At 39.8% G+C, this 288,358-nt stretch overlaps 10 protein-coding genes, 1 long non-coding RNA gene and 1 other non-coding gene across 17 annotated transcripts in view; 6 read left to right on the top strand and 6 right to left on the bottom strand.

Moving 5' to 3' along the window:
* Positions 1 to 13,682: 13,682 nt before the first annotated feature.
* On the bottom strand, positions 13,683 to 53,712 carry LOC134649360 (angiomotin-like). The gene is made up of 19 exons (XM_063504075.1): positions 53,606 to 53,712; positions 53,231 to 53,411; positions 50,951 to 51,123; positions 43,833 to 43,987; positions 38,428 to 38,632; positions 37,742 to 37,859; positions 37,534 to 37,642; positions 35,309 to 35,492; positions 33,767 to 33,916; positions 32,608 to 32,716; positions 31,981 to 32,126; positions 31,018 to 31,157; positions 28,977 to 29,165; positions 28,386 to 28,520; positions 27,256 to 27,380; positions 26,210 to 26,320; positions 24,803 to 24,888; positions 16,874 to 17,095; positions 13,683 to 13,978 (listed from the first exon to the last, which is right to left on the bottom strand). Exons 2-19 carry the CDS (start codon positions 53,301 to 53,303, stop codon positions 13,721 to 13,723), a joined length of 2,688 nt encoding a protein of 895 aa, XP_063360145.1. The 5' UTR covers positions 53,304 to 53,411; positions 53,606 to 53,712; the 3' UTR covers positions 13,683 to 13,720.
* A 2,887-nt stretch (positions 53,713 to 56,599) lies between these two features.
* Positions 56,600 to 58,000, top strand: LOC134649821 (uncharacterized). The gene is made up of 4 exons (XM_063504650.1): positions 56,600 to 56,833; positions 56,918 to 57,118; positions 57,308 to 57,470; positions 57,869 to 58,000. Exons 1-4 carry the CDS (start codon positions 56,716 to 56,718, stop codon positions 57,924 to 57,926), a joined length of 540 nt encoding a protein of 179 aa, XP_063360720.1. The 5' UTR covers positions 56,600 to 56,715; the 3' UTR covers positions 57,927 to 58,000.
* A 630-nt stretch (positions 58,001 to 58,630) lies between these two features.
* LOC134649399 (rhodanese domain-containing protein CG4456-like) lies at positions 58,631 to 60,597 on the bottom strand. 2 transcript variants are annotated; one of them, XM_063504149.1, is made up of 4 exons: positions 60,480 to 60,597; positions 59,926 to 60,114; positions 59,373 to 59,535; positions 58,631 to 58,730 (listed from the first exon to the last, which is right to left on the bottom strand). In XM_063504149.1, exons 2-4 carry the CDS (start codon positions 60,062 to 60,064, stop codon positions 58,673 to 58,675), a joined length of 360 nt encoding a protein of 119 aa, XP_063360219.1. In that variant the 5' UTR covers positions 60,065 to 60,114; positions 60,480 to 60,597; the 3' UTR covers positions 58,631 to 58,672. The 2 variants fall into 2 exon arrangements, with proteins under 2 accessions (XP_063360219.1, XP_063360218.1); XM_063504148.1 differs by having other exon boundaries at positions 60,380 to 60,596.
* A 1,333-nt stretch (positions 60,598 to 61,930) lies between these two features.
* LOC134649395 (peroxiredoxin) lies at positions 61,931 to 63,563 on the bottom strand. The gene is made up of 4 exons (XM_063504143.1): positions 63,313 to 63,563; positions 62,895 to 63,012; positions 62,214 to 62,619; positions 61,931 to 62,121 (listed from the first exon to the last, which is right to left on the bottom strand). Exons 1-4 carry the CDS (start codon positions 63,473 to 63,475, stop codon positions 62,065 to 62,067), a joined length of 744 nt encoding a protein of 247 aa, XP_063360213.1. The 5' UTR covers positions 63,476 to 63,563; the 3' UTR covers positions 61,931 to 62,064.
* A 461-nt stretch (positions 63,564 to 64,024) lies between these two features.
* On the top strand, positions 64,025 to 80,491 carry LOC134649744 (histone-lysine N-methyltransferase 2C). The gene is made up of 21 exons (XM_063504574.1): positions 64,025 to 64,263; positions 64,418 to 64,508; positions 64,657 to 64,870; positions 66,003 to 66,143; positions 66,585 to 66,860; positions 67,290 to 67,434; positions 69,790 to 69,915; positions 70,654 to 70,768; positions 71,570 to 71,689; positions 72,661 to 72,845; positions 74,096 to 74,315; positions 74,353 to 74,586; positions 74,669 to 74,902; positions 74,985 to 75,218; positions 75,301 to 75,550; positions 76,139 to 76,272; positions 77,246 to 77,343; positions 77,887 to 78,139; positions 78,850 to 79,010; positions 79,741 to 80,385; positions 80,477 to 80,491. Exons 2-21 carry the CDS (start codon positions 64,418 to 64,420, stop codon positions 80,489 to 80,491), a joined length of 3,891 nt encoding a protein of 1,296 aa, XP_063360644.1. The 5' UTR covers positions 64,025 to 64,263.
* On the top strand, positions 80,491 to 159,920 carry LOC134649366 (histone-lysine N-methyltransferase 2C). Of its 3 annotated transcripts, XM_063504082.1 has the most exons (40): positions 80,491 to 80,722; positions 81,152 to 81,311; positions 85,214 to 85,467; positions 86,921 to 86,995; positions 88,033 to 88,266; positions 89,403 to 89,537; positions 90,393 to 90,568; positions 92,458 to 92,680; positions 93,100 to 93,257; positions 93,581 to 93,708; positions 94,791 to 94,915; positions 95,446 to 95,648; positions 97,966 to 98,031; positions 101,073 to 101,208; positions 102,022 to 102,189; positions 103,470 to 103,592; positions 104,464 to 104,577; positions 105,082 to 105,185; positions 105,435 to 105,634; positions 107,097 to 107,226; positions 108,031 to 108,162; positions 120,823 to 120,924; positions 128,596 to 128,649; positions 128,981 to 129,104; positions 130,470 to 130,564; positions 137,093 to 137,251; positions 137,523 to 138,581; positions 139,110 to 139,169; positions 140,115 to 140,202; positions 140,607 to 140,707; positions 142,170 to 142,367; positions 143,918 to 149,545; positions 149,998 to 150,096; positions 150,613 to 150,831; positions 152,051 to 152,206; positions 153,039 to 153,177; positions 153,833 to 154,112; positions 154,669 to 154,798; positions 156,696 to 156,878; positions 158,061 to 159,920. In XM_063504082.1, exons 1-40 carry the CDS (start codon positions 80,500 to 80,502, stop codon positions 158,151 to 158,153), a joined length of 12,234 nt encoding a protein of 4,077 aa, XP_063360152.1. In that variant the 5' UTR covers positions 80,491 to 80,499; the 3' UTR covers positions 158,154 to 159,920. The 3 variants fall into 3 exon arrangements, with proteins under 3 accessions (XP_063360152.1, XP_063360153.1, XP_063360154.1); XM_063504083.1 differs by lacking the exons at positions 80,491 to 80,722; positions 81,152 to 81,311; positions 85,214 to 85,467; ... (9 more) ...; positions 97,966 to 98,031; positions 101,073 to 101,208 and adding an exon at positions 101,255 to 101,285; XM_063504084.1 differs by lacking the exons at positions 80,491 to 80,722; positions 81,152 to 81,311; positions 85,214 to 85,467; ... (9 more) ...; positions 97,966 to 98,031; positions 101,073 to 101,208 and adding an exon at positions 101,264 to 101,285 and having other exon boundaries at positions 102,025 to 102,189.
* On the top strand, positions 81,599 to 81,760 carry LOC134649908 (U1 spliceosomal RNA). The gene has a single exon (XR_010097003.1). It is a non-coding gene; the product is annotated as a U1 spliceosomal RNA (small nuclear RNA).
* LOC134649418 (uncharacterized) lies at positions 116,556 to 117,858 on the top strand. The gene is made up of 3 exons (XR_010096962.1): positions 116,556 to 116,650; positions 116,746 to 117,007; positions 117,752 to 117,858. It is a non-coding gene; the product is annotated as an uncharacterized LOC134649418 (long non-coding RNA).
* A 2,285-nt stretch (positions 159,921 to 162,205) lies between the features above and the next one.
* On the bottom strand, positions 162,206 to 166,961 carry LOC134649361 (GTP-binding protein SAR1b). Its single transcript, XM_063504076.1, has 6 exons — positions 166,798 to 166,961; positions 166,465 to 166,514; positions 164,406 to 164,525; positions 163,890 to 164,047; positions 163,379 to 163,522; positions 162,206 to 162,346 (listed from the first exon to the last, which is right to left on the bottom strand). Exons 2-6 carry the CDS (start codon positions 166,505 to 166,507, stop codon positions 162,230 to 162,232), a joined length of 582 nt encoding a protein of 193 aa, XP_063360146.1. The 5' UTR covers positions 166,508 to 166,514; positions 166,798 to 166,961; the 3' UTR covers positions 162,206 to 162,229.
* Positions 166,962 to 167,502: 541 nt separating this feature from the next.
* LOC134649401 (small ribosomal subunit protein uS11) lies at positions 167,503 to 168,902 on the top strand. Its single transcript, XM_063504150.1, has 3 exons — positions 167,503 to 167,606; positions 167,784 to 168,028; positions 168,635 to 168,902. Exons 2-3 carry the CDS (start codon positions 167,792 to 167,794, stop codon positions 168,851 to 168,853), a joined length of 456 nt encoding a protein of 151 aa, XP_063360220.1. The 5' UTR covers positions 167,503 to 167,606; positions 167,784 to 167,791; the 3' UTR covers positions 168,854 to 168,902.
* Positions 168,903 to 171,899: 2,997 nt separating this feature from the next.
* Positions 171,900 to 212,382, bottom strand: LOC134649745 (cytosolic carboxypeptidase-like protein 5). The gene is made up of 22 exons (XM_063504576.1): positions 211,850 to 212,382; positions 211,453 to 211,604; positions 210,582 to 210,707; positions 209,593 to 209,803; positions 209,073 to 209,198; positions 207,758 to 208,025; positions 206,781 to 206,874; positions 205,274 to 205,420; positions 204,272 to 204,421; positions 202,733 to 202,833; positions 198,038 to 198,169; positions 196,233 to 196,359; positions 195,542 to 195,631; positions 194,569 to 194,664; positions 193,511 to 193,714; positions 193,253 to 193,348; positions 192,492 to 192,660; positions 184,071 to 184,209; positions 182,039 to 182,243; positions 179,976 to 180,029; positions 175,230 to 175,367; positions 171,900 to 172,483 (listed from the first exon to the last, which is right to left on the bottom strand). Exons 1-22 carry the CDS (start codon positions 211,950 to 211,952, stop codon positions 171,932 to 171,934), a joined length of 3,480 nt encoding a protein of 1,159 aa, XP_063360646.1. The 5' UTR covers positions 211,953 to 212,382; the 3' UTR covers positions 171,900 to 171,931.
* Positions 212,383 to 219,667: 7,285 nt separating this feature from the next.
* LOC134649390 (uncharacterized) overlaps positions 219,668 to 288,358 on the bottom strand; it is an 85,067-nt gene continuing 16,376 nt past the window's right edge. The window contains exons 1-7 of one of the 3 annotated variants that reach the window (XM_063504132.1): positions 266,663 to 266,802; positions 223,731 to 223,927; positions 222,837 to 222,965; positions 221,975 to 222,094; positions 221,264 to 221,426; positions 220,840 to 220,968; positions 219,668 to 220,488 (exon numbers count right to left, since the gene is read on the bottom strand). In XM_063504132.1, the coding sequence (XP_063360202.1) occupies positions 220,254 to 220,488; positions 220,840 to 220,968; positions 221,264 to 221,426; positions 221,975 to 222,094; positions 222,837 to 222,965; positions 223,731 to 223,927; positions 266,663 to 266,694 (1,005 nt within the window). In that variant the 5' untranslated portion in view covers positions 266,695 to 266,802 and the 3' untranslated portion in view covers positions 219,668 to 220,253. Of the gene's footprint in view, positions 220,489 to 220,839; positions 220,969 to 221,263; positions 221,427 to 221,974; positions 222,095 to 222,836; positions 222,966 to 223,730; positions 223,928 to 266,584; positions 266,803 to 288,358 lie in introns of those variants that run through there. The other 2 variants (XM_063504131.1, XM_063504130.1) reach the window with 2 other exon arrangements.

Here is a 288,358-nt window from a genome sequence, read left to right on the forward strand (position 1 = left end):
TCTGCTGCCTAAAATCGGCAAGGCTAAGTTTTTCACCAAACTCGACATCAAGAATGCTTTTCACCAGATTGAACTGCACGCTGATTCCCGGCACATTACAACTTTTATAACATCGAAAGGTTTGTTTCAGTACAAACGGTTAATGTTTGGAATCACGTGTGCTCCGGAAGTTTTCCAAAAAATACTAGAAAGAATGGTGATTTCCTGTGAAGGGGTAATTAACTTCATAGACGATATATTGGTTTTTGGGAGTACAGAGGAAGAACATGACAGTAGGGTAGAGAAGGTATTAAGAATTTTGGAAGACAACAATGTGTTACTCAACGACAAGAAATGCATAAGGAAAGTCCAGAAGGTTGAATTTCTTGGCCACGAGCTCACCCCGGAAGGCATCAAACCTTTAAAAAAGTATATAGACAGTATCGAAAAATTTGGTGCACCAAATACGGTTGAAGAACTACAAAGCTTCCTGGGCTTGGTAAACTACATAAATAAATGGGTACCAAATCTGGCTACTACGACTGAACCATTAAAACAGATATTACGGAAAAAACTTAGCAAAAATGCGAGCATAAAAGAGCATTGGGGCAGAGATCAAGAAGAGACATTTAACTTGTTAAAAAAAGATCTTACGACATTACACTCTCTCGGTTACTACGATGTTAAGGATAAAACCCAGGTCATTGCGGATGCGAGTCCTGTCGGGTTGGGAGCGGTTTTGGTTCAAATGGACGACAAGGGGCCACGTATTATAGCTTATGGAAACAAAACGTTAACTGACTGTGAACGACGTTATAGCCAGACGGAGAAGGAAGCCTTGGCCTTAGTATGGGCTGTCGAGCATTTCGATATTTTCCTTTTTGGAAAAACTTTTGACCTCATAACGGATCATAAGCCGCTAGAAATTCTGTTTGGTGCGAAATCAAAACCCTGTGCTCGTATAGAAAGGTGGGTCCTACGTCTGCAGTCGTACACATATAATATTAAGTATAAATCTGGTAAATCGAATATAGCGGATTCTTTATCCCGATTGTGTCATCGAAAAGGGGTTATTAAATCTCTATATGAAGATCAGCATGTCTGTCAGATTGTGGAACATGCAAGACCTCAGGCTGTTTCCATGAGAGATATAACGGAACAGTCTGCAAAGGATACGGAAATTACCAATGTGAAATCGGGGCTATACGGAGGCTGCTGGGATGATTCGGTAAAAGAATACAAGATCTTCGAAAGTGAGTTATGCTTTTATGATGATATCCTTTTAAGAGGAAATCGAATTGTCATACCTTTGAAACTACGAAAGGCGGTCCTTGAAGCTGCGCATGAAGGGCACCCGGGGATCGTGGCAATGAAAGGTCGGCTAAGATCTAAGGTGTGGTGGCCACGAATAGATCGTGATGCGGAAAACCTTGTTAAGAGTTGCAAAGGATGTACTTTAGTTGGTGCACCGAACCCGCCGGTCCCTATGAAAAGACGCGAACTACCTTCCGAGCCATGGGTGGACATAGCGATTGATCTATTGGGACCACTGCCCAGCAGCGACTACCTATTAGTAATTGTTGACTATTACAGTCGGTATAAAGAGGTTAAAGTAACGAAGAATATTACCAGTTCTCAAATTATCAAGATATTGGATGAAATGTTTAGCAGGCTGGGGTATCCAGTTTCTATCACGGCTGATAATGGTCGTCAATTCATCAGCCAAGAGTTCAAGTCGTTCTTGAAGGAATGCAACATCACTCTTTTCAATACAGTACCCTATTGGCCTCAGCAGAATGGCGAGGTCGAAAAGCAGAATAGGGATATATTGAAAAGGCTGAAGATAGGAAACATGGAAAAGAAAGACTTGAAGAAAACATTGTTTGAGTATCTGCTTATGTATAATGCCACACCACATTCAACAACAAAAAAATCACCTTCAGAACTATTTTTCGGGAGGAAATGCAGGGATAAAATACCATCTTTAAGAGAAACAGGAAATGAATATGATTCGGAAGTAAGAGATAAAGATAAAGAACAAAAGGAAAAAGGAAAGGAATACGGGGATAGGAAACGTCAAGCAAAAGAGAGTGATCTAATTGAAGGGGATAAAGTTTATGTAAAGGAAATGGAAAACAATAAATTAAGTTTAAATTACAACCCCACCCCACATGTAGTAGAAACTCGAACAGGTGGAGATGTCACAGTAAGGAATGAGCAGACAGGACAAACTGTGAGAAGGAACGTGTTACATCTAAAGAAAGTGGAGGGAGAATGGAAGTCGATGGGAGGAGACGAAAGTGACAGGGATTAACTATGTACTTGATAGCGATTAGGTTATGTAATCAAATCAAACTAAAGGAATTAGCTAATGTGGCAGATAATAAATATGATTTGCAATGAAAATAAAAAGTCTTTTAATAAGGAAGGGATGTAGTGTTTAGGTAGTATCTATACATAAATAGATACACACCGTCTCGGGCGCAGACCGCATAGGATGCCGCGTCAGTTACACGAGAGCCGAGGGCGAGGGTGGACGTGTGACATTGCTGTGCGTGTTTGTGTGAACGAGCAGGTGTTTACTAATCGGGGCAGGTCCTACAGCGCCTTTTTCTACTGACAAGATTTGCTTGACCATCTATAATTCAATTTTTATGTCGATTCGGTTTTTGTTTTTTATGGTGGAACCATGGGGATTCGCGAGATCTACAGCTATATCGCTGAATATCGCTGAAGTAATTAGTTAGCTGGAACGACTGAAACGACCTCCAGTTTTAGTAGGTTAGGATCCTTATTATAATTATTGAGAAAGACCTCTCACACTTAACATCTTTCTTAGTTATTAGTACTTATGACAAAGTTTAGTTTTTACTTTTGTTCACTTTATGTAAAAAGCAATAACATATTTAATTACACAGACGGGTCTACCGCGATATAATTTCATTGTTTTTACCTTTAATTCCGACGTTTCAGCTGAGTTGCACCAGCTGTGGTCACGGAAAGACTGACGTCCCAACAAATGTCAACGGAGATATTAATAAAACACCACTAAACTACCCGAAATTAGAGGCGATTGAAATTAAAAAACACCCTAGGAATTTCAATCGAGAGGACGGGTACAAATTATCGTCTACTTGGGGACCAGTGATTCAAATGTTGAAACCAGCGGATAGGTTTATCTTCGGACCAGTGTACGGATACTGTGAGTGTTGCGTGTCGTGCCTTGGACAATAAACATTAAACTTTGACGGGTAGCTGCAATTTCTTTGTCTACCCCGAACATTTTTATAAACTAATTTCGGGTAGTTTAGTGGTGTTTTATTAATATCTCCGTTGACATTTGTTGGGACGTCAGTCTTTCCGTGACCACAGCTGGTGCAACTCAGCTGAAACGTCGGAATTAAAGGTAAAAACAATGAAATTATATCGCGGTAGACCCGTTTGTGTAATTAAATATGTGTACAAAACGCGAGAGTTTAAAGTGTTATAAGGCAATAACAGTTGAAAGAATCGAAATGTAAACAGGTATTGACTGCTGCTTTTTAAAGGGCACCTGATGCAATGCGTGCTACAGAAACTTGTGATCAAACTGCGCAAAACAGCAGACTTTAAACTTCAATTTTTGTAAACTATGCTCGTTACCTTCCAGCTTCCTAGCTATATAATAATATTGCATACCTCGTCCAGTTTATTATCATCTGACGGATCGAGCACCTAATTTGCACGTTGGCTCGATTTATCGATGATCGCTGATCGCTCATCCGTGCTTGATGCACGCGTTCCGCAGCCTATACGCGTGAAAAGTGTTGGTCTCATTATTTTCCAAAGCCGGAAAAAAATCTCAACACCTTCACTTACGTTCTTAAATCGAATGCCTGTATAAGGACATAACATTAGTCTACTCGTGTCTTCAATTATGAAAAGATAACCATACATAATTTCACTGCAGGCATTTACGAAAAAACCCCAAGCTCCGCGTGAAGTTAGGGCCCGGCCACATGTCAGCGTTGCGGCGCCGCCGCCGCCGCGCGGCGCGGCACCGCAGAAATCTGCGGCACCGCAAACCGCTCTGCGGCGACGCCCGCCGCAACGCAAAATTTTGCGGTGCCGCGCTGCGGCGCCGCAAAGCGGTGCGCGGCGCCGCGCGCGGTGCCGCAAAGCGGTGAATTTCGCCGCGCGCGGTGCCGCCGAGCGGCGTGCGGCGCCGCAGATTTCTGCGGTGCCGCGCCGGTATTTTCTTTTGAAATGATTGGCATCTTCATTCATTATACGAAGATATGGGTTCACCCAAAATTTTCTTTCCAATTGTTTTTTTATTTCTGCGCCTTCTTAATAGCGCTGGCAGTACACCAAGAAATTCAGTATAATGCTGCAAATGATGTTAAAGGTATGAAAATCGGTACGATTGATATTTAGGACATTTGAAACAATTTGACCCGAAGCACCATTAAATAAAAAAAACGAGATGAGTTATCTTTTTTTTGTATGGAATTAAAAAAAATTGTTTTGAAACCTATCGTGTCAATTCGTGTGTGGTATTAAACGAAAGGGCTTTCTGAGCCGATTCCAAAAATATCATATCATTACATTTCAGCCATTTTTTTTTAATTATAATAAAAATAATTTTCAAAACATACCAAGTTTGGGCTTCTCCAGATACAATACCGTTCAATATTTTTTTGTAAAATATACCTCAAATTATACCTAATATCCTCATATCTAACCCTAAGAAAGCAATTTTGAAAATAATTACATGAAGTTTTATTTTTAAATTTTTCAATTTTACAAAGTGTGATCTATGAATCTCTCAATTAAATATTTAAATAGAAAGCATAGTTTTTCCAGAAAGTCGCTTATATCTCGGAATCTATAAGTCGTAGTAAAAATTATCTATGTAAGATTTAACTGAAAAAACTCACCTTTAACCCCCCCCCCCCCTTTCCCCGAGTTCTCCACCCCCCACTCATGAGAACTTTTTCTTACTTAAAGCTTAGATATTACCAAAGGAACATGTAAACCAAGTTTCAATACTCTTATTTTACCCGAATGACATTATGAGTAATTCGGCAGGGGTATTATTACACTTTGTAAAATTGAAATAGTATTTTATGCAACCGTTGTTTAAGAGGGGTCAAAAAAGGCGAGTGGCGTGAGTAACAATTTGAGGCGAAGCCGAAAATTGTTAATAAAGACGCCACGAGTATTTTTTGATGCCGTTAAACAACGTTGCATACAATACTTTTTCTACGACCAAGCACTTACTTTGAAAAAAAATGTAAATTTAACAAATATTTTTCATTCAACAAAAATAATACTTTAAACAAGTGGAATCATATAGGACATATATGTAGGTAAACAAACCAAAAGTATACAGCTAAAGCCCTTGCTACACGGTCGCCGACAAGCCCCTCAGACCGCGTGGCCTTGGTCTGGACGGACCGTGTAGACAGTTGTTTCCAACAAAATTTGACCAAAACTGACCAAGGTCAGACCAAGGACAGACGGTTAGAAGGCTTGTCGGCGACCGTGTAGCAAGGGCTTAAGCCTACACGCTTAGGTCTACACGGTCCGGGACGGACCAAGGCCACGCGGTCTGGGGGCTTGTCGGCGACCGTGTAGCAAGGGCTTTAAGATACGCGACCCGGCCACCGCGCCCCGCGCCCCACGGCCGTATGGTCAGCGACATCTTCTAGCTAGTAACTCATGAGGCCCTGGTACTTGCTCTTAGTTAAATTACAATTTTGGATAGTTTTTTTTCTCGATTTTGGCCACAGTAGCCTATGGAGACTAACAAGCAACGCTAAGCGGTGTTCGTAGTCTATGGATCTTGATATATTACGGGTGTCACATGCGCGTTCTGACTTCTGAAGGAATTTTATTGTTTCTACTATAGAACCTAATGAATATTTTGTAAATTGGCAGCAATGCACTTAGTACTCATCTGTCAGAGATGATAATTAAAATTAGGTTGGCAACAATGTATTTCATACAATATTTTTTAAGTGGTGATTACACGAAGTATCGTAAAAGTACCAAAAAGATACTGCGTGTATGCACAAATACTTTTTTGGGGATTAGACTAAAGACTTGTCTTGACAACTATAACATAGGGGTTTAAAGGTGTGTGTACGACCTTTTAAATGACAAATAAAGGTACGGGAGTAGAAAAAAATAAAACAAATATACTAAATGTAAATATTTTCAAAATTGCTTTATTAGAATTAGATATTTATTTATTTATTTAATCTTTATTGCACAAATGAAAATACAAACGTACAAAAGGCGGACTTAATGCTAAAATGCATTATCTACCAGTCAACCTTCGGGCAAATCAGATAACTTGTAGGCGGTGCAATATCATGTTATAATTACAAAACAAAGTAGGTACCTACTTTTACACAACTATAGGTGAACCAGGATCTATTGAGGGTGCGCCATGTTGCGGAATTTCACTGGAACTAATTTTTTCATACTACACTGAATTGTCACCCTATACATGAGAATAACAGCGCCCTCTTGACAATTATCATATATTACTGGTCAGGCTATAAACAAATACAATGAATATAAATAATAAATAGATATGGATATGAGGATATTAGGTATAATTTGAGGTATATTTAACAAAAAAAAATTAACGGTATTGTATCTGGAGAAACACAAACTTGGTATGTTTTGAAAAATATTTTTATTATAATTAAAAAAAAATGACTCAAATGTAATGACGTGATATATTTTTGGAATCAGCTCAGAAAGCCCTTTCGTTAAATACTACACACGATAGGTTTCTTAACAATTTTTTTTTAAATTTCATACAAAAAAAAGATGACGTCATAACTCCTCTGGTTTTTTTTATTTGTTGGTGCTTCGGGTCAAATTGTTTCAAATGTCCTAAAGATCAATCGTACCGATTTTCATACCTTTAACACCATTTGCAGCGTTTTTTGGCGAACCGCTATCGCTATAACAACAGCAAGAGCAGAACACGTGTGAAGGGATCCATGTCTGATTAAACAACTGGTAGTCGAATTTTATTCTTTACTATGCAGCGGGGCATCGCACGCGGCGCCGCACGCCGCTTGGCGGCACCGCGCGCGGCGAAACTCACCGCTTTGCGGCACCGCGCGCGGCGCCACGCACCGCTTTGCGGCGCCGCAGCGCGGCACCGCAAAATTTTGCGTTGCGGCGGGCGTCGCCGCAGAGCGGTTTGCGGTGCCGCAGATTTCTGCGGTGCGGCGCCGCGCGGCGGCGGCGGCGCCGCACCGCTGACATGTGGCCGGGCCCTTACGCGTTCGTTTTACGTTCGAAGCAAGAATGTTGCGGTTTTATTTAACGGGTGGTTATTCACCTGTAAAATGGAAATGGATTACTTGCATCTCAAGCCGTAAACGCTTGTCTTTAGGCCGATTTTAAAATACCTTCCATTCCGTTTTTATTTTAGTAAAACTAAACCTAATTAAATAAGGAATAAATCCGTAATGCAGTTTTCACGACTTTTGAAGTCTCATCAAAAAAGAACAACTTGGAGTCTTTAAACTTAAGATCTTCCGTGCCAGGACCAAATAAGATAGGATTTGAAGAATAGGTATTCGACCTTAACTGGAATAGGTACCTATAGTTTCTCTAGCTAGCTAATAGCATTCGTGTTTATAACTAGATCTGAATTAGAGATGCCACGAATATTCGGCAACTATTCGGTATTCGGCCACTTTGCCGAATATTCGGTATTCGGCCGAATGTTGCCTACTATTCGGCCGAATACCGAATATCTGTTGCACCTACTTAAAAAGAAAAATTGCACAATAAAAATAACCAAAAACTATGTAGGTATATTTAGAATGTGTTCTTGGAAAGTTGTTAAATACGAAGACCATTTTTTGAGCATTTATTGGTTAAAAAACATTTTATTTTTATCATGAGTCTGATTTGTTTGACTCTATTCATTAATTCTGTTCAACAAAAATATATCTTAGTTAACGTCATCTAACGTTGAGCTTTGTTGGCGATCAGTTTTCATAATAATTGTGACTCAAAATGTTCACATATATGTCATGCCGAATATTCGGTCGCCGAATATTCGGTATTCGGCCAAAACCACTATTCGGGGCATCTCTAATCTGAATCAACCTCAAGTACCCACACAAATAGTTATTAACTAAATATATGAGCAATTACGTGATAGAGTCTGTGCGAAAAGAGAAAAGTCGTGGAAGGTATTGGCCCCCATACTTACATTCCACGACTCTTCTCTTTCGTCCGCAAAGACTATAACAGGAATAATTTAAACATATTAATTATATACCTTTACCTACTAATTAAGCTGCTCTAGTGACCCTGATCTTTGAATAATTTACGGACGATAAGGTTTTACAAATAATTTACAATATCTAATACCATGAATAAAAAAACTATTTTTGCTTCAGGTCAACCGGCAACTAATATACAGGGTGATTGGAAATTCGCCGTATTCCTTGAAAGGGGTTAGGTATTCTATGGGTCATTTGCAATGATTTAAGTCCAGTCAACTAGGGGTCAAAACTCATTGGTTATCAAGTTATTTGAGTTTTTAGGTTTTTGTTTAAAAAAACCCGCCTTTCGACATAAAAGTGGTTATTGTGAAAAAAACTACTTAAATTTGGATTAAAAAAAGCATTGGTCTAATAGCCAATAAGCTACTGATTACGTGAAATAAAAAAAATGCCAAAACTTTTCAAAATTTTCCACAAAAAAGGATTTGAAGTCACAAGTTTATGTAATTTTCCCCATATTTTGTAACATTTTAAGGCATTACTTAAAAAAAAAAGTATGACACTTCGCGTAAAAAATACAAAAATAAGTTCCTCAGTTCCTCAGGTTTCTAAAAAAGTACGAACGTCGACATTTTCTCATAATTTTTTTAAAATAATAATAATAATAGCAGAGCAGGCGGAAGACTTAACCTAGCGTACTTTAGTATCTGTTTATGTCACTTTAGTATCTCCGTGGGCTTTATTTGTCCCTTAATCGGTTTGTTTATGTCACTTTAGTATCTCCGTGGGCTTTATTTGTCCCTTAATCGGTTTGTTTTTGTCAGTTTAGTATCTCCGTGGGCTTTATTTGTCTTCGTTACCTTATCTTATCTTATTTTGTTGGGGTAGGGGTCACGTCAGGTTGCCTTCGGCGACACAAACAAACCAGATCCAGTCCAGTCCCGATCTAACTCCATGTGACTAATCTGGGGTCACATGAAAGATTTGGTCTAATGACAGACCGATACGTCACGTTGAAGGGTTACGGCAAAAAAAAAATTAGCAGCGGCACAAAAAATGCAAGAAGGCCTTTTGAGGCGAGTGACAATAACTGAAGTTTAAGATTAAATTGTTTCTTTATTGATAAAACTGCTTATTCTTTTCTCATCTTAAGAATTTGGTATCTTTATTATTAAAGAAAGAAAGACAAGAAACCATCTGACTGACAAACTACTGATCGAAATTATCACCGAAGGCAACTTTTAGTGACCCCTGCTCTCAGAAGATAAGATAAGGTAACGAAGACAAATAAAGCTCACCGAGATACTAAAGTGACACAAACAAACCGATTAAGGGTCACGTACGCTAGGTCTAATCTTCCGCCTGCTGTGCTATTATTACTATTATTTTAAAAAGTTTAAGGGAAAATGTCGACATTCGTACTTTTTTAGAAAGCTGAGGAACTAATTTCTGTATTTTTTACGCGAAGTGTCATACCTTTTTTTTAAGTAATGCCTTAAAATTTTACAAAATTTAGGGAAAATTACAAAAAAATGTGACTTCAAATCCTTTTTTTTGAAAATTTTGGAAAGATTTGGCAACTTTTTTCCATTTCACGTAATCAGTAGTTTATTGGCTATTAGACGAATTATTTTATTTATTCCAAATTTGAGTAGTTATTTCACAATTACCACTTTTATGTCGAATGGCGGGTTTTTTAAACAAATAACTAAAAACTCAAATAACTTGGAAACCAATGAGTTTTGACTCCTGGTTGATTGGACTTAAATCATTGCAAATGACCCATAGAATAACCTTCTTTCAAGGAATACGGCGAATTCCCAATCATCCTGTATTTGAGACGGTCCGTAAGTATTAGTTCCTTCAATGATAAGAGAAAACTTACTACTCGTACTCATAGATATAACCAAATATGTATAACGGGAAAAGCTTATCGATCGGCGTTCCTTTCTAAAAACCGGCCAAGTGCGAGTCGGACTCGCGCACGGAGGGTTCCGCACCATCAACAAAAAATAGAGCAAAACAAGCAAAAAAAACGGTCACCCATCCAAGTACTGACCCCGCCCGACGTTGCTTAACTTCGGTCAAAAATCACGTTTGTTGTATGGGAGCCCCACTTAAATCTTTATTTTATTCTGTTTTTAGTATTTGTTGTTATAGCGGCAACAGAAATACATCATCTGTGAAAATTTCAACTGTCTAGCTATCACGGTTCGTGAGATACAGCCTGGTGACAGACGGACGGACGGACGAACGGACGGACAGCGGAGTCTTAGTAATAGGGTCCCGTTTTTACCCTTTGGGTACGGAACCCTAATAAAAACTATTTAAGTAACTCCCGGGTTTGACTGATAAATGGAGTTTTCTTTTATGAAACTGGCCATTCTGTCTAGTGCCAAACCGTTCCTTCTTCAGTATTGATCTAAATATATTTAGCTGACCCGCTGTTGTAGTTTAACTGCCTTCTACTTTCTAAAAAATAACAAAAAAAAAAACGTTGTTTACTTAAGTTGCTGTTACTATGAAATAGTCAAGTTTTCAGCAACGGAAAAACATTGTTTAAATAATATTTAAAAAAATCTTTCAGAATAAAATAAATTTTAGTTCCTTAAATGTTTCTCGCCCCAAATACACATAAGTACTAACCCTATAAACATAAGTACCACCAGTACCTACGCTCACGTACTATTCCTTGCGTGAATTTATCGTATTCTTCTATACTTCTACTTAGCCTTTTTCAATCCACTGTAAGCAAGCCAATTTCACTCCTACTTCTGACACGACGTAACATGACTTATAAATCTAGCGCCAGTGACCGATTTAGAAAATAAAGACCTTTATTTAAATACTGACCAATCTCCACCGGTCACGCCAAATCAAACGGCCGCGTTAATTACTTGCGTCACCCGATAACATCAATGAATGAATAAAACTGAGCGCAATTGAGCCAGTTGTGCTGCTCGGGTCCTGCGCGTGAGTCGCCTCGCCCTCATTTCGCAAGCGAATGTCAGGATCAAGGTCGCTAGATTGCGCATACTATATTTCCTAACATTGGTTACGAAATTGAGAGAAAGAATTTGTATGCCGTAATGTTTTTGCTATAGTTTACAATAAGAGGTTGTTATTACTTTTTATTCATATTATAGCGCATCCTGTAGGTACAGTAGTGGATGAAACAACGCACCGAAGGTATCTCGTCAATACTCAATATTTTATTGCAAATTCACAAAGTAGTTGTACAGGTGGTAAACTTATAAGCTAGGTCTTTGTGAACCCTGTTGGGCACTGCAATATACTATTTACCATTCCAAGGAGAGGAGAATTTGTGATTAATTATCTTAATAAACAATAATTATAAGTACTTAAGCAATCCTTAAAATAAAAATTCAATTTATGTCCTTTTCAAATACCTACTTATTCCAATAGGACTACATATTATATCTCTAAAGTTGGCGTTCAAAAGTATCTGTCAGTCTGATTGTTCTTCATGACATATCCCTTTGTGTTAAGTTATTACAGAATTGTAGACACTTTTAATGTTACGTCTCAAGCAGATAATATTTTACTTAACCATCAAGATATTTAAACATCCCACGCTGTCTAGCAGAATGTACACAGACCAAGGTTCTAGTAGGTGCCTAAGTACACTTCAATTATAATAGAAATAAAAAGCTTGAAATAAATTAAATGTGTATTGTATTCAGCGAAAAAGATGTGGAATGAACCAATTATCAAACATTTTCAAATATCATATTTAAAACTTTCGCGTTTTGAACACATAATAACTCACATTTATAGATGGGACATCAGTTAGCCGCGACCACGACCAGTGAAACCTGTGTCGAAACGTCGGTAAATAAAGGTAACAAAATAAATTTCGCGATAGACCCGTCTATAAATGTGAGTTAATCTTTTCAAATATTAAACCAGCTGTCCAGAGCTTTAAAACGTTTTACGTCCCGTACGAAGGTTTACACCATATAAATATCCTCTAAGTACATAAAGTTAACCATGCTGTAAGTTATATGTCGTAGTGCGTACGTAGACGTACGTACGTAATGTAGAGAAAATTTGTATGATGTAAACCACGTTGATTCTTCAAATCGTTTCCAGCTCGGATTTATTCTGTCAAACCCGATATTACCGTGATACAAGCAATTTCCAACCGAAATAGATGCAACGATTTTTTACCGAGTTTTATATGGCTCGTACACGAGTTTGATCCAGTTATTGGCGATGGCGAAGCGCAGTCAAAAGTTTAAACCTTTTGGTTTAACGATCGATCAGATTATATCAGATGCAGGGTCGCCATGCAAATATATTATGGATGGACTGGCAAAGACGTGAGAACGAACCATCATAACAGGACTGTCATGAAGTGGTCATGAACTTATAAAGTTTTGATCAAATGTAACGCATTTTAATATAACCTGACACAGTAAAATTTACAGAAGTTTAGAATTTAGTATCGTAAGTCTGAAATTGAATAAAAAAAATACCCGATAAAATGGAACATTGTACCAAACGTTACACTCGATGAAAAGTGATTACTTACTTACACACACACTACTTTCTACATTATTTTATGTATTTTTTTCTCTTACAATTAATTCATCATAATAAATGTATATGGCTCTGTTTATATTTAATATAGTGATTGAATAAGGTGCCTGAAACTAACATAAATTAGAAGAAATACTATGTTTACAACTAGGTAGGTCCATACAGTTATTTTGAGCTGTTAGGCCGATATACAAAACAATACGTGGCACACTAAATGCAAGTTAATAACATATTATACTCACATCGCTACAACATTAGTCTACCGTTTAACAACGGCTGTTGGTATGACCTAATCCACCTTTAACTATGTTCTATCTTTTTCAAACTGTGAAGTACTGCCCATAGGAAATCGTATGGAGCGCTCATTTGTTTCTTGCGTAGAAAATGTATGGCGTAGTATTAAATTTATAGTTAAAAAACAAAATAAAACTATTAAAAAACCACTCCATACCTAGTGTACTAAATGCCTGATTTAAGTGGCTAAGAGTAGACCTTATCTCTATCGAAGGCTTTGTGACTGCTACTATTACACACGAAATTATAATTTAAAATTTATTTCGCTGTCGAGTACCTACTTATTTATTTGTTTAAATTTTCTTATAAACATATAAATCTGTATGAATTTTATTTCTTGTGACATTTTCGTTTAAGTTTTAAGTAATATAATTTCGGCTGTAAAACAAAAATTGTGCTATTCGAGCGCAATAGGTATATGCTTGTAGGTTATATTATAAGTATGGTTCTTTATAATTTCCAGGGGGCCTGGTGCGGAAACGTGGCAGAAAGTAAAGTGGTATTATAGACGGTAATATGTCAAGAGCACTATAAATGCCGATATAATTCACAACCAGAAATAAGGCTCTACTTGTGTGCTTTCGTCAAAAACTAGAAACTACCCAAGACGTTATTAAAAGACTACTAATAAATGACTAGAACTGAATTCGATAATGATGCGTCCGTTTATTATCCTTGGCTGACTCAGCAGAACGACGCCGCGCCGCCGCGTACACCGCGAGCTTCGACGGCGACGGAAGACTCGAGTCCCGAGGCCGCACGAGGGACTCGCGGGACTCGGCCGCTGGCAGCGAGGCCGACGTGGGCACGGAGGGGAGCTTGCGAACGGTGTCGTAGGGAAGTGGCGAGCTGCGGGAGGCCGTGGAGGCGATTGAGCCGGAGCGGTCAGAGTCCTGAAAAGTAACGATTGAGTGAATGAGTTTTGCACCTAACTGATGTGCTTATTTAAACCATCGATTTAAACTACAATTTTCCCTTGTGACACAAACAAATTTAATATTGACGAGTAAAACGGGTCCCTTACGTAATTTCTTTTCTTTCATTTAGTAAACATAACTATCGCTCGGACACGGTCGCAGGCTCGCAGGTGAAGCTAGATGACTATAATAGTAGGAGATCCCGCATATATGGTCGACCTTCACCGATACGTCTGACGGTTGAAACTTCTATTTTATGAAAGAAAATATGTTCCAGAACATAAATAAATAGGGTTGCCTAATGAAATATGGTCAAGGCAATTTTTAATTCATTTTTGAAAAAAAAAACTAATTTCACCGACTTGTCTGACGAACGAAATAAATTCCATTGGAAAGTATACAACTTGTACAACATTAATCAACTAGGTTGCCTATCTTTTTCCGGTCACTATTACATAATAGTGACCGGAAAAAGATAGGCAACCTAGTTGATTAATGTTGTACAAGTTGTATACTTTCCAATGGAATTTATTTCGTCACCAAACTCAACACTTCCACGGTTGCCGTGTTTAAACAGGTGAGTTTATATCGATAATTGCACTCATCTGTCTGACGCTTGAATTATATATCAAAATGACGGTAATTTTATTGCAAATACAGTGGCATAGGGTTGTCTGCGAAAATCCGGTCACAAATAAGGGTTGCCATTGCCAGGCTTTTTAATAAAATAAGAAGAAAAGACTTTTAGCGATAACTCAAAAACGGCTTAACTGATCACGATTGTTTTAACTTTTATTGAATGTGCTTACTTATTTTTGTGATTTTTTTCAAATTTTTTGGACTGATGGTTCAAAAGTTAGGAAGGAAAATACATTTTTTTATTTTCGAACCACATAATAGTGACCGGAAAAAGATTACCTAGAAGGTAACCTAGTTGATTAATGTTGTACAAGTTGTATACTTTCCATTGGAACTTATTTCGTTCGTCATACAAGTCGGTGAAATTTGAAGAAAAAAATATTTTTTCAAAAATTAATTAAAAATAGCCTTGACCATATTTCTTTAGGCAACCCTATTTATTTATGTCCTGGAACATATTTTCTTTCATAAAAACAAGTTTCATCCGTCAGACGTATCGGCCATATATGCGGGATCTTAGACTATAAGATGACGAATAATTCTCATGCAACGAAATATTATGTCAAACGATATTCAACCTAAAATAACGTGAGTGACCCCTATAACACCACGAGTCACTGACCCGTGCTTAATTTTGTTGTCGTCAAGTGTCAGTTTCACAAAATTTATTATAAACTAAACGACGGTTCATACAGTTCAGAATGCATAAGTAGGTGTTTGGGTAACTACTAACTACACCAAGGTCTACTTGTAGTTATCACTCCAATCGCTGGAAATAAAAGTTATTTTAGACAAGCCAATAAGATTGCCTTCGCGCGTTCGATAAAAAGCTAATTTCCTGTATAGTTAAATTGTGTGTCGAGTTGAACGCTTGAAAATATTGTAATTTCATTGATTTATTGAATCAGATCAACTGTGCTATTAAATACCTACTTATGGTGCCTATAATATACTCCACGTCGTATAGCTACAGTACTGGGTACAGTAACTGTACCTAGTTACCTACAGTAATTTAGTTAATCTTCAATTATTGTGATGTTGACTAGGCTATAAAAAGGAAGTTAGCCCAGTTAATTAACACAGCTAATAATTATATTTTATTCTTGCATTGCGTGCTGATATAGCAAAGTAGACGGCCATTAGACATATTACAGAACACCGTTGTAAATAATAATTGGATTGAGAATATAATTGTTTTAGATACAAGAAAATGGCAGTTTAATAGTTAAGTATATAACATTGCCTATCCGAAATACATAACATATACCTATGTCCATCAACTGTTTATGTGTGGAATAGCGTGCCTATTTTATTAAGAAGTGTTCTTAAAGAAATGAGAACGTTCCAGCCGCTAATTACGAGTACCTATCATTAAAAATCAAGCAATGCGGACTGACTCGCGTTGATATATCATATTACTAACGATATTACATCGTCCATTGTTAAGGTACGTTATAAAGCTTTATACAGTTTATACCTACCTGTCTAGTCAACTGCAGGTTTTACCCTCACTAGGTGTACGTGTAGGACTGTAGGTATGTTGTTTACCGGACGTTTCAATCGCCGAGATTGCTTCCGAAATGGATGCGAGCCGGGCATGTGGGCCTTATATCTTATCTTAATCTGTTTTGCCTACGGAATGCGGCAGTGAATGACCGCGCCACGTGATGTTATTGATTGTTTACCTATACACATGCGTTTCGTACATTTGCATGTCTAATCATAATCAATGGCACGTATGAAAAGGAATTTCCTATATTTGTGAAACAAGCAACATGTACCTTCCTACAGGGTCCACCCTGTGTTCCAGACGATAGTATGCCGTGGTTCTGGCCGAGGATTTCCTTGGTGGCCGCGGCGAGGCAGAGGCAGAGGCGGATGAGCTGGGTTTGCTGCGAGACCCTGCCATGTCTCTCAAGCGACATACCTTCCTGTTGTTCGTGTGTTCCAGCCGGTCGTATCTCGTAGTGGTTCTGGCCGAGGGTTTCCTTGGTGGCCGCGGCGTGGCAGACGGTGGGGTAAAAGACTGGATGAGCTGGGTTTGCTGCGAGACCCTGCCATGTCTCTCAAGCGACATACCTTCCGTGTTGTTCGTGTGTTCCAGCCGGCCGTATCTCGTAGTGGTTCTGGCCGTGGGTTTTCTTGGTGGACGCGGCAGGGCAGACGGCGGGGGCGGAAGGCTGGATGAACGAGTTTTCTGCGAAACCCTGCCATGTCTCTCAAGCGACATACCTTCCTGTTATTCGTGTGTTCCAGTCGATCGTATCTGGCAGTGGTTCTGGCCGAGGGTTTCCTTGGTGGACGGGGGAGAGCGGACGGCGGGGGCGGAAGGCTAGATGAGCGGGTTTGCTGTGAGGCCCGGCCCTGTCTCTCGAGGAGCAGGGCTTCCTCGCCGCGGCCATTAGTGCCGCGAGCTCCAACCGTGCCCAAGCCGGGGAAGCAGCAGAGGCCGCGCTGTAAACATATGAATAAAAAAGTAAGTAAAGATTGAACTACTATCTCATTTTGCCTGGACTGTGAGCTCTTCTCTAGTAACTTGGCTCCGAGATTCATATCTACTATGCAACTTATGCAAGTAATCTATCAATCTTCATCAAAAACTCTTAAAATCGTATGTAGCAGATAATTATAAAAGGTATTAGTAAAATTTATTGGAGTTAATTCTGCATTTAAATTAAGCAGAAGTGTACTTTCAAGTATTGTGCTCATTATTAGGTATACCTTAATGAAATGTTATAAAAAGCTGAATAGAAATCAAACATAATATGTAAATGATAATCAGTTTCACTAAACATCTTCTCGAACTAAGCAACAGTGATTAGGAAACGTTATCGTGTTAATCTACCACAATGGAACAATGGGGGCACAGTCAAACACAAACTCAATTAAAAGTAATTAGTAATTCTTACCTGATTACGGAAGCGGCCTCAGAAAGTTAGGTATAACACGGTCACTCGGAATTTGGCGCGGAGTTAAAGCTTCATAATTAGGCTTTATTTTGTGGTATTTATAGTGTTTATACGTCTTATGCAGGAAGTATTTATTTTCTGTTAAATAGGTTGCACTGAACCACACTTATTTTTTTACTTCTTTAACCCATAATAATTTATACAATAGGTACAAATTTTTCATAGATTATACCACGTAAAATAGACATCCTGACGTGTCGTGTGTGTGGTTTTATTAAAGCTTTATCAGCTACGAGGCTTATATTGCCAGTATATTATGTATCGGCCCCCATTATGCTAATCTGCGAGCTCTGCTTCACTTTTAGTAGTTTTAGTTACTTCCGAAACATGAACGCGAGAATCATTTTTTTTATCGCTATTACCTATACTGTCTCGTGGGCCTGGGTGTAACAGGAACACACAAGCTGTCTCTCAGACGCCACGTCACCGAAGTGTCAAAACTGAAATTGAACTTTATGCATATGCACCTAGGTCTATGTTGCTCTGTGGTCTATGACCGATTAATACGTCTTTGGCGTTGGACCTGCGGTACGTATATATCGGTCATTGGCGTCCAAAAGGTTAATAAACTAATGTCGAATGATATATAATATACCTAACTGCCACAAATAGGCAGCTGCTCCTTATATTATTATGGTCATGGTTTCAAAGTGTGACCAAGGAGGATCATAGCAAATAAGTACCTAATTCACCCGCGGTACTTTGACATTTGTTTCGTTTTCACGTTTGGAACATACCTTCGGCTACAACTCGAAGTGATCGCATTGTTGTAGTAGCGTTATATCAACGGCGTTATATATCTGGGTCACTGGCATATAATAGGTTTGTGTCAGCTCGGAACAAAAGCACACATTAATTTATGTTAATAAAGCTCACACGGTGTATATAAACTCGGATTTGCGTATTATCGCGCGAAAAGGTAATTCAGGATAGTGGAACTCTCTCAAAACCCTGGGTTCAAAGATCTTTCAACCTGAGTACAATCTAGGTTAGGAAGCCATAAAGAAAACCACAACAAACAAAACATGTTTTTTATTCTAATACATGCGTTTTATAAAAATACGACAAAATACAATGATTACAAAATATCTTATAAAAATATTTTATTATATACAATCTAGCATTAGTAAAATATTAGTATCTAAAATATTTCTTATTTTTAAGCCTCTTAAGCGATGCTTCCTCTTTAAATAAGGCGTTTTTATTGTACCAATTATTTTACAATCTGATTGATTCACACAGTTTTGCTTATATACCATAATTTTAGCTTTAAAATGTTAAAGGCAAAAAAGGCATCAAACAAAAGTTAAATCACTCAAAACTATAGGTGTTACCGTTACATCTTACGGCTAGGGAATAAATAGTTTTTTTTTTCACGAGAACTGAGTTATGATGAGATGAGCCGAGGACGACATGATACATTTTCTGTTTTATGAAGAGTCCCAATCAGACAGATGGGAGCGGCCAAGGTGCTCAAAAATATATGAACATGCATTTTAATTTAACGTCTCGATAGTAGAGGCTTTGTTCAGACATTTGTGAGCACCTTGCCCGCTCCGATATATCTGATGGCCACTGAACATTGTGTAATAATATAGCAATGTTACTAGCTCACAACTCTTATGATATTGTTATGATGTCATTTTTTTTATATATCGGCCTTGGATCACCTCACATTAAATTGTAACCAAAAGTTTCATATTATTACGATAATCTTAAATCGAAAAAACCCACGCATGTTAACTTAATTTACAAAAACACGAGTCCAAAATACAACAATGTTATTCTAACTTTGGCATAATTTTGTGACAACACGCTTTTATTCAGACAGCTCGAAAACCACTAAAAATAAAGTTTGCCATAGCGTACAGATCTGGCAATCTTCGCTATATGACTTAGTTGCCAATACAAAGCATGGCTAAAGCATAAGGTCTGCTGGGGCAAGTCTGCCAATTATTCTCCATAAATATATTATAAATAGGAGATGGTAAACTATACTCTGGCAGGCCAACTTTTGTCAGTTGATAATGCCAAAATTAAAAATTTATATGGTAGATCTTTCGCGCCTACATATTTCAAATTAACCGCCTTTTTTCTACTGACAAAGCTGGCTTGCCAGAGTATATGCGCGTCCACGGTGGTAGTGTAGCGGCCGCTGTCTCGCTTGCACACCGACACCGCATCAGGCGGTCTAGCATGAGTTGCGTTCTCGCGCGCGACTCCATACATCTAGCGCGACTTCAAGTATAGTAAGCGCGCGAGAACGCAACTCATGCTAAACCGTCTGGCAGGGGCACCAGTGTGATAACCACGATACTCGTAACACTTACCTGCTTTGTTTAATGGTACAGTCGACGTCAAACATAATAATTATAGCTACGTTTATCCTCTAGTGTCCCTTGGTCCTAATACTAATACGAATTAATTACCCGCAATTAAATATAATTAATTGTTAAATGGAACAGAGTTGCTTTTGTTTTATTTCGTTCAATTTTAAACTTTATACATAAAGTTGGTCAAACCAATATTTCAGTAAACAGGAACAAAAAAAATATATACTCACTTTTGGGTGCTAGTACTAGTGTAAGACAAAGATAGTATGATTCTCTCTATGTTTGAAATGAGACAGTCCTTTGCAGTGGCGTAACTAGGGGGGTGCTGGGGGGGGCACGTGCCCCGGGCGCCGTCCAAGGGGGGGCGCCAAAATGGGCCAAATACCTCCCATAGAAAATGGACCAGCCAAAATGTAGGAAACAGTCATATTTTTTTTTTCGCGACTTAGGGGTTGATCTCAAAGTAAAAATTGGTCAGTATAATCCCAAAACCTCCCTGGCAACGGAAATGCAGTTATTTTTAGTCACCCTGTATACAGGATGGTCCAAACCTTGACGTGAAAAAAATTTTTTTAGAATCCTAGCTCGTCGTTGGTTATCAGAATATACCCCATGTATGTTAGCCGATTTTTAGTAGTTTTCGAGTTTAACTTTTAACTTTTGTTAAGAAATTCCGGGGTGAAGCTTTGCGTTGCTTTTATGCCTTCTAATAATTGTTCGTGGTATTTGCACTGATAACATGAAATAGCAATGGGGAAGTGACCCCATAAAATAATAGTAGAAATAACAAAAGAGGATTTTTGTAATGAATTACTAATTTGGAAGCTTTCCACCTCAGTTCCTTTGGCTCTGACAAATTATGACTATTAAGTATCAGTTTTTTGACCTTTTAAAAAAACGTAGGGTCTAGCAGTTTCTAAAATAACCAAAAGTCTTTGAAATCGCTTGTATTTTTTATTTATTTAGGTAAGGGCAACATCTAAGCTTGACATGCTTGAACGTAAAAGTTTGTCTTTTTTTCAACTCAGCCAAGTGAGGATGCTGATTTTTTTTTAGCAACTGCGCCGTTTGTGAAGGATTATGTTACAAAAAGAAATATTCAAAAATGTTCAATAGTTTTTTTAAAAAAAAAAAATGCTTCACCCCGGAATTTCTCAACAAAAGTTAAAAGTAATAACAATAAAAATCATAATTCGAAAACTACGAAAAGTCGGCTAACATACATATTCTGATAGCCCACAGCATGAGGAATCTAAAAAAAAATTTTGGACGGCAAGGTTTGGACCAACCTGTATAACACATGCCGTGCCAACATCTCGTTCTGTGATACTGGAATGCCGTGAAAAACCTGTGTCAGGTATTGAGGTATCCAGAGTTTCGGTGTGGGATCGGGAGAATTTAGTCCAATTCAATCCCACCAAGGCTCAATTTTGCGCGTTTACCGCTAAGAAAACCTCATTTTTCAAGGCACAACCCATCCCAGTATTGGGAGCCTCGGTGTTGACATCTCCATCAGTGATATCCAATAATTTCGTAGCCACCTTGCTGGGTAGGCTGCGCTCGTATCCAAAAAACTCGGTGTGCTCAATAAAGGGAGGCGATACTTTACTCTGGGGCAGACAGATCCATAGGCGTACCCACGGTGGGGCAAGGTGGGGCAGTTGTCCCACCCTGGTCTCTGACCATAAGCTAAGAATCTCTGTTTCAACCGTACTCTGTTACAACGTCTCCAGCCTCCCCTACTTCTGCCCCACCCCTTAAAAAATGCTGCGTACGACCATGGACAGATCCCATATAAAGAGTACTGCTGTCACCTTTGGGCAGGAGCACCTAGATGCCACCTTGGTCCCTTCAAATCAGTCCAAAGGCGCGCTATGAATAGTCTACGATCCCAAACTTACAAGCGATATTGAATCTTCAAGTCTAAGGAGATCTCCAAAAAGAAGTGTATAAGTTTTAAAATGGTCGGCAACGCGCATGTAACGCCCCTGGAGTATAGACGTCCATAGGATGCGGTGACCGCTTACCATCAGGTGAGTCGTAAGCTTGTTAGCCACCGATGGACTAAAAAACCACTTATTTGTCTAAATCAAAAGTAAACTTTAATAAGTAAAAAGTAACCCTTTCGTTAGTTCATTTCGTTTGGGGGGGCGGGGGGGGGGGCGCAAATTTGGTGCCTGCCCCGGGCGCCATATCCTCTAGCTACGCCACTGGTCCTTTGACACACTATATGCACTATGTTGCCCTGTGGTCTGTGACAGATTAATCCATATTTGGCCTTTGAAAGGTTAGAAGAAAACAAATACAATTATATTTTCTGATAGCATTGATTTAAATTTGAATGCCTATTTTTCTTGTATGAGGAACCGCTAGAGGTTAAACTTTTACAGTGAAATTATTCTAACATCACATATTTGACAGTTACAAATTGACCCTTATATATATGACTTTAAGGCTATCAGTTAAACAGTAGATCTTAGCATCATATCTATAAGGGTGAATTCATAACTGTCAAATATGTGATCTTAGAAAAGAAACACCGTAACTGCTTTGTAATCACGCGAAAAATATTCATACCTATGACGTCGACTGTGCTAGCCCCAACATACCTCGTATCGCACAACGTCGAGACTAGGGTGCAGATTAGTGGAGATTACTACTAATTATCATTTTAGAGATTCTAATAACAATATTGGCACTTGGTTATAAGACCATCTCGCTATATCTACAAATAAGATTCAATTCACAAGTGCTTCTTAGTAACAAGCAGGTTTTACCAATAAAACAGTAAAACTTGTTAAGTATAGTATTTGTAAAAATTGATTGATAAATCACGAATGGTCATTTGGCCATTAATATAGGCACTTGATTGTTTAAAAGAAAGGTATCGTCTTGGGTCGTCCCATTCGTTTTTCGTCAAGTTCTTAAATTAGTCCTATTCTGCTTTCGTCACCCATTCTACATTCGTCACAATCGTCGGTGGCTTTCAATGTAGAATGAGTGACGAAAGTAGAATAGGACTAATTTAAGAACTAGGCGAAAAACGAATGGGACGACCCAAGATGATACCAAAAGAAATGATTTGGCACTTTCGCAAGACGTGCAAGACGTGCGTCTTTGAACTTCGAATTACAAACGCGCAATTAACGATTGACACATTGACAATGAAAACCGGAATCGCGATAAACGCTGCCGCACGTTTGTGATTCGGTTCAAAGTCCTTTGGCACAGGTAAAAAGATACTTTTTATAAAGTGCCTAATTTTAATAGAATTTGGTATGAAAAGGACCACAAGAACTCTAGATAAATCAGCGATGTTTAAGTATTATTATAGTGCCATTCTCAACCAAAAGGGATTATTGTCGGTTGTCAATAAGGCGCTATATACATATAGCTTCAATTTGAAATCAACCTTATCGACAACCGACAATGTGGTGCCTTTTGATTGAAAACGTCACAATTATGATGATTTAACAGATGAAGCATTATGTTAAAAAAGCGTTAAGTGACGGTAGCTTCAAGTCTTCTAGAAACACACTGAGCACAAAACAAAGCTGTGACAGTGAAGGAATGTGTTCTCGAGGTACAAAGGAATGTTAGAACTGCTTCGGTCCCTGAATATTCATTCAAATATTGAAGATTGGTTGATAAACATTACAAAATAAAGTTCAAAATAACATAATAAAAATAATTTAGAAATAAGAGCACATAATTAAGTTTTATATTAATTTCTTCCTATTTTATTGGATAGTATTTTTTTATCATCTGTATGAAAAAGCTTTTTTAAATATAATATACCCTTAATGCCAAGTTTTGTTGGCATTATTTGTAAATAGCTGCATGGAATTTGGAATGTGAAAAAGACGTTTCTATGACGAATGGCGCAAATACTTCCGTCCTCAATTGTACTTAATTTATTGCGAGGGTAAGTTATTGAAACGGGTAAGTGAGGGTCATTTATTCAAAAACACTGGAGCAACAGCACGAAAAAAAATTGTGGCAAAGAAATATGAGCGTGAAACGGCACGCACTTATAGCAATTATATCTCACTCAATTTTCAAGTGATTGTAGACTTAGTTATTTCTATAAGGTTCAACCCAAAAATAGACATCAAACTGGCGTACCATCATTAGCCTATTTCGCAAATTAAATCGTATTATAGTAGACAAGAAATTGAATTTAAGAAAATCACAGAATTAAATATTTTTGCAATTTGAACGATTTTACAGCCAGCAAAAACATTTTTGTCGCACGCGTAATCTCCAGTATTTTTATAAACTTAGGATAAGTACATTCATATGAGGAAATTCAAAATCGGCATAAGACATCGACCCATCGCGCCTTCATTTTTCAAATTTTGCTAAATATCTACTGACAAAAGTAGTTAGTCAAACTATAAAAAAGTTAAAGGTGCTGATAGACTTTGAGCATCTCGTAAGGAGCATTCTCGCGAACAGAAGGATGTACTAGCGTTCGTCGAATAATTCGCCGAATGTTTAAAAAATGCGAATATTCGATGTTCAGCTCTCGAGTGAATCAAGTCTATATACATATAATCAAACGGAGACGCCTTGTTTTCAATTTTCTGTACAAAACAGTCTGCCGATTTTTGTGGCGGAGTGGCACGTCAAATGTATACGTAACGTAAAAACAGCCATGTCAGAAAAACGTCAGTCCATACATTGTGTATGAACATTGGCCTATTTTCGACAGAGAGGAACGCCTGTTAATGGCTACTCCATTTGGTTATATCCTCTAAGTTGTATGTGTTTGGATAGGGTAGGGTGGGTGCGGGTGTGTGTGCGGGTCAGTAGTAGCCCTCGTCGCGGGGCAGGGGGGGCAGCGGCATGTAACTCACGGCGGGCACGGGCGGCCGCTCCAGCCGCGACTCGAGCGCGGCCAGCTGCTCGTCCAGCCGCAGCGACGTGCTGTCGAACCCGCAACCTGACCGACAACGGTACAATAGGGATGATGACACATGTTGAATTTTATAACAAAATCTAGTAAAATAGATAGCAAACGAGCAATTTATCACATTGTGGATATTAAAATAAAATATTGAAAAATAAAGTTTTTTTTTAACTTCAAAGAACGATAAAAGTAAGGATACCATTCGATTCCTTACATTTCATCCAAAAAAATATTGTATAGCAACTATATACATAAACGCAATATTTCACCGACAAAAACGCAATTTTCTTGTTTTGTCCATACTACAAGTTGGGCTCCCAGAGACCTTGATGTCACGTTCCCTTGCCGTTTTGTATAGGGCGTTTCGCGAGTGAAGTGCGGCTGTCGGCCTTTGACTACAATTTCTGACTTTTGTGTTACTTTAATGCAATGGGTCCCATATAGACATTTGATCCTAAAAACAAACCCGATCGATTGATACCATAAATGAAAATTAGTCATGTAGCCTATTAGCTACATTTCTAATAATGCAAAACATGGAAGATATTTCGATCAGTATAAATTACGCCGCAGTCTAAATTGCCCCCCTGTACCTTATTGACTTAAGTATTTTAAACTTTTTCTGAAAGCAAATCAAATGTTCGCAATAGGGTATTTTCCTACTAGTCAAATCGGTTTCTTTTTTTCCAGCGATGAAATTTGCGCAAATTAGATATTTAAATTCCATAGACTATGAAGGCGACTAGAGCGCCGCGATTAAACGCCATTTGCTGCACATGCACATATCAACAAAGGTAGATAACGCAAACAACGTCTTACTTGATGAGCTACATTGAATTTAAAATTAGGATAGACTTATTTGTACAAATTGTATAGTTATGTCACGACTTAACATTTTTTATAGTAGAACATAGTCACTTAGTTTATTGTTATTATAAATAATATTTTTGTTAACTTAAGCATTTCCCCACTTACTCATTGACCTACAAAATCTGCATACCTAAGATACAAGTAAATGTTTACTTAGTTTAGGTATGTTTATTAAATTATATTTAGCAATTGAAAATAAAATTATAGTTGGTATTTTAGTTCTAACTTTATTAAAGTGTTTTAGAAAATAATATGTATGAATGTCCTATTACTTAAGTATATATTGCAAAATTACCAGTGTAAAAATCAAACTAGCATAAGTTTTATTGAATAAATATTATCTTATCTTATCTTTTTTAGAACTGTCAAAACAATGTGCAAATATGGAATTTATATGAAACAATATGCTGAGGATGCAATCGAGATATACCCTATGAGAAACACCTTGTTTGTAAGTAAGAGCTGGGCACTAGACGTGACGTACCTGAGCAGTTGTCCTGCGGCGAGTAGTTGCGGCGCGCCAGGTGGCGGTAGCGCGCCACGCCCGAGCCCACGCCCTCGGCGCTCGAGAACGACGCGCCCGGGGACAGACCCACTGCACACACAACGTTCATCATTAGCTAATCAAACACGAAAACGAGCTCAATATTCTAAACTAGTGACTCTGTGAGCTGTAGACCTCGCGGGCATAGCTTATTGGGACCGTGCACGATGACAGCGCCACACAGCGGTTTGATCAATCAACAATACAAAGATTTTAATTTATTAAAAAAAATACAAAAAGTTGTCTTACTGGGGATCGAACCCAGACTTTCTGTGTGCAAACAAAAAAAGCGATTGTTTACAAAATGCGCCATGATAGTTCTTAGCTAAGCTGACGAAATTCGGCTACTCATTCTCGAGTACAAACTAAATATCTAAATACCGCCTAAACCAGCAATACAATTTTTCTGCATTTTTTGCCATTTACTATGTAAATATGTCTCAAAAAGAAAATACTCTTATGATATCGATACGACTATTTGTTTAAGCGCGAGGTATCACAACACAACTCCTCCATTTTTAAAAATTTCCAAAAACGGGATCGACAAATTTTTTTTATTTACTCATAGAATCTGGTCACAAAATTTCACAAGAATCGGTTGAGAATTGTGACCTGTAGAGGAGAACATCCGGACATACAAAAGCAAAATGCCCGAGTCAAAACGTAATCAAACTACGCTTCGGTCAATAAATAATCAACTGTTAGTTTCTTGTATCGCCGGAAAACAAAAACGATTACTTTAGGACTAGTTGACGCTGTGAATCTGTTGCGGTCGGTTTACAATAATAACCGCGCATCTCACACTCATCTAACACAATGGAAGGACAAAATCAGTAGGTACTATATTTCGTTCAAATTTAAAATAAACTCCTAACGTCATGGCTCCGTAAAACATTGAATATTCCTTTTACCTTCGGTGGTTCAAGCCATCCAACCGAAATTAGATTTATGACACTAGTCATCACGATAAACACATTTGACATTACCTAGTTCCTCGCGGCTGGAGTTGTTCCGCAGGGAGGCGCCACTGTCGTACGCGGCGCTGGTGTGTTTCTGCAGCACTTTGATCATCGCGTCGCGCTCCGCTACCTTCGACTCCAGCTCCTTCACCCTGCAAATAATTAACGGTTTTAGTGCCAATTGCACCATCCGCACTTGACAGATGGATCAACGTCACCCAGCACGCCGCGGCGGTTTACTATGAAACTTTCCATATAATAACATTTAGTGAACTCTTTAACGATGACAGCCAGTTTGGTGCAACCGACCCTTAACCCTTCGTATGTACAAGCACTGATCAGTGCGAACGAATTTAAACCTATTGTATTCAACAATGGATTTAAATTCGTGCGCACTGATCAGTGCTTAGACATACGTAGGGTTAATCGTTTTCTGACTTCGCTAAGATCTTTTCCTTATAGATTACATAGGATGTGGTCTGTCTTACTCATACAAAAATCCGCCAGTATTCTAACTGTATGAATATACTGTATTTGATTTATTAAAATTGCGGAAGGAGTTAAAATAATCCCAGTTCCTTATTATTATAAAAAAGGTGCAGCACTAAACGAGATAATATATATAATACTAGCGATTCGCCCCGGCTTCGCACGGGTTAACAAATTATACATAAACCTTCCTCTTGAATCACTCTATCTATTAAAAACAACCGCATCATAGAGAAAAAAATACATAGAGTGCTCACTCCATACATCAGTTTTAGTACCAAAAAGACTATTAGCATCTAGATCGAGTAGCGGAACTATCAGTACTGCTACTTGACAATAGATGTAGCACCGACCGGAAAGTCTTATCTCAATAGCATAAAACTTTCCGGTCGGTGCTACATCTATTGTCAAGTAGCAGTACTGATAGTTCCGCTACTCGATGCTAGATGTAGACACTGAAATTAATAGTCTGAACTGATGTATGGAGTGAGCACTCTTGTCTTACTATATTTCTCTATGACCGCATCTAAATCCGTTGCGTAGTTTTAAAGATCTCAGAATACATAGGGACAGACAGACAGCCAATACAGCAGGAAGCGACTTTGTTTTATAAAATAAATGCTTGTGATATTTTCCTTGTATTTTGAGGAAATATGATTGTGATATACCTGCTCTCCAGGTCAGCCAGTTTCTTCTGCGCTAAATGCAGCTCGTCCATGTGTCGGATCTTTTCGCTGCGAGCCTCGGCCATCAGCCGCTCGGACTCCGCTGAGGTCTTCTCTAGAGCAGCTATTTTTGCGTCCCTGTACACGTATAAACTGAATTGAAACTGAAAAAGGCATATTAAACAAATAAAAACAATCATTTTTAAGAATTTTCATATCCATAGACTTGAATACGACGACGACTTTATTATGAATTAAGCTTATGGTGTAGATAGCTCAATAGCTCATATTGCTCAAAGGTTAACTGGAAGAGATCCCTGAAAGGAATAAGTTCGCCTTTGTATAAACTATGCGTTTTTTTTTTCATGTTTTATGTTTCTTTTTGTACAATAAAGTGTTTTACTACTACTACTATTTAGATAGCATGTAATTTGTTGCGTACGTACAGTACTTTTTTAAATGTGTATTACCTAATTTCATCAGAAATAACATATTCATCGAAACTGTGGTTTTCTAAAACCGGGTCATGGCGACCCTGCCGTTTGCCAAGTAAGAAAGGAAGGCTACGATTAGTGGTTTTATGCAAAGTATTACTTGGGTATTGAAGCAGCAGAAACAGCAGCCTGTCTCAGGGCCGCCTCCTCGAGGTAGCGTTGCTCCCACTTGGCGCACTCTCCCTCTAACGCGAGGAGTCTTTCGTCTCGCTCTCTCAGCTGCCGGCGCAGTTCCGCCTCACCGCCCGCGGTGCTCGCGCCGCGCTCGCCGCAGTTGCACTCGCGTTTCCTGGACAAAAACATTGAATCATGAAGAAATAATTGAGAGAATAAATATAGACGTGCGTCCAGATTTGTGAAAGGCTCGCCAACTCTTGCAACTAGTTAAAGAAAACGGTACAACACATCGCACGAACAAAGCTGTGCCCTGAGATTCCGCTCGGTGAGTTTGCGACGGTCCTAAGCTTGTTGGAGAGACGCCAACGCACGTTGAAGTTACATAACACGCTTCACATGGCGGCCCTGCCAAGCGAGACCAACCTCAATGTCTGTAGCTCCTTCTCTAGCTGCGCCCTGAGTTTCCTCTCGGTGTGTTCGCGGCGGTCCAAAGTTTGTTGGAGAGACGCCAACGCACGTTGAAGTGACATAACACGCTTCACATGGCGGCCCTGCCAAACGAGACCAACCTCAATGTCTGTAGCTCCTTCTCTAGCTGCGCCCTGAGTTTCCTCTCAGTGTCTTCACGGCGGTCCAAAGCTTGTTGGAGAGACGCCAACGCACGTTGAAGTGACACAACACGCTTCACATGGCGGCCCTGCCAAATGAGACCAACCTCAATGTCTGTAGCTCCTTCTCTAGCTGCGCTCTGAGTTTCCTCTCAGTGTGTTCGCGGCGGTCCAAACTTTGTTGGAGAGACGCCACACGTTGAAGTGACAACACGCTCCACATGGCGGCCCTGCCAAGCGAGACCAACCTCAATGTCTGTAGCTCCTTCTCTAGCTGCGCCCTGAGTTTCCTCTCGGTGTGTTCGCGGCGGTCCAAAGTTTGTTGGAGAGACGCCAACGCACGTTGAAGTGACATAACACGCTTCACATGGCGGCCCTGCCAAACGAGACCAACCTCAATGTCTGTAGCTCCTTCTCGAGCTGCGCCCTGAGTTTCCTCTCGGTGTGTTCGCGGCGGTCCGAAGCTTGTTGGAGAGACGCTAACGCTCGTTGAAGTGACATAACACGCTTCACATGGCGGCCCTGCCAAACGAGACCAACCTCAATGTCTGTAGCTCCTTCTCTAGCTGCGCCCTGAGTTTCCTCTCAGTGTCTTCACGGCGGTCCAAAGCTTGTTGGAGAGACGCCAACGCACGTTGAAGTGACACAACACGCTTCACATGGCGGCCCTGCCAAATGAGACCAACCTCAATGTCTGTAGCTCCTTCTCTAGCTGCGCTCTGAGTTTCCTCTCAGTGTGTTCGCGGCGGTCCAAACTTTGTTGGAGAGACGCCACACGTTGAAGTGACAACACGCTCCACATGGCGGCCCTGCCAAGCGAGACCAACCTCAATGTCTGTAGCTCCTTCTCTAGCTGCGCCCTGAGTTTCCTCTCGGTGTGTTCGCGGCGGTCCAAAGTTTGTTGGAGAGACGCCAACGCACGTTGAAGTGACATAACACGCTTCACATGGCGGCCCTGCCAAACGAGACCAACCTCAATGTCTGTAGCTCCTTCTCGAGCTGCGCCCTGAGTTTCCTCTCGGTGTGTTCGCGGCGGTCCGAAGCTTGTTGGAGAGACGCTAACGCTCGTTGAAGTGACATGACATAACACGTTTCACATGGCGGCCCTGCCAAGCGAGACCAACCTCAATGTCTGTAGCTCCTTCTCTAGCTGCGCCCTGAGTTTCCTCTCGGTGTGTTCGCGGCGGTCCGAAGCTTGTTAGAGCGACGCCAACGCACGTTGAAGTGACATAACACGCTTCACATGGCGGCCCTGCCAAGCGAGACCAACCTCAATGTCTGTAGCTCCTTCTCTAGCTGCGCCCTGAGTTTCCTCTCGGTGTGTTCGCGGCGGTTCGAAGCTTGTTAGAGCGACGCCAACGCACGTTGAAGTGACATAACACGCTTCACATGGCGGCCCTGCCAAGCGAGACCAACCTCAATGTCTGTAGCTCCTTCTCTAGCTGCGCCCTGAGTTTCCTCTCGGTGTGTTCGCGGCGGTCCGAAGCTTGTTGGAGAGACGCCAACGCACGTTGAAGGCCCATGACGCGCTCCACGTAGCCGCTTGCATGGCGGCACTAAACAATAATAAATAGCGTTGAAATATTTTACAATGAACACATTATCTTGCGCGCGAAGTAACTTGCGCAAGTAGAAGCACTTACACGTTACTACACGGCTAATGGGTCTTGTAAACCACGGTATAAAATTGTGCAGGTCCAGAGACTCGTGCCAGCGTAGCAGCGTTATTTTTGCAGGACTGAGACCGCAAGTGCAATTGAGACAAGTAATTTGCACATACTGCGTGCTCAAGTACCAAACCGCGGTTTTACTTGATCCAGTTAATAGCATATCTAGCTTTAGCATACAGTTCAAGCAGCCTGTGCTACATAGGTATATGCCATGCGCAAGGATTGTAAGTTGCTCGTGTTAGTACATTTTTGCAATTAACAATCTATTTGTTACGCAATCAACCAGAGGGGCTACCGTGAAAACCGAATACCGCAAATTGCGGGGATCTTTCTCTTTTATTCCAATGAAGGCGTAATTAGTTAAGATCGGTTTTCCTAGGATAGCGGTGCCGTCATATAGCGGCCGTCTCCATACTAAATAATACGGCTAAATATGGATGTCGTTGTATTTGTATGGAGACGGCCGCTATATGACGGCACCGCTTTCGGAGGAATCCAAAGCTTTAGAGTGACAGAGAAAAATGCCTGCAATTTGCGAACTTCGATTTTTGCTGTTTATATAGCCCAGACAAGCTATCATGGTCGCATTTTTATCACCTGTCATGCTATGCATCACTTTCGCACTTACATATTTGTTCGAACGTGACAGCCATGGTGACAAATGATAAAGAGCCGGCCATCTTAGCCCTACAGAAAATAGAAAATATACCTCCTCCTCGAGGCGTACAACGTTGGACTGCGCGTTGGTGAGCGCGGTGTCGAGTATGTCGATATGCGTGCGCTGCTCTTGTAGCGTTGCTCGTTGGGCTGCCATCTCGATTTCTTGTCGTTCTTTACTGCACGCCAGCTCCTTGTCTATAAACAAACATTATGAATTCAAACAGGCATCGCATCAGTGCGATACGCGTAAGCGCCACCACGGGAGGTGTTCAACAGTTCCTAAGGGCTCATTTAGACGGCGCGCAGACTCGTATACGACTTTAGTTACATTATAATATTTAAACCTTTCGCGGTTTGAACACATATTAACTCACATGTATAGACGGGACTATCGCGAAATTTATTTTATTACCTTTATTTACCAACGTTTCGACACAGGTTTCACTGGTCGTGGTCGCGGCTAACTGATGTCCCAGCAAAATGTCAAAACAGAGATTTGTGCGTCTATAAATGTTTAGTTACATTGTTACATGAATTCAGCCAGCCGATCAAATGACGCAATGTAATGAATGTCGCACCGTCTAAATGAGCCCTAAAGCAGCGCCTCACACTGGCACACTCATCCACAGTCTCTTATCTTGACGATCGACAGTACGAGTATGTACTCGCAACTTACTCTGTGCAATGAGCTGAGCGATGAGCATCTCCCTGTTCTGCAGTTCCTTCCGCAGCGCCTCCGCGTTGTTGTCGCCGTCGGCGCGCACGCCCGCCGACACCAACTCCACCTGCACGTATTACACGTAAATAACGGTGGTATTCCACCTGTCCAATATCTGCGTCTCACATTTTGCTTAATGAGAGAGTGAGACGCAATGCACATTTGATCAAATATTGGACAAGTGGAATATCACCCTATCACGGTAGAAACAGAACGCCTGACCGGCACTCGTCCATCTATTGGTCGAAATAAGCTCAATGGTGGTGTTTAATCAATACATTCGTGGATCAAAGAGTTCTCCTAATCACCCAAAATGGTCAGATGAAGTCTGCCGAACGGCAAATATAGCAGTGTAAGGCCTAAAATACACTTGTAAGTTTTACTTACGTAGGGACAAAGCTATTTGTTTAGAATCAGATAACGACTACTTACGTAAGTAAAATTGCAAGTGTATCTTGGGCCTAAGGATAAGATTAGCACGAGAGATAGGAAAATGGCATAACAAAAAAAAGAAATATCCTGAATATCAGGTCAGTATATTGTACAGGGTGGCCAACTTAGACAACTTTTTTTGCCGCCATTTTATTTTGGCGGTTAATATGACAGTTATTGCATGAAAATTAGTTTGTGTAGATACGGCAAATTTATTATGGAGCGTTTTACGACGTAACAACGTGTTTTAATCATTAAAAACAATAGAAACATTAAAAATAACGTTTCCCCGTCGATTAATTTCGAGAAACGGTGACATTGACTGGCCCCCAAGATCGCCTGATTTAACAGTTGCTGACTTTTTTCTGTGGGGCTATCTAAAGGGACGTGTCTATGCTAATAGGCTAACGAACCTTCAGCAATTAAAACAAAATATTCGAAACACTGTCGCTGAGATAACGCCAGAAATGTGTGAAAAAATGATGAAAAACGCGATGAAAAGGGTTCGCATCTGCTATGCTGCTAGAGGTGGACATTTGTCTGACATTATTTTCCATGTGTAATTGCTGACCCTACATATTATATTTAACAAGGAATACTTAATATTTTTTATGTTTTATAGAATAAAATTTCAAAAATAAAGTGTATACCTCTTATTTGGCCACCCTGTATATGAATGAGGTACCTGCTGCTTGAGCGCGCGGTTGAGGTCGTGCAGCCGGCGGCAGTCTGCCTGCAGCCTCGTGCGCGCGGCTCGCTCGAGTTGCTCCCGGCGGGTACACGACCCCACTAGTTCCTCGTGGGCGCAGCGGACTTTTTCCACTTCCTCTTCCAACTGGAACAAAATTATACATTTGTTAAGAGAGCCCAGACATCACCTCAACTACAAGATACATGATAACTCGGGGTCACTACACACTGCGCTGGTGTACCTACTAATTTAGTATGGAAGCGCGACCGCATATTTACACATATTCATCTGGTTTCCAACAGTTTTACCAACCATACCGAGTTACAGATAGACATACTCTGCCAACTATCTAAGTAGACAAAGGCGGGGAATTTGAGCGGCAAAATGCGAGAAGGATCGATCTTTTTACCAGCTTTTATTTACGTAAATATGTAGTTATGTAACTAAAATCTTGCAAGCTAAAGACCCACTTCCCGGTTTCCGATGAAGCTGAAAATTTTTAATATTTGCATATGTGTGTAAATCGGGTGACAATGCAATATTATGATACCACCGAGCTGATCTGATGATGGAGACAGGAGGTGAAACTCTGTGATAAAACAACGAAACCTAATTGTGTTTAGGGTTTTTAGAATTGTCTCGATGTGTACCTATTAGTTGCCCGTGGAAAAAAGTAAAAGATTGTACCAAAAATTTTTTTTGCCAAATTTTATTCTACTGACGAAGTTGGATTGCCGGCGTATCGGTACCGACCAGGGATGTTGCGGATGCCGATTTTTTGACATCCGCGGATGCGGATATTTAAAGGCTCACATCCGCGGGTGCGGATGCGGATGCGGATGTCAAGATTAGGTACTTAGAAAACGTCAAATATTACATTTTTAGTATTTTTTTTATTTGAAAAAAACGAAACGTTTAGTATTTAAGCAAAAATATAGGTGCGTTATATTTAATAAACAGTAACTTGGCCGACTTTTCTGGATCTAGACGATTTCGTTATGACGAAATTACCTAGCACTTACGCCGCCGCTAAGACGTTCCTGTACCGACTTGTTCGACATCCGCATCCGCATAAGCTCCGCATCGATTTTATGCGGATGCGGATGCAGATGCGGATGTTAAAAATAATGCGGAAGTTCCGCGGTTGCGGATGCGGATGTTCGCAACATCCCTGGTATAGTTTGTAGCTTTCTAGTAGAGCCCGAAGGCTTATCCTATTGTCTATTGTTCAGTAAAACCGCACGTGCTACTTACCTGCAAAAAAGGGTCCTAATTATTCTATTTGGCACCTGAGCGCGGGCTAGTCCAACGCTCAAAAAACCAGTGTAGGTGCGCTCTCCGATAACGCGCCTTTGTTACGCATCTCGGTGACACATTTTAGACTGGTTCTGTAGCGTTCGACTCGTCGGCACTCAGTAACCGAAGTACCGATTTTTTATGCAGGTGGTTGTGGCACGTGGCACGAGCGGTTTTACTTAACAATAGACAATAGGATTAGCCTTCGGGCTCTATTAGAAAGCTACAAAGTATACCGACCTTGTTGGTCTTGGAGACGCGCTCCAGCGCGTCGCCGAGCTGCCTCTTGAGCTGCTGGTTCTCGGCGGCCAGGGCGTCGAGCACGGCGCCGAACGCGTCGTCCGGCTCCTCCGCGGAGCCCTCGCCGCCGCTGCACCAGCCCGAGGACTCCGAGCCGCCGGGCACGGCGCGCACGCCCACCGTACTGCCCACACTGGAGTAACACGATCACTTATACAAAAGTCCAGACTATCTGAGGTATAGAAATCGAGACCGAACGAGAACTAAACACGCTATTAATAGGTGAAAACTGCATGAAAATCCGTTGAGTATTAAGTTTATCGTGAACAAACATAAACACAGACAGACGCGGCGGGGGACTTCGTTTTATATTTAATCATTCCTAAAAAAATACGTTTAAAAAATCTGATTTGCACAGCAGAATGCTGTTTTACTAGTACCTAGTTTTATTGTTGTGCAGTTAGTTTTTAGGTTAGGTTATTATTTTTTTGCTGTTAGTTTAAATACGCGCCATTGAAAACTGAATTAGTAGAAAGGAAAAGTTGAAAACTCAAAACATAATCATCTTTGTATGCTGGTTAAAGTGTTAAAGAACCCGGGATTAACTACACTGGGTGGTAACCATATGGCCTGGGTGGCTGGTTCGCCGTATTGTAGGTATACAATACCGCGAACATAACAAATTCAAAACTATTTGATTATTTGTCCCTCTTGCCCTATGAAGTGATAGAGATAAAAATATACGAAATTTTGAAGTGAACCTTCCAACCATGAAGTACTCGTAAAAACTAGACTTGGGAGCAGCCTTATCCTTATCGCATTAAAAATGCCAAAAGTAAAGTTCTACAAAGCCCAAGAACAAATAGCGCCATGCGTCTTGGTGCCTCAAAAAATATAAGTTTTAAAACGGATAATATCATAATACTCACCCAGTAAGGTCCGGCTGCGAGCGACTCAAGCTAAGCTTCTCCTTGCTAAGCTTGTTGGGTTTGCCCTTCGCTTTCCGCTCGGTGGGGCCGCGCTCCGCGCTCGGCGTGCCTGCCACCTCTATGGCCAAGTGTTTGAGTACTCACCCAGTAAGGTCCGGCTGCGAGCGACTCAAGCTAAGCTTCTCCTTGCTAAGCTTGTTGGGTTTGCCCTTCGCTTTCCGCTCGGTGGGGCCGCGCTCCGCGCTCGGCGTGCCTGCCACCTCTATGGCCAAGTGTTTGAGTACTTACCCAGTAAGGTCCGGCTGCGAGCGACTCAAGCTAAGCTTCTCCTTGCTAAGCTTGTTGGGTTTGCCCTTCGCTTTCCGCTCGGTGGGGCCGCGCTCCGCGCTCGGCGTGCCTGCCACCTCTATGGCCAAGTGTTTGAGTACTTACCCAGTAAGGTCCGGCTGCGAGCGACTCAAGCTAAGCTTCTCCTTGCTAAGCTTGTTGGGTTTGCCCTTCGCTTTCCGCTCGGTGGGGCCGCGCTCCGCGCTCGGCGTGCCTGCCACCTCTATGGCCAAGTGTTTGAGTACTTACCCAGTAAGGTCCGGCTGCGAGCGACTCAAGCTAAGCTTCTCCTTGCTAAGCTTGTTGGGTTTGCCCTTCGCTTTCCGCTCGGTGGGGCCGCGCTCCGCGCTCGGCGTGCCTGCCACCTCTATGGCCAAGTGTTTGAGTACTTACCCAGTAAGGTCCGGCTGCGAGCGACTCAAGCTAAGCTTCTCCTTGCTAAGCTTGTTGGGTTTGCCCTTCGCTTTCCGCTCGGTGGGGCCGCGCTCCGCGCTCGGCGTGCCTGCCACCTCTATGGCCAAGTGTTTGAGTACTTACCCAGTAAGGTCCGGCTGCGAGCGACTCAAGCTAAGCTTCTCCTTGCTAAGCTTGTTGGGTTTGCCCTTCGCTTTCCGCTCGGTGGGGCCGCGCTCCGCGCTCGGCGTGCCTGCCACCTCTATGGCCAAGTGTTTGAGTACTTACCCAGTAAGGTCCGGCTGCGAGCGACTCAAGCTAAGCTTCTCCTTGCTAAGCTTGTTGGGTTTGCCCTTCGCTTTCCGCTCGGTGGGGCCGCGCTCCGCGCTCGGCGTGCCTGCCACCTCTATGGCCAAGTGTTTGAGTACTTACCCAGTAAGGTCCGGCTGCGAGCGACTCAAGCTAAGCTTCTCCTTGCTAAGCTTGTTGGGTTTGCCCTTCGCTTTCCGCTCGGTGGGGCCGCGCTCCGCGCTCGGCGTGCCTGCCACCTCTATGGCCAAGTGTTTGAGTACTTACCCAGTAAGGTCCGGCTGCGAGCGACTCAAGCTAAGCTTCTCCTTGCTAAGCTTGTTGGGTTTGCCCTTCGCTTTCCGCTCGGTGGGGCCGCGCTCCGCGCTCGGCGTGCCTGCCACCTCTATGGCCAAGTGTTTGAGTACTTACCCAGTAAGGTCCGGCTGCGAGCGACTCAAGCTAAGCTTCTCCTTGCTAAGCTTGTTGGGTTTGCCCTTCGCTTTCCGCTCGGTGGGGCCGCGCTCCGCGCTCGGCGTGCCGGCCACCTCTTTGGCCAAGTGTTTGAGGACTGATGATTGGTTGAGGAAGTCGTCAGGGATCTCGGTTATTTCCTGTTAAGTTAAAAAACGCTAAGATTTTTTTCCTAGCCGCATCGTTTTGCAATCATCTTCAAGTAACACACGAGGTCTGAGAAATTGTAGGAGAGCCCAGAACTCATGAGTTGCGTTCTCGCGCGCGAGTCCATACTTGAAATCGCGCTTGATGTATGGAGCCTGGTGTCAGTAGAAAAAGGCGGCAATTTTAAAAAATGTAGACGCTAAGGGTTATCGCCCCATAGAAAATTTGAATTTCGCGCCTTTTTCTACTGACTAAGGTTTTTGACTGACTATACTAGCTCTATTTTCCCCCTGTTTTCGTTCGTCAACAGTAGAGATCTTGCGTAAATATGATGTTGCCAAACATTCAGTCTTCATACCAGTAGGAATCATGGTAAAGAAAAAGAATCCCCTTATATAAATTCATTTAAAACACCCAGTATTTTCCTACCTAGGTACCTCCTTATTAACCTATTGGTTAAATAATGGGTCTAACAGCCCCAAAATACCTATTTAGTAGAACAATTCTCAGCTATTGAGATTAGTGAAAATTTAGTAATATTTCCAAAACTGTTCCACTAACCTGAACGGAATGATCGGGTGGACTAGTGTAGATCCTCTGCCCACCAATATCAATGTAGTTGGCCGTGGTGGTGACCGCTTGTTCCTTGTGGACTTTAGGCAAGGGTATGCCGCTAGGCTTTTTGGTTTCAGCCTTCTTTAACGTGTGGTACGGCGAGGATTGAGTTGTGGTGTGCTTTACTTCGCTGCTGGTTCGTTCGTGTTCTCTGTGGAACGTTCATTTGTTAGTTTCATTGAGAAACAAGTTTTGTGCGAACGAAGTCTATTCAAACTCGTCCGTAAATCAGGAAGATATTAAGGAGATTCGAGATAGGATTCGTGTGAGCCCCAATGAAGGTTCAGATGGGTGTAGTACTGAAGCCCTCAGGTTATTGACTTTTTGCTGCAACGCGCACGAATCCTATACGTCTCGTGATAGACGTGATTTTTATCGCCAAAGATAGAGACAGTAGTTTATATGATTCTCTATAGTTAAAAATATCTTATTTATTTTATCACTGGTCGTTTCAGCTATTGAAGACGGTTTACGCTATAACCAACTGTTTTACAGCGTAAATCTCCCCGCACGGGTTACAGAAAACCTTAACAAATTACGCACCTAAAACTACATGAAAATCCATTCAGTAGTTTTTGAGTTTATCGCGAACAAACATACACAGAGACAGACGCGGTGGAGGACTTTGTTTTATATTAAAGAAGAAGAAGAATACTGCTACGAGACTGACATGGGGCCCGTTTCTCAAACGCTTGTAACTTATAATACAAGTGGAAGTCCCTTATGGCTACTGTAGGCGACGGGACCTACCAACCTCCGTGCTGCGCGCGTGCTGGCCGGTAAGGATGCCGCGGCCAGCGCGCGCGTCTTTTGTTTTTAAAAAAGTATTTTTTTCTCTGAGTTTTCTTTGCGAATGGAATAGCGTCTATGTTTTGTGTTTGCACATTATTTGTATTTAAATGTGTAATTTGCTTCTAGTTTGTATATATTCTGTGTAACTATATGTGCTGTGTAAATACTGTGTAAAATAAACTGTACATACACACTTTTACGCGTATTTTTCGTCATCGGCGGCCCGACATCCTACAAAAGTGGTCAACTTCGAACCGGATCAATATGTTTACGACACCACCAGCCGCAATGATGAAAACACGTAGTGCTGCGCGAAAAGAGTTGCAAGTACCAATATTACACAGTACATTTAACATGGAAGGTAACAAACAACCGTCGCTGCGTAGCAAAAGTAAGTCTCTTTCTATGTCATCCTCTATTGAGACCAGACGTAAGCGGCTTGAACTAGAGGCAGAGAAACAAAAAGCCGCTATTCAGTTGCAGCTCATCGAGAAACAATTACAGGCGGACTTAGCCGAGTTAGATGAAGAGAACAATAGTAGGCAACAGTCATATGCGGGCTCTATTAGCGATGTCAAAGACTGGCTCGACACACACGAACCACCGCAGCAGGAACTACATGAGGAGCAGCAAGACCACACTAATGGTAATAACTCGGTCGAGCTGCGCCAACCGGCGTTTGTCGCCCATACTCCTGCCGGTAATAAGTCGTCCGCGAGCACACATGAACATGACAACGTAGCCGCCGCCTCTGTAAGTAACATAGAGAAACAAAACTACCGCCAGTCGGCGGTAGTCACTGCTGATAGTGTCGCGATACTAGCGAGCGCTATCAAAGACTTAGCCGTTGCCTCTGCTAATAATAAACCGAATGCAAGTCTACTTAGCAGAATTAGCACTTCGCGAGACCTACCTGTGTTCTCCGGAGACCCGATGGAGTGGCTACAGTTTAAACAGGCGTACATGCAGTCAACAGAGGTGTGCGGTTTCAGCCCGGCTGAGAACATGTGGAGGCTAAGGAAGTGTCTACGTGGTGCTGCAAAAGATGCTGTGTCAGCTCTTTTAATTAGTGCTTCCTCGCCCGACAAGGTCATCGCGACATTGGAACTTCAATTTGGTAATGCTGATACGATTTTATTCAAATTGATGAACGATATAAAGAAACTTCGCCCAGTATCGCCCGAGTATCACAGTGAAATCGTTGCATTTTCTGTGAAAATACAAAACTTTACTGAAGCGATACGCGCAGTTGGCCGCGAAGTTTATATGCATGATGTGACTGTTACATCAATCGTACTGTCTAAACTTCCACCAGTGCTGATTTCTAAGTGGTCCGATTATAGTTTTGTACAGATAAAGGCAGGCATAAAACCGCGATTGGAGATATTATCTGAATTTCTTAGCCTAGAAGCGGAAAAGATATCGGCCACAGCGAACGCAAGTTTAATGTGCACTATGAATACGCAACACAATAGCAACAAACATGTCACTCGGCCGCAAGCTGTACTAGTGCAAGCAGACAGCCAGATGAACCGCAGTACTATTAACGTAAACTGTCAGTATTGTAAAATGTCTGCACATAAACTGACCGAGTGTAAGAAGTTTAAGAAGGCGTTGCGTAAGGATCGCTGGCGATATGTTAAACGCTCTAATGTTTGCTTTAAGTGTTTGCAAGCTCGTCACGGGGCCGAATCCTGTTCCGCTCCCGTATGTGATGTAGATAACTGCGGCGGCGACCATCATCGGTTGCTTCATTTTGTTGGCCGCAACAGCGCTGATTCACCGAGCACGGACTCGATCGAAACTTCGACATCGGCGCCGGCTACTACACCTATCGCAGAGACCGTAAACCACGTGAAGGAGACGGACACTAAAGTGTTTTTGAAGGTAGTGCCAATTAAAGTACACGGTCCTAATGGCGTTTTCAGTGTTAACGCATTTATCGACGACGGATCTTCGGTAACGATGGTTAGCCGCGAACTCGCCGCCCGCGCGGGGTTGCGCGGCTGCCCTCAATCTATGCTCGTACGTGGTGCGTGGAAAGGTGACGACTCAGTGCATGACACTACAGTGTATAATGTCGATATATCTAGTGAAAATGATGAAGTGTTTAGTATTAAGGCTCGTGGTGTAATAGATTTGGATTTGCCAGAACAAAATGTATCCCATATTAACCTAGAAAAGTATTCTCACCTTAGAGCACTAAAAAATAAGTTGTCACAAAATGTTGATATGAAGCCCGAAGTGTTAATAGGGCAAGATAACTGTCATTTGTTTATTCCTTTAGAGGTATGTGTAGGTAAACGTTATGAGCCGTTAGCTACCCGAACACCCCTGGGTTGGTCCGTGCATAGCCCAGTGCGGGTTCCGCACGTAGAAAGCTCAGCCATGCAAGCACACACGACGCTGCTCTTGTCCGGCGCACCTGTGGTTGAATCTGAACTCGGCCTCCGCGAGTTGCACGAGGTGGTGAGGCGCTCTTTTAGTATAGAGGCCATGGGTGTTACAGGTAAGCCAAGGCAGAACAGCGACGACGTGTCCGCCCAAGCAAAGCTTGAGCAAACTGCGACTCTCATTAACGGTAGGTGGCAAGTAGGATTACCTTGGAAGGACGACAACTGCAAATTACCCGAAAGCTTTCCTATGGCTTTCAAAAGGCTACAAGGTGTAGAACGAAAAATGGCTGCAAATGAAGAGTTTGCTCAAAGGTATCGCGAACGCGTTAGCCATTTACTTGATAATGACTTTGCTAGGGAGATGGAGGAGCCGCAGCTGACGCCAAAGACCTGGTACCTTCCTCATTTTGGGGTAGATAACCCAAACAAAAAGAAACTCAGGCTCGTGTTTGACGCGGCCGCTAAATGTGAAGGTATGTCACTTAATGATCACCTACTTACAGGGCCAGATTTACTTTCGTCTCTGTTCGGAATAATGCTTCGATTTCGTGAGAACAGAGTGGGAGTGACTGGAGACATAAAGGATATGTTTTTAAGGGTAAAGATTAGACCTGAAGACCAAGATGCTTTGCATTTTCTATGGAGAGGTACGCCTAATGAGCCCGTGAAAACATATTCTATGACTTCACTCATTTTTGGCGCCAATTGCGCACCTTTCATTGCGCAATTTATAAAAAATAAAAATGCGCTACGGTTTGAATCAACACATCCTTCAGCCGTCGCTGCTATTTGTGAGCAGCACTATATGGATGACTACATACAAAGTCTACCGGACGAATCTACCGCGATTGATATGGTAAGGGATATAATTAATATTCACAAAGAGGGTGGGTTCGAAATTCGGAATTTCACGAGCAATAATTTGGATGTGTTGAAAAGTGTGCCTACCGATGCTCTAGGCAACGCCGCTGTGAAATTCAAAATAGGTTGTTTTAATGATAACGACTTACATCTCCGGAAGCAATGGCGCAAGTCACAGCTTCTAGCAGATATGTTTTGGCAGCGATGGGTCAGAGAGTACTTGCCGGTTTTGATTCCACGTCAAAAATGGAACCAAGAACAGAGGCCTCTGCAGATAGGTGACCTGGTGCTGATAGTGGATCCTGGGGCTCGCCGAAACGTGTGGTTAAAAGGTGTGGTAAGTCAAGTATTCCCTGGAACAGATGGTCGGGTGCGCATGGTTGAGCTGAAAACTAAGTCGGGAACGTTGAGGCGTTCGGCAACACGCGTTGCACGAATTCCAATAGTAAATGAGTGCTGAGCCAGCACTGGGGTGGGGAATGTAGGCGACGGGACCTACCAACCTCCGTGCTGCGCGCGTGCTGGCCGGTAAGGATGCCGCGGCCAGCGCGCGCGTCTTTTGTTTTTAAAAAAGTATTTTTTTCTCTGAGTTTTCTTTGCGAATGGAATAGCGTCTATGTTTTGTGTTTGCACATTATTTGTATTTAAATGTGTAATTTGCTTCTAGTTTGTATATATTCTGTGTAACTATATGTGCTGTGTAAATACTGTGTAAAATAAACTGTACATACACACTTTTACGCGTATTTTTCGTCATCGGCGGCCCGACATCCTACAGCTACCATCAGTTTGGCAGTGACATAAACGCCGTCGAGAACGTAATTTATTTTCTATTCATCTCGCTCGTACTCGCATATTAGTACAAACGAGATGTATAGAAAGTAAAAACGAAACGTACGATTTACGTTCTCGATAGCGTAAATGTCAGTTTTGACACTGTCAGTGACTCATGGTACGCCCGCCTTTCTAACAAAAGCTGTCAAAAAGTGACATCCGCTTGCTTGTATTATATATATAGGCCATAGACTAGGAATCCTCTAGACTGAGCATAGTAACGCTACCCCCTCTGCCATTTATACGGTAGTTTTACTCCATCTTCGAGTCAATCCCGTGCCGTGATTGGACCGTGTCTTTGAACGGACCAATCACGGCACGGGATTCGCTCACCTCGTCCCCCCGCACCCCCGTATTTTTGGCAGCATCGGTTTCATGAAATAATTGCTCTAAACTCAGTCTAGAGGATTCCTAGTCTATGATATAGGCCCACGCTCTATATATGCTTACAAAAAACCAAGAACTTACCGAATAGGCGTCGGCCGCGCCGGCCACGGGTCGTCTTGGTTGTGTATGATGAGCGTGTTGTATGATGAGGACGACACGTCGAGCGAGCTCCGGTTACTGTTACCGCCGCCCACGGACTCCTTCAGGGAGTTGCGGTTACTGCCGGTCACGCTTTCCTGTACAGAATACCATTAGCCTCTAGCCACCCAGACGTCAAAGCTTGCCAATGAAAATTCAACTTTGACTTGTCAAAAATAAGATTCAAATTAGAATGGAACAGGAGGCCTTTTTATAGGTCTCGGGCGGCTAGAGGTTAGGGTTTAGTAACATCGCCCACACTGTTAACTGTACATGTGTACATCGGTGGACCTTATGCCTTTTGTAATAAGGTCCACCGATGTACAGTGTTGCTGTTCGTACTCATTTATGAGAAGAGGTCAGTCTATAGCTCTCTCTTTCTCTCAATGGGGTTGGCAACTGTCATAGGCTTGTATAGATGGCGCCAGCATATGTTTTTCCTGTCTCTGGTTTGGTTTTATGATATTTAGCTTAAAGGAGGACATAGGACTGACAGATAAAACCTATGGTGGCGCCATCTGTACAATACTTCGACCGGCCAACCCCATTCTCTGGAGATGCCGCTTTAATAACGCATTCACTGCCAGTGCGAAATGTGCCTACGAGCTGAAAGCCCGCCTAGCGGGTCCCTAGCAGTGAATGTGTCAACGTTGCGAGAGATGACATGTGCGCGCCAATAGTTTCACGAAAGAAGAGGCGGAAGTCCGCAAAAAAGGGGGGACTAAGAGTGGAAAGCTAAAGCTATGGGTGAATCAAAAGTTTATCATTAGTTCCTAACGTCTGGACAATCAAATATTTTGTAATATCCTACTAGTAAAATCAGTTACTTTTTTAGAACTGTCAAAACGATTTGCTAATATGGAATTTATATGAAACATTACATCGTGACGTCACGGTCAACTTGCCTACTTTTTATATGTGACGTTATTTATGAAAAGGGACCTTATTGTCGATGGCGCTTACGCCATTATTAACGATGCTCCGATATAAATACAATGCCGTGCGACGCTGTGCGGCGTAAGCGCCATCGACAATAAGGTCCCTTTTCATAGATAATGCCCCATACTTCTATCTGATTTATTAAATAGAACTAGTGTTTAATAATAATTTCTATCTGTGTTTTTCTAATAATGATCTGGTGCTTTATTTATTATTTTAAATAAAGTATAATAACCAGTGATCGTTAAATTTCCAGCAATTTTGGTGCAGCATAATAAAAATAAAGCATTTTCTTTTAAAAAAATCTAGGGAGAGGATTGGTTAAGGTTAATATTACTGTTATTAACCCTATTTATCTATTCCACCTAGAGTAGGGCATACAGATGCTTTTAACCAACAATGGCAACAATGCTGCACAAAAATTGCTGGAAAATTAATGATCACTGATAATAACCTATTATAAATTACCTTCCTGGAGTCTGGCGTGCGCAACGGTTACGTTAAGACGCGTTCCTTTGTTTACATTTTTGTAATACCGATTTTTTGTGTTTTGCTGAGAGGATTATAATTTGGAGTGTGTTTAAACTGATTATAATGACTTTAGTAGTGATAATACGTGGAAAACTAAGTTAATTATTAGTTTCTTCGAGTAAACACAAATAAGTGGTTTTGTCGATCTACCCTCAATTTGTGATTATGAGTGATTCGGGTGAGGAGTCGGCCCCGCAGCCGGCCTCGGGTCCCGAGATGTCCCCAGAATCAATTAGGAAGGTTATCATGGGCTCCGAGGGCTCCTCTCCTCAAGAAGAAGGTGCAATGGACTTGCAATGGGATGACGGAGATATGAATGTCGGTATTGTCGGTAAACAACGCGTCGCGGAGCCCGAGCTAGACGAGCAACGAGGCGATAAGCGACGGTTAGAGGGGGAGGAAGGTGTTGATGATGATGGGTTTACGGTCGTAAATAGGCATAAACGTAGAGATGTACGTCCCTCCCCCCCTTCGACTAGTCCTCTACCGAAGTCTGACGATTTTGACGAAATTATCTATGAGGTTTCAGTTAGCTCCAAAAACGTTCTTCCAAAACAATTGGGATTTGCAAAGATATTGTTGAGTCATAATGTGCAGGGCGTCTTAAGAGTAAAATATAGGAGTCCTTTCAAATTACTGATCAGATTTAATACCAATACTAACGCAAACAGTTTCTTGGACAGTGAAGTTGTGAAGAAATATGAGTGGATTTGTAGAAATACTAACGAGTTGCCATTCTGTTACGGGGTAGTCAGAGATATAGATTTTGATGTTGATGAAAAGGACCTAAAAGAAATTTTTGTGTGTGATACAGATACAGAGATTTTATCCGTCAAACGTTTAAACAAAAGAGATGAGCAGGGTAAGTGGGTAAAGTGTGAAACCGTACGTATTTGTTTTCGAGGGTCAATCATGCCCAATTATGTAAAGGCGTATGGATGTCGTATGGCGGTAGAATCGTATAAGTACCCAGTCACGCAATGTTCGAAATGTTGGCGATTTGGCCATGTCAGTAATTTTTGTCCATCCAAGGTACAAATCTGTCCTAAATGCGGAGAAAAACATGAAAATTGTGAAACAAAGAAATTCCAATGCGTGAACTGCAAAGGGAACCATTTATCCTTGATGAAAAGTTTATGTCCCGCGTTTCTAAAAGAGAGATCCATTCGCATATTCATGGGGCAAAATAATTGCACATATAAAGTAGCATTAAAGAAAATTAATGACGAAAAAAAACAGAATATTGATGTAAGCAGTGGCTTCCAGGCGAGAGAAACTCTGCTACTGAATCCGAATCCTCCAGTATTGTCAACCGGGGAAACCTCGAAGCCTGCTTATAGAGATATATGTGTTGGGGCTTCAGTTAGTAATTTTAATACCCAAGAACAGCATCCTGAAAGCGAATTAGAAGAAAGTGAACCTCAAACTAAAAATATGGCAAGCAAAAATAAAAAGCAAAGTGACAAAAGGCGCCGAGAATCGAGGAGAAGAAATAAACATAATATGAGTGCCGATGAATCATCCGAAACAGAAAGTACCCGTCCTCCAGGTCCTCCAATTGAAGTAGTCCCCGTTCAGCAATCTCGAAGAACTCGTCAAGAAAGAAAGTCCTTAATAGATAGGTTTTTAGACAAGATAAAGGAAGCAATGTCATGCGAGGGAGATCTTGAAAATAAAATTAAGGTATTTATGGAATTTATCTGGAGTGAGGTTAAGAATTTTGTTCAGAAATATTTTACTATGGAGATGTTGTTAAAGCTATTTGGAAATTACAATAATGGACAGTAACACAATAAAAAAGGATTTGATAAGTATCTACCAATGGAATGCAAACAGTTTAAAACCTAAAGCTCGAAACTTTGAACTATTATTACTACAAGATAAAATCCATATGGCATTTGTGAGTGAGACTTGGCTGTCTACTGAAACTACTCTTAAATTTAATGGATATAACGTAGTAAGAGCAGACAGGTCCGATTCTTATGGTGGCCTGTGCGCCATCATACACAGATCAATAAAATTTTCACATAGACCTTACAATGTGACTAATTCTCAAATGCAAGTTATGATTATAGAAATATTTAATATTCCTGGCCTTAAACATATTATATCGATATATTGCCCTCCCTCCGTAACCACTAATCAGCATGATTGGGACTCAATCTTCAGTTCTGTTAAATTAGAGTGTCTAATATTAGGTGATATGAATGCTCATCACGCCCTATGGTCATGTAAATCCGGTCGGAGAGGAGAGGCGGTGTACAAGGCTATGTTTGAAAATGATTTCGTGTGTCTAAACGATGGTTCACACACACGCAATAAATGGGTTAATGGCAGCCTGCAGACATCTTCACCTGACATCTCATTCGCTTCAACGGACATTGCTACCAATGTTAGCTGGCAGACTTGTAATGAAAATTTAGGTAGTGACCATGTGATAGTGAAAATGAACTGTGGTTATATTCGATCTAAAATGTTTACCAAGAAGAGGAATTATAAAGAGGCTAACTGGGCAGAGTACAATAAAGAAGCAGATACAGTGTTTGATGTTTCAGTGAGTGATGACGTGGACGTTCAAACTAGTTATGATATATTTATGAAAAACATCCAATCATTAGCTGATAAACACATCCCCTGGATCAAAACAAGTGAAGACCCTGCATCAAAATTTCGACCTAAACATTATTGGAATTCAGAAATATCCAAAGCTGTAGCAGAAAGACGTCTAGCCCTGGCAAAGGTGCGACGTAATCCTACTCCATCAAACCTTTCTTGCTGGCAAACCAGGGTGTCAAAAGCAAATGAACTAATAAAAAGGGCTAGCTCGAAAGCGTGGAAAGATTTCTGTACGAGTATTGACCATGAGTCATCAGCTACTATCATGTGGAGGAAAATGAGATGGATGAAGGGAACCTCGGAAGGGCGTGCTGGAGTTGATCCCGACAACGCCAGGAGTCTGCTTCACTCGTTGACCCCGGATAGTGTTGCTGAACCGGACCCGTCCTTTTCTAGTGTACAATCTTCTGTGTTAGAAATCCCAATTACTCTCCCTGAATTACTTAATTGTTTAAAAAAGAAGGATACTTCTCCAGGAGTTGATAATATATCTTACTCTATGATTTTTAATCTTTCAAACAATGGTAAATTAATGCTGTTAAAAATATTTAATCTGATAATTCAGACCGGGGTTGTTCCGGATCAGTGGAGAGATGTCCAAATAGTTCCTATACTTAAGCCGGGGAGGGACCCCGGCTTACCATCTTCTTTACGTCCGATTTCTTTAATGTCTTGTCCATGTAAAATTCTACACTTGATTCTTATGAAGAGAATTGAATGGTTTGTGGAAAGTCGGGGTCTCCTTCCCAGCTCATCAACTGGCTTCAGACGTTGTCAGTCTTGTTTGGATAATTTAGCTTTACTTACATCTGATATTCAGCAAGGATTTGGTAAAAAACAACCTACTGTGGCTTGTTTTCTTGACATCGATAATGCATATAATAACATAAATATTAGCTCATTAATCAACATTTTACAAAACATAAGCATAGGTAATAAGATATGTAAATATCTATGGAATTTCCTTTCTAATAGGCGTTGTAGAATTATTCTGAATGGTGGAGGTAACCCTTTAATTAGACATACACACCGAGGATTAGCCCAAGGAGATCCCATTTCTCCTCTTTTATTTAATATCGCAACCTTGGAAATAGGTAATAGTATTAATAATGTTTGTATCTCACAATATGCCGATGATTTCGTGTTGTATAAAACTGTGGAAAGAGGGCGCACTTCAGATACAGTTAGTGATCTTCAACTCTCTATTGACCGTTTGATTGGATGTCTAGAGAGAGTTGGCTTGTATCTGTCTGAGAATAAATCAAAAGTATGTGTTTTTAAAAGATCACGAAAAGATGTTAATGTTAATATAGTTGTTAGTGGCAAGTCTCTCGAGGTGGTTCGTAGAGTTAAGTATTTAGGATTATGGTTGGATTCATCCTTGATATGGGGGCTCCATATAAAAGAGCTGTGTGAAAGAAATTACAAACATATTAATATTTTAAAGGTTCTAGCGGGAAGGTCTTGGGGAGTTCATCCTAAACATCTCAGGCGCCTCTATATATCTCTCTTAAGAAGTCGCCTGGACTATGGTAGTTTTATTTATGGAAGTTGTGCTATTTCTCATTTAAAGAAATTAGATATTTTACAAAATAGAGCTCTGCGTGTGTGCGGAGGCTTCATACGCAGCACTCCTGTTATAGCTATGGAAAGTGAACTCTCCATTCCTCCTCTGGTTGTGCGTCGTTATTGGTTGGGTTGTAGATTTTTACTAAGAATAAGATCAAGATCAAACCGCCCCATTGTTTCCGCGTTACAGAGCATTTTGGCTAAGCGTAATCTATTTTCTGATAAAAATTTTCCTTTGTTAGCTAACATTTATGATGAATGGAAAGATTTACCTGTGCATCACTGTGACAAATTGGATATGTACTCTTTGAACACTTGGGTGTCCTCAGTCGACACCAGGTCATGTATATTGGATAGCATTGAATATATTGATGTCCCTAAGCGGCATCAACAGAATGAGGCGTTGAGAAATTCTACATTGAGAGTGCTTACTGAGCAGTATATCCAATTTTATAAATTATACACTGATGGTTCGAAGAGTGTACAAGGTGTTGGAGCAGCTCTGTTTGATCCTCAGTGCAATGTTTCACTCATGTGGAAGCTGCATGATGACGCGTGCGTTATGCGAGCTGAACTTGTAGCTATTAAAGAAGCTTTGTGTTATGCAAAGAATCTAGCTGATAATGCTCCAGTTGTAATATTATCTGACTCAAAGAGTGCACTTCAACACCTTAATAGTTGTGTTTATGGACAAAGAGGCATGCCTGTCGCATATGAAGCTCTCCAGTTGATTCATGAGTTTATTTGTGATGAAAAGGTTGTCAAAATACAGTGGGTTCCTTCCCACGTAGGGTTGGCAGGAAACGAGGCAGTAGATAAGCTTGCCAAAACCGCTGTAATGGATGGCTCTGTAGTAGTTTCTATACCATATTCGAGTGAAGTAATTCCCAGAATTAAAAAAAGATGTTTACAAAAATGGGAATACCATTTCGGAGAAAAAGCTTTATCAAGGGGTGTAGGAATCTGGTACAGAACAATCCAAGCTAGGCCCTTGTGGATACCCTGGTTTGATTCTGCCAACCTTGCTAGAAAAGTGTTAGTCTCGGCTTTCCGAGTCCGGTCCGGACACATTCCTACAAACAAGTTTCTGTGTACGATGGGTGTTAAACCGTCACCACTGTGTCTAGACTGCCAGAAGACTGATGACGTGTATCACGTGTTGTTGGAGTGCGTCCGGAACACGGACTTGAGAAAAAGATTTTTTGGTAGTTTGGGCTCCATGCACAATGGACAGATCAATTGTTGGTTGGCAGAGCCTTTATCTGACAAAGCAATCAGTGTATACCACTTTATTGATCTCTCCCTTGAGTAGGGAACTATGTAAGCACCCATGAGGCTGACATGTTCACCTAGAGTGTTCAAAGCCTCAATAAAAATTAGATTAAAAAAAAAAAAAAAAAAATTACCTTCAAGGAATTCCTGTTGTTATTATTATTGTTCTGGGTCTGCGTTTCCTGTCCCTGCGGCTCGACGCGCGCGGTGTGGCGCACCACGTAGCGCTCCTCGCGGGACAGGTTCTCGTTCGACGTGGAGACATCCGTCTCGCTGCCGGACAAACTTTGGGGAAAACCACTGGCCACTGAAAAGTAATATTATAATTAATACAGACTTACTGGCAATAGCTGCCAGAACTCTCCAGCATCAAGGTCTAGTAAATAAAGAAGACTGACAAACCTGATGATTTCTTGATTTTTGCTTGATAGATAAACACTTGGAGGATACAACTAAACGAAGTAGCCATTAACAGGCTTTCCCCTCTGTCGAAAATAGGCGGCCAACGGTCATACACATGTATGGACTGACGTTTATCTGACATGGCTATTTTTACGTTACGCATACATTTGACGTTCCCCTCCCCCGCTAAAATCGGCAAACTGTTTTGTACAGAAAATTACAGACATGGCGTCTCCGTTTGATTATATCCTCCAAGGATAAACATCACGAACATAGGACTAAAACGCACCTTAACCTCTCGTATGGGGCTGTTCATAAATTACGTAATCTATTTTTGATGATTTTTGACCCCCCTATAATCATCCAAAAATCATGCTTCGAATGACCCCGTTTCCTCCTACGTCATGCTACCATCCCCTCAATTTGAAATTACGTAATTTATGAATAGCCCCTATGCCGACGGAATCCGCGCAGTAAGTATTGAATTCTAATTAATTGTTAATTAGAGTTCAATACCCACTGACATGGATCAGCATACGAGAAGTTAAAAAATTTGTAACTATTTTTACACATAAGCTATAAATATGAAAATTGCTTCTAAATATGCAGTTTTATTTTTCACTAATGTAATTATAAAAAATCAGAGTCACATTAGTGATACAACACAGTTTAAATTAAATTCCAAGAACTTCAAGAAACTATTCCAAATTATATGTAGAAAACCGGTAATTTTCTTAGATTTTTCCCAAATTAAAATTTTAATTTAAACTTTATTGCACAAACACAGAAAAAGGTTACAAATGGCGGACTTAATGCCAAAAGGCATTCTCTATTAGTCAACCATTGGGTCAAACAGAGACATAAACGTTGGTGCAGGAGAGATTCATAACTTACACTATGTATGATAAGAGTGTAACTGGTAAAACTTGTATTGCGATATTTTAAACCATTTTCATTCAAATGCCTTCTGATTGTATCTAGAGAATCTTCAAACCTTTTTTCTTTAGTTTTCTTGCCCAGAAGGCCTAGAACACAATGATAGAAGTGATTTTTTTTAAAACATCTGCAAGACCCGTTTAAAATCCTATGTAGAGCAGATCTTTTTTATTTTTTCCGGTGTTCTGGTAAATCGTAAACATTTTTATACTCCATATAATGCTTCACCCACTTAATTACAAACACCTTCGATTTATTTATATGCAATCAGCTTGGTTTCGTGACATTTTGGGCCGTTTCGGGTACGTATAGAAGAACACTACCTCATAATAACATTCTTTTTTTATTGAAGTTTAGGTGGGAAACTGTCAAAAGATTTTTATTCTTTTTTACGAAGCATTGTAGGCAAAATAACATTCTATTCAGCTAGTACTTTTTTCTGTACCACATCCTTAAAATATACATGTACACTGGTCATGCTCTTGTCATACACACGGTATAAAGAGAAATTTTACCAAAAAGTCATATATCTCATTTAACAAATGAAAAAGTTTAAAACTAAACTCTAATGATAGAACTAAAATGTTAACAGGGCTTAAACAAATTCTAGACATATTTTGTCAATGAATCTTCCTATTTTTTAGAATTTATAAACCAGTCAGTATACTTCACATAATATATGCTGAAAAAATAGATTTATTATGTGTATCTAACATAGTTGGCACAAATGGCCTGATAGTTACAGGTTTATATTCATAAAATTAAAGTAAACATCACAAAAATATAAAGTAAAAGTAAGCTCAGGATAATGAAGTCAGATTGACATTTAAAGGTGAAAGTCAACAAGAAATGCTTAAGCGTATGATGCAATTAGTATTACTTTTTGTCATAATCTTCGGCACAATTTCACAAAGTTGCAGCTGATACAGTCTAAAGTTTAGACTCTAAACCGACAGTAAACACACTGGATTGCCTTTTTAATTTAGACAGCAAGGACATTCAAGATCATATCAATTCCATGATTCATAACTCAAGAATCTTGTTTATACAGAGTTACAAAATAACATCACACATACCAGTTGGTTTCTGTGCCCTCGGAATGTTCTTCGTAAACGAAAGGAATCGTCCGGTTGGTCGCATGGACCCCATGATACCTCTGTGCAGTGGACAACAGATTTCAATACAAAATCATATTGCACTGCATCTAAACTCGTCTTTATCGCACACCGCTGCTCTCAAACGTTATCCATTTAGTATCTGAAAGCGAATTAAGTTACGCTAATATAATAAACATCGTTGAAGAGCTTAGAAATAGAACACAATAAGAAGCAAAACGTCTGGACAAGGATGTCACATAACATAGTGATTATTTATAGTTTTCAAGTAAATTTCAGCATTGTACTCGACAGGATAGCAATGAATAGACAAAGTTATGTATAATAAACACTCACGACGTTTTTAAAGAGCAAAAATAAGCTTAAAATTGGTATCACATTGACTATATAGACTTTTGATGGATGGGGTCAGGGCAATTATTAGTGATACCAATCACAAATTATATTTCTCTACTAAAACTAAATATAATTTGGGAACACATTCAAAATCCAATTTCAATAATTCAAAGCTTGTCATTTTGATCTTGATTTGATGTATACTAACTTGTATTTTAGCTATCCATTATGCTGTCAACACGTCAACACAAACTACTAAGAAGAAGAAGATACTACGCTGTCAATATAAAAACTAAAATAGTATGAATAGTATGACTCGGCAACACTCAGAGAAGTGTCATTGAACAGCAAATTCTTCTTGTTCTGAATGTAGTATACAGGTGTTGTGATATATTTTTATAATATTCTTGTATTTTTAGCACGACTTTTGAGTAACTTATACATTTTAGAAACACTTTAATTATTAAAGTTCAATCTAACACTGGTTCAAAGTATTGTTAGCACGGATTTAGAGTTAATAAACTGGATCGAGTACATTGACCAAAAAGTGTGTCCACATGAGAAGTCAAACTAGAGCCCTGCATCTCGTTCTAATTAGGGTGACCATAAGACATCTGTATGTGGGATATTAGGATAACATAACATGGAATATATCAGTAGGGTGTGTCATTTTGTAAATAAAGTGAAATTTTAAGTAGTCAGGGTTTTTTTTCATTTGTAGTCGGCCTCTTTCGCACTCACTCATGGTATGTTCATAAAGGTAGGCTTCCCTTTTGTCCACTTCAGCTTTTTGAAGTGAAAACTTCTTTAGCGGCACTGGGCACTTTTTGAGGTGAGGAAAAAATGATAAACTCGAGACAGCGTACGGCGATCACGTGACCGTAAGGGGCGTAAGGCGATCACGTGACCGGAAGCCCCGTAAGGTGGCCACTCATAATTTAAATTGCATTTAAATCAATAAAGAAAAACTCAATGTTATTTGTCATTTATGTTGCGGACTCCTTTTCAAGACTCTTTACCTATGTTCAAATAATTTGACGTTGTCATGGCAGTATGTAAATAAACATGTCAATGAAAAAGTGTGATCTTATTTGAGAATGATAATAATATATAATAAATAAATAGAATACCTCCGCTAAACGTATGTATCGTTTTACCGGGCGTCGGTAACATAGTGAGGTGAGTTTTCATTTCTATCGGCACTCCCGGAGTGCAACCGTTGTTGCTTGTTTTAAGTGTAAGCGTCATTGAAGATCTGTTTAGCAAATATGACGTTTTTTTAAAGTTGGTGCCTTTTTTCTATTGACGGAAATGTATCCTATCTATAAAGAATCGATTGTATATATTATATTAATTATATAAACAATTTGACACACCTTTTCCGTAACAAAATATTATGTATAAATGAGAGTCTGTAATATTTAAGGAGTTATGCACTTTGGTTTTAAATTTTGGCAATTTATTCTATAACAAATCTTAAATTAAACATGCCGAAATAATACCTATTAAGTTAAACTTACTTTTACATTACCTACGTTAATAATAAGAATTCTGTGAAACCGATTCACAACGTGCCGACATCATAGTCACCCTAATGAGTTTGACAATGTTGTCTTGTATTTTTATAGTAAAATGTAATAATTGTGGCTTTCTTGTGAAACAATATTCCACAATTAGCAATTATTTCACTCCAACAACCTTTAACACAACATTTCTTCACAATTTTTAAGAAATTTCGCATTCACGTGTTTTGAAGAAATGTTATCAAGTTGGGGATACCAATTAATATTTAAAGTTACTACAAATTCTACCATACTAAAATTTAGGTTTTTTTTGCTGTGTATGCGCTTGGTTTAATCAGTTAATAATATTGGCATCATAATTATTTACAAATTACTTAAAAGATATCAGAACTGTAATCTGAATAAAGCACTAAAATTGTATAAGAAGGTAATTAAATTCAGTAGTTTATTGATATAATTTCTACCACTATGGTATCTTTTTAACATTGGCAACATGTGCGAGTGAGACACAGGGCTCGGGTTTTTCTATCTCAAGTGGACCGTTTTCTCTAGTCTGGTACGAACAACTTTCTGTCTCGGTGATAAGGTTCAAATTAGTATGGCAAAAAAAGTGACAACTCGCTCCAGTTTAAAAAATATAACTTCATGATTGTTAGTCGTAAGCAATATTATTAATTTATTTTAAAATGTGACGTACATTGTATGGCTGATTTTGATCGATTTTTGTTTAGTTTACAAATCGTACGCCAGATGGCGCTGTTCTATGTACAAAAAATTCCGAATCAGGCATAGATGATAGGATCTAATAGATGTGGTATACACGTGCGACCGTGAGGGACAAAACATAGGCAATGCGACACTATGATTGGTCGAATTTATTTGTTGCCCACCATAATCCATACTAATTTATGGTGGGGAACAAGTGGGGAATTTAAAAAAAATGTGAGATTGTGACATGGACAAACTATAATAGCGTTTTCGCTGCTACTCCTACTGAAAGATACATAAGACTATCCCGTTCGGTCATTTCCCCCCATCCCTCAACCAGTTCAAATACTATAATTATTATACTACTCTTTGGTTATAGCATATACTTACTTTACTCTTTGGTTATAGCCCTGGTGCAACCCTGTGGCCTATTTTATAAAGCTACAATTTACAAGCTGAAGTCTCTTTCTAACCCTGTGTTAGAACGAGACTTCCGCTTGTAAATTGTAGCTATATAAAATAGGCCAGTGGTGTTTTCTTTTTTATTTATGATTAAAAAGGTTCCATTTAATAATTTATAGTCTGGCAAACCCTGACTAAAACGTCAATGTCATTTTATCCTCTAGCCGTCCATACGTCAAACCTTGCCAAGCAAAATGAAGTTTAATTTTGTCAACACAAAGTTCAAATTAGAATGGAACAGGATACCTTTTTATAGGTCTCTGGGCGGCTAGAGGTTAAAATTAAGGAAATCTTGTCTTGGTATTGAGTAATCCAAAATTCAAATTGTTTTTGTTTTTTCAACTCTATTTACAATATAAATATCTTCAGATATTTAAAGAAAAAAATCGCATATTCAAGGCACAATACTCAACAACAATGTTTCGGCAAATGTTTACCCGTGGAATATGCCGGGCTATTATTCTGCCCACCTACAACTGCCTGAAAGCCGCTGCGATGCAAAGTTCAACGAAATTTTCCAATTTTGCTGCTTATTGTAATAATACGCATCACCTTACTTTATATAATCAATTAATCATGTCTTAATATTATAGAAACTAATCTACCGACTCTTTTCCAGATATATGTCCCAGAGCTTTTAGATCACAAAATGGATATTTCGCGCGTTTATATTCGGAAAAAATTGAACCTCCGATATTGACTGCCGATTACAATTATGTGAAAAAAGCTACAACCAACTCCTCCGTTTTAATTGTTGATGTTAGGGAGCCTGATGAGGTCACGGAACATGGGAAAATACCAAATAGCATTAATATACCCTGTAAGTTTTAGTTATCAATCAAGATTAGCTACTGGTTTTACCTTTTTTTTAAATAGGCTAATTGAGTGTCCCACTGCTGGTCAAATGGCTCCTCTCCCCTGGCTCCAAAGGTTTTACCATAATGCTATTTAATTTTAAAGTTTAGAATACTGTTACAAAATAATGTAAAAACGGACCATAATGTTGCAGTGGGTACAGTTCCACAAGTGCTTGGTGAAATGTCGGACAAACAGTTCAAGAAGAATTTCAACAGGCCAAAGCCATCTGCAAGCACAGAGATCATATTCTATTGCATGATTGGAAAGAGGTCTGGCATGGCTCAACAGGAAGCTATCAATGTAGGGTATAAAAAGTAAGTTTATATCATTATTCATTAGAGGTCTAATACATCTAACTATTGGCCAAAGGTTTAACACTTTCGATGCCGGGTGCCCCGTTTTCAGTACAAAATGAACACACATACACATTCTTGGCAGTGAATGTGGGTGTTAAATCAATCATAAATCACGTTGACCACACAACACCACAACATAACCCTTCATATATGTGTGGTGGTCAAAAATTGTGGATTTAAACCTTGTTTGTGCTGCTGTATAGAGCACACAATAATTATTGAAAAAAAAAATGCAAAAAGATCACTATTAAATTTGATTAGGATCCTGATCAAACATAGACAAGAGGTTAAAACAATGACATAGACATAGGTAAATTATATACTCCAGTGCAGTGGTTTTTTTTTCTTTTTTTCAGTACAAAGAATTATCTCGGTAGCTGGAATGACTGGGCCAGCAATCAACAGGCAGGATAGACAGCATAGCAACCCATCCTGTAATCTAAATAATTTATGAGTCTTGTTTTGTTGACAAAGTCTATTACGTAATGTGTTGTGGTTCTAATAAATTGTTGGTTTATTTGTCTTTTTTTATTGACTCTATAGCAGTTGATAACATGTTGCAAGGAATAAAATATGATGTAGATACACCACGCCTCACACCTCTCACCTCGTTCGTTGATTTTTTTTGTACAGGTGTGTAAGATCGAAGACTGCACATTTTATTTTCAAAAAAAGGATTTTTTGCATGAGGACTACCTTGCATACTGGAAATTTCAACATCAATACAGTGAATGTAGATAGAAGATAATAATAATAAAGGTCCCATTGGCATTATTTACTCAGGGAACTGTAATGATAGATTAATTAACCTTTTCAATGCCTTTCGTCGCATGCTACAATGTGGCTTATACGCCAAATGGTTGCAATATGAAGAGCGAAAATAAACCTTATCTGTCAGCAGGAAAATTGCTTTGACAGCGTCCGTCATAGCCTTTTTAGTGACTGTTGGCGTCATGGGCACGACAGCACTCGACCACTTTAGTGGCTCTTGGCGTTGAAAAGGTTAAATGGAAGGAAATAACTAGAGAACATAGTAATATAAGAATAATATTTATTTAGTAATATTGCACAAGTACCTATACTTATGGAAGTGCCATAATTTTTTTTAAAGAGATTTTCAAAACTGTTGTATCTTCAAATATAGACCTAGCAATTACCACTCATTTTTGTCCTGATTTGCTTGACCACTCGTCCCAGCTTCCAACATAAGTTTTTGAACTGCAAGAAGAAAATAGAGTTAGAAATCTAAAACAATTTTTGTAGGGTAAATAAGGTTGAATTGTTTAATTACAGAGTTACTGCTACATTTGGGGCCCATTTCTCGAATGGTATTAGCAGGTATTAGCCAAAGAGTAGTATAATATATATATGGTATTAGCCTAATATGATTAGTGTGTTGCCATGGTAACCCATACGATTTGACAGCTCGCGGACTAATAATATGAGTCTAATACCGTTCGAGAAATGGGCCCTTGGTCTACATCATCAGATCTGCTTGATCTGAGGGCCTACCGCGAACCACGTTCGACGTGTTACCTCCCTGTCACACTTACGTACGAATTTACAAGTGCGACAGAGAGGCAACACGTCGAACGTGGTTCGCGGTAGGCGCTCAGATAATACGAAACATTACAGACTGGCAAAAAAGAGTAGAAATTAAAAAGTGGCAACACTGTATATAGTGTTGTCCCTTTCAAATCAATCTAAGAAAAACGGGGTGACACTACAGTGTTGCCACTTTTTAATTTCTCTTTTTTTTTGCCGGGCTGTACCTTGCCTCTGGAGATAAATTTAAATCAAGGTGGAGCTGTCGAGATCCAGATATTATTTTTGAAGTCCTAGCTATCACTTAACACTTACTTTGAATACCCAAGTTGGAGTGCAGTGTCTAGAGCTTGACAAGCCCGTCTACCGGATTTACAATAGAATATTAATTCACTGGAAGGCTGGGGCTTATTACGTTGATAATGCTGCCTGAACTGCTCATCTGACATTGATTTTAATACAGGCTCAACATTACCCACTGAAACAAATGCAAATATAAGTACTACATGCACATACACGCAAAAAATAAGAAAAGATATAAATGTAAATGTGTAAGTTGTATTTTTTTAGAAGATAAAGAGCACTACTAAATATATAAATTATTTTTATAAAAAATGAAAGCTTAATCAACTTCATTCTATATTAAAATGTCCATGGCATTGCATCAAAAAACTCCATGCAAGGTAGGAATGCCTAATTATGAGTTAGACTAATTGCCGCAGCAGAGGTATTAATTTTATCATAACTATACTGCAAAACTGCTATTTTAACAAATGCCATCACTTCAGCAATTATTTATTTGTTTATGAACTATTCTTTGCATTTGATTGATACATTAATAAGTTACCTCGTAATAAATAAGTCTTACATGGTATATTGATGCTCGATGGTATTTTTCCAGTGCTGGCAACCTCATCAGGATTACGGACATCAATGATCACCTTGTCCGTTTGCTGTGTGTACTTAGATATATCATCAAAACTCACTACTCTCCTTGGGTCAACCATGTTTATAGAATTTAATGAAAATACTCTTTTCTGCTGGCTTGGATACTTGACTGGAAAGTTTGGTAATCTTTAAGCATACTAATGGCACTAAAGTTTGTTATCAAGTTCATGAATAATTTATAAACTGATTAACAAGTATTGGGGGCTATAACCTGTAATACAAGCACAAGCTGCTGCCTATTTTCTGAATAAATGGGGTCACAAATATGTATAACTACTAAACGTGTATTACGGGTTACGGTCATTTATATAACCGCCCCCGGAGATAGTTTTCACATCATAAATAAAACATGCAAAAATAAACAATCATTGTACTTATGTATTGTTCGGTACATGCAGATGAACACAAAGGGGATCGGGTCATGCTTCTTGCAATAGATACTGCACGAAGAGATATCATTATAAAAATACAAACATATACGTGTTCGAAACCACCACCACAAAACCCAGGATCAAAACTGGAACAAAATCCGTATTGTGAATGAAATAAATAGGTGAAAACAACGAAATTACTTATTTATCGATAAACGTTGACGAAGTTTATATATTATTCTACCAAATCGTATGTTACACGAAGACAAAATTCAATGAAGTGAAATGCAAATCAACATAAAAACATAGGTAAAAAAATAAACATAATAAGATACGTTCGTTCGTTCACGCGTACTGAATGAAAGTTGAAAAATTAAAACTTGAAATTGTGAAAATTGTCAATGTCAATAAATTTTCATTTTTTCCGGGGTTTGTTCACTAGTGTTGCAACGTGTCAATATAATTAATATCGATTAATCGATTGATTCATTTGTTAACTTTTTTCTTTCTTTTTTTGACTTAATTTGTATAAATAGGTCTAGGTTTTTCTATTAAATATTTTTAAGGAAAAGTACGTCTGTGAATACAAATGGCATATGTGCAGCAGAGCTTAAAAAATATGTGAATATACTTTAGTAAAGTAAATCATTAGATGAGAAAATTATATCGAGTATATATAATTTTGTAATCTAATGATTGATTGGCTAGGTATAGTGTGTCAAAGGACTGTCTTATTTCAAACATAGACGGAGAGAGTCATACTATCTTTGTCTTACACTAGTACTAGCAACCAAAAGAAAAGGATGAGTATAGATTTTTTGTTCCTATTTACTGACAAATTGGTTTGACCATCTATACATCTTTTTCTCCTTTTACTATAAAACAAAATTATAACTTGTAGTGACTGAAAAATAAAGTAGAAAGTGCAATAAGTAATGGACAGATTTGCTAGAGTGTAGAGAACCTATTGATCCTAATTACAGTTTATTAGTGCAGTAATGATTTATTATGTAATTGTAATTTTATCCAGCAAATTTTGCACCATTAACGTCAAATTTATATGTACCTAAAGTATATTAACTTTTATTGTGGCACTCCCACACTTTGTCACATCAACGCTGTTACCGAGTTTGTGAGGATCCTTATCTTATCTCTTAATATGTTTCAAATAACATTAGTACAAAAAAAGACAGTCATTATTAAAATAAATTTATTGTAAACATTATCAGTCTTACCGTAAATTTTAAAAGTGATGATAAAAGTGGAAGAAATATACCTTAAATACATTCCAGGCTAAGCCTATATCATAGTAATAGTAACCGCCGCTGTACAGAATTATCAATAGGTAGTTATATTTCGGGGGTATTCTCTAAACAGAAACAAGTGCAATATTGATCAGAGAACATGGAAAAGATGATTTATTTAAGGTAAATCGTTATAAAATTAATGTTTTTCATTTACATTAATTTGTCATATTTTTGCTTACTTAAATGTCATATTTCATGAGTATTTCCCGTTTTAAATTTAATTGTGATTATATCGTAGTCGCCTTTATTACCCGAAAGGCTATTGTTATCTTTCTTATCAGAAATCTATTAATTAGATAATTTACAGTAAGATAATTATAAAAAATATACCACGCTAATTATTAACGTGGTTTTCAGTAAGCTGCTTATCAACAGAAGTTTTCAATTTTTCGCCATCTTTTCGAAGTACTTTTTTTTCTCATCTGGGTTAGGAATGATCTGAAAAAAGGAAATATTGCAAGATTATTCCATTCTAAATTATTAGAACTATTTTTAATTTCAATTTTTTAGATATATATACATAGATTTACCGTGTCTTGTCCTGGTTTCCATCCAGCTGGACACACTTCGCCATGGTTGTCTGTATATTGGAATGCTTGAACTAATCTTAAGGTCTCATCAACAGATCGGCCTACTGGTAAATCGTTCATAGTAATCTGCCTCAATATGCCTTTATCATCAATAATGAACAAGCCTCTCAAAGTATGGCCCAGATCTTCTAAATATACACCATAATCTTTAGCAATGGAATGGCTGAGATCGCTAAGTAGAGGAATGTTGATTTTTCCTAGACCACCCTCTTTTCTTGGAGTATTAATCCATGCCAAATGAGTGAAATGAGAGTCGACTGAACACGCCACCACTTCGGTATTGATTTTCTTGAACTCATCGATCCGTTCAGAAAACGCCAATATTTCCGTAGGACAAACAAAAGTGCTGAAATAAATACAACAAAGATGAAGTAATTTTATAGGTACGTATAAAGTACATTTTGGCATAAACATAAAAATTAAAAAATATATTTCCTTGGGACATAGCCAACTTCATTGTTGTAAAAATCACACATACAGTTGGTTCCAAATTGTTTATATTTTTTTACACATCTGACGAAGAGATGGTGTGTTCATGAGTTTTCTGGTAGGTATGTGCAAGTCTAGTTATGTGATAAATAAGTTTTTTATACCTACTTCTGTAACTTGTTTACCACTTACAAGTCTAGGGGGTAGAAGAAGAAGACGAGGTATTTTCCTTTGAAACTCGACAAAGATAGCTGTGTAAATTCTCCATTAACGACTGCCGTCGCCTCCCACTCGGGTGCTGGTTTTGAAACTGTAATAGTAAAAGTAGCTTATTAAAATATGGAAATTGATATGCTATACTTTAATTTATAATAAAATAAATCAGGCCCTAAAAACAAAGATCGACTATTTTTTTTACGATTCATGTCAAGTATACATATTATAATGTCATACTACATACAACTAATTTTTCATGGCACGTTATCAAAAGTGTTTGATTGGAGCTAATTTCAAGCTTAGGTTAAATGTTATCAGCTGATAGTTACTATTAGAAGTATAATTTAGCATATTTTAATATGTACTGAATAGGGCTCGTCAATTATTTACTTACTTACGGCTTTTGTAACTTGTAATTTATGATCTATTTTCCTGGCACCGCCGGGAAAAACATTACCGCTTCCGAAGGAATAACACGAATCACTTTCGAATAGCGTTGATTCGCTACGGATGGTTAAACTTATAACTATCAACAGTGTCGTTAAGTAATACTTCATGGTAAATTAATTAAGTATCGATATTTATAAACAAAACTTGCAACAAAGTCCTATTTGATATCGGACACGTACTCTTCACGCACACCTACCTACACATACTACACGTTATGCTTTTGATAGTGTAGTGAAATGAAGGATTGAAGAATATAAGTTCAGATAAACAAAACCTTGGCTTATCTTATGTAGGTATTTGTAAGTTGTAAGTTATTGAACTTATGATGAAATGTATCACTTGGTTAGATTTTTATTGACTCTAAAAATATATGTAAACGAATGTAAGTACTTTAAATTATTAAAATCATTATGATATTACGAGTAATTTTTTTTTAGTATAGATAGATTCGATAAAATAGTAATCGATTCAATTAATGAATAGACAGTATCGAGTTCTGGTGGGACAACACTAGTGGAACATATTTTTCATTATATTATTATTTAAAATGAACACAAATAATATATTAATAAAATTGTTTTACGCACAATAATGATAATTTTATGATTCTAAATATATTGAGCCCAAATATAGCTTTTGTACAGTTTTGAACTGAGGCGTCGCATCTTTCCATTCGTTTACTTCGTTGGCTTATTCAAGTCATTCATTCCTCCCTAATATTTTTCATTCGTTTCGTTCGTTCGCTCGCTACCTAGCTTGCGAAAGTCGTACTGCTATTTTTTCAGTTATTATGTATTTGTATTAATGTAAATTATAATTGAAAATGTGTTCTCCACCCTATATGTTTGTTTTATCATAACAGTAACTAAATAACAGTCCATCGCGACAGTTCGCGGTAAGTTCGGAAGTTTACTTCGCGATCCACTTGTCGTTCACTATGGCGGTGGTTGATACATCGAAGCAAGTTGTAAATTAAATAATGTTGGAAGCCGTCGAAGGCGCATTTGAAGTTTTATATTGTGAATGAAGTGGTTAATTACGTTTTTTAGATGGATGTGCCGGATGAAGGTGTTTTGGATGTGGATTTGTTAGGGGACGAAGGTTCCGAGGATGAGGGAGAAGGAGCGCCCCCGAGTTCTGGTGAGTCCTGTAAGCCCTTTATAGCCATATAATCATTTTCGATCGTTTCTCAACCTCTTACTACAGTTTTATCTTCTACCAATGCTATCATAATAATATGTGAACGCTCTAGTAAATCAGTTTTTAATGTGACGTCGTTGGTTGTTAGACTTCTACGCGGGTCCGGCTTCGACGCCAACCTCTTGCGCGTCGTCGCCGCGCGGCGAGGAGCCCGCGTCGCCGCACGGGGGTGCGGCGGCGGTGCCCGCGTTCTTCCACCACCAGCCGTATGCGCGGCCCTTCTTTACCTCGGGCCGCCGCGGGCCCGGCAGGCCGAGGAAGGAAGGCGCCAAACTGGCGAGAGAGGGCAAGATTGTTAGAAGGTAAACCATGCAAATTACTGATAAACTTTTCATTAATTTCAGAATTCATTCTATTAGCATAACCAGTCTTAGATAATTAATGTATACAGGGTGCCATTTGAGTCGTGATCAGTAATAATATGTTTTTCTAACTCCATAAACAACGAGCAATTTAATGCCCCTACTCTTACTAAAATCAGACAAGATTTTTTTTATTTTTTTGTTTATTTTTTGTCATTTATTTTACTTTTACAAGTGGCAATGTGGTATTTAAGATATTTCAAATGAAAAAATAAGTAAATTTTATTTCTAACTGGGACAAATGACAAAATTGATGTCAATGACAGTTCCGATTCAAAGATGCGATTCAATTTACTAATTTAAATATCTTCATAAGCCGTTGTAATGTCCTAAATCCACTTATAAAAGTAAAATAAATGACAAAAAATAAACAAAAAATAAAAAAAATCTTGTCTGATTTTAGTAAGAGTAGGGGCATTAAATTGCTCGTTGTTTATGGAGTTAGAAAAGCATATTACTGATCACGACTCAAATGGCACCCTGTATACGTTAGTTAACCTAGATTACGTAGACAAGGGTTCCAAGGTCCCAGGTAGGTATAAGTTTTAAGTTAATGAGATTATGAGAACAGAGTCCCGATGGATGCAAAAATGAATAGTCCTATAGTTCGTTTTTTTTAGCATTAGAAAGAACTTGAAAGAAGGTAAGCGATTTTGATATGCCTTTTAATTGAAAAACACTTTTTAAAAATAAATAACTATTATGAAAGCAGAAGACTATAAAAGATCGTATTAGATTCATAATTGTTACATATTTACCGTAACTTATTTTTAAAATGTGTTTTGAATTAAAAGACACATCAAGATTGTTTACCTTATTTCTAATGCTAAAAAAACGAACTATAGCCGGAAACTAGCAGGTGAGTGCACTTATATATATGCTGCTATATATATCCTCTACCTATTGGAATGTTTATATTATGCTGTTTTATTTAGGTCAATTTCAATTTAATTTATATGATAAGTCCCATTTTAGTGTATTATAATCTATAATACTGTTTATACAATAATGTTTTATAGGCAAACTGCAATTATAGGCAAGCGTAAGGTATAAATACTCACCAATGTATCAGGTACCGAGGCGGTGGTGCTGGCTCAGTCCGTGGGGCTAAAAGACACCGAGGTAGCCGAGATGATGCCCTTGATGACATGATGGATGAGGACGATTTCACCATGCCTGCTCCTGAAGAACCACCTTTTATGCCTGAGAAATGGTAAGGAAGATTGGACACTGTTTTGATCCTTAAATACTGCACTTTATTTTGCCATAAAACTCAGTATGTTGGGAGGAACTATATCAAATTAGGATAAATTGGTAAATTAATAATAAATAAATAAATAAATATTACACAAATTGACTAAGCCCCACGTTAAGCTCAAGAAAGCTTGTGTTGTGGGTACTCAGACAACGATATATATAATATACAAATACTTAAATACATAGAAAACAACCATGACTCAGGAACAAATATCTGTGCTCATCACACAAATAAATGCCCTTACTGGGATTCGAACCCAGGACCGCGGCTTCACAGAGGTATGGGACTCTTAAAAAACATATTTGTTCATAAAAACTTGAGGGCATTGTTAATTAAATCTTTAAGGATTTCATAAACAACACTTTTCTTGCAAGCTAAAATCCCAACTCTTTTCAGGCTAGGCAAAGCTTGCGCTCTTTGCAACTTAACCGAGCGCAGTCAGCTAGGCCAAGGAGAGATGCGTCAATTCCTCTGCAACATCGGTGGAGGAGACGGCAGCACCACACCAACAGTGCTTAGTGGGGGGACCACTCCCAATCCTACTCCGATTAGCACCCCGACCACCCCTGTCACCCCCGGTCTGGCATCTCCGCCCCCTGAGCTTGTAGACCCTAACCAACATCCCTTGGCGTTGCCCCTGAGTAGGAGGCAGAAAGCATTTAATAAGTGCAAGTAAGTTGATTTGATTAATATAAGGATACCTATTATAAGGATATTTGTATGTCACATTCTTTCAAAGCTTATGAATATAATTTTAATTAAGGTAATTTTAATTATGACTCCTTTGGGTAGTAATGATAAATCCCCATGCTTTCAAGTCCAACTTATGTAACAAAAAATACTCAAAGTTGAGAACTAAGTATAAAACGGTTTTATTCTTTAAGAGCCACTTGCACCATTTCACTAACTCGGGGTTAACTGGTTAAACCTGGAGTTACCATAGTTACCAGTACAATTTGACACTGTGTTAACGGTTAACCCCGGGTTAGTGGGATGGTGCAAGTGGCGCTAAGTGGCTTTTATCAATATATGACAGGAGCGCTTGTAAGTCACATTGTTGACTTTAAAACTATTCTCTGTTAATGCTCAATTTTCTTTCAGAACACCTTTACACAACCTAGAGCACATAGACGAATTGTCTATCATCGGACATGTGGAGACCGTTGAGCTCCCTGCTGTGGTCAGCTCTGGAGCCTTCTATGTGCACCGCTGCTGCCTTGAGTTCAGCCCGCCCTTCCATGATCAGGTCAGAATTTACTCTTGTTCAAGTACTGTTTGATTCACGAAAGCTGGCACAAATGGAATGATAGAAACTTTCATTGTATGAGTGACACCTGTATCGGTAAACAGTCGGAGCCGCGAGAGTTTTATTGGTTCATGCATGGACCTAGAATATTACGGACGGACTGTCACCTAAGACAAACTGTGACACTGCAATGGCGGACGGTATGAATGTGTGCGTGTAGACGAGTGTTACCATGTAACACAAATTCTCCCCTAATGGTGAAACAATTATTTTTAATATCCTCCTTGTTTTCAAATAAAAAAATTAGGACAGTTTTACGTTAGACAATAAAAAAGGTGTGTACGTATCTGATTTTATAGTTCTTGAAAATGCGCAATATTGCACAATTACTTTGTGCAAACATTATTTTCAATACCTAATGATATTTAGCATCGTAATGAAATGAGTTGGTCATGTTTTTTAGGGTTCCGTAGCCAAATGGCAAAAAACGGAACCCTTATAGATTCGTCATGTCTGTCTGTCTGTCCGTCTGTCTGTCCGTCCGTATGTCACAGCCACTTTTCTCCGAAACTATAAGAACTATACTGTTGAAACTTGGTAAGTAGATGTATTCTGTGAACCGCATTAAGATTTTCACACAAAAATAGAAAAAAAAAACAATAATTTTTTTGGGTTCCCCATACTTCGAACTGAAACTCAAAAAATTTTTTTTCATCAAACCCACGTGTGGGGTATCTATGGATAGGTCTTCAAAAATGATATTGAGGTTTCTAATATCATTTTTTTCTAAACTGAATAGTTTGCGCGAGAGACACTTCCAAAGTGGTAAAATGTGTGTCCCCCCCCCCCCCCTGTAACTTCTAAAATATAAAACTAAAAAAAATATATGATGTACATTACCATGTAAACTTCCACCGAAAATTGGTTTGAACGAGATCTAGTAAGTAGTTTTTTTTTATACGTCATAAATCGCCTAAATACGGAACCCTTCATGGGCGAGTCCGACTCGCACTTGGCCGCTTTTTTAATTTATACATTTAACTTGAAACGTATCTGGTTTTCAACAAAAAAATTATAATACATAACAAACAAACGTTAAGTATCGCTCCTTAGTATCGGGAAATTACCATACCGATCTAGTTTGAAATGGACAATCAATAATTTAACCATTTACCTAAATGATCTCTTAATACATAATGATTTAATAAGAAGGGTATCAATTACCCTACTTTCGGGAAATTACCCTATTCATGTTACTGGTCACACTCCTGTTTTGCAGTTTGATAATTTATAAACAACAAATTATCGTGATTTTACGTACTAATTGATAAACTTAAATATGAAAAGTTATTCCGTGACTTTTTTTCTTACGATCGGTACAATTCTAGCAGGATTTAACTACGCATGCCGGCATATTTTATATTTTTCTTCGACATGTTTACTTCAATGACGTTTCGATTCGTCTGACGGCAAACTGGTGGATGTGGGCTGTCAATGTGTGTGTGTCACGCGTAAATACTTAGAAACTGGTGGATGTTGGAATCACAGTTGTGTTGTAAGCGAAACTCTGTCCGTAATATTATAGGTTCATGGGTTCATGTGATACACTCAGATATTTTAATTCACTCATTCATTCCATTCATGCCAGCTCTTGTGAATCAACCTGTACATTTACACAAAGCTCATAGAACACTCCGTTTTAAACAACTGGGGCCTGTTTCTCAAAAGCTTATAACTTGTAATACAAGTGGAAGTCCCTTTCTAACAAAAGCTGTCAAAAAGTGACATCCGCTTGTATTACAAGTTACAAGCTTTCGAGAAACGGGCCCCTGGTCTAGACCAGGGATGTTGCGAACATCCGCATCCGCATCCGCAACCGCGGAACTTCCGCATTATTTTCGACATCCGCATCTGCATCCGCATCCGCATAAAATCGATGCGGAGCTTATGCGGATGCGGATGTCGAACAAGTTGGTACAGGAACGTCTTAGCGGCGGCGTAAGTGCTGGGTAATTTCGTCATTTCCTATAACGAAATCGTCTAGATCCAGAAAAGTCGGCCAAGTTACTGTTTATTAAATATAACGCACCTATATTCTTGCTCAAATACTAAACGTTTTGTTTTTTTTTTTTAATAAAAAAATACTAAAAATTTAATATTTGACGTTTTTTAAGTGCCTAATCTTGACATCCGCATCCGCATCCGCGGATGTGAGCCTTTAAATATCCGCATCCGCGGATGTCAAAAAATCTACATCCGCAACATGCCTGGTCTAGACTACTTGTATTTTACTGCTTGTTCCCATATATATGTGTTGTAATTTTCGACGAAATTGAAATATATTTATGTAACCAGGTGGCTGCCTCAGCGGAGGAGGATAAGGAACAACTAGAGGAGGCCCGGGTGCGGGGCATTGTGACGACCGCGTTGACGCGAAAATGTGCCTTTTGCACCAGACATGGTGCGAGCATCCCTTGTAAGGTGAGGACCTGCTCCATAAACAAAGTACATTTTTCCTTTTTAGGGTTCCATACCTCAAAAGGAAAAAACGGAACCCTTATACTATAAGGCTTATAGGATCACTCGTGAGTCTGTCTGTCTGTCCGACCATTCCCCCCCTTTATCTCCGAAACTACTGGGTCTAAAATTTTGGAAAAAATACACAAAGTAGTTCTTTACCTATAGATGACAGGAAAACCTATTAGAAATGTGCAGTCAAGCGTAATCACGCTACGCACGTAGTTCCGTACAAGTTCACGCTAGAAATCTCAAGCGTGAACTTAATGTATGGAACCCTTGGAACGCGAGTTCGACTCGCACTTGGCCGGTTTTTTATTGTTAACCCATTGATCGCCACGTCTATAGCGTGCGCCGCGTCATCGTGAACCTTGTCTGAATGCACTAAGGTTGATATTGAGCTGTACCCGCGCGTATCAGTTAGTCTTTGGCGGTCAAAGGGTTAAAACTATTTACAATTTTACTAAGAAGGTACGATTCAAATAGATCCGTTTAAACATGGCCTCAAGTAACGGTAAGTTTTTATTTTACCCGACTGCGTCAGTAGGAGGGTAATGTTTTTAACTTTTTAGGTGGTTATATTGTAGTTGAGTTCGGGGCGAACTACTTTTATAGCTACATGAATATAGCTTGCCAATGTGAACTCTTAGGGCGCCGATACCCATCTTAATATTATTATTACAGTATACATTTTTTTTCCAGATGAGTTGCAGTAAATACTTTCACCTGCCCTGTGTTCTCGCTTCCGGAGGTTTCATGGACTTCCAGACCAAGTCTTCGTTTTGCAAGGACCACTTGTATCAAGTGGCACTTATTTGTAAGTGTTTATACAGATACACTCATTAACCAGTTATTAACATTTCCTACTACTTCAAAATGATAACAATTTATTTACATAAACCATATACATATACAGTGGTACTACTAAGCTAAATTAATAACTAACTTAAATCTAAAATAGGCTCGGCATTTTACCAAGGATGCTGGCGGCATTTCCTCGCTGTATCGCAATGCTGATACGTTGTGCGAGGAATCCGCCAGTTCTTCGGACCAGTTACGTCAACCAGACGCTTCGCGATTTCTGCAAACAACTTGTGCGCGCTGGGACCCCATGGACCTAGAGTTTGAACTCCAAATTATATTTATATATCACGGCCACGGCGTCATAACACATTACACACCGTCATCCACCAAGGTCAAAGCGGCAAATTTAAAAAATGTAGGCGCGATGGGATAACGTCCCATACAAAATTTGAATTTCGCGCCTTTTCCTACTGACAAGATTTGCTTGATCATCTATAATTTACTTGGAGGATGAAATATCATCAGAAGAGGAAAATAATCGTAGTACGGAATCATTTATTCAAATCTCGTGTCATTTATTCAAAATGGCATCACCGCTATCTAATAAAACGTTCACGAAACTATCGACACCGTCATGACGGCCGTCATCTTACGTTACGTTGACAATCAACGTAACGTAACGCCGTCTAGGAAACCGCGCCATCTTGTTTACATAGACAACGTTCTAGTGACGTCAGTCAACGCTATATAGCGGCCGTAATATGACGGCACCGTTTTCGGAGGAATCCAAAGCTTAACAGTGGTGTTCTAACAGGTACAGCTGACATCGACTGCCGGACGTGCCGAGCCATCGGCGATATATTCAACCTCATGACATGCGTCACTTGCGGCGCGCATTACCACGGGACCTGCGTGGGTCTCGCACAGCTACCAGGTATTTCGATTATTATTACTCGTTCTTTCCCAATGTAGTCAGTTTTTGATACAATCTTTTATTGCCGACTATACTTCTATCTAATACCTTTAACCGAGCAATTCTTGTTTATTTATTTATATATATATTCCGGCGATCTCGGAAACGGCTCGAACGATTTCGATGAAAATGACTATATGGGGGCTTTCTGTGGCGAAAAATCGATCTAGCCTAGGTCTTATCTCTGGGAAAACGCGCATTTTTGATTTTATATCTCTCAGATATTTAGATATTATTCATCTATTGAGACAACTCCAACAACCAACCAACCAACTGGTTAATCCTACTACTTTCTGCATCTATCAGAGCAGCTTATTGTCGTCTTTGTATTGTCACCGGTCTTCCATAAGAATACCTTATTTGAGCCTAATCAACCTAATCAAACATCAGTACGGATATGATGGTCGTTCTTGTCTACGTGACAGCGTGATAAGACGGTGTCCGCCACTTTCTATCCCGCGGTGTTAAAAAGTGACAGTTTATCCAGTGGATAAACCATCCATAATACGCCGGCTGGATATATTTCCAATCTAACTTCCAAGATTTGACCTCCTAAATAAGATATTATCAGTGTAAAAAAAACTGTAAAATGTCATTCAATAGAACTTGCTAACTATGTAAACAAACCGCCATACTAAAATTGACACTAAATGTCAAATTACTAGTAACTTTTGTTTACATAGTTCGCAATTTCTATTGAATGACACTTTACAAAGTACAAGTTTTGCGTCTTTATGTTACAAAGACACATAACATTGTAGGAGCAATAAACGTATAACTATAGTTTGTCAAAGGACTGTGTCATTTAAAATATAGACAGAGAGAATGATACTATCTTACACTAGTACTAGCACCTAAAAGAAAAGGTTGAGTATAGTTTTTTTTGTTCTTATTTACCAACAAATTTGGTTGGGTTTGGTGTTGTCTTGCAGGAGTACGGGCGGGTTGGTCGTGCCGCTCATGCCGCGTGTGCCAAGTCTGCCGCGGGGAAAGCGCGACCGGCGTCCCCTCCGCCGACTCGAGGGCGGTGACGTGCGAGCACTGCGACAAGATGTACCACGCCATGTGCCTGCGGCCTCGCATGGCGACCGTGCCTAAATACGGCTGGAAGTGTATGGTGAGTGGCCAATTGTTCACTATATCAAACCATGCACCATGTTTTATTCTAGGTATATCATTCCTACCTAGGTCATGGGGGTAATTAGTAATTGAGCGTTTTCCAAAAAAAATTACATTTGATTAATGTCTTCAAAATATTGACTTCTTGGGCTCATTTTACTCAGAATCATTTGTACATTCACGCCTCATACATGGAAATATATTTTTCCAGTGCGTCACGTTCAACAAATAAAAAAATATTCATACAAAAATGTGACGATCTGGAAAAGAAATCATGGGACACATTTTTTCATGTATGAGGCGTTAATGTACAAATGATTCTGAGAAAAATGAGCCCAAGAAGTCAATATTTTGAAGACATGAATGAAATGTAAATTTTTTTTGGAAAACGATCAATTACATTACGCGGTTATCACATTGATGCGAATCCTCACGTCGCTCCGGTGTATAAGCGTGACTGCGCTATGTGCTTAACCACAGAAGAAATAGGTAAGAGTACTACCGTACAAAAAGGATATTTCCTACAAAACCGAAGTTTGACAGGGATTCAGGAACGAATCATGATTTCGGCTATTTAGGGTTATCAAAATTCAAGTCTTTATCTTATCTGTGGTCGTGCACGCAAAAGGACGTCAAGTGGTGCCAACCCTAATAATTGCTCGGAGCATTGTTGAGCCGAATGGAACCGAGTTTGCCCGAAAGGAGGAGTGTCTCCCCACTGGCTTAACGCACTGACTATGTGTAAGGAATTTTAGGATCGGCTGATGCCACACGTACGTTTTATATCGTTAGATTTGTTGCCTTTTATAACAGGGATCGGATACCGGGATTATTTAGTTTTTTGCTAATTATTTAATTTCTAATTGAGCAATCTAATAATACGAAGTCGTTACCTAAACACACAACTGAGTCCTACATTTCGAGTATAAAATAACTCTAAAAATATGGTTATTTCGAAGTTTTTGCAAAAAACCGGTTCCGATCCCTGTTTTATAATACAAATAAAAATCATCACTGCCTCCCTAAAGCCCCGTCTCTATTGCGCGCGGCTGCCGCGCGAGCCAATGTTCGATAGCTTGCCGCGCGATATGGAGACGGGGCTTAAAGTGTCATTCTATGGAATTTGCTAACTATATAATCAAAAGTCACTAGTAAATTCATCATTCAGAGACAATTTCAATATGGCGGTTTGTTTACAAAGTTAGCAAGTTCCATAGAATGCCACTACAACCCCGTGTCGTGTTCCAGTGCTGCCGCATCTGCTCGGACTGCGGCGCGCGGTCGCCGGGCGCGGGCCCGTCGTCGCGCTGGCACGCGCACTACACGGTGTGCGACTCGTGCTACCAGCAGCGCAACAAGGGCAGCTGCTGCCCGCTGTGCCGCCGCGCCTACCGCGCCGCCGCCTACCGAGACATGATCCGGTGTATCACCTGCAAGAGGTACGTACTGAACATCTGCTCGGACTGCGGCACGCGCACTACACGGTGTGCGACTCGTGCTACCAGCAGCGCAACAAGGGCAGCTGCTGCCCGCTGTGCCGCCGCGCCTACCGCGCCGCCGCCTACCGAGACATGATCCGGTGTATCACCTGCAAGAGGTACGTACTGAACATCTGCTCGGACTGCGGCACGCGCACTACACGGTGTGCGACTCGTGCTACCAGCAGCGCAACAAGGGCAGCTGCTGCCCGCTGTGCCGCCGCGCCTACCGCGCCGCCGCCTACCGAGACATGATCCGGTGTATCACCTGCAAGAGGTACGTACTGAACATCTGCTCGGACTGCGGCACGCGCACTACACGGTGTGCGACTCGTGCTACCAGCAGCGCAACAAGGGCAGCTGCTGCCCGCTGTGCCGCCGCGCCTACCGCGCCGCCGCCTACCGAGACATGATCCGGTGTATCACCTGCAAGAGGTACGTACTGAACATCTGCTCGGACTGCGGCACGCGCACTACACGGTGTGCGACTCGTGCTACCAGCAGCGCAACAAGGGCAGCTGCTGCCCGCTGTGCCGCCGCGCCTACCGCGCCGCCGCCTACCGAGACATGATCCGGTGTATCACCTGCAAGAGGTACGTACTGAACATCTGCTCGGACTGCGGCACGCGCACTACACGGTGTGCGACTCGTGCTACCAGCAGCGCAACAAGGGCAGCTGCTGCCCGCTGTGCCGCCGCGCCTACCGCGCCGCCGCCTACCGAGACATGATCCGGTGTATCACCTGCAAGAGGTACGTACTGAACATCTGCTCGGACTGCGGCACGCGCACTACACGGTGTGCGACTCGTGCTACCAGCAGCGCAACAAGGGCAGCTGCTGCCCGCTGTGCCGCCGCGCCTACCGCGCCGCCGCCTACCGAGACATGATCCGGTGTATCACCTGCAAGAGGTACGTACTGAACATCTGCTCGGACTGCGGCACGCGCACTACACGGTGTGCGACTCGTGCTACCAGCAGCGCAACAAGGGCAGCTGCTGCCCGCTGTGCCGCCGCGCCTACCGCGCCGCCGCCTACCGAGACATGATCCGGTGTATCACCTGCAAGAGGTACGTACTGAACATCTGCTCGGACTGCGGCACGCGCACTACACGGTGTGCGACTCGTGCTACCAGCAGCGCAACAAGGGCAGCTGCTGCCCGCTGTGCCGCCGCGCCTACCGCGCCGCCGCCTACCGAGACATGATCCGGTGTATCACCTGCAAGAGGTACGTACTGAACATAGCTGAAGATAGAATAACCCTCTTTGTGTTTACGGAGTGGGCGAATGCATTTACGCACCGTCCCCCCGGCCGTGGGACGGTCGGGACTCGCCGCTCCTGTCCCCTCTCTCTGGCGAGAGGGGGGAAGAACTTTGTCCTAATACCCACTAAACCCACTCCGGCGCAAACATTGAAGGCGCACAGTTCCTTCAGGAACAGCTCTAAATGTTGGTCTTTGACCAATTTTGGCCGCTGCTATGTGGTTCGTTGCCTTACAACTTACCAATAGCAAGTTACAAAAACATCTCGTGGTTTATGCGGAAGCAAGCGTGAATTATATATTTATAAATGTCGTTCTTCGGCCGACCTACCTAACCTACCTAAAAAACTTAAATAGACTAGCACTCTTAACTCCTAAATACTAGAATTCGGTCATTCTTACGAAGTATTACCTAAATTAATGTTCTGATTGTTTATTGTTTATTTTATCCCAATGAAACATTAATCACCAACCTTACTAATTTCTATATAAAGTAAAATGCCGCTTGAAGCATTGTTAGCAGCAATAACTAAAAACGTGTATACTTATTCTAGATACGTCCACGGCATGTGTGACCCGGAGGCCGAGCCGCAGCAGTACCGGCTGAAGAAAGAGCAGAACCCGCAGTACGACTACAACTGTCCCATCTGCAAGGCACAAATGCAGATTACTGGCTCCAAACTCGGCTGTAAGTATATTTTCATTTCTCATTGTTGTTCTAAAAGGTGTGCAGGAAATGATACGTTTCTGCACTAGAGCATTTTAGGTTCCAAGTACGATTTTTTTACGATAAGAAATTGAAATTTGAGTATAAATGGATTTGTTATACAATTTCCATTCTGATATTTGACTCCCCATTCCATAAATAACGATAATTTTGCCTAAATTGGTAATTGAAAGTACCTACCCTCAAAAAATACTATAAAAATGTATACTTAGTCATGTTTTAAAAAAACATATGCATTTTACTTTCCTCGTATTCGAAATGAAAAGTAGAGTGTTTAACTCGGGTGAAAGGCATCATTTCATCCCTTGGTTAACAATCTACTATCTAGCTCCACATTTTGCCGCCCTTGTAATGTAATATTATATAAATATTAAAATATTATTTGGAGCAAGACAGAATGTCTACTTAGAAATTATCAGTCAGGAAACGTTCAGGAATGATACTCGTTGTATACGTTGGTTATAATAATACTCGTTGTATATGCTGGTTCCCTTTATGCAAGCTTGACATTGATCCAACTGACGTAACGACAGCTCATATAACGAACAATGAACAAATATTTTAAAATTATCGGCATAAAATTATACTACAATAACTCTCAAATAACAATTAACTAGGTTACACAACAATGTACAGCCAAAAACGTCAACTGAGCGCGGCTAGAGCCCAATGTGAACCTTCGTGCATTCCGACAAGGTTCATGATTACCGTCGCGCACGATAGGTGTCGCGTTCAAAGGACTAAACATTATACCCCTTATTCATAAGCGCGATACAAACCTCAATTAGCTAATAATCGTTGTCGTTATCTGGCATTTTGACTTATGTATTTGTAAGAAAGGGATAAAACATAATTTAACTAAATCAAGCCCGTAAAGTTTTTTGAATAAGGGGGATTAAAATTGTAATGTAGTTTGTTGTGATGATCGTTTCAGCGTTCGAGGACGACAACACGGCTTCTACGTCCCAGGACTCTTCGTTTGGTGACGAGAATTCGCAGCAGGAACAGGATCCTCTCGCTATTGAACCTAAGGTATCTAGTTAAAATTAAATGGAAATAATTTATTACCCTATCTATAGATACGAAACAAAGGTTCATTAAACAATGAGCTGGCATTTTAGCTAGCTTTGTATTTATATTTATTGATCGTAAATTACTGTTAAACATAGGTCTGTATTTTTCTTAGTAGTCATAGAGGTGAATATATAAGTTATTATATCGAACAACAATGAAACGCGAATAAGTCAGCTGGTTTATTGATTTCGGCGAGTCGACGTTGTAAACGGAATAAATATGACCTACATATCTATTAACCTCTTTTAGTATAGAATAGATGGTTAGATGTAACAAAATCACGTCATATCACTACACCTTATACACTACGCGTCCGTCTGTTTGTGTGTTTGTATGTTCGCGATAAACTCAAAACCTACTGAACGGATTTTCATGCGGTTTTCACCTATCGCTAGAGTGATTCTTGAGGAAGGTTTGTGTATAATTTGTTAACCCGTGCGAAGTCGGGGCGGGTTGCTAGTTTTATAATATGACTATGCACTAACCTGTAATCCCTTTCAGCCGGACGTCGGCCTGGGTAAAGGCAAGCCGTACACAGTCTCCTCCAAAGTCGCAAAAAAGAAAATGGGCGGGTACAAATTCAAAGGCGGCATGCACCCCGCCAAACTGGGCTTCCAGAAGCGAGCGCGATCGGTGCTAGACTTCGGTCGCAAGAGGGGCACGAAACCCAAGATGCGGGGCGTGTTCGGAGTGCCTGGGTTAGGGCTGCAGAGGCCGCAGGCCCCGGACAATAAGACGACGGAGGATGATCCGGGTAAGATGTCGTTAATTTTATTTAGACTTGTTGCGAGATCGGTCCTGGACTTCGGTCGCAAGAGGGGCACGAAACCCAAGATGCGGGGCGTTTGGTGTGCCTGGGTTGGGGCTGCAGAGACCGCAGGCCCCGGACAATAAAACGACGGAGGATGATCCGGGTAAGATTGTTATTTAATTACTCTTGGCTTGTTGCCAGAGAGGGTGTTATTTTAAACAGTAAGGGCCAGTTGCACCAACCACATTTGACAGACTAATCAACGTCAGCCGGCGCGCCCTGGCGCTTTACTATGAAACTTTCCATACATATAATAAAATATAGCGAACTCTTTAACGATACGAACAGTTTGGTGCAACCGACCCTAAGAAACCTAAACGGACACTCAAAAGATGACAATCGTTTATCGAAAACGTCTATCAAAATTTTAATAATGTAAGGAAATTACGGGATTTTTTGTTCGCATTTTTCGCCCTGAATTTTTTTCTTTTCAATTGGCGTTTGAAGATAAACTGTTGAAACATTGAGACCCCTTCATTGTTAGTGCGCATTATGTAGTCGGAATAGTAGGATGTGCAACGCGCGTACAATGGTGGCGAATTTTGATTTTTTTTGGTGATAATTTTCGAGTGATCAGGATCACTATAAAAAATTAAGATCCATTTTTTCGCTTATGAATAGTTTTTTTTTTACATAAAATGCGTTTGTTCCAGGTGTAGAGAACAAGCTAGTGCTTTGTTCGAGCAAAGACAAGTTCGTGCTGACACAAGACTTGTGTGTTATGTGCGGTGCCGTGGGCACCGACTCCGAAGGGTGCCTTATCGCCTGCTCGCAGTGCGGGCAGACTTCTCATCCTTATTGTGTTAATATTAAGGTAGGTTTTATATAATATTTCACATCAAGTTGACTTCTTACAAAATTGTTATAATATTCAACCAGTATTCAAAATTGTTTGATATCTAAGTAACAAAACAAAAATGTAACCAATGGGGACAAATACTTTTCTGTTTGCTATGGCAGCACCAGCGATATAAAAACAATTATGTATATTGTAAATTGTAGGAAACGTGTGTTTTTTTTAAGCATTTCCCTTTAGGCAATCTCATAAAGCCAGTTAAAGAGGATCTAACTTCCCAGGCGAAGCAGATTTATTTATACATATTATGGAATTACGAGTAATTTGATATTTACCAGTCGCTTTTCGGTGAAGGAAAACATCGTGAGGAAACCGGACTAATCCCAATAAGGGCCTAGTTTACCCTCTTGGTTGAAAGGTCAGATGGCAGTCGCTTTCGTAAAAACTAGTGCCCACGCCGATTCCTGGGATTAGTTGCCAAGCGGACCCCAGGCTTCCATGAGCCGTGGCAAAATGCCGGGACAACGCGAGGAAGATGATGATGGAATTACGAGTAAACTCTGTCGTCGTTTCGTTACCAAAGCGCCGTATTTACCCGTAGGGTTTCCGTAGAGTACTGAGTAGATTAGCCCCGAATCGTTGCGTAAGCGTGATCACGTAAAACTTTGGTACTTGCTTGTTCCAAACACATTGGACCAAGATATTGGACAGATGGAATACCACCCTAACAATACTATCCATTTCGCAGGTATCTCAAGTAATAGTAACAATGGGTTGGCGCTGCATCGACTGCACCGTCTGCGAGGGCTGCGGCAACCGCGGCGACGACGGCCTGCTCGTGCTGTGCGACGACTGCGATACTGCGTGGCACACTTACTGCGCCCGGCCGCAGTTAGCAGAGGTCCCGAGAGGGGCCTGGCGGTGCGAGCGGTGCAGGAGGTGTCTCACCTGCGGGACCAGAGAGACCACGTCTTGGTGCGAGAACTACACAGGTAAAGTACAAGTAATAGTAACAATGAGTTGGCGCTGCATCGACTGCACCGTCTGCGAGGGCTGCGGCAACCGCGGCGACGACGGCCTGCTCGTGCTGTGCGACGACTGCGATACTGCGTGGCACACTTACTGCGCCCGGCCGCAGTTAGCAGAGGTCCCGAGAGGGGCCTGGCGGTGCGAGCGGTGCAGGAGGTGTCTCACCTGCGGGACCAGAGAGACCACGTCTTGGTGCGAGAACTACACAGGTAAAGTACAAGTAATAGTAACAATGAGTTGGCGCTGCATCGACTGCACCGTCTGCGAGGGCTGCGGCAACCGCGGCGACGACGGCCTGCTCGTGCTGTGCGACGACTGCGATACTGCGTGGCACACTTACTGCGCCCGGCCGCAGTTAGCAGAGGTCCCGAGAGGGGCCTGGCGGTGCGAGCGGTGCAGGAGGTGTCTCACCTGCGGGACCAGAGAGACCACGTCTTGGTGCGAGAACTACACAGGTAAAGTACAAGTAATAGTAACAATGACTTGGCGCTGCATCGACTGCACCGTCTGCGAGGGCTGCGGCAACCGCGGCGACGACGGCCTACTCGTGCTGTGCGACGACTGCGATACTGCGTGGCACACTTACTGCGCCCGGCCGCAGCTGGCCGAGGTCCCGAGAGGGGCCTGGCGGTGCGAGCGGTGCAGGAGGTGTCTCACTTGCGGGACCAGAGAGACCACGTCTTGGTGCGAGAACTACACAGGTAAATAACTACTAAAAATAAATGTCTAAATATGTAGTAGGGGACAACTTTAAATAAAATGGCCCATGTCATATATAAAAAAGTGCGACTGCGAATAAATATTCACACGACTCCGATAACAACCGATGGAGCTGCTTTGTAAAACAAAATTACAACTGAGTGCTAACTACGTACAGTCGACCTCAAAGATAATACAGATACACAGATATATGTTTACATTTTTCGCCTTATTATAATGGAGTGAGGTGCAAAAGTGTAAAGATATTCTTGGCGTCGACTGTACAAAAATTGCCTAAATTAATCCCATGTCCCAGCACCAATGCCCAGCACAGATCATTTCCAATTAACTTGTATGAAATTATGAATGGGTCCCAGGAGTGTCCAAGGTCGAAGGTATTTTATTAATTAACTTGAATATTTTGTGTACAGAATGCGGGCCGTGCGCGTCGCTAGTGATGTGCTGCGTATGTTCGGAGCCATATTCGGACGGAGAACTAATTATCCAGTGCGAAAAGTGTATGCGATGGCTGCACGCTTGCTGTGACTCGATAAGGAGTGAGACGGATGCCGAAACTTGTTGCAGAGCTGGGTAAGTGAAATTCTACAGTAACTTAAGATAACTAACAATTACACGTTCTTAATCATTGCAACTACGACCACCTCATGTAGTGGTCATCACTTTTTATCAAGTATCAATAGTGTATGAGAGTGGCGCATGATACACATTAGGCGTGGCAATTTTTATTGCGAACTCTGCAGAAGTTAGTGCCAACATTTGCCGCTAGATGTCGCTGTTCTCTCCGCGTCGGAATCGTACATCGCGGTGTTAAGATTTTTCCGCGAATGATGACCCTCGCTCCGTACTGTAGTGAACTCATACTTACCTGGCATAGGGGATACCGTGATCAAAAAGGCGGTTCCCCCAGGGCGAGACTCTCCCATTGCACTGCGGTTGGGTTGACCCTTGCGATTATCCCTAATGTGGATAACTCGGATGCGTAATTTTTGGTAGTGGGGACTGCGTACGCGCCGTCCCCCCGTATACTAAAAATCTAGCATATAGGGTAGGTGCCGTTAGCTTCGTCCAGCTCTAGTTTTCGTCCACTTGATGAAATTGGAATATAATCCTACATTGCTGCACAAATTTGGACTTATTGCATTCCTTAATGTCTAAATATCTATACATAAAAATTATATTTCGCAAGTAGCAAATTAAATATGTATGTATGTATGTCACTTTATTGCACATAAACAGGTTTACATAAAACGGACAAAAACAAAACAAAAATAAGAATGTTATGTACAAAGGCGAACTTATCCCTAAAAGGGATCTCTTCCAGCTAACCTTTGAGAAAATCAAATATATTATTTGTAGTGTCCGACCGAAACATGTTTTTTTGCCGAAACCGAAACCGAAACCGAATGTTCGGCTTTGGCTCTAGTTTCGGCCGAAACCGAAACCGAAACTTTTGAAGACTTGTTAAAATCGTTGAAAAAAATGTCATAAAACAGCTTTTAAACTCATATTAAGGGGCTGTCAACACTCAATGTCTTTGAAATTGATGTTACTTAAGGGGCTCCGCCACGCCAATGACCTTCGATCTGAATCTCTTAGTTTTCTTATGTTTTTTGTAGCTTATCATATTAACAGCAACGGCTTTAATCTGTCAGCTCCCACGGCTCATATATGAGCCAGAACGCTTATGGTGACGTCATATCGTGGGATTCGACAGGTTAAGCAATAAATAGTATTCCATATTTACTTCAAAGTTCATTGTCTTCGAGATATTTGGCATCAAAGTTGAACAATTTTATGTGTCTGAAATTAAAATCAATTTGTCAAAACATTTACCTAAACCGCTAACGAGTAATCCACATTTATTTTTATTTCAATAGTTTTCTTATTATTCCCTTGAGCGCTGGTGGTGGTGGCCTAGCTGTGAGTAAGAGCGTGCGACTTTCAATCCAAAGGTCGCAGGTACAAACACTACAAACCCCGGCTCGTACCAATGAGTTTTTCGGAACTTAAAAAAAAATATGTATGAAATATCATTTAATTGATATTTACCATTGAGGAAGCCGGACTAGCCCGATAAAGCCTAGTTTACCCTCTGGATTGGAAGGTCAGTCTGATGGCAGTCGCTTTCGTAAAAACTAGTGCCGACGCCAATTCTTGGGATTAGTTGTCAAGTGGACCCCATGCTCCCATGAGCCGTGGCCAAAATGCTGGGATAACGCGAGGAAGATGATGAGTTTTCTTATTATTCCCTTGCCCAGGCCCAGTAACATGCGACAGTGCTATCTCATTTACTACGATACAATTAGACGGTGTGCGCGTTTTAGGTATTGACAGCCTCTTAAGACTGCGTCGACCGTTCAATGGCCCCATCATCAGTGGAATTGTGTTTAATAATAAACCGATTAATTTCTGTATACATAAATCCGTAGGTATATGTATTAATACTATTAATATTGTTGTCCTACTTGTTCCACAACTTTTGGTCTTTGTCACATAGTTTAGTTTCATAGAACGAAGTACATTGCGTATATTTCGGCCCGGCCGAAAGGTTCGGCCGTTTTTTGGCCGAAACCGAAACTACGGCCGAAACATGATTTTTTGGCCGAAACTGGCCGAAACCGAAACCGAAACCGAACCTTCGGTCGGACACTAATTATTTGCTAATCTGTCAAGTTGAATATAAACCTACATTGCTGCACAAATTTGGACTTATTGCAATCCTTAATGTCTAAACAATATATCTATCTACACAAAAATTATATTTCACAAGTAGCAAATTAATAGTACATTATTGCAGAGGCCGGGAAAGGGCAATTCGTGGATGAGTTTCGATTTTGTCGGACGACGCGTAGCGGAGTCCGACAAAGAAGACGAATCCACGAATTGCTATTCCTGCCGAGGCATATATAGTGCTTTTCTCCAAAACATGCGAGGAAATAAAGTAAAATAATAATTATTTAAGCATCGAGCATCACTCAAATCGAAACTTCACATCAAAAACGTCAAAAACAATTTCCCTCGTTATTTTTAAAAGTTAAAGGCACAAACTTATTCTGCCATTCAATTCAGTACCATTCAATATTCGTTCATTGAAAATATAGTTGGTCAAAGCAAATTGTCAGTAAATAAGAACAAAAATAACTATACTCATCCTTTTCTTTTGGGTTCTAGTACTGGTGTAAGACAAAGATAGTATGATTCTCTCTGTCTATGTCAAACTATAATTGTGCAATATAAGCTTTATGAACACGGATGAGATCCTTAAAAAAATATAAATAATCTTTGATTTTATTAAGCAGTATTCGCACGATCATACACGAGCACAACGGTCTTGTAAGAACGAGACATGTAAGGTCGTTTATATTACTATCTCACTCTATCCTATAGCTTGAAATGATAGCTGATCGGGTCGTGTAGACGCGGCCCGCGGCTATAATAATTGGCTGTTTGCGTTTTTTATTTTTAAAAAGTAAAAAACACTACAGTAATAAGTTATTACTGTAGTGTTTTTTTACTTCCCGTCCGCTAGAACAGGACAGCGATAGTTTTATTTTTTTAAATTAGAGTTTGACAATAAAGAAGTACTTCCGGTACTATTTTTGCTACAATAAGGTGAACATTTCCGAGCATATTGGAGAAAATATATATTATTTGCTAATCTGTCAAGTGGACGAAACTTGAGCATGGACGGAAACTAGCGCAATTACCCTATTAGGCAAGTTATTGTTTATCCTTAGCGCATTATATTTAGTCCCATTATTGAACAAAGGCCATCTTTGATCATGATTACCACTTTTTTCATGTGCTTTTTCCTGCTAGTTGTTGAAGCGTCAATGTCGTTACGCTATTTCCGTGTGAGTATAAGAGTCTGGCCGCGTAGTCAACGTGCAAATTGCTTACGCTCCGTAACGAACGAAACGCAACTGTCTCCGTCGCACTAGTATGGACGAGTGACAGATTACTACGCTACGCCACGGAGGGTTAACGATTTGCACGTTGGCTGGGCACCCTGTTGCACCAAATCGGCTGTCCTCCGATAGCGGTGCCGTCATATAGCGGCCGACTCCCTGCCGACTCTATATAAATACTACGACATCCATATTTAGCCGTATTATTTAGTATGGAGACGGCCGCTATATGACGGCACCGCTATCCTAGCAAAACCGATCTTAAGAGTTTGGTAAAATTTATTGTATGGAAAGTTTCATAGTTGATTGCCGATTGACCTCATTCATTCATTTATTTATTTATATGTATAACAATAATACATTGTGTTGGAAAACTTACGAACTTATTACATCAAATAAATAAATATTCCTCCTTGATCATCAATCGGGATCAGTGCAACCTGCTGGCCCTAAATGGAGTGTCTTTCGATTATTGTGGAGCAAGAGCGGCCGCTTCAGCATTTCCGCTGTGTCGGGTCGCCGTCCCTTGTCCTCGCCCGCCGTATATGTAGCCGTCGTCCGCAGCTACGTGTGCGTGGTGTGCCGCGGGCGCGACACGGCCCCGCCCCACCTGGCGGCGGCGCTCGAGGCCCCGCCCCCGCCGCGCGCGCCGCCGCCCACCGCGGCCGCGCTCGGGCTCGGCGGCGAGTACTACGTGGACGACGTGTGCCTCAGCCAGCGCGGCGCGCACCACATGAAGCAGCTCGAGGCCGAGATGGGCATCACGCACACCAGGCGGAAGAGGCGCTTCAAGAACGAGACCACCGAGAAGGACCAAGGTCAGTTTGTGCCTTTAAACCGAGTGTGATGGGTTTCAATACTGATTACTGCCTTTTAGTGTAAGGCCTGAGTGGACGCTCGAAGCGGAGCGTTCGGCGGGACGTGCAGCGTGGCGTCGGGCTCACGTGATTTGAGCAGCGTGCACTAAGGCCGCTCCTATACGCTTGCATTTGTTTAACATGCACGCCGCGCGCCCCGCCCCGCTGCACGCCCAACTCGAGCGTCCACTCAGGCCTTAAGCCCTTGCTACACGGTCGCCGACAAGCCTACTAACCGTCTGACCTTGGTCAGTTTTGGTCAAATTTTGTTGGAAACAACTGTCTACACGGTCCGTCCAGACCAAGGCCACGCGGTCTGAGGGGCTTGTCGGCGACCGTGTAGCAAGGGCTTTACACTTATTCACACCAGCGGGCGCAGGGGGGCGATTTTTGAATTACGATCGCTCGATTTCGTCACTCGGAAATCGGTGGAAAACGGCGAAATGCTGAATTTTGAAATACGAGCGGTAGAAATTGGGAATCGAGTGGTATTGACCACTCGTTTTCAATTCTATTAGTAGAATTTAAATGACTAGTAGTGGAGATGATATTGAACGAAATACACGAAATCGAGCGGTGGAAATTCAAAAATCGGCCCCCAGCATGGCTCCATTTTTATCGTCTGTCACCATGCCTGTCACTTGTGCACTTACATACTTGTTAGAACGTGACAGGCATGGTGACAAGCGATAAAAATTCGTCCGTGCTACCGCCGCTGACCAAGAATTGGATAGAGACAGATATGGTAGGTAGGTGGTGGACAGAGGATAATAAAGGGGGTGCTAAGGGTTTAAATGAAATATGTTCCCTCTCCATCGATGTCTACCTCTCTCTCTATTTTACATCATATCCATAAACTTTACAAATCTCTCTTTAAACTGTGCACAGCGTCACGTTGTATAGAAATGGTACTTCTTTCCATACATTGTCTGCCTCTACATTTAATCAATTGTTCCTTTCTTTTGTATCTTTTTACTGAGGTGTGCGAATAAAGAGTATTCTACGTATAAGCTGGTCAAGCAGATCTTGTCAGTAGAAAAAGGCGGCAAATTTAAAAAATGTAGGCGCAGGGATATCGTCCCATAGAAAATTTGAATTTCGCGCCTTTTTTTACTGACAAGATTTGCTTGACCATCTATATCTATTTCTATTGTGACACTGTATGCAGCTTGCGGATCCAAAGAGTCCAAAGTTCTATCTAAACCTGGTTTTTTTATCCCGAATATTAAAATTACAGTTCGATTGGCAAATGTATTACCCTATTATCCAATTTTTGTACTAAACTATCAAATACTGGGATATAAAAACGGTTTCTATAATATTATCTCACTATATAAAACATCTAACTTGCATTTTTGTGTGTCCACGCTGGCATTGTGGATTGGTGTAGAAATAATGGCATCTATTGAAACAGTGGTTCAGAACGCGGACGTCGAGATGCCAGACGACTCCAAGCCAGACAGCACGGCCGAAGTTAAGGAGGAACCTGGTATGTTGGCTACTCATACGATATTCATTCAACCTTACGTTGAATTTGATAAGGTTTACTTTTAAACATGACTTGATAAATGCTACTTTTGATGCTTTAATTCAACCTTAGTTTGGTAAACGTAAGTGTAAGGCCTGAGTGGACGCTCGCAACGGAGCGTTCGGCGGGGCGTGCAGCGTGGCGTCGGGCTCACAAGAGTCACAAGTAATTTGAGCAGCGTGCACTAAGGCCGCTTGCATTTGTTTAACATGCACGCCGTACGCCCCGCCCCGCTGCACGCCCAACTCGAGCGTCCACTCGGGCCTTACACTAAGGTTTACTTTTAAATATATGTTTCCTTTCGTTAAGCAAAAAAAAACCTTAAAACGTTACATTGTTGATTAAAAATGTGCCTACCAGCATTCATTCAGTATAGTTTCAATTGACATTTTGACAAAAGTAGAGTTGGTTCTATCCTTACCCTTGCAGCATGTTTACATTATTGAAACTATAGAGGATGTTTCTGAATTAGGTTTATTATGACACTTCAATATGCATAGTTATATGTATAGTGTATTAGGGTTTCATTTTGCAGAATTGTCTGGCATGGCACAATCTAAATACCTTAATTCTACACTGTATCTGCCTTTTTGTAGGAATGCTAATATAATTTCAAACTTAATCCTACCATTAATTAATATGAATTTTGAACTAACGCATGATTCTATAAGGGTCAATCAACTATTTCTTGTTGTTATTCTGTCCCATCAGCGAGGAGACAATAGTAGCATAGATTGTTAGAAAAACTGCTGTAGGTTAGTGTTCTACTAACATGCTCAGTAGGTGTCCCATTATGGAAAGGTCTTATAACTACCATAAAATAAAATGCAAGTTTGGTTCATTTAAATACGAAAAACCTAGAATTTTAAGAGTGACTCTGGAGACCGTAACCACCGTAACAACGTGTGACAAGAAAAAGTTGATTAACCCATAAATAACTTTATTTTTCGTATACCAATATGTTTTGCAACGCAATTTCACTAGCACATTCTCCCCAGGTATATCAAACGCCAACCTTAAAGAGGGCATACTCTGGAACGTAGTTAACGAAGGCCCCCCGCCCGAAGGCTTCACCGTGTACACGACGGAGTCCGGGCTGACCGTGCTGCGGAGAAAGAGACAGAGAAACCTGAACAAGCTGGGGATTGGCGGGTTCGTGGTGCGACAGAGACAGAACACCAAGGCGCAGGCCGATGATGAGAAGGATGGTGATGGGACGCAGGCGTCGGGAGGTAACTGTTACTCAATGTACAGCCGCCGTCAGATATATCTGAGCGGCCAAGGTGCTCACAAATATGTGCGCGTATGCAATATACGCGTCTATTATCAAGGAGTTAGAGTGCTTGTTCAGATATTGTGAACACCATGGCAGCTCCGATATATCTGATGGCGACCGTACTCGTAAATATTCAATTTTAATGATTGTAATAATTTGGGAAAAGAAATGACAAATTGGATCTAATCCGGCTATAATATTCCGTAACGTAATATTTTACTTGCAGCTCGCTTTTTAAATTCTGGATTTTTTTTATTGTGATTGATTCAACACAGAAAAGTAACATGTTTGTTTACAGTTACAAACAGCGATTATATTAACTAGGACAATCAAGTAGGAATTCGTTCAGAAAAATCAGAACAGTCTTTAATGTTTGCACATTGTAGTAATCTGTTTCTGATATCTTGTCGAATCAATCGACCCTTTGGCATAGTGATCTCCAAACGAATTCCTAACTACGGCAGGCGTGTCTCACTCCGCGATTTCGTCGCTTTGCTACAGGTAGCTAAAAGTACATCCGTTCGGCCCCAATTTTGGGGAAAGCCATAAGCCGCACGTGGCGCTGTCGCCACCTAGCGGCTGCCACCATATCTGTGCTGATCGTAACAGACGCGTTTTGTTAGAGAGTGAGTCTTCTGTACTTAGTACTATTATTTATTCTGTGACTACGGGCCATATCCGGCCCGTCATCTCTTACTTTTAAGGCTTCGTCACACAGGCGCGTTTTCCGGGCGGCGCGTGAGCGTTTTATATGTAAAAGCGGCGCGCCCCGCTCACGCGCTGTCGGGAAACGCGCCTGTGTGACGAAGCCTTTAACCGACAAAAAGAAAGCAGCAGAGCCTAGCCGTCTTGGCCCTCGGGTCAACAACTTTAAAGACCCCTATTCATGCAGATTTTATAGCAGTAGTACGAGGACTGGGGCCCGTTTCTCAAAAGCTTGTAACTTGTAATACAAGTGGAAGTCCCTTTCTAACAAAAGCTGTCAAAAATTCACATCCGCTTGTATTACAAGTTACAAGCTTTTGAGAAACGGGCCCCTGGTACTAGTAGTAAATACTAGGATAACATAACCATATCTGTGTTATACGACAGAATCGCCGGGCAACAAGCGTAAGCCGCGTCGCAAGCCGCGCTCCAAGCTGATGGAACAGTTCCCGTCTTACATGCAGGAGGCGTTTTTCGGGAAGGAACTGTTGGAACCTGCCAAGCCGGCTGTCAGTTCTACTGGTAAGCTATTTCTGGTTCTATCTATCTGTATCACTACATAGTATAAAACAAAGTCGCTTCTCGCTGTCTGTCTCTCCCTATGTATGCTTAGATCTTTAAAACTAATTTAAAACTAACGCAACGGATTTATTTGCGTTTTTTTAAATAGATAGAGTGATTCGAGAGGAAGGTTTATGTATAATTTGTTAGCCCGTGCGAAGCCGGGGCGGGTCGCTAGTTATATAATAAATTAATATATCTTGTTTAATAAGCTCCCAGGAATAACTCTATACTGCACTTGGCAGTGGATTTGTCTATTGGCTAGATTTATCTATGGCAATAATAGGCGCAGAATATGATAACACTTTGTCCTAATGATTAAGCACACGTCTTATTGATTTAAAAGTAACGGACACCTAAAAAAACAAAGCTATATGACCGACCGTCAATCCACGCCTGCTGAAAACTCTGGGTAAACATTTTCGCGTGGCAAAAACTGGGGTAACCTCTTTCAGCACTATTGACTAGGGTCACAAGCACAGAACATATTAAAGAGGTTAGAACGGCTATCGCGCGCAGTTAGTATCGGAACCGGTGTCGCCGCTCGTTACTCTCCACATTTCCACATTTCTCGCGCAACGGTAGTAAAAACTTGTGTGCCTGGTGAATGGATACGCCTCCTTTAGACAGATTTGATGTCTGGCTTCTTAATCTGAACGTTATTGTGGCGCAAAAGGCATGTTTACGTTTTTCGGTCAGCGCTGGCGAGTACTAGCATGCGGGCGTTTGCTCATAACCGGCGGCGACACGTACCCTGCTCGCATCGCCATTCTACTTGTTCTGTGGTCACAAGTTATCCCTTAATATTGTTCGCAGGCAACCCGTCGTCCAGCCCCGGCGGCCTAGCGCGTCCCGGGACGCCCGAGGGCTACCGCGAGCTGCGCGACTTCCGATTGGAGCCCGATAATTCCGATAGTGACGACGAGGAGGTGCTCGCAGCGCTCACCACCTTCAACGAGAACGACAGCTCCTACATTATCACTCTCAATACCGTGAGTACCTACTAAAGTACTGGAGTATAGGAGACGCGCGGCGTTATTCATAAATGCAATGCAGATGATCGTCGTTTGCCCCTCTATGGCATAACAACAGATAGGGACTAACGACGATCATCAATTGATTAAGTTAGCAGCTTATTAAATTATACAACGGGACTTAATCGCGTATCTAAGTTTTAAGATTTACCTCCGACGTTTCGAGGACGGCGTTGTCCCCGTGGTCTCGGAGAAGACTGGCTTAAGTTGACATCAGCATCGTCTAACCGCGCGAGTTTTTCGAACTACCCGCACTTGGTCTTGTTTATCCGCTTGAACGTTTTGCGCACTAAGGATGTCACTCTGTCGACACACAACACTAACGATATTCGATTTATCGACTGTCGATATTCGTTTACGCTTACATTTACTAATGACTGGATTCCATGTGGATGGACAAAGCGCACAATAGCAGAAAGAGTTAAGGAACATATTGCAGCTGTCAAAAATCGTCAGGTGAACAAGTCTGCCGTGGCTGAGCATTTACTGGAGTCAGGACCAAACCACTGGATTGAGCTGCATAACCCTAAAATCCTGTCCACGGATCGTCATTTCTACAGCAGGAAAGTACGGGAAGCCATTGAAATCAAAAAACATAGTAATTTCAATCGGGACGAGGGTTTCAAGATCTCATCCACATGGAATCCAGTCATTAGTAAATGTAAGCGTAAACGAATATCGACAGTCGATAAATCGAATATCGTTAGTGTTGTGTGTCGACAGAGTGACATCCTTAGTGCGCAAAACGTTCAAGCGGATAAACAAGACCAAGTGCGGGTAGTTCGAAAAACTCGCGCGGTTAGACGATGCTGATGTCAACTTAAGCCAGTCTTCTCCGAGACCACGGGGACAACGCCGTCCTCGAAACGTCGGAGGTAAATCTTAAAACTTAGATACGCGATTAAGTCCCGTTGTATAATTTAATAATGTGTAAAAATCGTGAAAGTTTAAATCAGTGTTAAGTTAGCAGCTGTTTATGAATAACGCCATAGATCTTCCACGTTAGGTGGCACATGTACTACGTAAATGGAGTGAGTGTGACCCACGCCTGCCTACATTGCCTGTTATTAATTAATATGTATAAGCCTGGGCTGTCACAGTTAGGGCTCATTTAGACGGCGCGCGAACTCGTATATGATTTTAGTTACCTTGCGGACCATTGAGGTTACATCGATTCAGCCGACCGATCAAATAACGCAATGTAATAAAACTCGCATTCGAGTTCTCGCACCGTCTAAATGAGCCCTAAGAGCAGTGATGAACTAAAGCTCCAATATTATCATTTTTCAATTCTTTACAGGTGCATCCTCTTTAAGTTGGATATTTTCGCCAATGTGTTTAATCGCACCGAAAAATAGTTCAGTTTTTAGAACTTAGAAGCATATTTATATACGTTTTTTAGGTGTTCTAAACGGTCCAATCGCCCATGATCCTCGGAGTCCTACCTTCGATTCGGACTGAATACATTTACAAAAATTACATTATTCAAAACGTTGATTCACTTGATCATATTTGGGCGTTTTTTTTTTTAAGTTGTCCCCTACACTTTTTTTTCCAATTTGGGATTTTTTATGTTATTTCTACTCAGAATCACGAGTTCTTTCTATCCTAATAGGAGAAAAAAAGTGTCCCAAAATTTCCATACATTTTTCAATCTTTCCATTCCGCGACCGCCATACAAAGTCTATGAAAAATGGTGACGGAATGGAAATAAAAACCTTGGGACACTTTTTTTTCTCCTATTAGGATAGAAAGAGCACGTGATTCTGAGTAGAAATAACATAAAAAATCCCAAATTAAAAAAAAAAGTGTAGGGGACAACTTAAAAAAAAACCGCCCATTTACAGGAGGAAGTAGAGTTCCTAAACACCCTAAAGCCCAAAGTGGAGAAAGACGACCCTGACCACTCAAAAATCAAGACTGAAGTCACCGAAGACGGCGTGAAGCATACAGAGGACTCCACGGCTCTGAAGAACGCGATCCTCGGCCCGCAGCCCGCCGAGAGTGAGCCATCTGTGCCTTCCGAGATACCCACTGTCCACAGTACTAAGACTGAAACTATCAGCAGCGGTAAGTATTTAGTGGAATTCTTGAAATGCCTCTAGGCTTGAATTAATTCTCCGATTCATGTTATTTGGGATGGATTGACTATTTTTATTGCTGTCCGGTCGGCAAGGAACATATCTCGTGAATGATAATTTGATAATGCCATTCAACCATGGTTTGAAGAGTGACCCCGGAGAAAATATGTAACTTAACGTAATTTCTACTAACGAGATGCTGCAACATATAAAATAATTTATTTAACAAAAATAACATTTTAACATGAACATGGCTATCCGTCAGAAACCAAACTAGGCTGAGCCTGTACATATGCAGCAAGACGTGTATAGAATTTCAGTAGACATACTTAATTATTACTTTTTTACGTCATTTTTTCTCTTACACCCTGACTAGTCATATTCACAGCAGAGTTAAAATTTCCGCAGAAACGGGCGGATCGTCCCAAGCGTCGACTATATCGCCAAAAGACGACCTGTCGCTATTGGGCGTCAATCTGGACGCCATGGTGAGAGACACTCTCCCCGATATGGACAGCAACGATGTCGATGAGATATTCAAGGGCGTGCTGACTGATGATTCACAGGTGAGTTTTAACTAAGTATTAATTATTACGCATGTTAGCAAAGCTAGTTCTTACAAGATATAAAGACGATCTAAATGGGTCACCTATCTCATCTCCGAAAATTTTAAACCGCATTTGAACCAACGCGTTTTTCTAGTAACCGTGGAAATTTCACCAATCTAATTTAACCTAACCCAATGGTTTCTACAGGATTCCTTTTACAAAAGTTTGGAAAATTTAACGGTTTTTGAAAAAAAATGCGTTTGGTCAAATGAAACATCGAGACAGGCGCAGGCGGCATACGAAGTTTTAAACAAAGTATTAATTCAACTCCATTTGTCCAGGAATCTCAAGAATCATCCGTATCATACGTGAACTCCATGTCCGGCACGCCGTACTCGCAGCAGCGGCAGCAGCTGCAAAGTCCGATGGAATACGCGTCGCCTTACCACACCGACTTCGGCGGGAGCAGGTAAACAGGAGATATAACCCTTTGACCGCCAAAGACGTCAAATGACGCGCGCGGCTGCATGCCAATATCAACTTTCGTGCATTCCGACAAGGTTCACGTTAACGCGCCGCGCACGATAAGTGTCGCGTTCAAAGGCTGAGATAGAGGAACGAGAGTTCGTATTCGAGTTAAATTACATTGATGGCTGACTACTGCGTCTACTGGGGTACAATTAATTCAATTTATCTGTTGAATGCCGTAATGTAAAGAAACTCATTACTTAATGAGTTTTTATTCATACAGCCTATGCTATACCACAAACTGTACACTTTTAGCATCGTGGTGTGGAACTGTGGATTTCTCACTCAGCTGTGTGGCCAAACTTACAGCAGCTGGACACGAGCTACGTACACATACTGTGTGACCTGGATCTTAGTGCTTTTATACTTTGGTAGAAAAGAATTATGAAAATACTGGGCGCCAGTAGCCTAAGTATCTAATTCAGCAGAGTTTTATACATGTTCTTGTACAGGGTGGCCAACTTAGAGGTATACAACTTTTTTTTTGCCGCCATTTTATGCTGGCGGTAAATATGACAGTTATTGCATGAAAATTAGTTTGTGTAGATACGGCAAATTTATTATGGAGCGTTTTACGACGGAACAACGTGTTTTAATCTTTAAAAACAATAGAAACATTAAAAATAACGATTCCCGGTCGATTAATTTCGAGAAACGTTGACATTGACTGGCCCCCAAGATCGCCTGATTTAACAGCTCCTGACTTTTTTCTGTGGGGCTATCTAAAGGGACGTGTCTATGCTAATAGGCCAACGAACCTTCAGCAATTAATACAAAATATTCGAAACACTGTCGCTGAGATAACGCCAGAAATGTGTGAAAAAGTGATGAAAAACGCGATGAAAAGGGTTCGCATCTGCCATGCTGCTAGAGGTGGACATTTGTCTGACATTATTTTCCATGTGTAATTGCTGACCCTACATATTATATTTAACAAGGAATACTTAATATTTTTTATGTTTTATAGAATAAAATTTCAAAAATAAAGTGTATACCTCTTATTTGGCCACCCTGTATTTACAGCAGTAACAGTGCTCTGAGCCCGCTGTTCTCGGATTGCGGCGGCGGCGCGTGGGGCGGCGACCAGCCCGCCGCGCCGCAGCCCTCCTACAACCAGCGCTCCGCCGAGAAGATGCGCGCCGACGAGAGTGAGTACTACATAACATTATTGTTGCCAATCAGATACTATCTGTTCGGTGAGGGTTAACATATTCATTGCCACCCAGCCTAACAAGACATCCGCGTCAGGTCACAAAAAAATCGTCATATAAAGCTGTAGTACCACGATCCCGACTATCGGATCGTCCGGCCTGGGAACGAAATCATAAAATACCCGATAGTCGGGTTTTAAACACTGAATGTGAAGTCCGCTAACCAACCATTTTTATATTCTAGTGGCCAAAAAACTAAAAAAATCGACGATTTTTAAAATGTTGATATCTTAGGCGGCAACGGCATAATTTAGCAAGATTTTTGTATTTTTATATTATATTTATAAATTAACGATTTCCATAGTGGTTCAAGTTTATCATAATTAAAAAAAAGGACAAGTGCAAGTCGGACAAAATTAACTTATTTTTATTTATTTTATTTATAGTATTGAGATTTTTCCCTGTACTTGTAGTATAAGTTTGCGTTTTACGCCAATACGCGATAAAACAACATTACTCATGTTCAGGCCTAGGCCCGGCCGCGACCATATCTGCAGTCCTATACGCGAACACCAACCACCCCGAATGGAAGACCGAGTTCCCCAACTGGACCGACCGCTGCAAGCAAATACTGAAGAAGTGGCGCGCGCTCCCCGTAGAGCAAAAAGCACCTTATTTACAGCGAGCCAGGGACAACAGGAGCGCTATTCGCATGAAGAAAGCACAGCAGGTACGTACGTGTGGTGTGCTCAGTGTGGTGTGTGCTAACCCGACTCACTTACCACTTGTCTTAATGAAGACGTGTTTTAGCTTCGGAGCTCGCTAAATAGGGTGTTCATTAGTGAGAAAGTTTATTTGACACTTATGTTGTATGGATGCAGTTGTCACAACTTGTATCTTGGAAAAATTTAGTTTATCTAATCTAATCTCACGTCTGCTGTAAGAATGTAGAAGCTGTTAAAGTAAGGGCGCTAAGCACGATGAATTTCCTACATTGACATGCTATATCCTATCTCTATGGCACGCGCATAATTATATTGCTTTCCTGCTCGCACAGAGGCATTCACCGCCGGCATTATGGGCAGGACTACAATATAATTGCGTGCGTTCAATACACACATTATCAGTACAGCAATACCTACATAATACATATAGTAGGGAACTTTGAATTTTTTTATATTCTTTGGATTACTTCATTCATACAATATAAGTATTCAGTGATCTAATCTAGTTCAAAATATAGGTAGGTATGATGTTGGCTAAATAAATGGGCGCTTTTAAGAAATGTCTTTTTTTTTAAATATAAGTGACTGATAGCAGACATAAAAACAACGAAATAAGATCTTAAACGATATTATTTCCTTAGCCATCGTTTTACTGAACAATAGCTAATAGATGGTCGTTACTGTGCACATTTATTTAGCCACAAATCATACTGAAATGTTTGAGTTTTACGATAACAAACAAGGTTTCAATCAATCCCACTTTGCCACAATCGGGTAAATGATGACCAAAAACCACCAAACACGCCATCACCATCTAAGATGTGCTATTACGGGTGCTGTGGATTCTCTCGCTTAAGGGCTGATTTAGACGGCGCGCGAACTCGCATGCGATTTTAGTTACATTGCGGACTATTGGTTACGTCCAATTCAACCTACCGATCAAAACCCGCAATGTAATGAAACTCGATGCCAGTTCACGCGCCGTCAAAATCAGCCCTTATGTTCAAGCGTCACTCGCGCGCCTATAGCTCGGTACCCTTAATTTTATTAATTAATATGAAAACAGATACTAGAAAGAGTATATCGTGCCGTGAACATAATAGTGTTACTAGATGACGATCTCAAAACCCTCCAAACCCAAACCGCTTCGGTCGTTATTTCGTTTACATGCCTCTCTGTCGCTCGAATATGCAAGAGCGATGGAAAGGCAGATAACGAATTTTAGATGTTCGCGGTAAACTCTTATCTGGCGAATGCGCCGCTAGCACGTCATTCGCGAATGGTTGGTGCACTACACAATCAGATATATCGCGGTGGTCGGAAGGTGTTCACAATATCTGAACACGCACTCTAACGCTCTGACACTAGAGGCGTGTACAGATATTTGTGGGAACCTTAGCCGCTCCGATATATCTGATGGCGACTGTACTACGACTACGCAGTAAACGCGAGCGGTTAGCGAGTATGCAAAAAGGCGCTTTCACTATATCTGGACGCACCTTAAAAATGTCATCTACTGAAACTGCTCTTTTCACGTCTCATTTTTGCTTGACTACAGCATCTATTACAATTTTACATTTTGGTTAAGGGAATCGGGCAATTGCACAGCTTATATCACAATATTGTGTTTTATCAATGATGTATGTGTTATTACGAAGTCTAAAGAAGATTTAAGTTATAGGATCTACAGACATAACTAGAGTATCAAATTGTAGGCACCAGGAAAGCTACTTTTATCAGTTTTCTTTTCACTATAAACCTTTTTAAACCATCCCTTATTACCCCTCTGTACTTAAATGTATTAAAATTATACTGATCTTACCAAAAGAAAAACGTAAGAATGGGTCCTGATTTTTCATGTATCACTTTTCGACTACATAATTATGTTACAAGCGGATGCATCGATTTCCAACCAATTTTAAGGGGTATTACAATCTTATCGGGGTTAGTTTTGTCGAGAGAGCGAACGTATTAGAATATTAGAGACGTCTCACCCTCGTGCCTCGGCTTAAAGCCTAACTAAGCTGTCCGATGGCGCAACAGAGCGGAGGCACCAATTTTAAGGGGTATTATAATCTTATCGGGGTTAGTTTTGTCGAGAGAGCGAACGTATTAGAATATTAGAGACGTCTCTTCCTCGTGCCTCGGCTCAAAGCCTAACTAAGCTGTCCGATGGTGCAACAGAGCGGAGGCACCAATTTTAAGGGGTATTGTAATCTTATCGGGGCTAGTTTTGTCTCGAGAGCGAGCGTATTCGAATATTAGAGACGTCTCACCCTCGTGCCTCGGCTTAAAGCCTAACTATGTCCGATGGCGCAACAGAGCGGAGGCAGCTTGGAGCCGGAGGCGCCGACGACGCCGACGCCGCCAGCGGAGCGCCCCGGGCCGGTGCGCGCGCCCAACGTGACGGTGACCGCGGGCGGGCTCCTGGAGGCGGACCAACACATCCGCGTGCTCACGCCCTCCGAGATCATGCGCACGTTGCCGCGCCTCGCCACCGTGCCGCACACGGTACACACGCGCGCAACGCTCGCATACACACCGCACACACACTACACACAACATATGAAACAAAACACAAGTCTCTCTCTTAAGGTCCGTTGCACCAAACTGTTGTCATCGTCAAAGAGTTCGCTAAATTTTATTGCATGGAAAGTTTCATAGTAAACTGCCGCGGCGCGCCAGGTGACGTTGATCAGTCTGTCAAGTACGTAGGGTGCAACTGGCACTTAGTGGAAGATCATTTTGAACTAATGCGGTCTTTCACTGAAACACTAAACTTAAAAGTTTTTCTTTAAATATCGTATAAAACATAAAACCACGCGTTTGTTTCGAATGACTTTCGAGTATACATTTTTGTAGAAGTGGCATTAGATTTCTATAACTGTCCGTTGTACTCGTATAATAATTTCTATCAAATAACCGTATATGGCATAAAGTGCATCTCATTTGTCGATACTATGTCCACGAACGAGATGGCGGTTGTACGCTTGTATTAGTGACATATTTGTCCTGTCGCCACTTTCAAGTCGAACCTTTATCCCACACATCAAACGAATTAACGGTTAGTGTGATTCTATACCGTTGGCACTATATTTAATCAAAAAAACAAACTAATAAACTGCTCATAAAACCACAAGTCAATGTCAACGTAATTATCTTATGCGGATAATAATTCTACAAAATACATGAACTACACATCATAATATGAATAGACTATTTGAGACTTTGTTACAAATTCGTTTTAAACTTTAAGACATAAATTCATGAATAAACAGAAAAAGCAATATAGCTTTGTGAACTCCATTTTCATTACACTGGAGTTATGTTCACTGAAATTAAAAAAAAAACACAACTTTGGTCCAATTAAAAGTCCAACCGAGAAAAATTGGAAACAATATATTCTCATTAGTGTTTTTGAACGACGAAGGATTATGGGTACATTTTGCGTTCGGAAATAAATTATACTATTCAATAATGTTGTTCAAATATTGATGTTTAGTCACATATAAATGAAATAATTTCATTTCCCTAGTTATCCGAGTGAACATATCTGAATAGCATAACTTATTTCATACTGTAGAGTTATACACAAACACAAAACGTCAGTGTGTATGCGAGCTCGTACTGTTGGGTGATCCGCGCTGCACCCGCGGTCCTAAGCACTCCTCTAAGTCAATCTAAATTACTCATCACCCAACAACATTTTTGGCTGTTAAGCATTGTAAGCTGTGTGGACATTTTATTTTCTTTGAGCTTCTTTGAGGACCCCCCCTCCTAAACGCCTCCCGGACTCGTGTCCTCAGTTTCCGTAATGTTGTTTTTTTTTATTATTTCCGCTTTGCCTTGGTAGACGTTGGCTTTAACACTGGGCGGTGGCTGGATGTGGTGTGCTAACAATTCTAACAGACGGTGTAGTTACTTTATTTTGCCTTGTTACGCTCCTGTAAAAAGCTTTGTGAGGCAGGTAATTTTGTAACATAGTTTTAAGTATACTATAACCATGTCATTGATCATTTTTAATTAAATATGAATTTCAGTTGATTTTAAGTTTTAAACTTAGTTAAAATAGCACAAGTTCTTAGCTTAAAATATGGCCCATTTGGAAGGTAACATGCAACTTGACATGCATGTAGCTCTTACAGGTACAAAAAGAAATGGAAAGCAGTTGTCTAGTGTTACTTTTTAATTTTTTATAAGAATGAAGACAACAAAACTGCCAGTGTAATTTATTAAATTCTCTAACAGATTGACAGTTTTGAAGTTTTTTAAGATGGTTTTATAAACTGCATTTAGTACCAAAAATAGAAAGGAAGTGGTAGATAGCACTTGACGACATTCTTTCTAGGTATATTTTTGTTTATACCTGTTAAATCTATATGCATGAAAGTTTCGGATGGGCCCACATTTTTTAAAATTTTGAGCTAAGGAGCCTTACTAAAAATCTATTATGTTTGTAAATACATTTTATTAACACTTGTTGTAATACTGAATAACCATAGTCAAATTATATCATTTCAGTAATTGTGTAATTTATAGTTCAGACATCTGTATATACTTAGTATGAATTTGGTGTTATAATGTTACATGGATTGGCTTGGTCAACAGTTCGTACACGCATGGAAGTAGGTGATAGTAACTTCGTGTGAGACACACATGAAGCGCAAAGTTACGTACACGTGAACGTTTGGGATGGTTACGTGCTTTTGCACTCGTCATTGTAAAAGGCATGTCGTAAACAAAAAATATTTGATTTGAAGCCGTAATCATTCCAAAAACTGCTAAATTTGCTGGTCAGATTTTTTAAATTAATTAAATACTTACCTAAATTAAATAGCAATAGTTTCCAATATCTTATTGTTTCGATAAAGCCGCCTTTGGCTGTTATTTGTGCCGTAGAGACGAATCTAATGAAAATAATGTCTCAGAAATCCTATTTTTCGGACAGTCGGTTAACAAAACAGTTTTTAAAGTGTAGCCGAGGCCCTGCAAATGAATAACTAATTAAAAAAATCGTTTTTACTTATAAAATTTTCTTGGTTGCATTCATTTAACGTCTGACCATCAAGTCCGTAGTGCAATAACAGCGACTTAGCTGTCTGAATGAACACGCAAATTTCATTCAGAGTATGCGAGTTCCGTCAATGCAGTTTGTCCGTTCGTAGCATTTACAAAAATAACTTAATCGCGTAGAAATTTGGAATGCATGAGTATAACTAGCTATTTATTAATTTGCATCAGTCTCACTACACTAGAACTAATTCACGTAAACATTCCAAATTTCAGCTCGAAGGACAAAATATTAGGGTTTCCAATTTTGACGGAACTCCGAAAGCGGTCGCGGTTAGCGAACGGATCGTTCAGACAGCGAGGCCTGACGTCATGGCGAAAGGTAATTGACGCGTATAGTAATAAGTGTGCTGGTATAGGAGCAGGAGCGCGCGTGCGGGCAGCAGCGCAGCGCGCGGGAGGCCGAGCAGGAGAGGCAGTGGAAGCAACTGCAGCAGTTGCGGCAGCAGCAGACCCAGCAGCAACAGCAGATCATTCATGATCAGCGGATACAAGGTAGCACTCTAATGCTAAACCACTATTAGTAACGTTTTAGCAGCAACAGCAGATCATTCATGATCAGCGGATACAAGGTAGCACTCTAATGCTAAACCACTATTAGTAACGTTTTAGAGGCTGCTGGATGGCAGCAAAAGCAATGGATATGTCGCAGGCATTTTGTAAGAATCCGCCGTTTATAAACGGCGCCGTCATTTTACAAACGTTTCGCCGTTTGCAAATTGCCTTTGGCCTTTGTAAAATGTCGGCATTATGTATAATACCTTATGGCATTAACGGCGCCGTTTGTAAATTGCCGCGGTATTATGACCATACATAACCATAATGACCAACGGATATATGATAGCAAGGTGTCTTCATGGTATAGGGTAGGGCGTCAGAGGCAGCGGCTGTTCTTTTTCCTGCTACAGAGCAAATTTACACTAATGTTAGTTGAAACTTCCAGAAGATGTGGTCTCAGCACAAAATGTGAACCAATTTAAAAATCAACTAGACAAGCACACCTATACATCTACTTGTCAATGACAACTGTCAATGATTACTGGATACAGGCAATATCAGTTGTCACAACTGCCTGCCTGCTTATAGAATAATAATAATAATAAGATTTCTTTACCAAGTGATACATTTTCATTGTCCTTGATTACAGTACTCTTATTCGATCTATACAGTTCTAAATTTTCTAAATAGTCCTTTACCCCGTTTACGGGACTGCCAAACCTAGTAAAGCTTACTGGACATAGGTTTGGTCAGCTTGTAAACGATATTAATATTAGACACGCCCGCTTGACCCTCGACGTCTGTCTAAAGCAGCGATGCAGCGGCTCCGAACGCCGGACCCCGAGCCGCCTTCACCAGCGCCCGAAGCCCCTCGCAGCGCCTTTCCGACCCAACGGTTCCAATACGCCAACGATGAAAACATCAACCGGCAGCTGCGCGACCTGCTGCAACGGCACCCTGAGAAGATGTGGCCTGGACGTAAGTATCCAACCTTAACACAGACTACATGACTCAATGAGGTTCCTCGTGGCTTTCACAGTTGTCATTACGGCTAAGCTCAAGGTAGCCTGTATACGCGGTATTTATCGCGAAACTAGGCATGTTTATCACTCATAGAAACGCAATAGAAACGCAACTGGCCATACGCGGGTCATATATGAGTCGTGATAGCTACCGGGCAAGATCTGACAGTTACTGGGCTGGTCTGTATGCGGGGATGTAGTTGCATAAAGAAACATGTAATGTAAGTGTAGTATAGTCGCCAACATTATATGAAATCTGAAATAGGACCAGTTTGCGCTGATGACCACTTGCATCTTTATCTAAACTTGCCGTCATGACCTCCACATCGTTCTACAAGTTGATTTAAGACATGGTCACCTTGTTTTTAGAGTGGAGAAGAGTAACTGGTAGCTCATATTTAACCAAAGAACACGCCCAACATTTGTTTTTTTGCGTGTTATTTCTATATGAGCTATCGACATTTTATTTTTGTTAGAGTTACAAGTTAGGTGCTGTCAACGTATGCCACACTGTCCTTGTCTCAATAAGTTTATACCTAAAGAGGCCTACCTCCAAAATTGATAATCGAAATTTCTATCTACCTCTCTATCACACGCTGTAGGTATTATGCAAGACTTGCAAGAATGATAAGGAGACTGAAAATGAAATTTCTATTTCCGATGTTCGCGGAAGATCTACTGGCTTGCCTCGCAAGTGTAGTCGTCACGTGTAATCGAGGCTCATAATAACGTTCATCATATCCTCCTAAGGCCCAACGAAAAATTGAGTATGTAGTCAGTACGGCCCGTAGTCCAACCAGTAGTACTATTGTTTTATACTCATTCAGACCCAAGTACTTAAAAGACTTTTTTTAATGTTACTGTACTTATACAGCACCTTGTACATCACTTTGATTTTTTTTACGAACTTATTAAAGGGCTCACAGACAAAACAAAACAGTCCTTTAGAAGTTCGTACACGCCAATTTCGATAAGCGCAAAATTTGAAATGGGTTTTCTATTAAGTCCTACTGGTAGGACCGTGGTACGCTATGACTACACAATTGTTGTAGGAGCTGGGTCTGAATAAGAAAGTTAATAAGTACTATGAGTAGGACCTTGGGCCTTAGGAGGATATCAGTCGAGCCAGCAGGCTTTCTGTTAACTCGGAAGTCACGTAACACTGCATATCCCGTATTTTGTGCATATTTCGTCTAAAGACAACTCGTTTAGTTATTCCTTACGTTTTCTTTACAGAAGGGAGCACGGAAGAAGGCGGCGGCCCCACAGGGCTGGAGGGGCAGCCGTTCCGCCATCCGTTGCCTGTAGGGCTCCGACCTCGAGCTCCGCTCGCGCCCGGGCAGCGCCCTGAACATCCTCGTAAGTTTGTGTATATCGATGCTGTAGAAAACAAACGTACGTCGTACGTGTTGTACATACATACAATATATGCAATGTTTCATTACAATCCAATATGTATATTGAGGTCGCTTGGTCAGGATAAAAACAACACATCAACTATGTATCAACATATTATATTTTCCGTTATTCCTTTAATTACATTCCACAATTATAAATGTATCCACCAATCCTTATGTAACTTAATCAGCAAGTACTAGTAAAAGTATTTTCCGAGAGATCCGTCTCACTCCGAGGTTACCAACAGAATGCCCCACTCAGGTACTCGCTTGTGTTTTTAAAGCCAGCTGTTCCCGCCAATCTACCCACGCAGTCGATCCGTTGGACAAGTCACGTGACTTGTCCAAAGTATCAATTGACTGTCTCTTAATGAATAAAACATCATTATTTGCCGAGTTTAATCTGTAAATTGTTAAAACAATATGGATATGAATTCTCAAAATATTGTATAGTTACCTTACAGATAGTTCTAAAATGAGAACGAAACTCCGTTTGTATGGGAAGGTGAAATTCGGCCAAGCTTGCTGGAGACTCTTACGGCTCGGCCTCGACATTGAGCGACTAGCGACGGCGGCAGCGATAACCATAGGTTTGAGCGAGACACAGCGATCGGACCATTCGTTCCTACCTACGGTTGTCGCTGCCGCCGTCGCCAGTCGCTCAATGTCGTGGTCGAGCCCTTAAGCTTACCACGAGTTTTACAGCTGACAGAGCCAGTGTGTGTACTTACCGAGCAGAACCGCATCACATTTTATTCAGTTCATCTCCTGGGCGTCAAATACTAGGGTACTCGTATTTGACGCATAACTTAACAAATCGGTATCATTTTCAGTTCTTATGCACCAACGGCTGGTAGCACCCGATGGCACGCCTATACAGCAAAACGTCGGGAACCAGGGGCAGCAAGTTGTCGAACAGAAACCACATGTCATGCCACAGCCCAACGGTAAGCACTATCACTATTAATAATTCTTTAGACAAAGGTTTTACTCGTACGCGCGGATTGTAAGTAAATTTTATTGTGCACCATACAATTAAAAATACACAGAAACTGAAATACAGTTAAAAGCTAGGTAACAACAGGCGGATTGTTACAATGAAAATGCAATCAGATTTGGTGAAGTTAACGCTCACCAAACTTGGCATCTGATCGCCGCCGCTCACTTCTAGGCGTTCATTGTGACATATTTATTTATTTCAGAGGATAAGTGTCCTAATGATAGGCAACACCCTCCCGCTCTCTTTCTACAGCTTATATCGATTTTGAACAGCGGTTTTGAACAGTCTCACACCAGTCTTTAAGAATGGCGACAAGTTCTTCACTCCATCGACTACGTATTCTGCCGGATTTGTGCGATTCATTTGGTGGTTGTTTCAGCCCTTAAGTCTTCCCGCGTTTCAACAAAATTGATTCCTGTATGTATGTTGTAAGGTGTATTTTTGTTTGTAGCTCAAGGCGGAGAGAGCAAACAGGAGCCCGGAGAGCACGGGCACGACGAAATGGACATGGGCGATATGGACAAACTGGAACAGGACGCTGGAAACATTGGCGAGGTGTGGAAAAAGCTTTACTCATTACATTTTAATTATTCGGTTTAGTCAGTCTTACATAACATAATTACCAGTCATCCTTTAAGCACAGCTGACAAGTTTTGTTTTAAACAGGCAGTATTTAACTGCGCGACTATTTACAACCCTATATCACTTGAATAATTAACTATCTTTATCTTTCTTTAGTTAGCCCAGAAATATAAACAAAGCTAGTAATCGAATTTTCACAATTAGTGGGGAAATCATTCACAGGTTGGCGACATCCTCACCGGCCTAGGCGGGGAAGACGACGAGGAACTCCTTGAGTCCCTGACAGCCGAAATCGGGGAGCAGTTCAACATCCTAGAGTACGCCGACCCGGAGCTGGCGGCGCTCAACGACGCGGAGCACATCCTCGACGGGCTGGAGCTGGAGGAGGTGCCCGAGCGGCATGCCAAGAGGGAGCATCCCATGTAAGTTAATGTAACTCACAGGTGGGAGGCATCCTAACCGGCCTAGGCGGGGAACACAAGCGGCATGCCAAGAGGGAGCACCCCATGTAAGTTAATGTTACTCACAGGTGGGAGGCATCCTAACCGGCCTAGGCGGGGAACACAAGCGGCATGCCAAGAGGGAGCATCCCATGTAAGTTAATGTTACTCACAGGTGGGAGGCATCCTAACCGGCCTAGGCGGGGAACACAAGCGGCATGCCAAGAGGGAGCATCCCATGTAAGTTAATGTTACTCACAGGTGGGAGACATCCTAACCGGCCTAGGCGGGGAACACAAGCGGCATGCCAAGAGGGAGCACCCCATGTAAGTTAATGTTACTCACAGGTGGGAGGCATCCTAACCGGCCTAGGCGGGGAACACAAGCGGCATGCCAAGAGGGAGCATCCCATGTAAGTTAATGTTACTCACAGGTGGGAGGCATCCTAACCGGCCTAGGCGGGGAACACAAGCGGCATGCCAAGAGGGAGCACCCCATGTAAGTTAATGTAACTCACAGGTGGGAGGCATCCTAACCGGCCTAGGCGGGGAACACAAGCGGCATGCCAAGAGGGAGCACCCCATGTAAGTTAATGTAACTCACAGGTGGGAGGCATCCTAACCGGCCTAGGCGGGGAACACAAGCGGCATGCCAAGAGGGAGCACCCCATGTAAGTTAATGTAACTCACAGGTGGGAGGCATCCTAACCGGCCTAGGCGGGGAACACAAGCGGCATGCCAAGAGGGAGCACCCCATGTAAGTTAATGTAACTCACAGGTGGGAGGCATCCTAACCGGCCTAGGCGGGGAACACAAGCGGCATGCCAAGAGGGAGCATCCCATGTAAGTTAATGTAACTCACAGGTGGGAGGCATCCTAACCGGCCTAGGCGGGGAACACAAGCGGCATGCCAAGAGGGAGCACCCCATGTAAGTTAATGTAACTCACAGGTGGGAGGCATCCTAACCGGCCTAGGCGGGGAACACAAGCGGCATGCCAAGAGGGAGCACCCCATGTAAGTTAATGTAACTCACAGGTGGGAGGCATCCTAACCGGCCTAGGCGGGGAAGACCAGCGGCATGCCAAGAGGGAGCACAACCCATAAGTTAACTAAATAAAAGACGCTTCCCACAAAGATTTTCGTGCCCCGCATGTTGCGATCTCTATTGACTAGTTGTTTCCGAGAATTATACGAGACATTCCCTGATCCTGATCAGATCCCTGAATCGAGGGCCAGCAATTGCATAACAATTCTTACAAATATATTTGTCGCCTATTCATATGCCTTTACAAATAAAAAGCAGCCTTGCCATTGTTGTCGCCTATCTAAGTCCTGATTAGAAATGGGTAACTTCTGCCATCTACTGTCTAAACATATTCCTCAAACAATGTGTCCTTATGGCGTACAGCTTGGTATCCTATATCATGTTTATTTTTTTCTTCAGCGAGGAATCTGAACAGAAGCCGGACACCAAGATGGACAGCGAGCTGCAGAAAGCGGTGAAAAACATCGAGGCCTCGCAATGCAAACCGGAAGACGACAAGCCGCGGTTGCCGCACCAGCAAATGCTACAGGTACAGTACAAATTCGCCTTTAATCTTTCATCACCGGTTAGGCATTGTATATGGTTTTCATCCTTAGGCATGTACGTGTAGATTTCCTGATTCTCTAAGTATAAAGATAACTGCTAAATCACTACATAGTATAAAACAAAGTTTGTCTGTCTGTCCCGCTGTCTGTCTGTCCCTATGTATGCTTAGATCTTTAAAACTACGCAACGGATTTTGATGCGGTTTTTTTTTAATAGATAGAGTGATTCAAGAGTAAGTTTTATGTATAATTTGTAAACCCGTGCGAAGCCGGGGCGGGTCGCTAGTTGCTAATAAACCGCGAGTCAGCAGCAGATTGTTGTGATTTTTTTTTCCTGAATGATAACTCGTAAAGTGGTTAACTAGATATCATGACGATGACTGAACGTCAGCTGCCGCTCCGTTAGTGGGCTGATATTACTTACAGCCTGATCTTTACCTTTTTATCCTAAATAATGAGTAATAAGAGTTTGAGAAGAATGAGTAATAAGTTATTGTATAATTGATTAATTTCTTTAGTTAAGTATATTTGCTTGTAATAATGTAATTTAATTGGTATGTGTATACCTAATTTCAAATTTGTATGCCGGCCGGCGAAACATAGCGTTCTCAAATACTTTTTGTACCTATCCAACACTGTTACCTATGTTTACAAATAAATAATTTGTCTTGTCTTGTCTTTGTTGTTGTTTATGGAGCGCGACATCTGTGTTTCCGCGCCAATTAGGTTAACTCTGATATCGCACCGCAAAATAGGAAACTTCCTAACCGTGAACATGTTGCTTGCAGTCGGCGATGCAGGCGATCAAGTCTGAGGTGAAGCTGGAAGGTTCTGAGGTGAAGACGGAGCCCGAGTGGCGCGCGAGCGGCGCCGCGCCGCGCCAGCTGTTCCCGCAGACCTTCCCCGCCGCCCGCCTGCAGGTATGCAACCATACACACACTAAAGTGTCATTCAATAGAACTTGCTAACTATGTAAACAAACCGCCATACTAAAATTGACACTGAATGTCAATTTACTAGTAACTTTTGTTTACATAGTTAGCAAGTTCTATTGAATGACACTTTACAGACCAGGGATGTTGCGGATGCAGATTTTTTGACATCCGCGGATGCGGATGTCAAGATTAGGTACTTAGAAAACGTCAAATATTACATTTTTCGTATATTTTTATTTAAAAAAAAAAACGAAACGTTTAGTATTTGAGCAAGAATATAGGTGCGTTATATTTAATAAACAGTAACCTCGCCAATTTTTCTGGATCTAGACGATTTCGTTATAGGTAATGACGAAATTACCTAGCACTTACGCCGCCGCTAAGACGTTCCTGTACCGACTTGTTCGACATCCGCATCCGCATAAGCTCCGCATCGATTTTATGCGGATGCGGATGTTGAAAATAATGCGGAAGTTCCGCGGTTGCGGATGCGGATGTTCGCAACATCCCTGCTACAGACACCGTATTATAAAGCGTTTACATACACCACACGTAGATGCAATTTTACTTGTGCCATGCTACGATTTGAGCAGCACAAGCTAGCTGTATTTTAAATCATTTTATACATAAAACTAAATTTTTGTAAAAAAAAATATTTACACGAGTATTGGTCATAATCGTAATTAAAGCGTTCACGCTCCCATACAATATTTTTACGGAAGCGCTTATGTGTGGTGACCTCGGTTATCTTATGTGCTCCGTCTAGTAGTTGAGGTGGTCTGTGGTTGTATGACGAACTTTCAATTGGCCGACGGCTCAAAGAGGAATGTTGACACTTTTATTTTTATAAAATATTATAGCAATGTATCATACCAAAACGCTCCAAGACAACATAAAAAGCTCCAAGTTTTATTTCAATTTATTTAACTTCAATAATTCTAGATTAAATTGTTCAACAACACCTCAAAAGCTGTATTAAGTATCCGCTTATCCTCCTCCGTTCGTAGTTGCGCGCGTCAATAGATAGATACGCAATTCCATGGCGTTAGTTGGCGGTCAAGTCCGTACGACCAAACGAATTAATAAGATCTTCTTCCTTATCGTAACCTCATGGCCGAGGGACGTGACGATTGTGGGCACTCTTCACCAGTGCTCTCCAGGCCGCTCTGGCCTGGGCCCAGTGCATGCTAGCCTGCAGTGTGGCGTTTGTCACTGACGTTCGTCGACCAACATGTGGACATACTTCCATCCCTACGCTTCCTTGCCATGCGGCCAGTCATAATGAGCTTTTCCAAGCCTTCTGGCCCCGTTCTGCTCAGAATAAGATACATATTTAATAATTTAAGATATTTAATAAAATAATTATGTAAGTCATGATTAAGATAAGTCAAATACAGGTATTGCAATTTCCCTATTTAATATTTAAAAATTCTATTAATATGTGTATGTTTGTTCCTCTTTCACGTAAAGGCGGCTAAACGGGTTTCGATGAAATTTAGCGCATTGATGAGTTAACAACCTAGAAAAAAACATCGGACTCTTTTATTTTCGGAATTCATTCCCTAAGGGGCTGTTGTCGAGTAATCTGTACTGTATTATCCGCCAATAAAAATGCAGACGTATAAAGTAAAATTTAATATCATATGTTCAAATAAATGCATTCTTCAAAAAGCAAACAAAAGCGTACATCACTAAATCACTATCACTAAAAATACAAATCCTTAAATAATATAAGTAGGAGGTTTCATAATTTTCATAAAGTACTACACTAAATTTAAAACAATATGTTTAGGTTGTTTCTGAACCAAACCAAACGGTTGTTTCCTGTAGGTTGTTATATTAATAAAATTTAATTTGTTTTAACACTTGAGTAAACATTTAAGTACAATGGTCAGATTATGGTATACAGTGTCAACAATAAATAAATCTTATTACCAAGACGTAAGGTGCATCAATGATCAGTTAAGTGTTACTCAGTAGTTACCTATTTACCTAGATTCAACCGAGGATATGAATATTATACACTATTCTGAGTAAAACTTGTGACTAATTATTATTTGTACTATTCTGTTGACCTACATAATATAATTAAACACATTTGAAGAGACCAGGGAAAAAACTATGTGACAGTGTATTTGAAATAAAAGAGATACTTGACTTTTTACCAAAGTGCTATACAAGTACTTAATCATAACTTTTGACCTTAAAAATATCGTCTAGCAAACAAAACAAATTCAGAAATAGTTACATATCCCTTAAGTGCTTTTTAGCACAAAGTTTTGTACGAGCACTAAAAATGGCAAAATAGGGATTATTATATTTCATTTCATTCATTTAATATGTACTTAATACATAATTACATATTAGCACTAACAGATAAACCTTACATGCTAACATTCAGATTACATTTACATAAGATTTATTTGACAAATTAAACAATTCATCTTCATATTACCGGTTATAAATTTACAGCTGCTACAAATATAGGTATCAAGATTGCGAGTAGAGATGATGCTATTTTACTCGCTGAATTAAAAGACTTTTTGACATATGTTTCCAGAAGTTTGCAGCTCACATATTTCGTCTGAGGAGTAGGGAAAGAGTAACCGTCGTAATACTTCATGTAGCATTTCATACCGTCGTTTACACGTAGTGGCTCACCGTTAAATCGAGGATCTAAGGCGTCCACGACAACGTCGTAACTTGGGTTCCAAATGAACCGGGCCAACATACCGTTAGGAAGTAAAACTTGGATCACATTTGGTTGCACCTGATTCGACTGTGATCCAAGTAATGTACCATCAGGTAATAGATATCGCCCATAATTTGTGTTTTTCACACTCTTTATGAAATTTGTAATCAAACGGCAATCTATATCCATCTCGTCGTGCGAGTTCACATTGTATTGTACAACGAATTTACAAACTTCGTACCAACTCGGCTTGTACATATTGTGATAATGATGTGATTCTTGACTTTTTGATACATGTCCAAGATTGTATAGAGCCAGGCCGGTCAGTAGAACATTGAATCGACTTCTAGATGACCTGTACTCGTACACGTATTCGGGTAGTTTTTCTCTATACACCGGGTAGCGTTGTTGCATACCATTGTGTACAAAATAAACATGTTTAGGCGGCTCATAGTGGTAATGATGTACGTATGTTGTATGAACATTGTTATTGGTAGGGTGGTGATTTCTGACGTAAATGTGGTTATACGTGGTTTTATGGACCACAATTGTCGTTGGAGGAAATGGATACCCATGGCCTTGGTTTCCTGTGTTTCTGTTTGTTGGCTGCGTTGCATGAACATCCGTATGCGTCACTGGTTTCGATATTGTCTCATGCACTGGTGAACGATGTGTTGTTGTAGGCTTTGACGTATGATCTGGTTTCGTCGGTTTGTGCACTGGTTTCGTCGGACGACGAGTCAATTTTGAAGGTTTGTAAGATTTCATCTCCACATTAACAAGAATGGTCCCACAAATGAGTAAGAAACAAAACAGCTTAAAGCCCGGAGCCATGGCGGCGCCCGCGCGTGTGTATCGCAACACTGCACTTGCCCGAATAATACGCGAGCACCAAACAGACAGAGTGACCTTCAACTAATTTTAGACAGCGCGCAAAAAAACTTATTTTCACATCACCTTTAAGCTTTGGATTCCTCCGAAAACGGTGCCGTCATATGACGGCCGCTATATAGCGTTGAATGATGTCAGGACGCCACTAGAACGTTGTCTATGTAAACAAGATGGCGCGGTTTCCTAGACAGCGTTACGTTACGTTGACTGTCAACGTAAAGCTTTGGATTCCTCCGAAAACGGTGCCGTCATATGACGGCCGTCATATAGCGGCAGCAAAAGACGGCCGTCTTTACGGTGGCGACATGTGGAAAGTACCACGGCGTCATAACACACCGTCATCCACCAAGGTCAAAGCGGCAAATTTGAAAAATGTAGGCGCGATGGGATAACGTCCCATAGAAAATTTGAATTTCGCGCCTTTTCCTACTGACAAGATTTGCTTGATCATCTATAATTTACTTGGAGGATGAAATATCATCAGAAGAGGGAAATAATCGTAGTACGGAATCATTTATTCAAATCTCGTGTCATTTATTCAAAATGGCGTCACCGCTATCTAATAAAACGTTCACGAAACTATCGACAAGGTCATGACGGCCGTCATCTTACGTAAAGCTTTGGATTCCTCCGAAAACGGTGCCGTCATATTACGGCCGCTATATAGCGTTGACTGACGTCACTAGAACGTTGTCTATGTAAACAAGATGGCGCGGTTTCCTAGACGGCGTTACGTTACGTTGGTTGTCAACGTAACGTAAGATGACGGCCGTCATGACGGTGTCGATAGTTTCGTGAACGTTTTATTAGATAGCGGTGACGCCATTTTGAATAAATGACACGAGATTTGAATAAATGATTCCGTACTACGATTATTTTCCTCTTCTGATGATATTTCATCCTCCAAGTAAATTATAGATGATCAAGCAAATCTTGTCAGTAGGAAAAGGCGCGAAATTCAAATTTTCTATGGGACGTTATCCCATCGCGCCACTGACTTAATATAAAAGAAATAGACACACAAAGCAGAACAAAAACGTCAAGAAATGTGGATCCCAATGACGTTTCGCACCATTTTCATTGATGATAAAAACGCTTACGTAAATTTTGAGTCAAGATAAATGTTTCGTACAGAAAAGAGCTTAATGTCGTAAGCATTAAGTGTCAAATTTGCATACATAAGTACCAACACTGTTAAAAAATTTAGTCCGTTGGCACTAAACGTAACGTCTTTACGTCAAGCAACGTCAAACGAGAATAATGAACGAATGGAGTCACTTTGGTACACTTTAATATGTATTACTGTACAGGAAAACCAATTGAAGTAATAAATAAAACAAATTTAATTTAATCGGGAGCTCAAATAAAATTAATTCGTGGTTCAAATTCAAACAAATCAAATTTTTAATTCGTAAGTATACGTCTTTAAATACTAATTTCCTTGAAATAAATTCTACTTATTAAATAACTGTGTATTTAAGATCTACATTTACTCATAGCGTGGGCGCACGGGGACATTTAGATACTGATTGGATTTTTTTATAAAGTCTACCTATACTTTATAAAAAAAATCCTGTGGTTGTCACTGTGTTCCGACAGGTTTAGCATTTACAGTTAGTCGATATAAGCCCTTATTGGTGGTGTATATGTCGGAAACAGGGAAATGGGCCGAACACACAAGTGCCGTTTTGCCTTGTTTAAAACTGCATCACCCCTATCTCTTGCTATAATTAAATAGCAGTCCACTTTGCACGTCGCATAGGTTTTCTTGGAAATCTTGAATTTAAACATAATATTATTTCTTATGAATTCCATATAAAAATATAAAAAAATATTGACCTCACATCGACTCATTAGATTTTTGTTCCTTAACATCCCTTCTTTGGTACTAACAAATTAATTTATTCAAAACCATAAAATTACCACCAGATTACATAAATTATGTAATGCTATCCGAAGAACTAACCGAAAGAAATACATTACATCCTTTTTCCTTGTTTTATCATTGTTATTTTTACATATTTTAACGGCACATTTCGTAATTGTTGACAACTTCACATTTGAGCGTTTCAAACAAGACTAAACGAAAAAGTAATGCATGATCTGTTTTGACATCACTTTTGTGGGGCCATTTTTGGCGGCTGATTGGGTATCCAGTTCTTTATACTATATCAATGCATCGCGCCTACATTTTTCAAATTTGCCGCTTTGACCTTGGTGGATGACGGTGTGTTATGACGCCGTGGTACTTTCCACATGTCGCCACCGTAAAGACGGCCGTCTTTTGCGGCCGCTATATGACGGCCGTCATATGACGGCACCGTTTTCGGAGGAATCCAAAGCTTTACGTTGACAATCAACGTAACGTAACGCCGTCTAGGAAACCGCGCCATCTTGTTTACATAGACAACGTTCTAGTGACGTCAGTCAACGCTATATAGCGGCCGTAATATGACGGCACCGTTTTCGGAGGAATCCAAAGCTTAACGTAAGATGACGGCCGTCATGACGGTGTCGATAGTTTCGTGAACGTTTTATTAGATAGCGGTGACGCCGTTTTGAATAAATGACACGAGATTTGAATAAATGATTCCGTACTACGATTATTTCCCCCTTCTGATGATATTTCATCCTCCAAGTAAATTATAGATGGTCAAGCAAATCTTGTCAGTAGAAAAAGTAGCGATGGGCGAGTCGAGTTATCTGATTCGAATAATTCGAATCAGCCTACAGATGAGTTAATTCGAATCAAGACTATGGGCAATTCGAATCAACTCGACCACTAGCTAACTCGGCGAACAACTCGCCGAGCCGAGTCAACGCTATCACACTGCTACTAAGGCCATTCAAAAATAAACCTTAATACTGTAGCCCGAAGGCTCTTTTTACAACAACTGCCGCTCGATTCGCCGTCTCAACTCGAGTTGGTACTATGACCATTCAAAAATAAACCTTAATTCCGTGACCCGAAGGTTCATTTTACAACAACTGCCGCTTGATTCGCCATTCCAAGTATCCCAACTCGAGTTCACTGCTAGTATGGCCATTCAAAAATAAACCTTAATTCCGTGCCCTGAAGGTTCTTTTTACAACAACTGCCGCGTAACTCGCCGTCTCAACTCGCTCCGCGCCTGTGCCTGTGACCTTGTCGCGAACCACGCGAATCGTCGAGTCGAGTCAACTCGATTTTGAATTCGAATCAGCGGCCGAATCAATTCGAATGATTCGAATTGAAAAAAAGTGGACTCGTCACATCGCTAAGAAAAAGGCGCGAAATTCAAATTTTCTATGGGACGTTATCCCTTCGCGCCTACATTTTTCAAATTTCCCGCTTTGACCTTGGTGGATGACGGTGTGTTATGACGCCGTGGTACTTTCCACATGTCGCCACCGTAAAGACGGCCGTCTTTTGCGGCCGCTATATGACGGCCGTCATATTACGGCACCGTTTTCGGAGGAATCTAAAGCTTAATCCAGGGGTAAAAAAAGCGGTGCCGTCATTTGGATGACGGTGTCGATAGTTTCGTGAACGTTTTTATTAGATAGCGGTGACGCCATTTTGAATAAATGACACGAGATTTGAATAAATGATTCCGTACTACGATTATTTTCCTCTTCTGATGATATTTCATCCTCCAAGTAAATTATAGATGGTCAAGCAAATCTTGTCAGTAGTAAAGGCACGAAATTCAAATTTTCTATGGGACGACATCCCTTCGCGCCTACATTTTTCAAATTTGTTGCTTTGACCTTGGTGGCTGACGATGTGTTATGACGCCGTGGTACTTTCCACATGTCGTCACCGTAAAGACGGCCGTCTTTTGCGGCCGCTATATGACGGCACCGCTTTCGGAGGAATCCAAAGCTTAATCAGAAAATGGATTTTTCTTCCCTGCTAGGAGGGATCAGTGGCACTTTTCTGTTCAACGCCTGACATTTCGCGCCTTTTTTTACTGACAAGATTTGGTTGACCAGCTATATGAACATCGTATGTACAGCCCAGCCTGGCAAAAAGGAGTAGAAATTAAAAAGTGGCAACATCGTAGTGTCGTCCCTTTCAAAGCCATGTAAGAAAAATACCTACTCTTTTGCCAGGCCGTACATAATCGATTAGAGTCTGTGCGGAATGAAAAGCGACTTGGAATGTAATTTAAATTTCGTAATAATCGATTACGTTCTCATACTAATGTATTTTCAAACATAATAATAACTACTCTAAATTAAAATAATTTTAATTATACCACGACTATCTAACGATTATTCAAAATGGAATCGATACAATAACTGCAAGAAGGAACAGTCACAGCTATCGATTAATCGATTTGATCTACGTACGAACTTATACTATACGTTACCTGTGGTGCCGCCATTGTAAAAATTATAGCTGGTCAACCAAATCTTGTCAGTAAAAAAAGGCGCGAAATTCAAATTTTCTATGGGACGGTAACGGTATCCCTTCGCGCCTACATTTTTCAAATTTGCCGCCTTTTTCTACTGACAAGATCTGCTTGACCATCTATACATTGCAAATATTTGTTATCAAATATATTTATACTTTCAAAAAGTGCTGCAATGACAAAAAAAACATACGGAAAGCAAAGAGTGTAAATTTAAAAACAAAAGAAAACGCATCAATAGAAAAAAACAACCCAGAATATGGCTGCATTATGCGTTTTAAACTTGAAACGAGTAAAAAGCAAAAATGGCGTTGTCGTCGAGCGATGAGAGTTTGGAATCAACACCGGAATTTATAAAGAAACAAGAGACATCGGTTGTTGACAATTTGCTGCCTACTAAGGCCACAAGCCAAAGAAGTCTAAAGTACTAACTACAAATAACATCGAGACGTTTTTAAACGAAGCACCCAACTTCATTTATTTGTTAATGAAAGTAAGTAAAATAACGCACTCTATGCTTAAATTACCTGGGATCAGTGCATGTAATACCTACTCATCAGTTCATTAAACATATAACTTTTGTTACAGGTGGTTCTTATCTTTGGGCTTAATGGTGCCTGCCGTGGAAGTGAACTAGTAAATGTAACTGTTGATAATGTTCAAAAACATTCTGTAGATGTAATATTAGTAATTTTGTCTAACACAAAGACAAAGAGGTCATTTGTAATTAAGGGAGAAAATAAACAAATTGTTGAAAGGTACCAAGCACTTCGGCCTTCTGACTAGACTAATTTATCCAATATCGAGATGGAAAATGTGTGAGACAGGTAATTGGGAAGAATACATTATAGTGTTGAGTCGCTCACTCGTGAGGCACCTCATTTGTACCACTCATTTTGTTAATTTGTCGCAGTACTTCGTACCGCAAAAATGTCTTACTTCACTCCTCTATTCATTTTACTCATTTACTCGCGCGCATCACAAACACCCCTTGCCACACTTCAAATTTCAAAAAACTCTTATCCGTTCAAATTCACTCGCGAGTCTCGCGACCCTCAAAACTCATACACTCCTCACAACTCGCGACAGAGTCCCTGGATCGCGCGAGGCGCTAGGTGCTCGCCTGCTCGTCGACACTCAAAACTCAAATGTCTCAAATGAAGAAACGAGTAATGATCCACACTGTCAACTGCCGAACTACAAACCTTATTGCAACGACAAAAGGTCCACTCACCGCCTCTCTGTGACATGACTTAAAAATCCTTTCAAAATGAAACAATGAATTAGAAATACCCAAAGAGGGAGTGAGACCGACACGCGACGTACTTCAATATCGCTTCGCGTCACCATCGAAAATACGTTAACAATTAAACACGAAAGACAACAAGCGTAAGCGCTGCAAGCTTTCATACATCTTAAAAAAATTGTCGCTGTTGGAATTAATGGAATAGTTGACGCTGAAAATATGCTAGTACCTCACCTCATTTGAAGTAAGACATTGTAACACCTCATTTTAGAAAATGAGGTACTCATACAAACTCATTTTAAATGGATGTCCTACCCATCACTAATACATTAAGCTCAATTCCAAGAGCACGATTGCACGATTTTTAAAATTAGAAAATCCGGAAATGTACATGGGACACTGCTTTAGACGTACATCTGCTACTATTCTGGCCGACTCCGGAGCAGATCTAACTCTACTTAAGCGACATGGGGGTTGAAAATCAAGTTCTGTAGCAGAAGGATATATAGAAGAATCAGTAGAAAACAAGTCGAAGATAAGCAACAAACTTACAAATAATATTAAACTAAGACCAGCTTCAGCTTTGCCAGGATGCTCATTTGATGTAAAACCAAGACCATCTAGACCAGCGGTTCTCAATCTTTTTTTTTTGACGGAACCCTTTTGGAAAGCGAAATACTTGATGGAACCCTACAATAAAACAATAGTTTTTAGAAGTGTATTTTTTTATATTAATAAGCATAATTCTAAATTCTTGCGGAACCCCTGCAGGGGTGTCGCGGAACCCTAGGGTTCCGCGGAACACACTTTGAGTATGGCTGATCTAGACCTTTGCCAGAATGCCCATCTACTAAAAAACCTAGACCAGCTTCACCAATGTCTGGATGATCATCTGATGTAAACCCAAGACCAGCTTCTCCTTTGCCGGGTTGCTCATCTGATGTAAACCCAAGATGTCAGCATTTCCGGGATGCTCATTTGATGTAAATGCAAGACCAGCTTCACCTTTGCCGGGATGCTCAGGAAGGTTATCCGGTGATAGGTTACCCTCTTCCAACATCCATACCCGCATACAAAATAGCCAAACTACAACCACTCAAATAAATAAAAGTAGAATATCCTCCCAAATAAAAATTAAACTTTAAATTTTGAAAATTGTACCAATATCACCTTTCATTTTTAGTAAGTTTTTTAAATTTTAAGGGATAAAATAATCACATAACAATTATAATTTTCGTTTATTGTTTTTTGTTAAATTTGATAACTTCAGCACTTTTATAATTCTGTTTCAACGCTAAGATTTTATGTTATAAGCACTTTTATAATTTTGTTTCAACGCTAAGTTTTTTTGTTATATTTGTAATACTAACTACTTAATAAACAAATAACATTATGACAATATTCACAATGAACTGAAATCACAAGAAACATGCTTTTTGTATGTATCTTGTGATTTTAGCACTTTCTGAAAGTATTAAGTAAATCTGATAATAAATATATGTATATCTACAATGGCGGAGTTCTGTGGAAACTGAATAAATATGATTGTGTAATGTGAAAAGTAGTATGTGTCACACGGTATCAAAATTATTTCGTCTTAGCGTTAACACTTGAATCCCTCATTACGCTCAGGATTCTACTTTACCTCACTACGTTCGGGATTCTATTGTAGAATCCATCGCTTCATTCAGGGTTCAATGTACGCCCTTGACGGAAATATATCATTTTGATCCCTTGTAATACAAACTACTATTACATGTCTGCTTGAACGTATTTCATAAGCGGCGGAGATTGTTGTTTTTAAAAGGATTTATGTACGATTACATAATTTATGCGATCGGTACCTTATGAAAACCACTTTTCACTATAGTCTGTTTTTTTAAGTATAAAGTATTACGCTATACATTTTCTGTGCAAGAAACAAAAAACAAGACTACAGATATAATACTGCTTATTTAAGAACTTTTAACTTGGACTTTAGCGTTGTGGTTAATATACACAGATTCTTTCAATTACAGTATTAATAATTTATTGTAGCTGCCACTTTTAAAGTGCGATACACAGTGGTCGCTTTTGGGCATCGCACGGCTGCATAATGACATAAGGATCATCGTCACCTATTAAAAATAATTCTAACTAAACATAACGCTAGCGCTAATTGCAGTTTGCGCTAATTGTTGCATTACACATATATTTACGAATACGGTACGAGTAAAGCATTATGTGCGATTGCCAAGTAATTATATGTATTACAAATTAAAAATATCTTATTGATACGGTTTTAACACCCCCTGGGACTGATTAAAATAACCGACTTGGTTTCACATTAAATCTCAAAACTTTTTTGTAGTAAAAGCGTTGCGAGACTTGCACCTTTTTACATGTAATGTTTTTGATGGGATCAATATTGACGAATTTCTCTGAGGACGTCATCAGAGAAAATCATCATGGTTTCTGAAGACAAATAAGTTATCGAACCATCTATTGGTCGTTATGGTAAGCAGTCACCGTAGTCCGTAGCCTATGGACGCCTGCAACTCCAGAGGTGTTACATGCGCGTTGCCGACCCTTTAAAAACATGTATACTCCGTTTTTGAAGAACCCCATACTGTAGACCTTCGGGGAAACCGTTTTCCACTGTATCGGAAATATCGGAATAGGGTATTTGACACATGTTGAATTTTATAACTAAATCTAGTTAAATATATAGAAAATGAGAAATGTATCACAATACACTGGAAATTAAAAAAAGATATGGGAATAATAAAATACAAGGCCTTAAAGTTTGAAAAAAAATTTTTTTTTTTCCAAATAGGAAAAAAATAATGATACCATTCAATTCCTTACATTTTATTTAAAAATATACATATTTCACCGACAAAATCGCAATTTCCTTGTTTTCCATACATTGAAATCTTGGAGGATACAACTAAACGGAGTAGCCATTAACGGGCTTTCCCCTCTGTCGAAAATAGGCGGCCAACGGTCATACACAATGTATGGACTGACGTTTATCTGACATGGCTATTTTTACGTTACGCATACATTTGACGTTCCCCTCCCCCGCAAAAATCGGCAGACTGTTTTGTACAGAAAATTACAGACATGGCGTCTCCGTTTGATTATATCCTCCAAGATTGAAATGGCTTCTAACGTTACATGATGACGTCATGATGTATTGCCATTTTCTATGAAGCGTTTCGTCGGTAAAGTGCAGGTGCCAGACTTTAACCATCATTTGTGACTTTTGTATTGCTTTAAGACAATGGGTCCCATACAGACATTTGATCCTCAAAACAAACCTGGTCTGGTCGACTGATGCCATTCATAAAAAAATGTCAAGTACCCTATGCTCGTTCTATTTAGTAAGTAATGATAAATGATCTTGTAGCTCGCGTATAACAAAGCTCCGTTTACAGCAACAAGGCATGGTGCAGCACGGGCAGTTCACCGGAGCACCACAGATGGGGCAACAGCTGGCGCGCCCGCTGCAGTTCCAGCACCACATGCAGTTCGCACAGGTACGAGTAACGACCAGCTCCCTGATTCACAACGGTGACAATTGTCATCTGACCGTGTCACTTTGCCGTACATTGCTGGTCCAACAAGTAAATACATGGTGTTTGGTACATCGTTTGTCAAATTAAAACGGTAGATAGGTTGAATCATTTGCTATCTTCTCATGCCTAGAAAAACAAAATTTGCCATGTATTTTTTACAATTTGAAATTTACGAAAAACTGGCTTAGAGCTGAAAAAAAAACATGCGCAAATTTTGTATTTCCAGGCATGAGAAGATAGCAAATGACTCAACCTATCTGCCGTTTTAATTTGGCAAACGATGTATCAAACACCCTGTATTGACGCTAGATACCATCATAACTTATCGAACCGGAAATGAAAAGGGAAATGTCAGTGTCCGGTGTCAATTGTCGCCGTGGTGAAATAGGCTCCAGTTTACACATGAAAGCCTGATAGCGATTGAATTTCTCCCACACGACTGCGCCAATCTGTAATAATAATGTCCTATAAACATATTGTACTTTTGTGGAGCTTGGTCCATAACAAAAAAGTTGTAACTTGTGTAAGTAATAAATATCTAAATAATAATAATAAAAAAATGACAGAAAACCACAATAAGTATACCACACAAAATACGACTAGACTTCGTCGGCTCTTTCGGAACGTGTGATACACTTTTGTCTCAGAGTTAAAAGTTCCAAGGCAGTGATGTTTGACTAACATGAATCTAGTATTAAACTCGATTGGGCATGAGTGGTGGGGATAACTGACAGAACGGGATAGTCTTATGTATCTTTCAGTAGGAGTAGCAGCGAAAGCGCTATTATTGTTTGTCCTTGTCAGTCTCACATTTTTTTTTATTCCCCACCGTAAATTAGTATGGATTATGGTGGGCAACAAATAAATTCGACCAATCATAGTGTCGCATTGCCTATGTTTTGTCCCTCACGTAGGCAGGCGTATACCACTTCTATAGGATCCTACCTTCTATAAGGTGCCGTCATTTGGATGACGGCCGTCAAGACGGTGTCGATAGTTTCGTGAACGTTTTATTAGATAGCGGTGACGCCATTTTGAATAAATGACACGAGATTTGAATAAATGATTCCGTACTACGCATTGACGTATAATATCTAAGGACAGGCTAATGGGGCACTAAACATCGTACTAGTTCAGCGGTGCTACCCACGAATTCCAGCCAATCGTGCAGTCTAACGCGACTAGTTGCGACCAATAGCGCGCGTAATGCGAACTCGTCAACCAATCGCGCGCGTGATGCGAACTCATCAACCAAATTTGCTTGCCGCCTTTAAAAAAAAAAGAAGTGTATTTTTCTGCTGAAAATACGCCAACCTATTTGAGACACCTAAATAGTCGCGGTACCAACATTAAGCCTGTAACAGACTATCGCACCGCACCGCGACCTTGGAGCGTCGCACCCATAAGTGAGAGCGAGAAAGAGATATATGTTTCACCCATAAGTGAGAGGGAGAAAGAGATATCTGTTTCTCGCTCTCACTTATGGGTGCGACGCTCCAAGGTCGCGGTGCGGTGCGATAGTCTGTTATAGGCTTTATAATAATAAGTGCTGATCATCTGTTTGTTTTGGCTGTTTAAGGGACCTATGCCTTCATTTGATATGGCCATTTAAAGATTTTAAAGTTTTAAAAAGTTTGGAACTCGTTAAATAATGGAATTTGTATGCGACATTGCAGTCCCGAAATCGAGACTGCAATGTTTTTAACTTTTTAATTTTTGGAATGACCATAAACTACAAACTTCGCGACCTATTTTTTAACCGGCAACGTCGATTTTGCCGTCCATTTTTGAGAAAAATTACATTCCAAGTCGCTTTTCATTCCGCACAGACTCTAATCGATTATGTACAGCCTGGCAAAAGAGTAGATATTAAAAAGTTGCAACATCGTCGTATTGTCGTCCCGTTTTCTTTGAAAGGGACGACACTACGATGTTGCCACTTTTTAATTTCTACTCTTTTTTGCCAGGAGGCTGTACATACGATGTTCATAGTTAATTATATTAATATTTTATACTGGCAATGAAATGTCGTTGAACAGAAAAGTGCCACTTTGATCCCTCCTAGCAGGGAAGAAAATTCCATTTTCTGATTAAGCTTTGGAATTTGGATTCCTCCGAAAGCGGTGCCGTCATATAGCGGCCGTCATATAGCGGCCGCAAAAGACGGCCGTCTTTACGGTGACGACATGTGGAAAGTACCACGGCGTCATAACACACCGTCAGTCACCAAGGTCAAGCGGCAAATTTGAAAAATTTAGGCGCGAATAACAGATCTAAAACAATAATATATTTACCATTCGTGTGTTTAAAACAGTACCTAAGCCCTACTTCACGGACGATCATGCACTGAGATCACCCTAAAGCTTTGGATTCCTCCGAAAACGGTGCCGTCATATGACGGCCGTCATATAGCGGCAGCAAAAGACGGCCGTCTTTACGGTGGCGACATGTGGAAAGTACCACGGCGTCATAACACACCGTCATCCACCAAGATCAAAGCGGCAAATTTGAAAAATGTAGGCGCGATGGGATAACGTCCCATAGAAAATTAGAATTTCGCGCCTTTTCCTACTGACAAGATTTGCTTGATCATCTATAATTTACTTGGAGGATGAAATATCATCAGAAGAGGAAAATAATCGTAGTACGGAATCACTTATTCAAATCTCGTGTCATTTATTCCAAAATGGCGTCACCGCTATCTAATAAAACGTTCACGAAACTATCGACACCGTCATGACGGCCGTCATCTTACGTTACGTTGGCAATCAACGTAACGTAACGCCGTCTAGGAAACCGCGCCATCTTGTTTACATAGACAACGTTCTAGTGACGTCAGTCAACGCTATATAGCGGCCGTAATATGACGGCACCGTTTTCGGAGGAATCCAAAGCTTTACCCACACTGAATATTATTTTTTATCTCCCATGTTTCAACAGATTTATATAATAAACTATATATTTTTGTAAACTAGATAAGTGTAGCTTTACGACTATATTTTTTGTTTTGAGATTTCTGTTATTCTTTAAAAAAAATGGTAATTATAAAAAAAAACAAATTATACTTTTTTTAGTCTTTTCTACTTTATTCATTTTTTTTTTGTTAGAAAGTGCATTGTTTTTGTTCTAAAATTAGATTCCTCATCCTCAATTTATCTGAAAATGATATATCACATCACATGCCCTAATACCCATAGCTTTAGAGAAATGTGGATTCAATTGAAGCGCGGCAGCGTCGAAATTCCCCCCCTCCCCCCCACTAAATGGGCGTTGGCTCTCGATGTCTCCCGGTCTCTATCAACTCAAGACCAGCTAAGAATCAACTGTGCCAAGTTTCAGCGCATAGTCACAAAGTGCAAGGTTCCCTTACAACATCGTGCAGTATCAAAGTAGCTATATAGAAAATTTGAATTTCGCGCCTTTTTCTACTGACAAGATTTGCTTGACCATCTATAATTTACTTGGAGGATGAAATATCATCAGAAGAGGAAAATAATCGTAGTATAGTACGGAATCATTTATTCAAATCTCGTGTAATTTATTCAAAATGGCGTCACCGCTATCTAATAAAACGTTCACGAAACTATCGACACCGTCATGACGGCCGTCCAAATGACGGCACCGCTTTTTTATGGCTCCTCTACACGATGGGCCAGCGCCGGCCACTCCAAGGAACGCATTTATGCGTTAGAGGGAGCAAGTGATATTGCTATCTCATTGTACCGCATGGCTGCGTCCCTTGGAATGACCGGCGCTGGCCCACCGTGTAGAGGAGCCATTACGTTACGTTGACAATCAACGCCGTCTAGGAAACCGCGCCATCTTGTTTACATAGACAACGTTCTAGTGACGTCATTCACCGCTATATAGTGGCCGTCATATGACGGCACCGTTTTTGGAGGAATCCAAAGCTTTAGGTGATGTGAAAATAAGTTTTTTTACGCGCTGTCTAAAATTAGTTGAAGGTCACTCTGTCTGTTTGGTGCTCGCGTATTATTCGGGCAAGTGCAGTGTTGCGATACACACGCGCGGGCGCCGCCATGGCGCCGGGCTTTAGGCTGTTTTGTTTCTTACTCATTTGTGGGACCATTCTTGTTAATGTGGAGACGAAATCTTACAAACCTTCAAAATTGACTCGTCGTCCGACGAAACCAGTGCACAAACCGCCGAAACCAGATCATACGTTAAAGCCTACAACAACACATCGTTCACCAGTGCATGAGACAATATCGAAACCAGTGAGGCATACGGATGTTCATGCAACGCAGCCAACAAACAAAAACACAGGAAACCAAGGCCATGGGTATCCAGGCCATGGGCTGTCTGAATCAGTGACTACTGCACCGCCTGCTAAACATGGTCACAACCCATTCCCACAGACATCTCCAAAACCACCCGCTCAACAGCCATCGTATCCTGGCGGCAATAGACTCTCAGGAAGTGGGACCAACAATATAAATAATCAAACCGCACAGCAGGCAACTTATCCTGGCGGCGGCGGGCTCTCAGGAGGTGTAACAAACAATATAAATAATCAAACAGCACCGCAGGCAACTTATCCTGGCGCCGGTGGGCTCTCAGGAGGTGTAACCAACAATATAAATAATCAAACCGCACAGCAGGCAACTTATCCTGGCGGCGGCGGGCTCTCAGGAGGTGTAACGAACAATATAAATAAGCAAACCGCATCGCAGGCAACTTATCCTGGCGGCGGCGGGCTCTCAGGAGGTGTAACCAACAATATAAATAATCAAACCGCACAGCAGGCAACTTATCCTGGCGGCGGCGGGCTCTCAGGAGGTGTAACAAACAATATAAATAATCAAACAGCACCGCAGGCAACTTATCCTAGAGGCGGCGGGCTCTCAGGAGGTGTAACCAACAATATAAATAATCAAACCACACAGCAGGCAACTTATCCTGGCGGCGGTGGGCTCTCAGGAGGTGTAACAAACAATATAAATAATCAAACAGCACCGCAGGCAACTTATCCTGGCGCCGGTGGGCTCTCAGGAGGTGTAACAAACAATATAAATAAGCAAACCACACCGCAGGCAACTTATCCTGGCAGCGGCGGGCTCTCAGGAGGTGTAACGAACAATATAAATAATCAAACCGCACCGCAGGCAACTTATCCTGGCGGCGGCGGGCTCTCAGGAGGTGTAACCAACAATATAAATAATCAAACCGCACAGCAGGCGACTTATCCTGGCGGCGGCGGGCTCTCAAGAGGTCAGACTCAGCCAACAGGTTCAATACTACAGACATATCCCAATACAAATGGGCAATCGGGCAGCAAACCAGGCAACTACAATCCATTTCCTCCAACGACAATTGTGGTCCATGAAACCACGTATAACCACATTTACATCAGAAATCACCACCCTACCAATAACAATGTTCATACAACATACGTACATCATTACCACTATGAGCCGCCTAGACATATTTATTTTGTACACAATGGTATGCAACAACGCTACCCGGTGTATAGAGAAAAACTGCCCGAATACGTGTACGAGTACAGGTCATCTAGAAGTCGATTCAATGTTCTACTGACCGGCCTGGCTCTATACAATCTTGGACATGTATCAAAAAGTCACGAATCACATCATTATCACAATATGTACAAGCCGAGTCGGTACGAAGTTTGTAAATTCGGTGTACAATACAATGTGAACTCGCACGACGAGATGGATATAGATTGCCGTTTGATTACAAATTTCATAAAGAGTGTGAAAAACACAAATTATGGGCAATTTCTATTACCTGATGGTACATTACTTGGATCACAGTCGAATCAGGTGCAACCAAATGTGATCCAAGTTTTACTTCCTAACGGTATGTTGGCCCGGTTCATTTGGAACCCAAGTTACGACGTTGTCGTGGACGCCTTAGATCCTCGATTTAACGGTGAGCCACTACGTGTAAACGACGGTATGAAATGCTACATGAAGTATTACGACGGTTACTCTTTCCCTACTCCTCAGACGAAATATGTGAGCTGCAAACTTCTGGAAACATATGTCAAAAAGTCTTTTAATTCAGCGAGTAAAATAGCATCATCTCTACTCGCAATCTTGATACCTATATTTGTAGCAGCTGTAAATTTATAACCGGTAATATGAAGATGAATTGTTTAATTTGTCAAATAAATCTTATGTAAATGTATTCTGAATGTTAGCATGTAAGGTTTATCTGTTAGTGCTAATATGTAATTATGTATTAAGTACATATTAAATGAATGAAATGAAATATAATAATCCCTTTTTTGCCATTTTTAGTGCTGCGTACAAAAATGTGTGCTAAAAAGCACTTAATGGATATGTAACTATTTCTGAATTTGTTTTGTTTGCTAGACGATATTTTTAAGGTCAAAAGTTATGATTAAGTACTTGTATAGCACTTTGAATGTAAAAAGTCAAGTATCTCTTTTATTTCAAATACACTGTCACATAGTTTTTTCCCTGGTCTCTTCAAATGCGTTTAATTATATTATGTAGGTCAACAGAATAGTAAAAATAATAATTAGTCACAAGTTTTACTCAGAATAGTGTATAATATTCATATCCTCGGCTGAATCTAGGTAAATAGGTAACTACTGAGTAACACTTAACTGATCATTGATGCACCTTACGTCTTGGTAATAAGATTTATTTATTATTTACACTGTAGACCATAATCTGACCATTGTACTTAAATGTTTACTCAAGTGTTAAAACAAATTAAATTTTATTAATATAACAACCTACAGGAAACAACCGTTTGGTTTGGTTCAGAAACAACCTAAACATATTGTTTTAAATTTAGTGTAGTACTTTATGAAAATTATGAAACCTCCTACCTATATTATTTAAGGATTTGTATTTTTTGTGATAGTGATTTAGTGATGTACGCTTTTGTTTGCTTTTTGAAGAATGCATTTATTTGAACATATGATATTAAATTTTACTTTATACGTCTGCATTTTTATTGGCGGATAATACAGATTACTCGACAACAGCCCCTTAGGGAATGAATTCCGAAAATAAAAGAGTCCGATGTTCTTTTCTAGGTTAAACCCGTTTAGCCGCCTTTACGTGAAAGAGGAACAAACATACACATATTAATAGAATTTTTAAATATTAATTAGGGAAATTGCAATACCTGTATATTGTTTGTCCTTGTCACAGTCTCACATTTTTTTTTATTCCCCACCGTAAATTTGTATGGCGTCAAGACCGCTATGCTTAAGTGGGACTGGGCTGGACATGTCTGCCGCATGCACCCAGAAAGGTGGGCCAAAATGGTTACTGAGTGGGACCCACGGAACACAATAGACGGTGCAGGCCGGAGTTCAGGCAGACCGAAAAGGAGATGGCGGGACGACTTGGATGCATTCTACCCCAAATGGTGGGAAAATGCCGATGACAGGGTCGAGTGGAAAAAACGAGGGGAGGCCTTTGCCCAGCAGTGGGACACCAAAATAGGCTAGAGAAAAAAAAAATTGTATGGATTATGGTGGGCAACAAATAAATTCGACCAATCATAGCGTCGCATTGCGTATGTTTTGTCCCTCACGGAGGCACGCGTAGACCACTTCTATAGGATGCTACCTTCTATGGTGACTAATAATGTTTTGCTACCGCACAGGGCGGCGCCAGCAGCGTCAACTCGGCGAGCATCGTCAATGCCATGCAGGCGCAGGTTCGTGTTTTATTACTATTCTGATCCCGTCTACTAGCGCCTACGACTGACCTATGTCTGACCTAGTTCGACAAATTGTACTATACATATACATTTAACTTTAACTACGAAAGTTTTATTTTCAAGTTGATTCCAATGTCTGAATCTTAATTAATAAATAGCGTCTGTAAATCTTCAACTATATACACTCGTTTAAATCAGTTGATTTTATGTTTTTAAGGTATATAGAGTGGACCATTTATTGAAGGCATTGCGGTACCGAGCGCTTTATCTATAAGCTGCTGTTGCACACAACTACCCACGGATGACATTAATTATAATGGTTGTGCAGGTGAAGGCGGCAATGCAGGCCGGACGCAACATCGCGCCGGGCACGCGGCTCGTGGGCGCGGACGGTGCCGTGGGCGTCGTGCGGCACGACCGCACCGTGCAGCTTCACACACTGCCGCACTCAGGTACGGGTTTTTTTCAATTCGAATCATTCGAATTGATTCGGCCGCTGATTCGAATTCAAAATCGAGTTGACTCGACTCGACGATTCGCGTTGTTCGTGACAAGGTCACTGGCACAGGCGCGGAGCGAGTTGAGACGGCGAGTTACGCGTTGTAAAAAGAACCTTCAGGGCACTGAATTAAGGTTTATTTTTGAATGGCCATACTAGCAGTGAACTCGAGTTGGGATATTTGGGATGGCGAATCAAGCGGCAGTTGTTGTAAAAAGAACCTTCGGGTCACGGAATTAAGGTTTATTTTTGAATGGTCATAGTACCAACTCGAGTTGAGACGGCGAATCGAGCGGCAGTTGTTGTAAAAAGAGCCTTCGGGCTACGGTATTAAGGTTTATTTTTGAATGGCCTTAGTAGCAGTGTGATAGCGTTGACTCGGCTCGGCGAGTTGGCGAATTGGCGCTTCATTCGCCGAGTTAGCTAGTGGTCGAGTTGATTCGAATTGCCAATAGGCTTGATTCGAATTAACTCATCTGTAGGCTGATTCGAATTATTCGAATCAGATAACTCGACTCGCCCATCGCTAGGTTGTCTTATGGCTCCTCTACACGATGGGCCAACGCCGGCCACTCCAAGTGACACAGCCATACGGTAGAATGAGATAGCAATATCACTTGCTCCCTCTAACGCATAAATGCGTCCCTTGGAGTGGCCGGCGTTGGCCCATCGTGTAGAGGAACCATTAGGTCACGCACACACTCGCGGTTGTATCCGTGCGGTGCGCCACCATACACACACTGTAAGATGACAGTCGAGTGCAAACGACCACGCGCGGTTGCATACTTGAATCGAAGTTGCAGCCCGCCTAGTGCTCGCCTTAACGGCTCGGCCACGACATTGAGCGACTTGCTATGGCGGCAGCGATAAAGTTGGAGCGATACACAGCGATCGGACCTTTCGTTCCCACCTATGGTTGTCGCTACCGCCGTCGCCAGTCGCGTAATGTCGTGGCCGAGCCGTAAGGCTCCCCAGACGTCTCGATAAGGTCGTCTTCATAAGTTCACGACTTGTTACACCTGTGTAACCTATCTTCAGAAACGCCTATGGTTCGCTAGGCACCACTAAACCTAAACGGACAACGACATTATTACAGTACCCAGTTAATATTCGGAATATGTAATAAAACCGTTTTGCCACACTTGTTTTATTCCTTTAGGGTTATTTTACATTGTCATCTCGTTATCTCATTGTCATTACAATAATTCTAATGACATGCCACTACTGAATCAACGATACGAAACAGATCAATGTGGGTTCTAAAATCTTTACCTTAAAGTGTTATTGTTAAACGTTTACACAAAGTATGTCTGTACAGCGACAGTGGGTGCTGGCGTTTCTCGGCCGCCGCCGCCACCGCCGTACCCCGGCACGCTGCGTCAGCCTCAACCACCACCGCCACCGTACCCACAGGTACGTGCCCTAACATAACCTCAAACAACAACCTTAGCTATCTGTTGGCACACGTTCGAAATTCGTACAACTTTTAGAGATCCCACACTAGCGTCTTTTGAGCGCCGGCGTCTAGCCCTATGGATAAATGGCATTGCTGCACAGTTGCTCCAACGTTGCGTCGAGCATTAGCCATAGAGTTGACTAGACGCTTCGGAGACGCTAGTAGGAATTGTCCCTTGTCTTGACTTGCAAGTTTTGCTAAATGTAAGGGATTTGTTGGAATTAGTAATTACCAACACTAATTCTAACAAATAGCTTTGTCTGTACATACTCAAAACGTAACAGTGTAAAGGCGGCATTATGTCGTTGCGACACGCTCGACTCTTTATGTTTATTACTTTAAATTACGAGGCTAACAGAGCGTGGGCGCCGGCATTCGATTCTGAGGGCCTACCGCGAACCACGTTCGACGTGTTGCCTCTCTGTCGCACTTTTAATTTTGTACATAAGCAGGGGTCGGACAAAAAGTGCGGATGACGTCAAACCACTTATAGGATGATTTCAAATAGTATTTTTGATTTTCATAAACAATTATCACTTATCATTTATCGACCTCTTTATTAAACGATATCGCCACTTGAAATGAGTAAGTACGTTTTTGACTGACACATTGTCAATCAGATGAACAATAAATTGACTTCGTTATTTTTTAGCTATTGTATCTTCACGATTATATTTAGCTAAAATTTAGCTATAATAGTATAATAACATCAAATTACCTTTTTTTTATTTTTACTAATCTTACCTACTGTTCCCACTTTTGACTATTAAACCTATTTATCTGAGGATCCCACAGACTTGTTCTAAGTGTTCTAACTAATTTCAAATAATTTATTTTATTCACTACATCACCCTACCACCTGTATTATTAATTCCATGGATTTATTTACGATTATTTTGTTACTTCATTAATACTACTTTGTTACTACATGTCACACGGAAGTTTAAATACAAACTCAAACATCATCCTGTGTGCAAGATTACGTCATTTTTACGTCATCCGCACTTTTTGTCCGACCCCTGTACATAAGTGTGACAGGGAGACAGCACGTCGAACGTGGTTCGCGGTAGGCCCTCTGGACGGGTGGTATTCAACTAAATATGTTGTCCTGGCAACCTATTTTATTTAATATCGTTTGAGAAAAGGGACCCTGAATTAAGCCTTCATTTGCTATAATTACTCTAATTTATGACTTATGAGCGAGCGTGTGTAAACAATTAGCTTGATATATCAAAGTGACTTGACCTGCTGACTGGTGCTAGTAACTATAAATTAAGACGACTCGGAACTTAGTATGATGGCGTTTTTTACGATTCACATCAAAAGTCTGGGGTTTTACTGAAGTCAAAGGATTATAAACCTTATGTAAAGTGGTTACATTCCATATTTATATGTCAGCGCCAAGCAGCGAGCAGCCGCGAACGCGATGCTTGATGCGGCTGCTTTATAAAATGGAGTGTAAAGACTGTATAGAAGGTTCAAATTTCTTTGAACGTTGGAAGTCGCAACTTTACTCGAGTCTATCCGTGTGATGTTGTGTATCTTATTGTAACCAGTCGCCAAATCAAGTCACTCTAACGTTCAATACTTAATCGATTCCCTAGATAACATAGAAACTAAATGTAAACATGATAATTTTCCACTTACAACTGAATGATACTTGCGAATCAGTAAAACTTACTAATGAAGTAATGCTAGCATTAATAAGTTCATCTTGGAGGATTTTGATACATTGTCGTGCATGCAGTAATATTTTTATCTACATGTTTTTAATTGAATTTGTTCGACGTAGACGCTTTCTGATAGTACGAGTACTTTGTACGTCGAATCAAGTTTGATTGCTTTAAGTGTATGCCGTACAAGCTTGGGTTCACATCGTGTCACTGTTGATGTTATGTTGGCTGTCACACGATAATCGCCCCTAAATGTGAACCGATAAGACGATGTTCATTCCGCTTCCGTTCCGATCTCATCGCAGACGTGAGAATCGAGAGACCCTAGCAATATTAAAAAGTCTACATATTGGTGGCGGTTCGTACGGTGTATATACACTTCAAAATTTAAAAGCGCTTGTTCCATTGACAAGCTTAGAAGACTAATATTGCATGGGTATTTTGATGTCGCCAATAAACTATACGAGTTTTTTTTTCTAGCTGTCCTATAAGCTTATTTTTGTTTGTTCGAGTTCGAAACATTGCGTAATTAAAACATACTTTACTTTCCGACTAATAAGGAAAACAGGAGAAAGTAATTTGCTAACTATACAGGGTGTCCCAAGAAGTAGTGATATACTGAAGCTGGGAGGTAGAGGACCTAGAGGGCTATCTGAATCACCCCCATGTATGTTCCGCGATTTTTCGTATTTTCGGAGTTATGATTTTTTTTAATTTTTCACCTATCGCCGAGTACGATGAGATTTTTATTTATGGTGACGTGAATTATTGCGGTAGATGCTTGATTTTTTTTTGTGTGCTACGCTGATAGATAGGCCAATTCAGTATGGTAACATTTACTATCGTTAGATCTTTGAATGGAATTAAAAAAAAAAATAATGCCAAGAAAGATAAAATTACCCAGTATGTTCACAACTTCAAGGGCGCTTAGAAAAATAAATCATACTGGGTAATTTTATCTTTCTTGGCATAATGTTTTTTTAATTCCATTCAGAGATCTAACGATAGTAAATGTTACCATACTGAATTGGCCTATCTATCAGCTTAGCACACAAAAAAAAATCAAGCATCTACCGCAATAATTCACGTCACCATAAATAAAAATCTCATCGTACTCGGCGATAGGTGAAAAATTAAAAAAAATCATAACTCCGAAAATACGAAAAATCGCGGAACATACATGGGGGTGATTCAGATAGCCCTCTAGGTCCTCTACCTCCCAGCTTCAGTATATCACTACTTCTTGGGACACCCTGTATATTATTATTTAAAATATAACAGGAAATTCAACACGATTGTTAAACACGTACGTATATCAAAACCACAGGTATTAATCAAATCACGTTTATTATAATAAAATGCTTCAAAAACTCTATAATAATTAAAAAAACATTATTTATCTTTTTCTCAAGTATTCACCGTGCCATAGACGGTCCTATACTCATTCCACAGGGGGTTAGATAGGACAACAGATTTCAATTAGGGATAAAAAGAAATAGGCACGCTCGCGCTAAAAAAAATTCATCAGAGATGCTAGTAAAAATTGTAATGTGTTTCAATAAGGGGCGAATAGGAACACGTTAGCAGGAAATTAAAAAGGGTACAACGGTTGTGTCAAACCAGGTCGATAAACATTTATCATTAGGTAAGGGGCAAATAGGAACACGATGGCGGTTAAAAAAACTCGTATGTCGTACGCGTAGTTGGCGATGATGTTGGTTGCATGTCGGTGATCGATGGTTGTTGGGCAGGTGCCCTATGAAGCGGCGGACTGGGGCGACTGGCTGCATCGACGCCCGCTGCTGCTGCAGGTCAGACCACCCGACCCCGACACCCCGTCACCCGACCCCGACACCCCGTCACCCGACCCCGACACCCCGTCTCCCGACCCCGACACCCCGTCACCCGACCCCGACACCCCGTCACCTGACCCCATCTGTCCTGTGACCCTCCACATCCCACACGGTAGTGCTGCGCGGTCAACTGAACACGAACGTTTATATAGTAGTTTGGGCAACACATAATGAGAGGCCTTAAAATATGAGTGTGGTTTTATGAGTTTCATTGTAAGATCACACAATATATTAATGCCTAATTTTTAAAAGATGCATACCGTACTCATTCAACTGCGAAATAATATAATTTTAACATTTGAATGATGGTAGAAGACATAAGCCTCCTTCAAAAAAAAATTAGTCGTAAAAATGTATCCTAGACCAAAATCCTGACCAATACTGGAGGACAGGACGGTTATAAAAACTACTTTGCACTGGCTTAGTAACCAAAAAATTACCAATATTCTTCCGACCTAATTGGCTAATACGTATTTCCAACTTTTATTAGTCATAATTGACGTGTTCATGAAAAATGTTTCCTTTTTGGTTGATTAGGTTCGTGAATATTCTGCGGTTTACGGCGAATAACAAATATATATGTTGATAAATGTGGTTTCAATAAACATCCTAGCCAATGTGCCAGGCCCGAAGCGGTCACCTTGAGGCATCATATAGCTACATTTTTCACGCTGCGTTTTTTTCATTGAATTTAGCACTCGATTAGTATTTTCTGTCGGGTTTGATATTCTGTACCAAAATGTTTCATGCACTTTCTCTATAATAATTTTACATAGTGTGTTTCTACCTACACTAAGAAGAATAACAATGGTTTATGTCTGTTCAAGCTACGTGTTAGATATATCATACTGAATGAATTTCACAATGGTAAACTAATAGAAGTCGCGATAAAAAGTTGCTATTTCGTACATTTCGGCGACAATTTCTCATAGTTTTAAGAAGACATATTAGTTCGTTATTCAGGAGATGTTCCAGGGTTCACTATTAGTTACGCCTTTATTCAGTCGGTGAAGCGTAGAAATCGCGCGCTTGTGTAAATTACCGATAAAAATCACGAAAGTGTCCTTTAAACGTCGTGTTCAGTTGTATCGTATTGCTGTGACTGATATGTAAGCTGGCTAGTCCCGACATTCACAATGCACCTGGACCTTAGAAGCTTCCTATTCACTGGATCACCATTTCCTCTATTAAAATCTAAGTTCAGCAGAGTTTCTTTAAATATATCCGGGGTGTCTTTGATTCCTACTCTAGTCAAAACTTTCATTAAAAAATAAAGTATACACATATCAAAATGAATTCTTTGGGAATAAAAATGAATACTTCCTAGGTCCTAGATGATCCTGTTTCCGACTATCCTTTATATCCTCCCTAAAACAAGAGTAGTAAACTGGTACATTTTGCACAAGAGTTATAACAAAGTGTACCCGTTATTGCTTTTGAGTGTAGCTGTCGATAGGGGGCCTTGCAACCTTTACGTGTCTTTGCTTGTAACTTGCCTGCGCCGCATGCATGCGTACTAACTAACCTTTACCTTTCAGCATCCCTTCTAATACACTAACGTACTATAAGTACATAAACCAGCACTAAACGATACTAAAATGTAATGAAACTATTGTATTGTATTATGATTGTATACCGCGAGGATATCCCTGTCTCATCTTGTTCTGTCACGGTGGTGGGACATTTGTGGGGTTATGGGTCGTCAAACTAGTGACAGCTTAATTATTAAATATGGAAGTCTAAGATGCCCACAGTTTATCTACTTTGAAGTTCGACTGTTAAACTCCGCCTCTTGTACTATGAGTTTTTGTCATTTGTGCAATAATAAATAAATGAAGATGAGACTTCAGTTTTATTTTTCATTTGGTTATACTCTAAGAATCACAGTAACATCTCAAATATATTAAACACAATATTACAATAGTAAATCACTTTACAACTACTTAAGTATTTAGCATATTTTGTTATAGAAAATATGATTTATATATTCTGGCACTATGTAGTAGTACTATTCACTCTATCAGAGAACTGCTATTAGTATTTTGCACACTATTAGTTGACTCCTTGCCAAACAGTATCAGTAAGCCGTGTGTGACACCAAACTTCCTACGTCAGCTCACATGCTACCCGTACACTTCCTCAGTAGACAACCGAGGTCGACTGAGCTAATAAAGATACCCAATTACTAAAATTTAATTTTTTTATTACAAAACTTAGTATCAAGTTTTGCCGATTCAGTCGACCTCTCATCCAAGATGAGATGGGTATATCATGATCTCAATTTGCATTGTTTAAATTCAGAATGATGTACCTTGAAAAAAAAAAGCATTGTATCAATATGTAACGAATAAAGAGAGCATCCCAATGTCGAGGGGGAGGATACGCCACCGACGCCGGTAGCGGGACCATAGCGAATAACAGAAACGTGAAAGGCAAACATTTAACCGTCAGAACGTAAACCAGGAGCAACCGTTGCTTCTGGAGGAGCTCTTGGAGCAGGAGAAGCGCGAGCAGGAGCGGGACGGGGGCGGGGGCGGGGGCTCTTGGGAGCCGCCCTCGGCGCCGCCGCCCTCGGCGCCGCCCGCGCCCGCCATCCCGCTGTACGCCGGCGCGCCGCCGCCCGCGCCGCCGCCGCCCGCCTCCGACGCCGACCACCACCAGCGCCGGCTCTACGAGCAGTGGCTCAAGGCCTACAACGCCTTCGCCGCCGACCAGCTGCGCTACTACGAGCAGGAGGTGCAGAAGCTGCGTAAGATCCGCAAGGTGAGCAGTAGACCGCTTTCGTGTTCGTGAGCTTTACGGTAGTAGCGTGATAGCCTCCTCCGAGCTCCGACTCATTCGCAGGTACTAGTTACACCCGGGGGGTCGCACTGTGTGGTAACCGAATGATATGTACTAACCGGGGATTGTCCTACCGACTCGCTCCCTTCCTCCGTTTCATGTCGTGGTCTGTTTATAGTCGCTCAACAGCAAGCAGCGGCAGTTGCGCAAGTCTGGCAACGAGCTGATGCCGAACGACGCGGCGGAGCTGCGCCGGGTGTCGGCCGAGCAGGCCGCGCTGCAGAAGCACCTCGAGGCGGCCAGGAAGCAGTCCCGCCAGCACAGCATGCTCATACAAGTAAGTAAAACAAGAAAACGTCTGGCTAGTCAGCCGTGACTATATGAAAACTACGTTCAAATGCTAGTCTGTGTCTGACCGCCAAAGTTATACCGTTACGAAAACAAAAAGGCATAGATTTTTTTCTACGCTTCTTGTGGTTTAGTTCACTATGTAGTAACTGTTGGTGGCCATAATATAAGAGTGTGTCTCAAGAAAAATATTTTTGCACCGCTTTATACCTGTCAAGTATATAGTCAAAACATATCTCCATTATGTACCCACTTTCCAGGAATACGAGACGAAACAACGCCAGCAGAATCCTCAGTTAGCACAACAATCTGTTATAAGCCAACAACAGATCACGACCAACCAGACCGTCTACACTCAGAACCAGAGCATTCCTCAATCGCCGCAAATGCAACAAACCGCCATCAACCGGCCGATGCAAATAGGCCTGCAGGGAACTGTTCAGCAGCAACAGATTATAAGGAACCAGCAAACTGTCCTAAGCTCAGACGGACAGCAGAGGATAGGTCTAGTGACGTCGCCGCTCAACGCCCAAGGCCGCATCCTCCAAAGCGGACGAACGCTAGTGATAGAACAAACGGGATCGCCTCAACAGCAACTAGTCAGGCAGCTTTCCGGGGTTCAAGAGAGACCACAATCCGTCGGAATGGTGCAATTCGGGCAGCAGCAACTTGGAGTACGGAACACAATGCCCGCGGGCGCTCAGACTCCACGACCGGCCGGCACGAGACCCGCCATGTCGCCGCTACACGTGCAATCCCCACATTCACAATCTCCTCTACATTCCCTAGCGCCACAGTCGCCTTTACACCATCTGACTTCTCCTATGCAATCGCCGCTGCATTCCCAACAATCTCCTTTACACCACACGTCGCAATCACCTTTACATCCCTCGACGCAATCACCTCTCCACACCCAGCAGTCTCCGCTCCACTCCCAACAGTCTCCTATGCATGTGCAGCAGTCTAACGTGCCGCAGCAATCCCCGATGCATCAAAGTCCTATGCACCAGAGCCCTATGCATCCGCAACAGAGCCCAATGCATCAACAAGGCTCGATACATCAGCAGAGTCCAATGCACCAGCAAAGCCCAATGCATCAGTCTCCATTACACCAACAGAGTCAAATGTCTCAGCAATCGCCGATGCATCCTCAGCAGTCGCCGATGCATTCGCAACAGTCGCCTATGCACCTGCAGCAGTCGCCGATGCACACGCAGCAGAGCCCGATGCAGTCGTCGATGTCGCCGCAACATTTCTTGCAACAGTTGCAAGCTCAGAGGACGAGTCCACAGTTGCCGACGCCTAGTAGGAGTCCACAAGTAAGTCTTTTTTGTTATTGCATGTAATTTTCGATAATCATTTACACTGTTATAGCTGACAACAAACCTCATTGCAAAGATATAAGGTAGATAACAGTTGGTTGAACTTTTAAAAGAAAATATTCTATACAATACAATATCGCCGCTATACTTACTCAACCTCGTATCTGCAACACTCATTGCATATCAAAAACACCCGTATTCCGAATGAAAGAAAAGCGACATTTCCATCAAATGATTGTTGCAGATATGAGGTTGAGTAAGTATAGCGACGATATATATTATTTTCAGACCATGTCCATGGTCTATGCTACCTGTAATAAAATTAGACTTCTATGTAAAATTCTCACGTCTACCTGTAATAAAATTAGACTTCTATGTAAAATTCTCATGTCTAAGGGCCATGACCACTGTAAGACGCTCTTTATTGTAGTAATTTCCATCCTGGCCGATTGAACTTTTAAGATATTTTTGGGAGATAGATATTTTTTAAATAATTTGTTTAAAAACTACTGTGTTTTCTTCTAGATATATCAACAATCACAAATACAAAGCCCGGTTTCGTCGCATTCACCTCAGATGCAGGCGGTAAGTAAATCATTGTACAAAATATTGTACAATAGTAATAAAGATCGGTTTTCCTAGGATAGCGGTGCCGTCATATAGCGGCCGTCTCCATACTAAATAATACGGCTAAATATGGATGTCGTAGTATTTGTATGGAGACGGCCGCTATATGACGGCACCGCTACCGGAGGAAACCAAAGCGTAAACGTACTGTGTTTACAAAAAAATACTTCAGTCTTATTACTATTTTGGTATTTTTCTATGTAGGGGAGGTAGGGGACCATTAGGCAGTCGGGAGGCTCGGGCACCCCCTTGTAAATCAGGACGACTGCGCAATGGTCCCCTACACCTAAGTAGTTGAGCGAGATGACACCCTAAAGCTTTGGATTCCACCGAAAACGGTGCCGTAATATGACGGCCGCTATATAGCGTTGAATGACGTCACTAGAACGTTGTCTATGTAAACAAGATGGCGCGGTTTCCTAGACAGCGTTACGTTACGTTGACTGTCAACGTAACGTAAGATGACGGCCGTCATGACGGTGTCGATAGTTTCGTGAACGTTTTATTAGATCGCGGTGACGCCATTTTGAATAAATGACACGAGATTTGAATAAATGATTCCGTACTACGATTATTTTCCTCTTCTGATGATATTTCATCCTCCAAGTAAATTATAGATGATCAAGCAAATCTTGTCAGTAGGAAAAGGCGCGAAATTCAAATTTTCTATGGGACGTTATCCCATCGCGCCTACGTTTTTCAAATTTGCCGCTTTGACCTTGGTGGATGACGGTGTGTTATGACGCCGTGGTACTTTCCACATGTCGCCACCGTAAAGACGGCCGTCTTTTGCGGCCGCTATAAGACGGCCGTCATATGACGGCACCGTTTTCGGAGGAATCCAAAGCTTAACCATCTATAAAATACTATCAAGTATCTAAACGTCAAAATCGTTTTGAACAGGATTATACGACGAGTCGCTTCTCACGGCCAGCGCCCGGTTGTTCCCCATTGCCCAACCGCTTCGCCAGGCCTCCGCATCACCAGCAAGGTAAGATCCTAGTATAAGATTTTATTTTTGGTCTTCGTACGATGGAGCAACGCAAAGTTTTGAAATTGCTCTCTAGTAATGCATCGATGGTTAGCCGGAATTCTGAACCGGTTCGTTAGCTATCAAAGTACTGACAAATAGGCTTCCCGAGCCTTCATTCTTTTGCAAAATGTACCTTTTGTCGGGCATCAAGTAACTAGCGCCTTCGGTTTTTAACATAAAACCATTCGGATATAAAACCATCACAATATATTATTAATGAAAATCAAGGGGAGAGGTCTTTGCCCAGCGATGGGACACTCAGACAGGCTAGGATTAATTATTAATTAGTTAATATAATATCAAGGTTTCTAGTACTCTGTATTATCTATTGATTTACTTAATATTATGTGAATATTTGTCAGGAATGAGAGTGGGAGTGCCGTTCGGCAGTCGGCAGCAAACGTCGCCGCTCGGCAGCCCACAGCCTCTGCCTTCACCCGGCAACCCTGCTAATGAGATAGCGGTGAGTATTCCATCCATACGTATAACTCAGACGAAGTGGTAAGAAGTTACCATGCTTGAATGTGGTGTAATTAAGTCAAAATTGTATACATAATCTGAGTTAAGTTAGAAATTACTAAGGTATCTTCTATGTATAACCATCTGAGATAACCATTAACCACCTCATGAACCATTTTAGTAAGAACTTGATAAGGATTATTTTTGATACTTAATAGGGATGATGACACGTGTTGAATTTTATAACAAAATGTAGTAAAATAGATAGCAAACGAGCAATTTATCACAATAGTGTGGATATTAAAATAAAATATTGAAAAATTACAAAAATACAGGACCTGAAAGTTTCAAAATTTAAGTTTTTTTTTAACTTCCAAAAACGATAAAAGTAAGGGTACCATTCGATTCCTTACATTTCATCCAAAAAAATATTGTATAGCAACTATATACATAAACGCAATATTTCACCGACAAAAACGAAATTTTCTTGTTTTGTCCATACTACAAGATGGGCGATGACGTCACGGCCCCTGGCCGTTTTGTATAGGGCGTTTCGCGAGTGAAGTGCGACTGTCGGCCTTTGACTACAATTTCTGACTTTTGTGTTACTTTAATGCAATGGGTCCCATATAGACATTTGATCCTAAAAACAAACCCGATCGATTAATACCATAAATGAAAATTAGTCATGTAGCCTATTAAGTAAGATATGTAAGGCAAGTGAATGAATGTATAAGTTAAATATTGACCTAATTTAATTTGTCTGTTTTAACCGTAACTTGTTGAGCTCGAAAACAATGACGGGACAAATGCTTTGTCATGGATGCAAAAAAAAAACCAACATTGTACCTAGCTTATTGTTCTTTAAAGTGATCATAGATCCTTTCTAAGTTCACGTTTAGTGCATTTTAGTAATGTACCATTGTTTTAAAAAGAAAAGTACTAGATTCGTGTCTCCTTCCCACACGTAACTACGGCTGTCAAACGTGGAAATACACAAGCTACATTAAACACAAGATTAGAGCATGCCAAAGAGCAATGGAAAGAAAAATTTTGAAAGTTAAGCTAATAGATAAAATACGCCACAAAAATATACGAGAAAAAACTAAAGTAATTGACGCTCTCGAACACTCACTAAGACTTAAATGGCAGTGGGCAGGTCACATCGCGAGAATGCCAGATGATAAATGGACAAAGCATTTAACTACCTGGAAGGGACCATGTGGGAAACGAGGATCTGGGCGTCCCCGTGCTCGCTGGGCACAAGACATAGAGAGAGTGTCGAGCAGCTGGCTCACAGAGGCACAAGACCGAGAACGGCGGAAGAGGTTGGAGGAGGCCTATACCCGGAAGGGGTCCTAACACTTCTAGATTGTCACAAAATAGTATTTAGTTTAAAAATTGTTTGTATAAGTGTTTACGGAATAAAAAGGCTTTTTATTTTATTTTATTACCATTGTTTCCAGCGGCAACAAATGCTGCAGCGGCAGCAGTACAGCCCGATGGGCGGCGCGCCTCCCTCGCCGTCCCTGTCTCGCTCGCCGCACGTGCGCACGCCCACCCCCTCCGCGTCGCCCGCCGCCTCGCCCGCGCCGCACGCCGACCACGGCGGCGGACACCACCACCACATGGCGCCCATCCCGCCCGGATACAGATACTTCAAGGTTATCTATTTTATACACAGACAATCCAACCTAGCATACATAGCATAGTCGCGCTACCCCCTCTGCCACACATACGGTAGCGTTACTCCATCTTCGAGTCAATCCCGTGCCGTGATTGGTCCGTGTCTTTGAACGGACCGCTCACCTCATCCCCCCGCACCCCCGTATTTTTGGCAGCATCGGTTTCATGAAGGAATTGGCCTAAGCTCAGTCTAGAGGTTGGATTGTCAGTGATTTTATATTACCTCACTTCGTTTCCTTCCTTCGTTATTATACACAGGAAGCAAGCATCCAACGTTACGTTAACGGAGTTTGTAATCTTATGACATAAAAACCTAGGTGTTCATGATAATGGCATTTATATAAACTAGTGGCTCTGTGAGCTGTAGACCTCGCATGCATAGCCTTAAACTGAATAAATTTATGGCTCCGTCATTTTGAAATAAAAAAAAATATCTGAATCAACAAAAAAAATCTATTTCAACATCGAATCTGCCCACAAAACTTCATGAGAATCGGTTGAGAATTGCGACCTGTAGAAGAGAATATCCGGAAATACGAAAGCGTTTTTGTCCAAGCTGAAACGTAGACCTTCGCCAACGCTCGGTAAATTAAGACCACTTGTAAATATACCTTTCAACTAAAACAATTTTTATGAATAATTTTCAAAAGTATTTGTTCCACTTTGTGTGGTTTTTTAGTTGAGATATCTTAGTTTATTGGTCATTTTATTTATGTTCTCATAACCATGTACAGTGAAGCCTGGTTAAGTGGGACCTGGATAAGTGAGAAACCTCTATAGCTGGGACTCATGGTGCGGTCCCGACACTTTAGCACTGAATTACCTCTGTTAGTGAGATAAACCGAACCTCTATGACTGGGATTAGTTGTTGTGATTTTATAGTCACAATTACTTCTATAATTGAGACAGAGAGTGTATTTTACCTCTTTTACTGAGACTATATTTATTAGATTACATTTTCCTAATTGTTGTTTTAGAATTTTATAGGAATTGCCCTCTGTATCTGAGATGACGTCAATCTATGACCTCTCTAACTTGGATTTTATTGATCAATTTCCGTATTGTTACTAACTCTTAGTCTATCCACAAATTCCGCATTTCTAAACGACTTCAAGTTTCATTTAGTTACTTTATGTAGTTAAAACTATCCAGACGAAAGCTGAAATCTTGATAAGTAACACGAATAAACAAATTTTCATTTACTAAATTTCTAAGACGCAATGCAGTCCGTATCAAATTTAATTGAAAAAATCTATCCTTTGGAGAATCATTTAAAATAAATTCAAAGAAATATTTAAACAAGTTTAAAAAATAATTAGGGACATTAACTACCTCTATAACTGAAATATCCTCTATTCTCACCTCTATTAATGGGACCCTCTGTAAATGAGACAGAAATTTATTTGTACCTGGCTAACTGATGAGAGCCTGGGTAAGTGGAATACCTCTTTAAGTGAGACAAATCTGCTCGTCCCTTGAAATTTCACTTATCCAGGTTTCACTGTATTAAATATTTTACTTCGTTTAGGTTGGCCTGTTCGGCGGCGCCCCCGTGTGGCCCAACAAGGACGACGACCGCCGCAGGCCACCCCACATCAACAAAGTATCCATATTGAAGCGGCGAACACCGCCGCGCCCGAGGTTCGCCGGCAAGAGCGCCCCCGGCACCTCCGACGAGCGACCCTCCGAGGAATCCGCCAGTCAGAGCCCCAGCGAAACGAGAGAGTTCGTACTCTACTCGTCTGATGGCGTAGAATACTCGGCCATGTCCGACGACGCCGCGAGAATGGGCTTCGCGAAAGACGACGATGACGATATAGAGGAAATAGTCGAGGAACACCTAGACGATGCGGATATAGTGGTAGTGGAGCCGGGGGCGATGTCGCCCGAGGAGCGGATCGCGACCGAGGAGGACTTCGAGGAGCTCATCGACAGCGGGAAACCCGAGGACGAAATGGAGGAGGAAACTATGCCTGAGAAAACTACCACCAGAACCGAGACTACAACTAAAACGGTAGCTGTCATAAGCTTGTCCACGGCTAATAAAGCTTCCCCTAACGTACAGCAGTACAAGCTGGTGAATCCGTCACAAGGCAATGCTCTGTCGAGGCTGCCGGTCTTAAGCGCCACCGTGCTCTCTCCGCATGCCAACAATAAGATTCTAAACGAAGTCTCACAAGCTACTGTCGCTTCTGTTTCTATCGCAAACCAGACCATTTCAGTGCCCGTGTTAAAGAGCCTCTCCGTTCCTATCGGCGGTCATGGTACCGGTGCGAAACCTCAGCTCAAAAAAGTGCCTCTTAATTTAAATAATCCACCCTTAACTATCAACATGTCCACGCACCCGCAATCGAAGCCGATCAGCTCGGTCATCAGCGTTATATCTTCAAATATACCTAAAACGGCAACCCTGAACCCAGTGATTACGCTCGCCACGTCCAATACCGCGGCCGGCGCTTCCAGAGTACCGGTGTCGATACTAACGCAACATCAAGTCAAACAAAAGATCGTCAAAACCATTGAAAAGCCAATGGCTTTGTCTCTATCTAATACTAAGCTCTCTAGTCTCTCAGTGACGCATGACGCGACATTGCCGGCAAAGATATTCCAAGATGATGTGGCATCCCCTGACAGCACGGTCGCCTCTGACACACACGCAGACAAAGAAATACACCAAATAACTACCAACGCGCAACATTTGGGTGCCATGACCTCTCAAGGATTAGCCCATTTAGACCATAAACCACCTCCAATAATCAAAGAAACAAGCAAAGATATCGACATTGAGACTGAAATCAGTCAGCAGACTGAACTGCCACATTCGTTATGTATAACTGATAGAACGCCATTGCTGCTCGGAAAGGCGGACATAAAAAGCCCCGATCCTATACCAGAAAAGATTCCCGACAACATCATGGAAGGGGACGACGAAGATAAACCTGAAGACAGTCTACAAAGTAACCTGTTACTCTCTTATAACAAATCGATCTCTGATCAGTCACAAAATACGTCAGCAGCTGACAAACAAGCGCAAGAAAACGTGGTAAAGACCATTAAAGCTATCGCGAACCAAACTAAAGAGATGGTCATCGATTCCAACATGCAAATCACATCCGATATGGCTCAAGAATCCGTACAGATTTCCATACCATCCCCTACCCCGTCACAGGAGAGGTATTTGAATGACATCACTATGCAAGAACACGCGGAAACTGTGGAAGGTAATCAGAAACGCGTGGAGACGTTCGAAGACATGCTGTGCATGCTAGAGAATATAACAGATGACGCTAAACCGTTTGGTATGAAGCAACCTAACCCTAAAACGAATCCACAAACTCATGCTCCACAAAATCCCAACATAAATCCTGCCCTAAAACCGGAAAATAAGGAGCCAATGGAGCAACACGGTTTCCCTAAACGAGATACGGACAGATTGAGCTTACAGTCCGCTACAGTGCCTCAGCTCTCTCCACTCTCTCAACCATCAGAGTTACAATCTAACATGGCGAACGTATCCCAACAACTGCGGACCATCATGTCTTCCCTAAATACAGCCACGTCGAAAGTGGATGTCCAAACTGTATCATCGCTAATGAGAAAAAATAGTGACGCCACAGCACCCACGCAAGTCAATTTCGAGAACCTTCTGCCGTCATCCAAAGTCGAAGTTGCCGCTTCGCGGCCGTCACCGGTGCAGAGGATGGAGAAACCGATAACGTCTATCCCTAATTCAGACAGTTTGCCGATGAGCGCGGCACAAATGCTCGGATCCCGAGTCAACACGCTATCATCAATGGGTCAGAATAGAAAATCTCCTACAGTGTCTCCCATAAACTCTCCTGTAGGCATGCAAAATACGTTAATGAAATCCCCCGCTCAATCACCCCTGATCACTAACCAGGGCTTCTCTTCCAACGAAGACATGAACGCTACGTCTGTAGCTTCCCAAATTATTCAAATGCCAGCGCTCTCTAAAATACACAGCTCGTCCGCGCCGCAGTCCATAATGCATTCCAACAATACTATTACGACTACTGTCAGCGGATTCCAAAAAGGACCACCATTACCCACGAGCATATTAGGGCATACATTGCTTCAGCCCACAAGACAAATTAATACAAGCAATCTCCCTTTTAACCCTCAAAGCATTAGCTCTAGTCAACCCCCAGCGTTGGTAATGACTTCGCGACCTGTGATGGGCAAAGAACCACCGCCAAACGTGACCGTCCGCGCGCACACATTAGTTAGCCCAGGAATGAGCCAAATGAACCAAATGCAGGCGAAACCTGCCCAGGGACCAATTAATTTCATCACGTCTTCCAAACTACTGCATACGCAACTAACTTCGCCGTTAAAAAGATCAAAATCCACTGATGAACCCAAGACAGAAGTTATTGTAGGTCACATACAGCCCACTAAGAGGCACAGCGTGGAATCGGTCATTGTGAAATCGGAACCAATGGAGACCGACGAGCCGACGGCGACTTCCACGATCGTTACAGACAACGCTGGCAACAAAATCATACAGAGTTCACCCAATCAGAGGAATGATGAGTCTCAAAATGTGTTGTTAAAACAACTGCTGCAGACAACTACCTCGGCCGCAACTGTTGTCCCGCAGCGGACGATTACTATGCAAAGAACCGCACCGGCTTTAGGGACAATACCCTCGCTAGAAGCCCAGCTAGCTAGACCTTCAATTCCACCACCTACCCTATCCTTGTCACAAGAAGTGGAAATACCTAAAAACTCGCCGCGACAAATAATGACGCATACGCATAATACACAAGTCAGTTCTCCGTACACTAGTCGACCGGGCATGCAACCTATCCAGACGATGCAAGGCATGCCCATGCAGACTTCTATTCCGACGTCTTCCATGTCACCTTTGATGCACTCCTCCACGCAGTCGCTCATGGACGTACGAAAACCGAGTATGAAAATTATGACTAAAGAAGAGACCACTCCGCTGCCGGAGAGTTCACCGACAATCAAAACGATGCCAATGTACCCCATGGGCATGGACGCTCAACAACTCCATCAAGCGATAAAGAAGGAAGTGACGCCGCCGCAACAAAGCCCTGTCATGAGACCTTTCACTCCCATGGATGTTAAGAAAGAGCTGCTCGATGAGAGTTCCCAGCAATCCGCCACTTCTGGAATCTCCACTGCTTCAGACCAAGGGAAACTCGACCAGCCCATGAAGGAAGAGTTTCCTGAAAGCGTCAACATGGATCCTTCCGCCGAAGCTAATGCTCCAGAAACGCCTTCCGAAGCCAAAAAACGTAAGAGGCGAGAATATCAGCAGAAGAAGAGGAAACAACTACAACTGAACATGAAAATGGCCGCGGAGAACAACGTGAGTGCGGCGAACGCCAAGAAGAGACCGCGAAAGGGTTCACGCTACGAGGAAGACTATGACACGTTTATTGACAATCTGATGGCTCAACTCCGACTTCTGCAGCCAATGCAAATTCAAGAACCGTCCCTAACTACTAACTTTGCAGTCTGCCCACTTTTCGGGTCCGGAGACTTGACAAAGTTAAAGAACAAGGACTACGATATTATGAAGGGTGATCTGGTTGGTGAATTCGGCAACGCAAAGATTCCGAATGTCGCCGATTACTACAACACGAAGCCTTTCGGAGATGACGAGCCTCTCCCGGAGAAACCGCAAGCGTCTACTCAAAGAGGGTTCTACGATCAAGAATTCCAACCGATCGTGTTTGATGAAGATCCTGAAGACAAGAAACTGGACTTCATTTGTAAGGAGCGAGACACGGATACTCCAGATAGCATAGTAAGCTGTTCGAGTCCCGAGTGCCTTGATATTGAACCAGCGAACCGCTTCCCTGGTCTAAAATTCATTGATGACGACGAGGAAGATGAGGACAGTGATTCCGCAATGTCCGGTAAAGTGTCCCCGATCATACCTCTCATCGCGCCTGTTCCCATCAGAGTCAAACCTGTCTCACTGTTCCACTTGAAGGACGAAGATGGCTCGACGGCGCTGAAGTGCCTCGACTCAGGCTCACCCATGAAGACTGTCGACTCACCTGGCAGCACAGAGAGCAACGAAAACGTAACAGTAACACTAACATTAACATCCGGTGCCGCTGAAGACATACTAGGCGTATTGAAAGAACTTGCGGGAATTTTACACATACCACCGCCAACTTCCTACCAAATCGTAGAAAGAACAGCTACGCCACCGTCCCACAAGTTGGGGCTGTACAGGTCAAAAGGTAAAGATGGGAAGGAGGGGACGCCTATTGACATTCAAAGCATACTCAACGGAGCGGCTAAGTTCTGCCGTCACTGTGATGTAGTCATCTTAGATTCGGTCGTCAGAGCAAAAGCGTCCGAATTCCCTTTGCTATCAGCGAACAAAGGCAACGCCGAAGACATCCTGTGCGATAGCGATTCAGAATTATACTTCTGTAGCACGCAATGCTACGAACGATTCGCTTGGCGGCCCACAAACATCATTCTAGACGGGAAGTCGAAAGCACCCGTAAAAGAGGACGTCAAGTCTGACAACGAGACAAACCTATCTAAAGACCGTGATGACTTCGACACGGCGTCCACAGAGAGCATGGAAACGGACGATTTAGACATCAAACCGGACATCAAGGACGAAAAAATGGACCTGTCCTTCATAGACTCACTGGACAATGACGAGTTAATGAAAGAAGTCGGCGAGGACGTCGGATTAGGCGGCTTAGACGAAGACCTCAAGAACGAATCAGACGAAAAGAGCAACCAGAGCGTAGAGAAGGAAAAATACAGAGGCATTCGCTACAAAGCGTGGTCGCCGGGCTGCATCGGGCCGCCCGTCAAGTACAAGAGGCCCACGGACCGGGAGCTCACCGAACTAGTGTTCAGAACTGGGGTTGCTATAATGCCGGTGACTACGGAAGATTCTAGACGTTGCGAGCTATGCGGGATTCAAGGGGACGGAGTGGCGGATGGTGTTTCAAGGCTACTGAATTGTGACGTGGATCGATGGGTGCACCTGAACTGTGCGCTGTGGTCTGAGGGAGTGTACGAGACGGTGAGCGGCGCGCTGATGAATGTGGAGACAGCGTTGGCGGCCGGCTCTAATGCCACGTGCGCCGTGTGCCGCCGCCTCGGCGCCACCGTGCGCTGCTTCAAGGTAAAAAGAAAAACTTTCATATATAAAAATTAAAAATTCTCTGTAAAATTAAAATTTGTGATCCAACAAACACATTTTAAAATATAAAGCCCTTGTTACTCTTGACAGACGTTTATTAATAACGCCAACTCGTTCATCGATGTTTCTACCAAATAGTTACTGTTTTTGACATATTTATTATTAAATTGTAGACCAATTTTCTTTGTTTCAAAAACCTTAACTCAATAAGTATAACTTATGGAACGACGTAAAATTGATGTTGTTCGATTGATATTTCACTACTTTTTGATTGTTTACTATGGGGAATATTCTCTAGCGAGAACGTTCTCCATACAAAACAGAGAACGTTCTTGAGAACGGCACAACTATAAATATCTATACTTGTTACTCTAATAAAGAATTGCTGGGATACCGCTGGGAGACGACAGACTAATTCCAAGAATTATTCAAAGGTGCGGTGCGGCAGTGTGTACCACCTCGGCTGCGCCGTCAAAGACAACTGTGTCTTCTACAAGAACAAGACTGCTTTCTGCGCTTCACACGCACCCAAGGTAAGTCACACACATCTTTTTGTCTGATTTAAACATCGCAACATAGTACGCCAACAAATAGAAACATTAAAAACATAATTTTGCCGCGCTTAAGCATAAGAGCAGTAACACATTTTGTAATGTCATTCAATTTTATACCTTGTTCTTGTACGATATGTTCTACAATTGAAAGATATTTCAAAATGAGTTACTGCTCTTTTGCTTAGTGCGGCAGAATTTTATGAGTTGCATAAAATGGGGCCCAATATCGGTGAAAGTTCTTATAAGTAGTAAAAGCTAGGCTGGCAAACTGAGCTTTAACTGCACGTTACGTGTAGCGCCCTACTAACTTAGGCCTTTCTTACATGGGGCAACCCAAATGTGTCTAGTTGCCAACTGTGATGCGACCAAACGCGTAGGCACATGTATTTAAATCCCAGCTATCACTGGACCCAACTGGTTTTCAAAACTAGACTAGACGGGATTGAATAAGCGAATAATAAACGTTGCTGTTACTGTACAAGATTCATATTTCAGAGCGAAAAAGATAACGAACTGACAACCCTAAGCGTGCAACGTCGCGTGTACGTGTCGCGCGACGAGCAGCGCCAGGTGGCGTCGGTCATGCTGCACTCGGACACCAACCACCTCATCCGAGTGGGCGGCCTCATCTTCCTCAGCCCCGGGCACCTGCTCCCGCACCAGCTGGCCGCCTTCCACACGCCCAACTACATCTACCCTATCGGATATAAGATCGTGAGTTTGTACAGTCGACTACAAAGAGATGTATCCACTTTTTCACCTTACTGCCTTGTAATAAGGTGAAAAAGTGGATACATCTCTTTGTAGTCGACCCTACATTGCAGAAGTTGCTTAAGCTTTGGATTCCTCCGAAAACGGTGCCGTCATATTACGGCCGCTATATAGCGTTGACTGACGTCACTAGAACGTTCTCTATGTAAACAAGATGGCGCGGTTTCCTAGACGGCGTTACGTTACGTTGATTGTCAACGTAACGTAAGATGACGGCCGTCATGACCTTGTCGATAGTTTCGTGAACGTTTTATTAGATAGCGGTGACGCCATTTTGAATAAATGACACGAGATTTGACGATTATTTTCCTCTTCTGATGATATTTCATCCTCCAAGTAAATTATAGATGATCAAGCAAATCTTGTCAGTAGGAAAAGGCGCGAAATTCAAATTTTCTATGGAACGTTATCCCATCGCGCCTACATTTTTCAAATTTGCCGCTTTGACCTTGGTGGATGACGGTGTGTTATGACGCCGTGGTACTTTCCACATGTCGCCACCGTAAAGACGGCCGTCTTTTGCTGCCGCTATATGACGGCCGTCATGTGACGGCACCGTTTTCGAAGGAATCCAAAGCTTTAGCGGGCGAGCTGGCCAAAAGTAACTTGACATAACTTTATTATTAGCGTATTAGGGTGGATCAACTATTTCTGGTTGTTATTCTGTCCGGTCAGCCAAGAGACAATAGTAGCATAGTTTGTTAGAAGACATTGTCCAACACCTTCTGACACGCTTGGTAGACGACCCTTTATGGAAAGGGTTTATAAGTTTCACAAAAAAGCGTGTTTGGAGAATTTAAATGCCTAAAAATCAGGTTTTAAAGAGTGACCCAAAGGAACGTAACCATGGCAACGAGTGACAAGAAAAAGTTGATTCACCCATTAACACTGCAGTGATCGACGAAGCGTGCAGCGTGGCGCCGAACTTCCAAGGGATTTAAGTAGCGTACACTGCTAAGTGCGATCACTCGCTCGCATGATTTTTGCATTTGTTTAGATGGACGCCTCAACGCACGCCACTCTGGCCGCCCCACTCAAGCGACGATTCAGTCTGCACGTGCACACTTAACTTGGTATATTATTATGGTTTCCTGTTGCAAAGAACATGTTCTATACCAGATGTTGCATTCTTAACGTTAATTTCTGAATGTTTGTATCGCAGGTGAGATTCTACTGGTCGATGACGCGCGCCAACGCGCGCTGCCGCTACGTGTGCTGGATCTCGGAGGAGGCGGGGCGGCCGCGCTTCCACGTGCGCCTGCAGGCCGAGCTCGAGCAGGACATGAGCGCGCCCACGCCGCGCGCCGCCTGGGCCAAGGTACCACATCATTACTACCATTTCACCTCACAACACAACATAACCTTTACTGTTCTGTCGATTTCCGTCCCCGTACTATATCTATACCTACCTAGCTGTATAAGCCTCTCGATATTTGCAAATATCTAAACATTTTTCGCGTTTTCCCAGAGATGAGACCTAGCTAGATCGATTTTTCGCCCCCGAAAACCCCCATACCTATACCAAATTTCATGGAAATCGTTAGAGCCGTTTCCGAGATCCCCGAAATATAAAATAAATAATAAATAAATAAATATGCAAGAATTGCTCGTTTAAAGGTATTTGATAAATAATGTTTAGAAATCAGACGCGTTTGCTTTGAGATTCACCTGCAATTGAAATGGAACCTTATTCCGTAAAGAACATTTACGATATTTATTTATTTTATTTTAGTACATGGAAAACCAACAGCGCTACATATATCCAGAAATTACAATAGAATCACAGAGCCAATTATACCTAGGTTCTCACTTATAGAACTGATATAACATATTTGAGACTTTAGACAGAATTTTACCAGCTGTACTAGATTACATGATATTTTCTTTTAACCTCTGAGTCACACGATTTTGTGATATAGCAGGCAAACGCGCAGACGAATCGTCTGAAGTAAACAAGTTATAAGGTGTACAAAACAGTACATAAATCTGTCAGACTTAGTGCCAGTTGCACCCTCCGCACTTGACAGACTGATCAACATCACCCGGCGCGCCGCAGCGGTTTACTATGAAACTTTCCATACAATAAAATTTAGCGAACTCTTTAACGGTGACAAACAGTTTGGTGGTTAACATATTAGTTGTATATTTAGGTGTTAGACGCGGTGGCGGCGTTGCGCGAAGCCCGCGGGGAGTCCGGCGTGCTGAAGCTGTGGCCCAACTACGTGACGGGCGAGGACCTGTTCGGGCTGACGGAGCCTGCCGTCGTGCGGGTGCTCGAGAGCCTCCCCGGTATGCCATTATATAAAAATATCACTGACAATCCAACCTCTAGACTGAGCTTAGGCCAATTCTTTCATGAAACCGATGCTGCCAAAAATACGGGGGTGCGGGGGGACGAGGTGAGCGAATCCCGTGCCGTGATTGGTCCGTTCAAAGACACGGACCAATCACAGCACGGGATTGACTCGAAGATGGAGTAACGCTACCGTATGTGTGGCAGAGGGGGTAGCGCGACTATGCTATGTCTAGAGGTTGGATTGTCTGTGAAAAATATTAAACTGCTGTTTTAATAAATTAGAGTTCAAGTTTTGTTGTGATGTGTTAAATGGGGCATTATCTATGAAAAGGGACCTAATTGTCGATAGCTCTTATGCTTTGGTTTCCTCCGAAAGCGGTGCCGTCATATAGCGGCCGTCTCCATACAAATACTACGACATCCATATTTAGCCGTATTATTTAGTATGATGGCCGCTATATGACGGCACCGCTTTCGGAGGAAACCAAAGCATTACGCCGCACAGCGTCGCCCGGCATTGTATTTATATCGGAGCATCGTTAATAATGGCGTAAGCGCCATCGAGAATAAGATTGTTTTTCATGTATAACGTCACAAATTATTTTGGAAACGTGTTTTACAAATTGACGCTTGGTATCCTCCGTTTAGGCGTAGAAACCCTGACGGACTACCGGTTCAAGTTCGGTCGGTCGGCGCTGCTCGAGGGCGGGCTGGCGGTGAACCCGTCCGGCTGCGCGCGCGCCGAGCCGCGCGGGCGCGCCTCGTGGCGCCGCGTGCCCGCCGCGCGCGCCGCCGCGCCGCCCGGGCCCGGGCCCGCGCTCGCCGCCGACCACCCCGCCTGCCCCTACAGCAAGCAGTTCGTGCACACCAAGAGCAGCCAGTACAAGAAGATGAAGTCCGAGTGGCGGAACAACGTCTACCTCGCCAGGTAAGGCGGGAGGCTAAACATTACCATTCCCGCTTTATCGCCGAAACTACTGGGTGTACAATTTTGAAAAAAAAAAATACACAAAATAGTTCTTTACCTATAGATGACAGGAAAAGCAATTAGAAATGTGCAGTGAAACGTGAGTCGGACTTAATTACTTAGTTTTTGATCCGACCCCTATGGGTTTTTATTAATAGAAATTTCACTCACGTTTCACATAAAAAATGCATTGTTAAAAATTGTGTAATGTACGGGACCCTTATTGGAACGCGAGTCCGACTCGCACTTGGCCGGTTTTTTTAACTATTATTTTTGACTAGTGACTTACCCCCTTATTCATAAACGTTTACTAAAGTTGACAAGCCGATAATAATCGTTTCTCCCTTTCCATCATACCAATACGTCGGAAAGGGACAAACGATTATTATCGGCTTGTCAACTTTCGTAAACGTTTATGAATAAGGGGATAGTCTTCAACAAGCGGCATCTAAACCCTATATCTGACTAAGGCTCCCAGGACCTATTTTTACACGTATTACTAATGTTACGTGTACAGGTCGAAGATCCAGGGGCTGGGTCTGTACGCGGCTCGAGACATCGAGAAGCACACGATGGTGATCGAATACATCGGCGAGATCATCCGCTCCGAGCTCTCCGAGATCCGCGAGAAACAATATGAGGCGAAGGTAAGGAAAATAACTTCTTTCTCTACACTCTTCTGCTTATAAACTATCTTAAATAAAAGGATTTAGGAGGATTCAGGAAAGTTACGTATTGTTTTCTCATATCAACTATCACTTATCAAGTTTTTAGCATCCTCTATTTTCCCGCTGTAGCCATTGACAGCTTGCATTCAAATAGCTCTCAGCAAATTTTATACTATTTGCTGAGTGGCCTAAGTAAGGTACGAAATTAAAAAACTTGATTATATCACTATTGTATACATACAATACTTTTTTTAAAGAGATAACTAAAATAATACTTTTTCTTCTAAATAATTAAACAAAATTAGGTAAGTATTTCATTAGATAAAAAGGTAGTACAAAAGACATCAACGCACCTCTTATTCATTAAATAGTAGCGCGTTGATGTCTTTTCTACTATGCTTTGGCGATACGTGATTGGTCGAATACAGTTGATTAAAGCGTTTCGTCATAAGACCATAGTGAAATGTATACTTGGTCAACCAGATCTTGACAGTAGAAAAAGGCGGCAAATTTGAAAAATGTAGGCGTGAAGGGATATCGTCCCATGGAAAATTTGAATTTCGCGCCTTTTTTACTGACAAGATTTAGTTGACCAGCTATATGCGATTACAGTTTGGTATACGAAGTCTTAAATCAACCATTGTTGCATGAAATGTGTGTCTTTTTTAGGGTTCCGTACCCATAGGGTAAAAACGGGACCCTATTACTAAGACTCCGCTGTCCGTCCGTCCGTCCGTCCGTCCGTCTGTCACCAGGCTGTATCTCACGAACCGTGACAGCTAGACAGTTGAAATTTTCACAGATGATGTATTTCTGTTGCCGCTATAACAACAAATACTAAAAACAGAATAAAATAAAGATTTAAGTGGGGCTCCCATACAACAAACGTGATTTTTGACCGAAGTTAAGCAACGTCGGGCGGGGTCAGTACTTGGATGGGTGACCGTTTTTTGCTTGTTTTGCTCTATTTTTTGTTGATGGTGCGGAACCCTCCGTGCGCGAGTCCGACTCGCACTTGGCCGGTTTTTTACAAGCTTTTATTTAGTTTCATCTGTCCCGTTGTCTATCTGTCGGTCTGTAATCAAATCTTGCAAGTTAAATTAGATCCACTTCCCGGTTTCCGATTAAGCTGAAATTTTGCATACACACGTAAGTCGGGTGACAATGCAATATTATGGTACCATCGAGCTGATCTGATGATGGAGACAGGAGGTGGCCATAGGAACTCTGATAAAACAACGCAACCTAATTGTGTTAGGAGTTTTTAGAATTGTCCCGATGAGTATTAGTTGTCTGTCGCAAGAAATGTACAGTCAGCGATAAAAGCTTGTACCAAAAATGAAATTTTTGCCAAAACTTATTTTCTCAAGCATACTATCCGTATGTGTTAATGTCACGAAATTAAGACATGAAGTTGCTCATTTATGGCTCCTTACATTACTTCTTGACCTAGGCCAAGAAGTAATGTAGGGAGTTAGTATGAAACGTACATTATTGTCCGCTGCTCTATTGAAGCGCGGGCCGCGGCATCCCACCGCGGCGCGCGAGGCTGCGGGGCGCCGGGCCCGAGCCCCCCCCCCCCCCGCTCCCCGCGGCAGGCACGACGACGCACGTTCCCGACCCGAATGCGGAGCGACTTACGTTCCGATTAACTTTAGCCAAAAATATCGCTGATTGGATAGTTTTCCAGCCGATTTAGTGACTAAGTACATCGCGGATCGAAAGCGATCAATGTTTGAGAAAAGCACTATACAATCCTTGGCCGGAACTGGGATTGCAAGACTCGCTTTATCCGTCTACCGCAATCTCGTCCTGCAATCTCTTACTTCACGGCCTCTGCAGTAATGTACTATATGAATGGTGTTGTGTGCGGCAGAACCGGGGCATCTACATGTTCCGGCTGGACGAGCGGCGCGTGGTGGACGCCACGCTGTCGGGCGGGCTGGCGCGCTACATCAACCACTCGTGCCAGCCCAACTGCGTGGCCGAGGCCGTCGAGGTGGACCGCCATCTGCGCATCATCATCTTCGCCAAGCGACGCATCGCGCGGGGGGAGGAGGTAACGTACACTCACTTATCCATTTAATCCATTTACAGAAAGTCTCCATCTTGGTGTGAGATTTTAGAGCCTAAGCACAAAATAAGTACCGTACAGAAACGACACTTCCTACAAAACCGGAGTTTGACAGCGATTCAGGGTCGAATCATGATATCCCTTTCTAACTTATGGCACTATCCCTTTCGGCTATTTAGGGTTGTCAAAATTAGTTTCAAATTAGGGACGTCAAGATGTGTCAACCCTAATAATTGCTCGGAGCAATGCTGAACCGAACGGCGCCGAGTTTGCCCGAAGTCAGGAGTGTCTCCCCACTGGCCTAAGTGCCAGTTGCACCATCCGCACTTGACAGACTAATCAACGTCACCCGGCGCGCCGCAGCGGTTTACTATGAAACTTTCCATACAATAAAATTTAGCGAACTCTTTAACGATTACAAGCAGTTTGGTGCAACTGACCCTTAGTGACGTGCCAGCAACCCGTTCGGCTACCAGCGTCCAAGATATTTGAGAAGCGTGCATTGAGGCCACTTGCATATGTTCAACAAAGATACCTCGCCGCACGCTCCGCTGGTCGCGGCTAGGGAGTGCTCCCGGTACTGGTTTTCTATACAAATACGGTACTGGAACCGGGAATTCCCGGTTCTCGCCATACAAACTCAGTACCGGGAACATTCCCTAGTCGCGGCGCTCAAGCGTCCACTGAGTTTGCACCGCTAGGCCGGTTTAGAACGAAAATTCTAAGCAATTGTTCTTAAACCATAAAGAGATCCATAGGCTGCCTAAGTAACCTACAATTTGGCTGCTAATATCCAGTATGTAGTTCTCACTCGGCTATTCTGATATACAAATGTTTTCATTATCTTAAAGTGATCATCAGCTATACTCGCGTGTCAAAGACATTTTTACAAACCTAAAAGACCAACCACTTCGTTAGCGTTTTGCGTTTTTTTCATACATTTGCTGCGTAAACGTCTTTTAAGGGGCCCACTGATTACCAGTCCGCCGAACGATATCGGCCTGTCAGTTGTTCGGAGCTGTCAACTTTTTGTTCTAACTGACAGGCCGATATTGTCCGGCGGACTGTTAATCAGTGGGCCCCTTTACGCTGCGATGTGATCGGGCCTTAATTCAAGTGACAGAAACGAATAACCGTCTAAATAATGTGGTACCTTCTTTTGAATAGTTGGCGTACGACTACAAGTTCGACATCGAGGACGACGCACACAAGATCATGTGCATGTGCGGCGCGCCCAACTGCCGCAAGTGGATGAACTGAACGCCACCAACAGTACCGAACACCGGACACGACTCGCAGTAGATAGCTAGTGAGCGAACCTCTATTCTTATAGTAATGGTTTCGTTTTAGAGGAAAAAGGCTATGAAACCTAGTTTTTACCAAAGTGATTTTAGTACCCCTAGTGTTAAGTGTAAAAAGTCTTAGGTAACCGATTTCACTTTCTCGAGCTGGCAAGTGTGATTTAGCCGTAAGAATAATGATTTACAGATAATCTATAGTTTATTATAATTTTATATGTGGACGTCGCGACGTTTGAACACTTTTTGTACATAATATTAAATCGGTATATGAAACGTTGTTATTGAATTTTGATGTTTTAGATGTGACATTTCATAGCGTACTGATTGGAGTATTTTTAATTTAATATTTTGATGTGTTCTATGAACGTTCGGTATGGCCGCTGTTTTCTATTGACATTTTATTGGTTTTAATTTAAATATATTTTTTCATGGATGACTTTCTAAATTGTTGTTGAATCTTATACAAATAAAATAATGAATCGATATGGAATAGTAGAATAGTTTTGATAATCTCACAGCAATGAAGTACTTTAGGTAACCAAATAGAAGAATATGCATTTAGTACACTAGGCACGAGTATATTTTATGAAGTATCATTACATATGCCTTGTGGTGCCTGTTTTGTACGTCGTAGTACGTTAACGTTACGGTAGGTTACACGACACCACAGCACGCCTTGGTCCGCCCGACCCACCCTACATATACTAACTAGTGTATACGTATTTATGTAGCGTAGCGCTCGCGCGACTATTCTGTCACTCTTACTCTAGTGAAGCTAGTGAACTATTACGATACCGGTCAACGTAGTCACTTAAAAATACACTCAATTTTATTTTATTTTGATCGTCTTATAACAATGTTAGAACTATGAAATAAAACTATTTATTATAAGTGTCAGATCATATTTTTTTCAGACGTCAGACTGCACTTTGATAAGACATACTTAGGTAATGAATTTTCCGCGAGCTGTAGGTAGTGTAATTTATATGAATAGGTTATTTTTCCAAATGTGATATTACCTCACACGGCGTCACATGTTCATTTTGTAGTGGCGACTTAGATCTAGTGTTAGCTAAGTATCGCGTAGGAACTGTAAAGTTGTCCAAGCTGGACTGCGACGCGACGCGTTACGGATAAGCGTATCAAAGCCGGCTGTGACTGTCACTTGTCCTATGTTAGATCAGTTTGCGTATGTATAAAGGTCGCAACGCGTTGCGTCGTTCACCTGGACGACGGTAATTCTCCTCGGTAAACAAAGTGATATGATATATATAGGCAGTAGAGCGACGCCCGGCCCGGGCTGAATTCTCTGTCAATAATATCTTAGTTCGAGTTTATAGAAATTTATTTGAACACGAAGTTGCCATCTACCAATGTTATGAAATCATGCAATCTAATTTTAAGTGTTAAATGTGCAATACCGTATCTTGACTACAGATTGTAAATAATCCGCTGGTAGTATCTTTATTACTTATATTGTAATCGCGAAATAGTTTTTTAAAAGTTGTACTACAATAATTCTTTCAATTATTATGTTCTCATTGCTTTTATATTGACTTATTTATTTAAAGCATTCCCATAATATTGCACTGATTTAAAAGTCAATCCAATCTAATGTTTCAGAGTTATGTATGACAATGTTTGTAAATTGAATACTGTAGAAATATTTCTATACAATAATATTTTTATTGCATTATTTTCCTATCATTAAACCTTAATTAGTAAATATATACGCCTTTCATTTTCAATCACCATACTTGTTTATACTGTTGTTCAACAATGCATATAGTCTGCGCAAGATCGGGCTTTCATACGCCACCAAACCCTGTAGTGTGAGGAAACAGGCGCAGTGGCGAGGCGAATAACGAAAGGTCCGTTCTCCTCACGTTTTCTCGTAGGTTAATTCGCCTCAAGACTCGTAATGAATGTAATGCAAGTAAAACACGAATATATTTTGTATAAATTTTATTACAAACTTTGTTTTTTTTTGGACTTACTGCAAATAATATACCGAAAAACATTGTCTAAGTACAGCTGTAGACCAGCCGTGTTGATCACAACTTATTCTGGAAACGGCTCGTCCCGTCGCGCCACCGCCCACTACCAACAAGCTTATAGTATCGCCACTTCATAACTACAGACTATCAATAAAATGTTGTATAACAAGGTTCCAGAACTCTTGAGGAAATCAAAGATAAGTATACGATAAGCTTTTTGGCTCAATAAATACACTTCGAATCAAACAAGTACTTCCACAAACTGTTTCGGGGACAACATTATGTTTCTACTGAACCAGCTTTGTGCTTTTGAGTAAAATAAAAGTAAACGGATGCGATTAGTCCCACACAGCACAGGCGACTTGCGCCGATCCAATAAGTTTCGATAATCCATCGATCGTTGTAAATGGAAGATTCGCAATATACATTAACTTGACACTGGAGGGAAATACTTAAATTCATCAAAAACGCACGCCGCGGACGCGCCGTTCCGCCGCCCCGGGCCGTGCCCGGAGCCCACACTAGTTACTGAAGTAACATACGAAAATATAACAATCCTCACTTTAGAAATGTACAACACAATGAAAATAGGATAAATACAAGTCCACATTGTAATTCGACGCCATGTTGGAATGAGAATAAGAAAATAAATACATTAGATTATAATTAGAATAGAAGTAAATGTGTGAAACATAATAATTTATGCAGAGATTTGCTGACGCTCACATTGGGTTCATCGAACACCGAAAACGATAATATCAACTTATAACGCGTTGCACCATTACCTTAATATTTATATAGACACAAAAAAATATTATAGAATATTATTGTTTAGACTTGCTAAGTTTTTCAGCGGAACGAAATAACTTATACAATAAGCTGAGCCTGGAGACAGTTCAGAACCACAATACATAGGTATGCTAAGTACCTACCTCCCACGAGCAGTGCGCTACGTGATAAATAACAAGTTTTGTACTTTCTGCTCTCTAGTTTATCAAATTAAATCATATAAAATATGTCACTTAGAATGTCTAAAATTTAGCTATTTAAAATATTTCTTAATATTGAAATGTCAAACCATGTATACTCGTATTACTCGTACAATAAAGTAATGGGTATGCGCATTGCCAGTGAGAGGGCGACCCCGATAACATTACAAGCCGCGATGTCTCACAGTAGAGGCAACAGTCTACCGCAGACACTAACACTCATAAGGGGCTTGCGATTCGCGACAAATATGCAATATATTAGCCAATAATATGTACAAATACTTTCAAATGTTCTAATTTGATGTTTAAATTAATTAACCAACAGAATACATAAGACACGTAAATGCGCAAGCGAGCGGTCACTGGCTGCCGAAAGTGGAACCGATCAAATTCAAAAGCACTAACATTTTATATTTTTAATAAATAGTGTTACTGTGCTATTGAATTTGTGTGTTCATTATGCATGGGTAATCTTGTAGCATGTTCATGGCAGCTTTGAGTTAAATTAATCTTTACCTATTTTCAAGTGAGGTGGTATATTTATGCAATCGTAATTAAGTCTAATTAATAATTTTATGTCTATACCAATTAATTTAACTCAAATATGCTGCTATTAATATCCTACGAGATTACAGATTTATAATAATTATTGCAGCATTCATAAAGAATAATGTACATTTTAGAGATCACTGTTATGGTCTCCAACTTATGGTCTCTACTGATTCCTTTTGCGACTGGCACGAGGTCTCATAATTATTTTCATAGACCCTCTTCCTCATCGAAATAAGGTCTATAACGATGCATTTTAAAATATCTTTCGATTTGAATTACAAATTACTAATTTGTTATTTTCTTTATGCCCCACACAAACAAATAGCAAGTTCAAGTTTCAGCAGCCAGTTATTACTGAATCGCGATTAGAAAGGGATTGAGATAGCTGTCAATCCATATTGATTTTGACGTAAGTGTATGGAAATCTGTTATTTCTAATCCCTTTCTGATCGCGGCATGATAACTCCTACGGGAGTGATGTTTGTGAGACGGCAGGTTCAGTCGATGTACTGCGCGAGCCAGCGGAAGCCCTCGCCGTAGCCCTGGCGCTTCAGCACCGAGCACATGAACAGCTCCAGCGGCCGCCCCGGCAGCTCCGACCGCGACACCTTGCCCTGGGGGGAAACAATTACACTGGCAATTTTATTGTTCGATCGCCGACAAAAATGTATCTATTTATAAATACGTTTACACGACATTACAGTAAACCAATACGTCGTGAAACTAATACTACACATATAACACACTAACAACATATAACAATTGGTACTATACGCGCCTGAGTGACGGAACCTTTAATGTACCTTCTATCATGTCGGCGTCTTCTCCTTTTAATATGCATGTTGACTATTGTTGACACATGTTGAATTTTATAACAAAATCTAGTAAAATAGATAGCAAACGAGCAATTTATCACAATAATGTGGATATTAAAATAAAATATTGAAAAATTACAAAAATACAGGACCTGAAAGTTTCAAAATTTAAGTTTTTTTTAACTTCCAAAAACGATAAAAGTAAGGGTACCATTCGATTCCTTACATTTCACCAAAAAAAATATTGTATAGCAACTATATACATAAACGCAATATTTCACCGACAAAAACGCAATTTTCTTGTTCCATACTACAACGTGGGCGATGACGTCACGGCCTCTGGCCGTTTTGTATAGGGCGTTTCGCGAGTGAAGTGCGACTGTCGGACTTTGACTACAATTTCTGACTTTTGTGTTACTTTAATGCAATGGGTCCCATATAGACATTTGATCCTAAAAACAAACCCGATCGATTGATACCATAAAAAAAAATTAGTCATGTAGCCTATTGCAGCTAACGCCAAGAAGGTGGCACCCGACCCTCGTTCTCGAGTATATGCAATCTTTGAAATGCTAGGCTCCTTTGACCATAGTAGAACTAACTGTAAGGGCAAGCAGTGTTTGCACCTCCTATCCAAACCACTAAAAGAGTCAGTTTACTATCTCCAATTACTTAAGAATGATTAACCCTTTACCAGGCTAAGGGATATATATTTCCCACATGCGGCACTTCAATCATATGTTCTATTTTCGATGAGCAAGACTGACATTTGATTGTCATTTTTGAAATGTCAGCCTGGTAAAGGGTTAATAGGAAAGCTAGTAAACATACCTTGCCCGTGGTTTGCTGGTACAGGTTGAAGAACTGCCGGAGCTCGTCCTCGCTGGCGGCGCCCGGCTTGTCGATCTTGTTGCCGAGGATCAACACCGGGCAGTTGCTCAGCGTCTCGTCCGTGAGCAAAGAATCTAGCTCAGCCTGAAATAAAACAAAAGTTATAGTTCATTGTTCGTAATTTTATTCAACAGTTGCCTTTAAGAAAGTCCTAATAAATGTCAGGCATGTTAATATCAGACCTACCGCAAACTTTATACATCGAAATTTCGTGTTTCCATCACTTTGATGTAGCAAGAGCGAAAGATGAAAGTCTTTTAATTTCGATATTCGCCCTGGCGCCTCAGGATCGGGAATCACATTTTTTACGCTGATGTGCAACAATTTCTAAGTGTTTTCAGAAAGACAGAAATTGTTGCTGATTTTCGACAATGTTGGAGAGATGGCAAACTACAGAGAGTGAACGTCTTATCACTTATAAAAAAAGATATGTCGTAAACATGTCAGATACCTTGGACTCTGGCAGCCTGGCGCGGTCGCACGCGTCCACTAGGAACACGATGGCGTCCACGGCCGGGAAGTAGTCGCGCCACACGCGCCGCGCCTGCGCGTGCCCGCCGAGGTCGAACGTCGTGAAACGCATGCTGCCTATCGACAGCTCCTCGGATGCTGGAAGGTGAGGATAAGCATAGTGTAGTGGTAGTTCTTGTGGCCGGCATATTGGAGAATTATCGAATTTTACATGGTGAAGGTCGGCCAGCACCCCGAGCACATGAGTGGCGCGACAGTATCTCGCGGCGATCTCACCCGACCCGTCTTTTTCTAACTGTGTTAATAAAAGAGGGACGGGTAGTCTATCTCGCCGCGACATAGCCCAGCTGGGATCTATATTCCTATATACTCCTGTATAATTTCAGGAATGGACTGGACATATTTTTTGGCAACCATATTATTGAGATTGTTCAAAAGCGCCACTGTCTGAATCTGAACCCCCTCCACCTTAAGACTGGAAGTTGGGAAAACTTACTGGGATGCAATGTGGGCACATGCTGTGCGAGTCTGTCGTCCTTCAGCATGTGCAGGAGCGTGGTCTTGCCCGCGTTGTCCAACCCCAGGAACAACAGCTTGCCAGACTTCTTCCATAGCCCTGAAAACACACACCCATTACTTTCACACAGTGGAGAGTGGTCATACACACAACAGTTGTGTACATAGACATGAACATACCTTGGGGTTTTGCGGGAGTGAATTAGTGTATTTAGTTGTTAATTGTAAAATAGTTACCAAACCATGAATTAAAAAGGTTACTACTTATCCTCCAAATGTGCTTTATAGATGTTAAAATAGTTTCTGTTTTACAGTTTTTACCTATTTTTTGGCTAATGCAAAACATTCCCACACGCAAAACACCAGGGTATGATTATGAAACTCTCACCACTACTTTTTTAAATAAATAAAATAAAATATTTTTATTGTCAATAAACAAGTTACCAAGTAGGTTTTGAAGTCCCTGACTTCTGAGCTAGGCAAAGACCTGTGTTACAGAAGTCAGTGTCCTCTCCTAGACAATAGAAACTATATAAGGAACAACGAATCTAGTATGACTTATTTACTACATTTCCCATTTTGTATTTACACTTTAAATTTGGAATTCTCATCTCGATTTTTTTTACCTGTTTGTGTCATTTCATTCTTACCTTAGTTTCATTCGTATATATCAACATTTCAAAACCATAATAAGCATGTGATATTTGAATCAGGATGGTTAATGAACAACAATTTAAAGTTAGCAAGAGAGGTCATTTTTTTAATCAAAATGTGTGATGAGACAGCTCATTCATAACAAAACTAGTTAACATTTATTTAAGTGATTCCAAAATTATGCAATCATGAATGGCAAGTGAGTATACCTTTTAAGATCTTGGTGAACATGAATGAAGAACTGTGACCTTTGTAATTAATTGTTAAATCTGATTTTGTACACCAACAATTGAATGGGTTAAACATAGTACAACCCTACATAATAGGTATATTATAATAAATTCAAGTGCATGTTTAGTGTTCACCTTGAACTAACCTTGAAATAGCAATTAGACGATTTTTAGGATCAGATGTGATGATTTTCAAATTTTGTAGGACCAACAAAAACACTTTTATTATTTAATGATGTCTAATTAGAATTTTTCTAAGTATATCATAACACTGGCAATCCTTATTCAATACACAAGCATTCTATCACCCATATTTTTAGTAGTGAGTAAGACCGGATACGGGTAACACCCCAGGGTGGCATAAAGTGCCACTTAACCAGCAAATGTGATGCCAGATTAAGTGACGTGGTAATGATTTCATCATGCTAGATGGCTTGTTCTATGTTGTGCACAGCGCTCATTAGTATGCTACCCTAAAAGGCACCTTACTGATGCAACTAATCATGTGCACTGAATATTCTTATTTAAATAACATTTAGTATAGTTGGTGGTGGTATGGTTAGCTTGATGTTGATAATATAGAGAGAAGTATTCACATTAAATTGTCACAACAAATAATTATATGAAGATTAATACTCACTAATCATGTTTGACATTGAATGAAAATTTAATAAATCAGAAATATGTGAGCAATGTAAGATGATGAGGCTAAATATAATGTTAATGTTGTCCTTTAGCAAAAGAAATCAATGTAAGGAAACCTGCACATCACATCATGCAACCTCTGAAAAATTTAAAAGGTGCATGAAATTTTTATTGAGAGGCCTGTGTCATGCCGCGGGACAATTACAGGTAGGTGATGTACATAAAAAATCATAACAATTGTTGCACAAGCAATTATCAACTCAAATTGAAGAAACACCTGGTATTGTTTCAAAATAGTTTTGAAGCGGTTGATAGCGGGGAAAAAGGTTTGTTATGTGTACATATGTTACCAGGGCAATACACAGATTATAAAATTAGAAACAATATCTTATTCCGCACAATGGGCCTAGTATAAATAAAATGTAACAGATAGTGCAAAGTATCCTAATAATGTATTAAGCTAGAACTACTGACAAAACAATAGGACAACAACAGAAATTAAATGCTTACCCAAAAAGCCGAGGACACCAGTGAACCAGTCCAAGATGAACATTGTGAATCTGGAAGGTATCAAGATGATTATAGCTTCCCTTTCTTCGCAAAGAATACACAAATGAGTATGACTTGCAAATCCAATTGATATAAAGTACGTAGTTTCATCTGACGTATGGATAGCACTCTGATAACTTAGCAAACAGCATTACAGTCGTCAGACCCGTTTGGGGCGCACGAAAATTATTATAAGAATGCGATATTGAATTAAGTAATACGACTGACAGAACGTCACTCGCGTAGTAAGAACATCGAGCAGATTTACCATCACCAATCTAACAAAATACTCACTTATTAAAATTGAACTAGATTAACTAATACTAGAGGAAGTTTATCACAATGTTTCACACTTAATTCCAATTAATTACGTCGCAAAAATCGACGATTTATCTCTCGATTGATGGTAAATGTATGTTGGAACTTGGCTCTGATTATGCGATGAATCTGTTGGCAATGAATGACGTACGCTACTTCCGGTTGTCTAGAGTTATTAACGCGTTTCAAATTAACGATAAATAATTTTATCATAAAGTAACATTACGCATATTTTTAAGGATTATTTAAATCTCTAATATTATACTTTCAAGTATTTGTCACTTTTAGGGAAATTAAAAATACGAGGTTTACTTTAGGAAAATACAAAATTTGGCTACTGTGAACGCATTTTAATAAAAAATATTGACGGATTTGGGTGTGCTGCCATTTAAAAATATTTAATTATATGTAATTTTATTTTTTGATTTTGTCATTAATTCATCATTAATTGTGTCTATATTTTTATTAGGACTAAATGTAATATTTTTTTTAGCAGCCCTAGTATTTCAGGACAGTGAATTTAAAGTTACAAGAATATAGTTTGTTAAAGGACTGTCTCATTTCAAACATAGACAGAGATAATCATACTATCTTTGTCTTACACTAGTACTTGCACCGAAAAGAATAGGATGAGTATAGTTTTTTTTGTTCTTATTTACTGACAAATTGGTTTGACCAGCTATAGTTGGGATATTTTTTGGTTGATCAATATTTTTACATCTTTGATGCTGGAAACACTGGCATCCGCTATTCTTTCTAGTGTTTGACAGCTTTCAAAGCAAAAGGTATTTTTAAGTTTCGCATAAATTCTTTGAAAAATATGTAATTACAACGTAAATATAACTAAATTTCTTTAGAACGTTTAATATATTATCTATCTTCTCCATCACAAGTTCTTTAGTGAGTGGATTCTTGTGATAATTATAGGTTAAAAAAAGTGCTAAGTGTTGTGTCGTTTTCAGGCTGAGCCATGGCCCCGAGGAAAAACAAAGTTGCGAAGGAGGAGGTCCAGGTAACCCTGGGCCCTCAGCACTTGGTGGGCGAGACCGTTTTCGGCGTTGCTCACATCTTCGCCTCTTTCAACGACACATTCGTGCACGTTACCGACTTGTCTGGCCGGGAAACCATCGCCAGGGTGACTGGTGGCATGAAGGTGAAGGCCGATCGTGATGAGGCTTCTCCCTACGCCGCTATGTTGGCTGCTCAGGTGAGTTTCAAACAGTATTTTGTTTTGTTGTTCTTTGAAAACTATTTGCATTACAATTTGAGGTTATGATCGCAACTCTGAAAGGCTAGTAGCATGTAAACATGTACTAAAACGACTTCAAACTAAGTATTTAGAGTCGAGTAAACTCAGATTATATCATACGTAACCGCTAGTTGCCTGTTACATAAAAACAATAGTTTAAATACCTCTGTTATTTTCATTTTATATTAGTATATACTTTTATTGAACCTTGCTGTAAGGCATTTGATACAAAAGAGTCGTCTCTACCGAACCAATACGACACAAATAAGTTACCAAAATAAGATTGCAGCAAAATTTACTAAAATCAAGTTACATTTTTGAGTTTTTGGTTGTTACCAAGTTGTTTTACTAGATTCAATGAATATTTAAAGGAACTAGTTTACTCCTTAAAGCGTAACTTGTTTGGAAACCTGGCATAAACTGCATACATGTTATTGCAAGAGACCCCATTGCTGTGTCTAGATAGAAGTATTTTTACAGATTCAACATTTGTCTCTACTTGTTAAGACTTGACAACTTGAGTAACAAGTCTAAATTTGTATAACATTACTTGGGATTTTACAGGATGTTGCCGAGAAGTGCAAAACACTGGGCATCACTGCCCTCCACATCAAGCTCCGTGCCACCGGTGGCAACAAGACCAAGACTCCTGGACCCGGTGCCCAGTCCGCTCTCCGTGCGTTGGCTCGCTCCAGCATGAAGATTGGCCGTATTGAGGATGTCACCCCCGTACCGTCTGACTCCACCCGCAGGAAGGGAGGCCGACGAGGCCGCAGGCTGTAATCTGTTAGTTTAAGCTTACTGTGGACTTTTTAATATAAAGTATGCAGTATTTTGCGTTTTATTTTGTTACAAAAATAGGTTATACCTTCATCACCACTGACACATCCAGCTATCAAGTGACATGAGTATATTGAGAGTTGTTTCTGTCTTTGTGGAGAAGAACGTCTTGTCAGGTAAACCCAACCCAAGTACACAAATATGTGAATTCTTGCCCTGCAACTTTCTTCCTAACCAGAAATTTTGTATGCTGGCCTTCTCAACATTGGCCTTATATGAGAGTCTCCTGGATCTAAGACACATTCGTCAGGATAAATTATAGCCTGTTTTTTTTCGGACGACAACGGACTTGGTCAGATTCCGCATTTGTCAGAATTTTCTGTTCCAAAAACATTTCCTGCACAACTTAACCAGACGGAGAACGCGAACGGGGCTCCTATTTCTGGGCGGTTTGCCTTTCGGGCATCTGAAGCTACCTAACGAACCTAACCTACCTACCTACCTATTGATTTAGTGTGACGTTCGTGAAAACATTACACTGGGGAGACAAGCGTAGGTAGGTAGGTTTAGGTAGCTTCAGATGCCCGAAGGGCAAAGTGCCCAGAAATAGCGCCCGTCTGGTTAAGTTGTGAAGGAAAGGTTTAAATTGCTCGATCCACTGGTGGAGCATATTAAGAGATGCAAGTATCACAGGATAATTCCAAATCTTCCACATTATAGTTAAGTTTTTTTCTGTCCAAAGAGTATTTTCGTTTTCGTCCGAAAAAAAAACAGGCTATAATTTATCCTGACGAAAAAGGAATCTGACGAATGTGTCTTAAATCCAAGTCCCCCACAAAAAAAGTCATTTTTGCACATTTTATAGGCACTATAACCATACATTTTGGTTTATGGCGCTCATTGTCAGAGTCAATTCATTATTTTCATTAGGCATAGAGTAAGCGTCTTTATTTTTTCGACACAAGGTTTAATTTTGTTTGACCTGCTGGGAGGGAGGGAGTATTCACCATCACACTTGTAGCATAGCTGTGAAGTTTTAGATAAGGGTTAAAATGAAGAGGGGATATAAAGAATACAACTTTTCTGAGAGAACATTGCTGTTATTATAATTGTTTATTATATTTCATAATAAATTAAATAGTTACTATTTTAAAATATACATACAATACTTTCTATGATAAACACTTTACACACAACTAAAAATTTTCAATAGTTCATCTAGAATTAAATTTCCATTACTTTGAAATTACCTTAAAAAATCTTTATAAACGTTTTTCTATACAATATATTGCACAGCTATGGTTTACGGATTGCCCAGAACAGTATAATGCTTCTGTGCCTCCCTCTATACTACTTTGTGATAATCAGTAAATGTAGCCCTATCAGTATCAGTAATTATTATAGCAACCTTTGTGAATCCTGTATGTAAACAATGATTTACTTATGTGCTATTTGGAGCTGTCAGCAGTGAAATATGTAAAAAAAAAACGACACGCTATAAAATTACTGTTATTAAGTCTAGACCGTATTTTGGTGGCACAATATAAATTGGAATTTATATTATATCTTTTAAAGTGTGTATGTACAGACAGATGGGGCAATACCATTATTTTTATAACCGAAAGTTAAATCCATTAGGCGTTTTCTGATTTAGACACCCTTGATTAACATGTGTTGGGTAGAGGCATTTCCCCGTCCCTGTCTGAATTTAAGTATGGTACACGGTACATACATATTTGGTATAAACAGAAATAAGTAAATATATTTTGTGATACACATCTCGTCTACCACCACAGGTTTATACCATTTTCTTAATGAGATCAATTTCATTTTACAAACTGCTCCAGGAGCTATTACCCTATGGGGAACACTATACTTTACAAATTTAGCAATATTATAAGGATATAGCTTTTCTAATACGTCTTTTAATAAAGCCTTAATTTAAAGTGCAAAGTATTGTATTGTATACCTATGTATAAAAATGTCATAATACTCATAATCTGAAACGTAAGATAACGAAAAATACACCCACGGTATGGAGAATAGTATTTGCAATAGACATACGTTTATTTTTATTTAAAACAATAAAATTTCCATCCCACAAAACTTACATGTACTTATATAAATCTGTAAAACTGCAACAAAAAATAATAACTCACAATATACCAGTCGTTTTGAATTCAAGGTACTTTTTTCGGTGGAGATAAAGGGAACGGGTCTATTAGACTTTCTATACGCGTATGATATCTTATTTCGATAGGAAACATACAGTACTATAGTACGGATATCAATCGGAAACTACCGTGTGTCGTGGTAAGTATAAAATCCAAAGAAAAACCGATCACATCTAAATAAACCTACGCTAGGTAAATATAGGAAAAGGGTCGAGTACTCTTAAGTAATTTATATATGGCATACTCGTATCGCGAGCGGTCTCCGTCTGTCAGATTTGCTAAAGGGTTTACATTAGCGTTTCGCTGGCAATTCTCCAATTATTCTTACGAGTAGCGTCCGTTGCGTATCTTATATAGCTGAAAAATTGCCGGTGAATATCGCCAATGAGATGATAAGGGGTGGACTGGTAGTCTCGGTCGCACTAGGTCGTCTACTCTCTACCGGTCGCTATCGTTTGCTAGTTTTCAGCATATCATTATTTTAGTTTTATACCTCGAATTAAAACCAACACCCACCTATAGTGAAACACGCTAATAAACGACGGATTTATAGCTACGGCCGTGTGTCTTAGATATCTCTTTTGACATCGATTGAACCTTAAGACTCGGAAATAAGGTTCAAAAGGAGACACCCGGGCATTGTTAAGAGTATTAGGCCTAGTCGGGTCCGAGACTAGTCCTCGGGTTAAGGCTTGGCCAAACACCGAGCGCGACGCAGCGCCGCGTGATGCCGACGCGATGACTGTTCAAACAGGGCGCGCGCGGACCGCGCTCTCAACACGCCCTCATCGCGCGCGCGAACGCGGCGCTGCGTCGCGCTCTGTGTTTGGCCAAGCCTTTATTGTGCGGAGGAGTGTGGCGCGCACGGGTCGGGCCGGCGGGGCGCCGGGCGCGCGCGCGGCTTGCGCTACAAGCCCGTCTTCAGGCGGAGCTTCTTCAGGTGCTGCGGGGCGGCGAACGCGTGCGGGCGGCGCTTACCGGCCATCGACAGCGACTCCGCCCGGGACAGGCCCGTCAGCGTGCCGCCCGGGACCTCCTCCCAGCCGGCTATCTCCTCGGAGGAGGAGGAGGCGACCGCGCGGCAGCGGTCGGCGCGGGAGACGGCGCGCACGGAGCGGTTCGAGCTCCGCTTGGAGCCGATCCTGGCGGAGAGCGCGGAGGGGCGCGGGCTCTCGTCGCGCGCGGGCTTCTTGGCGAGCTGAGTTTTACTGGCGTTGGGTTTACGTACGGCGAGCACGTTGCGGCGCTTGACCAGGGCCTTGGGCTTGGGGTCGGGCTGGTAGCGCGCGGCGGCGAGGTCGTGCACGGAGCGCGCGGGCGCGGCGCGGCTCTCGTCCGCCTTGGCGCCGGCGTACGTGTTCTCCTTGCGCTCGGCGTCCGACACCTTGGTCTTGGAGCGCACGTACAGCGGCGCGCGAGTGGGTGAAGACGTCTTCGGCCGCAGCCGGGACACGGTCAGCTGAAAAAAAAAATGCTCCCGTTCTAAAGCTTGCTCTGTTGACATTATACTCTGGCTCCACTCGTATTAAGTAGCTTTTTATCACGTGAAAAAGATCAGATAAAGCAAGGTCAAACTGAGACAAATACTTTATCTTGCTAGATAAAGAAACGGCAAAGTATGACGGAGTCGTGGCATCTCATAAATGGGCACTAATATGTTATATGAGACACTTCTGGTGTCTTGTACAGTCGACGTAAAAATGTGTTTACATTTTTCGCCTTATTACAAAGGAGTAAGGTGCAAAAGTGTAAACATATCTTTGACGTCGACATGTTATAAGTATCAGTATGTTATACACTTTCTAGTAACGAGGCGTCCGCACTATTTGACCACCAAAGACGGCCACAAACGCGTAGTCGCGCACGATTACAATGTAATAATCTATTGACCTTCGCGCATAAAAAGTTTACGATTTCTAAGGTCTGCTATGATAGTGGGGATCATTAAAAAATGTACATTAAACATGAATCCGCCAACACTTGCCACGTTCGTATGAGGTAACATTGCAAAGACAACACACCCGATCGGTTTAGTAACTAGTGAGAGATGGATGTTATTTTCTTCGGCTTTTGGCGAATCTCTTACCCCAATTATTAACAAAAGGCTGGTGGTATTTTAAGGTGGTTTGGTTGGACTGGGTGGGTTGTATTTAACACTGAAAAATTAAAGAGATACAGTTATAAAAAAAGAAAGAAGGAAATAAAAAAGTAACGAGAACGTAAGTTGGAACGGAATTGGTTTTAAAAATTGGGAAAATGAAAAAAGCTAAATTCAGGAATTTATCTCCTACATAATAGCTTGAGACTAGATTTAGATACAAACTAATTTTTTTATATATAAATTAAGGTACAGTCAAGGTTTAAGATGTCGATGTTACCATGTTGTGTTGTGTTACCACTTTTTTTTGTTGAATTGTCCACATCACATTGATATTTCAATTTATATTAAAATAGTTATAGTTATAATACCTATAGTATAGTCGCCGAGTAGTGCCGACCTGTGCTGGTGCCAGAAGAGAGAGGACTCACTCCCATAACAGGCTTGTGTAACTTTTTTCGGGTTATTCCCACTAGTTACCACCAAGTTGTTACCAGTGGTAACTACTGGGAATTTTTATTCCATTGTTAAGAGTTAAAAACTAATAAAAACAGTATAAATAGTATAGTATAAATATAGAGTGATTTTGAATTACCTAATACAATCACTTGAAAAATAATCTAAATGGATTATTAAAGTTTTCCTTACATATATTATAGTTTTTGTATTAGTACTGGTTAAACTGTTTCAATAGGTTAGGTCACTTTTAAGGTAGTTTACTAAAACTTTAATCCACTTATAATTATATATTAAATCACTCTTTATTTATACTATACTATTTTTATACTGTTTTTATTAGTAATCAACTCTATACAAAATTTTGGTGGTAACTACTGGGAATAAAAATTCCCAGTAGTTACTAACTACTGGGAATTATTTTTCCCAGTAGTTACCAGTGGTAAAAGGTAGGAAAAAATTTCCCAGTAGTTACCACTGGTAACAACTTGGTGGTAACTAGTGGGAATAACCCCTTTTTTCTTGGTTTAAATAGAGTCTGGTTTATGTGAGGGTCAAATGTCTATATGGAACTTCAACCGGTTCGGGTGGTGCCACCAGGTCCAGGGTCGCGCTTAACCAGCGCAGCGCCCTAATTAATGCCAAGTATAATTTTACAAGCCTATTTAATCAGTAGAAAAATGCGACACATTTGAAAGTTGTAGGCCCGAAGTCCCGTACAAATTTTGAATTTCGCGGCTATTTCGACTGACAGATTGGTTTGGCAGACTGTACATATATACAACATTGGGCGCGTATGCGCACGGAGGCGAGCATGAGTTCGGGTGTTGCCCCGTCAGGTCCCTGAACACAGTGATATACGCACCGTGGGCCGCGCAGTGCGCGTGTGCGCACGCAGCCAGTCACGCACGGAGGCGAGCGTGCGGTGCTCGGAGCACGGCACGCGCGAGTTCGGGTGTTGCCCCGTCAGGTCCCTGAACACAGTGATATACGCACCGTGGGCCGCGCAGTGCGCGTGTGCGCACGCAGCCAGTCACGCACGGAGGCGAGCGTGCGGTGCTCGGAGCACGGCACGCGCGAGTTCGGGTGTTGCCCCGTCAGGTCCCTGAACACAGTGATATACGCACCGTGGGCCGCGCAGTGCGCGTGTGCGCACGCAGCCAGTCACGCACGGAGGCGAGCGTGCGGTGCTCGGAGCACGGCACGCGCGAGTTCGGGTGTTGCCCCGTCAGGTCCCTGAACACAGTGATATACGCACCGTGGGCCGCGCAGTGCGCGTGTGCGCACGCAGCCAGTCACGCACGGAGGCGAGCGTGCGGTGCTCGGAGCACGGCACGCGCGAGTTCGGGTGTTGCCCCGTCAGGTCCCTGAACACAGTGATATACGCACCGTGGGCCGCGCAGTGCGCGTGTGCGCACGCAGCCAGTCACGCACGGAGGCGAGCGTGCGGTGCTCGGAGCACGGCACGCGCGAGTTCGGGTGTTGCCCCGTCAGGTCCCTGAACACAGTGATATACGCACCGTGGGCCGCGCAGTGCGCGTGTGCGCACGCAGCCAGTCACGCACGGAGGCGAGCGTGCGGTGCTCGGAGCACGGCACGCGCGAGTTCGGGTGTTGCCCCGTCAGGTCCCTGAACACAGTGATATACGCACCGTGGGCCGCGCAGTGCGCGTGTGCGCACGCAGCCAGTCACGCACGGAGGCGAGCGTGCGGTGCTCGGAGCACGGCACGCGCGAGTTCGGGTGTTGCCCCGTCAGGTCCAGGATCGACGCGCCGAGAGAACGCCCCACCTGGATGTTAACATGGATTAGAACAAGGAAAAATGTAGGGTTTTGATATAGATAGGTACAAATAAGCTAAGATTTGTATTTTTTTTCTTTGCCCCTCTAACATAGTATAGCATAGTATCATAGTATAGTATAGTTGCATAGTAGCTTTAGAAACAACTTAACTTTGCCCACCTAAAACATATTATTGGTGTCCGAAATAAATCAAATTTATTATATCAAAACACGTCCTACTTTTTTAAACTTAACCTATTTTATTTTAAAATTAGTGAGTAATAAAATATTTTCTTAGGTGGACAATGTTACCTCCGGTTCATTCTAAAACAACTCTTCTAAAACGAATTTACTATACAAAATAAAAATAAAGGACATTAAAAACCGCCCATAACCGCTTTGGACCACGGTGCAATTTACAAAATCCAAATGTATTTGCTTTGAGTTTAAATATTCTAAAGTGCATTATTTTTCAGCAACCAGCTATTGTGCTGTAAGCGGCTGTGGTAAAGTTAACAACCAATGAAAAAATCTGGAGAATTTGGAAGAGATTTCTACCTAACATAATCTAATTCTACATAATGATTAATAAGATCAAAACGATATATCAACTAGGTTTACTTCTAATTTGTGATTAAGGGCTAGAGTCTGGCTAATGAAAGTTGAGCCTGAGATAACGCGGGAATTTCAATAAAAACCGCACCTGGCAATAAAATTACTATGAAATTAAATGACAGCTTGAAACTGACAGCTTATTTGATAGGAAAAAAAGTTGCCATATAAAAAGTTTTAAATAAATCTCAGGCTCAACTTTCATTAGCCATACTCTATGTACAAGTCATAAAAAAGATGCAATATTGCACTATTCAATGTACTAACATTTTATGTTCGGCTTTTACTAAGTACGTATGACGAAAGTACGCTAAGTGTTGGTATTTATTTTATTCTCTTAACCAAAAAATAAAAGAAACACCAACACATTTTCACTCAATTCGACTCGACTTTCTGCAAAGAATCGTCAAAAACGCAATAAAAACTAACAAATGGGATCGGTGGGCAGCGCGATGCTTCAGATAATAATTAAATAGACTACTAAAGCTTTGGATTCCTCCGAAAACGGTGCCGTCATATTACGGCCGCTATATAGCGTTGACTGACGTCACTAGAACGTTGTCTATGTAAACAAGATGGCGCGGTTTCCTAGACGGCGTTGATTGTCAACGTAACGTAAAAAAGCGGTGCCGTCATTTGGATGACGGCCGTCATGACGGTGTCGATAGTTTGGTGAACGTTTTATTAGATAGCGGTGGCGCCATTTTGAATAAATGACACGAGATTTGAATAAATGATTCCGTACTACGACTATTTTCCTCTTCTGATGATATTTCATCCTCCAAGTAAATTATAGATGGTCAAGCAAATCTTGTCAGTAGAAAAAGGCGCGAAATTCAAATTTTCTATGGGACGTTATCACTTCGCGCCTACATTTTTCAAATTTGCCGCTTTGACCTTGGTGGCTGACAGTGTGTTATGACTAGGGCTCCCGGTATCCGTGTTACACGCCGAAATGAATACCCGTGTTCTTAAGCCCGGCGGTGCTAAGAACACGGTTTACACGGAACCGCCGGGATCCGGATACGTCTCCAATAAACGTTCCCAAGACACGTTTCTCAGATACGTATCTCCGTTTACACGGGTACTTAACACCGGCCCGAACGGATCCGAAATAGGTTGACCCTATCAATGCTCTAGGTCTGGGTATGTAAGGTCTAATATTGAATGTTGACTTCAGATAAACTCGTTTGGCGTACGATTTTTTTTAATTATTTATAACTGTGTTGATATAACATATTTAGCCAACTATACAATATATTAATCGAAGTAGGTGTCCCTATCCTATATTGTCTACTATTTTTAATTTTAAACTCGTCCCTAGTTTTAATTAAAACATTCATTTTTTTTACTATTATTGCTTTTAAGTAGAGATGCCACGAATATTCGGCAACTATTCGGTATTCGGCCTATTCGGCCTGATATTTAAAAAGTATTATTGGAAAATTGTTAAAAAGGAAGAACCTTTTTTAAGCATTTGTTGATTATGGAATATTTTCATTTTATCATGGGTCTGATTTGATTGACTCTATTTATTAGTTCTGTTTTACAAAAAATATATCTTAGCAAACGTTGTGTTTTGTTGGTGAACAGTTTTCATAATAATTGTGACCCACAATGTTCGCATCTCATGTCGAATATTCGGTTGCCGAATATTCGGTATTCGGCCAAAACCACTATTCGGGGCATCTCTACTTTTAAGCTAAGCTTTATATTCATCATTAATTACATAATTAATATAATTATATTTCAATCAAAGAAATACATTTTATACATGTATAATTGTGTAAGTAATATAGTTTCGTGAAGAATAGATGTGCAGACAAAAACTACTATATTAGTTAAAAATAACAGATAATAACAGGTAATAAGTATGAATTACTTCGTGGTTATTTCTTATTATTATCAATTTACTGCTGAGCGAAAACAGCAAATCTGCCAACGATGCAAAAAAAAGTACACACAAGCGGCATTCGAAACGAAGGATTTCACGCGAGAACCTTAAAAAAATAAAAACCCATGCTACTTTGGTTACCTAGCAATTATATTGTTAAGAACATTAAGATAGATCTCAAAATTGGTAATCATTCATGTTCACTTGGGTCACTTTCACACGAGTGTTCAGGTAATAAATGCCGGCCGCTGGTGTTCCATTCATTAGAACGTGTTGTTTTCAAATACCCTTTTATCTGATATCGCCGAAAACAGGTAGGTTCCCAAACCATTATCAGAACTGCCACAACCAATTATAAGCTTTATGTCGGTGTAATAAGGTGAACACGTCTACACATAAATTGTAACAAATGCAGCGGCAGGTACACATGATTATTTATCAATTTTTACATGGTTTACTATAATACTTAATACCTAGATGCCTGGCTTACGTAAGTTAAAAAATAATACGATGAAAAAATATACATTTCTTATTGACAGAATATTTATTCGATAAAATATACCTATTCGAGAAAACTCACACATACATTGTAGGTAATATCAGTAATATTATTGACAATTGATTGAATTTTAATTATAATTATACTTATAGGACTTATATCTACAGATTATTAAAAATATAAGAGCTGTTTAATAATGTACAATTGGTAAGAATATTGTATGTATACCTACCAGATCATGCATGGCCAGTTTTTATCGTACAGTCTTCTCTTTATACTCTTTATTGCTTTTATTTTTTATTACTAGCACTTTATATTTATTGCTATCAAATTATATAATAAAACATAAAGTATTAGTATTTGAAGTCTTATACAAAATACTATTTTGATAGTAGCATACCTACTGTATTTCTAATTTTACTCGTATTGCAACATTGCAAGCAAAAACTACCTGCTCAGAAAAGGGTTTTGTAAACCGTTTATTGAATTTCGACTCTATGAACCACGAAATAAGGTTAAATATGACAGAGACTCCTCATGAATCTTTTGTCTATTCATTTGTAGCTCTTAAGTACCTACGCCGGTTCGTTCCTTCGCTACTCGTCAAGGACGTCTCCGGAGCCACGGGTAAATAAGATCCGTTTCTTCGAATACCCGTTTATCCGTGGGAACGGATCTTAATTACACGTTTCTTAATTACACGTGCGGAACGGGCCAGAAAACCGTGTACGTGTTATTCGGAAACGGGTATTCGAAACGTGTAAACGAAACACGGACTCGACCGCGAGCCCTAGTTATGACGCCGTGGTACTTTCCACATGTCGCCACCGTAAAGACGGCCGTCTTTTGCGGCCGCTATATGACGGCCGTCATATGACGGCACCGTTTTCGGAGGAATCCAAAGCATAAATAATCGTAGTACGGAATCATTTTTTCAAATCTCGTGTCATTTATTCAAAATGACGTCACCGCTATCTAATAAAACGTTCACGAAACTATCGACACCGTCATGACGGCCGTCTTCCAAATGACGGCACCGCTTTTTTACGTTACGTTGACAATCAACGCCGTCTAGGAAACCGCGCCATCTTGTTTATATAGACAACGTTCTAGTGACGTCAGTCAACGCTATATGACGGCACCGTTTTCGGAGGAATCCAAAGCTTAAAGCATATTGCGCGCTATGTCTATAGTGGACTAAGTGATACGCATATGGAAGCTCTTGTTTTTCCATTGGACTAGTGACTGGTGTAACTCAATGTAAAAATATCGTTGAGGACAAGATTGACCTACCTGGGGTCCGTGTCTCAAAAGCTTGTAACTTGTAATACAAGTGGAAGGCCCTTTCTAACAAAAGCTATCAGAAAGTGACATCCGCTTGTATTACAAGTTACAAGCTTTTGAGAAACGGGCGTACTATGAAAATCATGTTAACAAGATTAATACATTGAGAACATTAATAATAATTACTTTTACTTGACAAGTTTACCACATTGGGAATTTACGGAGAATACTTTTTCACTCAAAGTCAAATAGGGCAAAGTTGTATCCATTGGTAAAGTTGCCAGGCGATCACTGAGCTACTGGGAATAAGCCGGCGGCGAAGACCAACCTGCCAGGGATCTATATCTTCCGAATTCTCCAGATTCTTATTGCGATGCCTTATCTGAAATGTGGGTACCGATTCTAAAACTTTGTCATTGCTTGTGCGAACTATTGCAGTGAAGTAAGTGGCAACTTTGCCAACGGATGTTTTGCCCCTGGTTAATGCTAAGTAACTGCAATATAAAAAGATACTACACGTTTTGAATGAATGATTCACGGTTAGTTTCACTAGACTTATATAGACCGCGATATGACCCGTTATTATCTTAATGTGATTAGCTCGAAAACAATACTAAAGGTAATCACGGTTCATATCCCGGTCTATATAAGTCTAGAGATACTACACGTTCGACATATTGTGATCTCATTAATATGAATAAGCAATTAGGTCACGAAATGCACGTGCGTACCTATATCAAAACCTGATGGCAAAGTTGCAGGTTCTATTTGGGAAATAGTTGTCTAAACGTAAGTTGCAAATTTATACGCTAAGTAGTCTAATTTATATATTTCTAATAGGTATATTAGTTACTCAGATACATGATTCGCAATCTTGTTAGCACAAAAAATGAGAAGAGAACACAGACAGGGATCGGATACCGGTATTTTTTGTATGGGAACGGAAACGGTATTTTTTCGTTCTTTGCTAATTACTTCATTTCTAATTGGGCAATCTAATAATACGAAGTCGTAACCTAAACACACAACTGAGTCCTACATTTCGAGTATAAAATAATTCGAAAAATATGGTTATTTCTAAGTTTTTGCAAAAAACCGGTTCCGATCCCTGAACACAGAAATGTTTTAATATCAAGATGTCTCTAATTATTATTATTACCAATTACTACAACAGTAAAGCGAAAGTAAACAGCAGTAAAGAAACGTCATAGAACACAGCTTCATAAAATCGTGTTAATAGATTATAGGTACAGTCGCCTTTAGATATATCAGCGCGGCTAAGGCGCTCACAAATATCTGAGCACGCCTCTATTGTCCGGGCGTTAGAGTGCGTGTTCAGATATTGTGAACACCTTGGCCGCTCCGATATATCTGATGGCGACTGTGCCAAGCGTTCTGGTTCGGGTCTGTATGATTTCCTTATTCGAGCATTGTATGACGCTGTCAATCTTATGTATCGTATGTTCATGTCGCGGAAAGTTTCACAAAAGTTGGAAAAGTTCTCTGAATCTTCAGCAAAGTCATAGGAATTAAGGAATTTTGGACACGTATAGAATTGCAATCCATTTAGAAAAATATTAGAAGGTTCCGAATTTTATCTACGTGGATATTTCGCAATTTTGTAAACTTTTCCAGGGCACATCAGTATTCATTCCATAGCGTTTCTTTGCTGAGAAGTTCCTCTAACGCGCTGGCCTCGTCTAAGGCGAATACCATAGGTTGCAGCGAGACACAGCGATGGAACCTTTCGTTCATATGGTTGTCGCCTTAGCCGAAGTCAGGCGCACAATGTCGGGGCCGAGCCGTGATGTCGGCTGTACACACTCGTCGAGAGCCTCTCGCCGAGAGTCTCGGCGCGGATCCAATCGGAAAATCGCGAAACGAGACGAAAAGGGAACAGCATGTACACTTATTTAATTACACAAACGGGTCTAACGCGATATGATTTCATTGTTTTTACCTTTAATTCCGACGTTTCAGCTGAGTTGCACCAGCTGTGGTCACGGAAAGACTGACGTCCCAACAAATGTCAACGGAGATATTAATAAAACACCACTAAACTACCCGAAATTAGTTAATAAAAATGTTCGGGGTAGACAAATAAATTGCAGCTACCCGTCAAAGTTTAATGTTTATTGTCCACGGCACGACACGCAACACTCACAGTATCCGTACACTGGTCCGAAGATATATCCGCTGGTTTCAACATTTGAATCACTGGTCCCCAAGTAGACGATAATTTGTACCCGTCGTCCGGCGTTAGACCCGTTTGTGTAATTAAATATGTGTACAAAACGCGAGAGTTTAAAGTGTTATGTAGCATGTACACTCTCGTTCTCGGCCTGTCTCGAGATCTCTCGACGAACGTGTACAGCTCGCATAAAGTATTACCTCTTCGAATATGTGTGGCGTGTATTTGGGCGGCACGGGGGGAGCGGTGGTTGGCGGCGGCGCGTCCTTGACGGGCGGCGGCAGCAGGTTGACGAGGCGGCCCGTGTTGTAGTTGCACTCCAGCGTGTACGAGCGCACCAGCCCCGTCGCCTTCAGCACGGCCACGCGCCCCGAGCCCTCGCGCGACATGCCGTCGCGCCGGTCCCTACACGTATTTATTTATTTAAACTTTATTGCACAATACAAGAAAGTACAAATGGCGGACTTAATGCCATAAGGCATTCTCTACCAGTCAACCATTGGGCCAAACAGAAACTTACAATTGGTGCGGAAGAGAAAATCAGTACAGAGATATAAAAGTCACTATCTAAATACTAGGGACCTACTTACTATTATCAATATATACATACATAAATACATAGTATAATACACACACACACATATATATACTTATATATATTTACATATATACATACATATAATACATATATATATACATTACAGAGGGCGTTTGGGCTTTTTCTAAAATAAATATCGAAAACCCGATTCTTTCAAATCTGGACGTTCTTGGGCTCCTTCTACTCAGAATCGACGGCACTCTCCATCCTACCATTAAAAAAAGATGTCCCAAAATTTTGTATGAAAATTGTACATTCCACTACGTCACGTTACATACAAGTGAAAATTTTTCTCATACTAAAAACGTGACGTAATGGAATGGACATTTTGGGACATATTTTTTTAATGGTAGGATGGAGAGTGCTGTCGATTCCGAGTAGAATGAGCCCAAGAACGTCCAGATTTGAAAGAATCGGGTTCTCAATATTTATTTTAGAAAAAGCCCGTTTATGGAAATTACAACAAATTACACATCTGTAGAATGGATAATACCAGGGGCCCGTTTCTCAAAAGCTTGTGGGTGAATCAACTATTTCTTGTTGTTATTCTGTCCGGTCAGCCAAGAGACAATAGTAGCATAGTTTGTTAGAAGACATTGTACACCACCTCCTTCTGACACGCTTGGTAGACGACCCTCAATGGAAAGGGTTTATATGTATCACCAAAAAGCGTGTTTGGTGAATTTAAATGCATAAAAATCAGGTTTTAAAGAGTGACCCAGGAGAACGTAACCATGGCAACGAGTGACAAGAAATAGTTGATTCATCCTTGTAACTTGTAATACAAGCGGATGTCACTTTTTGACAGCTTTAGTTAGAAAGGGACTTCCACTTGTATTACAAGTTACAAGCTTTTGAGAAACGGGCCGCATGTGGACGAAAAAGGTATGCGAATGGACCTATAGACGGGAAAAGAAATGATGGAGGCCCGAGGAAAAGATGGCGAGACATTTTTACACTACGGGTTGGGCCAGGCTGAATGCAAAAAAAAATAAAATGCGTTTATTTCGGACAGCGTATCCATAATTAGAAAAATTAGACAACACAAATAAATTTACAAAACACACAAACAATAAATCAACATGCACATTATCCCAAACTTACATTAAATTTTACAAATTAAATAAAAATTATAAATTAAATTAAATTATCAAATATTTATTATTATTCTCCACATTCTCATTTGAAAAAGCCCAGAGAAAGGCAATTGTGGAAAGAAATGGGGGAGGAAGAAAATATTTAGAGATTACGAGATAAGTTAGGGCCCATTTAGACGGTGCGAGAACTCGCATGCGAGTTTCATTACATTGTGTCATTTGATCGGTCGGATGAATTGATGTAACCTCAAAGGTCCGCAATGTAACTAAAATCGCATACGAGTTCGCGTGCCGTCTAAATGAGCCCTAATGCAAGTGAAACTACATTCTAGAAATCTAAACCAAAAAAAATCATTGTCTATAATCATAGACTAGATAAACATATCGTCAGGTGACAAGCAAGTCACTAATTATTATAAAATATTTAAACAAAAATCAACCTTCTTTTCGTACTAATATGGTTCATTATGGCTATGAACTTGTGGTGGTACTTAGTGACTTTTGCTTGTCACCTGACGATATTAAGCAAATACTCACTTAAGGTACATGTTTCGCTCCGTGAAGTTGCAGGAAGAGAAGTGGAAATGCATGTTGTTAAGGGACATGATCCGAGGCAGCAGCATGCACTCCACCGAGGCTTCGGAGTCCTCGAAGTGGTTCCCGTACATGAAGATACCTGTGGGCCAATTTTATATTTACTATTGTCTCATTCAATTAAAGATATAAGCTAAACCTTAGGAGTAGCAGTTCTTGAGTGTATAATATGTGTAAAGTTTAAGACAAATAGGGTAATTCGCCAGTAACTGGCCACCGGCCAATAACTGGCCACCCTAAACTAAAAATGAATTCTATTTACATATAAACAGAATTCAATTTTAGTATAAGGTTTCAATAACAGGCCAGCCTTCAATAACCTTATACTAAAATGAATTCTGTTTATAGGTGAATAGAATTCATTTTTAGTTTAGGGTGGTTAGTTACTAACACGTGGCCAGTTACTGGCGAATAACCCTATGTGCTTCGAATTTGACAGCAGATTCTTTATTTATATTGCAACTTAGGTGTGTTAAGAAGTTACGATATATTTGGCCACTTTGGCTGTCATTATCTATTTGATGATGACTGTAGGTACAGTCACCAGCAAAAATATATGACTGTGGGCAGCCATGCAAAAATATCTGATGCTCCATTGGAGGCATAAGTATATGACGACACTACCTCGGTAAAAACATGTGATGCTTTGTGGCCGGCAAAAACATCGTTAGTCTGTATCCGCATAAATATCGGATCGGGTCGCTTAAAAATATTTGACGAGTCATAAAAATAAAAATTATGTGATTACTCTCATCTGGCATAAATATCTCTCCACTGTTAATGCAAATACATGGGATGGCAGACGGACCGCCTATATATCTGACACGAAATTATGAAATATGTATGTCATCAATCGGCAAAAACGAACCATACCTGGATAGCATAGAGCCTTAAATTGAATGAAGTGATTTGACAATTCACGAAAAGAGTGCAGACTTGTCATTGCATATGTCTGTCTCACGTATTTCATTTGCAATTTTAAATTGTGACATAATTCAGGTAGACTTTTAATAGAAGATGTGTAATAAAACTAATAAACCTCCTTCTTACATAAAAAAGGATGATAAAGAAGTCAACTTGTGGACTGTGACAAGGACAAACAATAATAGCGCTTTCGCTGCTACTCCTACTGAATGATACATAAGACTATCCCGTTCGGTCATTTCCCCCACCCCTCATGCCAGATCCAGTTATATACTAGATTCATGATATGATTGCAATGCCTTCAAATTTACAAATAAATTATATCCATTTTATTCCGTCAAATCGATGATAGAATCACGGACCTAGAGAATAAACTGGATCGAGTACACGGGCCAAAAAGTGTGTCCACATGAGAAGTCAAACCAGAGCCTTGCATCTCGTTCTAATTAGGGTGACCATAAGTCATATGTATGTGGGATATTAGGATAAGTTTAAATGTATAGTTTGGCCAAAAATTTTTCTCATTCGTGCATAGTCGTAGAGAATCATACTGTCTTTTCCCTATGCTAGTATAAATGCTCCAGAAAAGGGATGGATATAGATTTTTTATCTCTTCTGTAAAACGCTTCACACAACCTTACTAAAGTGGTATCCAGACAAGACAATTTTTCGCCAATCTGATGAAATTCTCCGATCGAATCAGCAGGTGCAGACACATAAATGCCAATTTTCATAGTAATTATCTATGGAATGCAAATTTCCTGATCAAATCGACTGATTTGATCAGTCCCGTCTGGATACCACTTTAATTAGGTAAGTCAGTTATAAAAGCTGTTACAGATGGGATGAGCGTATTGGATCGCGATCATTGTTATACTTGGTCAACCAGATCTTGACAGTAGAAAAAGGGCGGCAAATTTGAAAAATTTAGGCGCGAAGGGATATCGTCCCATAGAAAATTTGAATTTCGCGCCTTTTTTTAATGACAAGATTTGGTTGACCAGCTATTGGCAAGGTGCGAAGTCGGTGGAGGGGGAAGTGGCGCTGATCGTCACAAACACAGGTAAGCTTATGGAATGTCCGCCATTAGTACTAGCGGCAGCCGCTTGAACTAATTTTACTCCATAAGATTTAACGTAGAAAGTCTGCCAAAATGAGGGCAGCACCAGTCGTGCACCTAGCGAATAATTGTGACGAAGGTGGTCCGCCGTACATCCATTAAAAACACAGCTATATGTGAGAGCGAGACAGATATCCAGGGTCGCGGACCGGTATGCCCGTCTATTACAGTTTTTAACTAAGGCGCTTGTCACTAAGATAAGCATATTAGAGTTACGAGGGCTGTTTGATAAGTACCCGTTTATGAAAAAAATAATCAGTTGTTTTTGTTTATATGCATTTATTTTTCTTCATAGTCTCCTTTTAACTCTATACACTTGTTCCACCTATATTCAAGCTTCAATAAACCATCCAAAAAGTATGATTTCGGAAAGTCATTAAAATAGGCCTCTGTGGCGGCAATGACTTCGTCATTTGATCCAAATCGCTTACCACCGAGCCATTTTTTCAGGTTGGGAAACAAAAATAAATCGCATGGGGTCAAATCTGGAGAATACGGGGGGTAAGGCAATAGGGCGTAGCGTAATTGTGTTAATTTAGCCATCACAACTCTAGACGAATGAGCTGGTGCGTTGTCGTGATGAGACAGTACTTTTTTATTTTTTAAATGGGGTCAATTGTCCTTCAACCCAGCGTCAAATTCATCCAATAAATTGGCATAGTACTGCCCTGTTATCGTTTTCCCCTTTTCTAAGAACTCAATATGTATAATACCCTGCGAATCCCAAAAAACGGTCGCCATGACCTTTCCAGCCGATGGAACGATTTTTGCTATCTTTCGCGCAGGTTCACCCGGTAAAATCCACTGCTTCGACTGCCCTTTCATTTCCGGGGGGTAGTGGTGACCCACGTTTCGTCTACGGTCACGAAACGACGCAGAAACTCCTTCGGGTTACGTTTGAACACGGCCAAACACTGCTCCGAAGTAGTCAGTCGGTTCCGTTTTTGCTCCTCCGTGAGTAAACGCGGCACCCACCTCGCCGATACTGTCTTCATACCCAATTTTTCTTCTAATATGTTTTGTACCCGCTCGATTGGAACATTTACAGCATCAACGATTTCTCGAAGTTCAATTCGGCGGTCGGCTAAAACGATATTTTCAATTTTCTTAACCATATCGTCTGTAGTCACCTCAATTGGGCGGCCTGGGCGATCCTCATCAAAGACGGTTGTTCTCCCCCGCTTAAACTCGTTAAACCAGTATCTGACGGTTGTCATAGAAGGAGCACATTCATGGTAAACCGCTTGCATTCTTACTTTTATTTCATCACATGTTTTTCCTTCCAAAAACAAGAATCTAATTACAGACCGATACTGCTCTTTCTCCATTTTCACAATTTTAAGTTCACGCTTTCACTGAATCGCTGTCAAATAAGAAAAAAACAAAAGAATGCTGTTTTTTTTTAAATTTTCCCACCTCTGAAAAATGGCTTAAAACGATTGTATACATATTTTCGGCCCGTGATATTAATACATTTGGAAAACGGGTACTTATCAAACAGCCCTCGTAGATCAAAGAGAATTCTAAATTCTCTTTAGCCCCCTCTAGACTATGTGCGTGAATCGCGGCTTCGCGCCGCGAATCGCTCACGGGTGTGGAGGGCCCTTTTGGTTCACTATTTATGCTCTTAATAATTTTACAAACTACCTATCACTATCAATATCATACTCATGGTGTGTTCATAATATCATGTTCATATACGTGATGGCTTCCCTTTTGCACACTTCAGCTATTCATTAAGCGTAAGCGTCATCGACGTCATCGTACTCATCGTAGATCTGTGATTGCAACAAAATTTTCAAATTTGCCGCCTTTGTCTACAGACGGAAATGTGTGTTCAGTCTATATAGAATCGATTACATATATGTAAATAGTTTGAACCAACGTTTCAGTAATTAAATATTATGTTTAAATCACATAAATATGAATCTGTAATGTTTAAGGACTTTGGATTTAAATTTTGGCAATTATATAGCTCTCATTACGTCACTCAAATAATTAAACATGCCGAAATAAAGATATACCTATTTATGTAAACTTTTTTTACATTAAGTACGTAATAATAATTCTGCAAGATCGATCCACATCGTGCCGACATCATAGTCACCCTAATGAGTTTGACAATATCGTTTTGTATTTTTATCGTAAAATTGAATAATTATTGTGACTCACCTGTGAAAAGATATTCCACAATCAGCATAGCTTTCACTTCTACAACCCCTCACACAACATTTTTTTAACCATTTTTTTAAATATTTTACGAATACATTCTGAGCGGCGCCATTTACGTATTTTGAAAATACACGAAAAGTTTGGGATACCAATTCATATTCAAAGTTACTACAATTTCTACCATGTTAAAATTAAATGCTTTATTTGTTGTGCGCATGTTTGGTTTAATCAGTTAATAATATTGACATCATAATTATTTACAAATTACTTAAAAGTTATCAGAACTGTAATCTGAATATAGCACTAAAATTGTATAAGAAGGTAATTAATTTCAGTAGTATATTGATATGATTTCTACCACAGTGGTATCTTTTTAACATTGGCAACATGTGCGAGTGAGACACAGGGCTCTGGTTTTTCTATCTCAAGTGGACCGTTTTCTCTAGTCTGGTACGAACAACTTTCTGTCTCGGTGATAAGGTTCAAATTAGTATGGCAAAAAAAGTTACAGTTCCCTCCAGTTTAAAACATTATAACTTCATGGATAGAATATAATGTGAGACAGACATATACAATGACAAGTCTGCACTCTTTTCGTGAATTTTCAAATCACTTCATACAATTTACGGCTCTATACCAAACATGTATGGTTCGTTTTGAAGGTCGATAACATATTTGTGATTTTCCAACGTGTCAGCTATTATAATAGGCGGTCCGTCGTCCATCCGATGTATTTGCTTTCACAGTGGAGAGATATTTATGCCAGATGAGAGTAATCAGATAATTTTGATTTTTATGAGTAATCAAATATTTTTAAGCGACCCGATCCGATATTTATGCGGATACAGACTAACGATATTTTTGCCGGCCACAAAGCATCACATATTTTTACCGAGGTAGTGTCGTCATATACTTATGCCTCCAATGGAGCATCAGATATTTTTGCACGGCTGCCCACAGTCATATATTTATGCTGGTGACTGTACAAGAAGATGATGATTTTGAAAAAATATATATACGGCAGCGAGACACTAATAAAATTAATGTAATTTGATGGCCAATTACTTTTAGGGAGGTTTGAATTAATTATTTATTCTTTCAAATAAATATGTGATTTGATTTATAACCTGTTTCATATGCACCTTCGTTTAATAATTCTTGACTAGTCGCACTTATTAGTAGTATAGATATTGTGTACACTATGTATATTTTAAATGTACCTATTACCAGGCCTATGGAACTCTCCGCGCGAGCTCGGATTTATACCTACGAAACCGTTCCCGTTCACGGTAGAAAAGCGAGCCAGTTGGTTGCCACGCGCGCTCACGCATGCACGTCGCGTCGCCGCGCGCTCGAATATTCCAAAATGTATGCGAGAGAAATGTCTTCGTCACGAACAAAATAACACAGCTTGTAGAGTGGATGGATTAGTAAAAAAAATCCGTTTCTGCTCTTCCGATAGATAGGAAAAGTAAGTAGGTACTATGTAGGCATTCTCAATATAAGTACTTACTTCGTATACCAATTTTTATTATTTTACGATAGTTGCAAGCTTGATTCATTGCGCGATTTGTCATTTTAGACATGGGCGAAATGTGTCAGTAGAGGGAAAAGATTGATATATATCTTTTTATCATTGGGATATGTATCACTCTTTTATATCTTTATATCCGTGTGTAACAGTCGTCCCGCTCGCAACATCGGCACTTGCTGACTTTGAGTCATGAGAGAGAGAGTAGTTAATTATAATGACGCGTCCGAATCCGTCCGAACGACCGCTGTCGCTCGTTCGTGTTACTTCGGTCGATGCGCGACCGAGACTTCGCTTATCGCTTTCATAAATCGTCGCCGAGGGAGTGAGACGTACGGATATACTGATACATTCGGATTCGTAAAGACAAGAAGAGTGATTCATGAAACGAGAAAGATATATATCTTTTTTATCTATCACCCCGGAGTTACCCATGTCATAGATTATATAATAGTTCTTACGAACAGATACTTATCTCTCAAAGAAAACTCAAATACCTACCGTTTTGATACCTACACAAAAATACAATGGAATGACCTTCAACGCGCCGCTACCCGCACCGCGCGCACCGGCACAACGCTAGGGTTGCCGACGCTTAGAAATGATTTTACAAATAAATACCTACATAAACTATTATACCTACCTACTTACGTAGGTACAAATATAAGTTTTAATTGTAAAAATAGCATTAGAACTTGCCATATAAAAGCATAGCGTAAAATAACTATGAGTCAGATAAGTTGCAATAAGTAATTACGTATAATATTCCGTTTATGCGTTTTATTCCGACGAGTGACAGGGAAACATTTTAAAAGGTCATATTTCCCTGCAGTAACAGCAGTGTTTACGCTGTTTTAAAATCGCGCAATGAATCAAGCTTGCAACTATCGTAAAAATAATAAAAATTGGTATACGAAGTAAGTACTTATATTGAGAATGCCTACATAGTACCTACTTACTTTTCCTATCTATCGGAAGAGCAGAAACGGATTTTTTTTACTAATCCATCCACTCTACAAGCTGTGTTATTTTGTTCGTGACGAAGACATTTCTCTCGCATACATTTTGGAATATTCGAGCGCGCGGCGACGCGACGTGCATGCGTGAGCGCGCGTGGCAACCAACTGGCTCGCTTTTCTACCGTGAACGGGAACGGTTTCGTAGGTATAAATCCGAGCTCGCGCGGAGAGTTCCATAGGCCTGCCCATGTCTAGTTGGTTGCCACGCGCGCTCACGCACGCACGTCACCGCGCGCCGCACTGCCAATTTTTACAAGCTACGTAGGTAGGTACTATTGAATTCCTTTAGACATGTAGTGTTTATTATGACAAATTTATCGTTCGATATCGACATACTCGTAGTTGAAATAGGAAGCAAACTTTTAAATTCTTTTGGTAGGTAAAGTTTATTTTAACGACAGTACGTTCTTAACTTTGCTTAACTTAACTAAAAAAACATGCATTACATTTTTATGTAAAACAATTGTAAATTAATGATAAATTTTAGCTTTAGATTTTATGTTATTTCATTCCGCTGTATCGGGCTGTTCATAAATTACGTCATCTATTTTTAACGATTGTTGCCCTCCCCCCCTAAAATCATCTTAAAATCATGCTTCGAATGACCCCGTTTCCTCCTACGTCATGCTACTATCATCCGATGTCCAGACCCCCCCTAATTTGAAATGACGTAATTTATGAATAGCCCCTAAGTAGGTATTTTATTTATCATTTCTAAGCGTCGGCAACCCTAGCGTTGAGCCGCCGTGCGCGGTGCGGGAAGCGGCGCGTTGAAGGTCACTCCATTGTATTTTTGTGTAGGTATCAAAACGGTAGGTATTTGCGTTTTCTTTGAGAGATAAGTATCTGTTCGTAAGAACTATTATATAATCTGTGCTATTACCATGTGTGATGAATAAACTATTATCTACATATCTGTCATATGACCTAATTAAATTTGCTTTTAATTGAAATCTCAAACGTGTGCTTATAATTAGGGTTCCGTAGCCAAATGGCAAAAAACGGAACCCTTATAGATTCGTCATGTCTGTCTGTCTGTCCGTATGTCACAGCCACTTTTCTCCGAAACTATAAGAACTATACTGTTGAAACTTGGTAAGTAGATGTATTCTGTGAACCGCATTAAGATTTTCACACAAAAATAGAAAAAAAACAATAAATTTTTGGGGTTCCCCATACTTCGAACTGAAACTCAAAAATTTTTTTTCATCAAACCCATACGTGTGGGGTATCTATGGATAGGTCTTCAAAAATGATATTGAGGTTTCTAATACCATTTTTTTCTAAACTGAATAGTTTGCGCGAGAGACACTTCCAAAGTGGTAAAATGTGTGTCCCCCCCCCTGTAACTTCTAAAATAAGAGAATGATAAAACTAAAAAAAATATATGATGTACATTACCATGTAAACTTCCACCGAAAATTGGTTTGAACGAGATCTAGTAAGTAGTTTTTTTTTTATACGTCATAAATCGCCTAAATACGGAACCCTTCATGGGCGAGTCCGACTCGCACTTGGCCGCTTTTTGTTTTTTTTATACCGAAGTTTGAAGATACTTTTCAGCTTAAGTGGCCAATAATTACAGCCAGTGACCCTACCTTTTTTAGAGGCGTGTCCGTGCAGGTCTATGTACAGGAAGAGCCCCGACTCGGGCTCCTTGGGCTTGGGCGGGGGCGGGGGCGCTTTCTTGCGGTTCCGCGCCGCGGACGGGGGGGACTTGCCCTTGTCCTCTTTCGGCGGTGGCGGTGGTGGTGGCAGTAACCGCTGCTGTTGAGGATACAAGGTTTTGGTAAACCATTTAAAACTGTCTGGTTAAATAAAGACAATAGATATAAAACTATGGCGTCACGTCAACAATTTCCAATCCAAATCAATTTTTAGTGTTCCGTACAAAACTTTGTTCACGGAACACTTATGGGATCACTTCGGTCGTGCAAATCGCTTAAATGTATTTTTTAAAAAAATTTTACAGTTATTATTTTTTTTTATTTTTTACAATGACATGTTGGCTCTCTGGGCAAGCAAACTAAGTGAATTTTATTGATAGAGTGATCTGTACCTAATGAGGCCGGTTTTATGAATTTCTCTCAAATTTTAATCCTTTTGGGATTTGGGTTGGCCGGTGGAAGTATTTAGCAGATGGCGCCATCATAGCTTGCCCTGTCAATCCCTAGAATTGTGTCAAATTTTTGTTTTTTTAATGCCCTGGATGCCAGCCAGAAAAAGGGGCAAGCTGTGATGGCGCCATCATTACCAACCCCATTCATAGAAAATAAATCTTTATTTTAATTGGAATCGTTTTAACTTTCGCCGTCGACACGCTAGACACGAACTAGAGTGTAGTCTGTAGGTAGCTCACCTTGGGTTCGTGCTTATTGTCCGGTTGCCGCGCGTGTCCGCTGTCGCCGTCGCCGGCCGCCCCGGCCACGCTCGCCGTCGACACGCCAGACACCAACTAGTGTAGTCTGTAGGTAGCTCACCTTGGGTTCGTGCTTATTGTCCGGTTGCCGCGCGTGTCCGCTGTCGCCGTCGCCGGCCGCCCCGGCCACGCTCGCCGTCGACACGCCAGACACCAACTAGTGTAGTCTGTAGGTAGCTCACCTTGGGTTCGTGCTTATTGTCCGGTTGCCGCGCGTGTCCGCTGTCGCCGTCGCCGGCCGCCCCGGCCACGCTCGCCGTCGACACGCCAGACACCAACTAGTGTAGTCTGTAGGTAGCTCACCTTGGGTTCGTGCTTATTGTCCGGTTGCCGCGCGTGTCCGCTGTCGCCGTCGCCGGCCGCCACGGCCACGCTCGCCGTCGACACGCCAGACACCAATTTCTGAACACACACACGATATCTACTAGATAAAGGCGCCAAAGAAAATTAAATCAAGTCAAATATAGGTAGGAATCAATATCATCTCGCGCCTACATTTTTCAAATTGGACTATAGCTGTCGGGTATAGGTGTAAAAAGCGGCCAAGTGCGAGTCGGACTCGCCCATGAAGGGTTCCATATTTAGGCGATTTATGACGTATAAAAAAAAACTACTTACTAGATCTCGTTCAAACCAATTTTCGGTGGAAGTTTACATGGTAATGTACATTTTTTTTAGTATTATCATTCTCTTATTTTAGAAGTTACAGGGGGGGGGGGACACACATTTTACCACTTTGGAAGTGTCTCTCGCGCAAACTATTCAGTTTAGAAAAAAATGATATTAGAAACCTCAATATCATTTTTGAAGACCTATCCATAGATACCCCACACGTATGGGTTTGATGAAAAAAAAATTTTTGAGTTTCAGTTCGAAGTATGGGGAACCCCAAAAATTTATTGTTTTTTTTTTCTATTTTTGTGTGAAAATCTTAATGCGGTTCACAGAATACATCTACTTACCAAGTTTCAACAGTATAGTTCTTATAGTTTCGGAGGAAAGTGGCTGTGACATACGGACGGACAGACAGACGGACAGACGGACAGACAGACAGACAGACAGACATGACGAATCTATAAGGGTTCCGTTTTTTGCCATTTGGCTACGGAACCCTAAAAATGACAGTATCTTTTTAAATCTCCCTATTTAATTTATAGATAGACATGTACAAAGCGGAAAAGTGTGTTTATGGTCACAAAAAATATTATTTGATATATAAAATAAATTCAGTATTAAAAAAAAAACAAAAAACATACAATTTCCTCATTATTTTCTGTGAGGATGTATCGCTTGAAGCAGTTTGTGCAGAAGTAAATGGGCTCGTCCGTTGCTGCCTGCTCTAAGTCTTGAAGCTGCAAAAAAAAAACAATTAAAAAAAATGCACTGAATAATAATCGTTCAGTTTATTCGAGCGTTTGCCGCGCGTATTTTATACTATGAAATGTCCCTCGTTTTTCGAATTTTGAAACATGTTTGACCTATCGAAAAGATTTGAAAATAGAGGGTTCTTTTTCTTAATTTTCATGTTAGTACAATGAGAGCATTATATATTTCTCTTTTAATCCATTGAATAACACTGTAAACCCAGTTAGAACTTATTGAGCAAGAATACAGTAGGTACATGATTGAATGAGTTTTTGAATTTCACTTATAGTTTGATATGCATTTTGTGGCAGATTTTAATCGAGATAAGCCAGGATAAAATTAAATAAGTGCCAAATTTTACACAGTAAAATTGATTGATACGACATTTTACCATCAATTAATCATAGTTAAAAGAATACTAAGACGCGTGTAGTAGCATAGCGCGGCTTTTAATTACTCCGAATATTATGCGGCGGTAACACAGACAAGACATCCTCTAGACTGAGCATAGTAACGCTACCCCCTCTGCCACTTATACGGTAGTTTTACTCCATCTTCGAGTCAATCCCGTGCCGTGATTGGTCCGTGTCTTTGAACGGACCAATCACGGCACGGGACTCGCTCACCTCGTCCCCCCGCACCCCCGTATTTTTGGCATGGGTTTCATGAAATAATTGCTCAGAGGATTCCTAGTCTATGGGCGGTAACTAGGTTGTCAAGCGTTTAATAATTCAGTTACCACAAGTCATCTGGCACAGCACCAGCACAGTTTACTGTCAAATTTCCGACTGTATAATTCATAATACTTTACACGTCTTTACACTCTCTATGCTCTATTTATTTATCAATGATCGATCATAGAACCTTTCTCTCCGTCGCCTTCTGCTCTTCATATTGCTGTTTCTGAACTTCTCGGTACTCTTGGATGGAGCGGTAAGGGCTGCCCGTTCGAGACTGGACGTAAAAAGTGGGTTTTAATCTGAGGTATGGTGGTATATAAAATACAGGTGCGCTATAATAAAACGACCGGTGGTATAATTAATCATTATTTAGTGATGTCAGTAACGCAGTCTATAAAAAGGATGTGTTGAAACGAACTTCACACAATAATCAATTCGGGGAATGCGCGGTGCACGCAAAAAAATATGTTGGCTAGACACAAACATCTCAACTCCATTTGAAGGAGAAAAGGGATTTGCGACTCTAGCCGACAGTCTCTAAAGTTCCAAACTGCTTACCCATTTACCGACTCAAGCCGACGATATACACTACAAGGTCAGAGTTAGCCTGAATAGAGCGTGCGAGATTTTAATTTCAAAATTTTCAAACGTGAATAATGATCGGAGATAAACCCACGGTCATTGTTTCTATCCATATGCTATATCGGTACCGTTTCTAGCCTAGACTCATTTAGACGGTTAGAGTTTCATTACATTGCGTTATTTGTTCGGTCGGCTGAATTGATGTAACCTCAATGGTCCGCAATGTAATTAAAATAGTATACGAGTTCGCGCGCCGTCTAAATGAGTCCTAAATAATGAGTATAAATCCTCACCCCGGCGGCGTTGTACCCGGCCACAGTGCCCGCGAGGCCGGGGATGGTCTCCTGCAGCCTGTCGACGGCGCGCCGGCAGTCGTGGCACCACCCCATGCGCACGTTCGAGCTCTCTTTGCGGGATTCACTGAGAAAAATAGTTATTTACGATACAAGTGCGGAAAAGAGGAAGGGAGTGTTTAAAATCGACACGAGTTGCGACTTATCTATTCGCACGGGTATCGTACAACGTTTCACAGAAAGTGCTCATTCCCGCACTAGTTCGGGAAAGTAGCACCATATGTACTGTAAAATAGTGAAGAGGTATGATCAATCCGATTGGTGATATTTTCGGAACCAGAAGCTATAGAGCGAAAGATCGGTTCCGAAAACAACACCTCAATTATGTACAGTCGCTATCAGATATATCGGAGCGGCCAAGGTGTTCACAATATCTGAACACGCACTCTAACGCCCTAACAATAATATTTGTGAGCCCATTAGCCGCTCCGATATACAGGGTGGAAAGATAAGTCGGGCCCTGGAGGGAAACTACCTTAAATCCTTAAGCTGGCTCATTTTACTTAAAGGAGACATTCCTTTATTTTTAAAAAGAAACAAAACTGCATTCAAAGATTTTCTAAAACTCGCTTGCCTCGCCCGGGACTCGAACCGACTAAAAATTCCAAAAAATAAAAACTCGCAATTTTATTCTACTAGTCGATACAGTTAATGTTAATGATACAATTTCTCCAAGAAACATTAGGTCTTACACTCGTCTGTCGTACAAAATATCCATAAAATCTAATATTTAGTACTCAAGATTTTTTTTTTGTCAAGCCAAATTGAAGAAAAAAAGAAAAATACTTTGAATGCAGTTTTATTTCTTTTTAAAAATAAAGGAATGTCTCCTTTAAGTAAAATGAGCCAGCTTAAGGATTTAAGGTAGTTTCCCTCCAGGGCCCGACTTATCTTTCCACCCTGTATATGATGGCGACTGTACGTCAAAGCTAGGCTAAAACTAAACTAAATACTTATCAGATACCGAACTATTTGTATTTATTTACACATTTTAAGGTCTTACTTAGAGTACTAGTATCATTAGATTTAATATTATCTAGATAGTTATTTACACTAATCTTTTACATTGTTTATAAGTACCTTGCTAATATATATATACAGTTGCACTATTAAAGCTTATCATAATTATGTACAGCGCATAACAGGACATTTATGGCATACTAAAATATACATAATGTGTAAATACATATAATGTAACATTATAAAGGCCTTTGTTCATCAGCTACGCATCGCAGATATTTGTAATAAATGGCCAGTATTTTCTAAATAAAGGACACAGAAGCTAGGTTTGTAGTGTGGCAAGGTTTCAAAATTCATTAATTTATTAATTAAATTTTAAAATGGCAGACAATTCTACTGGTCAGTTAATCGTTGATTTATCCTCTAGCTGTCTAGAGACCTACAAATATTCAATTTTTTTGGATCTTGTATTTTGACAAATCCAAATCTGGGGGCACGGCCGTGCCCCCGCCAAGACGAGATAAAGGCCAAAAGGCAGTGCATGTATTTTCTCGGCACGTTTCGTCGTATTTTCGAACCCTCGTAATTTCGGCTAGTTGCATTAGTCTTGGCAAGTTTTGTGTGGACGGGTCGAATCGAATCAAATATCAACATTTATTCAGCAAATAGGCCACAAGGGCACTTTTACACGTCAATATGGAATTTACATACAGCAAAAAAAAACACATCAATAATTATAAAATACAAAAAATATTGCGATGCGTAGTGAGTAAATGAGCCCTTACGAGACGGAGGCCGTGCCCATGAGCAGGCTGATGCTGTTTTTGAGCGTGTCCCGCAGCGGGAGCAGCGGGTTGTGGCCCTGGATGTTGAGCTCGTCGCTCGAGCTCAGGTGCACTGCCGAGCCCAGGCACGATCTGTGCAACCGGTCGGTGTTATCCTACTGTTTTATACCTGACTATGGCACACTACTGGGTACAGAAGATTCACTCTCTAACAAAACGTGTATATTACGACAGATATGACCGCTAGGTGGCGCAAGCGCGAGCAGTCCGTTCCGTAGCGGTGCGCGCAACCACTACGGCTAGACACCAAAATTGGTGTGGGCCGGGTGTACTTGTTAGGTACTTGTAGCGACGCGACGAAATCGGAGAGTGAGCCACGCCAGACTGGCGAATCCAAAACGAACATTTATTTTAGACAGACTAAACAGACCGCATTATGTAGCATTTACGAAGAACGCAAGGTCACCACACTAGCTGTAACACGGCCACGATTTGTCCAACCAACCAATTTTATACTACTATTTTTAGGGTTCCGTACCCAAAGGGTAAAAACGGGACCCTATTACTAAGACTCCGCTGTCCGTCCGTCCGTCCGTCCGTCTGTCACCAGGCTGTATCTCACGAACCGTGATAGCTAGACAGTTGAAATTTTCACAGATGATGTATTTCTGTTGCCGCTATAACAACAAATACTAGAAACAGAATAAAATAAAGATTTAAGTGGGGCTCCCATACAACAAACGTGATTTTTGACCGAAGTTAAGCAACGTCGGGTGGGGTCAGTACTTGGATGGGTGACCGTTTTTAACCGACTTCAAAAAAAAAGGAGGTTCTCAGTTTGACCCGTATGTATGTATGTATGTATGTATGTATGTATGTATGTATGTATGTATATTTGTTCGCGATTATCTCGCGTTTGGCTGAACCGATTTTGATGCGGTTTTCAAAAAAGTGTTTCTTACATTCTGGAGAAGGTTTTAGTATACATAGATCTGAGCTGATGCTGAACCCTGGCTGTACCTAGTGGAACTCAGGTTTGGTGCAACATAGGCTCACGCTGTTTTGGTCATCCGTCACATCTTGATGAGCACTTGGGAGAGCAGTACCCAAGATAGAGCCGATGCTGAACCCTGGATGTACCTAGTGGAACTCAGGTTTGGTGCAACATAGGCTCACGCTGTTTTGGTTATCCAACACGCCTTGATTAGCACTTGGGAGAGCAGTACCCAAGATAGAGCTGATGCTGAACCCTGGCTGTACCTAGTGGAACTCAGGTTTGGTGCAACATAGGCCCACGCTATTTTGGTCATCCTTTACATCTTGATCAGCACTTGGGAGAGCAGTACCCAAGATAGAGCTGATGCTGAACCCTGGCTGTACCTAGTGGAACTCAGGTTTGGTGCAACATAGGCCCACGCTATTTGGTCATCCGTCACATCTTGATGAGCACTTGGGAGAGCAGTAACCAAGATAGAGCTGATGCTGAACCCTGGCTGTACCTTTTTAGTGATAGGTAGGTACTTCATTGCATAGAACGGTACTATTCAGGTTGTGTACTGTAGTGGAACTCAGGTTTTGTTGCTACATAGGCCCACGCTATTTTGGTCATCCGTCACATCTTGATGAGCACTTGGAAGAGCAGTACCCAAGATAGAGCTGATGCTGAACCCTGGCTGTACCTGGTGGAACTAAGGTTTGGTGTAACATAGGCCCACGTTATTTTGGTCATCCGTCACATCTTGATGAGCACTTGGGAGAGCAGTACCCAAGATAGAGCTGATGCTGAACCCTGGCTGTACCTTTTTAGTGATAGGTAGGTACTTCATTGCATAGAAGTACCTACCTATCACTAAAAGCTGGAGAACCCTGGCTGTACCTAGTGGAACTCAGGTTTGGTGCAACATATGCCCACGCTATTTTGGTCATCCGTCACATCTTGATGAGCACTTGGGAGAGCAGTACCCAAGATAGAGCTGATGCTGAACCCTGGCTGTACCTAGTGGAACTCAGGTTTGGTGCACCATAGGCCCACGCTATTTTGGCCATCCGTCACATCTTGATGAGCACTTGGGAGAGCAGTACCCAAGATAGAGCTGATGCTGAACCCTTGCTGTACCTAATGGAACTCAGGATGTAGCTAGTGGAACTCAGGTTTGGTGCAACATAGGCCCACGCTATTTTGGTCATCCGTTAAATCTTGATTAGCACTTGGGAGAGCAGTACCCAAGATAGAGCTGATGCTGAACCCTGGCTGTACCTAGTGGAACTCAGGTTTGGTGCAACATTGACCCACGCTATTTTGGTCATCCGTCACATCTTGATGAGCACTTGGGAGAGCAGTACCCAAGATAGAGCTGATGCTGAACCCTTGCTGTACCTAGTGGAACTCAGGTTTGGTGCAACATACACACTTTGTTTTGGTTATCCGACTTGTCGTCGTGTGCCTATGTTGCAGAGTTCCACTAGGTGGGTCGATGAACTTTTTTCTAACTGCCTTTAAAAAAAGGACGTTCTCAGTTTGACCCGTATGTATGTATGTATGTATGTGTGTTCGTGATTATCTCGCGTTTGGCTGAACCGATTTTGATGCGGTTTTCAGAAAAGTGTTTGTTACACATTCTGGAAAAAGTTTTAGTGTACAGTACATGGATGGTTTGAAAAACCAATTGGACCCGGTAGGTGGCCATGCTATCGGTATACCTACCAACAAATTTAAGTTGCTGAAACCGATTTAGATAAAATAGTGGGAGTGGGAGCAATATACATACAAATCGTTTAGCACCGAAACGTCATATTATGTTGTGACGCAATTATCATCGAGTTAGGCCATCCCCAACATTAGTAGGTAGTTACTAGCCCAAAACTAAATGGAGAGCCTAAAAAACTAGTATTTTAGCCCAAAACCTAAAATAAATGAAGTACCTACCTATCACTAAAAAGTAAAAAATAAAATAAAATAAATAAAAAATAATTAAAAAATTAAAAATAAACAAAAATAAACCCAAAATAAAATAACTTAATATAATATCTTTTTTAAAAAAAGGAAACCGCCTTCAAAAAACCAACCCACTGAAAAGCACAAAATAATTTCTATATGGCACTCCTCTACGTGTCCAGTCCCTATCCCGTCAAAAGCAAATTTCTGCCAAAAAGTAATTAATACCTAATAATAAGAAAATTAATAATCATCCGGGTAATTACTTAGTTTTTGAAGGCGGTGCCAAACCAACAAAAACATTCTTTACTACCAATCAGAAAAAAAATACGAGTACGTTGTAGTACCTACAAGAACAAAATTAATGAGTAAACCAACTATGTCTTTATAATGCAAGTAAGTGAAGCGTTCGTTCTTCGTTGTCTAAAATATCGGTTCTCAAAAATTTTGGTTTGGCACCGACTTCAAAAACTAAGTAATTACCCGGATGATTATTAATTTTCTTATTATTAGGTATTAATTACTTTTTGGCAGAAATTTGCTTTTGACGGGATAGGGACTGGACACGTAGAGGAGTGCCATATAGAAATTATTTTGTGCTTTTCAGTGGGTTGGTTTTTTGAAGGCGGTTCCCTTTTTTTAAAAAAGATATTATATTAAGTTATTTTATTTTGGGTTTATTTTTGTTTATTTTTAATTTTTTAATTATTTTTTATTTATTTTATTTTTTTGCTTGTTTTGCTCTATTTTTTGTTGATGGTGCGGAACCCTCCGTGCGCGAGTCCGACTCGCACTTGGCCGGTTTTTTTTTTAATGGGTACCTACTTGTTGGTTCCTTTAAATCTCACAAAGCCATAATGGTTGATGGTAATTATTATAATTGATATTGACGATCCTCCTCAGCTGTTTCGATCACAGGTTTTTGCAAGTCATTAACGAGGGTAAAATAGGGTCTCAAGAAAGATTTAAATAAATAGGCGTCATGAATAGGCGCCACTATAATTGATACTAATAATTAGTATGAGATTAGTAACTAATTTCATAGGTATTATTCAAATTACGACTGTGGCGGCAGTAGGACATTGCGCCGTACTTTAAATTGAACCATAAATGTTTAATAAAAAGGTTCAATTTAAAGTGTGGCGAGGTAGTGAAGCCGTGATGTTGCGGTATTTCTCCATTCAGTTCAAATTGAGCCTTTCATCTATCTTCTTCCTGGCTTACCACCACATTCAGTGCCGAAAACCCGACTATAAGGTATTTTATGATTTCGTTTCGGACGACCCGATAGTCGGGATCGTGGTACTACACCTTTATATAAAGAAATTTTTGTGGGCTGGCGCGGATGTCTTGTTTGGCTGGGTGGCAATGAATGTGTTAAGTGGGGTGGAAATTGAGCCTTTTATCTATATTTACCATAATTATGTCCGAATGTGTTGCTGTAGCTTACAGTCAAATTTGAAATATACCTTGTTACAATATTGTTCAATTTCCAAAAATCTTCTGCTTGCTATAAAAGTAGGCAGCCTAATCACTACATAGTATAAAACAAAGTCGCTTCCCTGTCTGTCTGTCTGTATGTATGCTTAGATCTTTAAAACTACGCAACGGATTTTGATGCGGTTTTTTTAATAGATAGTGATTCAAGAGGAAGGTTTATGTATGATTTGTTAACCCGAGCGAAGCCGGGGCGGGTCGCTAGTTTGAGATAAAAATATTAATTATAGCTCTTGCTAAATAAAAAGTGGTTAGTGTCTTACCTGAGCGTCTCGTCGTTCAGCAGCGAGGGGTTGTTAGAGGGTCGAGGTGAGTACGTTTCCGTCGTCTGTGACGTCATTTCTCGCAGCTTCAGCTCGCACACCTGACACACAAATTATAATTATGTACCTATATGAGATGACTAGCTTTTGCCCGCAGCTTCGCACGCGCAGGAGTTTTTTTTTATGAATTTTGAAAAATCCTTTCTTAGTCCCCCTTAGGACCCCTAGACCGTATAAGGAACCTACTTGCCAAATTTGGACTTTCTAGTCGCAGCGGTTTGGGCTGTGCGTTGATTTAAGTCAGTCAGTCAGGTCTTTCACGTTTATATATATAGATAAAACAAGTTTCACAATAGTACAGTCGAATTCTGGAAAGACACACGCATGTAGGTAGAGGCACTACCAATGGGGTTGGCAGCTGTCAAAGGTTTGCAATTTTGCATAGATAGCGCCATCATAGCTTGCCCCTTTTTCTATGAGATTTGGCTTAAAGGACTGGCATCCGGGGCATTAAAACATCAAAAATTTTACACAATTCTAGGGATTGACAGGGCAAGCTATGATGGCGCCATCTGCTAAATACTTCGACCGACCAACCTAATTGCGCGTCTATTTAGTTTAAAGCGTTTCGGAGGCTCAGCGCAAGCGTCCGACTTTGACTCTTATTTCTGACATATTAATTGCATTTGAGCATTTAATCCAAAATTTTCAGAATAACCGGGATCGATTGACACCATGAAAAATAAGTCGCCAAGCTAATTTCCTAAATTACGTTTACGTATTACGTTCTTATCTTCTTAATTGATTTGGCGTGTTAAGCGTTTAGTCGGCGTAACGCTGCAAATTAGAGTCTTATCTAAAGCTCTATTACTTAATTTTAGATCAATGTGTAATATGCAGCAAAGTGTACATATATTTAATTTCACAAACGGGTCTAAAACAATCGGGTTAAAAACAATGAAAATATATCGCGTTAGACCCGTTTGTGAAATTAAATATGTGTCCAAAACGCGAGAGTTGTAAGTGTTATAAAGTGTACATACACGTGAAATAAATTTGGTAAAATTCGGATCCCTTTGTTTGACATCATTATTGAAAGTCATAATGTAATGATTGTCAGATTGTCATTAGTCATAATTCTGAAACCGTTAACTGTTCAGGATTTTCGTAAGGTTAGATAGGTTAGGTTCGTTTTACGGCAATCCTGTACGGCTACCATCAGTTTGGCACTGACATAAACGCCGTCGAGAACGTAATTTACTTTCTATACATCTCGCTCGTACTCGCATATTTGTGCAAACGAGATGTATAGAAAGTAAATTACGTTCTCGATAGCGTAAATGTCAGTTTTGATACTGTCAGTGTCTCATGGTCTGAAAAGTTACGCGTTTCTGAGAAAAACCAAATTATGACTAACACGAAAATGCGGCCAAACAATATATTATGACTTACGACTTAAAACTTTATGGGAAACAATAGAGACCCGGTAAAATTCGTAAGTAAGAGATTCTAAGACTAAGATTACATGAAGGTTCTAACCTGATCGCTTAAGTTTTCCTCCCCAGAGCTCGGCGCCTTGATGTTTTGCTTGGAGCCCTCGGCCGTGGAAGGTCGCTTCAGCGTGTTGGAAGACTTGTTCGCCGGCACGGGCTTGCCTTTCAACGGAGGACCCTTTTTCGAGTCCATTAGCTAATGGCAATACATAACAATTTGTGTTAATAGAATAATAGATAGAAATATTTCTAATGATACGCTTTGATAAAAGCAATTTTTAGTACCGAATAAACCAATCGAACATTAGTCCAAAAGCCACCAATCTCCCAATGGCCCAAAATGAACTCGATAACTTTATTTGTGTTTTCTATGTATATAAGTATGTATTTATCTATATAAGTATGTATATCGTCGCCTAGCACTCATAGTACAAGCTTTGCTTAGTTTGGGGCTATGTTGATCTGTGTAAGATGTCCGCCAGTCCGCCCTAATATAATATAATATATCTTCGTTCAGGTGTGACTTTTAATTTAAAATCCTAGTTCTATAGCAAAATACTGACATAAATGAAAGAAAAAACCAAACAAAACATTGGTAACTATACTATGGTCTGTTTCGTAACTATACTATGGTCTGTTTTGTAACTATACTTTGTTCTGTATGGTTTCAATTAGTTGTAGTACTGGATTATAGTTAGGTGGTTTTACGGTACTTGAGAACCCCGCCTAGACCTAATTTTAAATTGTTCAGTTAGTACTCGTATTTTCGTAGGTTAGGTTAGGACAGGCGTTCCTAACGTTTTATTAGTAAAGCATTCCGGTTGGATTTTGGATAGCCTAAACCCAATGGTTTAGGCACCTGTAGCGGTTGGGCTTAACCCTGTTCAGCAGTGGATCATAATCATAATATATTTATTGTGACTATAGGTATACAAAAAAGGTGTTACATTTTATAAGTACTTAAACCATAGCCTACCATCTTAATGATGTACAATATATTTATATATATTGGTGGATATTTTTCTAAAGCGATTACTACGATTAGTACCTGATCGATCAACAACGACCCCTGATTGGATCGGTCTCCGCGTTTCGTGTCGGCGGTGGACGGCCGCGCTTTCAGCGTGATCGTCGACTTGTTGGAGATCGGCTTCGACTTGTACGGAGGGCTCTTTTTCTTCTTCGTTTCGAGTATCTGATTGAAGAGAACGTCTGACATGCATTGACATATATATCTCAGGACTAGCCTTACGGGCAATAAGAATGGAGCATTAATGGGGCCAGTACAGCGGTGTGAAAACGCTCCAACGCGATTGGTTGATGAGTTCGCATCAAGCGCGCGCGGCCGCGCGATTGGTCGCAACTGGTTGCGTTAGACTACACGATTGTCTCGAATACGTGAGTGACACCGCTGAACTAGTACCATTTTAAGTGTACGTAAGGCCAGTCCTGAGATATATATGTCAATGCTGACATGCGAATGTGAAGATTTTGGCGTTGTAATTAGGGTTGTCAGGCCTTAAACTTGAGCTGGGCGTGCCGTTGAAAAGGCCGGGAACACCGGTTTTACAGGCACGATGTGTACAATTTGTACAACACGTTTGATATGGCTCCTGTGTTTCTGACAACCTTACCTGAGCGTTTCTTTTATTTTTTGCCATTTTTATATATTGTGATTTTTTTACTTTTGTATTATTTCTAGTCAGGATCGCGAGCCCTTTTTATCCTTTTAAGAGAAAAAAAGTGTCCTAACATTTCCATACATTTTTTAAACTTTCCTTTTTGTTACCACCATACCAAGTATATGGGGAAATGGTAACACAACAGGAAAAAAACCGCTCCGAACCGACCGAAAGAGCTCGTGATTCTGAGTAGAAATAACACAAAAGTGGCAAAAAAGGTCACAATAAATAAAAATGGCAAAAAATAAAAGAAACGCTCACCTTATTAAATCGAGGAAAGAGGAGGAATCTATTTAGCCCCCTGACCGCCAAAGACGCGGGTAGCGTCAGCCCAATATCAACCTTCGTGCATACTGACAAGGTTCACGTTGACGCGCCGTGCACGATAGGCGTGGCGTTCAAAGGGTTAATGCATAATCAAATGTGGCATTCTATGCGTAAGCAGGCGTGTCTCACTCCGCGATTTCGTCGCTTTGCTACAGGTAGCTAAAAGTACATCCGTTCGGCCCCAATTTTGAGGAAAGCCATAAGCCGCGCGTGGCGCTGTCGCCACTTAGCGGCCATATCTGTGCTGATCGTAACAGACGCGTTTTGTTAGAAAGTGAGTTTTTTCTGTACTTAGTACTATTATTTATTCTGTGGCGTAAGTTGTGATGTCTGGGATTTCGATTACATGTTTTCCGTATGACCCCAAATATATTTATAGTTCATTCGGAAATGTTTGGATTCAAACTATCTCCAAATTAAAAGTCATCTAAATCGATAAGTGATAACTGATAAGTGTGAAAGGGAACAGATAGGAGTTAAATTCGCATTTATAACATTAGTATGAAATGCGATAGTCTTCAAATGATGATACAGTGATGTTCTTACCTCGACGCTTTCACTGATGTTCTGTATGCTGCGAGATGCTATGCTTTGAAGGTCGTCAAACGTATCTTCTTTTTCACAGCCAAAATGATAGTACCTGCAACAAATTAATGCGAAAAAATGTATTACCACCATTAAAGCACATATGATAAACTGAAAACGCCAACGAAGGCCGTAAAGAGTTTAAAAACCTAAACCTCTCTATGGCATAACGACAGAAAGAGACAAACGACGATCATCAACTGAAGTTAGCAACCGTTTATGAATAACGCCATTAGTCCGTAGCGGCGACATACTTGACATCATACTTGAAACAAAAACGCATCTCTACAATAAGAATTACGGTTCGGAATTGAATAACAAGAAAGGAATGTCAAATGGTTAACCATACCGTAACTAACATTGAGACAGTCGGCACAGAATAAATAATAGTACTAAGTACAGAAGACTCACTCTCTAACAAAACGCGTCTGTTACGATCAGCACAGATATGGCCGCTAGGTGGCGACAGCGCCACGCGCGGCTTATGGCTTTCCCCAAAATTGGGGCCGAACGGATGTACTTTTAGCTACCTGTAGCAAAACGACGAAATCGCGGAGTGAGACACGCCTGCAGTCGGTAATAAAACCGGATACGCTCGGTTTGCTAACACACTTATATTAACTTGACATGTATACGAAAAATGGCATAAAATGTTGCATGTTGATTTTAACCTCCCTCTAACCAGGCCGCGTAGCTAACGTGCCAATCGCTTACGCTCCGTAGCGATCGAAACGCAACTGTCACTGTCGCACTAATATGGAAGAGTGATAGAGACACAAAGCGTTTCGTTGTCGAAGCGATAGCGATTGTCACCTTGGCTAGGCCGGCAGCTCTCTACACTCGTTTAAAGTTCGTTACTAAAGTAGGACTGACTAAATAGCCAGAGAAGACTTATTGTTAGTATTTAAATTAATTATCATTTACCGAGTACAACTCACCTAATCAAAGCTCTGGACGCGTACACCGTCGGATGGTACAGCAGCGAGGGGTTCAAATAGACCCTGTTCAAATTAACCCCCCTCGTGTCCGTCCTGTAGTGCCCTCTAGCGACCCCATCGGGGTTGAGGAACGGTATCAGCTTGAACACATATAGCTTCCGTAGCTGTATGGCGATGGGGTCGTGACGGGTTAGTAAAAGATTGAGAAAACCGTTGAACACGAAACTTGAGGGGGTCTCGCCGGGGTGCACGCGCGCTGATATGAAGACTACCTGGTGAAGATAAAAAAAATCAGTAAAAGATTATAGGACATTTTTCTACATTTAGGGACATTGCACCAAACTGTTTTGAATGATTCGCGGTAGGTTTCACTGGACTTATATCGACCACAACACAACTTTGACACCCACCCGCTATCTTGAGTTACCCGTGAACAAGATGCACGTAACTACGTCGAAATATCGGGAGCTCGAAAACAATACAAAAGGTAATCACGGTTCATATCCCGGTAGATATAAGTCTATTGCACCAAACTGTTTGTCATCGTTAACCTTTTCAACGCTTTTCGTCCCATGCTAAAATGTAGCTTATACGCCAAATGGTTGCAATATGAAGAGCGAAAATAAACCTTATCTGTCAGCAGGAAAATTGCTTTGACAGCGTCCGTCATAGCCTTTTTAGTGGCTGTTGGCGTCATGGGCACGACAGCACTCGACCACTTTAGTGGCTCTTGGCGTTGAAAAGGTTAAAGAGTTCGCAAAATTTTATTGTATGGAAAGTTTCATAGTAAACCGCCGCGGCGCGCCGGGTGACGTTGGTCAGTCTGTCAAGTGCGGATGGTGCAACTGGCACTTACTAGTATTTTAAGCTTTTGTTTAAACAGATCGTCAAAAAAACATTGATTTACAAGTGGCGGGGCCTCTTGGTCAACTATCACCGTGCCCCGGATTTTTGGGTGCGGGAATGATTTCCTGTGTTTATAACTTTGTTTATATTGTAAAATAGTTACCAAACTATGAATAAATGTGGTAGTACCTAAGCTCCAAACGGGCTTAGAAATGTTCAAATAGTTTCTTTTTTACAGTTTTTAATTTTTTGGCTAGTGTAAAACATTTCAGCACCCAAAAATCCGTACAGCGTACAATCCTAAGCGTACATAGTTCTGTAAATCTACATGCAAAAACATTACCGTCCCTTCAGTCAATTGAGTATAACCAGGTTTACATAAGCCGTTATTAGTGTCACACGTTATCCGTTTAGTCGCCATGCTGCGTTTGAATTAGAAGCCAGTAGCGAGTGCACTAGTGCGAGTAACTTACCTTCTTGTTCTGGAATTTGAACGCTCTGGGTTTGTTCTCGGGGAACAGGTGTTTGAGCCTGTCCTCGCGCTCCGCCGTTATGCCGTGATGGGAACTTATTGTGAGCAAGTCCACTCGTCTCCCTGTAAACAAACCGAATGTGTTGTTGACACGCGCGGAATTTTTGCGGGATCTGTCATAACAAAATGGCAATTACTTAAAAAAAAATGTAAATTATTTAAAAATGGAAAACCTCAATGGCCTACTTATATAGTATACTGTAAAAATGACCACCCTGTAACATTATCTTTTTGTATTTTTTTCTTACACAGCAGGCTTATAAGGCTTGAATCTTGACAGTTAAAGTTTGATATTGTTCAACCAAATAAATTCTTTCCAATGTTTTTTTAATCTTACAGAAACAGCTTAAACAGCCATTACATTTCATTACTTACTTTAAAAATAGAATCTTACACGAAAATAATAGCTTGCATAATCAATTCTATTTTCAAGCACACAATGACCACAATAGCGTACCTTCCAGCGAGTATATAACGCACTCCCTACAGTAGTATATATCGTCCGGGGCCTGCGGTGACGGCAGCGGTAGCATCTTGAGGTCTATAGAGTTCAGGGCTATTTGCAGCTCCGCGAACGAGAACGGGTAAGTGAACGCGAAGAACGTCGTCGCCTTCAGGTTGTCTGACGTTCGGTACTTGAAGCTTAGGGTGAATGTATTGTCATCCATCTGAAAGGAACAACATGATAAGGGCTGAATTAGACGGCGCGCGAACTTGCATGCGATTTTAGTTACATTGCGGACTGTTGGTTACGTCCAATTGAACCGACCGGTGAAAACCCGCAATGTAATGAAACTCGCATGCGAGTTCTCGCACCGTCTAAATGAGCCCTACTATTGACATTTTGTATTTCTGTCTTATTATTATTATTTATTTAAGCCTTTATTTTTCCTTAAATAGTTTACATAATAAAAGTTTTCTAATAATATTGTTGTTTATTTTACTATATTAAGGACCCCTGTCGGGTATAGGCCTCCTCCATATCTTTCCACCTTTCTCGGTCTTTAGCTTTGATTGACATTTTGTATTTCTGTCTTACTTATACAAATATGGGCAATTTAATATGTTTTGGTGTCAGATTTTAGTTTGATTGTTATGGGAATCTAATAAAATGTTCAAGGATGTGCAAGAATGAAAAAATATTGATCTAAAAAGAAACTGAATTCTACTGCACTAAATGTGTTCCCGTTCCCACTTTTAAATTTGATTGTCTCGATTTTTCTATGATGGCCACTTTTGTAAGACTCTAATTTTTAAGGCAACAATATAAAAATATGATGATTCCTTTAATAGGGATAATCGTAAACAATATTGCCTTTAATCCATAATTAACGGAGAGTACCTATTAATTTTTTTTTTTCAGACTTCTCCTTTGCTAGGGTTTATTTTTCATCTCTATGAATTTGAAATATTTCAGTTAATTTGTAAGTAATGATTAGAACTCACAGAATGCACCGGCCGGTCTTTTATCCTTTCCCACTGTGGTTTCCCGGGCAGTGTCCGTGTGACTGGTGCCATGCCCTGGTTATACATCTTGCCCTGCTTGTTCAGGTTTATTAGATTCAGCCGCACCTGCAACACATACATACATATAATGGTGTATTAAATATTCAACACAGATTCAGTTCTTATTAGGTCAGAGCCCTATAAACAGGCTTTGCTCCATTGTATATTAAATTTCTATTTTGACATAATAAAATAAATAAAGTTGCTATAGCCTCGTGCCGCCCAATGTACATTAGGATGTACAGTCGACGTTGTATATTAAATTTCTATTTTGACATAATAAAATAAATAAAGTTGCTATAGCCTCGTGCCGCCCAATGTACATTAGGATGTACAGTCGACGTCAAAGAGATCTTTACGACTAACGTTACAAAAAATTATTTACACGACTTTATTGTCATAGCATTTAGGTCGTGTAAACATTTTTTTGTTACTTTGGCTGTAAATTTCTCTTTGACGTCGACTGTACACTCAGTTTCGATGGAATATCAAGCTTAATTAAAAACCAAGTAGGTAGCATATCATTTGTCTCATAACATTTTCGAACAAATGAAATTAAACCCAATTGAAAATACAACAAGATTCAGACTTCCTTGGCTATAATTTTGTATGGTGAGCGGCACAAGGATAGGGACAATAGCAAAGTAAAACAACCTTAACGAGAAAAATCTTACACATATCATCCTTGCCTGACACAAATGAAAGCTTCTGCTTTAAGTGACGTGACGTGCCGATATACATAGTACATACAGATCTTTGATGAGATCTAGATGCATAAAGATCTATTTTAATTTTAATTTCTCATACTCACAGTAACAAGAGGCTCTCTGGCTTGGACGCCAAAGTAAAACCAGGTGCGGTTGCCATTCTCAAACTCAGTGCCGGCACAATCTGGCCGAGTCCACATGTTGAACTCATAGTCCAGGGTTTCAGCTGCATTTGTTTTTGGGTTATGGCTAGGAGCTGCAAAATAAATGAAACTATAATACTCCATATTATTGTCTTTGTCAATGTGAAATAAAACAATTAATTGTTGACCTATAAAGCAAAATATCCATTGAAAATCTGCGCAACCTCGGGCGATGTTCCGTCTACAAAACTGTCATTAGCCATGAAAGACAACCCTGCTTTTTTGGCACCACAAATTGGATCTGTATAACGGCATTGGACTTTGTAATTTGGCAAAACGAAAACAATAAGAAACATACCAATAAGCTCCGTAGGCACTCGCTCCACATGACCGAGATTTCCAGAGTCAAAATTGTGTATAAAATAAAATCCACCACACTCAATTATATTGTTGTGATCCATGTTAAAATATGTACTGTGGACTACATTCTACAAAAAGTGATAAATTTGTCGAGAATTTTGGCACCCTCTGAGTAAACATTTACTTGAAGAATTTGTGCTGCAGAACATTTATATGAATCTGCATGTTTGCTAATATCAAAATGACACTCAAAAGACGGAGGCTACACTGTTTTTCTAAACAAAATTATGTAATTTTGTTGACATCGATTGACGGATAACAGCTGATTTGTTTTATTGGTGATCTTTTAATAATTTTCACGCACTCCGAATAAGTATTTGCAAATGGTTTAGCCTTTATAAATATTGTAATTTTTTATAAGAAATTTTATTTTGTATGTCATTCACTATTATTGACATTAATATTTTATTTGGAATTACACTTTATGCCACCGTGAAATTTTATTCAAGATGGCTGCCACCACTGCATTAACAAAGGAAAGTGGGAGAACAGAGACTGCCAGTGCGAAAAAATATAAAAAAGGATACCTACGATCTATACCGTCTAATTATTATATTTGCTTATTGTAGTATTGGTTTCTCTTCCATGTGAACAAATTAATGTTTGATATTTGATCAAGTATGAATGGTATGGTTTGATATATGAAAACAGGTATAGCCACTTTATTAGCCAGTTGGCAGTGAACGCATATAAACCATGGAAGTATTCTGTCCGCTCAATTATGACCCAACGTAAAGTATTCGATTGTAGGCGGTGCTTACAGAGTGTTCGATTGGCAACTTCAGTGCGGCCGAGATGACAGTCAGTGACGGATGGCTAAATTGGTTTATAAAAACTACGTTTTTTTGTAATTAAAAATGTCTTCATGTGTCGTGAAGTGGTGCAGAAGTTGTTTTAGTTCATATCAAGGACAGTGGAATCACTTTTCACTTGTAGTAAACAGATAACTTCAGTAAAATTTGGAATAAACATGACGACATTTTTTCAATACTACCGTGCTAAGCTAAAACGTAACAACTGCATACGACTTTCATAACAACATACGACTTTTTAAATTGCGAGGATAATAGGGATGGTTTTATGCCAAATGAAGTAGACTATTTTATTAACTTATGATTGGTTTAGGTATTTTCTATATACAGTAGAATCCGCTTATAATGACATTGAAGGGAAGTAACAAACATGTCATACTAAGCGGATGTCATATAAAGCATGGTTGATAAACTTTTTATTTTATTTTTTCCAAATTAATCTCAAACAATTTTGTGAGAGATGAGTTTCATTAACCTTATACCAATTATCAACTTTCACCGAGAGTAAAAACTAAAACAATTTAAACGCCACAGACGTCCTCGCAGGGAAAGATGTGGGGCCGGCCACGAAAACCAGCGAATTTGTCAGTATAACCGGACATAATTCCATAAAAATAGTATTTATAGGTCGAAGTTATCTTATCCGACTTTGTCACAAAGAATTTCATATGAAAACCAAACTTCGCACAGTAATTGCGTCATAGTAAGCGGTTGGTCAGTATAAGCGGAGTCATAATAAACGGATTCCACTGTAATTATAAATGTAGTAATAAATTCCTTCTTACAGATTTGTATTTTCCTTTTTTATTTCATGAGATGGAGCTATAAAAAAACTACCTAGTTATTTCAAATTAATAATCAAATTTGGTATTGTCATTTTACATTACTTTCCATTCAAATTCCCACAATATGCTATTCGCAGAGAACTATGGAAAAAAGCTGTCCAATTAGAGAGACATGAAATTGAGTGGATGCCTGGCAAGATATATAATGTTCTATTCATGAGATAACCCGTGAGATAATCATATCCGGTCTCCTATATGTAGATACATTTTTTTCTATCACGCTTTCACTGAATTAATTTAACAAATACACACATTATCTCAAAATGTTGATCATTTTAATCCACCCTCTACTGTCACATATATGTAGGTTCTCTCTCAAGCCATTTCCGTCAGTAGAAAAGAGCGGCGAATTTAGAAAATGTAAGCACGCGAACGGTTATGGTCCCATACAAAATTGTAATTATGCGCCTTTTTCTACTGACAAACTTGCTTGACCGGCTATATACATATAAAATATTTCCATTGGAACTGAAAGTGGGGATTTATTGTGACTCCGCCTGTTCAAATGTTTTTGACCCGATTCGTGTACCTACCCATGTAAATTTTGCAGGCTGTATAGCCTGTCCGATTTCTAAGATCAAGTTCGCCATACATTTACTATGGCGTACTTGATCTTAGAAAAACGGACAGACTATACCAGTACGGCTACCATCAGTTTGGCACTGACAAACGCCGTCGAGAACGTAATTTACTTTCTATACATCTCGCTCGTACTCGCATATTAGTGCAAACGAGATGTATAGAAAGTAAATTACGTTCTCGATAGCGTAAATGTCAGTTTTGACACTGTCAGTGACTCATGGTACGGGCTCTGAACGTGACTTCGCACTGCCATACAGATTGATAATAAAATATACAAAATACTTATTATAGCGGAATACATTTATACCTACAACAATGAATATTTAATTATGTTGAGTTAGTCTGTCATTTAATTTCATAACAACATTTTAACTAGTTATCTTTTAATCTGCATTAAATTATTATACGTGAATTATTTGACTGGTTCTTCAATGTATGGCATAAACCTATCCCTGTCCAAGTCATATTGTTCTTAATCAAATATGAACCGCGAATTCTCAGCGGCCAGTACGTACAGCAAGAAGGTTATTAGCGGATTAATGTCGCTGATTGGTAGTTATTGACATTATATGCATTTCATCTACACTTAGCTGTGTACGTTAGTGTAATAGAGACAGGCTCTGTAAACGTATCGTCTTATTTAAATGTAGGCGTAATTGTGTATGTGTGCTAATTTGGCCCGAGAATTTGAACGGTAATGTTCCCAAAGGCGGTTTCCAGTTATATGCTTTCACTGCCAGTTGGTAGCTCCTGCTTAGTTCAGCACTTCAAATATAGATGACACTAGTGTCACTACCTAAAGTTTGTTTTGAGTTTGGTTTTGAGCAAAGAAATAGAGTGTAGTCAAATTCTCTTCGGTTTTGAGATATACATTGAAACACACCCAACATCTCAGTAGAAAAGGCACGAAATTCAAATTTATATGGTAAGTCAAGTCTTTGCGCTTATCTTATCTAATCTATCTAATCTAATCTATCTATCTATACTTGGTCAACCAGATCTTGACAGTAGAAAAAGGCGGCAAATTTGAAAAATGTAGGCGCGAAGGGATATCGTCCCATAGAAAATTTGAATTTCGCGCCTTTTTTTACTGACAAGATTTGGTTGACCAGCTATATCTAATCTATCTACGAGGGGCGTTCAATATATAATGAGAATGAGATGCAAACTCTTTAAATATTAGGAAAGTAAATACTGGCCGACAAAGCTAATCTACCTAGCTGATTGCCATGAAAAAAAAAACTAACTGTTCTTTGTTTAAAAAAAAAATACGGCGATTTCTTTGCGATGCTATTGAGTACGTTAGCGAAAATGGCGAAAATGCGAACTGCGCGCCGTTATCAAATACTTGTGTTTGAAATTTTTTTCTATGGACCAAGTCAATTTAGATTTACGGGACACTTTAAGGTCTAATGCTCCTCCGTATTCGACAGTCGCACGTTGGTGCGCCGAATTTAGACGTGGAAGAACATCGACCATGGATCACCCCCGCTCCGGACGCCCTACTACAGCAGTAACTGAAGAAATTGTGAAAAAGTTGAAAACTTAGTTTTGGCGGATCGTCGTGTCACGGTTCGTTTTATTGCTGAAAATGTAAAGATTTCGACGGGGAGCGTGCATAATATTTTACATGAACCCTTGGGTATGAAAAAGGTATCAGCGCGTTGGGTACCCAAAATGCTTACTGACACGCATAAACAAACTAGAGTCGAGATTTGTCAAGAAGCTTTGGACCTGATACAGCAAGACCGGGAACTTTTTTTGGCGCGATTTATAACAATGGACGAAACATGGCTCCATCATTACGACCCTGAAACGAAACTGCAGTCTATGACATGGAAAAGGCCATCATCTCCAACTCCGAAGAAATTCAAGGTGGGCCCATCTGCCGGTAAGGTCATGGGCTCTGTTTTTTGGGATGGTAAAGGGGTCGTAATGATTGAGTATCTCGAGCATGGAGCCACTATTACGGGCTCTTTATATGCCAAACAAATAGCAACATTGCGCAATTAGATCCGTGAAAAACGGCGAGGTAAACTCTCGAAAATTGTGTTGTTCCATCAGGACAATGCACGGGCACACAAGTCCGCCGTTGCAATGGCTGCAATACGTGATGCTGGGTTCGATATCCTTAAGCATCCTCCGTATTCACCAGACCTCTCCCCTAGTGATTTCTACCTATTTCCGAGATTGAAGGAATACCTAAGAGGCAAGAAATTTGAAGACGACGACGCGGTAGTCGCTGCAATACAAGATTTTTCAAGTACTCAAGATGAAACCTTTTTTAGAAATGGAATTTTAAGTTTAGTAAAAAGATATACTAAGTGTATTATGCTAAAAGGTGACTATGTCGAAAAATAAAATAACATTTAATAAAAGTTGTATATAACATACTCATTCTCACTTTTTATTGAACGCCCCTCGTATCTATCTAATACCTGTAAACGAGCAATTCTTGTATATTTATTTATATATATATTTCGGGGATCTCGGAAACGGCTCTAACGATTTCGATGAAATTCGGTATATGGGGGTTTTCGGGGGCGAAAAATCGATAGCTAGCTAGGTCTTATCTGTGGGAAAACGCTAACTTTGAGATTTTATGTTTTTCGAGCAAAGCTCGGTCTCCTAGATATTTATACCTTTAAACGAGCAATTCTTGTATATTTGTGACGTTATCTATGGAAAGGGACCTTATTGTCGATGGCGGTTACGCCATTATTAACGGTGCTCCGATATAAATACAATGCCGCGCGACGCTGTGCGGCGTAAGCGCCATCGACAATAAGGTCCCTTTTCATAGATAATGCCCCATTTATATATTTCATATGTATATATATTTCAGGGAACTCGGAAACGGCTCTAACGATTTCGATGAAATTTGCTATATGGGGGTTTTCGGGGACGAAAAATCGATCTAGCTTGGTCTTATCTCTAGTGATGGGTAGGACATCAATTTAAAATGAGTTTGTATGCGTACCTCATTTTCTAAAATGAGGTGTTACAATGTCTTACTTCAAATGAGGTGAGGTACTAGCATATTTTTAGCGTCAACTATTCAATTAATTCCAACAGCGACAATTTTTTTAAGATGTATGAAAGCTTGCAGCGCATACGCTTGTTGTCTTTCGTGTTTAATTGTTAACGTATTTTCGGTGGTGACGCGAAGCGATATTGAAGTACGTCGCGTGTCGGTCTCACTCCCTCTTTGGGTATTTCTAATTCGTTGTTTCATTTTGAAAGGATTTTTGAGGGGTTCATGTCACAGAGAGGCGGTGAGTGGTACAAACTCAACGCATTTCTCGGTGGACCTTTTGTCGTTGCAATAAGGTTTGTAGTTCGGCAGTTGACAGTGTGGATCATTACTCGTTTCTTCATTTGAGACATTTGAGTTTTGAGTGTCGGCGAGCAGGCGAGCACCTAGCGCCTCGCGCAATCCAGGGACTCTGTTGCGAGTTGTGAGGAGTGTATGAGTTTTGAGGGTCGCGAGACTCGCGAGTGAATTTGAACGGATAAGAGTTTTTTTGAAATTTGAAGTGTGTGAATGATTTGTGTGGCAAGAGGTGTTTGTGATGCGCGCGAGTAAATGAGTAAAATGAATAGAGGAGTGAAGTAAGACATTTTTGCGGTACGAAGTACTGCGACAAATTAACAAAATGAGTGGTACAAATGAGGTGCCTCACGAGTGAGCGACTCAACACTACTTATCTCTAGGAAAACGCGCATATTCGAGATTTTTTATGTTTTCCGAGCTTTGCTCGGTCTCCCAGATATTATATTTGAAATTTGCCGATAGTTATAAGCCCTGTATTACTTATTATGAATGGATCTACCTTTTCGTCAGACACTTTCTGGCATCTTTCAGGGAATGAAACACACAATATAAAACATCAATTCATATATTCAACTAGCGTTGTGATACCGGTTGACTTATGTTTCATTCTAACTATAGCTGCGTCGCTGATCGGTAGTTGTGATAAATTGGATCACTAGACTAAAGTTCACTAGAGTTGTTTGACCCAAGAATTGTAAGTACCTATCTGGCCCATAACCTAGACATAGACGGGTGTTGCTGGTAGTAGAGGTTTATACAACAAATGAAAATGAATAGTTTAACTTCAAAATTGTATTTTCACGTTGTCCTTACGATTATAACAAAATTAAATAGCTTAATTAAGTATACAATAATAATAGGTTACTTAGGCGTGGCACTTACCTAAGGATTATAAAAATTACATTCCTTACGATTTCGAACAACTTGGCCAATAAATGCCTTCATCACAAAAATCATCTGTTACTTGTTAGAGTCTACGAGTAATACCTAAATATACACCTGTGCTCTGTTTATCAAAAGCTTGTAACTTGTAATACAAATAGAAATCCCTTTCTAATAAAAGCTGTCAAAAGGTGAGATCCGCTTGTATTACAAGTTACAAGCTTTTGAGAAACGGGCCCCTGGACTACACTTTTATTTACACTTTTTGCATCCTACTTAATATGTCTTTTGTGAGCATGGTTGAGTGTGATGCTAAAACATTTTTATAAACATATATCTGCATATCGTCACCAAACATTTAATCGTAATCGGTTAAAAAAATGTAATGTATTATGAATTTTGGCAACTCCTTTTGGCAATTTCACCAATATAATGATAACCGAAGAATGTATGTATACATAAGAAGGCTGGTAATTTTATTGATTTTTAAAATAAATATAAAACTGACGTGTTGTTCCAAAAGATTATAGACGAAGTAAAATAAATAAAAATATCACATTTCGGAACTACGACTAGGGGTAATAATATGTGTTTTGTATGAAGCATGAATGTACATACCTACTTATCTTAACTTAATTTCTTAAAAATACCTACTTAGCAAGATACGTACAACGAAATTAAAAAAGACTTCTACACATTACAAATGACACTGAGCGAACTATAGGTAATGTCAGTACCTTAACGAAAATTAATGATGCATTTCAGTATATTTTTGATTTAACAGACAAGTAGTTTATTTACATGAAAATTTCTCTTTTAATAGCAAATAGCAAAACCATATAAGAAATTACGTAATACGAATTACTAAATATTTGTATGCTTTCTTGTCGTTTCTGTAATACGATAACGTTTTGATACATAGCTAAGATTAGTATTTATAAAAATTTCAAGCACCCGCTTTTGTTGAGTTAAGTTCGAGTTTTGTTGCGATTTTAGTTAAGTTAAGTTCAAGCAGCTTTAACACCATTCTTGTTCTGCTTCTTTTCTGCACTCATGCTAGAATAATTTCATCGAGTACAAATCTAGGATGGAAAATAAACATAGGTACTTAATTATTTTTACGACTAGGACACATATACATACATATGAGCATTTCACACAATACAATACACACCGTACATAATACTCACATACATATTAATGATGACGTAATAAACAATTTTTGAATCAGGAATAATTTGTTAAGTAATAAAATAACTATTTATGACATACACTAATTTGAAGTTTAATTGTTTACTTTAATTGTTATCAACACTCATTCACATTCCTGAATTGATCTCGATCTCTTATTCACATCAATTTCCTACATACGATATTTGGCGGAACATATTGCTATACATAGAGCAAATAAAGTACGATAATAATTGAGACATTTGTTAAACTGATTGAGTAATAATTCTGAGCATAGGTTAACAATAATTACATACTTTGCGTCTGTGCTATACCTTAATTACATTTAGGTAAGTTCAAAAAATAACACAAAATATTCAGAAGTTGGTTTACTTTAGTACTTAGATATTAACACGTATATGAGTAGTGATGAGTGAATTTTAGTTTTAGTAAGTGTGACAATTCGTCAGATGGTGCTACTAACGGAAGACAGACGTGATTATTTGAGCTAACATTAAAATCAATATGCAAAGGTAATGGTTTAATGGAAAAAATTACATCGTACTCCGTTCCGTTTTAAACAACATGCCTCGATTAGTCGGGTTCAATATGACCTCGCCCAATCATCCTAATTACCAAAATAAGTTCACATTTTCCTCATCAAACATAATAATTAGGTATATAAATTATCTAATGATTTCAGTCCTTTGAGATCGGTTAGCCCTTTCCTTCGTTTGGTATCGTGATGGAGACTGTGGCTGGTCTGGTTCGGTCTGAGGCCCTGTGGACGCTGGCATGCACGGAAGCGCCTCGGCATATCTCATCGGTCGTCGTCAGCTTACACTCGACAACTCGGTAGTTGCACGTCGGCGAGCCGCAGTCGAAGTCGGGCCGAGTCACGGCATTCGGGATATCGTTCTGGATCATTGGCTCTTCTTTGAACGGCGGACAACTGAAAACAGACCACGTTATATTAAATAAATATAAATATAAAGATCAACCTAGCCCCAAACCAAACTAAGCAAAGCTTGTACTACATACTAACTATGCTGGGTACTAGAGGCGACGATGTACATACTTTATAGATAAAGACATAACTATATACATAGATAACACCATGACTCAGGAACAAATATCTGTGTTGAATACGCAAATAAATGCCCGTACCGGGATTCGAACCCTGAACCATCGGCTTCATAGGCAGGGTCATTACCCACTAGGCCAGACCGGTCGTCATATTGCATTGAAAGCAAGGATATTAAACATTCAAAATTACTGATCAGATTATTTATTATGTGTATACCTCATAGGGGGTGGAGTTGGAGACCGTGAAAGAGGGAAGCTTGCCACTTCTCTGGATATGGCGAGAGACTTGATAGATCCAAATGTTGCTTCAGGGCTTAACGGAGCTCCTAAAACTGACGCCATACCCCTGGAACAAATAAGGCATATTATGTTATAGTATGAGCAGTTGAAAATATCAGTGCTGTTAAAGAAGTTCAATATCAAGATGGATCCCAAATACGACTGAAAGTGATACTTACAACAATAAATTTGATCTTATAGAGTCTGTGCGGAAAGAGAAGAGTCGTGGAATGTATGGGGTCCAATACATTACACGACTCTTCTCTTCCCGAACAGACTAGTAATTGGGAGTGAGCGGGCAAAGCATTAATTTGTAAATAACAATTAATACATATTCTGAGTAAGTGGATAAAGACACTTACACGACGGAGTCAGATGGCACAAGGAAAGGTAAAGGTGGCGGGCAGGGTGCGTCAGCCCGGGCGGGCGATGCAGGCTCCGTGGAGCGCGGGCAGCGTGGGGATTCCCCATCCTCCACCAGCCCGAGCCAACTGCGTATACCACGCCATATACCGCTAGGACTACCTGAAAAATTATAAACAGTTAAGTAAATAAGTCATAAAATTTTATCTAAGCGCTTTCCCAACTCGAATCTGCAGAAGCTTGATATGACGGCCGTATGCTTAGAAGCGGCGTGGGCATTAGTTTTGCGAGCGTTTTAATCACTTTTATCTTTATTATAAGTCTTGACTGGACATTCGCACGAATCACAGCCTCTAAACTCTAGATTAGAAGACAAAAAGACTGAATTATTATATGCGAGGTATGTCGTTTCCCAAAAACGATTTCCACGCCTGACGTTGCAAAAATATAACCAATGGTGGGATTGACGTGTTCAAAAAAAATTGATAGGTACAGTGTACAGTCAAAGATTTTAATTTCGGACTCATTTTGTACCTTGTCACAGTGACAATAGTATGAGGTCTCTAGCGACTTTTATATTGATTGTCACTGTGACAAGGTACGAAATGGGTCATGAATTAAAATCTTCGGCCGTACATGTCAACTGTAAAATTAATAATGATCCATATTAGATGCCACAGTTAGTCAAAGATTTCATGACAATAACTTACGGGAATATTTTCTGCTATTTTGTGGGCTCAAGGGATAGAAGTCGCCGTGAATGGGGCAATGGAATGCCAGTCTCCTTTGGCGTCGCTGGGCGGCACGCATCAGTATGCATAACACGATACCTGCAACAATCAATTATATTGTTATATTCAAACCACATTTGATTAAATATGTAATGTTTAATTTTAGACCTTTAGAAGCACTACATACAGTCCAAATCTAAATGGGCTCAATGTTTGACTAGTGCAGTTTAGTCTTAGGTCGAATATTGTTCGAGTATTTTAGCATACAAGTTAAAGAGTAGACATGGCGTGATATGCGTACGCGTTGGTATCTACGCACCTTTCGACATGTATTGGATTGTAATGTGATGTTTTAATTAGCAGTCTAGTCTTTCATTTACGTCAACAGAAACCAGATTTAGCCACCGTGGAAATCATATTATTCTGGACGTCCGCTTTTAAATAAATTTGTTTATATCATATGCACACACATACATTTATAGCGTACGCCAACATACTTACATGCAATTTAAATTATACGGTTTTAAATTATATTTCAGTATTTTTTTTATTGAGAATTAAATTAAATTAAATGTATAATTTTATTAATAAGATAATAGTTTATAAAGCCGATATAGGAACTATCATAAAATGTTATCCATAAAAAGCCGACCACCACTTTTAACGCGGCTATTTTAAGAAAGTTCATTTCATAAATTGAGGCGTCTAATAAAGAGTAATATTTGTCTTTAGAACGTACGTAATTTAATTTGATATATCATTTGATATTCAAGGGTGTTGTGACTGTTGTGGTCTGTTTGTGTAATATTGTAGAAGAATAATTAATTTATGTATTACTAACCAGCAATTGTCATAAGTGCACCGGCGACTATGCAAACGGGGCCGAGCACCCGAGAGTTTCCTGTAAATGCGATCCGCTCTTGATAATGATCCTGCTCTTCATTCTCCCCACGGACACGGTATGACGTAGCTGTAAAAAAATATTCTAGCGTCATACAAAAGCCATCATTATGGAAAAGTCATTCGTTATTACGAAGTCTTTTATTTCTGAGAATATTACAACCTCCATTAACGTTTTGCTTTTACGAAGCTTTTCTGAAAACGACGCACTTTGCTACACATTATTGTTAGTTACGCCATCTATATTTTAGTGTCAACTTTAATTACATTTGAAAATGGAATGGTAATTTGAATAGTACACTGGTCACCCAGTCATTAATTTCTGCGCTATTCTTAAAGCACAATTTTCTACTTCCGGTCAATTGGTCGAATTGAATATGCTAGTTTCCTGTTGAAAAGTTATTGATAAAATTCATGAATGTCATCAAATTATATTTTATTTTATGATCGCGAATAAAGCAACCTCATCTCACGTTCATATTATTATTGCATTTTCAACGATTTATATACATAGATGGTCAAGCAGATCTTATCAGTAGAAAAAGGCGGCAAATTTGAAAAATGTAGGCGCGAAGGGATATCGTCCCATAGAAAATTTGAATTTCGCGCCTTTTTTTACTGACAATATTCGCTTGACCAGCTATAATTCACCTAAGTAGATATGTACTTTATTTCAAATATTTAACCTCGCATACTTAAAGACTTGTTGGTTATTTCTGCTTGGAAACTAGCCCATTTTATGTACTACTTTCCAAGCAGAATAGACCTATAATGTAGAGAAATGTGGAAACTCTAAACACCTGCAACTCCTGCAAGATCGAAATTGTATACTAACCAGTAAGCACGCATCCAACCAGCATGAAGAGGAAGCCGAATATGGGTAGGACGATTTGGCAGTTGGCGGCGACCACGACGCCGGCCACCGCCAGGCCGCCCTCAACTTTCTCGACGCGCAGTCTTGAGATGGCGGGCGGACATCTCGGCTTGCCCACCGGGGCTCGGACTAGGGGCTCGCCAGGAGGTGACGTTGTCCTGTAGCAAAGAAAATTGGTATTTAGGAAAATTTTGTCGATAGAATTATAGGTAATGGGTAAAATCAAGTACACGATTCGTAATCGGGAGTAAAAATGTATATTTTATTTTAAGGATAGCAAACAAAATATTGTCTTCGGTTACCGCGATAGTTTCTCATGAAATAAAACCACGAACGCTGTAAAGGGTTCGAAACGTCAGGATGTAGTATAAATTCAATATGTATACGCGATATAATCCGTTTTAATAGTTTTATTTCATTTGATAGCAAACAACTTGTATATTATAATATGTATAATATATGTATAAAATTAATACAAGTATCTATAACCAACGACAATATCCCCAGTATCCACTAAGTATGTTGGCGTTTGTTTGACGTCTTTGTGTGATGATACTGATGATTTGTGGCGAAAGGGTTAATTTTAAATTAAATTTGAAATACTGTCCGGCCAAGTTGGCGGTTGACATGGGCAGCTGCTACGCGTATTAATATCACAATTTGTATACCTATCACACACGTTAGCAGTGAAACGAGAATTCTAAACAATAGTAATTTAACGAATAGCTTTAGCCAAAATTAGAAAAAGATACTCAATTTATTTGTAACATAAATAACTAGCTGATGATACAAATTTATCACAAGCTTTTATGAACAAATATAAATTTTCTAAGGCAACGAACTCTGAGTGTCGAAATAAGATTATTTTGTTAAGACGTGGGTGAATCTCATAAATCAAGACCGATGAATAATAAAGTAGGGTCGTATCTACTACTTATTTAGTACGTGTTTAATATGAATACACGATTTTTACTCGGTTAGCTACAAAGAATATAATACTCATGGTTAGCTACATCACAAAGTTTTTTTTCGTATTTACCCCAAGGTATTTGAACTCTTATAAAAGAAGTTTGAAGATGCCCTTTGGCCCTTTCCAACTTTTCTTACATTACTCTATTCATTATATTTTTTTGGTTGACCTATTCTTATTTAGGAATGACCTTATTGAATGACAAATTATTTTACAAATGGATAGTTTTGCGATTTTCGTCTTTTTTAAAGTACTTATTTAAGTACTTAATCAATCGTTTTAGCCCCCTGTCGCCTACTGCTGAGCGTATGCCTCTCTGGTGTGTTCCCATTTGTCCCCGCCGGGACAGATGGGAATAGGTGTTATCATTTTACATAGGGTAACGGCACCAGTGGCCAGCCAGGTACCAGTGGTCAGCCTTTTGAGTCGTTTATTGGTCATAAATATCTGGTATATTCGTTTAAACAAATCGCGAGTACTCAAATAGGAGCTTTGATTCCTTATTGGTTAATACGTCACACGACAGGTGCGGTGAGGGAACGGGGGGAAGAAATATATTCGTTCATACAGGTGTTGTTTGTCGACGAGTGCAATAGTGTCATGTCCGCCATATTTTTTACTGCACGTGGTGTTCTCTTAACAGGCAAGAAAAACTATGTTTTAATGTTAAAAGTTATTGTTTTTGTTAATGATTGGTTTATTTATTAGTTTATCTATTAAATTGCATTATATTTGAATGAAAATATCAATATTTCACTTATAAATTGAGGGGGCTGGCCACTGGATAACACTTTTTTCCAAAGAATCCAGTGCCCAGCCCCCCACGGCTGACCTTTGGGTTATTCGTTTATTTTATTATTTTCGAGCCAATGCGACCGTTAGGACCGTTAAATTTACATTTTCAAATTTAATTAAGCATGCCTTAGTCAATTTAAAGTAAAACCCAGTAGTCAGCCGCATTTGAAATAACGTTTTAATGCGGCTGAGCACTGGGTTTCGCGGATCCAGTACTCAGCCATTGACCTTGCTTGGTAAGTCGCTGCTAAAAATATGCCCACATTTTTAAACCATATCTCATTGAAATAAGGTTCAAAAGTGTATACATATTTTTGACGTTAACTATACATAACTATCATTTTGCTTTTTCCTGGTCGGTATATGACTTTGTTTATTAATGATAATTAGATCTGCATAGACTCGATTAATTATTTTTTACCAAATACCTACTAGAAACATTATATATTACCTGATTTACCTCATTAATTTTTGACGGATTAATTATTAGAAAATAAATATTGGGATTCTTAGTTTGCAAGAACAGTGTTAGTTAATTAAGTACCTATGGCCAACAAATTTCGTGTCATAAGAATTGTATGTACCTATAAGATTTTTTTTTATTAAATAAGTAAACAAGTAGGTAAGTAATACATATGTATATGCAAAAAAATATAAACTAAAATTAAAAACTACAACTAACTAAAATAGTAATAAAAATAGATATTTGTATAACATCGTTGATTTTGATATATGCAAAAAATTATAAACTAAAATTAAAAACTACAACTAACTACAATAACGATAACAAAAATTAAAAAAAAAAATTATAATATCGTTGATTTTGATATAAATATTAGTGATTTTGATCTAATTATATGAATAGTTTATATAGGCTGAGTACTGGGTACACAGAGGCTGCTTACTGGATTTTGGAGGCTGACTACTGGAGAAAAGTGCCACTTTTTGTTTAAACTTAATTAGAGATATTATAAAGAGGATTGTTATTTTTTTTTAATATTTTGTTTTAAAACTATGATAAACAATTGATCTAACATCTCAAAATGACATCATTTGTTTAATTATCCGACTAATCCTGTAGAAATGCCGAACGTTCAAACTTAAAAAAGTCGTTATAAGGCTGACTACTGGTGCCTTTACCCTATAACTCATCCCCATTTGTCCCAGTCTCATGTACGGTGGCGGTCACGTGAGGCGGAGACAAATGGAAATACATACCTACACCACACCGCTAATAAAATAATACAACGCTTCTCTTCGTGGGTACGCCGTACGCCACTTATCCCGTTAAGTATATCCTGTACCCCTAGTGTACATTTCGTGACGTGACGTGAGATACGCGCTAGCGTTAAGTGTCATTTTGTATGGGATTTTGAGTTTCCAAAACATCCCGCTTGGCGCGCTACGCAAACGCGAAAGCTCGTCACGCTATCGAATAAAAATAACACTAGGGCTTCTGGCGGTCTAGCATGAGTTGCGTTCTCGCGATGTATGGATGGAGTCGCGCGCGAGAACGCAACTCATGCTAGACCGCCTGGGCTAGTCTCATCCACACACACACACAGTAGTAACAGTATTACGTCTATTTATCTCTCTGCACGGCTAGCACATGATGGGCGCGACAGTCGACAGGCGAGAAAATGCCGCGACATAGAGCTCTCTCGCGAATCGGTAGCATAAGAGCCGCGCGACAACCCGCTGTCTCGCGGACAAATGTCAAAGCGACATAATTTTGTCGTTTGACAGTTCCACGCGGGATACTCTCGAAAATCGTAGCACGAGTGTACTATGGGAGACAAAATGTCCCGCGTTTGAACGTCAAAATGAGAGAAATTGTCTTCGAGGCTAGAGGGTCGCGACTAGGGTTTGCTCCCGGTACTGAGTTTGGCGACAAGCGCATTTGGTCGAAGTTTTGTTGACTTTTGTTCTAAAAGAAAGATAATTTTCCATATTTTATATTTATTTCATACTACAACACTTTTTTGTTTAAGTATAATTTGAATCTTGAGTTTCATGATCATGCCATTAATATCAAAATTATTATATTTTTTCACAATGACTTGTTTGTTCTCTTAAGTTAAACGAAAATCCGACAGAAAAAAATCTAAGCCTGTACGATCACGACCACATCAACAAAGCAAACCTTTGGTGGCGAATTGACTGGGGGATAATTAATAGAAACATAAATAATTGATACAAAAATATTACATTGCTAATCCGGGAAACAATTACGTGCTATCAATCAGTGCTAACCCGTTATATTTACACGCGTATTTTTACATGCAATTATTGTTGACAACCTATATTATGTCGCTCCTTAGGTGTTTCCATTCATTGTGGGATATAAACAACACAATCCCGACCTGAATATTGCGATCAACCTCACTTATAATAAGTAAATGCAAAAGTAAATCTGTACCTATGTACAGTCAGCAGCAATAGTTGCTAAGCGGGCGAGGTGTTCAAAATGATCTTGACGCGACTTTATTGTTAATAGAATAAGAGCGCGTCAAGGTAATTTTGAACACCACGCCCGCTTAGCAACTATTGCTGTTGACTATATGTTACCTCTTGACGCTTAATCCGCCGAACCGATTTAGACGAAATTTTGTGAAACAACATTCCACAAAGAATGCAAATAATGAATCTGGCAGCTCAACTCAAACTCCACCTCACAGAAGACCACAGCCGTAATACTTACTTTGTAGTGTACGAGTTGGTACTAGCCTAATCCTTAAGTTACGATTCCCACCGACCGGCTGGAGTTGGGCCGCGCCGGAATGCTTTTTCAGTGTACCTATTTACATAATGTGTGGCAGAAGCGATAGAATCCGTCCGGAGCCATCCGATCCGCAAGCAGCCGACCGGCTTTGGGCATACAAATGTGAAATGCGCTCCGACTCCGACGAATCGTACTTAAATCTGAGTACCTATCTCAAAAAGGTCAAAGTAAATAAAATCATTTAAAGTTTTTGGTAGTATTTATTTAAAAGTCACATTATTTGAGAAGTGTTATCAACACTCGACTGTCCTTGCACGGAGTAGGTTCCCAACTTGAGCCCTTCTATGTCCTCCGTGATGGCAGGAGGGCTGCGGTTAGCAGCAGCATGCTTAGGTGTAGAGAATACCTCCGTGTTTGATGATAGGCTTGTGCATGATTGTCATTCAATGTATCTTCGAAGCCAGCAATGCAGCGGCTAGCCAGCCATAAGGGAGATATGTCGGGGATTAGCATAAGATATTTAGTCTGTAAATAAGATTTAAAAGGAATGTAATTTTTTTGCAAAAGACAACGGAAAAGAGCTTTATGAAGATTGAATTGTGTACGTAAGTACTTACAACTTGACTTCTTCGTAAAGATGGTATTTTGTTAGCCAAAACTTTTAACAAAACGCCAATTATTCGTAAGGAGTTGTATTTTAATGATTAGGTAGGTAATCTTTAGATAATTATAATAATATATTCCAACTTGTAACGACAAAGCGAATCAAATTTTGATTGACAGTATTGACACTGACATTTTCGACTTAAAAATAATATTTGCTATTTTTTATTCTTCATACTGCGAGAAAGAGACAAAGTTATCGTGACTAGGGACGCTCCGTTTCTAAGGCTGACTATTCATTACTTATCCGATTATTATTTTACCGATTCAGTGTTGCCACGAATGAAAAGTTTGTTCCATGTATAAATGGCCACATTGGCTAAGTCGCGCGCGGGATGGCTCTCTCTCGTGGAACTCTTTTCTCGATGTGCGAACTCATGCTGCCAAAATCGAGGAATTGACAGATAGAGATAGAAATTTGTGACGGGCGACTGCCGTCTCTCGCGGCGCGAGCTATCCCGCGGGTAATCATGTGCTAGCCGTGCAGGTTACATACATTGTCAACTACTTAAGTGACACAACCGTTGGCTCTGAGCAAATGTCTCTTGTAATTTTGGCTCAGCCTTGAGTTTGTCGTACGGGGGACTAAGTCTAGTTTATTTTTGCTACTGTCTATAATTATTCACTAACGAGTATTTACACTTTCGATGTTCAACAAATTAAATTAGATATAGCAAATTTGCAAAAAAAAAGCGCTGGTGGCCTAGCGGTAAGAGCGTGCGATTTGCAATCCGGAGGTCGCGGGTTCGAACCCCGGCTCGTACCAATGAGTTTTTCGGAATTTATGTACGAAATATCATTTGATATTTACCAGTCGCTTTTCGGTGAAGGAAAACATCGTGAGGAAACCGGACTAATCCCAATGCGGGCCTAGTTTAACCTCTGGGTTGGAAGGTCGGATGGCAGTCGCTTTCGTAAAAACTAGTGCCCACGCTAATTACTGGGATTAGTTGCCAAGCGGGCCCCAGGCTCCCATGAGCCGTCGCAAAATGCCGGGACAACGCGAGGAAGATGATGATGATAGCAAATTTGCAAATAGTGTCCTCTCTAAGGGGTAGTAGAGTCTCGTATTTCTTTTTAGTATACATACCGGTTTACGAGGGGCGTTCAATATATAATGAGAATGAGATGCAAACTCTTTAAATATTAGGAAAGTAAATACTGGCCGACAAAGCTAATCTACCTAGCTGATTGCCATGAAAAAAAAAAACTAACTGTTCTTTGTTTAAAAAAAAATACGGCGATTTCTTTGCGATGCTATTGAGTACGTTAGCGAAAATGGAGAAAATTGAACTGCGCGCCGTTATCAAATACTTGTGTTTGAAATTTTTTTCTATGGACCAAGTCAATTTAGATTTACGGGACACTTTAAGGTCTAATGCTCCTCCGTATTCGACAGTCGCACGTTGGTGCGCCGAATTTAGACGTGGAAGAACATCGACCATGGATCACCCCCGCTCCGGACGCCCTACTACAGCAGTAACTGAAGAAATTGTGAAAAAAGTTGAAAACTTAGTTTTGGCGGATCGTCGTGTCACGGTTCGTTTTATTGCTGAAAATGTAAAGATTTCAACGGGGAGCGTGCATAATATTTTACATGTATCCTTGGGTATGAAAAAGGTATCAGCGCGTTGGGTACCCAGAATGCTTACTGACACGCATAAACAAACTAGAGTCGAGATTTGTCAAGAAGCTTTGGACCTAATACAGCAAGACCGGGAACTTTTTTTGGCGCGATTTATAACAATGGACGAAACATGGCTCCATCATTACGACCCTGAAACGAAACTGCAGTCTATGACATGGAAAAGGCCATCATCTCCAACTCCGAAGAAATTCAAGGTGGGCCCATCTGCCGGTAAGGTCATGGGCTCTGTTTTTTGGGATGGTAAAGGGGTCGTAATGATTGAGTATCTCGAGCATGGAGCCACTATTACGGGCTCTTTATATGCCAAACAAATAGCAACATTGCGCAATTAGATCCGTGAAAAACGGCGAGGTAAACTCTCGAAAATTGTGTTGTTCCATCAGGACAATGCACGGGCACACAAGTCCGCCGTTGCAATGGCTGCAATACGTGATGCTGGGTTCGATATCCTTAAGCATCCTCCGTATTCACCAGACCTCTCCCCTAGTGATTTCTACCTATTTCCGAGATTGAAGGAATACCTAAGAGGCAAGAAATTTGAAGACGATGACGCGGTAGTCGCTGCAATACAAGATTTTTCAAGTACTCAAGATGAAACCTTTTTTAGAAATGGAATTTTAAGTTTAGAAAAAAGATATACTAAGTGTATTATGCTAAAAGGTGACTATGTCGAAAAATAAAATAACATTTAATAAAAGTTGTATATAACATACTCATTCTCACTTTTTATTGAACGCCCCTCGTAGTTGTCCGGATTATATGCTGAGATGATATATGTTCAGAGTGATACCTACCATGAGTACCTAAAAAGCATCACTCAGTGAATGTATTCTTGAATCTTGAGTGTGTTATTGACGTATCAATTTATTACTTAGTTGCTTGTGCTCGCTTCAGGCGCAAATCTACTCATGTGTCACCCGTCTCGGCCGTGTCTTTACTAGAAAGCCATAATACCTACTATTTTACTTAGGTACTTTGCCTTTTCGTAATACGATTTGGGGTCGCGCCTAGTAATTCTTCGACAGGACTCTATGTCCCGGTCCCGGGTCGTCTGGAGTACTATTTTTGCCTTAAGTCCCTATTTATAGTGACCATCCATATTTTTCGGGGTCTTCCTCATCTCGGCGACGGCGGCGTATTTGTGAAGCACTTTCTGTGGCATGTGGTCAGGTGGTCGCCGCATGACGTGACCATCGAGTAGAAACTTACTAGCACTTAGCACTAAATAGACCACTTATCATCCCCCTTCTTTATACGAGTATATTCACACAGTTGGTTACTTATATACCGTAAAATGGGGTGAGTAGGCTTCGCGGGGACAGTTGGGTTATGAATGGGGAGAGAAGGTTTGAAAGGGGGGTGAGATGGTTTTTTAAGGCTACTGCCACAAAAACAATGCATTCCAATTTAAATTGGAGCTATAGTAATGCTCATAATAAAAAAAAATCGATCCAACAATCTTCCACAATCACCTTTGTATGAAAACCCAACTCACCCCAAATACGAGGGACTACGGGGTGAGGTGGGTTTTCCTGTTTATCGTCAAAGTTATGAAATGGAACTACCCAAAATAAAATAAAAACGAAAATACAAACTTCCGGAACACTTATTATATACACCATTCAGTTTGCAAATGTAAAAATAAAATGTTATCGAGGTTTGAATGTCAGTTTTGCACCTACTCACCCCATTTTACGGTATTACAATATTTATTGATTGTGTGGGCCCGTCGACGTCAATATCTCTCAACAGTCACGACCACTTTACTAGTCATTCAATAGGTTAATCAAATAATTCGCCTGTTAAATATAAAGATTTCTCACTTCTCCCGGTCCTGACTTCTTTATTAGTTCTGAAACGTGAGGTTATTTTTAGGAGCTATGCATCGCAATACCAATACCACAAGACCGTAATGTTTACTGTGTTTTATAGTGCGGCAAATGGTGCGTCTACATGTAACAGATGCGATGAAGACGTAAAAAAACCCACATAAAACCGAGAACAACGGAATGCTCCTGATAAAATGTCGACAGTTAAACAAAAGATGATTTATTGTCTATGCTATAATGCTGTAAATTTATACAATGGTGGGCGCACTTAGAGCGTTTGAAATTTCCATACATTGACCTGTACGGATATGATGGTCGTTCTTGTCTACGTGACAGCGTGATAAAACGGTGTCCGTCACTTTCTTTCCCACGGTGTTAAACAGTGACAGTTATTTTATCACGTGGATAAAGATGGATAAAGCTATCCATAATAGGCTGGCAGACCAGCTATCATGGTCGCATTTTATCACCTGCCATGCTACGCGTCACTTTCGCACTTACATATTAGGAAATGTATTTATTTACTTATCAAAAATGTAAAATTATCAAAAAAAAACAGAATGAACAACAACAAAAACATGGCGCTAGTGTAGGTTGGAGGTAGACAGGTGTAGGTATGTTACATATTTGTTAGAACGTGACAGCCGTGGTGACAAACGATAAAGAGCCGGCCATCTTAGCCCTACAGTTTTCATTTTGAGTAGGTACCTAGGTGTCGTTAAAAATGAACCATGAAATAGGTACACTACAAACAGAACAAAACTAAAAATATATATTATTTCAAGAACATGCAAGCAAAAAAGTAAGCGTGTTTAGTGCAAAGAGAGTCTACACCTACATCTATTAAGTATATGCGTTTTTTGAGCCTTACATGGGTTTCAATTCTGTGACGTGGTATCCAAAATTCTACATGTAGGTAGTTACTTGTATAAATATTAGTATACCTATGCATATTTCTATCGTCTCTTCAATCTACACTATTCCACGCACATCACGTACGAAAGCCTGTTCATATTCACAGATATTACGTTGGTCCTTATTTTTTATTAAGGGACCAGGAATAATATTGGAAAGAAGCATTTGAATAATCAATGAATTTCATGTCGTTCCGTTTTAATATCAAACCAATCCACTTGCTGGAAAATGATTGACATGTATAATAACTACTTATAACATTTACGTTACAATTCAAAATATTGAAGGAAATAGGTATTCAGTTGTTTTTGAACAGAAGTGATAGTGATTGACGGATCCGTTTGGATTTAAGAGAAATTACTTTTATGGTAATAAGATAATATGTAAAATTACCAAATTGCTTGTGCGCCTAGTTACAGTAGTTACTAACATTCTAAACTGAAATGGACCTGCTCTACCTAATCATACCTATTTTGTTTGTAAACGGATTCTCGACTTCAGTTATATCGAAACGATGTTTCACTCTTTGTTTTTTATAACATTATTTTCGAGTAGAAAGCAACAAACGCACGTAACTATATTTACATAATAAAGTATTTTTTCTGAGAATGTTACGCATTTAAACTCTGTACCGAGTGCTTACATAGATAGGAAGATATAGCCATCGCACCTACTTAATGCCTATAAATATTGAACTTTCCAGAATTCAATTGTTTCAAAGTATTTCAGCCGACACAGATTGCCAACAAGAACTCTACATATACATTTACGATATTGATTTCGCGTTATAACTAGAATCTAATAGCTTTTTAAGTGCCACGCGTCGGCTGCTTACGGCTGAAATTGGCGATAATGGGCGCCTTAAGAACATCTTATGTTTACTTACATTTCACCACATCAAAACATCGTAATATTGGTGTCAAAGTAACTTTAGTTATGCAAGAGTACAAGATATCTTTAGGTCTTTGGGCGAATGCTTATTTTAAAGTCGAAAATCGAAGGTTTTAACTGGAACTTTGAAAATTGGGAGGATATATTTATAACCTTATATATTTATACCTACAGGCAATATAGGCATGAGAATTCAGTGGAAGAGCAACAGAAAATGTGCATTACAGTCGGCCAAGCTATTCTGCCTGGCATTTGCAATGACAAAGTGAGGTAATATCATCATTAGAGTCTGTGCGGAAAGGGAAGAGTCGTGGAATGTATGGGGCCCTATTACGATCTACGACTCTTCTCTTTCCGAACAGACTCTAATGTCAAATGTCTACGAAAATATAACTCTCCGGTAATATACTACAAATTATGCGACACGTTGTCGACCCCAGAGGCCCAGACTTGTCGTGTTGTCAAAACGACTGACGTCGCCCCTTCAAATGAATATGCGAAATTTCTTTGTATTTTTTCGCGTCCGACGTTCCGTTGAAGCGAAGAATACCGGAGTAGAGGTCACATAATATAAACTGTATAATTAACTAGGAAACGTCACTTTTTTCAGACGTAAAAATGATTAAAATACAATAGCAACTCGACCCAGTCCACTTATGGAGAACAAAGAGTGTAGGTAGGAATGATTTATTTTAATAATTGGAGTTACTTCCGTTTAGATAATAGTTAATAGGGTATTATACATATACTGTATTTAAAATAAATTCTTTTACACCATGCATGAAATAAAGCACCAGATAATTATTAGAAAAACACAGATAGGAGTTATTTTTAAACACAAGTTCTATTTAATAAATCGGATAGAAATATAAAAATAGGTAGGTGAGTTGACCGTGACGTCACGATGTAATGTTTCATATAAATTCCAATATCTGGGTGACCGAGCTTCGCTCGGAAAACATATAAAAACTCGAAAATGCGCGTTTTCCCAGAGATAAGACCTAGCTAGATCGATTTCTCGACCCCGAAAACCCCCATATAGTAAATTTCATCGAAATCGTTAGAGCCGTTTCCGAGATCCCCGAAATATATATATATATATATATATATATATATATAAATAAACAAGAATTGCTCGTTTAAAGGTATTAGATAGATTAGATATTTAGCAAATTGTTTTGACAGTTCTAAAACAGTACCTAACCGATTTGATTAGTAGGAAAATACCCTATTAGGTACGTTTGGTAGCTTTTAATATGTAAAATCAAATCCTCTATTATTTATAATTTGTATTCTCTAAAATTCGACAGGATCTGACAATTTCACCGAACTTACAGCACACAGGTCTACGAGAGCGAAATACGTAACGATCTTAAACTATGTGTAGTTCAATTTTTGTTATCATCCATATACAAAATAATTATAAAAGTTAGTGCTTTGCTCCAGCAAAGCTCAGTCGCTGAAATAGCTATAGGCCTGCCCCTACTAAAAAAGCTCAACGCATGTTTTATTCAATCCGTTCCATTTACGTAACCTTTGCGTGTATGTGTCTACTTGCGGTCGCGAGTCCAAAACCAATAAGTATTAGCGTCAACCCATTTCTCTGTCATCTAAATCCCAGTAAAGCTAAAAGAGTGCACGACACAATCGCTTATTGATCAACAGTTTATGGCTAACGGTGTTTCCGGGCCGCCGGCGCCATTACCGTACAGTTTCCGATTCGCTGGTCATAGACAAATTCGATATGAGCTCGAATTTGAGGGTACTCTATTGTTACACTTCCGGAAGAATTGGCCGTGTTTCTATCTGGTAGAGTTTCCTGCTTAACAAATATTATCTGGTCAGCTAATCGTATCGGTGGCAATGTTAAACAAATCAGATGATGTGGTAATCCTCTAAGACAATTTCCTGACCATTGCTGTTAAAAATATGTATTTAGGTAGGTACATAGCTCGATTACCGAAATAAAGGATTGTAGGTATATCATTCCTTGTTTTGATAAACACTTAGGGTTTAATTCAGATTAATGCAATCGGCTTTCAAAGGAAGTGTTAACGCGTTAACCCATTTAATTCGGCTCTATATTTGACTCGTGCAGAATGATATTAAAGTGATTTACATTACACCATGAAATTTAATAGTAAAAATGATTTATCGATACAACGGAATACAATTTCTTTATTTATCTTTCGTCTGAAGTAAGGTTTCTTTTTACGAAATTAATATAACTTGTAAAATATAAAAACACATACAAAACAATACAAAATACATACTGATAAACATTAAACATATTACAAACAACCTAGGGTGCCGCCAGCAGCGGAGCTTACTTTACTCTTTGGGCAGGGCACAAGCTGCAACAATAGAAAATTATTATTAGGTAATCATTGTGTGTCTGACCGCTCAACTTTTCTGCTTATATAAATCCGTTTTTGCCACGATTAGCCGCGAGTAAATCATCAGTGTCACACGCAAAGATTACCTGCTTCTGATATGTTATTCTGGTCGCTCTGGGGGGCAATTTGCCGTCATTAGCCGCTGAGAATAGTCCGCTGTGTGGGGGAATAGAGTGACATCGCTCGGTATCCTGTCGGGTGTAAGGCCAAACAGAATGTTGGCTAAAAAATCTGTTTTACACGATGACGCATTTGGCGCAATACGTTCTGCGTAAGAGACTATCGTTCCAAAGTGTTCGTGGATTTGGATGAATTATTTTAAACAGGTGTCAAAATTAAAGTATAGTTCCGTTACCATTTTCCCTGTAAAATCATCGGCCTCTTTCTAGAGCAATAAGGAGAAATAAGAGTTACGAATGGTACTGTTTTACTAAAACTGATTCTTAGATGCAGGTGATAAAGTCATGTCTCTCTGATACACGTATGCAAATGTGCAGCGAGTTGCATTATTGCATTGACGCATTATGTATGAATTCATTCATAAAGTGGCCATGCAATTTTGCGGCTCATTGTACAAAAGTTGTACAAAGTAAATGTATTCCAATTTCCAGGTATCCTACAACAATCAACAGACAGCAATCTACAGCACAATCAATGATTGCCATCTATAAACTAGTTTTTCCCACACCGCTTCGCCTTAACTCAAATTACTACAAGTACGTACACGAGGTACGATTTCCTTATTACGATGCTCGTTGAATGGGATACTCTCATCACAATTTGCGTTAAAGTGAGTGACGGCAGCAATAAACCGACGGTGTCTGGATATAAATAGAAATAGAAGCGCTCCCGGCTTATTAGTTCACACTAAAATTAACCGAGGGGCTAACGGTTTTACTGGGTTGAATAGTTTCTGAGGGCTACTATGATAATAAGAGAGATATGCATACGGAAACACAAATAATCCTCCCGAATTAGAATATCGTCTGATGCTTCGGTACTTATGTTAAACTACATCGATTGTCTGTATCAATGTTTAGTGAGAGTTGTTTTCCAAAAATAAATATTTACAGCTACTGATTTCCCTGTGTTGTTAAGGGGTCCACTGATTAACAGTCCGCCGGACGATATCGGCCTGTCAGTTACAACAAAAAGTTGACAGCTCCGAACAACTGACAGGCCGATACCGTCCGGCGGACTGGTAATCAGTGGGCCCCTTTACAATTAAAAAGAAATACGACATAATTATTTTAGAGGTAATAAAGTGGAAACCGAACAGAGTGTCACCAAATCATCGATTGCTGGCAACAGTCACCATATGCGTATATTGAGAATAGCCGCCAACAACTAGTCGTTATGGTTAGCAATTGGTACCAACGTATTTATTATAGTCTCTTTGTTGGTACCTACCTACTCGTTATAAGTCAGGGTATAAATGCTCAATAGTGTTAGACAAACTAGAATTTAGAAACCAGACATTCTAAATTCCTTAGGAAAATAGGATCTTGTAGCCACATTTTTCAAATTTGTCGTCTTTTTCGAATGACAAATTGGTTTGCCAGGCATCTCATCGGCAGGGATCTTTATTTCAACCTTGCTGGTAACATTGCCATACATGCGAGTCGGACTCTTGTTCCAAGGGTTCCGTACATTAGGTCCGACTCACGCTTGACTGCACATTTCTAATAGGTTTTCCAGACATCTGTAGGTAAAGAACTATTTTGTGTATTTTTTCAAAATTTTAGACCCAGTAGTTTCGAAGATAAAGGGGAGGGAATGGTCGGACAGACAAACAGACAGACGGACGAGTGAATCCTATAAGGGTTCCGTTTTTCCTTTTGAGGTATGGCACCATAAAAGTTTAAAAATTAGGTACCTAGCTAATCATTATCAAGATGTTAATTTTTAACCCTTATTTCGACCACATTCAAAATACTGGACATACTAACCTTTGACCCTCTTTGTATTTGTTTTTTCCTAACCAGGATCAGTCCAAAGAGGTTAGAACTTACGAACTTTCCTCATTTGCGTTGAATTATGGGTAAAATGTTAGTGTAAATCTATGTGTCAGTTGACCCGACGGAAGTAAAATAAATATAAATTACGTATGACGCAGTTTTAAAACTTCAGTCTATCACACGTTCCACTGTTCAGCCTTGACCACAAATGTCTTTATTGACAGTCGGAGCTAGGTGCCCCGTAATTAGATAATACAACTTCTCACGGACATGCAGTCGTCACCAGGAAGCGGGTAATCATTCATTATTGTGTTCTGTGAATGTCTCTTCATTGTTGGATGCCAATTTAATAGAACTACTGATTAGTAGAATGCACTATTTTCATTCAAAATATATTTGTAATGATAAATAGATAGGTATCTTCAGCTGAAGTTAGGTAAAAGACGCTGATTACTATTGGCTATCATTCTAGTAAAAACTTACAAGCTTTTGGCTTTATCTTGTTTACCAATTCTGCGAAATTTTGACGTGGCAAAATTATTCGTTCACTAACTTTCTACGCCTCAAAGTTATGTATGTATTATCAAAACGTCAGAGTTCGCCGGTGACATCTCTTGCCACACGGCTCCCATGATCCCATCTCGCGCGCTGTTATGAAAACATTCGAATTAACCTTCTGTAAACGCAGGACGTAGTTGTAAATCGTACATTAGCATAACCTTCCGTCGTCCGATGATTCCGTATTGTTTACTAACAAGCCGCGACTGTTGAATTGACTGACACAGGAAGTGTGCGCTTATTTGCCGAGTATCTTGAGGCAAAACAGGTTTCGAGCACATAATTAGCTTTATTTATACTTTCTTATACTGCGATGTTAACCTCTTGCTGAATACTTTATTTTAGGTACGGAATTAGTTGCTAAGCTACGTGTCGCAGCATTTTGCAAATGTGACAGAATTTGCCAAGTACCTACTTATTATTATTAGGCTGCTAATTGGCGAGTTCTTAAAATGTATCGCAACCACTAGGGGTCCACTCATATTACTCTGTAACATGAACAGGAACTGGAGATGGAGTCACATCAGTTTATAAAGTTACATTTTTAGGAAGGCACTTTAGATTTCCTTTCCTTCTTTACGTCAGAATTTGTGCTCAATGTTGTTGTTGGAGGTTAACATCATTGCAGAATCGAGCTGTATTGTGTCTTTATTCTTTTCATTCTTCTTTCTTCCTTGATTTAGTTTTCTTTCTTGACACTTCTGTCTACATATTTTTATAAAATATAAAACTCTTGCAGCGGTGCGTACGAGTCGGATCCAGCTGGAGAAACGTCCTTCATCGGGTACAGGTGAGTGTATTTCAAGTGTACTAACCACATTAATACTTCTTTTTTCACAGGTAGCCTCCTCGACGATCTTCGCGTTCTTCAAGTCTTTTGGCCACTGATCTTCGGGTTGACGCAGGAATGCAGGACCTTGAAACCAGGTGTCACCGTAGTTCAGCGGAGGGCTATCCGTCTTGGTAGCAATATCAGCTATGTTCAAACGAGATGGCACGTAATGCCATTCATTGACATTAGTCAGCTCATCGATCTCCCCAAGCCTATGAGCAACGTAAGGCTTGTAGCTCCTGGGGTCACTTCTTACCCACTGTAAGACAGTACTGGAATCCGTCCAAAAATATCGCTTACTTGGCACCAGATTCTTTTGCTCACTGCCAACGGTCTTTGCCAGCCGTGTCCCAAGCAGACATCCCTGAAGTTCGAGTCTCGGGACCGAAATCGGACGTAAAGGACTTACGCGGCTTTTACTAGCAGCCAAACAAACGAGTACGAAACCATCAGCACGCGTAAATCGCCAATATATTACCGTGGCGTAGGCTTTAATCGATGCATCACAAAAAATGTGCATCTGTATATCCAGTATCTTCTCGCAAGACGCAGACGTAGACGGTGAGTCATAGCACGGCGTCCAGGTGCCGGCGCGCAGGTACCAGCGCGGTATACGCAGCGACTCCAGCTGTTTCAACTCGTCGAGCCAAACCTTCCAACGAGTATGTTCTTCAGGCCGGATGTGGCACTTCCAGTCGACTCCGCTTCGATGTACGTCTTGAAATAAAATTTTAGCTTTTATAACAAACGGTGTGAGAAAACCATGTAAGTCATAAATTGACATAATAATGCTAAGCATTTTAGCCTTTGTAGGCGGAACGCTTCCATTTGAAATCTCGGACGAGATCTGCCCAGTCGACACTTTTACGCTAAAGGTGTCGTCGGCAGGATGCCACATTAAACCGAGAGCGCGCTAAGTCATATTCGTAGCTCCGTCCTTGAACTGAACAGCTGACTGAGCCAGCGCCGTGGCCGGTAACGCGTTCAAAACCGTTTTGCTGTTGCTAGACCAACCACGTATCTCGAAGCCGCCCATGCTATGTATGTACGTAATATCTTTAATTAATTGAATAGCATTTTCCTCACTATCTGTGGAATAATAACAATCGTCCATATAATGCGAGTTTATAATCACTTGAACAGCTTCGGGATACTGGTCTTCGTATTTAAGCGCATTTTTATTTTTTATATGTTGCGCGATAAAGGGCGCGCAATTTGCACCGAAAATAAGGCTTTGCATTACATATGTTTTGATCGGATCACTGGCTGACGCTTGCCATAGAAATCGAAAAACATGTTGATCTTCGGGACGAATTTTAATACGTAAAAACATGTCCTTAATATCACCAATAATGATGAACTCCTTCTCGCGTAATCTCAACATTATACCTAAAAGCGAGTTATATAAATCAGGCCCGGTCAATAGATAATCATTCAAACACATGTTATTCCTAGCGCGTGCGCTTGAATCAAAAACCAATCTTAATTTACCGGGTTTGTTTACGTTTTGTACACCAAAATGTGAAATGTACCATACGTGATTGACTGAGAGTTCGTTTTCCTGCAACTCACGCGCATACCCCTCGGATAATAACTTATTTATTTCCTGAGCATACCTATTAGCGTAAACAGGATCATATTCAAATTTACGTAACAAAGATTGCATGCGAGATAATGCATAGTTATAAGTATCGGGCATAGTAAAGTTATCCTGTTTAAATGGCAAACCTACTTCCCATCGGTTATCAATCAAACGTGCAGTTTCGTCTAAAATCTGAATAGCACGCAGATGTGCCTTGTTCTCGCGACATAAGGTCGAAACTCCTATGGAGTCTAGGCAATACGACTGCTTAATTAGGTCATTAAGTGCACTGGTATCAAGATTAGTAGTACTGTCGATCCCATCATAAGAGTGAGCGAGATGGCAAACACTGTGACTTACCTGAGACGCGGAGGAGTGAGCGCGACTGCAGTAGCCGTGGATGCACCATCCCAGCCGACAGCGGGTTCCATATGGAGCATTTCTGCCACCATGAATGATCTCGAGCGGTGCTATTAGATAATAGTTATCTTCACCTATAAGCAAGCGAGGCACAACACGTTTTTTACAAACAATATTTTTTATTCCAGCTAACTTGTTGCACGAAATTTGATTAACGGCGGATAAATTTTGCGGTGGTATATTTAATTTCGAACTTTTACGCAAACTTATATCGTAAAAGGTATTGTCCAGTCCAGATATTTTGGCGCGAACTTTAGGCGCGTCAGATTGATACACTTCAATCCCGAACGCGTCAACGAATCTTATCGCACTAGGACGCTCACTTTGTAGACCAAGTTCATCGGCTAGACTAGAGTCCAACATCGAAACGGCAGCGCAATCGTCAAGTAACGCATAAGTCTGTATTTCACCACGGGGTCCATACAATTTCACTGGGACTACTTTTAATAACACGTTCTCGTTCGAGTCGGCCGTCACATCGTTGGGCGTCGCGACGTGAGCGATCGTAGCATCGGCGGCGTCACTGGCAGCGCGGCGCGGTTGAGCAAGCGGCGGGTCCGGCGGGAGCGGCGTGCTCGGTTGCTCGTTGCTCACGGGAGTCGCGGAGTCCGATGATAATGTACTCGTAGATGTAGCTTGTTTCCAATGAAGTAAGCGGTGATGTTTTAGTCCGCATTCCTCTATGTCGCAGTCAGGTGCATCACAGGTGTCTATATCGTGGCGTGCGGTTAAACATTTGAAGCACAATCTTTGTGTTTTAACAAATTTCCATTTATCTCTGCGCATCGCACGTTTAAATACGCGACAGTCTGGTAGTGAATGTACGCCTTTCTTACAAAATGAGCACGAAATATGATTAGTTCGTGTACTGGTACTGGTAGCAAGTACGTGGTGCGTATAACGACTTTTGTCATCGTTTTTGTCGCGTTTAAAATGGGGCTCGGTCGGTGCTGGCTTTTTCACTTCTCGCGGCTGCACAGCTCCGGTGACCAGGGTCATGTTGGCTTCTTTCTTCAGAAATTGTGCCAGCAATTCTAGTTTGGATTCTCCTGCTAGAATCTTCTCGTAAGCGTATTCAGTCCACTTTCCCAAAAGTGTGCTCGGTAATTTGCTTGTAATAGCGGACGCGAGCTCAGGATTGCGTAAATGATCACTTTGTTTTAATGCACGTATAGTTGCAACGCAGTTGTTTACTTTTGTGGCGAAGTTAACTAAATCTTGCTGATAATGCGTAGGTAACGGGTGCAACTTACGTAATTGTGCAGTTATGTTGCAAATAATAGTTTCTGCTCGTCCGTATTTAAGTTCGAGAGCATCCATGATATCCTTGGATGAGGTGTTGCCAATCAGTAGGTCGGTGACAGCTTCTTTGGCTTCGCCTCGCAGTGCTCGTCGAAGTCTGGACAGAGTCTCGTATTCTGAGTATTTGCACGACGATAATGATTCATCGTAGGCATTTTTAAAATGCAGCCATTCTAGACTGTCTCCGCTAAATATAGGTAGGTCGCGCGGAGTGGCCAAACGGCTGAGTAGACGTTCCTCGCGATGCGACGATGATTGGCCCATCATGTTCTTTAGGGCATTCGCCAACTCCATGATGCTGCTAGCGGTGTCCACATGCTGTGCTGGTGCTGCACGATCGGAAACTTGCGCGACCGGCTCGGGGGGCACAGGTGGGCGGTGCTCGGCGGCATACTGTTGCTGGGTCAACCAGTCCGACACTCGATCTTGGTTCACTTCACTTAAACTAGCGACGTCAAACTTTTCTTGATCTTCGGCCTCGGCGGCGGCAATTTCAGCTTCTAGGCGTTTGTCGATCAACTCCATCTGGATTCGAGCCTTTTCCTCTGCTGCTTGCAACTCCAGCTGTTTACGCCTTGCTATGGAGGATGCTGTAGATCTTCTACTGCTTGCAACAGAGGGTGCAGAGGTCTTGACTTCCTTTTTGGAGTTAGAAGTTCCAGGTAACACGTCGGCTGTAGGCGGCGGTACCGAGTTCGCCTTCGCTTCGGCCATTTCTTTTTGCCGGCGAGTAATTACCATCTCGGTGGCGTTAAAAACATTAATTGGCACTGTTCACATGAGATCCGGTTTGAAGACCAGCTTATTGTAGGGTACGCAGGTGGAAGATGGATAAAAACTAGGTTTTTGAAGTGAAAATATGAGAGAGTGCTCGCGTGTCGCGTGGTGAGCAGATAGGTAACGGTACATTCGCAATATGTTTTAGGTTAAGTATACACGCCAGCGCCCTCTGTGACTTTATTTTTAAATATTCACAATAAAGTGTGTTAGACTCAACAGATGGAGTTAGTATGCACAAATAAACCTTATTAATTAAAATTATGACTAATACAATGACATAATGAGTAGCCAGGGATTTTTTGAAACTACATATAGTTTACATTGTAAAGAAGTCTTTGGATTTCTTAATACTGGAAATAAATTTAAGATTATACCTAAACTTACATTAGACATGAAATAAGGAACTATCGCCTACAGGAACCGATAATAGAATTAGCCGGTAGGTATAAATCAGCACGAATTCGTTGGATTTATATTTAGATTAGATCGCTATTGAATCAATCGGACACGTCTAGGAAAGTAATAAAATATGAAATACGTTTTCGATTCGAACATGGCATTCTATTGTTTTCACGGATTCTCATAATCGCTAAAATAATAGTTTCGTAGGACCCGACGGTACCTACATAATAAGCAAAACGTGCTTAGCGGTTCACCTACTAGGTACCTATACCGTATACCAGACAAAATTTAGGCTTAACACGAAAACAATATACGTGGCTACAAAGGCACAGAATAAATAATAGTACTAAGTACAGAAGACTCACTCTCTAACAAAACGCGTCCGTTACGATCAGCACAGATATGGCCGCTAGGTGGCGACAGCGTCACGCGCGGCTTATGGCTTTCCCCAAAATTGGGGCGAAACGGATGTACTTTTAGCTACCTGTAGCAAAGCGACGAAATCGCGGAGTGAGCCACGCCTGACAAAGGCATCGCTAATGGCTCCTCTAGACGATGGACCAACGCCGGCCACTCCAAGGGACGCATTTATGCGTTAGAGGGAGCAAGTGATATTGCTATCTCATTCTACCGCATGGCTGCGTCCCTTGGAGTGGCCGGCGTTGGCCCATCGTGTAGAGGAGCCATAAAGGGACGCTATTGTTGCTAGCATGAATTTAATGTTCGGAGACAGGTTACCTAATGCCTTTTATGTCGGCTATAAAGGTGCCCGACTGTGGAAAAAGCAAATCAAATTACTCGCTTATTGACATGCCAACGGCTTCTGTTCTTCATCACATGGAGTAAACCCATCGCAGTAAATATAACCAAAAACCGCCCAAGTGCGTGTCGGACTCGCGTTCCAAGGGTTCCGTACATTAAGTCCGACTCACGCTTGACTGCACATTTCTAATAGGTTTTCCTGTGATCTATAGGTAAAGAACTATTTTGTGTATTTTTTTCAAAATTTTAGACCCAGTAGTTTTGCCTATTTTCTTGAATAACTGCTAAACTATTTAACCTAAAATTATAAAAAAATATATTTGAGATTCTTACAACGAGTTCTTTCATTTGATATGTAACATGATATACATAGTTTGAAAGGATCTATATCTGAATCCCTAAAGTTTTTTCTCCTATCTTTGCATTCCCTAATATTGTTTGTCATAATGATCAGTCCTAACACTGAAACCCCTAATTTTGGTTTTCCCAATTATTGATTACTTATCCTAATGTTATTAAGCATATTTTCTTTTTAGCGAGGGTCGCAGTTCTAACCCTAACCTAACCCACTTTTGTGGCAGCAAGTTCTAAAACCTAACCATTTTTCAGAACCTTACATTATGGAAAATAATCGTTATGACAATTGATCGTTAGGGCATGTGCCCATTAGGACAAACCAGTTAGGGCAAGTGACTTTAGGACAAACGTTGTTAGGGATTCAGAATGACACCCAGTTTGAAAAACTATATTTTTTAATTTTCTCATTTACCCCCCAAAAATGGCCTCCATATTTAAAATTCATTTATTTACGTTACACGTCCATCTTTGGGTCACAAACTTACATATGTGTGCCAAATTTCAACTTAATTGGTCCAGTAGTTTCGGAGAAAATAGGCTGTGACAGACGGACAGACAGACAGAAACACGAGTGATCCTATAAGGGTTCCGTTTTTTCCTTTTGAGGACGGAACCCTAAAAACGTACGTGATGCAATATAGAACAGCCATAAAGATAATGTAAAATTAATTGTGTTTGCTCAAGTGTTGTAAGCGGGAAAGGCGAAAGAAAAATGTCGTTGGCAAACAAAGTGAGACTATGAAAAGAATGCATTTGAGGAAGAAAGGCTTTGTTACCCGTGCGGTGTGTTGTCACAATACATAATATTATAAATATATTATAAGCCGTGTTGCACGTTTCTATTCTTGAGGAAAACTGCTCGTCATAATTATAATAAAGACGGAGCTTTCAGATCTTTGATTTCCATATGACCGACACTCTGGCGCGTATCACTGAGAATTTACCCCTTCTCCATAAATAATATCACAAATTTTCGCTATTAAAAGTCTTTTCCCTGTCATTCTTAACAGTAAGACGACTGGACAGTAAATGTGTGCGGCATAAGGATAGATAAGGGATAGATGTACCTACTTAATAAACCCTTGTATACAAAAAAAAATGGTTCAACATAAAAGTCGGAATTTAGATACTTGCGGTTTAATATTTATATCTGATACTTTTGATATTTGTTTTATTTTCTTTTACTTTAAAATTTGTAAGCTATTTTTTATGTTAATTTTAAGCTGCACTATTTTTTATGTTAATTTTCAGCTGCATGTCTTTTTTCATCTATGTACCATGTATGTTGTGGAAATTAATAAAGTTTTATCTATCTATCTATTTACAACTCCGAGAAATTTAGACTTGAGTAAATACCTATATTTTGTGTTAAGCAAGTGAAGAGAGTTAGAAGTTAAAGCAGTGAGTCTGAATAGTATTTTTTTGTAATATCGCAATACGTACTATAAAAAAAGTGTAGAGGTAGAAATGCAACTAGTGCACATAATCGTTAGTAATTTTTCGAAATACAGCAAATACAGGCAAATCGATATGATTCTCATGGTTCCGAATATCAACAAACATCTGGACTAGTTAATTTAAATAAGATAAGTTTGTCTATTGATGTCGCAAGTGACGCAATCAAGCCATAAATAAGAAAGCACGGGATCGCAGCCTCGTCAGAGATGCTAATGTCATCGTAGCACCTAGGGAGTTAGGCGAGTTAGCACATTCAAATTGTAACTAGATATGACGGAGTATGTGATAATTGTTAGTGTCTATAGGGAAATAAAATATTTCGTAATCGTATATGGCTACAAATCTAAATAATGCGCTATGTATTTTCTTCAAATATGCCATTTCTTCCCACATTCACCTTAAGTCAATCATAAATGTATAAAAATTACCAACAAAACAAGTACGTTTTGTTTAAAATAATAAAAAAAAACATGTCTCCATAAACGGTGATTAACAGCCCAGTCAGAAATATTGATTGTCCAAAAATAGAATTTTCTATCCCGGCGAGCACATTAGGTGTTTATAGCTGGCCTAATTTCGAGGCTATAATGTTCAAGTTACCGCGCCGCGTAGTGTAGTGGGTAATTCCATTCATAAACATTTTATAGTTATTGTTTGGAGTAAAGCTGTGTAAATATTTTTCATTATCTAAATAACTAATGTGATACATTATCTCTCTCACTAAAATATTTTTATCTAAAGAACTTCATGACCTTAAATTATTTACGGGTCTTAGAGATAACGTAAAACAACAGTTGTTTCTTTGTTAAAAAAAGTATGTATTTACGCTTCCGAATTCCGATGCTTTCTGGTCTAAACTACGAGTAAAATGTCTTTAACTTTTGGGAACAGAGCAGGCAGGTGGAACCCTAAATGTCAGTTCGCCTTTTACTTTTTTAAACAGGTAGGTACCCAGTTAGTTTCGTGACATGTGAGATTCGCGTTGTCAGGGTCCTATTTGACTCTATACATTGACATGTGAGGTTGCGATATGGCTAAAATATGCCCGATTTAGTGTAAATCTATTAGAAAAGCAGACACGTCAAAATAATCGGTTCTACGGTTCGGTACTTTTGGGGTTATTCCGCTAAATAGCCTAATTTACTACGAAAACAAAATAATACCTACTTCAGCTTTTTGTGTAAAGGTTGTGAGACCTGTTAAATAACAATAACGCTCAGCCTGGTTAATGGAGGCGGCGATTACAGCCCATACGTCACTGACACGTGGCACGACACTCCGCCCGTGACGTCATGACGTAAAGCTAAAATAAGCTCCGCTGTCATTCAAGGCAATTTCAAAAGTGGTCAAGCCGTCAAGCGTCCAAAGAACTCATGTCAAGTTGTCACGACGACTAATCATGTTAATTTGACTGACGCCATTTATAAAATTTATATGTATGTGGTTTGGCTGTGAAATGTTTGACGTCACGTAAAAAAAGTAGGTAATATTTTATGATAAGATAATATTTTGTAGCATATAGCGTTAATTATATAATAAATTATATAATAATATATCGTTAATTATAGCCTGAAATAGCGAAAAATCATCAATACATAATAATTGTAGATACAACGTTTTAAAATATCACGGTAATTATCAATAAAACGGTAAGTGATTAGTGTTTAGTGTAAGATCATACATTTGCCACTAAAAGCAAGTAGCAAGTAGCCAATGAATGGACGACACAAATAAACACTAATCAATGTGTGAACATGCCCCAAAGTGAAAGCCAGCCACACTTATCCCGCAGCCGCACTTATCCATATTGGTAATGACGTATAAAAACTGAAAATGTTGCTTTCACTCGTTAACTCGGCGTCTTGGGCTGATAAGATGAATGAGTCTAAACTTTACAGTGTATTTATAAGTTAAACTAAACTTGGAATTTATTTATAGTTACACACACACACACACACACACGCAGACGCGAGAGTATTCCTTGTATAAACTACTTACTGTTTATAAGTCATGTCATGTACTTAAGATTAAAAATTGTTAACCCTCTGTGGAAGAGCGGTTGTCTCTTAATACAGGTATCTTGACTACTTAAAAAGAGGCACCAGCATGGATATTGAAATGTTACTTTATGTTACTGAATAAACTTTATTTTTAGTTATTTATAGTTATATCCACGTGTCGGATCGAATGTGCCAACGCCCGTCTGGTACTAGCCTATAGTTTCAAGAAAACGTGAAAGTTTAAATCGATAGCTATAGGTAGGTACCTATTTTATTGATAGAGCACTTACAAAACCCATCATCGAAGTGAAGTCATTAAGGATGGAATGAAGTGATTAATTGGGTGTTGATGGAAGTTAACGAGCCACTATTGTGATTGCTATTGATTAGCAATTACATTCCCATTAAACACTGCAGTTTGGTAGCTTCAAACTCTTCAGCGTTCAGACCAGCTATCATAGTCGCATTTTTATCACCTGTCATGGCATGCGTCACTTTCGCACTTACATATTTGTTAGAACGTGACAGCCATGGTGACAAATGATAAAGAGCCGGCCATCTTAGCCCTAACAGGGCGTACTTAGGTAACATGTTTTAAGTAAAATTTAATTTACTTCGCTGACATTTGTATGGGATCGCTTTGATCACGTGGCGTAGTAATTAAGATATAGGTAAAGTAATATTTGACATTAAGTTTTTATAGAAATGCGTTTTTAATACACGGCTTGGTAGAAAAACGGTCTTGGGAACTTATTTTGATAACCTTACCTACTTTACCTCCCTACTCAGATAGAACGCTAAATGTAGATATAATCTGTATTCATATTCATATTTTTATTGATAATAGTAATTACACGTCAAGATTTGTTACATACAATTGGATTACATTTAACTAAATGTAAATTATATTATAATCGTTTTAATACAAATGTCAATTTCATTATTTACAAATTAAAAATCCAAGTACATAAGTACAATGGAGACATTAGAAAAAATGCAATAAATAATAACTTATAATCTATTTACTTATTTACATTGTGTGCGTGGATCGATCGTATTCCGGTTGGCAGATATTTTCGGCGCGTTGTTTCAGCCGCTACTATTGATCCTGACTGTATACCTATCTATATTAAGTATTAACGTTGTGATTTATTTACAGTATGACCTAAAACTGAACAATACCTATACTAATGCCAGGCTTACTATTTTAATACTTGACATTAAAAAATGTAACAAGGACTTGCTCTGAGCTAGACAGTTCTTCAGACGATCTTTAGACAATACCATTTGTGGCAATCGCAACACACGATTTTAAAGTTCACTGACTGCAGTAAGAAGGAAAACATCACAACAAATTAATGTGTAAGTACGCGTACAAGGTCGATTTTAATTTTGTTAGTTATTTAAGTGAACTGTCCACCATTCTGGCAACATGTCAATTCAGCACGTTACAGCCTTTGCTTACCGAGCCTACGATTCAGGAATAGCTCTATAGTTAGAGTTTCAAATACGCGTGGTTGTTGTGATCTCGAGGTGACATACAATGGTTCGCATAGCTCGGTAAGGCTATGCGAATGGCAGTGGCAGAATGGCTCATCCAGCTCTAATGGCAGCTTCCGGCTCATTAATACTAGCGGCGCGGCGTAGTTACTGGCGCTGTGTAGGTCTATGTTATATATGTAGAAGTTACCAGTTTTGCCTAGTTGGGCTTTTGCAATATTTCCGGATTGAACACATTAAGTAAGTACTCCTGTTATCCCACATGTGAATGTACTACGTATAAGTGTGTTCGTAAATATCATTATATGATCGGCATTTTTCTCCTAAATAAATAAATTAACTAGTGCAACAGTGACAGTTGCGTTTCGTTCGCTACGGAGCGTAAACGGAGGGCATTTTGGCTACGCACCCTGTGGTTGCATCCGGGATGACTCGATTGTGCGTGTCTAAACTACCTACTTCTGACAAAAAACCTTCAACCTAATTACCGTCGCCAACCCACCATCATCACTACATAGTATAAAACAAAGTCGCTTCCCTGTCTGTCTGTCTGTATGTATGCTTAGATCTTTAAAACTACGCAACGGATTTTAATGCGGTTTTTTAATAGATAGAGTGATTCAAGAGGAAGGTTTATGTATAATTTGTTAACCCGTGCGAAGCCGGGGCGGGTCGTTAGTTTTAAATAATTAAAAACTGAGTCGATTCTCTTTGTGCCCTTAACGAAGTAAAATTGCTTAATTGGAGAGAGCAAACAATGCAACACTTTACGTGACTAACATTCGCGAACTTATGGGCAATCCAAATATGAAGTTTAAAATGTCTAACATTTGTATTATACCTGGAAATGTAGTGAATAATTCTAGTAAACTTCCAGCTAGCAGAGGCCTACAAATAAATTATGACTTGAGAAAATGATATGGCGGATTTTTACAGTTTTTACAATTTCAGTACAGTTCTTTTATTAAGTATTTCGTCAGTCTTCTCGAGTCAAATCGAACCCCTGGAAAATATTGATGCCGAGAAATCATAAGGTAAACGTACTAGTGCTCGACGCGGTACCAGTACATGTCATCTTGAAACTCAAGTCATTGTCAATAGAGGTGACGGCAGGGTGTCATCTATTGGGCATTAGCATGTCGGGCACTAGTACGTTTACCTTACGGCTTTTATAAGGATAGATAATACTGATAATACCTACTTCTAATTAACGGATTAAAGCGTAAAATCAACGAAACCCCGCAATACCTAGTAAATATTTGCTACAACTAATTAGATAAACGCAGATTTGTCGTTAAACCAGACTTAGTGCGTTAAGTCCAAGCTAAAGAGTCGCACGAAGTGGTCATTATTAGACTTCGGCAACCCCACAAGTGCAGAGGTCGTCTCGTCTCAGCAGGGCCGATCATGTCGCTCTAACACGTGCGGGACTTACCTGCTATTCAATGCCCCCCCTGAATAGAAAAGATGGCTATAAAAAACCTTTAATTTGGAAGAGCACGAGGGCTAGTATAGCTATAGCAAGTTATAGATAATAACTCAAGGATATTTTCCTCCCTGGATATTGATTGCCATTATGGAAAATGTTGTTCTTGCATGCAGTTGTGAAAGTGTAAATCTTTTCAGCTACCTAAATGGACATTATTTAATAGACTTTAATAGACTTTAATTCTTATACGTCATATTAATCAAAGGAGGGTGGGCAAATTGGCCTAATGACCAATAAGGACAAGCAATATGTCACTGGATATTCTAAGTTCTAATACTTTTACTATGGCAGATAGTCCCAAATCTTTGTGTGAAAAAAGTTATCAAAAAGTAGTGTGAGTTTAAACGTGACTGTATAGTTTTTTTCGATAAGTACTAAGTTCCTGTGTCGCAGATCATTAAGGCTTTGTTATTGTGGATGATTTGGTGTCATTCATGATATTTTAGTTTTTTATTCGAACCGTTTTCTTTATGTTTTTTTGTGTCATAATTTTTTTTTAAACAGAGATTTGACAAGTCTCGTCATACAAAAAAATGGAGTATATAAAAAAACCTTTCTAATGGTATGTCGCTTATTCTTATTGGTTCATAGGCCAGTGTCCATACAAGTCTGCCCATCCTCCTTTACGATTTGGAATAAGTATAGTAAAAGTAGATTCATCGCAAGCCCCCAAGCCCGGTGTATATAGTTAGGCAGACAAAGGTACCTTATTACATATAATATATGTAACGAACACCCTTGCCAAATCTGTAATATTTTATATTTTGAAAAGCAAAAATATATTCTCCATAAAAAAGATTTTTAGATGGTGGTCCAAAAACCGTTGACAAAGAATTTTTAGATATATTTTTCTTACTTAGGTATTACACGACTTTTACGAAATGTCATTAAAATTAAAAGTACATACAATCACTTGACTAAAACAAAACGTTGGTAACTTAAAAGATTCTCCTTTATTTAGCTCTGACACACAAACGCAAACGTTTGTTAAATTGTCAACAATACATATGCCGCCCAAAAAATATTGTCAGCGTAGTTTAGGGCCAACCTGTATTTTATTAATGAATTTAAGTGAGGGTAATGTTATGGTTATTTATGAGTAAATAGCAGGCCAAGCCCAAGCCATTTTTAAAACCATATCTAAATAAATCTTTATTTTATTCTGTTTTTAGTATTTGTTGTTATAGCGGCAACAGAAATACATCATCTGTGAAAATTTCAACTGTCTAGCTATTACGGTTCTTGAGATACAGCCTGGTGACAGACGGACGGACGGACGGACGGACAGCGGAGTCTTAGTAATAGGGTCCCGTTTTTACCCTTTGGGTACGGAACCCTAAAAACGCCTGTGCACGAGGCAGCGGTGCAGAACGTCGGAAAAGAAAAAATAAAATTAAATAGGAATAAGATAAATAAACAAAACCAAATAAATTAATGTCATATGTGGAATAATATTTATATAGTTATATCAAAAACTTACTTATTGAAAATAATGTCTTGTACAGTAAAAAGTTTCTTTTCTGACGCATGAATGTTGTATCGTACTTGTATGTTTCCGTCCTTATTTTTACAGGTAGGTACTTAATCGCAAGGTAGGTAAATCATTACATTAATAGACCTATTTAAGTACTTCAATGTAATCTAGAAATTCTAGAGCATGAGCCAAACCAGTCGGCACACCGACATCGCATGTCACAAGAAATAAGTGAAATAACCCTAGACACTTAGACCCAGTGGGCGGACCGCGGCTACTATTTCACAACTTCTTTCCTATTAAAGACTCGCTAAAAGAAATAGGAACATAATATGACGTACACTACACTTAATAGCAACGAAAACAAGTCACATTATATGGAAATTCTAGATAAAGTGACCCGTTGTAATGTCTCTGGTGGGTACTACGAGTTAGTTGTTAATAGGTAGGTAGGTAGATAGCTGGTTTTGAAGTGCTCGTATGTGGAAGCTGTTAAACCATTGATATTCTGTACCTAATGAATGAATAGCTTATCAATAGCTTGATAAAACGTCGTTATATATAAGAATAGTGATTCCAATAGTGGTTTAAGATAGGTATACAATTATGTTAATTACCCTAGCATTCCTACATTTCCTACTTTATAGTTAACATTAGGTATAATAGGTATTATGATAAAAAACAGATCCTAAGTAAGTACCTATATGCACACCTACATATTCACCTTTGTTTACTGTTGATATAAAGTGACAAGGATACGAGTATCTCTGGTTGTATTTAGTTTAGAAATGTCTTGAACTCGAACTAAGTAGGATTAAAATCCTCATTAAATATTCTGTGAGTTGAAAATAGAAACAATGGTTTTGATGCAACAGTCTCGTCAATCATATTTATTTATTCATGAATGAGCAAATTAAATAGGTATTATATTCTTTGTCCACGGCACAGCACCGCCGCATTTCGTGGCAGCTTTAAATACTCTGCCACGAAATGATGGAACAATATACCGCCTCCTCTTAGGAACTCATTGTCAGTGAATTCGTTTAAAAATAATTACAAAAAAATCTTTTTAAGTGTACAGAAAAACCGTGGTTAGAAGTCTGTGCTAATTCTTTTTGTGTGCCTATGTGTTTCTTTCTTCTTTGTGAAACTATTAATTTTACAAGTAACACAAACACAAGTATGACTTACTGTTACTGTACGGGTCAATAGTTTTTACAGTTTTATTGTGGATCAATATAATAATTTAACTAAATTATATTTAATTTAATTTGTATTGCTGTAGTATTATATTTAATTTAAATTGTATAGCTTATAGTTGCGCTCTCTCGAAAGGGTTTCCACGGAAGACCAGCGTCGGGGACTTCAAAGGTTCCTTGACATGAAGCTGAGTGGAGACCATTTCATTTATAACCAATCTATGTGAGTGTTGTTATTAGTTAAGTTTAAATTAAGCGTTTTTGAATAAAGCATCTTCTATTCTATTAAACTTGGAGCTAAACATACTGTATTAGGCATTCCTAGAATATTAAAATGTGTCCTAAAGCAACTTTCATCCAATTCTTTATTCAATCGTGGTGAATCGCAGCCCCAGGATATTTTATTATAGGAGCTTAGAAGCATTGAACTTTAAATACCGTGATTAGTGATTGGATCCAGTGTAAATACATGGAACGAGGGCAGACGCCCGGAAAGAAATATTTATTATACCCATCGTTAAAGGCGCGGCAGGTTAAGAGGTCTCGATACAAAAAACCAGACTACGGTGCACAAAAAACGGAGGTGAGTGACCGGCAGACAGGTTGGATGATACAGATAGTAAAGTTAAGTCACAGACCGTTTATAAAACTTTTATTACTTGAGGTACCTAGTTGAAATGTCTTTGGATGTTTTGTGTAATAATTCTAAAACGGCACGAGATGCACACGATTGATAGCAATAGTTTTATGATCAAGGAATTCTTAATTCCTTTGGGTAAACAGTTGAATTAAGGCCCAGAATACTTATAACATTAATTTATGTACGTAATTAATTATGTGAACTGTGTACACTAACAATGATGACTGGCCAAATACTATTAAAAATAAAATCACAGCTTTTGTATAATTTTTTTGTATTCTGCAACAACACCTTATCAGACGTTTTAAGGATGACTCACGTGAGAACGGCCCGGGTCCGGGCCTAGGCATCCGACACTTCGTTTCCTATAGAAAGCATCACGTGATCAACGCGGTCACCTGTCATAGAAAACGAAGTGCCCCGGTTCCCCGGCCCGGACCGCGCCTGTTCAGTGAGTGAGTCATTCTATAGTCGGATTTCTGTTAAGGGGCCCACTGATTACCAGTCCGCCGGACGATATCGGCCTGTCAGTTAGAACTAAAAGTTGACAGCTCCGAACAACTGGCAGGCCAATCGATATCGTCCGGCGGACTGGTAATCAGTGGGCCCCTTTAGAATCAAATAATGACAGTTATGGATTGACCCCGCTAATATTGTCAAAAATGTCTTTCGCGGTAAGTGCAGAAAGCATCAGCTTTCGATATTGGCATTCAACGGCAGCAGATGTCCAATAAATTGTATTTGTTATACATATGTTACTTATACGTCGTAGCAAGATGCTTACGTGTCACGGCCGCAGGTGGCTCGTGTATTTTCAATGATAGCAACCCTTTCCATCTTCTTCATTGCAAATTGGACCTGCACCAACTATAACTAATATAATACAACTATTTCACCTTATAGGCAATTTATGTTATGCAGTCTGTTTTATGTTATTTTGACCTTTATTTATTTAACTTTTATTGTTTGTTTATAAGCAGATATTTTAAGAACCAATAGAAAGTCTAGATACCCAATTAAGTATTAGAAACTGTATCAAATCTTGACCTGGAATACTTCGCCGATTCGCAATATACTGTAAATTATGAACAGTTTTAACGGTAGCACCGGGAGTATCGCAGTAGAGTAAGTACACACCGCGATCTAATGGTAATGACTCATTGTTGTACTTGATTATTGCCTAGGTACCGTTATCTGATGATATTATGATACCGTCCTGGTTTCATTTAATGCCTCATAATTAGGAAGAAACCAACTACCTATATTATTTATTTGATGTGTTTTTTAGCCACCTACCAATTTTGCTAGTAATACCTACATATAAACTTTAACTTTTAGGCGGTATTCATTTTTTTTGTATATATGTACATTTTGAATTGTAATTAACTAATTATTAATGTAATTAACCGTATAATTTGCAAACAGTGTGCAAAGCATATAGCTCGTATCAACAGAGCTGGGGAGAAAAAAATCAAATAAGTGACAGAAAGTATGCTGATATACTAGACCGCCATTTGTTATTCGATGTCATTTGGTGAATTTATTCTACTCATATTTAGCTGTGATGAATCCACCTTAACACCACCAACAAAACGTTAAATTAATTATTGATTTAAAACATAAATTAAATTTTCTACCGACCCAAACGGTTTCATTGAGTCTAGTTACTAAAATATCCCATTAAATGAGAAGATAAATGATTGTTCCTTGTTCGGCGAAAACAATCGTCTAATTGTTTGTTCCGAAGCGCGGATCACAAAGGGTTCGGGGTGATGTTTCGTCAATTATTTTCATGAAAGTAACAAAAAGAATTAATTCCTTCCTTGAATTTAATTCCTTGTGATTTCAATCCTTTCTTTGCAATTTATCAGACAAAGTACGCGATGTTTTCGACTCTAAGTGAATTACAAGTGTTTACTCGACTAAACTGAATTAACGATCACTTTTAATTATTTATAGAGTTAAAACACGTTTCGTCGTGAATGCTACTTGGATTTGTTGTTAAGATACGGACGAAATAGGTATCTAGAATTGTTTGTTTGTTTGTTGTTACTTATATTAAATTAGCTTTCGTTCTAAAAAAAAAAAGGAAATGAAATCGTTAAAACTAACGTGGTACCTACTTTTTCTTCCTACTTACTTACTCCTCTTAATAATCATTCAGCCTATAAACGTCCCTAGACACAGGCCTCTTATGCAGAGAGGGATTGGTTTATAGTCCCTACACTGATACAAAGCGTAAGCGGTGTACTAGCTTCTGCCCGCGGCTTCGTCTGTGTAGAATTAAGACGATGACTGAAAAAAAAAACTACCCCACCCCCTCCTTCCGGGGCTCAAACTATCCGAACCATACCGAATTTCATCTAAATCGGTTTAGCGGTTTAAATGTGAAGATATAACAGACAGAGTCACAAACTTTCAAATGTATAATAAATACCACAGTGGTTCCAATTAATGTTAATATAGGGTAATCCATACCTACTGCTCCAATAAGTATACTGTGTAATTCGTGGCTAATCCCATGCAAATAAGAGTCTGGCTGTGGATGCATGAATTTAGCGAGTTCTATTTCCGAGATTTGTCACCATTGCCTTGATATAAATTGAGTGGCGTCTGAAACGTCTGCTCGTCGGATCTAGGGCGTTTATAATTAAACCATTTGGGCCAGAGTGGGTGATAATCCCTCTAAATTTAATATATTTAATACGTCAATAATTATTTTTAAATGCGAAAATCTTTCCAGGTCACCTTAATTTGTGATAACTAGGTAAATAGGTACCTAAATAAATTTTAATTGCGTCAGGCATTTTTTGGTTTAACACATTCACTGCCCCCGACGCACATGTGCGTCCACCGTCATACAAGTTTGTTCCTAGGCCACGCCCCCTGGCAGTGAATGCGTTAAGCACTTACATATAATTATATGGCGTTTGGTTTTTTCATGGAGTAAGTAATAGACACAGGTAAGTATGATACCTTTTTCCATTTATACGCGGATGAAGTCGCGGGCAAAAGCTGGTTACAGTTAACAGACTTTTTTTAGGGTTCCGTACCCAAAGGGTAAAAACGGGACCCTATTACTAAGACTCCGCTGTCCGTCCGTCCGTCCGTCCGTCCGTCTGTCACCAGGCTGTATCTCACGAACCGTGATAGCTAGACAGTTGAAATTTTCACAGATGATGTATTTCTGTTGCCGCTATAACAACAAATACTAAAAACAGAATAAAATAAAGATTTAAGTGGGGCTCCCATACAACAAACGTGATCTTTGACCGAAGTTAAGCAACGTCGGGCGGGGCACGGTGGGCTGAAAATCGGCCTCCATAGAAATAGAAACCGAAGTCTTAAATTTGAACTTTTTTTTATTGGAATAGCTTTTGTTAGGTTTTATTATGTCCCAAAATTAATCTTAGCTAATTTGGTTGGAAAAATAATTAATTATAATTTTTTTTCAAAATCTTTGTATGGCGCGTATCAGAAAAAACGAGTTTTCTCCGAAAATAAAAAGTTAACCGTAATATCCTGACAGATGATTTTAAAACCAATTATTCTTGATTTTTCCACATAATTAGAATTTTCCTACGGGGTGCACTTTTTTTTAAAAAAATCGATATATTTTTTTATTTTTATTATCTAATTTTTTTTTATTTAATACGGTTATACTCGTTATTTTGACTACAAAAAATGAATTTGAGTTTGATCGAACCAATAACTTACGCGTAGTGAATTTTTGTTCTAAGCAAATGTATGGAGCGTACGAGTAAAACGGATTTTTTTTCAAAAATTAAAGGTATACCGTAATATCCTTGCAGATGATTTAAGTACCAATTATTAATGATATTTTGACATAACGCGAACTTTTCTACCGTGTGCACTTATTTAATAAAAAATAAAAAACTTATTTTTTCATGCTGAAATAGCTTTTTCTCATTGTTTTAATCAAATAAATAATAAACATACAACAGTTACAAGTAGAACATTGAAAATAAAACCATTACATCCTTTACATTATTACCATTGTATCCTCTTTATTACATTATCTTTGTACTTAATGAAACAGTATTTAACAAATGACACATTGACAACTTATGAGTCTAAAATTAATGATCATTAATGAGGTCCGGTTACAATCGTTAGTAGATATTATGAATGCAGTTTAATCATTAAGGTTTTAATCATTATGCTTATAATTAGACGTAAAACTAATTATAATAGCAATGATATACTCGTAGAATGGTGATGTTCATTAGTACTAACAATAAATAGGTAAGGGGTACATTTTATATTTTAGTTCATCTTGAGCTTCTTAACCGCTAACTTACACGACCATAAACCATGGACAGTCTTATTACGAACTTGGACTTGTTTGTTATCCTAAAATCTCAAGGATCTAGTTTAAATCATCAGTTGTCAATATGTCAAATTTGTTAAATATTGTTTCATTAAGTACAAAGATAATGTAATAAAGAGGATACAAAGGTAATAATGTAAAGGATGTAATGGTTTTATTTTCAATTTTCTACTTGTAACTCTTGTATGTTTATTATTTATTTGATTAAAACAATGAGAAAAAGTTATTTCAGCATGAAAAAATAAGTTTTTTATTTTTTGTTAAATAAGTGCATACGGTAGAAAAGTTCGCGTTATGTCAAAATATCATTAATAATTGGTACTTAAATCATCTGCAAGGATATTACGGTATACCTTTAATTTTTGAAAAAAAAATCCGTTTTACTCGTACGCTCCATACATTTGCTTAGAACAAAAATTCACTACGCGTAAGTTATTGGTTCGATCAAACTCAAATTCATTTTTTGTAGTCAAAATAACGAGTATAACCGTATAAAAATAAAAAAATAAAATAATAAAAATAAAAAATATATATCGATTTTAAAAAAAAAAGTGCACCCCGTAGGAAAATTCTAATTATGTGGAAAAATCAAGAATAATTGGTTTTAAAATCATCTGTCAGGATATTACGGTTAACTTTTTATTTTCGGAGAAAACTCGTTTTTTCTGATACGCGCCATACAAAGATTTTGAAAAAAAATTATAATTAATTATTTTTCCAACCAAATTAGCTAAGATTAATTTTGGGACATAATAAAACCTAACAAAAGCTATTCCAATAAAAAAAAGTTCAAATTTAAGACTTCGGTTTCTATTTCTATGGAGGCCGATTTTCAGCCCACCGTGCGGGGTCAGTACTTGGATGGGTGACCGTTTTTTTGCTTGTTTTTTGTTGATGGTGCGGAACCCTCCGTGCGCGAGTCCGACTCGCACTTGGCCGGTTTTTTACTAAGCACCACCAAACCAAAGAGATGGGAAATGTTACAAGGCTTCACCAGTTCTTCGGTTTTAAGGATTGTTTATATACCTTAGGTACACATTGTTTATATACCTACCTATAATTGTAAAGAAACTGATGTAATTAATTCAAATTCCTATTAATTTAGCTACAGCAATAATATTTACTCAAGTGTTACCAATACTCAATAACTCCACTTGCCATCGCCTTGCCAATTACAATTTTAAAAGTAGGTTGACAAAAAAGTCTCAGTTAAATAGCTGTCTATCAGAAGGTGAGTTCCTATAAATAGTGCTCATATTTGGTTCATAAACAAACAAAAACAAACGATGTGTGTCCTGTACCAGGCGTGTCTCACTCCGCGATTTCGTCGCTTTGCTACAGGTAGCTAAAAGTACATCCGTTCGGCCCCAATTTTGGGGAAAGCCATAAGCCGCGCGTGGCGCTGTCGCCACTTAGCGGCCATATCTGTGCTGATCGTAACAGACGCGTTTTGTTAGAGAGTGAGTCTTCTGTACTTAGTACTATTATTTATTCTGTGCGAACGTTAAAAATTCGAGAACCTAATTGCATATAAGTAGGTACCTACATCTCCTATCTTAACCGATCCCGAAGTAGTTTTTGGTACGTATCAAACTGAGGGCGTCATCATTCTTCTTAACTTTTGGGAACATAAGACAAATGAGAACTCTAAATCTGTGTATGACCATTTATTACACTCCAGACATTCAGACACACTAATAAATAAAGCGCATGAGGCAAAGCAGGATATGCATAATAAACTGATGACAAATTGAGCAGAGCGCATATTAATAAACGTATGTTTTAAGTGTTACAAACAAAAAATATAGAAGTGAATATTTAATATTTTTCAATATATTATAGTTTAGTCTCCGACGCTGAACTAACGTGCAACGCTCTTCATTCAAAAATATTCGAAAACAGTAAAAACAAATGATGCATGTGACAAAGGCATACAATAAGTAAAAGTGGTAATTTATTTTGACTAAGTAAACATTGAAATTGCTGTGGAATCCAGGGCAGACTTGCGTTACGTGAAGCCTACTTTTCATCACAATACATTAGTCACCGTGGACAATGGTTCCGCTCTTTCCGACGCTATTTTTAATTCGTCCGACAAGAAAGCGGCACGCGCCCTCTGATAACGCCACAATGAGAGTTAGGTAACTAGGTGTTGGTTTCTATTCTATACGAGCAAGGTATCTAGCTGCAGCATAGTTAGATGTGATAGTTGCTGATGTAGTGTTACGTGAATTGTAATCACATCAATCAGGGTACATATTAAATTCGCAGTCTCTATAGTCATTATAGATGCTCTCGCTGTGGTTTTGCCCTGTCCCTCGTATAATGCCTCTATGGGAACTTAGCTAAACTTAGAATTGATCTATTCCCAAAGTGCAACGCATATATTGGTATTTTAATGTAAAAGATGTTATAGCTCTCCCGACATATAAATATATATGTAGAGATATAGATATCAAATTATTTTTATCAATCAAATAATTTGTGTTATAGGTATTTAATTAGAAACATAACATAATAAATCTCCCCACTCTTCCAAAGGTCTTCGGGATCCAAAAGCAGGAATCGGGAAACATGATATATTTTTAATTTATTAAAAATAATGTTGAGTTAGGTTTCTAATGGTGTAACGGCGTAAAAAAATTATCTGTTAATTCCATTCAAAACATTAATTAAAAGCGATAAAGGTACCCAAATAAAAACAAAGCTCCATGAACTGTCAGATAACAGTACAGCTCCCTTGCCAGCTCTGCTGTTCTAAGCTGGTAGAGAATAGAATGATCATAGTTTGTAAGTTTCGCACGTTTTAGAAATTTATGTAATTCCAAAATACTTTGCATGTTGCGTAAGCACGGTTTTACGAGTAAGTAATATGATACGGAATGCGAAAGATGTTTGGGTCACAATTACTTTGAGTGTGTTTAGGTTCGCATGAAAGTTAATTACACATAAGACTTAGAATTTGTTAAATAAGTAAGGACCTCGAACAAAACACTGGACAAGTTTAGTTATTGAGTGCTGATGACTTCTATGATGTTGAATCCACACGTGTTTTTCATAGATCTTAAGTTGTAGTATTCGGGTCAAATCATTGAAACGTTACTCAGAACGATGTCACAATAACACATTGTCTTTTGTTACAAATGTGTATAAAAACGCAGAACAATGGCCGCTCTTCCGTTTCCTTTTTCGCAGTTTTAATCTCAAGGAACGGGGTATGGCTATAGCCATACGTTACGTTATACTATAGAATAACGTATATACTCGTAACAGATTTATCTCATCTTGGCACTGTTGACACGATTCGTGAGTTTGGCCGGGCTATCTCGGTCAGGTTATAACTTCAAATGAATCTTAGCCGCCAGAAGGCTCTATGGAGTTAAGGGGCCCACTGATTAACAGTCCGCCGGATGGTATCGGCCTATCAGTTAGAACAAAATTTTGACAGTTCCGAACAACTGACAGGCCGATACCGTCCGACTGTTGACAATATTTTCTGGTAAATTTCATTATAGGACATGAGATTTAACTGAGGTAAATAAAAATTGTTTTGTTTAAATAAAAATTTTAGCTTAATAATGTAAACAAAAGAAATAATTGATAAACGTGCTGTAAAGATAAGAGCTGATAACGTACGAGTACTAATTAGCATAGCAAGCAAGGGTATGTGCGTAATTAGGTATTTATTACTACAGTTTACAATAGTTAACGAGCAAAATTCACAAAACAAAGACATTAAAGCCGATAAACGCGTATTTAATCACTTCCATATTGATTTATTTCATTTTTAACCGACTTCCAAATCTAAAAGGAGGTTATCAATTCGGTTGTATGTTTTTTTTTATTTTTTTTATTTTTTTATTTATTTTTAATTCTTTTTATTTTTTTTTATGTTTGTTACTCCATATCTCCGTCATTACTGGACCGATTTTGAAAATTATTTTTTTGATTGTATGTATATGCATACAGATTGGTCCCGTTTTTGTCAAAACCCAGTTCTGATGATGGGATCCATGAGGAATCGAGGGAACTCCTCAAATCTTAAAGGCACACATGTAGTGATTTTTGTATTTTTATCAACAAATCAAGCATATACATTCAAAAAGGTGACATTTGATGAAGTGGAACTGCTGATGATGATCAGAACGGAACTCTTCAACGATGCATAGCACACGTCTGACGATTTGTCCTCTTCGTTATGTTTGTTAAGCAAGTTAAGTTTTTAAGCTACATTTTTGTCAAGCTCGAGTGCTGATGATGGGATCCATGAGGAATCGAGGGAACTCCTCAAATCTTAAAGGCATGCGTATAGAGATTTTTGTATTTTCATCAACAAATCAAGCATATACATAAAAAAAGTGACATTTGATGAAGTGGAACTGCTGATGATGATCAGAACAGAACTCTTCAACGACGCATAGTTCACGTTTGGCGATTTGTCCTCTTCGTTATGTTTGTTAAGCAAGTTAAGTTTTTAAGCCACAATTTTGTCAAGCTCGAGTTCTGATGATGGGATCCACGAGGAATCGAGGGAACTCCTCCAATCTTAAAGGCATGCGTATAGAGATTTTTGTATTTTCATCAGAAAATCGAGCATTTTCATTAAAAACTGTCGCATTTGATGAAGTGGAACTGCTGATGATGATCATAACGGAACTCTTCAACGACGCATAGCTCGCATTTGGCGATTTGTCCTTTTCGTTATGTTTGTTAAGCAAGTTAGGTTTTTAGACACATTTATGTCAATCTCAAGTCCTCGGACCCAGACCCGGACCTTGACCCGGAAAACCACTATGATACCTAAACTAAATCAACCACTATGATTACCATAAAATGTATACATATTACCAAATAAAGTATAAGCACCGTTAAGTGGGTTAGGCTAGTAGTTAGAGAAGTCGGTTTTTTTCTATTAAAGATTATAAACTTTGCGATTGTTCCGTTTTGTAAGTTTAAAAGTTATTTATACTGACAACCGATGGCGTCGACAACCGGTGAATAAATAATTAGATATACCTATACTTAAGTATCGTCTTCGTCTTCAGAATAGTAAATTAATGCATGAGTTCTTTAACTGGTGTTGTTATATGTTAGGTACTCGATCTACAATACCTTATGAATTATGTATTACCATTGCTACTATTAAGTATAAGTATAACCATTGTCAACTTTATTAGAAATGGGTATACAGAATGATTTTGTTACGTCTGACCATACTCTGAGGTGTAAACGAAACGCAAAAAAAAATCTGCCGTCTAATACATTTCAGCGAATCATACCTATGTCTCTTAGGGATGTACCGACTAGTCGGGAAAGCCGACTATCCGGCCTCATTTGTAGTCTACGATTAGTCAGCAAAAATGGCCGATTAGTCGGCACTATAAGTGACAAAAAAACAGGGCAAAAAGAAATAAACAGCAAATATTTACCATAAGCTTTTCACCTATTTTACCCAAATTCCTATTTAGGGTGCTAACGAAAACTTTTGTTCAAATTATTGACCGTGTGATCGCTTTCTTATGTCCGATTGTCGTATGAAATATAGCCTTAGGATTTATATTTTATTTTTAGCGTTACTATAAATAATATGATGAATAGCGCGACGAAAGGGGTAAAACGATTGTTTTCTAAGTGCATGTTCTGAAATTAGACGCAAGCGACCGACGTAACTAATGATTTTGCCGACTAGCCGATTAGTCGGCCGACTAATTGGCCATCCGAGCGCCGATTAGTCGGCTAGTCGGCCAAATCAACAGTCGGTACATCACTACCTATGTCTATGTTTTCTACGGAACAGCAGATTTGTTTGCGATTTCGGGGTTGGTTCCATTGTAAAAGTGGTTCAGTATGACCTGCATATTCAGCCCTTAGAGTATAGTCAGACATAACAAAATCATCCTTTACGTATAAGGTATAAGACCTTTTTCGTTTTTTTATGATACAGGAGGCAAACGAGCACACGGATCGCCTGATGGAAAGCAAGTGTAGTTGTTAATAGGTGAATTAGGTATTAATTCATGTTCAGTTTCATCAGGAAAGGAAGTTATTATACATCTCTGCATCCGGTGTGATGTTCTTGAATAATCCCAAATGCATTATACTCGTACGTAGGTACCTAATCGATTAACCGCTAGTTAACTTTACGTTGATCACGTTTCGCACGCTACGGCGTTATCAACTTCGCACTAGTGCGGTAAATTTTACTTCATTAAAATTTAGCTTGAAGTTTCGCTTTGAGAAAAAAATATGCCCAAACAACGCTGGGCGAACAGGACCCATTTTTTTAAATAATTTTTTACTTTATTTGTGCCATACCTGATCAAACCTTTGCGATAATTCGGTACTTATATAGGTAGATCAATATTTGTCACAATATTTGTTAAATAGTATTGACGAGATAGTACGTATTTTGAAGGTAGTTTCGGCGTTTATCGGGCAACACACGTAAACTGTGTGTCTTTCGTGCCCAGGTTCATGAGATATTCAGGAGCTTTAGTCTAGTGTAGGTATAAAACGCATGAAGCGCCTCAGGAGTGCTTTGCACCGAAACTATTGACATTCTATTTTAGGCTGAATTCTACTTTTGGATAAATCTTACCCAATTTATTCGAGCTCTGTATGAATAAGTTTTGAGTAAAAACTCAATTAATTTTGTATGTTACTACCTAATAATCACTGATACCTAATGTAATAATGTACCTATTATCTTTTCAGCCGGTTTTGAAATTGTGCGCAGAAAATATCTCTAATAAATCAAACTAATTTGAATCAATGTAGCTCTACATTTCAAATTTTTGCACACTACGATTACTCTTATGTTATGACTATTGTTGTATAAGCAAAAGTAACTAAGAAAAGTGCAATTGAAAACCAAACAAGCTAGTCGAGCTTTCTCTACACGAGGGTATAGGTTCTCTCTCACCAAACCGGTTGGCCCTTCATGCTGCTCCGGTGCACACAGAGGCACAGCATCCCTCAACTACGCCAGAACAACGCATACCATATCTGATTACAGCAAACTTCACCGGTCATCTTGTCAACCACTGCACATGTTCCAAAATATCACACTGTCTGACACTCGCGAGCGTCCGCGCGCCGCGCCGGCTTACACACGACTGCCGAGCCAAGGAAAATAAACGAGATGCGAGACAGCCTAAATAAACTCTAGTCAACAAAAATAGACGTTAAACAAACCACGATAAAGTCCAAAGTTCAGATTTTTTCTGGTGTTTATGACGGTTATCAAATCATTTCTGCCGATTGTTGCCAAAGCCTAGATGCAGGGAAGAAAGTAGCATTTCCCCGTTCGGATGCTGCGATTTGCGGCATATGAAACGCGGTCGCCGTTTCATGATTTAATAATGGTGGAAGTCGGTCGATGCCCGCGGCAGGGTTACATCGGTTGCCTACTAATGTAGTTTGAGGTTAAACTTAGGTAGTTAAGGGGTTTAGGTTATATAATTAAGGGCAACTTTGTTTGTAGAGGCGCAGCACAACTCTACATTGGCATTGACTTTTAATAGATCTATCATGAAAAATACTATCCATAAAATGACATTTATATAATTACCATTATTATATGTTTTTGACAGTTCACCGGGGACACTTTAAAACATATGATGGCTATGTCACGATAATTAATTATAATAAGTCGAATTTGAAACCCGAACAAGTGACAGACAGAATTGCAAGGATGTTTGTTAAATACATACTTTAATAAGAACGGAACTGACAAAGAATGTATGAATTTTACCGCTACTAGTTGTTTTTAGGTAAGGATGTTTTTATGACATAACGTACTTACTTAAATAAACAAATACACAGTCCAATAAGTTTTCTTTCCTATTCTAAGCCCAACTTTAAACAGGCCAAATGAACTGTTAGCCGAACTAACTAACTAAACAATTCCAAATATTCATTTCAAATTCAAAATCAGAAATTAAGATACCGTTTTCAACTTATTATCTTGTCGGCTGAATTTGAAATGAAAACTAAGACTGAATTAAACATTCTTTTGCGGAAGTATTCTTTTAATATCCATCTTGAGACTTGAGAATGGAATTGTTATATTAGAAAATACCTTCTTTTACTGGGTTTAAATAAAGTTTGATTATTACGCTTCTTGAATAAACTTTCGTTAACCGTTGAATTGGCAGCAGCATCCAGTAGGCTTCAAGGTTTACTGCCTATAATTAATGAGTTTAGTGAAAGTGTCTTCCGATTATGGATTAATAGAGTTAAACGATTGAGGTTTAGATGACGCGTGGGTTTAAATTAATTTTAACCGCTATAATAACATAACATTTTGTGTTTGATAACTGAAATAGATATCATACACTAATTATCTGATTGTCGTATTCATTAGTAGTGGAGTAGCAAAAGAATACAAATCCAATAAGTTTTCTTTCCTATTCTAAGCCCAACTTTAAACAGGCCAAATGAACTGTTAGCCGAACTAACTAACTATTTAAACTGTGGACCGGTGGTGAATTCAGAACCGCAGCCCGAAAGGCAACTGCATAAATGAATTGGGTTTCTGTCCGCGACTGCTCTGACATTTTAGGAGCTCCAAGTAATCGGATACACCGAATTGGAATGCAAATAGAAGCTATCCTGCCCTAGAAACCTGTTGTTGTGTTTTTAAGCACAATTTACGAGTTTCAATATAATCTCTTGCTGTGAGTAATGTGCATTGTGATTATAGATGGCAGTTACCTATTATAACCACGGCATATTTAAGTTCAGCAGAATTTAGAAAAAAAATGAGGTTACTTTGATAATTTTAAAGCAGCCACTAAACTATCACTATATTTTAATAACTCGAATTTTCGTGTAACGTATTAACTACACGTTATTATTAATTCAGATTTACCAGAAATCTCGTATATTTAAAGGAATATTATGATTTAAAACTGAATCTTAAAGTCAAAGTCACTCCGTATACGGTACTATAAGTAGGTTTCGAAACTTCTAAATGCTTAGTAGACAGATACGTTCATCACTTGAATGCCGTCTAATTTCACGATTACATTGGCCTGGGACTAATAACGGACAAAAAAGTGAAACAGAGCATTGACTGCAGAGTTCAGCCACCTTTACAAAAACATGAATTGTACCTAATCATGTTTAAAAAACCTCAACAAAATGGTAAACAACATGGCAATGTAGCTACTGAAAGTGCTGCTTAGCCAGCAAAAAAGATAACCTTCATGAACCCTAATTTAGCTATCTTTTATGAAAATTGTAAAAAGCTTCCGAAAAATCTCAGCGTAAACCAACGCGCCCTTCTTTTGTTTATGATCTTCAAGGCTGTTGATAAGAAAGCTTGGCGAAACATCACTTTAGTTAGATGAACCAGGATTCTTGATTACCATCGCTATTCATCGTTATGGCCTCGACGGAAGACCAGAGGGCCTACCGCGAACCACGTTCGACGTGTTACCTCCCTGTCACACGTACGAATTTACAAGTGCGACAGAGAGGCAACATGTCGAACGTGGTTCGCGGTAGGCGCTCAGCGTTGGCCCACCCAGGCTAACGCCATGCTGAGTCGGGACCAGCATTTCGTGGCTAATATGTGTTATGTTATGTAATGTTATGCGTTGTAATATTATGTGTAAATTTGTTTTTTATTTCTCTTTTTATCTGTTTTTTGCCACGAATAAACAATTTATATTTCTATTTGCATAATATGTATTTGGGCGGATCAGTACTGATAGCATGAAAGTAGGTATTCATTGCTCCTACGAGTTTTAGGAAACCAAAAATGCATTTCAGCTGCGGTGCTGTAAGCTAGGGGCCTATTTATTAAATATTTTGATGTGTCTTTTATAAGTAGACACGTTAGTAGAAACTAATTTTAAAATGAAATAGACGAGACGATAAATCAGCGATAGATCAGCGCTGGAAGTCGCCAGCAACATGCTGTTTCGTAACACTATGTTTTTTTTATTGTATTGTCTATGTGTTTACGGAAAAAAACATTCTATTCTAAATATTTACTTAATGAAAATGTGACCAAGCCCTTCAGTGGCCCAAGCTGGAGTTTTACATTTACTACTTTTTCAGTGAAGAACAATATTGTTAGGAAACCAAACATAACAACTTCCAACAAGGTCTAAAAGTTCCCGTCTAGCTTACATTATAGAAGTTCATATGCTGACAATCATTTTTGTAAAAGCTAGCATCAACAGCAAATGTTTGCGTCGGGTACACAAACAGACAATAACGGGCTCCCTAGGGTTGCAACCCGGAAAGCGCCAACTTTTGGAAGGAGAATTTTGTTTTTTCGACATAAACGTGATTAGGGACCTACCGCGAAGTTTTCAATCCGATGTTTCCGTATCTATGTTTCTATCACTCTTGCAATTTGATAGATGAAAAAACAGAAAGTTTGAATTTCGAAGTTTTCAGTTAGCCCCTAGGTAATCCAGGTATAAGTCAAGTTATTTTAGGAACAGGTCACCGCCGAGAAAAACCGTTCCCTGAACTAAATAGTCAAAGTGGTAGTTAGCATATTTTTACGTTTCCCAGCAAGGTCGGACCCGGCGCGCCTGCATTGCGGGCAACGACAAACATAATGGGCACAATATGGCTTAGCTGTGCTGTATATTGTGCTGAATAACGAGTAGTATATAAAGCTGTAGTACGTAACTATGCCTTGTATGGATAAAGATGATTTATTCAGAATAAATTGAGGTTATCTTCTTACCAAGGAATATGAATGTTGGTTTTGTAGGATTAAGAAATTTAAATTAATTGTGATGTGGTTTTAAACGTATGTAGTTTAAATCCAAAATGGGTTGTTTGTATACTTACTCGCCTCGAGAAGATATATGCTTATATGTAATTAATCTTTAGGTACCTTTAACCTCTAGCCGCCCAGAGACCTATAAAAAGGTCTCCTGTTCCATTTTAATTTGAACTTTGTGTTGACAAAATAAAATTTCATTTTGCTTGGCAAGGTTTGACGTATGGGCGGCTAGAGGATAAGGCCCTAATGTTTCCACATCCAACCCAAAAATCTAAAACTTCTGCTATTACTAGTTCTGCTACTATTTCAAAACAAGAGTAAGTAAGTAAATAGTGTACAGTCGACGACGTCAAATATACTATGTTTACATTTTTCGCCTTTTTATATAGGAGTCGTACGTAAGGTAAGGGTTTACGTCAACAATACAATAGTTCATAAGGTTCCAGAATACTACTTCTTTTCATTTACTTTGGTCTGAGCACATGTGTTCTCGGGTTGAATTTTATTGAACACATAACGTTGCGTTGCGTCTGTTTATTAAATTTCCCTGCCCTGAAAATAAACCAAGCAACAATTTGCACCGTAGTTTTTTCCTTATTAACTAAGTTGTAAGACACTTCCCTTTTTAGGGTTCCGTACCCAAAGGGTAAAAACGGGACCCTATTACTAAGACTCCGCTGTCCGTCCGTCCGTCCGTCCGTCCGTCCGTCCGTCCGTCCGTCCGTCCGTCCGTCCGTCCGTCCGTCCGTCCGTCTTTCCGTCTGTCACCAGGCTGTATCTCACCAACCGATATGATAGCTAGACAGTTGAAATTTTCACAGATGATGTACTTATTTCTGTTGCCGCTATAACAACAAATACTAAAAACAGAATAAAATAAAGATTTAAGTGGGGCTCCCATACAACAAAAGTGATTTTTGACCGAAGTTAAGCAACGTCGGGCGGGGTCAGGACAGTTTTTGTGCTTGTTTTTTTTGCTTGTTTTGCTCTATTTTTTGTTGATGGTGCGGAACCCTCCGTGAGCGAGTCCGACTCGCACTTGGCCGGTTTTATCTAAAGCCGCAATTAGTGCGGTTTTTTTATTAGAATTTGAAAGTTTTGTTCAAATCTACCTTGTTGCGTCCGATATAGGTAGGTAGGTACATAATAAAATGCTATGATAGTGTAGGTACTGTAGGTATTCAGTGTTTTTTGCTTACCATACATCAGCAACATTGAATGACGATATTATTGACATAACTTACCTGGAATAAAATAATTATAATTTAGTAAAAGCAATTAATACGTACACGCACAATTTATTTTTAGATAGTTGTATCGATTATAATTCGACGTTTGAAACACGAATAATATACTAATAGGCAATACAATTTTAGGATCTTTAAATATAACTGCTGCTGGTTTAATTATTAGGCATTACAACCTATTTGAATACAATGGAAATAAAGTCATTATTTATTTTATTTTTTACATTACCTACTATTCCAATGCTTAAATAAACTTAGTTATTATTTATATTATACAATACTTAGAACTGTGTCGCAATCGTGAAATATAAGATGTAGAACAACGCGCCAAAAGTATGTATCTGCCAACGTGGAATACTTTTAAAATAGGGATATATCTTTAGAGTTCCCGTTTAAAATTCTCTGTGACTGTCTTATCGTTCTTCATATAGAGATATATCAGAGATACCTACATATGTTTGTTAAGTTATAAGAGAACTTTTGATGCTGACTGTACCATATTGTTTTTTTTAATCCATAAATGGTTTATGTAAAGCGTCAAGTTGCGTAAATAAACATAAAAAACGATAAGGGTGTTTCATTAGGACTGTATCGTTTTATCAATTCCTATGCGTGGGTAAAGTAAAGAGGTAATAAATTTACAGCGACAAGGTTGCACAGCTTAGGCTGTCTGGCGGATAGGGAAAGTTGCTTGACGGCCGGGTCTTCCGGGTTGTCTTGTAAGTTGTAACTCTATCGGGTATATGGGCGATATCTGCATTAAAAACACATTTTGTGCATAATAAATACATACTTAGTACTATAGGCCTACCGCCTCACAAGTCACACTTATCTCGGACTGCGGAGTGTTTTTCTAGTAGATAGGTAACTACATATAACTTTTAGGCTTAAAACTATATTAGTTATAGATCTATTGCATTTTTATTTATTACTTTATCGCCACTCGTTTCGAATTTCTTCTTTTCCGCACTTGTATCGTAAATAACTATTGTATGTGCCAATTTGAATTTCTATGTGTAAAGAAACTTTGTAAACTAGTCTTTATAACAATGTTTCAATTTGTTTTGTGAAAGCAACTTACCATGTTTGGCTCTAAGCACATAACGAGCTTCCTATTGAGGGCTTTGTGTTTTTTGTTGGAACTATATAAACGCAATACAAAGAGAATTCCTACGTATTAACTTGTTATTGAAATTTATTGCTACTATAATGGAATCAATTTATACGTGATAAAAGGTTACTCAGAGTTAACTTCTATATATTGTGTTCGGGTCGATCTGAACTTTAAGTTCAAATCTATATATTGTGTTCAAAAGTTTAACGACTTTACAATTTCAGTGGTTAATTATCGACGCGCGTTTCTCAAAATAGCTAAAATATATATTATAAACCCTTTTTTGCCCAAGAAATTTTTCCGACTCTGTAAAAGTTTTTAGATTTCTTTTTAAATATTAACATCGTTTGAACGATTATGGAGCAAAAAACGATTTTTGCAAAGGAAAATCAACAGCTGTAAAGGTCAACTGCTTTCTATAAACTGTCATTTTAAAATTTGGAATATTATTTATTGAAGTGAACATTCGAGGGAAAATATATTACAATTTAATATATTAAATTTGTACATGCTTGAAAGTAAGGTTGCGAATTCAGTTTCAGATATAAACTTCATCGGTCAAAAGTAATTGCAACAATTTAATTGTTAGACATATCTCTTATTGTTAAGCTATCAAAGAATTTTAATTTTGTGACTAGCTGTGGTTTCGGAAAGACTGCTGCTGCTGCTAATGGATGGAAGCTCAGCTGAAACGTCGAAATTGAAGGTAAAAACAATGAAACTATATCGCGGTAGGACCCGTTTGTGAAATTAAATATGTGTACAAAACGCGAGAGTTTAAAGTGTTATATGACAGATCTTATCGACAAATTGGGGCAAGCACGTACATGGGATATGATACCTACGTACTGTAGGTACTCGTAGATGCATTAATATGTACCTATCATTTATCACATGTACAGTAAAATATCCAATAACAGACAGACTGTCGTGCCACACGTGAGGCTATAAATACATTGTAGCGAGACATGTGCGTACCTACTAAGGAAAAATAAGAAAATGTGTTCATCGTTCACATTGTCCAGTCGCTGAACTACGCCCATAGTAAATCAGGAATCAAATATCTACGAATTGTAAAATCACATTACGTTAAAAATCTTTTAAAAATTGGAACACATATTTTAAGGAATTTTAAGTAGGTATATGTTTATTTGTATGTATCTACACGCGGACACTATTTGGCACTCCCTGTCCAACGTTTTTTTTTTGCGTTTTCTGCACACGTTACGTTATTTTATTTTACATCTTGGCGAAATTTTTTTGTATTTATCGTTTTGTTTAGAATACCATCGAGTACGTGATAAAGTGCAATATAAATAGAATTGCGTGATAAAATTTCATAATAAAACTACCAGTTGTACTACCAATTATGCGTAAGTACAATAATAATTAATATACTTAGGTATACAAATACATCATTCACCGTAAACGTACGCGTTTACATTAGCCTTCGTTCCGTAAGAGCAAGTTAAGTAGATTCCATCTTAGCTGTTTTGCTTGCCAAGCACTGCGATATCCACCGTTGAACAGCAGCTAGTTGCCCGGTGTGTATACCAACTTTCGCGTAACAAAGTGTGGCCGTCATATTTTTAAGTAAGTATAGAAACTTAACGTTAATGATGACATTTTTACACTTTGTGTTAGCAAATGCCATGCAGTTAGCTAATTGGGCCGATTCTACCTATCTACCGCTCTTGTACTATGTATATGCTGCAAAAGTGCATATCCACTTTTTTATGGAATTTACCTATTCATAAAGTGGGCTAGCTGGGTCGTCTCTTAACCTTTTCCAGACCGTGTCAAAAGCTGTCTCTCAGGCGCCACGTCACCGAAGTGTCAAAACTGAAATTGAACTGATGCATAATTGCATATGCACCTAGGTCTATGTTGCTCTGTGGTCTATGACCGATTAATACGTCTTTGGCGTTGGACCTGCGGTGCGTATATATCGGTCATTAGCGTCCAAAAGGTTAACAGTAAACTTATGTTAAGATTATTTTGAACGCTTGGCCCGCTTAGTGACTTACTGCTGCTAACTATGTACATATACCTACCTACTAATCACTATTTTAGGTGTCACTGCGTTGGCGGACAACAACAAAGCGTAGGTGGACTGTCTACGGTCAACAGTTGTACCGTGATTGAAATATCAATGAACTAGTCATTGGCAGGGAGTTATGTGAATGACGCATTCTAAATATGCCCTTAAATAAAAGCCGTTTACGTTATATATTTTCACCTGTTTACACACGTACTTATACCTAATCAGTGACAGAAAGTCGTTAGATAGTATGTAACTTTGTCACGATGTTTAATTTGATCTAATAGTTCGTATTAAATACGTAAAAAAATTAAAATATACTCAAAATCCTCAATATACAACATTTTATTATTTTATATAAGTAAAATATAGTCCTCCTCATCGTTTTCGATGACGGCGACCCTAAATAAACATCATGGACGTTGTCTAGCGTGAGCCCTTATGTGGCTGGCCAGGCCGAACTTGGTCTTAAATACTCTATTGCACGTGTGGCAATAAAGCTGCGTTGAGCGTGTACACGTAGGAGGGCTTAGGTCTCTCTTTCCGTGACTGGCGTTTTGTGCCTAGGCTTGTGAGGCGGTTATCCTCAAACATTTTGACACCGTTATGGATGGTAGAACGCCAAGATGACCTTCTTCCAGCAAGCTCCTCCCAACGCTCAGGGTCGATGGCGCAAGCGCTCAGATGCCGTTTGAGGACGTCCTTGTAGCGCAGGTGCTGACCACCGTGCTTCCGCTTACCCACTGCCAACTCAGAGTAGAGGATAACCTTAGGCAAGCGGTGGTCATCCATTCGAAGGACGTGCCCACACCATCTGAGCTGCCGCTGCATTAGTATGGCCTCCATGCCATACATTCCGGAACGACGCAGGACCTCGGAGTTGGGAACATGGTCCTGCCACCTGATCCTGATCTACAGGGTGCTTCCTGTAACAGGAGCAATAAATTAAACCGTAGGTTGTACTCCTCAAACTGACCAACATTTGTTCAGCAACTTTTCAAAATAACTCATGTTTTGATTTTTATTACACTTTAAAGTTTATTTTAAGACGCAATGTATTGCAAATTTTGTTATGTTTAAAGCGTGACAAGCAACGTCAAACACACTGATGTCAGCGTACATTGAAGGCAATATTTATTTTGTATGAAAAAGTGGAAGTCTAAAGGATTCATAATTTTTAAAAGTTGCTGAACAAATGTTGGTCAGTTTGAGGAGTACAGCCTTTGGTTTAATTTATTGCTCCTGTTACAGGAAGCAGCCTGTATACTCAGGATCAGGATAAGTAAAATAAAGTGTAGGTGTACCTGTCTCATAAAGAGCTCATTTCACAACGGGACAGTTTTGTTTTGAAGCGATGCCAAGATAACTATGGAGGCCTAGAAAACGTCACAACTGCCTCTTTTTCTTGCTATTCTTATTTCTTTTCTAATTAGAGCAAGAATCAGAAACTTCGTTACCCCCTCTTCTATAAGAGCGGCCATTTTGATTATTATAGTTATCTTGGAGGATACAACTAAACGGAGTAGCCATTAACAAGCTTTCCCCTCTGTCGAAAATAGGCGGCCAACGGTCATACACAATGTATGGACTGACGTTTATCTGACATGGCTATTTTTACGTTACGCATACATTTGACGTTCCCCTCCCCCGCAAAAATCGGCAGACTGTTTTGTACAGAAAATTACAGACAAGGCGTCTCCGTTTGATTATATCCTCTAAGATAGTTATAGTTGTCCAGCTATATCAGTTCTATATTGAGAGAGTTAATGCCCGAGACTTTTGGTTACAAAACTTATGGTCACAAATCTTTATACTTAGGTACTATGAATGACATAGTACCTAAGTATTGGACTAAATCTTGATGACATGATGACGGATGATAAATAATTTCCTACTTGAATATCAAACTCAAAGTGAGTCTCGATGGGAATACCCAACCAGGACCCATCCTGAGAGCGTATTCATTCAGTAACGTACAATATGATCTCAATATCAGTCCACCGCAATAATTCCAAATACATGGCAGAATGCCGGTATCAGACTTCATCAAACTAAACGCCTAAAATAATTTAAAAGCAACCATAAAGTCCTTCATAATCTCTTTATTAAATTTATATTCACGATAGGAGCCCGGAGCACTCAGCATTAATAAGTAGATATTTTCAGAAATTATATTGACGACCGGTCTGGCCTAGTGGGTCACTACCCTGCCTGGGTTGGAATCCCAGTAAGGGCATTTATTTGTGTGACGAACACAAATATTTGTTCCTGAGTCATGGGTGTTTTCTATGTATTTATGTATTTGTATATTATATATATCGTTGTCTGAGTACCCACAACACAAGCCTTCTTGAGCTTACTGTGGGACTTAGTCAATCTGTGTAAGAATGTCCTATAATATTTATTTATTTATTTATTTATTTATTATATTAAATAAGTATGTTTTATACTTTTACTTACAAGCTTAAAGTAGCATCGTAATATTATCTTCACGGACATCGCTTATTATTATTGAAGCGTAAGTGTTCTACGAAAAGCTTTTCTAATCGCATTTTCTGTGAAGTTTTATAGTCTATGGAATAACCTTGTTCTGAAAAGTTTTGGTTTATGTCGTTTCAATGGGAAGATATTTATATTTATTTGCGTATACAAATACATTTCATAGATGTCGTCATATTAGCATCTGTTCTGTGTAATTCAATAACTCAATAAATAGGTACCAGCGGAGCTTAAAAACTACCTAATCAATACCTTTTTTTTTATCAAGTGGGTACCTACTGGAATATCCGCTTGCTATAGAAGCAAATGGGTCAAAAACTTTTTTAATACGACTTAAAAGTTACTTACTTTCCTATGGTTAACAAAACAAAAAAATATGTAACTATAAAGCCTAATTTTCTTTCCGGACCCTCATAGGCATGTACAAACATTTCTCTTCTTAAATTTTACCAAAATGGTTAACTTATTTACACATCGGTAACTCGTGGCATTTAATTAAAAGATTAGTTTAACTGAGTTAATGTCCACCGGAAAAACGCCCGATCTCCCGAACGTTTTTCACCCAAATAACAATGTGTACTATGGAAAATATCCACAAAAACATAATAAATATACAATCCAGCTATAGTTGTTATCAAGACATTGAATGTGTGTGGTTTGTGGTCAGTACGGATAAATGTATTATGGTTCCCGGCTTCTGTGATCTGTCCACAATGCAGTATTTGCTCTCTGCACAATGCACTTGCAGATGGACAATTGCACATGTCTCATTCATGAAAATTATTGTTGCAGATCATCGACTATAATATAACATGTTTTATTTTCAGCGTAAAAGGGTGACGTTTTCGAAACCTTATTACTAATTTGTTATTTAACTTTATTTTAAGTAGTATTTCCACTTGGTTATAATATTATACAGTCAGATGTCAATTAAACAAAATTTAAATTGGAGGATTCATAAATATAGCTGGTCAACCAAATCTTGTCAGTAAAAAAAGGCGCGAAAGTTAAATTTTCTATGGGACGATATCCCTTTGCGCCTACATTTTTAAAATTTCCCGCCTTTTTCTACTGTCAAGATCTGGTTGACCAAGTATAGTTATTATTCTCTCTGTCTATGTTTGAAATGAGACAGACCTTTGACAAACTATAGATACCTTTATAGGAAGTCAGGTAAGATGAAACAGAGATAAAAACAACGTCGATATTTTGGAGAGTAGGTATAGACAGACACTAAAAGCCAAAACCTTATAACTGTCGTCAGTACCAAATAAATAAATGTCTCTGATGCAATTAAAATACGAGTAGGCCCATTTCTAAATCGTAAACTTGATTAAACGTTTTCATCTCCAAATTAACTGTAATTAGTCTTGGAAACGGTTTTCGTCGACGCGATTTAATTAGAAAAAAAGGACCGAGAGATAATTAGAAAAAAGAGTAAAGCGTGCTTTTCATTTTAGCTGTTTCACAGACCATGACGGGGACGGCGGAACGAGCTTGACGCTTTTGTTAAAGACTTGTGTTAAACTTTCCTAGGTAGGATATGTAGACATAATATATATATACGATCGATACGTTTGCCCAGCAGAGGGACACTCTAGGATAGAAATGTATCAAAGAGAATTATCAAAAATTGTATGAATGAATTTTCTCGGTATCTTTTTTCTGTACGTTTATTGCAAAACTTTCTTACAGTTATATAGTTTCTATTTCTATGACAATTTAAATAGACGCCTTTGAGTGACGTAAATTTTAAATGAAACAGTCGTCAACAGTTAAGAACATTGAGTAGGTATGATATAATCTTAATCTGAAAGGGAACTTTCCAAGTGGAAACTTGCATGAGAATTTTCTCATAACAGTTTCCAGAAATTTTGGAAATTTCGTGAATGTTCTGCACATTGCACGTAAATAAATAAATAATAATAGAGTTTTAGAATGCTGGCTGAAATGCGAGATGACTGTATATGTTCACCACTTTCTTTCTACAAAATCTTATCTACATATACTCGTATTACAAATGTGTCATGTCTTGAGCAATCGTCACTCAATCGTTGTAAGAGTAGGTAAGATCAGGGATGGTTATTTACTCATTCACCGCTGCGTGGGTGTAAAATACACCATCTACACAATCCCATTAGTAAGATTTGCATTGACGTAGTTACATTGTAAATCCAACACAAAACGCCTCCAAGAGCGTTCAACCGTTTCCAAGTACTTAAGGAAATTTAATCTTAATTTAACTACAGAGTAAGCCGATTTCGAAGAGACAATGTGTAAATAGCAAGTGTAATTTCCAGAGGCTCAAATTTCCCCACGAAAAGCCCGGTTCAACTCTTGTGCGAAAAGAAAATTTTGTATGTAATTTATGATACTGGTTATTACATGGCGCTGTGGAGAATCTCAAGTTAATTTGTTACCCTAACCAGCCACTTAGTCTTCTGGCTTTATCTTAAGCTGTCTTAACAAAAGCCGTTTATTTCGGAGACGGAAGACATATTGCTTAATTAGGTACTATTCATGGTTAGCAGATATAACGACCGCCCGGAGCCCAAGAGCTTTAGGTTTATACGAGTAATATTTAGTCAGAATTTAAAGACTGGTAATAAAGTGATAAATAATCAAATAAGCTGTTGACGTCATAGCGTATTTGAATACCTAATATTTTCCAAAGTAATAACCTCACAAACGATTATTACAATTATTTATTGACACCTGCTATGTTTCCACATTTACTGACTTGAACTGAAAACAAAAAAATACACTGCCTTCCTATTACATTCAATAAAACAAAATAAAGTTTTATAACTCAGCGTAATATTCGAGAATTACTTCGTAAACGCTCACATATCCGTAGGGTCCGCTCTGACCCGGAAAATTACTTGACAATTTTACAAAATGCCGACGTGCTTTTCAGCGCTGGGTCTAAATTCATTAAACTTTGTACCTATTTCAGTGCGAGCTGGCATAATTTGTTGTAAGTATCTAGAAATTCTCACCCGTTCCGTCTCTCTTGATGCGCTTGAGTAACCATCGATGTTCCGAAGTATTTTTTCCAATGATTCGGTTGCCGAAATTCTAGTTGTCATCATGTTGTCATTTGTGTTAATAGGTATTTGTAATCGTTTGAATAACTGGTAATTGAAATTTATTTCTACAATTGATTAAATGCATACTGTTGTCAAGTGAAGTTACGTTGAGTAGTCATTAAAAGTTAACACTTCGTCCTTATCTAGATAACTCGTGCATATTTTCCTCGGAGGGTACCTACGTGCTTAATGAAGTCCAACGTTGACTGAAGCGCTAACTTAGTGGCATTCAAATTTTGAAGATATTATTTTGATTGGAAATTGATCCGGTTCCGATTAAATTAAATCTCACCTTTATTATTTTGATGACAGCCAATTACAAATAAAGATAAAAATTGTAAAGGTCGAAAGGTCCTTTGTGGCGGTGGAGTGTGCACGTCGCTTACCTGCTGACCTTATCATCTTTGATAACCCAGTATAAATGAGCCAGGAATCAGAGAAAATACATAAATAAAACCACGTGTCTTGGTTCTTTGGTCAATATTTATTATAGGTATCAAATTGTACTCGTATAATTATCATTGGTAGGTATACTAGGATTTTTTTTATCTTTAATTTAATTGGGTTATTTGTATCGTGTAGTTTTGTATGTTTGAATTGTTTTTTTTCCCGTTGATGAGTAAATACAAATGTATGTAAGGGGTACATACCCCTTGGCTTATACGTAATGCGTCTATTAGAATACTCGATAGAGTAGCATTACGCATTATACCAATACAAGCGAGACGTACTACTGGTAATGTCAAATAAATATCAAATCAACATCATATTTTCAAATACCGAATACCTCTTCAGTTTACTAACACCCTGTTATGACACAGAAGCGACTAAGCTCTGTAATTGGGTCACCAGGGAGTTGAAATTCAACGCTGCAGACATGTTATACTCATTGCCTAATAAGGAATGCTCAGAGAGGTCGTTAGACTTTATAGTTTAGGGCTCTGAGCTTTATGGGCACTAACTTAATGCTCACGAAGACCGCTATCGAGGGTCTTCTGTCAAGGATTGCATTTAGCAACTTGACTCTAGAATAAATAACAACTTACTATAGCACAGTGGTTCTTATCCGAACTACTGACCTGGTGGTTCAAAAAAGCACCCGAATTTACCTATAAACACACCAACCGTTTATTATTTTAATAGTTGTAGGTACTTGCTTCCAAAAGTACTAAGCTGTTCGTGGTCCTTGGCCAAACATTATGTTTTGTCAAATGGTCCGAAAGATTAAGAACCACGTTACTAGTTTACTAACCTAACCTAACCTAACCTATATTTTTTTACAAATTCTTAAATAATTTTATTTGCCTTCCGAAACACGGATATTTTGAGAAGTTATGTCTAAAGTTTTAGGACTGTGATTAACCTGCTTGGTATAATAAATCCTTATTTTCTCTAAAAAACCGCTTATTTGCAAAATACTTTGCTTTAGGTATATTTTAAATCATGAATTTGCCCGGCGTAATGTCGGGAAAATTAAGCATTTCCCGGATTTTTCTCGTAAACCGCTCAAAGCTTCTTTATTTTTACTACGGTTACGGAAATTCAACCTAATTGAGCTAAGAGGAAATCTCACTTATAAAGAAAATGTATTTTTACACTCAGATTTCTACTAAGTGGTTGCTTCATGCCCATATGATGTATGGGAAGCGTTTCAGTGTAAACTATTTCGAATGTACATACTGCGTCATCGTACATCGGCGCTGAATTTTAGGCGGGTTAGAGTTTTATCAATCTATCAAGACGTAGTGTATGAAATTAGACATGCCTATGTATTTTTAATAAACAGCCAAGTGTAAAAATATGAGAGCATTGAACCCTTTTTAAATATGTAGTACCGACTTTACAAACATTGAGTGTGTTTGTAACAACATGCTGGTGTTTAAATCTAGGTACATGTATATAGGAGACTTTGCCAGAAAGGTTATGTCGGCTCCTTTTAGGCTTCTACATGATTGAGTGCTCTCATATTTTTAACTCGATCAAGTTTAGTTCACAATAAATACCTAAGTGGGTACCTCATACCTACATTTGATTAGAAACTAGAGTGCTATGATAAGTTAAATTTTTTTATTGAATAGGTATTTATTATTCTTTTTCTAAAAATATTCGTCAGCACGACGTATTTACACAACATAATCTTGGAGAGGTCCATTATGATGAGCAAAGTTAAAAATACCTTGTCTCGAGGCAGACACTCGCAAGATGACAGATAAGCTCTAAGATCTTATAAGTAAACTATCTAAGTACAGTCAGCAGCAATAGTCGCTAAGCGGGCGAGGTGTTCAAAATGATCTTGAAGCGACTTTATGGTTAAGAGAATAAGAGTCAAGGTAATTTTGAACACCTCGCCCGCTTTAGCAAATTCTGCTGTTGACTGTACCAACTCATTTTCACTCCTGCTCTTAAGTCTTAACTAATTATAACAGTTTAAATAATCATGTCAAGAGTTCAGATAAAATTAAGGCCGAACTGTCAAAGTCGACTAATCCGTTTGAACTTTATGCAGATTGTGTCGAGTGTCGAGACGAGAAGAGCGGTCGTTGAAATTCAACCGCCATCATGGAGGCTCGACCCGAGCTCAATCGCCCTCCGATCTCTTCAACTTGATGACCGAAAGATAACATTTAAGTAGACTGACACCCACTCATTAATTGGAAGTTCGTCAACCTTCGTCTTTACTATAACTTTGGGAACAAATCAAATTATTTTATTAAATATTCTGATTTGTGTCTTTTAAGTAGTCTATATATCACTACATAGTATAAAACAAAGTCGCTTCCTGCTGTCTGTCTGTATGCTTAGATCTTTAAAACTACGCAACGGATTTTGATGCGGTTTTTTTAATAGATAGAGTGATTCAAGAGGAAGTTTATGTATAATTTGTTAACCCGTGTGAAGCCGGGGCGGGTGGCTAGTAAATTATAAACTGAAATACATGTCATATATTCAAGAAAAAGCTTTCCCCACCTCCACCGCCTTCGTCACTTTTTTTAGGGTTCCGTACCCAAAGGGTAAAAACGGGACCCTATTACTAAGACTCCGCTGTCCGTCCGTCTGTCTGTCACCAGGCTGTATCTCACGAACCGTGATAGCTAGACAGTTGAAATTTTCACAGTTGATGTATTGACAGATGATGTATTTCTGTTGCCGCTATAAGAACAAATACTAAAAACAGAATAAAATAAAGATTTAAGTGGGGCTCCCATACAACAAACGTGATTTTTGACCGAAGTTAAGCAATGTCGGGCGGGGTCAGTACTTGGATGGGTGACCGTTTTTTTGCTTGTTTTTTTTGGTTGTTTTGCTCTATTTTTTGTTGATGGTGCGGAACCCTCCTTGCGCGAGTCCGACTAGCACTTGGCCGGTTTTCTTGAATATATGACATCTATTTCAGTTTATTTATTACAAGAGAATTTTATTTTTCTATGTAACTTGAGATAAATGTTATGGAATCAAAGTTGATTCCAAAGATAGAAATTGGGATGAAATTGAGATCAATGATAAGATTGCTAAGGCGGGCTATTTCATGGCTTTATGTTTGTATATTTTAGTTAAAGGGATATGTTTTTTGTTTTTTTTTTGTCTTGTATTGTTTTTATCCTGTATGTAAATAATTCGTACTCCTGACTCCGGAGTAAAAAGACATAGGTAGTTCCGCTGCTAACGTCGTTTTTCGTCGTCGTTTTAATACACACACACACAACAGTAATAGATTATATTTAAGTTTACGCTCCTTTCCCGTTTATTCGTAATATTAAAACATTTGATTTGTGCATATACTTTGTAAATACACTTTTCTTTGTATGACTTATCGGAATGGAATTGTCCAACGTTTGAATGTCCACCCAAACATCTCGTGAATTCACGAAATATTTTTTGTCGGACGCGTCACCAGGGCCCGCTGGCACTTCACCAACTTTTCCACGGAACTGCTTTCTGATTCACGTTTAAATTAACAATTTAAATGTTAATGTGCTTCAGCTTTTGAAGCCCGTTTGTAAGTATAACGAGTTCATATTTTTAAGTTAAAAGGTAAGGAATAATTGGATTAGTTGGTGCCTGGTGGTGATCTTCCATGGGGAATGAGAAAATCATCAAATGTAAAACAATGTAGTACGGAACGAATGTATTTGCGCCTAGCCAAGTTGATAAAACTTGTAGAATGATTGTGAAAAATACCTTTATTAATGTTAAAAAAAATTATTTTCACACAAAACGATTAAATAATACGAATGTAGACTAAAAATTAAACAAAAATCTCATGTTTTCCAGCAAAAAAATGATCATGATTATCCAAAAAACGATTTTTCTTGAAAACGATGAAATGCATTTCTTTGTCACCATCTCAATTGCATTTTATCTAATAAAAGTCAAATGGCTATTTATATTCTGTCTCCCGGTGGTTCATCCAGATTCCTAAGATGCATATGGTGACTAAAAGATATGCATCATTTATATGTTATTAGCCGGAGTTTTCTCGAGAGATTCGCTTTTTATCATGTTTTTATAAGAATCATCATTATCTTCCTCGCATTTTCCCGGCATTTTGCCACGGCTTATGGGAGCCTGGGGTCCGCTTGGTAACTAATCCCAGGAATTGGCGCAGGTTTTATTGAAGCGATTGCCATATGACCGTCCAACCCAGAGGGTAAACTAGGCCTTATTGTGGGATTAGTCCGGTTTGCTCACGATGTTTTCCTTTACCGAAAAGCGACTGGTAAATATCAAATGATATTTTGTACATAAGTTCCGAAAACCTCATTGGTACGAGCCGGGATTTGAACCCGCGACCTCCGGATTGCATGTTTCTATAAGAAAACTCTTTGTTATTAGAACTCCCGTTTTGATAACTCCTGCTGATTCGTCATAGTGAGGATTAGTGATACGGCAGTTGGTCTGACTCGTCGGCAATTAGTCACAGGGATATTTCAGCGATAGGTGTTGGATACGTCTTAAGTTTTAACGTTCCAGATGCCGTTGAAATAATTAAACGAGTTATTGTTTATAGTAGGAACAAGCTTACAGATACAGATATACATAATGTTTTGTAAATTACGGTTGTAGTTATTTATAGGAAGTCACTGACTCACCGGCTTGTAAATGCTAACAGAAACTGAATTTCTACATCTGAGAACTCTATTTCTTATTTACCTTTGTACTGATAGAACAGACTAACTACGTAAATACTTGTGCCACATGAAATGGAACCTTAACACTAAAGAAACAAAGTAGCATTTCTCGAATTGATTTCAACATGCAGTCGGTTTTCAGAGGTGATGCAAGTTAATTAAGGATATATTTCGTAATGCGCGGAAACTGTAAATTCTAAGAGGTGTAGTAAAATATCACCGACACAGACATTTACTTCTGTTCCGAGTGGGTGGGATCTTGAAATGTATGTTAGAATGAAATGAACGTAATGAAAAGGAAATATATTATATAGGTACTTATTACGACAGGTCATTTTGAAACAATATTTACATAAAACCTAAAAATAACAACTAAATCTAAATATAAAATATCTCTCCAAAACTACCCGCTTCTGGAATGGAACCTAGAATGCTGGCGGCGTTGCCCCTTTGAATCGCCAGACTTAATCTTTGAGCCAAGAAGGAGCCCGCCCTGTGGTCGCCCGAGACACCTATAAAAAACTTGATAAAAGACTTGAGTAGATATAGAATTATGCTTTTTGTTGCAAGTTAAGTATGTTTTGCGAAAAAGATTGTGAAATCTCAGAGAGTAAGTAGTACCTACTACACTTTACAGCGTAGGTACCTAATTGTGTGTAAACTACACATGCAAACTACTATATTTATTATCGTAGTGAAATGATAGCTCATTTTAAAGTAAAATTTGTAAACTTCCATAATTTATGCCCGTCATTTATCCAGCGAGCTCTCTAAATTAAGTGATTTATAACATGACGTATTTTGTCTCCTTTATATATACTGCCGCCGACGTAATCTGATTATATAAAATTTTCATAAATTCGTCATATTTACGTTTTGCGTTAAAATTAAATGCTATTTAGACGTCGAAAACATTCATCTGTCACGGGTCGTTGAATTTTGTAAATTACAAGTGGAAAAACCTTGGTACAGTTCACGCACGCATGAACTATGAGGAACACACACCTTCCTCAGCCGCCGATTCCAATATTTTCGTGCGTGAAGTGTAGATTGGAGGAGATTTCATTAGGGCACCTTAGTGTCAGTTTTTTGGCAAGTAAAGTTGATAATCAATAGCAAAACTTTCGTTTCGGTATCAGAAACTCATTCTTTCTTCTTGACTGCGATTCCACAATAATATTTGCAAATGCCTTGAGGAACCAGTCAGACTACCCCTGCTACTTAGTTCCCAGGCAGAAAATCTTTGTCTCAGAAAAAGTACCTACTATTTCTAAGTCATCGGCAGCGCACCAACCCGCACTTGACCCCATGACATGTCTGAAAGCCGGGCCGCGCCGCAGCCTACTTCTTTTCAGCCGTGTTGACTCAACCTACTTTCATTGCCACTTGCACTGCAAAGCGACAAGAGGTCGACGTAGTTTTAAACTTATGGTGTGTTCCGAAACCTAGTTTACTCTAATCACAAATTGGTTCAACCGGTTTGGTCAGTTAATTTTTAGAAATTAGGAAAATCTGTAATACAAGAGCAATGTGGGTAGCTCGAGTATCCAAACATCTTTACAAGATACCCAACGTTTCAAAAATATACTTACACGCCTCTAAGACACTAATAATAAGGCTGTGTATTTATATTTTTAATCGTTGGTTTGTAAAGATTTTTGTGAAGTCAATGTTCTCTTTAGGTTTCAGTAGGTAAGTTTAATTTCACTTATGAGAGAGTCGTGAATCGTTGTTAAGCGTTTGGGCGTTGATGAAATAATCTCCAAAATATGAACACCAGCATGGAACGGATGAACACACAATAAGGACTAACGATTTCCTTAGAATCCGACATTATCCGTTTTCAACCACTGTGAAACGATGAGAGATTACATTAAATATGCAATTTAAGTTGATTGTTCAATTCAATGCTCATTTTCTGAATGTTAAGGGTTGATCGCCAACCTGGTAGGCCACGGCTAGGCCCGACCAGCAGGGCATCGGGTACAGGCGGAAGGGATCGGGCTATTAGTAGTACCCACGCTGACCTAATGCGATTTGGGAACTCCAATTTTTCTTCGCAGATGTATGCAGGTTTCCTCACGATAATATTCATCACATTATTTATTTAAAAAAAATAGAGTAATATTCTGTAGGTACAAGATATCAATGACATAAGTTGGTACAGTACGTACACGTTTACACGCTTGAACTTTAACGATAACAAGTAATCATTAATTACATATTCAATGTAATTAACTTTTTGCAATTTAAATGCGTAATAAGTTCATTGATAGTAATGACACGCGCAAGATAGATAAATAATAATAAAGAAGTCAGTGCCATTTCAGAAGTGCGATAACGGTATATTTAATATGCGATAATGTCCATCACTTCTCTCATATCAATTGTTATCAATATGCACTGGTCTTGTTATCGTAAAATAAGGTACAGAGTATATAAGCACAGAGGCTGATTCTAGAAATTGAATTGAATATACCTAAGGGCGTTTTCACTTAACTGTAAACCATTAACGGCCACGGAACTGACGGTAAAATCAAACCTCGTACATTTCTCACAAAACGTAACTTATGCATAACTTTAAATACATAGCGTAGCGCTTTCAAATACATTTTTAAGTGAAAATGCCCAAAATTATTATATTAGGAACGTGCTTCGATAAACTACCTAATCGCATTATGTATTTGTAAACTTATACCATGATGGGGAGATGGCACTACTAGTTGAGGATTCACTTAGAATAGGACTGAGTTACAAGGGTGTTACCTCACATGTCGTTCAAGCGGACGCACGAACCGCTAATTATACAGTTACAGTTTTTATT

The sequence above is a fragment of the Cydia amplana genome, chromosome 7 (genome assembly GCF_948474715.1).
Source record: "Cydia amplana chromosome 7, ilCydAmpl1.1, whole genome shotgun sequence".
In the NCBI taxonomy this organism is placed as follows: domain Eukaryota; kingdom Metazoa; phylum Arthropoda; class Insecta; order Lepidoptera; family Tortricidae; genus Cydia; species Cydia amplana.

What these genes read in the sequence shown, in the direction of transcription:
- LOC134649360 (XM_063504075.1), bottom strand. Translation starts at nt 53,303, where the DNA reads ATGGGGTCCATGCGACCAACCGGACGATTCCTTTCGTTTACGAAGAAC. An exon ending in GCGTCTCCAAGACCAACAAG is followed by an intron (nt 33,917 to 35,308) that starts GTCGGTATACTT and finishes ATTTTGTTCCAG; the next exon opens with TTGGAAGAGGAAGTGGAAAA. An exon ending in CTCCAGCCGCGAGGAACTAG is followed by an intron (nt 26,321 to 27,255) that starts GTAATGTCAAAT and finishes TTGTGTGTGCAG; the next exon opens with TGGGTCTGTCCCCGGGCGCG.
- LOC134649821 (XM_063504650.1), top strand. Translation starts at nt 56,716, where the DNA reads ATGTTTCGGCAAATGTTTACCCGTGGAATATGCCGGGCTATTATTCTG. An exon ending in AAATAGCATTAATATACCCT is followed by an intron (nt 57,119 to 57,307) that starts GTAAGTTTTAGT and finishes ATAATGTTGCAG; the next exon opens with TGGGTACAGTTCCACAAGTG. An exon ending in ATCAATGTAGGGTATAAAAA is followed by an intron (nt 57,471 to 57,868) that starts GTAAGTTTATAT and finishes TCTTTTTTTCAG; the next exon opens with TACAAAGAATTATCTCGGTA.
- LOC134649399 (XM_063504148.1), bottom strand. Translation starts at nt 60,464, where the DNA reads ATGATATCTCTTCGTGCAGTATCTATTGCAAGAAGCATGACCCGATCC. An exon ending in ATCGAGCATCAATATACCAT is followed by an intron (nt 59,536 to 59,925) that starts GTAAGACTTATT and finishes CATTTGTTTCAG; the next exon opens with TGGGTAATGTTGAGCCTGTA. An exon ending in CTCCAACTTGGGTATTCAAA is followed by an intron (nt 58,731 to 59,372) that starts GTAAGTGTTAAG and finishes TTCTTCTTGCAG; the next exon opens with TTCAAAAACTTATGTTGGAA.
- LOC134649395 (XM_063504143.1), bottom strand. Translation starts at nt 63,475, where the DNA reads ATGAAGTATTACTTAACGACACTGTTGATAGTTATAAGTTTAACCATC. An exon ending in ACAAGTTACAAAAGCCGTAA is followed by an intron (nt 63,013 to 63,312) that starts GTAAGTAAATAA and finishes TTACTATTACAG; the next exon opens with TTTCAAAACCAGCACCCGAG. An exon ending in GGAAACCAGGACAAGACACG is followed by an intron (nt 62,122 to 62,213) that starts GTAAATCTATGT and finishes TCCTTTTTTCAG; the next exon opens with ATCATTCCTAACCCAGATGA.
- LOC134649744 (XM_063504574.1), top strand. Translation starts at nt 64,418, where the DNA reads ATGGATGTGCCGGATGAAGGTGTTTTGGATGTGGATTTGTTAGGGGAC. An exon ending in AAAGCATTTAATAAGTGCAA is followed by an intron (nt 66,861 to 67,289) that starts GTAAGTTGATTT and finishes ATTTTCTTTCAG; the next exon opens with AACACCTTTACACAACCTAG. An exon ending in CTACCGAGACATGATCCGGT is followed by an intron (nt 74,587 to 74,668) that starts GTATCACCTGCA and finishes TCGTGCTACCAG; the next exon opens with CAGCGCAACAAGGGCAGCTG.
- LOC134649366 (XM_063504082.1), top strand. Translation starts at nt 80,500, where the DNA reads ATGACTTGGCGCTGCATCGACTGCACCGTCTGCGAGGGCTGCGGCAAC. An exon ending in ACATTATCACTCTCAATACC is followed by an intron (nt 90,569 to 92,457) that starts GTGAGTACCTAC and finishes GCCCATTTACAG; the next exon opens with GAGGAAGTAGAGTTCCTAAA. An exon ending in TCACACACTGCCGCACTCAG is followed by an intron (nt 129,105 to 130,469) that starts GTACGGGTTTTT and finishes ATGTCTGTACAG; the next exon opens with CGACAGTGGGTGCTGGCGTT.
- LOC134649361 (XM_063504076.1), bottom strand. Translation starts at nt 166,507, where the DNA reads ATGTTCATCTTGGACTGGTTCACTGGTGTCCTCGGCTTTTTGG. An exon ending in TGTGCCCACATTGCATCCCA is followed by an intron (nt 164,048 to 164,405) that starts GTAAGTTTTCCC and finishes CTCACCTTCCAG; the next exon opens with CATCCGAGGAGCTGTCGATA. An exon ending in CCAGGCTGCCAGAGTCCAAG is followed by an intron (nt 163,523 to 163,889) that starts GTATCTGACATG and finishes GTTTTATTTCAG; the next exon opens with GCTGAGCTAGATTCTTTGCT.
- LOC134649401 (XM_063504150.1), top strand. Translation starts at nt 167,792, where the DNA reads ATGGCCCCGAGGAAAAACAAAGTTGCGAAGGAGGAGGTCCAGGTAACC. An exon ending in CCGCTATGTTGGCTGCTCAG is followed by an intron (nt 168,029 to 168,634) that starts GTGAGTTTCAAA and finishes GGGATTTTACAG; the next exon opens with GATGTTGCCGAGAAGTGCAA.
- LOC134649745 (XM_063504576.1), bottom strand. Translation starts at nt 211,952, where the DNA reads ATGGATCACAACAATATAATTGAGTGTGGTGGATTTTATTTTATACAC. An exon ending in GCGTCCAGAGCTTTGATTAG is followed by an intron (nt 206,875 to 207,757) that starts GTGAGTTGTACT and finishes AATTTGTTGCAG; the next exon opens with GTACTATCATTTTGGCTGTG. An exon ending in CGCGCACTGCGCGGCCCACG is followed by an intron (nt 172,484 to 175,229) that starts GTGCGTATATCA and finishes TTTTTTTTTCAG; the next exon opens with CTGACCGTGTCCCGGCTGCG.